Raw genomic sequence first — 288,358 nt, forward strand, 5'->3', positions numbered from 1 at the left:
TTCTAGTGGGTACTAGTGATAAATTATTATAGTTTTAGTTTGCATCTCCCTGATGACTGATCATGTTGTATATCTTTTCATGTGCAGATTGACTGTAGATCTTATTTTGTGAAGATCTCTTCAAATGCTTTGCCCACTTTTAAATTGGATAGTTCTATTTAATGAGTTGTAAGATATACTTTTTATATTACATACTTATTATATTACTTTGATATTATACAATAATTTTATTACTATTATATATCACATATATATTCTGGATGCAAGTCCTTTACCTGAAAAATGTGTTGTAAGTACTTGCTTTTTTAAAGTATCAATTATTACTGCAAATTATGTTTTTCAAGAACTTTTTTTCCATTTCATCTAGGTTGTCAAATTTATTAGCCTAAAATTATTTAAAATATTTATTTTATTGTCCCTTTGATATCTATTGGTTCTGTGGTGATGACACCTTTCATTCTTGATATTGATGATTTGTGTTCTTTATTCTGGACCAGTCTAGCTAAAGATTTGTCCTTTTTGTTGATCCTTTCAGAGAAGCATTTTTTTTTTAAACTTCGTTGACTTTTCCATTGCCTCTTTTTTCTTTTGTGTATTTCTGCTCTTTATTATTTCTTTCCTTTTATGGATTATGGGCTTACTTTGCTTTTCTTGTTCCAGTTTTTTAAGGTGGAAGCTTAGGTCATTGAATCTAGTTTTCCTCCTTTTAATAAGATTTCAGTTTCCCGAAAATTATAGTTTAAAATATACTGGCATTAGAATGTAAAGAAAATGCCCTTAAACATATATTAATTATTTGTTATATTTAGAAATTAAAAGTACCTTAATAAGTGAAAAAAAAAAGATTTCAGTTTCCCCTTAAGCACTGAATTAGCTGCATCCCAGAAATTTTAATATACTGTATTTTCATTGTCATTCAGTTCAAAGTATTTACTCATTTCCCTTATAATTTCATCTTTAATCCACAGATTATTTACTTTTATTAATTTTCTCCTATTTGGGGTTATGAAGAAGATATGAAAGAAACAAATTCTGACATCTGATTTGACATCTGATTTGGTGCTAGACATCTATAGGTCTAATAGCTTGCTTGTGTTTGTTGCTTTGTGCAGCATCCCAATACAGCCAGCTTGCTCCCAGGCCCCATAAGCACATGGGCCCTTTTGTTGGCTCTTTGAAATTTTGTGCTGGGTGGAATCTCTTTCAAATTTTACACTGATAGAACTTTCCCTTTATAAAATGTTGCACACTCACGGGGTGCCTGGGTGGCTCAGTGGGTTAAAGCCTCTGCCTTCAGCTTGGGTCATGATCCCAGAGTCCCGGGATCGAGCCCCACATCTGGCTTTCTGCTCAGCAGGAAGCCTGCTTCCTCCTCTCTCTCTCTCTCTCTGCCTGTCTCTCTGCCTCCTTGTGATCTCTGTCTGTCAAATAAATAAACAAAATCTAAAAAAAAACAAAAAACGTTGCACACTCACTATTCACTCTCTCTATTCTGGACTTTGTTCCAGAGAAAGCAGTCTTCCTCACCAGTTACCTTGGGATTTCCATTCTCTGTGATTAAATAATATTTCTTTTATCATACCAAAGGATTAATGTCTTGTTGACATCTAAACATAAAGTTGGAGTGTCTCCATGCTGTGATGGAGTTGCTATAATGGGGGTTTTGTGAGTTCTAATTGAATGACTTTGTGGTTAAAGACTACATTTTATATGATTTCTGTCTTTTTACATTTGTTGAAACTTAAACTAGGTTATATATGTTTGTTTGTTTTTGTTTTATAGTAGTGACTATACCGCATGAAGTTGAAAACAGTGGTCATTCTAAAATCACTGGGAATAATGCTCTACAAATGTCAATTAGGTCAATTTAGTTAATAGTGTTGTTCAAGTCTTCTAAATCTTATCTAATTTTGTAATTTGTCCTGTCAATTACTGAGAAAGGAAGGCTGAAATCTCCAACTACAACTGTGAATTTGTATAATTTTTCTTTAGTTCCCTTAGTTTTTATCTCCTATATTTTGAAACTCTGTTATTAGATACAAACACATTTAGTTTTCCTGTGTTTAGATGAACTAATCATTGTACTGTTATGAAGTGACCTTGAGGGAGGAAAAATTTTCAGATGACCCCCAATATTTCCTTTGTCTCTGTTATACATGACCTGAATAATCTTCAAGATTGTTAATGTGATGAATTTTAGTCCTAGCATTAGTTTATATTATATTGCCCTATGGACCTTTACAATAGGGAAATTATCTGCATAAGGTTTGACCTAATCACAGGAAAGCAGAATTTTTTTCATTAGTCACAGAAGAGGAGTCAGAAATTTGAAACTTGAGGGGGATTCAGTTCCCTGTTTGCTGGCTTTAAGATGGAGAGTACCACAAGTCAAAGAATGAGGTAAGTTCCAGGAACCAAGAATGACCCCTGGCTTATAGCTAGCAAACAAATGGGGAGCTCACTTACACAACCATAAGGAATTGAATTCTTCTAGCAAAGTGATCTTTAAAGTGGATTTTTTCAGACAGATCTTCCAGATGAAAACTTAACCTGGCTGATATCTAATTTCAACCTTGTGATACCCTGACCTGAGAACCCAGTCATGCCATACCAGACCTCTAATATACAGAATGTGAACAAATACGTGGGTGTTATTTTAAGCTGCTGGGCTTGTGGTAATTAGCTATGCAGCAATAGAAAACTGATACAGACCTTTATCTCTGGCAAGATTCCTTACTCAGCATTTACTTAAGAAAAATACATCCAAGCCTTGCATATGTTCATAATAGCTTTATTTATAATACCCCAGAATGGAAACAACCCGAATGTTCATCTACAGATGACTGGATAAATGAATAGATACTTGTTGGCTATATAGTTTATTCCACATAATGGAATACTATTCAGCCATAAAAGGAATAAACTATTGATACACACACCAAAATGTATGGATCTCAGATTCATTATGTTGAATGAAAAAAGTCATCCAAAAGAGTATGTACTACACAATTTTCTATAAAGTTCTAGAAAAGTGTATACAAAAATTATAAGAAATTTCTAGAAAATTTCTGTCAATCTAGTGCCAGAAATTGTGTCAGTGATTGAGTGCCTGGATGGGGACTGGTAGGTAGGAGGTGGTGGAAGGGAAAGAAATGTATTATAAAGGGGCAGGAAGAAATTTTCTGGATAATGGTGATGATTTCAGGGGTATATACATATGTTAAAATTCATGATATTATATGAAGAGTATATGCTTTAAATATTTGTGGTTTGTTGTATATCAATTGCATTTCAAGAAAAATGTTAAAAACTCACCACCATTACCACCTCCCCCGACCCATCCCAAAAAAAAAGGAAATAAGAGGGAGGGCTGAGGAAAGCTTTGGAATAGACTCAGTCTCTGGCAGTCTTCCATCCCTGGCTCACCCACTTGCCTTGTTCTCATTCTTGGATTTCCTAGTGCCTTGATCTACCTTCATTTATCTTAACTTTTATTTCCTGTTGCTGTATCAGCAGTTTATGGGGTTGGAACTTGGAGAGGATACGTCTTTTCCTTAAGCCTCTGTTAGGTCCCTACTTTGCCCTCTGTCATTTCTAAAGCTAAGACCATAACCTGGGCAAGTTTTTCTCTTTGCATCCTGCACATCGTCATACCCCCCACTGCCCTTCCACTGCCTCGTCATTAAACCGAAAGTTTAGTGGTAGCAAGAATGGGCAGTCTTTTTACTTTTTTAGTGTCCTTGAGTTTTTAGCCTTGAAATCCCATATTTGAATTTCAGAAGCATGAAGGCAGTCTCACCTCTGAAGATGGTCCAGGCCCCTATGTCCAGGGCTTTGGGCCCCATTTCTTTTGGGGAGGGTGGCAGAAGACCTCTTAGAGTACATGTCCAGTTTTCTTTTATTTTTCCAGGAATCACTTTTACCAATTCCATAGCCTCCAGCTGCTTCATCTTGAGAACAGAGAGTGCTACACTAATAGCAGGCAGCCCTCCCAGTGCAATTTATGGCTTCATGGCTCCAAAAATTACAGTCATTTACAGTCTTCTCCATTAGTGCCCTGACCCCATCCAGTGATGTCTGCATGTTTTTGGTTCCTGATGCCTAAAGCTTCTTGTTGCTTTACTACCTGATCTCTCCAAGCTGAAAAATTTCCTTTTCCATTTCCAGGGGACCTTCTGATCTATAGACCTATTCAATATGAAGACCAGGGGGTCACCTTTGTTTGTTTTCCATTATTGGGTTCATGAATTTTTCTATTATGAACCCATAGTTTTCTAGAGTTTATTATCTGATACAGATTAGCAGTGAATTCAGATTCTTCCCAAAGTTCTACTCTTTAACTAATTCTGTCTACCTTTCTTCTACAAGTTGGGTCATGTGGCTTCAGATTTCTCCCACCATCAGTCTGACACCAACGTCAAACCCCAATATGGCTTTGTGTGGGTCCCCTTCAGTGAGTCTTACTATTTTTCCTCCTGTTGAGGCTGGTCCAGAGGTTTAAAGGAGTCTCCTAACAAGCTGATCTCAGGAGCCATTAAAAGGCGAGTAAGGGATGCTTTAGTAAGGATATTCTGAAACTTCAGTGTGTGTTGCTATCTCTTTGAGGGGCTGTTGAAACAGACAATGCTGGGCCCCATCCCCAGAGTTGCTTTAGGGAGACCAAACATTTGCATTTTACCAAATCCCAGCTGATGCCGATACTGCTGGTCAGAGGACAACGCTCAGAAAACCACTGCTTTAGTCCCCTCTTGGAATTGTCCAGAACCCTCATTTTTACCTATCTCTATATATTTAGATTTTACCTAGTTAATATACAGTGCAATATTGGTTTCTGTAGTAGAATTCAGTGATTGATCACTTACATGCAACACCAAGTGCTCATCACAAGTGTCCCCTTTAATACTTGTCACCCATCTAGCCCATCCTCCATCCGCCTCCCTCCTTCAACCTTCAGTTTGTTCTCTATTAAGAGTCTTTTATGGCTTGTTCCCCTCCCTCCTTTTTTAATTTCCCCTTTTCCCATATGTTCATCTGCTTTCTGTCTTAAATTCCCCTAAGTGAGATCGTGTGGTATTTATCTTTCTCTGACTTACTTTACTTAGCACAATACATTCTGGATCCATCCATGTAGTTGCAAATGGCAAGATTTCATTTTTTTGGATGGCTGAGTAATATTCCATTGTGTGTATATGACCTTTTTGCATTTGTCAGTTGATGTACTTTTGGCAACCTACCTGATATGATATCCAAGTGTCCCTAATCATTTTCCCCTTGTTATTGGCTACTTACTGTTTTAGCTCCACACCTGTCTTTTGTGCTCCTTCATGGACCTTATTCTCCCAGTTGTCTTTTTTTTTTTTTTAAGATTTTATTTATTTATTTGCCATAGAGAGAGATCACAAGTAGGCAGAGAGACAGGCAGAGAGAGAAGGAGAAGCAGGCTCCCCGCTGAGCAGAGAGCCCCATCTGGGGCTTGATCCCAGGACCCTGGGACCATGACCCGAGCCAAAGACAGAGGCCTAACCCACTAAGCCACCCAGGTGCCCCCTCCCAGTTGTCTTTTACTCTAAATCCTTTGACCTGTCTTGGTGGCTCTTCCTGTTCCAGGTCATCCAGATAGGATCCCTTCTCTAGTCTAGCCTCTCTGGTTTCCAAATTCAATACCAAAACCCTTAGCCACCCTGCAGACGGTGTCTAGACCAACTTTTAGCAAGTCCTAACCCCAAAACCTCTTGGCTATATTTGCTCAAACTACTTCCTCTCAATCATTGCCTTGCCTTGAAACTAGTCAATTAGTATCTGTGGCATTCATGCTAGTAACTCTGGAATTCCCCCTCTTAAATCTACCATTGCAAGTCATTATCATGGGCAACAATAAGGATGCTCCCTGAATTTATTTTTACTATTATTTTTCTATTATAAAGGCTCTCCAAGTATACATTTTGTTAGTACCTTCCAGGACAAAGGCTAGGAGATAGACAAATGTATCCCAGTTTCTGTTCCTAATAAATTTCTCTCATATCCTCTATTAAATCTATTGTGTGTCTGGTCACCTCTCCTAACCTAGAAACAACTAAAATGCCTTCCTTCTTCCTGTTTTCATTTTTTAAAGCAGTTAAATCTATATTTGTCCTTTTAAGTACATTTCTTTCATGTAGTCTAGTCTGGTTTCTAAGATTTCAACCATCCTGAGTAATGCCTTTTTTTCCCCCTTTCTCTGTTAAGCCCCTGTTATTTTTCTATTTGCCATTTCTAAGCTAAGACTGTCTCCAGGGCAACGGTCCTCTGCCCACTAGCAGGTCCTCAGCTCCTGCCCCCCTTTGTGAAGGCCCCTTCACTCTTTATGTGCAAATTGGATTTCCAGAACCTAATGCTCCAGGTGCAGGCTGATTGTGTTTCTTCCTTTTTCGTTTTCTTTTCTTTTTTCCTTTTGCCTTTGGATTTGTAATTACTTAATTTCTTCATCCACCCCACACCAAGAATCTATATTTTCGATTTAATCCTGTCATTTGACGCCACCCCTTCTCGCTCCCTGTCCTTTATAATCCACCATGCTCGTCAAGACTTATTAAGATTTCCAAAGGGCCCCCACCCAGGAGGAAGCAGAGCTGTGTTGTCCTTGGTTATCCAGTGGTTTAGCTGAAGATGCTAAGCTGATTGCTATGAGCTGATATTTCCCGGCCTTTTTTTTTTTTTTTTGAGATATAATTGACATATAAGATTGTATAAGTTTAAGGTGTATGACATGTAAGTCTGATATATATTGTAATGTGATTATTCCAGTAGTATTAGCTAATCCAACTGCCTTTTAATAAAGTTCCCCTGGGGGTAATTTTCATTTCATCCCACAATGCATGAAAGGAAGGACCCTTCTTGTTGCTTCACTGGTTCCCAGTTTCTCAGAATGATGTGATCTGTGATAAAGTTTTTCCTGCCTTGTGATGATGGGGAAGAAGAAAAAAAAAAAAAAAAAGACCAGGTGCCCGTTAATGGTCCTTTTCTAGGGAAGGACTGTCATTTCCATTTTGTCCTTCATACTTTTCTGGTGTTAAAATGTCTTTATTTTTATGACCCTTTGTTGCTCTCCCATATTTTATTAAGCCTGTGAACTCAAAACCTCTGGGCTCCATCTCTTTCCTCCACCAGTTCTGAAGCCGAAAGCTGGCTCACTAGAGCTCACTGTTTGGAGATGAACTTCCCCTGACCCCAGACGTGAATCTGCTTCTCCAAGAACACTAGATTCCTACTCCTACCAAGAGACGCTAATCCAGACCCTGAGCCAGGGCAGGATCCCATAGTTTCCACATGAGATGTTACCTAGGAATGCAGCTGCTTTTAGGGTTTGCATGAACAGTCCTGAACCTCAGTCCCTAATGCTTATACTCATATCTGTTCTGCCAACCCCTCCAGATGTTAGCCCTGTCCTCAAAATCCCAAATTTTTGAATTCTGAATCCTTGCCTGATTTCTTCTTCTGGAAAGTGTCTGGACACTGTAAGAAAAAAAAAAAAAATCCAAGAACATCCCTTATCCCCAGCCCTTATTCCTTAAAGAAGTACTTCCTAAAATTTTCCACCGAAGCATTCCTAATGACAGAAAAGATTGAATTCACGAGGAGAGAAGGAGAGGCAGCCGAAGGGATGATTGCAAGCAAGGAATTTTTATTTTAAGAATTCATGCAACTCTTGCATTCTACTTCATAATGCATTTGGATTTGTATTAATATGAAAGTATTTACAATTATTTACCATCAAGCAAAACTGGCCTGATTCTTCAGAAGTGCAGCATGTTTATCCTGGGGCTGGAATCCTGGTGCGTAGAAGCCACCCACAAGGGTTTCAGCCATCCCTGTGCCCCAACTATCCCCGTGCCCCACCCTCAGGCTGACTCAGAAATCCTTTCCTCATTCCTAGTCAACTTCCAATATCCTTTCCTTCAAGAACCCCTTTCTACAAATTACTCTCTGTTTTGGCAAGGAAAGTATTCCTCCTGGATAGAATCTTCCTTAGTTCCTCTCCAGTCCATCTCAGAGAATGCTGCCATGTCGGCATCTTAGTTTAGGCTGCTGTAACAAATACCAGGGGCTTAAACAGCAGACATTTAGTTTTCATGGTTCTGGAGGCTGGGAAGTCCAAGATCAAGGTGCTGGGAGACTCTGTCTGATGAGGACCCACTTCTTGGCTTATAAGATGGCCACCTTCTCACTGTACCTTACATGGTAGAGAGCTCTAGTCGTTGTCATTGTTGTCTTCTTTTTCTTCTTCTTCCTCTTCCTCTTCTTCTTTTTTAAAGATTTATTTCTTTATTTTAGGGAGAGAGCAGGAGGGGCAAAGGCAGAGAGAGAAAGGCTCTCAAGCTGACTCTGCGCTGAGCCTGGAGCATGATGTGGGGTTTGATCTCACCACCCTTGTGATCAACACCTTGAGCAGAAACCAAGATTCGGGTGCTCCAAGTCTCTTCCTCTTCCTATAAGGAATCAAATCCCATCATGGAGGATAGCTCCACTTCATGACATCATCTAACTTAATTACCTCCCAAAGGCCTCACCTTCTAATATCATCACATTGGGGGTTAAGGTTTCAACATATGAATTTTAAGTAGATTCATTTACTTCATACGAGTGGGCCCTAGGAATACCTTCTTCTCCTGTACACTGTGCTCTCTTAGGAGAACACCAAAGAATATTGGCTTGGGCTCAGTTATTCTAAAGATTAAAAACAAAAAATGAAACAAAACAAACTTTTACCTCTTAATTTTAAAAGCAGTACCTTATAGGGACGCCTGGGTGGCTCAGTTGGTTAAGCAGCTGCTTTCGGCTCAGGTCATGATCCCAGTGTCCTGGGATCGAGTCCCACATCGGGCTCCTTGCTTGGCAGGGAGCCTGCTTCTCCCTCTCCCTTTGCCTGCCATTCTGTCTGCCTGTGCTTGCTCTCTCTCCCTCTCTCTAATAAATAAATAAAATCTTTAAAAAAAAAAAAGCAGTACCTTATAGTAGTCATCTTTTGCTTTTTGCCTGTCAAGGCTTTATTCTGATATCAGATCCTCTTCCTTTTTTTTTTTTTTTTCCCTTTTTTCTCCTTTTGAAAACTGATCTTCAGTGTGCGGGTGAGCTGAGATCACCCTGCCCTTGCTCAATTCCATGCACATCCTTTGACCCAGGCTTGATTGTCACAGTCTCAGTGCTCAAGGAAGGACATGTGTCCCATGCTGGGTCATTAAGAACTGGCCAAGGTGTTTTCCTCCGGAGTTGCTAAGCTAGTAGACTGCTTTGTCATCATCACAGGGGGAGAGGCAAAAATGAAGGCAAAACAGAGGGAAAAAGGGTCAACAGTTGGGGAAAGCCTCATTCTCAATAAATTCATTGGAGTACCTGGATTCAGCTCTCTCTGAATCTACCCCAGACTATACAGGCACACAAACCAATAAATTGCTTCTTTTCTTAAATTAACTTGAGTTGGGTTTCTATCACTGGTAATCACAAAAATCCTGACTAATAGAGAAGTTTCTTCATTACAAAAATAAAACATAGAAGTATGTAACAAAGTGGAATAGGGAAAATCTTTTGCAGTCTCATCCCTATTCTTAAGAATTTAATGTACATTCTTCCAGACTTTTGATAAATATTATTTTTCTATCACTTTAAAAGTCAGCTTTATTGAGGTATACTTTACATACGATAATGTTTAGTAAGTTTAAGTGTACATTGTATCCAGCCATTCCACAATCACAACAAAGACATAATCACTTCTAATCTCCCAAAAAGATTTCCAGGCCACTTCTGCAATTATTTCTCTCCCCTGACCCCCTGGTCTCTGTCCGCCACTGATTTGCTTTCTATCTGTAGATACTATTGTTTTACCATTTTTGGAACTTTATATAAATGGAATCATATGGGTTGTTGGCTTTTCTGTCTGGCTTCTTTCACTTAGCATAGTATGGTGAGTAACATAACATTAAAAAATAGTTAAAAAAAAGAAACATCTACACTGTTTCATATATAGTATTTCACTCCTTTTTTATTGCTGAGTATTATTCAATGTAATGGATATTCCAGAATTTATCTCTTTACAAGTTGAAGGGCATTTCTTTTTTTTTTTAAATTTAATTTAATTTATTTATTTGACAGAGAGAGATCACAAGTAGGCAGAGAGGCAGGCAGAGAGAGAGGGGGAAGCAGGCTCCCTGCTGGGCAGAGAGCCTGATGCGGTGTTCAATCCCAAGACCCTGAGATCATGACCTGAGCTGAAGGCAGAGGCTTTAACCCGCTGAGTCACCCAGGTGCCCCTTGAAGGGCATTTCTAGATTTGGCTGTTAAAAATAAAACTCCTCTGAACATTCGACAAGACTTTATGTGAATGTACATTTCCATTTCCATTTGTCAGATACCCAGTGTCTGAGTAATTGAGTCCTATATTAAACATGTGCTTAACATTACATGAAACAACCTGTTTTCCAAAGAGGTTACACAATTTTGCATTCTCACCAGCAATGTATGAGAGTTTCAGTGTTCCATATCCTTGTCAACACTTGGTATTGTCTGTCTTTTTAATTTTAGTCACTTTGCTGGGCCTGAAATAGTATTTAATGTGATTTCAGTTTGCATTTCCCTAGTGAGGAATGATGTTAGGCATCTTTTCTGTGCTTATTTGCTATTCATATACCTTGTTTGGTGAAGTGTCTGTTGAAATCTTTTTTTTTTTTTTTAAAGATTTATTTTTTTTTTAAAGATTTTATTTATTTATTTGACAGAGAGAAATCACAAGTAGACGGAGAGGCAGGCAGAGAGAGAGAGAGGGAAGCAGGCTCCCTGCTGAGCAGAGAGCCCGAAGCAGGACTCGATCCCAGGACCCTGAGATCATGACCTGAGCCGAAGGCAGTGGCTTAACCCACTGAGCCACCCAGGTGCCCCTATTTAATTTATTTTTTTTTAAAGATTTTGTTTGTTTATTTCACAGAGATCACAAGTAGGCAGAGAGGCAGGCAGAGAGAGATGGGGAAGAAGGCTCCTTGCTGAGCAGAGAGCCCCATGCAGGGCTGGATCCCAGGACCCTGGGATCATGACGTGAGCTGAAGGCAGATGCTTTAACCCACTGAGCCACCCAGGTGCCCCTCTTTTGCTCTTTTAAAACTGTGCGGTTTTCTTATTCAATTGCAAGATTCTTTAGTTATGTTGGATACAAACCCTAAGCTATAGGCATTGTAAATATCTTTAGTCTGTAGCTTTTCATTTTCATCACACTGCCTTTTGAGAAATTTTAATTTTTTAAAAAGATTTATTTATTTGAGAGAGAGAGAGAGAAAAGGAGAGAGAGAGAGAGCATGAATGGGTGGGACAGAGGGAGAAGGAGAGAGAATCTCAAACAGACTCACCACTGAGTGGGGAACCTGACACAAGGCTCCATCTCACAACCCTGAGATCACTACCTGAGCTGAAGCCAGGAGTCGGATGCTTAACCAACTGTGCGCCTAGCTGCCCCAAGAAGTTTTCAATTTTGGTAAAGTCTAATTTATCATTTTTGTCATAATTTATATTTTTATGTCTTAGTTAAGAATATTTTGCTTAACGAAAGCCTGCTATGAGTTTTTCTTATGTTTTCTTCTAGAATTATTATAGTTCTTACAATATTTAGATCTGTGATGCATTTTGAATATGTTTTGATTATGTTCTGTGACTCATTTTGAATTAAATTTATAAGTGAGGTGAAGTAAGACCAGATTTTTTTCTCGCATGTGTGTATGTGTTTGTGTTTTGCACGTGGATACCCAATAGACCTCTGCTTTGTTCTAGTACTATTTTCTGAAATAGTATTCTGAAATAGATAATGAAATGTTATCCTTTCACTACCGAATTACCTGGGGACATGGTTGAAAATCAAATGATCATATATATGTGGGTCTATTTCTAGACTCTGTGTTCTGTGACATTACTGTACGTGTCTATTTTGACACCTGCATCACCTTGTCTTGATGAATATAGCTTTAGAGTAAGTCCTGAAATAAGGTAGTGTGAGTGCTCTTTCTTCTTTATTTTAAAAGTTGTTTCCACTATTCTAGGTCCTTTGCATTTCCACATAAACTTTAGTATGTGTGTTACCAAATAGGGTGCTCCACATAAACTTTAGAATCAGCTTGTTATTTATTTATTTTTTTGTTTGTTTAAAGATTTTACTTATTTATTTGGCAGACAGAGATCACAAGTCGGCAGAGAAACAGGCAGAGAAAGAGGAGGAAGCAGGCTCCTTGCTGAGCAGAGAGCCCGATGTGATGCGGGGCTCGATCCCAGAACCCTGGGATCATGACCTGAGCCGAAGGCAGAGGCTTTAAACCACAGAGCCACCCAGGCGCCCCTCATCTTTTTATTTTATTTTTATTTTTATTTTTTTTTACAAAAAACAAATCTGCTCAGATCTATAGATCAATTGGGGGAGAATTGATACTTTAACAATATTGAGTCTTCTAATCTATGAACATCATATAACTCTTTACTTATTAGATCTTCCTTAGTTTTTCTCAGTAAGAATTTCAGTATACAGATCTTATAATATTTTAGTTAATTTATCCCCAAGTACTTCATAAGTTTAGGATGTACTGTAAATGGTATTGTATAAAAATCCCGTCTCTGATTGTTCATTGCTAGGAAGTATACTTACAGCCTTGTATTCTATAATCTTAATAAACTCACTTCTTGGTTCTGGTAGCTTTTTAATAGTTTTAGTATTTTCATATATACAATCATGTTGTATATAAATAGAGGCAGTTTTACTTACTCCTTTTCAACATGTGTGATTTCATTTATTTTTTTCTTGCATTATTTCACTGGCTAGGGCCTCCAGTACAATGCTGAATAGAAATGTGAAGAGTAGACATCCGTGTTCCCTGTATTAGTAGGGAAGACATTAAAAATTATGTTATTGATAGGTCTTTCTCTTTTTGGGCTGAGGGAGTTCCCTCCAATTCCTAGTTTGGTAAGAATTTTTATCAAGACTGTGGTTTGAGTTTTGTCAAATGCATTTTGCATCTATGGAGATGGATTTTCTTTTTAAGTCTGTTATTGTGGTGAATTCCGCTGATTGTTTTTTGAATATTAAAACAAGTGTACATTCCTGGGATAAACCCCATGTAGTCGTGATGTGTTATTCATTTTATATACTGTTAGATTCAATTTGCCAAAAATTTGTTAGGGATTTCTGCATCTATGTTCGTAAAGATATTGGTATTTAGTTTTCTTGTAATGCCTTCATCTGGTTTTGGCAAAAGAATAAAGCTAGCCTCATAAAATGAATTGGGAATGTTCCTGGCTCTTTTATTTCTAGAATAGTTTGTATAAAATTCGGATTATTTCTTCCTGAACTATTTGGTAGCATTCACCATGAAGTCACTTGGGCTTGGAGTTTTCTCTGGGGGAAGGTTTTTTTTTTTTTTTTTTTTTTAAAGATTTTATTTATTTATTTGACAGACAGAGATCACAGGTAGGCAGAGAGGCAGGCAGAGAGAGAGAGGAGGAAGCAGGCTCCCTGCTGAGCAGAGAGCCTGATGCGGGGCTCGATCCCAGCACCCCGGGATCACGACCTGAGCTGAAGGCAGAGGCTTTAAACCACTGAGCCACCCAGGCGCCCCTGGGGGAAGGTTTTAACCATGAGTACAATTCATTTAGTAGATATAAGGATATTCAGTTGATCTCTTTCTTCCTGAATGATCTCTGGTATTTTTCACAGAATTTATCTGTTTCATTGAAGTTGTTGAATTTATTAGCGTTAAGTTGTCTATAATGTTTCCTTTTCATCCTTCTAATGTCTGAGGATCTGTATTCTTTTCTTTTTTATTCCTGATGTTGGTAAGTTTTGTCTTCTTTTTCTTTTCGTTGATTAGTCTAGCTAGAGTTTTATTAATTCTATTGATCTTTTCAAAGAATCAGCTTTTATTTTCATTGATTTTCTCTATTATTTCTATTTCATCAATTGCTCTTTATTATTTCCTTTTTTCTATTTACTTTGGTTTACTTTGCTCTTCTTTTTATAGTTTCTTAAGATGGAAGATTAAATTTATGATTTGAGACATTTCTCCTTGATGAATATAATCTTTTGTTGCTATAAATTTTCTTCTTAGCACAGCTTTAGCTGTATCCCACAAATTTTGATATGTTCTGTTTTTATTTCCACTCAGTTCAAATATTTAATAATTTCTCTTGTGATTTATTATTTGACCTATAGATTATTTAGAAGTCTAGTGTTTAATTTCCAAATATCTAAGGATTTCCATATATTTTTCTGTTATTGATTTATAATTTAATTCCATTGTGGTTAGAGAACTATATGTCATATGAATTCAATCCTTTTAAATTTATTGAGACCTGTTTTATGATCCAGAATATGATCTATTCTGGTGAATATTTCTTGTTCAGTTGAAAAAACTATGTGTTCTACTTTTGTTGGATGGAGTTTCTTTAAATGACACTTAGTTCAAATTGATTGATGGTGTTGTTCAAGTGTTCTATAGTCTCGTTTTCTGTCCATTTCTTCTATAAATTAATGAGAGAGGAGTATGAAAATTCCCAGTTATAATGTGGATTTACCTATTTTTCTATTTCCATCAGTTTTTGCTTCAGTTATTTTGAAGCTCTATCATCACATACACACACACTTAGAGTTTTTTTTCATGAATTGATCCCTTTTTCTTTGTTGTGAAATTCTTCTTATGAAATTCTTCTTAATTCTATTAGGTATTTTGTGTGTGTGTGTATATATATATATATATTTATATAAAATTAGCTACTTCATATTTTTAAAAAAGATTTTATTTATTTATTTGACAGAGAGAGAGATCACAAGCAGGCAGAGAGGCAGGCAGAGAGAGGGGGGGGAAGCAGGCTCCCCGCTGAGCAGAGAGCCTGATGCAGGGCTCGATCCCAAGACCCTGAGATCATGACCTGAGCCAAAGGCAGGGGCTTAACCCACTGAGCGACCCAGGAACCCCTTTTTATTTTTTTTTAAAAACAACTCTTTTGCCTATGTAAAATATACAATTCAGTGGTTTTTTTGCTTATTCACAGAGTTGTGTAACTATCACCGCTATCAATTTTAGAATATATTCACCACCTCCCCAAAAAACTCTATACCCGTTGGCAATCATTCTTATTCCCCCACTTCTCCCTAGCCCTAGGCAATCACGAATCTACTTTCTGTCTCTATAGATTTGCCTATTCTGGACATTGTGTAGAAATGGACTCATATAACATGTGGTCTTTTGTGTTAGGCATTGTTCACATAATACAATTTTTAAAAATATTTTTTAAATTTATTTGACACAGAGAGAGATCACGAGAGAGGGAACACAAGCAAGGGGAGTGGGAGAGGGAGAAGCAGGCTTCCCGCTGAGCAGGGAGCCCGAGGTGGGGCTGGATCCTAGGACCCCGGGATCATGACCTGAGCCACAGGCAGATGCTCAACGACTGAGCCACCCAGGTGCCCCACTTAACAGTTTTTTCAACATTCATCCAAGTTGTATCGAGTGTCTATACTTCAATCCTTTTTATTGCCAAATAATATTCCATCGTATCATATACCATGTTTATTTATCCATCAATCAACGAACGGACATTTGAGTTACTTGTATGAACTCAGTGGATTTGCATTGAAGGACTTGAATATCCTTGACACGCATAATGTTTTGGGACAAACATAGTGGGAATGGGGGTACGGTGGGTTACCAGTGGGCAGTAACCCCTTCTACAGTTGTAAAACTTCTGTGTTACATCCCACCTCCCCATCCTCCTTTCTCTCCCTTTCTCTGTTTTTGAGAAATGATCCCGCAAAGAGGTGAGTAATCATGGAACTGACTTTATTCGTGCCCCAAGTTCTCCAACGTAGAACCGTGCCACATTCCCCACTGTTGAGACAGCAGAAGAGAAAGTCTCTGAAATACCAGCCTAAATTCAATGAAACCTTTTCAAATAAATAATTTCATTCAACTGAAGAATTTCCAGTAGATGAAAGAGCATAGGATGGCATCCAGGACTCTCACACCAGGCTGTCTTTTAGCTACAGCCAAAAACAAGGGAATGTTTCGTTTGGAAGTTTTCCTTGTTCTTATTTTAAGGTAAAGCTTTACTCTTACTTGCAGGCTGTGGGGTTTCTAATATTATCTCAAAGTGAACTGTGGAAACCAGTGATCCTACAAGGTAGACAACAAGGGCCAGGACAGTCCTATCTGGTTGACTCTGTCCAGGGACATCAGAGTTTAGTTTCTGCTACACCTTTAGTGGTGAAGACTCCTGCTTTCTATACAGCTGGTATCATCAACACAGTGAAGAGAAAAGAAATTAACTTGCAGGTATGGGAAAATGAGACTCTCCAGGCACGCTTTGAGCAGAGCTGGATTCCCACAGAGAACAACAGTGCCCTGCAAAAGTGGCCCAGGTGATAAACCATAGGTTGCAATTTTTCATGATGGGGAAAACAGGAAGAATAAAGAAAAGCCTGTGCATTCTTTTAACTGCAGTGGCTGATAAGGGATTTAAAAAGAAGTTTCAAATCTGGGTTTCACAATTCAGCCTTGCATTTACAGGCTTTTTCAGATCCTCCTTGTCCTTATCTGGACCATAGCAATAGCTTGCAAATCCGTGCCTCTTCTTTCAGCATGGGTGTTTTCCTCCAGTCCCTGTCCTGAGAATGAAAGACGTCAATCCCTTCCCCACCCTCCCTTAAGTCCTGTCTGCTGATTAGATGGAAGTGGAAAGTAAAAACTTAAAGTACCCGCCAGCTACCCACCCTCCTCCAAGCTCAGTTGTCTCCTTACTTGCATTTAGGGCCGAGGCAAAGAAGACTCAGGGAATTGAAGGTAAGATAATGGAGTTAAGAGAGCTAGCTGTATGGAACCCTTCCTAAAGGCATTCCAGATTTGAATTTAAAACAAACAAAAAACCCCCAGGAAAACCAATGTCCCTGTTGCCCGAATTTGTCCCTAAGCTGCCAATTTGCCACATCTGTATCTTTCCAAGCATTTCTAATACATATAAAAATATATCAATATTATAAATATATAGATATTTAGATACACGATACACAGATGTTTTCATATAAGTAGGATTGTAACAGACATTGTTTTGAACCTTGCTTTTTCATGTTTATCCAGAAGCTTTAGGTGTTAGCCTCACAGGTAGCACCCTATAGATGGACAGTTAGCTCATTTTCAGTTAAAAAAACTTTTTTTCCCCCCTAATAATGCAGCATTGTTCATCCTTGAACACATGTTAAGGGGTATACATATAGGATACATTTGGCAAAGTCGAATCACTAGGTCAATTTTGATGGCCGTTGCCAAAATGCCCTCCAAAAAAGTTCTATCTATTTAATTCCACCAACAGTGTTCCTCTGTTTAATGTTTAACTTTTTCTTCTGTATGTGTCTCATTAGTTATTCCCATCAGAATAGCTGCCCTCATTTCACTGGGCCAGAGTGAACTACCCACAGAAAGTTTCTTTACTCTGTTTATTGAAGAACGGGAGGAACATAAATATGTTTTGCCTACGTATAAAGTTAATGGCCTGTGGTAAAGAATGTAGACCTTTAAGCAGCCTTCCATGTCGTTTGGCTTAGGAAACACTGGGTTAGTGTGCTAGACACCTGGCATGGTTTTGGAGGAAAGAGGTGCGCCTTGTTGGGCAGTGCCTGCCAAGCTGGACGACGGCCTCTGCTGCTTAGCCCTTCCTTCTTGCTCAGCGCACACATCACCAAGTCTATGCCCAACTGTCTCTCCTCTGCTAAGGAGGGCTTGGAGGCTGGGGGATGGGAATGTGCTTTTCCTTCATGGAGTCTCGATTATTCTAGCTGGACTTCCAGGTGGGGTTGGAACCTCCTTTGAGGACAGGGCCACACCGTCATAAGCTGCACTCAGCTTTCTCCCTCCTGCACAGTTTCATGCCAACTTGGTGAAAGCCTCGTTTTGTCCAGTGGTTAAGGCCCCATCCCTGTGCCAGCAGCAAAGAATGCTTGGAATAGCAAGGAAACTTCAAATATTAGAGATTTGGAGAAACGGAACTTTCGGTAGTATAAGATTTGCTGACAAATGTTTCTGCGGAAGTTAGGTGGTGTTGCTCTGGTTCTAGCAACCTTCCCCAGTCGTGTTATCTGTGGGTGCCATCTTGTTTTCCTGCCCCTCTCCCTATTCCCTGGCAGATACATGCCCCTTCCACTCTGGGAATGCCCTTAGACTTTTGTTCACAGCTGTATTATTCATTCATCACTTTGCTTGTTATCAGCTTATGCGCTTATCTGTACCATTGAATTGGGAGCTATTGAAGATCTTAACAGCAACAACAACAGTAATAGCAGTAGTAGTAATAGAGTAGTTCCTGTGTGCCAGGCATTCTTTGAAGGGCTTTTCAAATATTAACTCATTTAGACTGCAGGCATCCTACATAATATTTTGGTATCCTCATCTCCAGCAATTTTTTTTAAAGAGGAGGTAGAGGGGGAGAAGGACAGAGAATCTTTTTTATTCTTTTTTAAAAATAACTTTATGTATTTATTTTTGAGAGAGAGAGGTGGGGCAGAGAGAGAGAGAATTTTAAGCAAGCTTCATGCCCAGCGTGGAGACTGATGGGGGGGGCTTGATCTCACAACTGTGAGATGACGTGAGCTGAAATCAAGAGTCAAGCACTTAACTGACTGAGCCATCCAGGCACCCCTCCAGCAACTTCTTGAGCATTCTGATGGTGACTCTCTTAATTTATATCTCTCCTCCCCCACTCACCCAGAAGTGGTTTCGAAAAAATGTACTTACTATTGGTTTACAATAGGAAAGTATTCATAACATGCATATAGTAAGAATAGATTATACAGAATAACAGCAGGATTGTTTTCTTATTTCACCTGATATCAAGGGTATTTCTTTGACCTTCTGTACCATTAGTTTGAATTAGAACAGTCTGTTTCCATCCACTAGCATAGAATAGTTATGTTTCCCTTTAAAAAATAAATTAACTCTGTAAGCATTAATAATGTTTAAAAAGTAGGGGCTTGAACTCATGGGGTGTGAACTCACGATATTGAGATCAAGATCTGAGCTGAGGTCATGAGTTGGATACTTAACCGAATGAGCCACCCAGGCACCCCAATTCCACAAACTTTTGGATGAATAAACATAAGTAGACATATCTGGATTCAAATCCTGGCTCCACAACTTACCAGCTCAGCCACCTTGGGTAAGCTCCTTCATCTTTCAAAGCCTCAGTTTCTCATTGGTTAAATGAAGACAATAATAGCTCTTTTTATATGCTAGAATTAAATAATATGACATATATAAGGAGTTTAGCAGAGTCTGGCACATAGTGATGAACAAATGTGCGCTTTATTCATTCTTATTATAAAATGCTGGCTTGGCACAAGGGAGTCAGACATGAACAAGAAGCTGTCCCTGTTCAAGTTTAACTGTTCAACTGTTCAAGTGTGTGCAAGGGACGCAGATATCACAATGGAGAGAGTGATTGTTCTGTGGGAAGGTTTTAGGAAAGGCTTTCAAGAGGATGTGACAACTAAGTTGGGTTTTTTTTTTAAGATTTTATTTATTTATTTGACAGAGATCACAAGTAGGCAGAGAGGCAGGCAGAGAGAGAGGAGGAAGCAGGCTCCCTGCTGAGCAGAGAGCCCAATGCGGGGCTCGATCCCAGGACTCTGGGATCATGACCTCAGCCGAAGGCAGAGGCTTTAACCCACTGAGCCACCCAGGTGCCCCCTAAGTTGAGTTTTGGTGAATGAACTTTTTAGGTAGCAAAGTGGGGAAGAATATATTTCATAAGGGAAAAGAATATGTGTGCATGGAGAACAGGGAGAAAGAACACGGTGTTTGGGAGGAAGTACAGTTTGGGGAAGTTTTGGGGTGTGGGACAGGTGGAAATGGTAAGAGAGAAGATTCTAGAGGAAGGATTTGTGTTTTGCATGCCAAGTCAGAGAGTTTGAATTTAACATTGGCAATAGGGAGGCAGGAAAGCGTTTTAAGAAAAATCACTGGCAGGTGCGTGAATGATGGATTAGAAAGATGTGATGGTGGAGACCTGGAAACCAATTAGAGGGCTGTAGTCCAGGTGAGCGATAATGAGACCTGAATAAGGACAAACAGTAGTGGGAACAGAGGGGAGCCAGATGAATTCAAGAGACACTTGGGAGGTAAGATGGATAGGAGGGGGAAGGAAGGAACTTGCATCTACACCCAAAGTTTCCAGGCTCTTTAGCCTCATTCCATTACATCACGGGGATTCTGTGTTGGGACACTGGAATAGATGGTAATGTCATTAACCAAGATAGAGAGTAGAGAAGGAAGCACAGGTTCTTAGGAAGTCATGATAGTGTAGGAAGGAGGACATGGAGAAAGGACAGTGAATTTAACTTCGCCCTTGTTGAACATTAGATGTGTGTGCACCATTCATGGCAAGATGAACACAAGGCAGGCAAATATATGCATCTAGAATTTGGGGGTAGAGAACAGGACTGGAGATGTAGACTGGGGAGCCTTTAGGGTACTACGAGTTGTTAGGGACTATGACTAGCTGAGATCTAGAAGACACACCAAAGATCTCTAGAAAGTTAACAACTACCCAAATATCTGTTCTTTGGCCTTCAGTTTATCACATAAAAGATGAGGCCGTATAAAATTTTATTCTCATTTATCCAATTCATTAGATTCTTCTCCAAGGCACAGACTGCCATTTCATGCCCTTTGCAATAGGTGGCGCTGACGCCCGGCAGGGAGAAGGCGGCTGCACAGGTTGGGTTGGGGGCGACGGGCCGGTGCACGGAGGGGCGACGCTCTAGCCCAGAGCCGGGTATTCAGTGGCTTGGCTGGGCTTCCCTGGGGACTGGGGTAAGGCCCAGTACGGCTGGCCGCAGGAAGCGCATGCGCAACCGTTTTCCCCAAACATGGAGTGTTGTAACCCAGGTCTTACCTGAGTCAGGTAAGAGACGGGCGGGGGAGAAGTGACCATAACCCTCACAGACCCCCCGAAGAGCGGGTGTGGCCACACTTGGGGAATGTGGATAGTGTGCGTGGAGCACCCACACATCCTGGGGACCAGGCTTGGAGTGATGATAATGGCCCAGGAGGGCGTGACGATATGCTGGGGGCGTGCAGGACCGCGCTGGGGTTCGTGGGTGGCTGCACGAGGTGTGCGCGCCACACGAGGGCCACGTGGGCGAGGTCCTCAGTGTCATCTCCCAGAACCTTGGGGTCGGACGAGAACACAAAAGTCCCCTAACCCTCGCCCTCGGCGTGACTCCCCTTAGTCGGCTTCACCGCCCTCCAGGGAACCGGGACTCGCGTTCCTGGGAAGCCTCCCAGGCTTCCCACGCTGGGATAGCCGTAGTGGTCGTGGCCAGGGATGTGGCAGCCACAGGGGCCTCGGCGGGTGTCGGGGTGCGGCGACGCGGCCACACGGCGCAGGGAGGGTAGTTTGCCCTGGGAGTTGGAGCCACTCGCGGGGGGTGCCAGGGGAGTGTGGTAGTAACGGGGACTCGGGAGGCAGCGCCGCAGGAGTAGCGTGGGTGGGGGCACTGGAGGGCACGGTGGGGGAGGACAGCTGGAGAAGGTGTGAGGTGAGGATAGCAATGAGCAAAAGCGAAACACCTGCTTCTGGGTTGACTCATCCAGGCTGGAGGAATAATCTAATGTGGAAAGGAGGTTGTTTACTTATTTATTTTTAAGTGAGTTGTGTACCGTCGTCCTCTCTTCCCCAGGCATCTAGGAAATTGCTTGTCTGTCTGAAAGAAAGTAGCTGTTTTCCTTAGAGGACTGTGGTGAGCATCAGATGAGATAATATATGTGAAAGGCAAAGAGCTATCAAAATGCAAGAGACAAATTTTATTTCGAATCCTCCAACCTATTTATCTTCCTGTGTGAGTGTGTAAGATGTGCTATAGGTACGGATCAGTGGGATAGGACTGGGTGTGGGATTATGGGACCTGGGGGGACACGGGGGGGGGCAAGTGACACTATAATCAATAGAAACAGCTCTTGGTCACTTAGGTTCATTTTATCTGGTTAATGGATTATTCACCTTTTGCTTCTCTACCACACATCTTTTGAACTTTCTTCAGTCAAAGACTTTCACCCAAAAATGAACCTGAAGAGGAAAACACCAGTCACTTTTGGGATATATTGTTTAAATTTGGCTGAGAGGGAGATTTGTGTGATTGTATTGATGATTTCAATTTTTCTTTCCCTCAGCATGAAACGTCATGTTGTACAAAGAGTTGTGGGCTGAGGAACCCAGGGAAGACCTAGTTCTGGATTTGACCCTTAGGTAGAGGGGTCACCCTCGCCAAGATCCAGTACCTCTCTGATCCTTAGTTTCTGTCAGATGGGAAAAGACCTTTAAGGTCATTCGTGCATTCTTCAGAGCTTGCATACCTGCCACAGGGTTACCCAGCCCCTCGTGACGGGGAACTTGTCACGTCCCAAAATGGCTGAGCCCACTCAGTCTCTCCAGACAGACCTGACTGTTGGAAAATTCTTTATGTTGAATCGACATCTGTTTCTCTACAATTTGCACTCATTGGAGCCATACAGAATAAAATGTCTAATGCTGCTTCCACAAATATTTGAGGACTGCTAACACATTTCCTTCTTCCACGTACTCCACAAGGCTTCTTTTCTTCCAGCTAAACATGCCCAGTTATTTTAAACAGGGAGGCAGTGTGGGGTAGTGGAAAGAACGCCAGCATTGGAGCCAGACACATCTGTGTTCAGTTCCCAGTCCTTTACATACTAACACTCAGTGCTCTGAGCTGCTGTATCTTTCTCTGCAAAATGTGGATGAAAATAGTCCTCTTGCTGAGTTATTGTAAGGATTAGGGATAAATTGGTGAAGATCCATGCTTAAAATATGAGAGCGGTTATACCTTCAGTGACATAATTTGCAATGCATTTTTAGGTGATCCCTGAACAAATTCCTGTTTATGTGTCTCTTAAATTGCTTTGTAAAACAGAATAAAATACTTTTGGTGAAGTCTGACTAGCAAAATAGAGTAGGGTTAATTTATTCCCGGTGCTTCTCTAATGACATTCTGCAGTCTACAATGGCATTTTTGGAGCCATATCACATTGGCTCCCTGTCCCCTAAAGCCCTAAGTCTCTAACATGTGCTGCTGTTCAGCCAAATTTCTCCCATGTTGAACTTCTTCCATTTATTTGAATCAATAATTATAGATGGCTCTTCAGAGTGGCGGTCCCAGTTCTGTCTCGTGGTCTTCAGAAATATCCTTGTGCTTGTCATAGTATGGGTCTCACACTGGGGTTAGAAAAAATATGATCAAACGTATGGTACCAGCCCCCTGATCTCATACCGCTGTTGCACAATGAATGCTGAGCTTCCGACACTAATTTTTGCACAAATCCGAGGTCTTATTATGGGGGACCATCTTAGAATTGGAATGTGACAGGAGTGTCCGATAAGCTGCTGGTCGAGGGAATGCGCTGCCCGGCATGTCGGATGTCTGTGGATTATGGTTTCTGTATCCAAGAACTGAAAGAGTGTACTGAGAGCAAGCCGGAGGCAGACTTTGGATTTATGTATGGCTGCATGTTTTCTCAGGCGCTTGGACTATTTTATACCTTAGGCTAGATTCTCCCGGGGTGGAGGAAGCTTCTTTCTGGAAGTAAGGCAGGCACATTTAGGAATTTAGAATTCCACATTTAGAAATTCATTAACCCTCTGGTTCCTGGGCATTATTGCTAGCATAGTCCTCTCGACTTTGGAAAAGCAAATTCCCGGCTTTAGCGAAGCCGACCTCTCATAGTATCTTCTGCATTGCTAAGACTCTGTTGCCTCTGCACTGGAGGGTCTTCTGAACAGAAATGTTTTTGTCGCCTAAGCAAGTTCTGGGTTTGAAGTCCTCAACCCTTAATTCCTCCTTCTCCAAGGAAGTTTTTTCTAGCCACTCTGTTTCTCTTGAGCGCCTGACTTAGAATTCCTGTTGTTTTCAAAAGCTTCCTTGGTTCCCTCTCCATCCCTCCCCCTAGCAGTTTCTCCTATGTGTCCACTCGTTCTAAGGCTCTCAGAATAAGATCCTTTGTAAGTGCCCAGTCGATTAAATATCAAACTGCCTTTATCTTGGGTGCTGGTATTCCTGGTGTGGTGAGAATGCAAGTATGGAATCCGTGGGACTCATTGACAACAAGTACGGGGGAAAAAACAATAATGCAAAGGTTGTTAGTGTTGTCTTAATTAAAATGGGAAAACCTTTACTCTGTTGAGAGGACTGATTTGAATTTTGCTTAGTAATTAATTCAGTCCTTAAAAGGTGGTAGTTAGTTAAAATAGGTAATCTTCTACTGTTAAAGGGAGTAATTTATATTTTGGTAAGTAACCATTTGAGTCCATAAAGGGTTTATATCCATCTGTGGCTTCTCATTTTCTTTAGGACAAATTCCAAACTCCTTAGGATGAAATATTCGTTGTAGCCTAATTTTTTGCCTGCTGGCGCTGGACCCAGAGGACTTGCAGTTTTCCCCAAAGGTTGCGCAGTCCTGCGCCTCCGGTTGCAAATGCCGTCCCCTCTGGTTGGAATGCTCTTTGTCTCTCCGGTAAATGTCTATTCATCATTCAAGACAACCCTCCCCCCTCCCCTTAATTACTTCCTCCCCTGTGCGCCCCTCAAATTCTTGTACTTATTCATGCAGTATTTATTAGGGGCCTGCTTTGTGGCTGGCACTGTGGCGGGCTCTGGGGATACAAAAGGTGAATAATACTTGGGCTCGGCCTTTGAGGGCCTTAGATGTTAGGGGGAGGGGGCCAACCTGTCACAGAATGTTGCCAGGAAATTAAAGAGAAAATTTAAGCGGCGTCAGTTCTTGTCCGTCTTCCCCACCGGATGGTCAGCATCTTGTTCTGGGGGCAGGGGCCATTTCTCATTCGTCTTTGTATCCCCGGCTCTTAGCTCATTGTAGGTGCTAAAAAAGCGCGTTCCTTTCACGACCTTGTTCCTCGGACCCCAGAAGTGTACCCTGGATTGCGCCACACGTTTTGATGACAGCTCATAAGTGGTGGGTTCTCCTCTGTCTGGTTGGTGGCCCTTACCTCCCAGTGCAATGTTAGGTGCTGGGCGGCCTTGAGTGGGCTCCGCTGGACTGGCCGTTTGCGATTCATGCTTGCCTGCGCTCTGGGCTGCGGAATGGCCTAGGCTGGCGGGTGTGAGTGGAAGGAGAGGCCTGCAGCGCCCTCGCTGGAGGGAGCCGGCACTGCTTGGGCTGCCTGGCTCGCTTGCATCCCGCGCGCGCGTTCATCAGTTTAAGTTTATAACCAGAAAACGAACGTAGACACTGTGATTCTCTCTACTTTTCTTTTCAAAGGCGTAATATATGCCTTTTAAAGGATTATAGATGAAGAAGGAAATTCCTTCCCTCTTTCCTGTACCGCTGGGCCCTTGCATTGTGATTCAATCGTACATCTAAAAAAGATGAGATTCACAATCTCATAATTGTGAATATCATTATTTCTGGCCCGATACGCGCGAGAGGGCTGCGGCGGGGCTCTGGCATGCGGGCCACGTAGTGCTGCTGCAAAGGAGACGTGCCTGGCGCCGTGGTCATGGCTGTGGTTGAGGGAGAATCCAGACTTTTCCCCCAAGTTTTGCCCTTCTTGCTTCCTAGCCGCTGTACCCTGAATCAGCCGATGAGATTGGTAGTAGCCCCAGCAGAGCTTATCGTTCCCTAGCCATTTGGCTGGACATAGGTCCCATAGTTAGGGACTTAAGAGGTGTTGGGCACTTGAGGACCGCTGCTTTGTACTGGGTACTCGCCTAGTTCAGAACCCATGCCTCGGGCGTGGTGCAGACTGAGAGCAGGTAACCACATTTGGCCGCTCTGAGCCCCTGCACCTAAGGTCGAGTGGCCACCTCTGGGGTTGGGGGGGGACTGTGGGTGGTTGTCTGTGGTTGGGGTGTGTGTTGGGATTTCGGGATCTGTGGTCTTTTCCTGCAGTGTTAACTCAGCAGAGGAGAATTTCTGCTGCAGAACCTGGAGCTCAGGGTTGGGGGGGCCTGTGAGGGAGCAGTGGGGTGCTGGCGGGGGTCGACAACTCTAAAGGTGCCCCCTAGAGGTGCTGCTGTGAGAAGGATGCTCCATCCCTGCTGTGGCGGCTGGGCTGCGGGGAGGGGCCGCGGGGAGGGGCGGTGGCTGTGGCGGGAGGGGCACTGCGGCGCGGTGGGCGGGCCAGGGGCGGAGCGCGGGTGGGCTCTAAAAGTCGGTGCCCACTCGCTCGGCACTGCCGCGGCAACCAGCACATCTTGGTGCTTCCTCTGCGGCAGTCGCACCTCGCGCAGTGCCGCAGCGCACGCCCGGGTGGCTGCTTGCTGCTTGCCGCGGCCGCTGCCGCCCTCGCAGGCTGTAGGCTGTGCCCGGCTGCCGGCCGGCCTGCCCTGCTGCGGGAGCTGCGGCGCGCGGTGCTCCAAACCGTGTGCCGGGCGGCATGGGATAAGACGCGGCCATGGTACGCCGAGATCGCCTCCGCAGGTGGGTGCGTGCGGCAGGCGCGAGGGGGTGTGGCTGGCTCCAAGCCGCCGTCTGGGAGAGGGTGGGTGCAGGCTAGCTGGTGGGGACTCTGTGTGTCCGTGCCAGGGCTGCTGGACCGTGACTCCCGCAGTGGAGGGAAAACCCCCACCCGGGGTGTGGGGTGGGGGGAAGCACCTGCCTGCCCTCTGAGCCCTATCCGCTTACTTGGGAGGGGATGTCACTCTTGCACGCAGTAGAATATGGAGCTGGAGATCTCCCAGATTTGATATTTCTGTACCCTGGTATCGCTCTGATGCGACTTAGGATTTTTAGACCCCTGTGTCGCCATGGCGGAATTTAGGATTTTTAGACCCTAGTATCGTCCTAGCGCACTTCAAGATTTCTAGATCGCGGCTTCATCCTGGCGCCACTTAAGATTTCTAGATCGCGGCTTCGCCCTGGCGCGACTTAGGATTTCTAGACCGCGGCGTTGCCCTAGTGTGATTTAAGATTTTTAGATCCCATCTTCGCCTTGGCACAGTTTGGGATTTTTAGACCCCGGCATCGCCCTGGCACGATTTAGGATTTCTAGATTTTGATACCGCTTGGATGCGACTTAAGATTTTAGACCCGGCATCGCTCAGGCGCGATTTAGAATTTCTAGACCCTGGTGACGCTTTGGTGTGATTTAAGATTTTTAGACCCCGGCATTTCCCTGGCGTGATTTTGGGTTTCTAGACCCCCCCCCAACATCATCTTGGCACGGTTTAGAATTTCGAGACCCTGGTATTGCTGTGGCGCAATTTAAGATTTGTAGACGCCGGTATCGCTGTGGCGCGATTTAGGATTTGAAGACCCTGGTATCGCTGTGGCGTGAGTTACTGCATAGGTGTGACTAGAACTTGCAGTACCATATCAGCGAGGCGTAAGTATTTTTCAGATTTCGGTAATGAGACGCTAAGTGAGAATGATGATGTGATCAAACTGTCATAATGTTACACGTGAATTGTTTGCAGTGATTTACAAAGTAGTTCACAGCCTCCCCCGACGCTGGAAGGTGGCAGGTTTGGTGGTATTAAATGTATTTTTTCCTCTTGACAAGACGAAGAAATCAAGGCTTGGAAGGGTTGATTAATTTCCAGAACGTTTGTTACTTGGGTTTGCTGAATTTATAGTCTTGACTTGTGGCTCGTCAAGTAATGGAGATTTTGGTCAAAAAATGATTAATCCCTTTCGGCTACTGACTACCAGATTGCTTCCCTACTAAAAATCCCAAAATGTCGTTAGGAACATTTTTACCGAGTAATTAAACTAGAAAACGGCTTCCTGAAAGGTTGCCTCTTTTCTTTAGTGGAGTGAAAGAGAAGGAAGGTATAGAGAGTGAGGGTGTCCAGGAGTGGAAAATGCACAGTCGTTGCCCACCCCACCCTCCGCTCCTCCCCCACTTCCCTACCCACCCCCACCCTCCAACCCTTCTCCATCCCCCCCATCGCTCACCTTCCACTCCAATCCCCCTCCATCCCCCCAACTCCCCCCCCCCCCCCTTGCAGGGAGCCTCCTTCGGCCCTTCTGCACGCTCCTCTCGTAGCCCCTCCCTGGCTCTCTGCTGAGTCATTGCAGATATTCCTCCGCTGGAACCCCTGAATGAATGAGAGGAAAAGCGGGGGGGGGGGGGGGGGGGGGGTTGGGGGGGTTGGGGAAGGAGTGATGAAATGTGAACGTGCAAATGTAGGAGCTGAAGTACAGGACAGATGATAGCTAATGATATCCAAACCTAATACTTTCTGTCATCTCATTTTTCAAGTAGATACTGGGATGTAGCCTGCTACTGTTGTGGGGTAAAAATGGTGATATGATGATGTTTGGGGGGCATTTTAGGGAATCATTTGTAATATTAACTTGAAAGATACAACCAAATCATTGGGTGTGTTTTCTGGACAGCTGCTTTGGAGGAAGGGGGAAAAAAAAAAAAGACTTCCCTGGTGATGCAAAAAAAATAAGCAGTGCTGCTCAGAGTCTTTAAGGTGCTGGTGATTTGGCCCCTGTGGGACCACAGCCTTACTTGTTTTAGAGTTTTTAAAAAAATTTTTTTTGATTAGTTTATGATGTATAGAGATTGTGGCCAGATCACAGGCAAGATGGTGGAAGGGTGTGTACACACAGCCACTGCTGCCATGGCTGTAACAATTCATTTCCCTGATTTATGGCTAGATTTTCATTTTAGAAGGTGTTTCCATTCTGGTTATTTTAGAGAACTTCCATTGTATTGATAATTCTTTCCCTGGGGACTATGGGACTATTAGCAGTCAAACTAGAAACAGAGGGAACTGTCTCTAATTCCTGTTTAGCACTCCTCATTGTGGATGGACTGACTTAGAAGTTCTGGGCATGAGAAGGTTGGATGTGCAAACCAGTGCTTTCCTTCCAAAGGCAAAAGCAATTTTCAGGTGTTGGATATGAGCTCTGACTCATTTTTTTGAGGGGTTTGCAGTATGTGTGTGGGGGGTACCAGTTCTAACAAATTAAATAAATGGGAGCTACCTCGGAGTCTAAGAAAAGCAGAAATATAACCTGCCGCCCTGACCTCTCAAGAGATTAGATATTGTGGGTCATGACAAAGCTGCTTATGGCGAAATACTCAGCATACCCAGCTTCCTACAGACTGTTTACCTGGAACAATTTCTCAGCACAGACACAGGGAGTAGTACCAAGTGGGGCTTCGCTGGGGTCAGAGAGTTGATAAATACTAGAAAATCAAAAACGGCTCTGTTTAAGAACATGTGATGCTATTTTAAACATTAGTGGAAAACTACATATGTATATCTATATATATTTAACATTTTACTTGAGGGGGGTGCTGGTGGGTGGGTGATAGAGCTTTTAGAATAAATAGGAAGGAAATCTTTCCTGGGGAAGCTTTGATAAAAGCCAACAAAAAGGTGCAGAGTACTTAACTTCCTTTTGCTTTACGTAAAAACCTCTTCAGGTTTTAGGAGAAGCACAGTGGCGGGGAGGGGGGGCGGTTTGCCAAGGGATTAAAGTGGGAAGGAGAGGGGGAAGATGATGGATTAAAATAATATATTTTTTCCTTAAAATTAGAATGGTGAGCAGGTATGGTGACTGCATTGCGGGGAGAGGTATACTTAAATTCTTGGTAAACTTTCTGCCATGGCATGGGACAGAAATTTCCCACCCCATTTTACCAATTTGGGGCTTGTCAAAGCATGTACAGCGTCATCTGACTGTTTACCCCAGGTCTCTGATTGTCTTCCAGGATGCGGGAGTGGTGGGTTCAGGTGGGGCTGTTGGCCGTGCCCCTGCTGGCGGCCTATCTGCATATCCCCCCTCCCCAGCTTTCTCCCGCTCTTCACTCTTGGAAGTCCTCGGGCAAATTTTTCACCTACAAGGGACTGCGCATCTTCTACCAAGGTAAGAAGAGGGCTGTTGGAGCACCCTGCGTGAATCATAGGTTCCCTGAGTCCCACTGAGGTACTCACTTTGTTTCTATTGGTCTGGTTGCCACTCAAGGGAGGGAGGGGGGAAGAATCCTCTTTTTCTGTGTAGTGTGCTTGAAGGAATCAGTTAATTCCCCTTAAAAACTCCATAGCAGGGAAAGTCAAAGGAAACTGATAGGGGTAGCTGGGTGGGAGCAATGGAATTGAGATTCCGTTATCTGTAGAGCTGACTTTTCAGTATAATTTTCTCTTCATAGCCTCATTTGTATCGATAGATAGCAGTTTTCTCTTTTGAGCGCCCCTAGTGTTCAACGGCTAGCCCTACTGCTCGTTCTGTTTCCCTCCATCCCTGATTTCATTTTATTGTTTTCTATAAAGTGTATTTGTTATATGCATAACTAAATGTGATTTTAAGCCTTATACCTTTGTATAGATTAACTTGCTAATGATAATTATTATAACTGTTACTTATCAAGTAATTACCATATGTTAGTCATTGAATTATGTATTCAACCTTTGTTATTATCTTTAAGATTAAATATCTTTACTTCAACAGTACTTGAAGATGGGTGCCATTAACCCCATCTTATAGGTAAAGAAACTGAAACGAGACTGGAAAAGATATCTTTTGGGCGGGGGTCAAGAGCAATAACGAAAAATGTTTGTCATAAACCGTTTTTCATTATTGCTCCTGACCTCCTCTCATTTGCTATATTCAACTAAGTAAGTATTTACTTTTCTTTATATTGGTCATTGATTTGTTTGTAGTTTTTTTAATGTTTTAAATAGTTAATGTTGAAGGGATATCTTCGTGTATATGTTTATTTGTTCCATATATTTTCAAACTACACTATTTGTCAATGGAATGATTTTATTTGCATGGATTCTCAACAATAATGATATTTTAAAATTGGTTCCAATTAAATTATTTTTGCAAACCTTACCAAATCTCATGCCCCTGGCAGGATGTATGAATGTGCCACTTTTAATCTAATGCTACAAGCAAGGCATTTTACTGTTTAAATGTTTAGCTAATTTAAAATGTTTCTGCATTAAAAAATGTCCAAGTCTATATTGCTTAATCCTTTGCTTGTTAGAATTGTTAATAGTTTGAGCATTATGCTTTTGATACTGGATTGGCTTTCCCCTGGAAGAAATAAAGGTGCTGGACAAACAGGGTAAACTAAGGTGTCCACTAGGTTGAGGAAGTGTTGCTATATTTTAGAAAATTTTTGCAAGGCCCTTAATGATAAGGTACAAAGAATCTGTAGTGTTTATGTTGTCATTGTATACTTTTAACTTCACAAGGTTACTTTTTACTGTGAAAAACAACTTACATATTGATAATACAGAAAAAAGGAAAAAATGGAGAAATACTTAAAAATATAAGTGAAATGAAGCGACTGCCTTCCAGCATTTTCATATAAAATGTGTTGTTTAAAGTTTTTAAGATACAAAAGAAAATAATCCAATGCCTGTTTTTACCTAAAGCAGTAAGCTTCTGTTTTAAAAAGGAATTTATTTTTATTTCATTAATTTAGTCAGGGTTTCTTGTCCTTTATACTAGCTTACTTAGAGTTTAAGATTTTCAAGGTTATTTTTATAGGCAGTCAGCCTAACTCATTTCTTTCCTTCTTCCCAGACTCTGTGGGTGTGGTTGGAAGTCCTGAGATAGTTGTGCTTTTACATGGCTTTCCAACATCCAGCTATGATTGGTACAAGGTAATGAAATCAGATTTCTAGATCCTACTTTCTTTAAAAATCCAAAATCAAGGATTTCTTTTTTCAGCACTGGAAGGTTTTTCTGTATTTGAATTGCCTAATGAAATAGGATCAAGTATAGATCTGTTTCTCGTTTACTGTAACGCACTAAACACTCTGGTGATCTGGGAAGGATCATTGCCAAGTTAAAAATGCTGGAGATTTCCCCTCGGTGGAGATTAGGGATAAACGAAAAGGATCATCTGAGGGCCTGTGGTACTTGATTTTCCCTTTATCGAAGTCTGTTTGCTACGCCAAGATAGGAATGAAATTCCTGTGCTGTAGGCCGGAGGAGAGGAGGCGCAGGATCACAGAAGCCAGATCATCTCTTTCTTTCTTGTAGATTTGGGAAGGTCTGACCCTGAGGTTTCATCGAGTGATCGCGCTTGATTTCTTGGGCTTTGGCTTCAGTGACAAACCAGTAAGCAGCATCTGGATGGGACCAGTGTTGGGTGGGGGAAGGAGTGGATGAGGACAGTGGGTCTGGCTGGCAGAGGGTTCTGCACTCATGACTTCCTCCTGTATGTCTGGGCCGCCTTCTCCTTAGAGACCGCATCACTACTCCATATTTGAGCAGGCCAGCATCGTGGAGGCACTTCTGCGGCACTTGGGGCTCCAGAACCGCAGGATCAACCTTCTGTCTCATGATTACGGAGACATCGTTGCTCAGGAGCTGCTCTATAGGTCAGTGAGGTCATAGACTTCTGCACCATTCACGGCTCGCACTGGCTTGAGATGTTAGGAGAAGTTTTGTTCTAGCCCTTTTCCCTCTTGGGAGTTTGTCTTCAGCTGCTGGATTGGTGTTATGTCCACTCAGCTGTGTTTCCCTCACCTGTTCTAGGTTCAAGCAGAATCGATCCGGTCGGCTTACCATAAAGAGTCTCTGTCTGTCTAATGGAGGTAACTGCCATGATGGTGGGTGGAAAGTGAGGTGTAGCGGCGAAGGGCCACAGGAAGATACCACCTCGACGTCTAAATGGGAATCTGATGAGACTGCAGGCAGACACAATTAAACCAGAGGCCCTTGACCTTTTTGTGCCATGAACTACTTAGGTGGCCTTATGAGATTTATTGCCCCCTTCTCAAAATAACGTTTTTAAATACAGAAAATAAAATGAATAGGATTATAAAAGAAATGGATCATATCAACATACAGTTCATAAAAAGCCGTGTTATAGAGCTAAGGGGTTCTTTGTAAAAGCATCGCTTAGCAAGGTCGACGGGGCGGTCCAGCGAGCACCGCGCTCGGGAGTGAGGAGGGCCGGTGACATTTGGCATGATCTGCAGCAGCCACACTGGATCAGCAAACAGTCGTGAGGAGGCCGCAGGGGCTTCTGGTACTCCTGTGGTTTGCTGCAGAAACTTAATTGGTGGCAGTGCCAGGTTTTAGGTAGAAATTATTGAGCCTCTGATTAGACCTTTAGGAGGGATTTCTTTTTCTTTGTGTGCCATGGAGCATAGCGTATAAATCCATGAATAATGCACATGTCTCCTGAATACCATAAGGGCAGATTGGGGCAGGAGTCTATCCCTTTATCAGCAGTGCTCAGGGCCTTCTCCCATTGACTCCAGAGAAAAATGGAAAAGGAAAAACTCTCGTTTCTCCCCCCACCCTGCCCAGGGACCTGCAGTCCCTGAAAAAAAGATCGGTGGTTTCTTTTGCAGCCCAAACCATTAACAATACTGGGTGCTCTGAGGAATGGTTAGAAAGGCCAGGGGGAGTTAAGGTTTAGTCATCAGCATTATGGACGGGCATGGACATTATCTTTCCCGTTTCTCTACTCTGATCGTGGGGAAGTTAGTTCCAGTGGGACAGAATTTGACCTATTAAATAGAATTCCTTGGAGAAGTAATTAGATGACAGAACTAAGTTTTACTGGTAATCCTGTTTCTGGCAGTGATGACCCCAAAGGTGACAGTAAATAGGGAGGATAGTCTCCAGTAATGGATCCATGTTTGGCCTAAGGTTGTTGGTAAATGACTAACATAAGTCTCTTTTTCTCCTATAGGTATATTTCCTGAGACTCACCGTCCTCTCCTTCTCCAAAAGGTTGGCTACTCCGGTCACAAAATCTTTAGTGTTTAAGATTTATACCAACATGAATAATGCTAGGACCTACATAAGGGCCATACCTGCTGTAATGGGCCATAGTGAAAATGCTCTCCTCAGGAACTTACATTAATAAAGGTAGTTTTTTCCTTCTTAGGCTGATAAAACCCAAGCAGCCTCTAGGTAAAGCCTCATTTCTGAGAGTAAGAAATCAACAGACACTTAGAGAAATACAGCTATCTAGAGATCTGTGCCATTAGCACGGTGGCTGAATAGATCAGACCCTAAAGTTGAATACATCAGTTAGAAAGCTTAGGGATTTAGTGTAGAAATGTAATCTTAAAGGGAATTACAAATACGTTTTGTCTTTGTGAGAGAATGGGTAGGCAAAACAAACAAAACCAATCAATAAAAACCAGAAAGGCCAATAAAACATTTCAGTAGCGGGACATTTGACTAAAGTCCTTTTTTAGTTCCTAATATAAAACTTTTGTTCTGGTTAGTGGTTTTTTTTCTCTAACATCTTTACTTCTTCACCTACAGCTTCTCAAAGATGGAGGCATGTTGTCACCCATTCTCACTCGATTGATGAACTTCTTTGTGTTCTCCCGAGGGTAAGTCATTGTCAGAGATTGATTCGCTATAGCCTGGGAACAGTGTAATGAAAAGTTGCCATTAAAATTCTGGGCCAAATCCTAGGGTTTGATACTTGAAAACAAAGATGTTGGCCACTTGCCAGGGAAGTAGTAGAAGGAATTCATAAATCAGTTAAGGGTCAGACTGTATGACCTGTGAGGTTCCAGTCATATTTGACATTCTGGATTCTTCTCACATGTGTCTTCCTGCTCTCTCGGGCTCTTTCAGTCTCACCCCAGTCTTTGGGCCGTACACCCGCCCCTCTGAGAGTGAGCTGTGGGACATGTGGGCAGGGATTCGCAACAACGATGGGAACTTAGTAATCGACAGGTAAGAATAACACTTTGCTTTGGTTTCCAGGGAAGCTCTTTTTTGGGAGGAAGTGGGGAAAGGTGGAGTATTGCTTGCTTTGTTCTTGCTGGCTTATTCCCTCTCTCTGACCTGTGAGGCAAACCAAGAAGTCACGCACTGTTCTAAGAAGAAAGAAATTGAAAATAGCGAGTGAGCCATCAGTGTAAGCCATGTGGCACACAACGTTTAGATAAACAGCTTTAAATTCTAATGCTCATTCAGTTTCTAACTGGCCGATGGACTTTGGCACATCCTACTTTGGGCTTTTTGTGAATATTAAACGCCTCAAGATGTCTAATCGTGGTCGTGAAAGGAGCCTAGTCACCTCTTAAAAATGCATGTCTCTTTCTTTTTCATGTCTTTTCCGTAGCAGCAGGGACTGAGGAGGACAGCTCTCAGTTTTACACAAAGAATGCTCTCGACTTGGTCCCAATGAGAATGTAGCAGCTTTCGTTTTAGGATGCCTTTGCATTCCTGTAAGATTTCTTGTTCTCCTCTTGCTGACTTGGCTGTCCTATAGTCTCTTACAGTATATCAACCAGAGGAAGAAGTTTAGAAGACGCTGGGTGGGAGCTCTTGCTTCTGTAACTATTCCCAGTGAGTATCTCTACCTTACATCTTGATAGGACTGAGGGACCATAGGGCGAAAGTAATTGCCAGATTTAGCAAATAAAAATATGAGACACACAGCTAAATTGGAATTTCAGATAAACAACAAATACTTTTTTAGAATAAGTATGTGCTTTGTAATATTTTGACATATTTATACTTAAAAAAATCATTACTTATATGAAATTCAAATTTAACTGGGCATCTTTTATTTAATCTGGCAGCCCTACTCTGCAAATCTGGACATGCGTTGTAGAGGGAGGATCTGAAACAGCTGCTGCCGCCGGGGTAGCTGGGGTCCGTGTCAGGAGTGGAGGCGGGAGCGGCTGTGGCGTGGTGCGGTGGCCGTGGCTGCCATGTTACAGGCTGAACTGCTGGGTGGGACAGAAAGCGGTTTCTGTGACTAATCGAGAGGCTGTAGGTGGTTTCTGCTCGTTTGTCTCTTTAATCTTACAGATTTAAAAAGAAAAAAAAAAAAATCAGTGCAGTGTCCCAGACATAGTAGTGCTCCAGAAATTAGTGGCTGATTTAAAATGTCAGTGGCCAGCTGTAACTGGAGAGAGACCTAAATGATGACAGTATCCTGGATTTATAGGAAGAGAATATGGTTGAGTGAGACTTAGTCCTTTGGGTTCAGGCACAGAGGAGCTGGAGGGGAGGGAATGAGTGTCTGTATATAGGAGAACTGTCCCAAATGGACTGTTGGCTTATTCCCAGAAGCTCCTTATAACCTTCTTATTGAAAGAAGCTGGGTTTTCTAGCATAAATCAGTGGGACTACATCAAACTAAGAAAGCTCTGTACAGCCAAAGAAACCATCAACAAATGGGAAAATTATTTGCAAACCATACATCTGATTAGGAGTTAATGTCCAAAATATAGGAAGAATTCATATACTCAATAGCAAAAAAAACCCAAGCCAATTAAAAACTGGGCAAAGGCCATGAATAGATATTTACTGCAAAGAAGATATAGGAAAGGCCAATCAGGTACATGAAAAAAGTTCAGCATCACTGACCCTTAGGGAAATGCAAATTAAAACCACAACGAGATATCACCTTACATTTTTTAGAATGGCTGTCCTCAAAAGATAAGAGATAAGTTTTGGTGTAGGTGTGGAGAAAAGAGAACCCTTGGTACCCTGGTGGTGGGATTATAAATGGGTATGGCCACAATGGAAAACAGTATGGAAGATTCTCAAAAAATTAAAAATAGAACAACCATATGATCCAGTGACTCCATTTCTGGGACTATATCCAAAGGAAGTGAAAACAATAACCTGAAAAGATGTCCTCACCCCCTTGTTCATAGCATTGTTTATGATAGCCAAGATATGGAAACAGCCTAGGTGTCCCATCAGTCAATGAATGGATAAAAAAGCTGTGTGTGTGAGAGAGAGAGAGAGAGACAGACAGACACACACACACACACACACACATACACACACGATGCAGTGGAATATTATTCAACCACAAAAAGGCAGTCTTACCACTTGTGACAATATGGATGGGCCCACCAGGCATTATGCTAAGTGAGATAAGTCAGAGAAAGAAAAAAATACCATATGATCTCACTTCTGTGTGGGATCTAAAAAAACCCACCCAACTCAGAGGAAAAGAGATTAGATTTGTGATTACCAGGGGTCGGGGGAGAGGGAAACTGGAGGAAGGTAGTCAAAATATACAGCCCCGTACTTACAGGTACTGGGGATGTGATGGACAACATGACCACTACAGCTAACAAGTTGAGAGAGTAGATCCTAAGAGTTCTCAGCACAAGAATTTTTTTTCTTTCTTTTGGGTGGTAATCATTTCACAATATACATAAACCAAACTGTCATACTGTATGCTTTAAATTTACATATAGTGATATATGGCAATTATTTCTCAATAAGACTGGAAAAAATATTTTTTGAGGGTAGGAGAATAGATGTGAGTGCTTTAGTAATTCATTCCTCTTCTCTTTCCTAGTTCATTTTATATATGGGCCATTGGATCCTGTAAATCCCTATCCAGAGTTTTTGGAGCTGTACAGGTGAGTCTCCCTCAGGGGTCTTTGCTTTGTTCCTCATGGTGACAGTGGTGAACAGGATAGCCACTGTTTCTGCCCTTGCTGGCTGTTCATCCAGGAAACATGTTAGAAAAGGATGAATTGGGGAATCTTACTCTCTTACATTCAGAAATGTAAATATATATGTTGGCTTGATTTACACAGCATGTTTTCACTGTCATGGTTACTACATATTCATAGGTGTACAGGTAAGAAAAAGCTATCATGTGAACCAAGGAGTGGAAGTAGATCTATTTTAAGAAATGTTTGCTTTAGTCTGATCGTAAAGCTAACTCCTCCACCTCAGCTCAGCAGACCGCAAGGAGAGATTGAGAAGAGTACACTGTGGAAAAGTACCTTCTCATCAGTTGATAGTTTCTCTAGGTACTTACTCAGAAGGTGTTGGAATACGAAATCTTGACTGTGTCACATAAGACCATCCCATACCTTCACGTGGCCTAGCAGAAACAACCCAGTAGTAAATAGTGTGCATTTAATTTTAAGCAAAATGTCCTCCCCTCATCTCCTCCTAGGGTTAAGGAAGGTCTGTTGTTATCTTTATTTGGACAGTGAGTTGCTGAGTGGCCCACTTGTTTAATGCCTCATGCTTCTCTAAGGAGCTGGAAGGTCCTCCTGCTTGGGCAGGTGTTGCAAAGTATTAATACTCAGTTTGTTGTGTGTTGGATTATGAACATTAAAGAACGAGTCTGTTTATGTCATAAATAGAATTGGCAAGTTTATCTGCCTAAGATACAGTTTCAAAGTAGAAGGTGAATAAGCTCTTTGTTGGTTCCTTCCAGTGTGGTATGTCCGCAAGGGCCTTTTACCGGGGCTGCCCACTGGCTTGCATCCGTCCCCTCCCTCCAGCCTCAAGTTCACCTCCATGCTGTTCTCTTCCACTAGGAAAACGCTGCCGCGGTCCACAGTGTCGATTCTGGATGACCACATTAGCCACTATCCACAGCTAGAGGATCCCATGGGCTTCTTGAATGCATATATGGGCTTCATCAACTCCTTCTGAGCTGGAAAGAGTAGCTTCCCTGTATTCCCCCCATCCCCAACCCACTCCCTTATCTGTTGTGTATTCCACTTAGGAAGAAATGCCCAAAAGAGGTCTTGGCCACCAAACACTATTCTCTCACAAAAGTCCACCTGACGCACATTGGTGATCAGCATATAGTCAAAAGCCCACAGAAGCTCCGGCTAAGGATGGCCCTAACAGTCCACCTCCTGTTCTTTTCACATCTGAGCGAGTGTATGGACTTGCCTTTGCGCTATTAGGAATTTCTTCAAAGTCTTTTTTAACACTTCTGTGGACTTTTCTGAAATTTCTAGAAATGCTCATTTTGGGCCCATCCTTGACCGGAGTCCTATGGTAAAGACAGAGGAGAGGGTGTCTCCTGACTTGTCCTTGAACGGCTTTAAGGGCACATGCGTTCTTAAGTTCTCTCAGCAACACAGCTTCAAGTGAGAGTGAGTCTCCCTTGTCATAACTTGGGATTTCGTTTCATTGGCTGCTTTTATTAATAGACATTTTGTTTAAAATAGGGTTTGGTTTGAATAACGCAGTATTCTAAGTATACTTTAAGACTACGATTTACCTACATGTATTATATGTATTTTCTAAGGATACTAAACCAGCAGATACTCTGGCAGAGGAGTGAACCTTATTAAATAGGTTTAATTTCTGAATACATTGAAGTAAATCCAGACTATTTACAGAAGTTCCTAAAATCACAGGATACTAAGGACCAGTAGCATCTGTGCCAGAGATACACTGTTATTAGCTAATTCTGATAGCGAATAACAGTCTGACTCTTCATACCTCAGTGCTTTGAGGCATGTCCCTCCTGAGCTGGAGGGGAGGGGATCGTTGTATAGTCCAGGTTACCGAACCGAACATACAGAGATTCCTTTTCTGATGACTGCTTAACTTAACTCTCATTGGTCGTCTCAGAGAGACTTCCTCTTGTAGCTCAGTAATTCCTGTACTTTCCACGCAGGAAAGTTCTAGAAACTTTAAGAACAAATTCTGAAAGACCTATGAGCAAATGGTGCTGAAATTTTTTTTAAGCCACAGCTTCACTGTCTTAGTCGAAACAGGAGAATTAAGTGATTAGATTTTTTTTTATTAGCAACTTCAAGTATAACTGAAACTGGAATAAGTGTTTATTTTCTATTAATAAAAATGAATTTTGACAAAAGTGGACTCTCGCTTCCCCTCCCCCGCCACCCCTCTGGGATAAAAGCTTTCCAACATTGTCAGGAGCTTTCAGACGCACATTAAATTAAAGACTATAATGAGGTTTAAGCAGCTGGGGTACAGGATAGTATTTGATTTGCAAGATCACCCAAAGCTGTACTGTCATACCAAAGTTGACCAAGGATAATTTTTAAAAAAAGGAAAAAAAATTTACATGCACGAGGACAGATATTTGCTTGATCTGCTGGCTCAGGGCCAAGTATTTAATTTGCTTCTCCAAAGCCATTAATCTTTAAAAGTATGATTCTGGGAAATTCATGCCACTAGCCTAAAAGCCCACTGACAATGAAGTATGCATCGACGTCATCTTGTCCAGTAAAAATTTATCCAACAGAAGCTAAGATAACATCTACAGGTGTTCCCTCTTTGCTTCTGACAGTCACCTGCATGGTCACTCCATCCGCTAAGGCCAGCCTGGACCTCACCAATAAGTCATAGCCACCTCTGTACACACCTGAGAGAGAAAAGCAAGGAAAACTAGGTTAGAACTCAAAACAAGCTCTGAATAATGAACTACGTCATGCTCTGCCTGCATTTCCTTTCTATTATTTTAGTTTAGCTTTTCTAGAGATCTGTGTTTATGGTGAGAACTGAATCCTGTGTACAAAATGTTAATCTTTTGTATTCTCATGATACCAGGCACATAGAAGGTATTCAGTAGTACTGGTCTGGAGTACTCAGAGGCGGGAAATGGTGGCGTTGGTATGTGGGAGTGATTCAAGGGTCTCAGGTCAAACTGACCTCTTCAAAGAACAGTCTAACGATAGCCTGCGAATAACTGAGCAGCTAAAACAAACTATTCACACTGACAGGGCTGTAAATTACAACCCCTGTGATGCCTGTGCACACCCGTTCCTATTTTGCAACCATACAAAGGGGGAATCTGATGGAAGTTTCTTACCTGCCAGATAGAGGGAATGGGAATTCTTGTTCTCAGGTACTTTGTCCGACCTCTCACAGGGCTGCATGCCCAGAAATGTGATGATGTTGTTGACAGCTTCTGTGTTGAGGGGACAGATGCAACAGTATCAGGAAAGTTCAGCCTAGGGGTCTGCCTCTGTCCCAGCAGGTGCTGAGGAGGGAAGCCACCAGACTAGAACCCGGCTGACTCAGATGATGAAGACAGCAAAATGGTTTATGGAATATTTAAAGAAAAGAGACAACTCTGGAATAATAAATACGTCCATTAGGTTTCATCCTGCAATACACAGATGGCAAAACTGTTCTCACCTTCGAGAGTTTTGGTAGAACTGAGGGCAAAGGTCTCTTCTTTCTCAAAGGTGTCTCCCACCTCTTCCCAGGCAGCAGCAAAATTAGGCTTTAGTACTTTCTGAATGTGGTCAGACACAGTCACTTCAAGATCTTCCAGCTAGTGGGTAAACAAGCAGGGCTCAGTAAAGGAAAGTCCTTCAGGACACCAGGAGGACAGAAGGGACTGATCGGAATGTTTTTATCATTTGGTATTCTCTCCTTTGCAGGAGCCTAGGAAAAACCTGACCACCCAAGTAGTTTAAGTTCTGTGGTCTAGATAAATCTAACGATGTAGGCCTTAGCAAAGGAAAGCAGAAAACAGGACATCTGGCAAGAGCTATATTCAGATCAACATGCGTAACCCTGGGGTATAAAGTGGTCTTGCTGCCACACCTAACCTAACTGTTAAAGGCCACGCTGGTCTTCTGAACATCACCTTCACTAATAGCCTGATCCCTATTAAACTTTTCCCTATATTCTGTGAAGGCTTCTCAGTCCGTGATGTAGCTACGTTAGAAGGAAACTAAATGCTGCTAAACAAAAACAGAAAAAACACAATACTTGAAATAAAACTCATTGATCTCCATGAAAATCATGTAATTGTTTCATCTCTTAATTATCCCCATTATAAAGACATCAGAGCGTGAGTTCTGTTTCACTCAGTCATTAAGTGGTACATCCCAGTTCTCTTTGGCATGACACACTCCTCTTAGAGAGGAGGCTCTGTCCAGGTCCTCCTCAGCTGTGGTTGGTGGGAGACTAAAGCCCCCTCCGTGCATGTCCCATGTCGCCAGCATGTTCCCTGCAGGCAGCAGTCAATCGGTGGAGCAAGGGTGTCAGAGGCAGTGTTGGGGTTGGGGAGGGCAGACTCACCACATACTCATCATCATAGCCCTCCTCAGCCGGAACACCGGTGTCAGGGTCGCAGTCCCGGACCGTGAACTTCATGGTGCAGCTAAAGGTGGCTGTAACTGCGTGAGAAACAGCAGTCGAGCCTGGGTCAGGGCCAGTGCAGGCACAAAGCCTCCCTCGAGAGCGCAGAGTCCTGGCTGCCCATGGCGGGCGCAGCTGCGCAAAATGACTTTAAAACCCATCCCCCACCATGGGTTAGAATAGCACAGAAAAGACAACATGGGCAACACTGCTTCCATATTTGCATAAAGCAAGCAGCCCAGGAGAGACCTTTGGGGGCTTTTTGCCATGCTTGTCAAGAGTCTACATGTTGAAAAATGTAAGAACCCATTACTTTTAGGAGCTGACAAAGGGAAAAAAAAAACCACCCAGGTCATTAAATTAACACTAAGTACGTCAAGAATCTTAGTATCGATATTTTACCTTTAGATTGTGGACTGACAGTGGGTCCACAGGCCAGGCCACCAGAGTGAATGTGCTTTATATCAGCTTTCATCCTGCAGTAAGCAGGTCAGTAGTGAGGTTCTGGCATTGGTAGAGTCAGTGTCTTAGAATGGAAAAACAAGTGAGCCTTATTGTTTGGGGATGAATGGTAGAATAAGAAAGAAATGGAAATCGGGGGATACATTTTTGGAAAGGGAAGTCTTCGTGAAGAGATTTTCTGAACGGATGGAAGGACGGCATTTATTAAGTCTGGATGTTTTAGAAAAGGCATTTAGGGTCAGGTACAAAACATACTAGACACTGGGGAGTAAGAGAGTTATCTGGGGGATAGGAAGGACAGGAAAAGAACAGATTCTGATGTAAAGACCATATATGACATGCTGGGTAGTGGGACTTCCATCTGCTCAGTCTCAAGTTTAAGCTCCCTCCTCCCACCCTCCCTCCTTCCAGTCAAGTATGTGGTAAATGTCAGTACATGTTGACATCAGACATGTACACATTAGATCTAATGTGTCAGATCCTTGGGTAAAAAGATGACTGAGACATGACTTCTGTCTCAGCAGACTGTCTAGGAGTTAAATAGGTGTGTGTGTGTGTGGGGGGGGGAGATATCTGCCTGTACTTGTGACATTACAACTCCATGCCATAGATTCTGTAAGTTGTAACAGAGGGCAGTGAGGGAGTATAGGATTAACAGCTGGGGGAAATCAAAATATTTGAAAGAATGTAACAGCTTAACAGGATCTCAAAGGATGCAAAAGAGATTGGGCAAGCAAGCAGTGGAAGGTACACACAAAAAAGGAAAGCCACCAGAAGGGCCATGGGGTAAGTGGAAATGAGAAGAGACGCTAAGGCATAGGTGCTGAAGTGAATTTGTTTAGGAACAAATTTGAATACCTTGTATTTCAAATGAAAGAGACCAGGTATTTTCTAACAGGCCCTGGTTTGCGGAGGCAGTCAAGAGACTGGAATATTAGAAATCACTAAAGCCACCCGTGGGAATCCTATACAAAACAGGTATGAGTTTGGAGAGCAAACGAATTTAACAGAATACCTTGAGAACGGATGACAGTAGTGGGTTGTGCCATGTAGGATAGAGTGTACCTGTTAAGACTAGAGAATCTTATTTCAGTGCAACAGGGGGTTGGTCAAAGAATGATCGTGGTTAAATTAGTGTAGGGTTTTCTGCAGGAAAGAAAGGGAAGAAGGAAGAAAGAAGTGGAAGTTAACAGACCTAAAATGGGTCAGTTGAAGTATTTAGACAAAGAGAGGAGATACGGGATTTTTGGCAGGGACAAAGGTCATGATCAAGTAAGCATGAGGAGCAGGACTGACATTGGGTAATGCAAGAGTATGTGAATCCCAGTTTGGTTTTGAGTAAGCAAGGAGGCTACAGGCAAATGGGCAAGAGGAATAGGAGACAACTGGGAACAGGGGTAGACCATAACCTGGGGCAAACTGGTTGAATTTTAGGTATAAGTAAGGGCCTAAGACAATGTGTAGGTAAGTGACACAGAAACAGATTAAGATAGCAAACAGAAATAGTATTAGAATGTTTCTGAAATGTTTATGACAAATTTTTAAGTAAATGGTTTGGCTGATAGAAGGAGAGGTTACAGGGCATCTAAGGTGAACTCCAGCAAAAACACTGGTACCAATCTATTGATGTTGCCAGAAAGGATGGCTAACACTGGGTGATGAGCGAGGGGGTGAGGAGGCCCTTTCATAGCAAGAGAACAATATTGAATCCATTGCCATAACAAAGATGAGAACTTCATGAATGAAGCCAGGCAAATAACCAGAGGGAGTAAGGGCAGAATGCCCTGGAGAGCTACATTAAAATTCCTCTCAGAAGAGGCTTGTCTTAAGAGAACTGACTGAAATGAAAGGTAGCTACTGAGCAGACCTGTGTGAAAGAACACAAATTAGAGAAAAGACAGACGCTGGAAACGAAGTCAGGAGAGAGACGTGGGGGTCAGGCCGGGCACAGGACACGCAGCAGGGAGTTGCCAGGTCTCAGCCACCGGAGGGGAGACTGATTAAATAAGACATGTGGCTATGAGAACATTCCAGAAAACTTTGTTGAAATAATTTAAAGGCTATGGCCAGTGGGGCCGAAATTAGAAAGGGGTAGAAGGGCTAGAGGTAAAATGCCAACTACAGCAGTCCGTGCAGGTCCAGACTGCACCGCACAGGAACGGCTGCCGTACACAGCATGTGGGAAGACTGACACCACTCGAGGAGTGAGTGCCAAACCCGAGGAGCAAATACCCACCAGGAAAGAGTGCTGAATCCCCAGGAATGCTCTGCACGTGGCTGGAGGGCTGCTGAAAGAGAAGGTTTTCTCTAGGACAAATGTAGGGGAAGAGGAGGAAAGGTACAGAAAAAGCAGCATTAAGTTGCTCTCAGATGGGAAGGAGTCCCTAAGGAATAACGTAACGGCTGCCAGGATGGGACGTCATTCCTGGGCCGTAAGTCGTGACGCAGTATGGAGAAACTGGAAGCAGAGAAAAGGAAACACAGTAGTGGAAGACCCACAAGGCAGAGCAGGTGAGGGATGAAGAAGGTCTAGATGGGGCATCCTGTGAGAGCTTTAAACAGGTCACTGGTTACGTTTTGGGTGTTTTGTGTAGAAGTATTAAAAAGTGTGAGGAGCAAGGACTTCAGTCAGAGGCAGGACACTGGGTAATGCAAGAGTATGTGAAATGGCAAATGGGCAAGAGGAATAGGAGACAACTGGGAACAGGGGTAGACCATAACCTGGGGCAAACTGGTTGAATTTTAGGTATAAGTAAGGGCCTAAGACAATGTGTAGGTAAGTGACACAGAAACAGATTAAGATAGCAAACAGAAATAGTATTAGAATGTTTCTGAAATGTTTATGACAAATTTTTAAGTAAATGGTTTGGCTGATAGAAGGAGAGCTCTTGGGGCCCCCATTTGGAGGGAAATTGGGAGTTGAAGGACTTGGGTGATAGGGAAGTTAATGAAAAGCTATCGCTGGTGTCTTTAGAGATCCTGGTCTTGACTTAGTAGTGTGCACGGAGGTGGTCTGTCCGGAGAAGAGCTTACTGTGCCGTGGGGAACGGCTGAAGAGGATGAGGGAGCACATCTGAAGAGAAGTGTCTGGCACCCATGCCTTCTGTCAAGAGGGGGCAAGTAAAGGAGGGTTGGGTGAGGTGTCTCATCTTACTTTGTGAAGTGCCGTTAAAGTTGGTCGCTCTTTGAAGCTACCTGCCATGTGAGGCTTGACTAAAAGTGACAGTTCCTGGGCTGACCGGTATGAAAATAGCATGGAGGAGAAGAGCTAGAAGCTGGAGGCCAGAAGCCAAGAAGGGAGGGCACTTAAGGTGTGGAGTGAACTAGAACCGTGCGAGGAGGGAAGGACACAAAAGATCAGGACGAGGGCGCTGGGAGGCGGCAGAGCTGACAGTAAGCAGAGAGCTGTGAGCAAAGCTAGATTACAACCAAAGGAGAGGGTGTGTGGAGAGGAAGTGGCTGATAAGAAGTGGTGTCACAAAGGAGTGCCATGTGGGACTCTCCCTTGAAGCCACAGTGTGACCAACAGAGTGAAAGGTTAAAGAGCCTAGGGTGGATGGATGTCAGCCACGGAGAGGGGCAGGAGTCCTGTGAAAGTTGGGGTTGAACGGAGGGGCCAAGTGCACGTGGCAGAGCAGGGACAGAACAAGGAAGAGGAAAAAGGCAACAGCCAAACCCATGAGAGATGATACCAAGAAGGGAGCTGACCAGACAAGCAGCTCTGTAGGTAATGGAGATGCTCATTTGGGGTCAACCTGGGCAAAGAGTGGGAGAGCTTGCGGAAGAGGTGGGGGCACCTGAAGATCAGCAGGTTTGGGGAGGAAGGCTATGGTGCCATGCCTGGGGCAAAGATGACGATCACATGAGAAAGGAGAGAGGTGGAGACTGCATTAAGGGAGGGCTGTGGGAAGAGCAGTGGGGAGCAGGGGGAGTGGCAGGGACAGAGAAGGTGAAGAATAAAGTTCCCCAGAATGGGAAATCCCGTAAGATCTTGTAAGAGGTCTGTCTGGTTGGTTAAATGTTGGGTCTTAAAGCCAAACTGAAAGCAGTATGTAGGACGACAGAAGAACAGGGCCTGAAGGGGAGCAGGCTGTTCTAGTGAGGAGGACTGGAAGGACAAGGATGAAGATGCCCCTGGTACAAAGCAAGGACAGCACGTGGACCCTGGAGTGCTGTGAGTAGTGTGTCTGCAGCAGGGAGGACAAGTATTGGGCGACGAGTGTCCGGAGGTCATGGTGGGAACCCAACTTGAGTAGAACTTTGTTACTTCTCTGTACAGGTGGTAGATGAAATTACACTGTGTGGAATAAAGACATGTCAGGGCAAGCAACCGAAGGGATACAGATAACTGTCACGTGAGCGCCACACTGAAGTCACCCTAGAATTTACTGTCAAGCGGAGATGTTTTGCTAGTGGGGAGAGAACCTGGTGGAGAGCTGTTGAGGAGGAGGCCATGCCTGAGGGTCGGGGGGTGGTACTCAAGAGAAGGCGGCTTATTTCTTCAGGGCAGGAAAGGTAATAGGAGACAGGCATGGGAGAGCGACATTACAGTTGCCCCCAGATTAAAAGGTTACCTGAAGAATGTCGGGTATTGACTGGAAAGAGAAGGCCCCACACGTGGGCCAGAGGTGCGGGGTGGGGGCGGGGAAGAGGGGTTAAGGTCAAGACGAGCAGTGTGGAGAGAGCAACTCTGAGGAGCCGGCGTGGTACTAAGAAAAACCGTGTGCACCACGCAGTCCCCCAGAATGGGGGACCCCGCTGGCAACAAGGAAGGGCCTCACTGGCCTAATACGTTGGGCATAAGGCAACACCACAGGGACTCGTGCGTGTACTGGGAGAGAAAGAAAGGCCTGCAAAATAATGAAAGTCAGAAGTGGACTCGGTCTTGATGCCTTGGTGGGAAATTTTTAATGAAGGGACTCGGCTGAGGGGAGTGTTTAGAGCAGTGCTTCCTAACACGTGTGCTTCAGCCCCGCCTGAGCCGCTGAGTCTGTCTTAACGAACTACAGTTTGAGGACCACTGCTCTAGAGGAAGGCAGATGAGCCATTCTGATGAGTCTTGCTAAGCAGCCTGTCATGTGAGCACCCGCTGACAGAGAGGCAACTGGGGAGACTGTACGAAAGGACAGGGGATACGGAGGGAAGGGAGGTTAGAATAGGGCAAGGGGCCCCGTGACTCCTGCTAGGGCAGGGAGCTTGCAGGAGAGTAACCGGGCCAAGGGGAAGGTCACCGAAGAGGGCTGGAGTGAGGGACACTGGGATGTGCAGGGTAGGGACTCTGTAGAGTGGTTTTACGTTAACCCAGTCATGACCACTGAAGAAAGAAAGAAGAAGGGGTATGGCTACAAACAAGTGAGGAAGGGGAGCTGTTCGGGAGGCCCTGCGGAAGAGGAGGGGGAGAGCGGCCACAGCGGATGGACCTGTAATCCAGGCCACAGTCTGAACAGTGAGGGCTGAATCGGAGGTGTTGGTTTATCCAGAAGGAAGTCTGAATCTGTGGGAATGGTAAGTGCGTTCGTAGTCTCTGGATGGAGGAAGGATGCTGAATAGAAGGTGGTTTTTATGAGGCAAAAATCAAGAAAAAGGAGTAAAACACAGTTAAAACTGCCATCAGATGAGAAGATAAACCACTGAATACTGACATGGAAATGGTCCCTGACGCTAACTGTATGTATATGGCACCACACGTGGGCCAAAGGTCATGATGGAAAAGGAAGGAGACTGGTTAGTTGCTCTCTCAGGGAAGGGCTTGTCTAAAAAACAGACACTTGGTTTTGAGTGAGGGAGTGGGGACCCGAGGGGAAGGAACCTCCAAAGGTCATCACTCACCACTCTGAAAGGTTAAGATACACAAGGGATACTGGAAAGAATGTACTTTAACAGGATGTTAAAGACATGCTCGGGAATTAAGGAGATGCTAGGATTTGCAGAAAGTGAGAGAAGCAACCAAGGAGACTTGCATGAACGAAGAGCAAGAGACGGAGGCTGGGAACAATAAGGCGAGGGGATGTGTGGGTTATGCAAGGCTGCAAAATGTACAGGTAGAAAAATAAATACGGAAGGGCATTAGAGAGGGCCAAATGGGAACTTGAGGAAATGGGAGTTGGACATTTGTCAGATTTGTGTATTAACAAGGAGAGAGAGTGAGGTAAGAAGGTGGTGGAGTCGGACTTGGGAGTTCGGGGTTTGCTCTCCAGGATGCTTTGCTGGAAAGATCCTGGAGGTAGCATGTCTGCTCAATATAGGGAAAGGTCAAATAGGCTGAGAGGCATGGATGTAAAAGGCAAACCAGTAGCAGGAATACTGTGGATGTTTATGCTGAACTGAGAGGAAGAGAGGATGCGGTGATGAATGTAGGACACCAGGGAGATGGCAGTGGGTTGAGCAGTGAGCACCCAACATCTGTGTCCTGAAGAGCCAGTGGAAATCTGGAAGAAGGAGATGGAAGTAGGCGGTAGCTGGAAGGAGGGACACAGAAGCTTGGGCAGCATGTTTCTCTGGGGTAAAATACAGTACAAGGAGGAGAGGAATGGAAGAGCAAAGCGAAGATTGCTGCAGATGTGAAGGAAGGGTTTGAGAAGCAGCCAATTCTTGAAGGCTGATGGGCTAGGCACATGCTTAGACCAGGGTTGGGATGGAATAAGAAGCGGGAGAGGGTTTGTGAGCGGAGAAAAGGACCATTGTATGAGTTAGAGAAGACTTAGTAAATGGAGTGGCAAAAATGCAGACCAGGTTTAAGGGACTTTGATTAAGATGAATTCTAAAAAGATGTTGCTAGCAATCTTAGAATACATCAGGATTGACCAGTCAGGGAGTGTGGGTGAATGGTTTGTAGACAAGATTATGTGTATTTCTTGAGTGGTTAGAAATCATAAGGGACATAAAGCTTAGGTGCGTACCCATTGTTAGGGTACACTGCAGGGCGGTGGTACACGTGATGTGAGGTGTCGTGTGGTCAGTATCGGTGATGTGACAGCTGGAGGGGTAGTTAAGATATGTAGAGCATAACAAAATACAAAAGAAGAAAGGAGTTAAGTAATGGGCACATTCATGAATTTGAGCAGTTTCTCAGTAGTCAGAGTGACAAGAAGGCAAATAAGATGTGGACTAAAGAAACCCAGAATGGAGAAATCTGTCAGGTCTAAGAAGAGGTCTAATTGGTTAAAATATTTGGTGTTAAAGGCTGCAATGAATGGTGTATATAATAAATTAAAGGCCTGCATATGGACAGAAGTCAGAAAGCAGATTAACTCTTGAAGTCTTGATGGGAAAAATTTTTTAAAGAATATGTGTGTGGTGTGTATGTGTGTGTGTGTGTGTGTGTGTGTGTATGTATGTGTGTGTGTCTATTCACACATACATGTATTTAAAATCCTCAAGGATAGCATTACATGTTATTGAAGGAGACAAATATTTTTTAAAATGATAAATATAGAAGCATCAAATTACATAGTGAGGGAGAGGAAAGTGATTCTGAAGTGGTACAGAGGAAATCTTAATTATATGTAATGTTTTATTTCTCTTAAAAAACCACAAATACAACTTAGGATATAAAGGAGTGCGGTGGTAGGTGTGTGGATGTGGGAGGGATGGAATAATTTTCACGGAAAGACCGGATATGAATAGTTAGGAGGCAAGCTCAGGATGATTCTTGATGCAAAGCCATCGATGGCGACCTGTTTGTCCAATGGGAGAGCGCAGCGGGAGGGGTCCGGTGAGAGCATGGTCTGTATTCGGTAAGCAGCAGGTGGGTATCTTTTTTTTTTTTTTAAGGTTTTATTTATTTATTTGACAGAGATCACAAGCAGGCAGAGAGGCAGGCAGAGAGAGAGAGAGCAGGTGGTTATCTTTAAGGGAGAATACCTAAAGAGAAAAATAACGGCTCCCTCACTGTGATCAGAGATGGAAGCTGAAAATGTGACAGATGTTAATAAGCTATGACGGAGCAAATAACCATGGGAAATTAAGAAGTTGTTGAAGTATGGGTGTTAAAATTTGCTCAGAAATTAAGGTATCACGTCAGAACTGGCTGGAAGTGCGAGAAACTACCGAGACATGTATTTAAAAATGAGAGAGAAGGAAGAAGTAGAGAAGAACTGAGGCGGAAATCTGAGAAGAGGGAGCATGAGATCTAGGCTCGGTGCAGAGCAGGAAGTCTTGCGGAATGGCAAACAAGGAAGAGCAGGAAAGGCCAGCACGGGGAGCGCGCAGAGAGAGTCAGAATTGGAAGTTCAGTGTAGAGTCGCATGTTAATTCAGATTATCAGATTATCAGGAAAGAGGTTGGGATATGGCTTACATAAGAACTGGAATATAACGTGTTGCTACCAGAAGGCTTTGCTGGAAAAAGATGGGAAGCCATCGGTGTTGTCAATAGAATGAGAAGCTAGAGAGAGATTAAACGGGATGGACACAAAATGGGCCACAGTGGGGAGCTTTGTCAGTGCAGGCTGCATGGAAGGTGCAAACAGACTCCATACAGAGTGTAGGAAATAAGGAAGATCCAAGAATTCAGCCTGTTCTGAATATCAAAACTGTCGAGGAGGCGGTTAGGTTCCCTGGAATGATCCAGCTGAAAGGAGGAGGAATGAGGGAGGAAACGTAGGGTGTTTGCCGCAGCAGGAGAAAGGGAAAATGGAGAAAAGAACAGAAGAGCAATGTTCAGGCTGCCTGCAGACGGAACACTGTTATTTGCAAAGTCCTACTGATGGGAGAAATGGCTGTTGCTGCCTATGTGCGCCAAAGGTCATGACCGAATGAATACAAAGGAAAAGAGGATGGCACGTGAGCGCAGAGGCGCAGTAGGAATTAAGAGAGCACCTGAAGAAAGGGCACGGCAGCAAGACACAACAGGTGTGAATGAAAGAAACAGAGCAGCCGTCCCATCTTAGAACTGGGTCTGGAATGGGAGCGGCTCCAGCGCCTGAAGAACAGCAGGAGCTGGGTGGGCTGGCTCCTGAAGTCTCCACTTATTTATGACTCAGTGATTGCTTCCTAGGAAAGGTTAGGAGGAGATGGACTAAGAAAAACGCTGATAAGCCATTGGTGGAAACCTTAAAAACATCCCCACTGGCTTTTTAGGAGGTGTGGATTGAATACTTGTTCTGTCGACAAATGAATGCTTATGGGTTGAGGAGTGGTGGGCGCTCACAGTGAATGCTTAAGATCTGGTAGGGCAGATACTCAAAAGAAATTATGGAAGACTCACCTGGGAGTGATGTTAGATCTGCTGAGAAGTTAAGGAATTGTGTAAGGACTGGCTGAAAGCGGGAGAAGCAACTGAAAAGATGTGTATAAAACGAGAGGAAAGAGGAAGGGAGAGAAGATGCTGGTTAGAGGGGAGGTATGACTTAGGCTGGGTTTGGGATGTGCAGGGTTCAAAATGGCAAATACCACGTAGACCAGAATGAGGGACGCAGGTGTCATCTACCAGGTAACTACACACATTATCAAAGTACTTGTTACCATGAAGTTTTTACCTCTATATCCCCATGTGCTTGCAAAACCACAGTAAGTCAGCATTATTTTTTGCACACAAGGGTGTTCAGACTAGTATGCGTTTGCTGGGGTTGAAGCTCTTCTGCTAATAGGCTTGCTTCAAAGTTTTTCAATGTGTTGTGCGTTGTTTCCATCACTTTCCCTACAAAATGCGTGGAACTACTCAAGCAATTCGCCAGTCGGTAAGTAAATGTTCCAAAAAGTTTCTTTTTTATATATTTCACTTAAAAAATGTACGTGACTTTGTTATTTATCTTGAAAGCCTTTCATTATTCCTCACAGTGTAAAAGGAGAATGCATTTACGGACGGTCTTGTATCTTAGCATGGGAGCACTGTATATTGCACACAAACACGTACCCTAAGGAATGAATTATATGTTAAGTAATTATGTAGTTGTCCTTTAAAATGGTTTATACTATAAGAAATACTTGAAAGTTCTTGTAATATTTTTGTGATGGTTGAGAAAATAGGTTGGATTTTTTTAAAAAGGGAGATGTAAAGGGCTTTTTCAAATTTAAAATAGAGCAACGTAAGCATTTACTAACAAAAATTGTTACTCAGCATACTTTAAGCCAAGGATAATGAAAATTGTTTATACTTATAAAGCAGGTAAGTCAGGAAGAGAACTGTGTGGTAAGGCAGTTCTCAAAAGAAGAGAGAGAGGAGTAAAATGAGCTGTATGTTTGCGTAACAAAGTGTGGCTGACAAAGAGAAGGGTTAGGGACGGGTCCCATCAAGTGGGCTTAAAAGGAGGAAAGTGGCAGGGATCCTACCAAGGAATAAATAGAAGCGAAAGCCAGTTAGCAAAATCTGCAGGAAAGAAGAAATACGGAACCAGATAGAGCAGTGGATGCAGAATACAAAGAGGAGCCAAACAGGGAGTTACTAGTGAGTGGAGGAGAATGATACATGCTCAGTATATGAGTGGTTAATAAAAGATAAAATTGGGGAGGGACACCAAGAAAGTGGGTGGAAAAGCAAAACGTACCTTCAAGTGGGGAAGGTCATGTGCAGAAGGACATACTGAGGCAAGGTTTGGCACTGTACCGGTAGCTAATAGAACGAGGAAGAACACAGATGATGGAAACTAAGTAAACAAGCACTGGATGAAGTAGCCCTTGTTTCCAAGTAACTAGAGTGAATATAAGGGGAAGATCTTCTAGTAAGGAGACGCAGAAGCATGAGGGGAGTGGAGGTAGTGCACGCATCAAGGAAGCGAATACAGGATTACAGGTGGGCGGAAGGTCCAGAAGAGCATGAAGGCAGGATGGAAAGAAGTCAGAAGGCATGCAGGCATTAGAGTAGCATGTGTGCAAAAGGCAAAGGGGAAAAGAGAGATCAAGTTGCGTGTTTAATCCGGTTCCAAACAAAGGAGGGGGAAAGAGGTTAAGAAATGGGTCAAAAGGGACTCAGAGGTCATAGGGGAAAAGGGTGTCATGGAAGGGCACTGAAAAGTACACATTCATATCTAGAAAGGGCATTGAACGTGATGAGAAGAGCGGTACTGGGCAGATTATGGGCCAGGGGTGGGAGGGCAGGGAGAGGCAGGCATGGGGGCACTATGCAGAAATGGGCGGATAGGACTAGAAGAGTCTCCTATTCGCTTTTTCTCAGGGACAAAAGTATCCTCAGTAATAATGGAAATAAAGGAGGAACAAAAGTTGCATGACTTAATACTATATGCAGAGACCATGAAAAAGTGAGAGTACAGTAAAACTAATGCATGATAGAGAAAACAGTAAAGAGTGACTAAAGGTGGTTGGACAGTGAATCTTGCAAAACTTATCACAGTATGGAAATTAAGGAGCTATGAAGGGTAAATGAAGGAAGAGAAAATGTCCAGTGGGAACAAGATGGAAATCTGGTGAGGGAGTTTAGAGTGTGTTTATCTTTTTGGAGCTGAGTTCAAGCTAGGCTCCAGTTATCAACAAGATCTAGAAGAGAAAGAAACAAAAGGTCCGGGAAAGAGACTGGAGTAGAGGGATGAGGGATGGAAGGAAGAGAGTCGAGAACCGCCGGCAAAACAGTGGCCGTGGAAAAGAATGAGAGCTGCAGTAGATTTCCAAAGGTCTGTCGGAGAAAGGAAACAGTAAGCACTTTGAAAACCAGTAAAATTAAACACTGGAATGAATGAGGCATGGAATAGGATATTAAGTAAAAAGAAAAGTCAGACTCAAGAATGACTCTTGATGACGAGGGAAGACAAATCCAAGAAACAAAAAAGTATAACTTTAAAGTAGCCTAGGCTTTGGGGCCCATCTGTGTCATAGTGTAAATACGGGGGGGACGCAGGGGATCCAAGGGCAGAGAGCCGGCCCGTGTCAGCCGCTGGGGCGGTGCTGGGCCTGGAGGACAAGCGTTCCCGGCCGCTGATGGAAGCAGGAGGCCAGAGGTGCGCGAGGGCGGGGCGCTGCCCGGGGAGTCTGGGCAACCTTCCATTGCAGTGATTCTCCCCGAGGATGGGGGGGTGGTTTTCACCCGAGGGGGGCTGTGGGCACGGCCCCCAGGGCAGGCCTATCAGAACATCTGAGGGGGAGCAGTGCTCTGCTCAGTGCAAAAGCAAACCCAAAAACACACAAAAGCAAACCCAAAAACACGCCCAGATGATGACGCTGATAGGCGGTCTTGGGGGTCGTGGGTCCTCGGGTGAGAATCACTGGGTGGAAGGGGCCGAGTGGAAGGTGGGCAGAGAGGTGACACTTGAGCAGGTGAGCCCCCGGGCCAGGGTAGGTGACGGGGGAGGCCGTAGAGTCAGGGCCGTGAGACATGGGGAAGGAGGAGCCCGGCCCAGGCAGACAGCGAGCAAATGGATGTAGCCGAGAAGGCCTCTGGTTCAATGTGGGGATGGGGGCGGTGGGGTGGTGAGGGTTGAAGGCTGGGGTTTACTGTCAGTGGGTCGGGGGTGCAGACCAGCAGAGGACACTGGAAGAGGAAGGCGGAGGGAGACGGCAGTGGCTGGAGCGGAGTCAGCACCGTGTGTCCGAGGCAGAGACGACTGACCTGGGCTGAGCGGCGGGTGTGGGATGGAGAAGGGCGCGCTCAGCAGAGGAGACCCCGAGTCCAGCGGGATGACTCCCACAGGGTGGCTGAAGGAACGTCAGGTGGCTCAGGTCACAGGACGGTCCCTGTGCCGCGTGTGCAGGGGAGACGCCAAGCTGGGGCCCTGGAGGTGGGGCAGGGGAGCAGTCTGCAGGGGTGGGAGAGTGTGGGAGAGCAGAGGTGGTCCACAGGGCGACAAGAGTGACAAAGGACAGGTGATGGGGCCTGGCAGGGAGGGCGGGAGAGGCTGGTGAGAGGATCGGGGAGTGAGCCCAGAAGGAGTGGATGTGGAGAGACCAGGAGCCGGGTCCCCCAGGTGGGGACGAGGGTGTGAGGAAGCTGGTGCAAGAGGAAGACCATGGCCGCTGAGGACCGTGGGGGAGAACAGGGAGGCCAGCGGAGGAGGAGATGGGAGAGGTCGTGGCCCATTTAGAATGCTGTAGACAACCAAGTTGGTTCAGGGGATGGTGACAAGACGGAAGGTCAGAGAAATGCCCAGAGAATGACCTCCTCCCAAATGGTGGCCTGAGAAGGCAGAGGGTTTAGCATGATTTCCGCGTCAGAGGGCCTCAGTATAGCTCACTGGGGACGGAGAAGCTGGTCACCTGGGGGTGGGGGTGGGGTGCGGCAGGGCAGGCCAAGTAGGGAGCAGATGTCAAAGAAAAGAGCTGGGACTCCCTCATGTGACAGGTGGTAGGGAGTTGGTCAGGGGAGTGGAAGGGAAGCAACAGGGACAGGCAGCAGGGGAGAAAGGAGAGGGCCTCACACATGCAGGGGCTCAGGATGGGTAGAGGAAGCACCCTGAAAAGGGGCACGGGGGCAAGAAGGGTGGCATATGCAGCATTGAGATGGGACGGCGGGAATGGCCAGGGAAGACCTCATACCCTGGGCATCTGAAGACTCGGGACTCTCATGAACAAATGCGGAAGGGGCACGATGAGGTGGAAGGAGGGCAACAGCATCGCCGCACTGTCAGGCCCCACCTGGAGCCTGTGGCAGGTGGCCTCAGGGACACAGGACAGACTGCTGTGCCTGCTGTCCCGGGTGTGGATGGCAGATACACTTAGAAATGCTGGGGGAGCATGCAAGAAGCAAGCGTCAGCTATGCCAAGGGGCAGAGAGGGTGGGGGTCTAGTAGGTAGCAGCAAGACTCCACAGAGGAGGAGGGAGGACCGTCGAAACCAATGGGGTATCGGACCTCTCACTGAAAAGCTTGACCAGGTGGACAACAGAGGACCAGAGAGAGGGGGAAAGAGGGGGGCAGGCACATCCTAGAACCTGCATGTGGCATTGCCAAGGGAGAAAGACCAAGAGGGAAGGAGGGATCTGGACAGTCTCAGTGGGGAGGGGCAGGGCAGCGGCGATGGGCAGCTTGCGTCAGATGACCCCCGCGCAGAAGGAATGGAAGCCGGGGAGGGGAGGGAAGGGGGATGAGCTGAAAGTGCAGGCCTGGGGCGTAAGGTCCTGTGGGCAAGGGGCGGACTGAAAGGGAGGAGCCTGGAGGAAGGGGGAATGGGATGAGGTTAGGAAAAGAGAACCTAAAGGGAAGAGGGAGGCCAGAGCTAGTGAAAGGACCAGATGAGGGCAGCAGACATGGCCTGCTGAGGGGATGGAAAGAGTGTGAGCTGAGAGCAGATCTCAGGAGGGAGCACACCCGCTGGTGAAGGGATGACCCAGTGGGACTCCCTGACAGGCACTAGGAGCTTTGACATAACACAGACGCTGGAGGAAAGGCTGGGTGCTTACCTGCACTGAGGAGGGAAAAGGAAGAAATGGGTTGTGGGAGGAAAGCTCCTGGGAAGGAATGTCAAAATGGGGCACTGTGGCAGCTGAACAGGTCACCTCCCAGAGACAGACTGGGAGACGATGGGAGGCACTTGGGAGGATGCAGGACGGAATGTGCTGAGAGACAGACACCAAGAGGAGTAGTGAGAAGAGAGAAGAGTCAAGTAAGAATCCGGCACAACTCAGGGGCCTACCAGAAGGAATTCCAGAGCGTGAGGCTAGACGGCTCCAGCAGAAGCATGGGAAGGAGGCACAGAAAAGGGCAGTAGCTGTGGGCTCATGTGGCCTCGAATGGTGGCAAGAATAGAACTTTTTGGCCAGGCTCTTTAATATGGATCCGGCTAGGAAGGGGTGGGAGGAGGGGATGGGGTGGGGAATGGGGTTTGGGTCCCAGTGGGGTGGCTTTGACTGGGTTGGACAGGACAGCAGGGTTGGGACTGACAGGAATAGGATGTAGGTTAGGGAGGGGGACATGAACCATGTTCCAGGCACTGAGAAAACCATCTTCTTAAATGAGCTTATAGACTGATAACAAGTCAAGTCTGGGCATGATGATCACAGGCTGAAGAGAGGGCAGAAAAGACCAGTAAATCTATCCACAGAGGACAAAGGAGACAGCTGTGGGAAAGGCAGAAGAGAAGTGGGCTTGGCAGGAGTCACAGAGGGATGTGAGGCCCACAGGAGCCAGGCTCTGCAGGGACATGGTGTCACGGGTCTGAAACCAGGAGGGTAACATAGGGAAGGAGACAGTGGCAAGCACTAAGACCAGTATTGGACCAAAGATACTGTCCCAGTGCCTTGTGTCCTAAAGGGTGGGGGCGGGAGGGGTGTGAGGGTGAGGGGGGATGAGAACAGTGCCCTTGTGCACACTGGGGCTCGGGGCACATCAGTGTCAAAGAGTAACTACGGAGGGGATGTATGTGGTGGTTCCAAGAGGACAGAGCCGGGGCAATGTCCGAGTGTGGGGAAACGCTAGGAATTTGAGGAACAGTGTCAGTGACAAATGGTGGGGGCCAGAGGTGCGCGAGGGCAGGATGCAGCCCGGGGAGTCAGGCGGCCTTCCACTGTGGTGATTCTCCCCGAGGATGGGGGGGTGGTTTTCACCCGAGGGGGGCTGTGGGCACGGCCCCCAGGGCAGGCCTATCAGAACATCTGAGGGGGAGCAGTGCTCTGCTCAGTGCAAAAGCAAACCCAAAAACACACAAAAGCAAACCCAACAACATGCCCAGACGATGACGCTGATAGGCGGTCCTGAGGGTCGTGGGTCCTCGGGCGAGAATCACTGGGTGGAAGGGGCCGAGTGGAAGGTGGGCAGAGAGGTGACACTTGAGCAGGTGAGCCCCTGGGCCGGGGCAGGTGACCGGGGAGGCCGCAGAGTCAGGGCTGTGAGACGTGGGGGAGAAGGAGCCCGGCCCAGGCAGACAGCGAGCAAATGGATGTAGCCGAGAAGGCCTCTGGTTCAATGTGGGGATGGGGGTGGTGGGGTGGTGAGGGTTGAAGGCTGGGGTTTACTGTCAGTGGGTCGGGGGTGCAGACCAGCAGAGGACACTGGAAGAGGAAGGCGGAGGGAGACGGCAGTGGCTGCAGCGGAGTCAGCACCGTGTGTCTGAGGCAGAGACGACTGACCTGGGCTGAGCAGCGGGTGCGGGATGGAGAAGGGCGCGCTCAGCAGAGGAGACCCCGAGTCCAGCGGGACGACTCCCACAGGGTGGCTGAAGGAACGTCAGGTGGCTCAGGTCACAGGACGGTCCCTGTGCCGCGTGTGCAGGGGAGACGCCAAGCTGGGGCCCTGGAGGTGGGGCAGGGGAGCAGTCTGCAGGGGTGGGAGAGTGTGGGAGAGCAGAGGTGGTCCACAGGGCGACAAGAGTGACAAAGGACAGGTGATGGGGCCTGGCAGGGAGGGCGGGAGAGGCTGGTGAGAGGATCAGGGAGTGCGCTGTGCCACGAGGGTGGTACAGAGCCCAGAGGGAGTGGATGTGGAGAGACCAGGAACCGGGTCCCCCACGTGGGGACAAGGGCGTGAGGAAGCTGGTGTCAGAAGAAGAGCATGGCGTAGGTAAGACCAGAAAGCACAGAGGGATGTGAAGAATGTGTGATGAATGTGGGAGACATGGAAGGAGGCCAGAGGTTGAGGAAGGAGAGGTAGTTGGCTGGGTAATTTTTAGAGAGAATCCTGTCAGGATGGGGTGTGTCTAGGTCATAGAGAAGTCTAGAGGAGGACCAACGTTCTCGAAAATGGCAGAGTTGAAAAGGTGGGGTGCCTAGTGGTGAATCTGGACAGTAGGTTGATTCTGTACAGCACCCGGTGTTGAGGAAGGTGGCCATGGAGGGAGGAGGGCTGTCTTGAAGGGAGCGGTGAAGAGACAATGGGATGTCACATGACTAGCACGTGATGGGGAGGTAGGACATAACATAGATGGGGAAGCAGAGGATCTCTCAGAGATAGGAGTGGTGAACAGGCCGAGGATGGGCCCAGAAGGTTCAGTCTACATCCAGCAGAGGGAGAGTGAGACAGTGAAGACTGAGGCAGCCACAAAGAGTGGGTCCATGGGATGTGAGTCATGTCAGGCAAATCGGTGGGAGAACGAGGGACAGGCAGTAGGGAAGAAGGGACGGAATCTCTTGAATACACCAGAGGGTCGGGGCACCGTGGAAAAGGGGAAGGGGTACGAAGAACTTCTAATCTGGGGACATCAGCAGATCTCGGGGGTGGCACAAAGATTATCGTGTGTGGTACTGAGGCCGGACAGTAGCAGGGGAGCAGAGGGAAGATGCTACCACCTGGGTATATGGATCCGGGGCTCTCAGGAGCAAGGGGGAACAGGGGACACAGGGACAGAGGTGACTGAGGAGTGTGGCAGCCCTGTGCATCAGAACAGGTACTGAATGGAATATCTGATGGGAGACCTCAGGGAGTTCACGGTGGCCTCAGGGAGTGGAGTCCAGTATGTAGGTCACACATATGCTTTGAAATGGGGGAGGAGCTAACAGGAAGCAATGCGGAAGTGACCTTTCTCAACAGTTACCAAATCCCTGCTTCTGCTATTCCAGGGTTGAAGGGTGGAATTCAAACACGTGGCTAGAGACTCCAACAGGGGCTTTCAGCTGGGCAGGGGGAGACCTTCAAAAACCTAAGAATGCCACAGGTTTGGTCCAGGAACATGATGGCGGCAGCGGAGGGGCCCAGGAGGAGAGCAAGGGGCGGGGTGGGGGGTAAGGTCTGGGGAACACTTATTTTAGTGGACAACTGAGGTGGGAAGCCTTCCCGGGATGGAGAGAGACAGGATGGGCTCAAAATCACGTGGCCGAGCAGAAAGGAGGGTGGATGGGCATCTGGACAGCGTCAGTGGGGTGTGCAGGGTGGGGGTGCCTCAGGGGACCCAGGGGAGAAGGAATGGAAGCAAGGGAGGTGAGGGAAGGAGGACGAGCTGGAAGTCCAGGTCTGGCATAAAGTCCTGTGTGCAAGGGCTTGACTGAGAGGGAAGAGAGAGGAAGGAGGAAGGTGAGGTGGGGTGAGGCTGGGGGAAGGGGAGCCTCACACAGGGAAGGGGGTCAGAGCCAGTGGAAGGACCAGAAGAGTGACAGCAGATGGTTTCAGAGAGGACAATGGCCCGTTGAGGGGATGGAAAGAGTGTGAGCTGAGCCCAGGTCCTGGGAAAGGAGCGCCTCCAATGGTGAGGGGATGACCCAATGGGACTCCATGACAGGCTCTGGGGAGCTTTGAGGTGCACGGGTCCTAGGGAAGAGGCAAGGCGCTTTCCCCGGGCTGAAGAGGAAAAGGGAAGAAATGCAGCCTGCGAGAAAAGATCTTGAGAAAGACCCTCCAAAGGGGTCTTGATGGAGTGTGACAGGAGGGTCACGTCTCAGAGACAGGCAAGGTGAAGGGAGGCACCCAGGGGACGAAGGAGAAGGGAGACAGGCTGGACACCAACAGGGTGAGCAGAGAAGAGGGAGGTGGTGAAGAATGCATCCGGACCCGTCTCCGAGGAGCCCCCCAAGGGGAAGCTCAGACCAAGGGCGGCCTGAGCGGTGGCAGGGGAAGGAGGAAGAAGAGGTGGTGCAGGAGCTGCTCCCACAGCCTGGAATATGGTGGTGAGGGTAGAACTTTTCGGCCAGGCTCTTTACTACGGATCCGGTGGGGACGGGGTGGGAGGTGGGGCTGGGGTTGGGGCTGGGGTTGGGGTGGGGGATGGGGTTGGGGCTGGGGTTGGGGTGGGGGATGGGCTTAGGGCTGGGGTTGGGCTGGGGTTGGCTGGGAGGGCAGGGTTGGGATGGGGGTGGGGGGGATGGGGGGGCGGGGGGGTTATGTGTTGTGCTCCAGGCACTGAGAAAAACATTCTTTAACTGAGCTTGTGGACTGATACAAGTACAATGCTGGGGGTGATGACCGCAGTCTGGGGACAGCCAGTGAATCCACCCAGAGAGGACACAGGCAAGATACACAGGAAAGGCAGAAGGGAAGTGGGCTTGGCAGGAATCACAAAGGTCCATGAGGACCACAGGGCAAGGCTCTGCAGGGGGATGGCACCACAGGTCTGAAATAAGGAGTGGTAACATAGGGAAAGGATTAATGGCAATTGCTGGAAAGGACCAGGTTGGGACTGATTGTGTCACAATGCCTGCTAGTCAAGTGCTGGAGGCAGAGGCGGAGTAGGGGAAGGTGTGTGAAGAGAACAGTGCCCTTGTGCACACTGGGGCTTGGGGCACATCAGTGTCAAAGAGTAACTACGGAAGGGATGTATGTGGTGGTTCCAAGAGGACAGAGTGGCAACGTCCGAGTGTGGGGAAACGCTGGGAATTTGAGGAACAGTGTCAGTGACAACTGTTGGGGGCCAGAGGTGTGTGAGGGCGGGGTGCAGCCCGGGGAGTCGGGCGGCCTTCCACTGTGGTGATTCTCCCCGAGGATGGGGGGGTGGTTTTCACCCGAGGGGGGCTGTGGGCACGGCCCCCAGGGCAGGCCTATCAGAACATCTGAGGGGGAGCAGTGCTCTGCTCAGTGCAAAAGCAAACCCAAAAACACACAAAAGCAAACCCAAAAACACGTCCAGATGATGATGCTGATAGGCGGTCCTTGGGGGTTGTGGGTCCTCGGGTGAGAATCACTGGGTGGTAGGGGCCGAGTGGAAGGCGGGCAGAGAGGTGACGCTTGAGCAGGTGAGCCCCTGGGCCGGGGCAGGTGACCAGGGAGGCCGCAGAGTCAGGGCCGTGAGATGTTGGGGAGAAGGAGCCCGGCCCAGGCAGACAGCGAGCAAATGGATGTATCCAAGAAGGCCTCTGGAACACTGGGGCTGGGTAAAGAGTTAGTATGCCAGAGTGGTGTTCTCAAAGCCTAGGATGCTTTAGCTGCAGGATCTAGAGAGACGGGAGTGGCTGCCAGAAGGAAGCTGTGTGTGGCCCGGGAGCAGAGAGCACCTGAGGGAATGGCCCCATAGGAGGGCGGGGTGGCAGGGATAGGAGACAACACTGAAAGACAGCATCTGGGGGAGAGATGCCTGCTGGGGAGGGAGGGAAGAGAGGAGGGGTGGTTGGCAGGGCCCGGGGCTGTGTAGGTTGAGGCTAAGTGCTCTGATGTTTGCATGGCAGTGCAGGGGCCTGGGCAGGAAGGACAGAGGACAGAGGATGCAAGGAAAAAGGAGAATTGGGAATAGGCTCCCTGAGAGCACTGTCAGAGGAGCATAAAGGGGTCTGCATGGAAACATTAAAGGTTCAGGGAGGGACATCTGTGGGGCCCAGGAAGACAGGACAGTGTGGGTGCACAGAGGCGGGAGCACGGGCTGGAGCGGGGTCAGCACCGTGTGTCTGAGGCAGAGACGACTGACCTGGGCTGAGCAGTGGGTGCGGGATGGAAAAGGGCGTGCTCGGCAGAGAAGACCCCGAGTCCAGCGGGACGACTCCCACAGGGTGGCTGAATGGCTCATGAATTTAGACATTTTCTTTCCTTTGTACACAGTACAGGCACAAAGCAGGTGAGACCTTCAGTCTGGGCCCAGGAGACAGGTTAGGTGTGAGGGCTTCAGGAGGTGGTCTAACTGGCAAGAAGACTGAGAAAGGACAGGTTTGGGGCCTGGTAATTAGGGCAGGAGAGGCTTGTGGAGAGCACAAGGGACCACACTGCCCCAAGAGAGGGTTGAGAAAGAGCCAAAAGGAGGCTCTGGCAACTTTTGCCCCTGGTGGGACTGGTGTGTGTAGATGCCCATAAGGGTAAATGAGTGTAATATGCATCAGGCAAGCCAGGAACTTGGGCCAGGGGGGGTCGGAGGTCCAGGGTGCCTGAGGGGCCTTGTGATAACATTGGAGAGAACACTGTCACTGCAGGGCATGGTGGGAAGTGATGTGTCACCACACAGCCCAGAGAAACATGGACCTTTCCCCAGTGACAGATCTGAAAAGGTGGCACGAGTTGGGGATGGCGGCCAGTGGCAGAAGTAGGACGGGACATTGTAGATGTGGCAGAGGGTGTCTCGAGGACAAGAGTGGGAGAAGAGGCAGAGGATGGGCTGAGCAAGGTTCATTCTACAGCCCATGTGGAGAGGAGACAGTGGCATCTTGAGTAGCTGTGAGAAGGCAGTCTTTGAGAGTGTGCTGGGTCCGGTGAGTAGACAGGAGAAGGAAGAGACAGGCGGCATAGAGGAGGGAAGAGAACGTCAATTATGCAGGGGACCCAGAGTTGGTAAAGGGGGCACCTTGCAAAAGGGGAAGGCATCCTGAGAAGCTCCCCATCTCACAGGGCAGTGGGACAGCGTGTACAGTAGGGAGAGCAGATGGGAGAAGCAGAGCAAAACCCCCACAGCTACAGGGGCTGAAAAGCTGGGAGCGTCAGGAGCAAGGAGGGAAAGGATTCAGTGAGGGGAATGGAACAGAGGAAACCACGCAGTCTTGCATACTGAGAGGCTCTGCACGGAAACCACTAGCAGGTAGCCTCAGGGATGCGGGATGGACTCCTGTGGATGGAGGCCAGCGTGGGGGTAGCGGATAGGTAATAGAAATGGTGAGGGAGTGGAGGAGGAATCAAGCCAAAGGTGACATTTTACAAGACCCAGTTCATGCTTCTGCTATTCCAGGGGGGCCGGCAAGGACGGAGGTCTGGTCTGCACAGAGCCTCCGCACAGAGAAGGAGAGCAGAAGACATTCAAAACCAGGGAATGTCATACGTCTAGTCTAAGAAGACAATGTGTGCACAGAAGGAGAGAGAAAAGCATGCCAAGAGCTTGGGGGTGGTGGGCTTTTGTTCACAATGTTTGATCAGATGCCTGATCTGGCCCCTGACACAGGGGGCCAGGCAGAATGGGATGGAGAATGAGAGGTGGGTCTTACACCCTGCACTTGGGTGCTCAGAGAAGAATGTGGTTAAAAGGTAAAGAAGGCAGAGCAGGGATCTGGAACTTGACAATGGGGAGTGGGAGAGCATGAGTGATAGGAAGGGTGGAAGTGCAGGCCCAGTGTAAAGTCCCACGGGCAAGGGGTTGATTGTAAGGGAAGAGAGAGAAGGAAAGTGAGATGGGGTGAGGCTAGGGAAGAGGGAGCTTCATGGGAGGGTGGTGGTCAGAGCCAGTGAAAGGACCAGATGAGTGACAGCAGATAGTATCAGAGAGAACATGGTCTATTAAGGTGATGGATAAAGTGTGAACTGTGAGAGGGTTATAAAAGGAGATATCCCTATGATGAAGGGATGACTTAGTGCAGTTAAATGACAAAAATGAAGGAGCCTTAGAAGTGAGATGCATGAGCTCTAAGAAGAGGCAGGGGATGCATGAGCTCTAAGTCAAGGAGGGAAAAGGACGCAATGTAGCCCATGAGGAAAGGCTGCAGGAAGGAATGTCCAAATGGGACCTTGACAGGAGGGCCATCTCCTCGTGAGACCAGGTAAGGGGAGGCACCCAAGGGTTGAAGGAAAAGAGAATGCAGTAGAAGGGGGACAAGGCGGATGCTAACACAGGGAGCAGGGAGAAGGGGGAGGTACAGTGTGCCCCCCGGCAGATCTCCCAGATGCCTGCCAAAGGAAGTTCAGATCTTGGTGTGAGCCAGTGCGATCAGAGGCATTGGGAAGGAAGGAAGAGGGGTGGCTAGCAGCAGCTGCTTGTACATCCTTGAGTATTGTGGAAAGGGTAGAACTTTTCGGCCAGGCTCTTTACTACGGATCCGGTGGGGCTGGGGCTGGGGTGGGAGGTGGGGGATGGGGGTGGGAGGTGGGGATGGGGTGGGAGGTGGGGATGGGGTGGGAGGTGGGGAAAGGGGTGGGAGGTAGGGAAAGGGGTGGGTGGGGGGAGACGGGGGAAGGGGTTGGGTTGGGTGGGGTGTGGGTCAAATTTTACTGGGTGGGTTGGGTTGTACTGGGTCTAGAGGGTAGGATTGGGATTAATGGGCTAGGGGTGGGGAGGGGTTGGGGTTGGGGTGTGTATGTCGGGGGGGACATGAGCCAAGCTCTAGGCACTGAGAAATCCATCTTTAACTAAGCTTGTGGACTGATTATACATCTAGTGTTGAGGCTGCTGACCACAGGCTGAGAAGGTAGGAAAGACCACTGACTTCCCCTGGAGAAGACAAAGGAGAGCAGCACAGTAAAGGTAGAAGGGAAAGGTCTGGTTAGCAGGTACATCCGTAGGCCGTGAGGACCACAGGGGCAAGACTCTACAGGGCAACAGTGTCACGGGTCTGAAATGAGCAGGAGTAACAGAGGTAAAGGGACAGTGGCAAATGCTAAGAAAGACCAGACTGGACCAAAGATATTTCAGAATGCTTGAGAGTCACAAATGGTGAGAGAGTAAGAGGAGTGTGGCAGGGGGTGTGAAAAGAACAGTGCTTATGACGCACACTGGGATTTGGGGCATGTCACATGTCAACAAGTAAACACAAAAGGGAGTGTAATATGGTGGATCCAAGAGGAAGAGTGCCAGAAGAGTGCCTGTGACAGAGTGGGGCCAGTGCTGGGATCTGAGGACGAAGATTCCGTGGCAGACAACGGACACCTATAGGTGCATGAGAAGAGATGGCAGCTCAGGAAGTCAGGGCTTTCAAAGTAGTGATTCTTCTCTAGGTTGCGGCGGGGGGGGGGGGGGAAGGGTTGGTTTTCACCCGAGGGGGGCTGCAGACATGGCCCCTAGGGCAGGGGGAGCAAAGCACTTGAGTAGGAGCGGTATTCTGTTCAAAGCAAAAACAAACCCCAAAACACACAAAAGCAAACCCCAGAACATGCCCAGATGATAACGCTGATAGGTGGTCTTGGGGGTCGTGGGCCCTCGGGTGACAATCACTGGGTGGAAGGGGCCGAGTGGAAGGCGGGCAGAGAGGTGACGCTTGAGAGATGAGTTCCTGAGCTGGGGTAGGTGGAGGCTGCAGAGTGAGGGCCATCAGGCAGGGGGAAGGACCCCAGTTCAGGCAGACAGTGAGCAAATGGATGTAGCCGAGAAGGCCCCGGAATGATGAGGGGAGTGCTGGGATTCGCTCTCAGTGTGGAAGGAGTGGAATGCCAGTGAGTGTCCCCGGAGCTGAGGACACTCACACTAAAGCTGAGGAAGAGGGAATGGTAACCGCGAGAGAGCTGGGTTATACTGTGTGAGCAGAGAGCGTCAGAGGGGACGTCCACACAGAAGGAAGGGGCAGACAGGATAGGCGACCGCACTGAAGGGGAGCATCTGTGGGAGATAAGCCTACGAGGAGAGGAGGAGGACAGGAAGAGGGCTGGGTGGCAGGACCCAGGGCTCTCTGCAGTGGACATGGAGTGCAGGGGTGTCAGGCCGGGGCTGGCAGGGACCAGGGCAGGAGGGAGGGCAGAGGGCGGAATGCTGCCCTGAAAGGGAGAAGGGAGGAGAACTGGGAACAGGCTCCCTGAGAGCACTGTTAGAGGAGCATAAAGAGGTCTGAATGGAAGCATTAAATGTTCAGGGAGGGACATCTGTGGGGCCCAGGAGGACAGGATGGCATGGGTGCACAGAGGCGGGAGCACGGGCTGGAGCGGGGTCAGCACCGTGTGTCTGAGGCAGAGACGACTGACCTGGGCTGAGCAGTGGGTGCGGGATGGAGAAGGGCGTGCTCGGCAGAGAAGACCCCGAGTCCAGTGGGACGACTCCCACAGGGTGGCTGAAGGAACGTCAGGTGGCTCAGGTCACAGGACAGTCCCTGTGCCGCGTGTGCAGGGGAGACGCCAAGCAGGAGGGGTGCCGAGCCGGGGCCCTGGAGGTGAGGCAGGCAAGCAGTCTGCAGGGGTGGGAGAGTGTGGGAGAGCAGAGGTGGTCCACAGGGCAAAAGAGTGACAAAGGACCGGTGAGGGCTTCTTCCAGCTGGGGCATGGGAGGCTTGTTCAAAGGATATTGCGTTGTACTTCACCAAGAAAGTATGTTAGCTTGAAGGAGAGAGCTGTGAGGGAATTTGCCTCTGTTAGTGGACCAAGGGCGTGAGGAAGCCCATGCAGAAGAAAGAACACACTGCGGGTCAGGCAGCAAGGAACTTGAGAGAGGCTGGAGGAGGCCAGGGGAAGATGGGGTGGGAGAGGTGGCCTGTTAAACTTTGGCTATGGCCGGGTCAGTGAGGGGCATTGGGGGGGATGATGAAAGGTTGGAGAAGCACTAATAAGGAACCACTGTCTTCAACATGGTATACCTGAAAAGGCTAGGTGCTTGGGCATGAAGAGGGACATAAGATGGATTCAGTACAGCAAGTCAGAGTTGAACAAGCTGGCAACAGAATGAATAGGAGGCAGGTCAAGAAGGGAGTAGATGTCAAGGAAAAGACCACTGAGTCTTTTCTGTGAGTGGCATGTGGTATGGAAAGTAGGACAGGCTGTTGAAGGTGACCAAGAGAGTCTCTCGAAGAGAAGAGTGGCAGAAAAAGCAGAGTGGACCACGCAAGGTTCAGCCAGTCAAGCGATGATATAGACAGTAGTCTTGGGCATCCATGAGAAAGCTATTTGGGGGCTGTGAGTTGGGTCAGAGAAGCCGAAGGGAAAAGAAAGGGACAGGCAGCACAGAAGAGGAGAGAGGAAGAACCTCATGAAGGTACAGGGCAGTCAGGATTGGTAGAGGGGACACCAAGAGGAAGGCAGCCTAGAGAGCTCTCAGTCTAGGGACAGTGGGTATCTTGGGAGGTTAGAGGGCTGGCATGTGCTGTACTGAGGCCAGATGGTAGGGACAGAGCTGAGCTGAGCCAAGCTGAGATGCCACAGACGGGTGTTTGAAGCCCTCAGCAGAAGTGGGGGAAAAGGGTCAAAATAGGGTGAAACAAGAGACATGGCATTTTTGCACATTATGATGGATCCTGCACAGAAACCATGGCAGAGACCCTCAGGGATTTGGAATGGACTCACATGGAATTTTGTGAGCAGCAAATATGCTTAGAAATGGCAGGGTAGTGGGTGGGAACCAAAGCAGAGGTGACATTTTGCACCAAGTACTGAATCCTTCTTCTGCCCATCCTGTGGGGCTGGCAAAGGCATGAGGCCCAGAGACTCCACACAGGGAACTGGGAAGGACGGGGACTCTGAAGATCAGCGGGGTGTCCAAGAAGAGAATGAGGGCAGCAGAGGTACACAGAGGGAGACAGTAAGGGCAGGATAGTGGGGACCTAGGGAGCTTTGATTTAGGAGCTGTGATTCAGTGGACAACAGAGGGGGTGAGGCAAAATGGAATACAGAGTGAGAGGAGGGCTTTAAAAGATTTTTTAAAAATTTTATTTATTTGACAGAGAGAGATCACAAGTAGGCAGAGAGGCAGGCAGAGAGAGGAAGGGAAGCAGGCTCCCCACTGAGCAGAGAGCCGGACGTGAGGCTCGATCCCAGGACCCTGAGATCATGACCTGAGCCAAAGGCAGAGGCTTTTAACCCACTGAGCCACCCAGGTGCCCCAAGAGGAGGGCTTTAAATCCTGCATGTGGTTATTGTGAGGAACATGGCCAAGGGGGAAATAGGGGATCCAGCCCATGGCAAAGGAGAGAGGGAGGGCGATGGGCGAGGGTGTCTCAGGGGACCTGATGGAGAATGGGAGCTGTGAATGCGCAGGGAGGAAGAGGAGGAGGAAGTGGCAGGTCTGGTGTGAAGTCCCTTTGGCAAGGGCTTGACTGAAAGTGGAGAAAGGAGAAAGGAAGGTGAGATGGGGTGAGGCTAGGAAAAGAGAGCCCAAAGGGAAGAGGGTGGCCCGAGCCAGTGGAGGGATGGGAACGAGAGACAGCAGATGGCTTCAGGGGAGGATGTGGCCTGGCAAGACGATGGAAACAGTGTGAGCTGTGAGAGCAGGTCATGGGAGGGAGCACTTCCCAATGAAGAAGGGATGACCCAGTACACCCACATGACAGGCATCAGGGATCTTGGAGATGAGATGCGTGGGTTCCAGAGAAGAGGTGGCCTGAGGAGGAGAGGAAGAAAAGTGTCCCATAAGGAAAGGTGGCAGGAAGGATAGCAGAATGGGGCCTTGTTGCAACTAAATGAGAATGTCAACTCCCAGAGACAGATAAGGTGATGGGAGGCACCAAGAGGAGGAAGAAGTGTGACAGACAGGAGGAAGGCTGGACACTAATGGGAGTGGGGAGGGGAGGGGAAGGAGAGGGAAGTGACGGGTTGAAATCCAGTCAGATTTCAGAGGTCCCAACCAGAAGGAAGTTTGGACCTCGGGCTCTGCCAGTGGAAGCAGAGGCACTGGGTGAAGGGAGAGGAGAAAGGGTAGTCAGCAGTGGGAGTGGAGCCATAGCTGTTCTGTGGCCTTGAATACTGTGGTGGCAAGGGCAGAACTTCCTGGTGGGCTCTTTACCACTGATTCTGACAACATGTGAGGGAGGGCTCAGGTCTGCATGTGGGTTAGATGGGAGGGCAAGGTGGGCATTACTGGGTGCAGAGATGAGGGGGGCACAAGGTAAGCTCTGACACTGACAAATCCATCTCATGTGACTGAGAAGGGGGCTCATTTTGCGTCCTGTGTGGTAGGTGAAGGCTACAGGATGGGGAATTGTGGGGGGGTGGGAGTGAATCCACCCAGGAAGGACACAGAGAGGAGCTGTGGGCCAGGTGGAGGGAAAGGTCTGGTTAGCAGGTAACACAAATGGCCAGGAGCACCGGAAGAACAAGGATGTACAGTGGGACTGCTTCACAGATCTGATGAGAATGGGTACCGCAGGAAAAGGGCCAGTGGCAAGCATGGAGAAGGACCAGACCATGGAGAAAGACCAACACATGGTGTCGCAGTGAGTCATTAAGAGTTGGAGGAAGCAGGGAGTGTGCTGAGGGGATAAGGAGAGAACGAGGCCAGAACGCAGCCAGGGTTTGGGGCGCGGCTGGCATCCGACTGTGGGCAGTGCTGGGACTTGAGGAACCCAAATTGCTGGCAAATGGCTGGAGGCTCGAGGTAGGTAAGGGGAGTGGCCACCCAAGGAGGCAGGTTGGGCTCTCACCGCAGTGATCCTTCCCTGGGATGGGGCGGTGGGCATGGGACACAATGGAAGCCCAAGAAAAGACTGAAGGGGTGAGTAGGGCTCTGTTCGAGACAAACCATAAGCAAATAAATACAGGACAAAAACCTGAGCTGCTGCTGCTGGTGACAGGAGTCTGTGCGTGCTAGCAGTCTTGGGGAAGAACTGCTGGGGGAAGGGGCAGAGTGGGGAGATGGGCGGAGAGATGAGGCCCGAGCAGATGAGGTCCCCATCAGTAAGGGTGGAGGCATCAGTCAAGACTGTCAGACCTGGGGTACGAGAACTCAAGACGAGGCAGATGGCGAGGAAATGGATATAGCCCACAAGGCACCGGGAATGATGGAGGCTGTGCTAGGATCCGCCGACAAGGTTGGGACTGGAGAGCAAAGGCGGTAGCCCAGAAGCTGCGGACACTGAGGAATAAGACTGAGAGATGGAAGGAGCAACCAAAGGTAGTTGGGTTTTATGGACAGAAGCAGAGAGCCCTGTCCCTATAGGAAGGGGCAGACAGGATAGGAGACCGCACTGAAGGGGAGCACCTGGGAGAGAGATGCTTGGGGGAGGGGGGAGGGAGGAGGACAGGAGGGCTGGGTGGCAGGACCCAGGGCTCTCTGCAGTGGACATGGAGTGCAGGGGTGTCAGGCTGGGGTTGGCGGGGGCCAAAGTGGGAGGGCAGGCAGAGGGCGGAATGCTGTCCTGAAAGGGAGAAGGGAGGAGAACCGGGAACAGGCTCCCTGAGAGCACTGTCAGAGGAGCATAAAGGGGTCTGAATGGAAGCATGAAAGGTTCAGGGAGGGACATCTGTGGGGCCCAGGAGGACAGGACAGTGTGGGCGCACAGGGGCGGGAGCATGGGCTGGAGAGGGGTCAGCACCGTGTGTCTGAGGCAGAGACGACTGACCTGGGCTGAGCAGTGGGTGCGGGATGGAGAAGGGCGCTCGACAGAGAAGACCCCGAGTCCAGTGGGACGACTCCCACAGGGTGGCTGAAGGAACGTCAGGTGGCTCAGGTCAGAGGACGGTCCCTGTGCCACATGTGCAGGGGAGATGTCAAGCAGGAGGGCCACCAAGCCAGGGCCCTGGAGGTGGGGCAGGTGAGCAGGCTGCAGCAGGTGGGAGTGTGTGGGAGAGCAGAGGTGGTCCACAGGGAGACAAGAGTGACAAAGGACAGGTGATGGGGCCTGGCAGAGAGGGCGGGAGAGGCTGGTGAGAGGATCAGGGAGTGCGCTGTGCCGAGAGTGTGGCAGAGAGCCCAGAGGAGGGAGTGGACATGGAGAGACCAGGAGCTGTGCGCCCCAGAATGAGCCAGAGGCATGAGGATGCCCGTGTAGGACAATGTGCACAGCACAGGTAAGATAAGCATGGAACCTGGGAGACACAGAAGGCCAGAAGGATGAGGTCATACAGGTGGTGGCTCATTGAAATGTTGGAAGACAGCCCTGTCAGCAGATCATGGTAAGATGATGAAAGTTCAGAGAGGAGCTTAAGGAAGCAACACCCTCCAAAATGGCGGACCTGAAAGGTCTTGGGCAAGTTGGGACAAGAGATGGATTTAGTATGGCATGTTGGGGACAAAGGTGACAGCAAGGAGGAACAAGAGGGCTGGTCTAAATGGAGATGTCAAGAAAAGCTTGGAAATGTGCTGCATGATAGGTGTGTAATGGGGAAGTGGGATGGGATGCTGAAGAGGAAGAGGTCTCTAGGAGAGCAGAAGCAAATGTGGGGGATGGGCCGAGCCAGGTCAGTGTGCAGCCGGCATGGAAAGAGAAAGACAGCCATGGAAGGTGGTCCTTCAGAGGAGAAGTCATGGAACTCAGGAAATAAAGCAACAAGCAGCATGGAAAAGGGGAGAAAATCATGATGTACCAGGAACTCTGGGTCTGTAAATGGGGGCACCACATAATAGAGGGAGGCTGAGGAGCCCCAATCTGGGGACAGCAGGCAGGAGGTGGGGAGAGGGTAGGGGGGCCACAGCAGGAACAGAGCTGAGTTCAACAGAGTTGAACACACCACAGTTCAGACTCCTGACTACCAGGGGCCCTCAGGGGCAGGTGGGGAAAAGAGACCTGATAACTGAAGTGAAAAAAAAAAAGGGGCAACCCTGCCCATTAAGACAGACCCTGTACAGAAACCATGGCGGGTCACCTCAAGGTTGCTGAAGTGGGATCTCAGGTGGGTACAGTCCAGTGTGTGGACAGCAAATCTGCTTAGAAGTGATGGGGGAGTGGGTAGGAACCAAGGTGGAAGGGACTGTAAGGAAGGAAGCCCTGTAACCCAGGGCTGAAGATGAGGGTTAGCATGGGGCGGGGATACCACACAGGGAGCCAGAAAAGGGTTAAGACCTTCAAAACCAGTGGACTGTCACAGGTTTAGAGTAAGATGGTGATGAGCAAGGGGCAGATGGCGGGGACTGGGGCTTTGAGGACCCCTTTCCTCTGGTGGACAGCAGATGGGGGCGAGGCACAATGGGATGGAGAGTGAGAGGAGGGTCTTAAGTCTACAGGTGGGTGTTGTGAGGGGAACATGGCCAAGAGGGAAGGGGGGCAAAGGAGGTCTGTACCATGTCAACGAGGAGTGGGAGATCAAACACAATGGACTGGGTGGTTCCTCAGACCTGATGGAGAGAAGGAAGCACCAAAGTCAAGGGAAGAAAGAAGAGGAGGAAGTGGAAGAACTGGGGTAAAGTCCCATGGGCAAAGGCTTGACTCAAAGAGGAGACAGAGGAAGGAAGGTGAGGTGGGGTGAGGCTAGGGAAAAGGGAGCCTCACGCAGGGAGTGGGGTCAGAGCCAGTAGAAGGACCAGATGAGGGACAGCAGATGGTTTTAGAAAGGACAGTGGCCTGCTGAGGGGATGGAAAGAGTGTGAGCTGAGAGCAGGTCCCAGGAAGGGAGCACACCCAGTGGTCAAGTGATGACCCAATGAGACCCCATGACAAGACAAGCTCTGGGGAGCTTTGAGGTGCATAGGTCCTAGGGAAGAGGCAGGGTGCTCTCCCTGAGCTGAACAGGGAAAGGGAAGAAATGCAGTCCGTGAGGCAAGATCATGGGAAAGACTGTCCAAATGGGCCTTGATGCAGTGTGACTGGAGGGTCACATCTCAGAGGTGAAGGGAGGCACTGGGAAGGATGGAGAATGAAGTGTGGAGGAAGGGTGATGGGAGACACCAACAGGGGGAGCAAGGAGAAGAGAGAACAGGCAGGAATCCATGCAGGTCCCAGTGATGCCAATCTGAAGATTTCCAGTGGTGGGGCCCTCCAGTGGGAGCAGAGGCAGGGGAAAGAGGGGGGAAAAGGGCTGGCGAACAGTGGCTGCTCCTATAGTCTTGAATGTTGTGGCAAGGGAATAATTTTTGGCCAGGCTCTACTACGGATCCGGCGGGGTTGGGGCGGGAGGGGGGGGATCGGGGTGGGAGGGGGGGATCGGGGTGGGAGGGGGGATCGGGGCGGGAGGTGGGATGGGGCGGGAGGGGGGGTTGGGGTGGGAAGGGGGGATGGGGTGGAAAGGGGGGGATGGGGTGGGGGCAGTACTTGGGTTGGGGTGTGGCATGGGTTTATGGGAGGGTAGGGTTGGGATCAGTGGGCATGGGGGTGGGGGTTGGGAAACATGAGCCATGCTCTGGGTACTGAAAAAAACATCTTTTTTAACTGAGCTTCTAGGCTGATTACACGTCCAGGTTTGAGGATGAAGACTATAGGCAGAAGAGAGGGCAGAAAAGACCAGTGAATCCACCTGGAGGGGACAAGAGAGAGCAGCTGCAGGAAAGGCAGAAGGAGAGTGGGCTTGGCAGAGTCACAGAAGGACGTGAGACCTACAGGGGCAGGGCTCTACAGGGACACGGTGTCATGGGTCTGAAATCAGGAGGGGTAACATAGTGAAAGGGACAATGGCAAACACCAAAAGAACAAGATTAGGGCCAGAGATACTGTCCCAGTGCCTTGTGTCCTAAAGGGTGGGGGCGGGAGGGGTGTGAGGGTGAGGGGGGACGAGAACAGTGCCCTTGTGCACACTGGGGCTTGGGGCACATCAGTGTCAAAGAATAACTACGGAAGGGATGTATGTGGTGGTTCCAAGAGGACAGAGCCGGGGCAATGTCCGAGTGTGGGGAAACGCTGGGAATTTGAGAACAGTGTCAGTGACAACTGGTGGGGGCCAGAGATGCGCGAGGGCGGGGCGCTGCCCCGGGAGTCGGGCGGCCTTCCACTGTGGTGATTCTCCCCGAGGATGGGGGGGTGGTTTTCACCCGAGGGGGGCTGTGGGCACGGCCCCCAGGGCAGGCCTATCAGAACATCTGAGGGGGAGCAGTGCTCTGCTCAGTGCAAAAGCAAACCCAACAACACGCCCAGACGATGACGCTGATAGGCGGTCCTGGGGGTCTTGGGTCCTCGGGCGAGAATCACTGGGTGGAAGGGGCCGAGTGGAAGGTGGGCAGAGAGGTGACGCTTGAGCAGGTGAGCCCCTGGGCCGGGGCAGGTGACCGGGGAGGCTGCAGAGTCAGGGCTGTGAGACATGGGGGAGAAGGAGCCCGGCCCAGGCGGACAGCGAGCAAATGGATGTAGCCGAGAAGGCCTCTGGTTCGATGTGGGGATGGGGGCGGTGGGGTGGTGAGGGTTGAAGGCTGGGGTTTACTGTCAGTGGGTCGGGGTGCAGACCAGCAGAAGACACTGGAAGAGGAAGGCGGAGGGAGATGGCAGTAGCTGGAGCGGAGTCAGCACCGTGTGTCTGAGGCAGAGACGACTGACCTGGGCTGAGCGGCGGGTGTGGGATGGAGAAGGGCGCGCTCAGCAGAGGAGACCCCGAGTCCAGCGGGACGACTCCCACAGGGTGGCTGAAGGAACGTCATGTGGCTCAGGTCACAGGACGGTCCCTGTGCTGTGTGTGCAGGGGAGATGCCAAGCTGGGGCCCTGGAGGTGGGGCAGGGGAGCAGTCTGCAGGGGTGGGAGAGTGTGGGAGAGCAGAGGTGGTCCACAGGGCGACAAGAGTGACAAAGGACAGGTGATGGGGCCTGGCAGGGAGGGCGGGAGAGGCTGGTGAGAGGATCAGGGAGCGAGAGGGCGGCACAGAGCCCAAAAGGAGTGGATGTGGAGAGATCAGGAGCCGGGTCCCCCAAGTGGGGACAAGGGTGTGAGGAAGCCCTCAGAAGACCTGGGAGGATGAGGTGGTCGAGGCAGAGGCTTATTTGAAGGGCGAGTCAACCCTGTCTGTGAAGGGCATATGGAGACAAGGAGAAGTCAGACGTCCAGAGAAGCACCCACTGTCTCCAGGATGATAGCCACAGAGTGTAGAGTATTTGGGGTGGACTGGGGAGCAGATGCGTTCGGGACATCAGGCTGGGGCCCAAAGCCTGGCCACAGAAGAGCACGAGGGCCGGTCAGAAGAGAGCAGACGTGAAGAAGAAACCGCTGAGTCCATGGGAGGACCGGAAGGTGCTCGGGGAAGTGGGACGGGACGCTGAGGACAAAGCAGAGGGTTTCTAGAAGACAAGAGTAGACGAGGAAGCAGAGGGCGGACTGTATGAGTTGCTTCTGCATCCAGTAGGGAGAGAGCAGCCCTGCAGGGTAGGAGGGTGCAGGCTGGGTCAGGGTGTCCATGAGCAGAGAAAGGGCAGGGAACCTCATGAGTGTGCAAGGGGCTCAGTGGTGAAAAGAGGGAGGCGGCCTGGAAGCTTCTGTCGGGGACATCACCATGTCTTAGGTAGGGAGAGGACTGGTGTGTGTGGTGTTCAGGCCCAATGACAGGGGCAGAATGGAGATTCCGCAGGCTGGACGTTTGGAGACGGGGCCCCCAGAACAGGAGGAGAAGGGGACCATGATACGGGTAAACAGAGAAGTGGGGCAGCACAGCACATGACTCCAGATCCGGCCCAGAGACCTCTAGCAGGTCCCTTCAGGGACTTGGGATGGACTCACGTGGTTGGAGTCCACTGTGTGGGTCGAAAAGATGCACAGAGTGGAGGAGCAGGTGGCAACCGAGGCAGAAGGGAGAGTGTGCAGCAGCCACAGAATCTGTGGGTGCTGCCTCAGGGAGCTGCAGGGCTGCAGGGCTGGCCTGGGGCAGGGACTGTACAGGGAGGGTACGAAGGAACTTCAAAGCAGTGTGGTGCCACAGGTTTGGTCCAGGAACATGATGGCAGCAGCAGAGGGGCCCAGGGGGAGAGCAAGGGACGGGGGGGTAAGGTGTGGGGACACTTGTTTTAAAGGCTTCATTGGGTGGACAACTGAGGTGGGAAGCCTTCCCGGGATGGAGAGAGACAGGATGGGCTCAAAATCACATGGCCGAGCAGGAAGGAGGGCGGATGGGCATCTGGACAGCGTCAGTGGGGTGTGCAGGGTGGGGGTGCCTCAGGGGACCCAGGGGAGAAGGAATGGAAGCAAGGGAGGTGAGGGAAGGAGGACGAGCTGGAAGTCCAGGTCTGGCATAAAGTCCTGTGTGCAAGGGCTTGACTGAGGGAAGAGAGAGGAAGGAGGAAGGTGAGGTGGGGTGAGGCTAGGGGAAGGGGAGCCTCACACAGGGAGGGGAGTCAGAGCCAGTGGAAGGACCAGAAGAGCGACAGCAGATGGTTTCAGAGAGGACAATGGCCCGTTGAGGGGATGGAAAGAGTGTGAGCTGAGCCCAGGTCCCGGGAAAGGAGCGCCTCGGATGGTGAGGGGATGACCCAATGGGACTCCATGACAGGCTCTGGGGAGCTTTGAGGTGCACGGGTCCTAGGGAAGAGGCAGGGCGCTTCCCCCAGGCTGAGGAGGAAAAGGGAAGAAATGTAGCCTGCGAGAAAAGATCTTGAGAAAGACCCTCCAAAGGGGTCTTGATGGAGTGTGACAGGAGGGTCACGTCTCAGAGACAGGCAAGGTGAAGGGAGGCACCCAGGGGACGAAGGAGAAGGGAGACAGGCTGGACACCAACAGGGTGAGCAGAGAAGAGGGAGGTGGTGAAGAACGCATCCAGACCCGTCTCCGAGGAACCCCCCAGAGGAAGTTCAGAGAGGTGGGCCAGACGAGGGTGGCCTGAGCGGCGGCAGGGAAAGGAGGAAAGAAGAGGTGGTGCAGGAGCTGCTCCCACGGCCTGGAATATGGTGGCGAGGGTAGAACTTTTCGGCCAGTCTCTTTACTACGGATCCGGAGGGGACGGGGTGGGAGGTGGGGAGGGGGTTAGTGACAGGACTTGGCTTTGATGGGGCTGGACGTGAGGGCAGGATAGGAGCAATGGAGAGGGGTCTGGGGAGACATAGGCCAGACTCCAGGCACAGAGATAAGCCCGTTCTCAAACTGAGCTTGTGGACTGATTCACACCCAGTGTTGAGGGCGACGAGCGCAGACTGAAGAGACGATGGGTTAGACCGGGGAGTCCACATGGAGAGGACAGGAGAGCAGCTGCCAGAAAGGCAGAGGGAGAGGTGCGCTTGGCCAGAGACAGAGGGACGTGAGGGGCAAGGCTCTGCAGGGAACGGTGTCCTGACATATACCAAGAGAAAAACACTAGAGGAAAGAGAGAGCCACCAAGAGTGTCAGGGCAGGGGTCAGGAAGAGAACAGTGCTCTAGCGCACATTGTGGTTTGGGTTAGGTCACATGTCAGAGAGTAAATACGGGGGGGGGGGGACGCAGGGGATCCAAGGGCAGAGAGCCGGCCCGTGTCAGCCGCTGGGGCGGTGCTGGGCCTGGAGGACAAGCGTTCCCGGCCGCTGATGGAAGCAGGAGGCCAGAGGTGCGCGAGGGCGGGGCGCTGCCCGGGGAGTCTGGGCAACCTTCCATTGCAGTGATTCTCCCCGAGGATGGGGGGGTGGTTTTCACCCGGGGGGGGCTGTGGGCACGGCCCCCAGGGCAGGCCTATCAGAACATCTGAGGGGGAGCAGTGCTCTGCTCAGTGCAAAAGCAAACCCAAAAACACACAAAAGCAAACCCAAAAACACGCCCAGACGATGACGCTGATAGGCGGTCTTGGGGGTCGTGGGTCCTCGGGTGAGAATCACTGGGTGGAAGGGGCCGAGTGGAAGGTGGGCAGAGAGGTGACACTTGAGCAGGTGAGCCCCCGGGCCAGGGTAGGTGACGGGGGAGGCCGTAGAGTCAGGGCCGTGAGACATGGGGAAGGAGGAGCCCGGCCCAGGCAGACAGCGAGCAAATGGATGTAGCCGAGAAGGCCTCTGGTTCAATGTGGGGATGGGGGCGGTGGGGTGGTGAGGGTTGAAGGCTGGGGTTTACTGTCAGTGGGTCGGGGGTGCAGACCAGCAGAGGACACTGGAAGAGGAAGGCGGAGGGAGACGGCAGTGGCTGGAGCGGAGTCAGCACCGTGTGTCTGAGGCAGAGACGACTGACCTGGGCTGAGCAGCGGGTGCGGGATGGAGAAGGGCGCGCTCAGCAGAGGAGACCCCGAGTCCAGCGGGACGACTCCCACAGGGTGGCTGAAGGAACGTCATGTGGCTCAGGTCACAGGACGGTCCCTGTGCCGCGTGTGCAGGGGAGACGCCAAGCTGGGGCCCTGGAGGTGGGGCAGGGGAGCAGTCTGCAGGGGTGGGAGAGTGTGGGAGAGCAGAGGTGGTCCACAGGGCGACAAGAGTGACAAAGGACAGGTGATGGGGCCTGGCAGGGAGGGCGGGAGAGGCTGGTGAGAGGATCGGGGAGTGAGCCCAGAAGGAGTGGATGTGGAGAGACCAGGAGCCGGGTCCCCCAGGTGGGGACGAGGGTGTGAGGAAGCTGGTGCAAGAGGAAGACCATGGCCGCTGAGGACTGTGGGGGAGAACAGGGAGGCCAGCAGAGGAGGAGATGGGAGAGAATGCTGTAGACAACCGAGTCGGTGCAGGGGATGGTGACAAGACGGAAGGTCAGAGAAATGCCCAGAGAATGACCTCCTCCCAAATGGTGGCCTGAGAAGGCAGAGGGTTTAGCATGATTTCCGCGTCAGAGGGCCAGTATAGCTCACTGGGGACGGAGAAGCTGGTCACCCGGCGTGCAGGAGGGCAGGCCAAGTAGGGAGCAGATGTCAAAGAAAAGAGGTGGGACTCCCTCACGTGCCGGGCAGGCGGCAGTGAAGTGGAGCAGAGCCCGTGTCTGAGCACAGTGATCCCGCGCAGTGTGGAAAAGAGAGTGACAGTGGAGTCGGGCCGCCACGGCAGGGTGTGTCGCGGGAGTGTATGGGACAAGAAAGGGGTAGGCGGGTGGAGGAGTAGAGAAGCTCTGGTGGCTTCAAGGGCTCAGGTTTGATAAAAGGGCATCAGGGAGAATGGAACAGTGCCGTGAAGGACTCCCCATCTGGGACACGGGCAGCTCTGGGGGCGAGAGGAAAGGCTTATGTGGTATTGAGGCCAGAAGGCAGGAGCACGCTAGGAAACAGAAGCAAGTGGGTGCTGTCGGATGTTCAGCACGTGCTCTGATGGGGCAGTAGACAGTGCAGAGTATCTGCAGAGGGAGCAGCTGCCGGACAGCCAAGCAGAAAGCACGGTGGTCCCGGGCAGCCCAATGGACTCTGAAAGCACTGCTCCGAGCACTGGAAAATATGCAAGTTGTTGATGGTGACACACTACTTACATATTTACTGTCTTTCTAATGGAAATGAGCAGATGAAAAACGGGAAGAGAAGTGGTTAAAATGAAATTAAGTTGACAGTGTACTTACTAATTAATTCTTGGAATTACTGAGCAACATTCTAATGGTTATGACGCACAGCGCTGCCTGTGAACTTGATCACCGTTAAGGGGATAAAGGAAAACGGGAGAAATATATAAAAATAAATTGTTGTAGGAAGACAGGTGTCTGCCTGCAAAGTCTCTCAGATCATCACATGGAAGTGGGTAGGTGCAGGAAAATAATGTCGTATCATCTGGAGATAAATTCATGAAGTGAAGCCTGAAGGTGCTTCACGCACTCCTGATGTCCAAAGATCAAGGCGCAAGCCAGTCACAAGAGGAACTGTGAGTGACGAGTACTCACTCGCAAGTGGAACCAGGACTGACTGCTGCAGACGAGCGGAGGGTTTTCTCTATGGCCAAAAGAAGGGAAAAGAGGAAATGAGTGGACATGCCACCTTTTGTTGCCTTCTGGAGAGACAGTATCATGCAGGAAAGGCAGCGACAAAGATTTGTACGCCGGTGATGCTGTGACAAGGGAACATGTAATAGGACGGGAAGCAGGAAGGAAGTAAACAGAGAAGGGAATGATAGAAATTTCAGTGTATGTGAGGGGAGCCAGATGGGGGGGCAAGATGAGTGAGCAGGTGGATAAGGGGACTGGGAATCTTGGCCAATCTCATCATGGGTCAGACTGGAGGAATACTGGCCAGACTGCTGCCCACTATGGTGATGGAGGCAGAGGAAGTGGTGGTTGAATAATAATGTTCTACCTGTCCTACTTTTTTAGTATTTGAATAAGAAATTGGGATATGTGCTTAGCTTGAAGGATGCAGAGTTTCATGAAGGGTCATGAAGAAGGATTCCAGTGAGTAGTTGTAGGTAGGTAAAAGTGAGACACTCTGAGATGTATTTCAGTTAAGTGAAGCTGCTCATCCAGTGTGTCGGGAGCTAATATGATTAATATCAAACAGCAGACCATGGAATGGAGACTACAGACCGGCAGGGGGCTGGGGCATGGCCGGGTTGGGGGAGAGGGTGGTTCGGAGCCTGTCAGAATCCTGCAGTAGCTCAAGTGAGGATGGGTGTCAAGGACATGTTGGCAGGAAGTCAAGCCCAGCAGCAGAGAGGAGTTAGGAATTGTCACAGTGTCCCTCGTGACAGAGGGCGAGGCGCCTACACATGTGCTGTTCAGCCGGATCTTGGGATGGATACTTTCCACTGCAGACTTTCTAAGTGAGTCATTTAAATGCGGTGAAGACGTCTGAGATGGGAAGTGTGATACACTAAGGCCGGATGGTCCCATAATGCAAACAACAGAGGGGTCACAGTGATTCGGAACAGGGAGTGGGACAAAAAGCTCAACAGGCAGGGGTCAGCGAGAGGAAAAGGCTTGTAGGATGTCGCACACGTCATCTGAGTGCAGTAAAGCCTCAGGGGAAAGGAAGTTGCTGGATGGGAAAGGACGCTAAGAAAGAAGACTGCCTTGAAGGCTTTTCTAAACATTCTGGCATAAAGGAGGAACAGCTGGAGGAGAGAAGATGACCAGTAGGACTCACAGAATTGAGATCTGTGATACCGATAACTTTCCACACACTGTCCACAATCTGAGGGAAGGACTTATGGGACCATCTTGGTGTTGGGTTTAGGTAAATCTTATCAGATGGGGTTTAGATGTTTTGTACACATATATAGTAAGGGGGGAGAGAGAAAAGCTCAAGATACAGCAAAGATCAGGATAATTGCTAGGATAGCTCTCTGGAGGTTGGAGGGCGTGTGTCCTTGTGAACTGTGATAGACTTGAAAGAAGAAAGAGAGGAAGTGGGTAGTTCCAGATGAAGCAATAACAACTTCCATTTATTGAGTATTTACTGTGTGTCTGGTACCATGCTAATCATCTTATGAATTTCATTTCATCTTTGTAACAGTCCTAAAAGGTTTACAGAGAATTAATAATCTGTCTAAGTTACCCAGTCCATATGTAGCAGTCAAAATCCAGATCCCAATCTATCTCCCAAAAATCTATCTATCTCTGTCTTTCTATTATGCTATACAGTTTTCGAGTTGATAGAAATCGCGATCTGTGTAATTTCTTTTTTTCTTTTTCTCTTCTGTGGTTGTGTGAAAAATAAACTTTTTGCAATTAGTAGAAGTGATGTATAGATCTTCAGGTGATTGGAAAAATTCATAGTATTTGCAGTGGGGAAAATGCAAAATGGTGGGGGGGGGTAAGAAGACTCTTATTACCATCTATGCCCTGGTATTTCACTTCTGTTCTTTGCACAGCAAAGACTCTGAATTGGCCATTGATTAAAAATGTGCGAATTTCTGACCAAACTAAAGAATAGAAAGGAGTTTTCTTTTAAGCAGGCATGTGATAGGTCAAATATAAATTGGTACTAACAATTAAGTTTTAAACGTCCAAGTGTTGAGACAAAATTCCATTTCTTTTCTCCAAGATGCAAGGACAAGAGTTTATAACTCTAAACAAGAGTTTAACACCAATCAGCAAACCCCTTGAAAAGTTTAATAGGAAATAAAGAAAATTCTCCAAGTGCCAAATTTTTATAAATAAAATACTAACAAACCATCAAGCAAAAGAGTCCACAGCCAGCAGACCAAAAGTTGAAACCTCTGGGCTAATTTGTAAGATCTACGCTTTAAAAATAAATTAACTCTTTAGAAAGGAGGGGTGAGAAAACCTTCCCTATGCTTCTTTTCTTGGTAGAAATGTTTTCTCTTATTGTTGTGGTTGTTTTCTCCTGTACAATGTAATTTCTGTAATTTCGATATTGTTGTTTTCTGTATTTTGATATTGTAAACTTGTATTTCTTGTATTCTGTGAAGACCACTCCCTGGGGTGTGAGGCACCTGAGTTGTCGTCTATCCAAGTGAGCCTGGGGAAATGGAAGGAGCTAGTATTCTCAGTTGGGAAGAGTTGGATTCTTCAGTGAGTTCGGCATTTCATGTCCCTTTAAAATTAAATTGCAAAGTAATGGCATCCCTTAAAAAAAGAGAAACCTTAGAAGTCCAATAAGGGGAGGAATTCTGAAAAAAGGAGAGGGGGCTATTGGGAAAAAAGAAAAAAAAAAAAAAAGATAAAATGCCGTTTCCCAGTTTCCCAGGATGATGGTGGAAGCCACAGGGCCATGTTAAGACTGGGCCCCGATACTGGTTTAGAACAAGGGCGAATAAAACTGACTTGACTTCAGAATACGGCCAGCTTCATTAGTGGCTGGTGGACATCCTTTAGATGAATGTCAGAGGGAAACGACCAGGAGAGAAAGTGAAGCCAAAAGGGGCTGGAGCTAGAGAAACTGCATAAAGGGATAAAGGAGGTGATTAAAAGTCAAAGTCAGATGGCCTGATGCTTGAAGGAGAAATACTGGAGGCCAGATAGGAAAGTGCCTTCCTACCCAGGGGGTTATGGATCCAGAGTGGCTGCAAAAGAGAACAGCAGGTCCGCCGAGGGCCAGAAGGAACCACCTGGGATTCAGACCCAGCAATGGTGCCAACTTGAATCTACCTCGTGCTAGAGAGAGTAGCCTGGTCTATCGTCCAACACAGAGGAGGTTGGGCAGGGGCTCCCAGAACCAACAACTAAAAAGGGAGTTGGGAGAGGAGCTAAGAGAAGGCAGGTTAAGCCCCAGACAGAACTGAATGATGACCAGGGATAACTATTTACTAGTACTTTTACAATTTCTTGTAACTCTGTAACTTCTTTCCCCAGTATTTGTGAATTTTGTTAACTTCTGTTTTCTCCTGTACCAGTAGTAAAAATTGTTTCTTCATGTACTAGTAGTAAAAATTGTTTTTTTGTGTACTAGTAGTAAAAATTGTTTTTTTGTGTACTAGTAGTAAAAATTGTTTTTTTTCCTGTACTAGTAATAAAAATGGTTTAAAACATAGATGTGATATGTGTGCTTTTTCTGTAAAAACTGGGTAACAGTGTCGAGAAGTGGAGTGATATGTGGGAAGAGAAGAATTCAGGCGGGAAAATGGGAAAAGAAATCAAGTACAATAAATACTTGACAGGGACGCCTGGGTGGCTCAGTTGGTTGGACGACTGCCTTCGGCTCAGGGCGTGATCCTGGAGTCCCGGGATCGAGTCCCACATCAGGCTCCCAGCTCCACGGGGAGTCTGCTTCGCTCTCTGACCTTCTCCTCGCTCATGCTCTCTCTCACTGTCTCTCTCTCTCAAATAAATAAATAAATAAATAAATAAAATCTTAAAAAAAAAAATAAACACTTGACATTCACAGGAGGTTGGTCACAAGACCTCAAACCCCAAGTTTGTAGACACTGCTGGCCCTCGCAGTTGGCCTTCCTTCATAGGCCTCCCCACCCCTCTCAAGACTGCACATGGGTCAAGGAGAGAATTACATCGCCCTTCTCAAATGGGGGTACACAGAAGTTGGCTAAGCCACTCATTAGGATGGGATATACTCTCAGCCACCAGCCTTGGGCTACAGGACCCCAGAAGCAATTGTTTTAAAATGCCATGGACCTACTAGATACAAAGTCCTTAGGCTGCCCCAGAAACAAACATCAAGGAGGAGGAGACCATGATCCTTCAGAGGAGACATCAGGAATGTGAACCCTCTTCAATGGTTACACTGTTCCACCAGGAAGCAGGAATTCCTTGTTGAGCTACCACTGTATACATTGTTTTTAACATTAAACGTCAAGCGAATACTACTCAGAGACTTAGTTACAAAACCAGTTATTTCTGCAGCACTAATGAGTTTTATAAATATAAATACACCGTCATTATCATTATATTTCATTCTGGAAAAGAACCCTGTTCCCGAACCCCATGCATTTGCCCAGACATTTAAGAGCTCAAGTTGTAATGCATTCCTACTCCTCTCTCTTCCCTCCTGGGGGTTAGTACCTGCGGTCGAGTCATCATCAGGCAGGCGAACCAGAGTGTAACATATTCCCGGCTGATTGTAAGCGAGGCTAGGGGCTGGGATGCAACACAGCACCTCATAGGAATCCGACGGCTCTACCTGGACGGTCACCTTCTCCAGCAGCTGGTCGTTTAGGGTATTGGTGCAGTCAAACTGAAAAGTCAGCAGACAGAGAAGTGACGAAGGTGCACAACTCCTTCCTAGAATGTTGGTCCTTCCCACCCATGACCCATGACTCCGTTCTGGAACCCACTAGCATTTACCTCCCTCAACTATCCTGCACATCTCCTCCTAAGATTTTTCTTGAGGCAATAGGGGCTGCCTTGAGTTCCTTTTGTTTCTTTTATTTATCAGTTCCTTCTCTTTCCTGAGATTGAGTTCTACCAAACAAGATGGTAGAAGTCTGGTAGCTAAGAATCAAACCAAACCCCAAGTTCTTGGAAGAACCCACTTAAGTTGCCCTGATGTTAAATGATGATTGTTTTTGAATAGGTTGTACATGATGTTTTCTGACTTATTCACACATTTCACTTTTATGTCCTTTAACATTTTAACCATCATATGAAGGCATTTCTATAGCTATGGAGTTAGGGAACACCCCAGAAATGAGGCCAAGTTCCTCTTCTCAGTAGAAAGCAGCTAGAATCATAAACTGAAAGGGAATCAACACTGGTCTCTGAGCTCCTGGAGATGCTATGGGAGCCGGTGGTGGCACCTTCCTCACCTGGAACACGATGTGGTTGGTAAACATGTGCTTGATACAACGAACAAAATATTCCGTCTCTGCTTCCGTAAGTTGAATGGGCTCAGAAGACTTGAACAAGGGTCCCAGATCCATAAACTCGGGAATGGCAGCCAATTGTTCTTTTGAGAAAAAAGATGAGAAGGAAGAAAGCAACACGAGAGAGGAAAAGACATTACTCTGGGTGCCTAAAATGTTTTAAGTTTCCACTGTTTTAGTCACAGTGGAAGGCTCCACTATGTCCCCAAGCTTTGTGAAATAATCTTCTAAGAGAGTTTATATACTGAATTAGTACAAGGGGAAAAAAAAGAAATTAAATTCCTAATTTTGTAGATTTTGAGTTCCCTGTTAACCAAGATACAGAGTAAGGACAATATTCCCAGTTAGTAAGTTAGCAGGTGGGAATTACCGTGGGCTCCAGGTAGCCCCAGCAACTGTCACTTGGAACAATAGATACTCAGTCATATAAAGATTTCCTGCATTAACAATTAATCACTTTGAATAAAAGTAGTGGAGACTTCATTATATTTACAGTGCCTGGGATGCAAGACTATTACTTCTACACATCAAATCAACATACCTTGGAAAATGTCTTGCCTGGAAGGAGCCAACTTCTCTGGCTTAGTGGCCACCAGTGTAATTTCTACAAAGACAGATATGAGCAATCAAGTGAGTGTCCCTCCCACTATCACGCTAAAACTGAAGACAGAAAGAAAAGCAGGCAGAAACTTCTAGCAGATACATAAAGAGCTATTCCTATATCATACTGGTAGACTCTTTGTCACCTTTTTTAGGAAGAAGTTCAACTTAAAGTGTATTTAGTGAATGTATTTTGTGAAATAAAGTGGGCCCCAAAATACAGAATTTGCTTTAAATGAACCAGGATGGGGGGAAAAATTATTCTTAAAAGGAGGAACGATTTATAAAACAAATCTCATGATTCAAACAGGAAAAATTACTGGTATAATATCAACAAATACTGAAAGTTTTGAAGGTTAGCATAATATCTTTCATCCTCAGTTTGAGCCACTAAACACTTTCCTTCCTTCCTTTTTTTTTTTTTTTTTTTTCTTGTTGTTGTTGTTGTTGGTGGTGGTGGTGGTGGTGTTAGAGTTTTAAAGTTAGATATTCTTTGGGAATACTTTTCAGGATCCTGTCCTATATATTCTTTCACAACAAATCTCCAATAGCAAAATTAACTAAGACTTTACCAATTTCAGAAAAAAATAAAACTAGGAGGTAACAGCACAATCACTGTTCTGAGACTCACAGTGACCCACTAACTTCAAATGCTGTTAACAGTCAGCATTAAAAGAAGAAAACACTCAGTCTGGGTCAGGCTTCCTAGTCTATGTGAAAACCAAGGGAAACTTTTAATTTTTTTTCTTAAGATTTATTTATTTGAGAGAGTGTGAGTGCACACATACATGCAAGTGCAGGGAGGGGCAGAGGGAATCTTTCAAGCAGACTCCCCTCCCCCCACCCCAAGTGCAGAGCCAATGTGGGGCTTGATCTCATGATCGTGAGATCGTGACCTGAGCCAAAACCAAGAGTCATATGCTCAACTGACTGAGGCACACAGGTGCCCCAGGAAAGACTATATAAATCCCTAATTAAGAAAATACGCCCATCTTAGTGCCATAAGATTTAGAAGTGACAATTAAACAAAAGAAGTATTTGAGAAAATATGTTAACAGTGTATTCAACGGGTATGAAACTACTTACACACAGAAAAACTAACAGTTAAGTGTTCCCATTACCTGCTTTCTGCTCAAAGACAGGGGCCACGGCAAGAGGAATAGACTTCATGTCAAAGGGTTTCTCTGAAGGCTCCAGTGTGTACCGGTGAAGGGCCTTCTCTAGCCCTGGCACTGAGACCGTGAGGCCTACGAAACAGAAATCTCGGCATTATCACAATCCCAGGATCCGGACAGGCCCAGATTTGTAATATTAACCTAAGCTTTCTGACGAGAGAGAAGAGTAAGACCACAGACTTTACAGCTGAAGTCATTCAAAATGAAGCTATTTTATAAAACTGCCTTATAATTTTGCCCAAGGGAGCATGGGAGCAGAGCATAAAAATTTCCAATAGATTAGAAGTACCTTCCGGAAAAGAAAGCAACTTAGCCATGTGGGAATAATCCTAACATAAGAAAAAAAGGCAAACCCAACCAAGAGGGAGCTTAAAGAGAATAGGGAACAAGCCATGTTCTTTGGGCCCTTATATACTTGAGGTTCCCCTAAAAATGGAAGTGCATTCAGAGACAAAAAAAATCAAGCATTTTGCCTAACGAAGTCAGCTCGTATGCAAATAACGCTTCCAAGACCCCATCTGGGGCATAAAAGTGTGTTTGTCTCCATTCCTGGCTCTCACTGACCGTTGAAAATGTACGTAGCATTCAGCGCCATCTGCCTCTGCTGCAGCACATTCAGGTAGAAAGTAGCCCTGTCCCGAACCTCATCGTCCGTGTCCATCATACACCTGTCCGGGGGACACAGAAGGGGCATGTCACAGTACCCTAGCAACTTGTAATCGCTTTCTTTACCACCAGCCTGGAATGGCACCCTTGAGGCCCTCTGCTACGCCCCTTATAAAAAAGGTCCACGATGGCCAACGGTGGATCTTAGAATCCCCATGAATTTCGGAGACTGTTCGAGATTGGTAAAGAAATAGGGTCATTACGAACCAGAAGCACTACGCAAGTAAGCGTTAGAATAATCAGGAAGGCTACGACAACGTGAACTAGCAGTTTGGCCTCTATTCTCGAATATGCAACCACACGACCCTGGCAGACTTCGACTTCTTTATAATTACGAGACAGGAATATTCTGCTTTCCAAGGATCCTAACAAGCATTCAGAATCCAGGCAGTGTTACTACTCAAATGGCAATTTGTTTTAGTGAAACCAGCCAGCCTCTGGCTTGTAATTTTTCTGCTTCGATTATAAGATGTAATCACAGTATATTTGTGAAAGCAGGTCTTTTCCTCATCAAATAGGGAGTCATGGAAACCATGAAAAGCTGATTTTTCAACTCTCCACAGTGCATCACTTTGAAGTTGGCCCCTATTATGCAAATTGAGGCACATGCATTCAGATTACTTCCTCAAACTCACACAACAGAAATTCAAAGTCAAAATTACGGCGTACACAGCACACACAAGATTACTAGAAAAGGTAACGGAAATGCCGTTTGCCCTTGACTTATTCCATCAATTCTACTCTCAGGCCTCACAAAGCACTTGATATGAGGAAGTCACTATTCAGCCATATGGTGTTTTTCAAAAAAAAAAAGACATTGTCTTACTTACCTTTGTAAGAGTACTAGGATACTTGGGAGAAGATTCTCATTTTGAGCCCCAAATTTAGCCAAAGCACTCACAGCAGCTATAATGAAGCATAAAATAAAACAACATAAGTGCTGTATTGGTTTTTCAAAAGTTAAGCAATAGTCATTCCAAAAAAATGAGTGTGTGTTTCTTGATTTTATTTCTTTGCTCCATGTAATAAGCATAACTAGAAATCTGCAGGCCCAAGAGAGCTATGAGTAGGAAAATTCTCCAAGCACTGAGGAAAAAGAATCATATATATTTCTTACAGGAGCTCTCCTCCACTCTGACCACAACCCCTCGTATTCCACAGGGAGGTAATTCAGCTCTAACTCAAACAGCCAGCCCCAAGCATAATAAGAAACTCTATTGTCAAATTCACTTCGTTTAGTCAAGATTTATGGCCCACCTAACTTGTGTCAGGAACTGAGCTAGGTGCTGGAGGTGGAAAGAGAAAAGCCGTGGCTCCTGAGCTCTGGGAGTTGTACTCCAGGGGGGAAGACAAGTGAGGGAAGAGATAAGGACAGGGGAGCAGAGGAAGCCCCGGGAAAGCGACCCCCAGGATGCCGTGTGAGAACAGAGAAAGGGACTCGGAACTGCTTGGAGAAGGAAGACAAGGGGCTGAGCCGTGCTGGCTGCGCTAACACTGGGAGGCCAAGCAGTGCTCGCCAGGGGGCCAAGGCAGGAGAGGGGCAGGAGAGGAGCATGAGGGGCAGAGAGAGGGGTCCAACGTCCAACCCTGGAACGGACACAGCCGAGCGAGGCTGAGGCAGAGGCTCTGCGCTGGCGAAGCAGACCGGGCAAGCGTGCGCCTCAGAATTCTCCGAAGCGGAGGGGAGCCCACAGCGGGACGGAGAGAATCCTGTCAGCGGGCAGAGGGGGCTCTGAAACAGCAGCAGGGGCTTCCGTCTTCACTGCGGAGTGGATGGTAAAGGTGAGGATTTGCCTTTGGGTTGAACCCGAAGTGCCGGAGACCATGGACATGCGGGTTCAGGAAAGAGACGCGGGACGGCGGTGTCCCCACGCCCCGGTGGGGGGCTGAAGACGCAACCCAGGAAGACAGCATGTGTTGTATGACAGGCCCCCGGGGAAAACGAAGTATTTATGGAATGAAAGAGGGGCCCTATAAATCAGACAGGGAGAGATGGAAGGGGCGGGCTACTGTGGACACCACAGGGGAAGAGCGTTCAAGGTGTGTTTAGTCAAGAGTCCGTCAGGCTGAGTGAGAAATGAACAAAGGTAAGAACGTCAGTGACTGACTTGCTTTCCCAACTAGCTTCTAAGTAAGTTTTCTAAAATAGTAGCTTCAGAGGGCTTTTAAGGGAGAGAGCTAGATTATAGTGAGTTGAAGAAAAAATGGAGAATAAATTCATGGAGGCAGCTAATAACTGCTGCTTCGAGTTTGCCTGACAGGGGAGGTCTAGTCAGTGAGCTAGTAAGAAACAACGCATCAGAGGTGTTTGTATTTTTAACAAGAGAGATTTTTGCCTGTTCGTAGGCTAAGGGGAGGAAGGAGGAGCAAAATAATTTTCTACCACCTGTGTAAAAAGTCACTTAAATACACACACACACACAATTCATAAATGTTCATATCGACGGTGTGAGTAACTCTAACTCTGAAAACAAAACAAAACAAAACATGCTGCCATCACTGTGTTCCCATCGTACTAAAAGTCAAGGGTCGTCTGTCTCTAAGGTAAGGCAGAAATCGAGGTGGAAACCGGAGTGCGGACGAAGAGCAGTGTGCCTGGCCTAAGCGTGCTCCAAGATCCTACCATCGAACAGACGTCGCAACTTCATTTTCCAATGTCCTCACCACCCCCCTGAGTTAACAAGCATTTCCACAGATGAGCAGGTACATCGGTATCAGGGTTCCAGTGACTCACCAGCTCTGACAGCCTCATTCTCCAGTACGACCCTATTAAAAATAAAGCGGATATACTTGGAGGGGACAGGCGTTCTGGGGCCCTCTTTGCCCAGCAAGTGTAGAATCTTAGTAGCCAGAACAGTGTGTTCACAGTCCTCAATGAATTCACAAAGGTGGGCTAGACCTGCTTCTTTACCCTCGGGGTTCTCCTCCACAATGCTGATTATGCAGTCCACAATGGCCCGCTTATATTCAAAGCCTCCCTGGCAAAAAGAGAAAACCGCCATTCATTCTGAGGATGCTTTTTGGAGAAATGCTTCTACTCCCAGGCTCAAGCTTCTAATAGTCAAATTTCATTTCCTTTCCCTTCTGAAAGAAACAAAAGTGTTTTTTTTTTCCTCTCTCCAAGTGAGAAAACTAAAACAACAGCATGTTTAGTAATGATAAAACAGCAAGCAGAATTACGCATGCCATTCTGGAGGCATGCCAAGGTGACAGAGCTGTTTTAAATACTGTCTGATATTTCATGGGAATCATAAAAATTTAAGAGAGCAACTTCCTGTGATGAAAACATGTCTACCTACATCATCTCGGAGCATGTTGGAGAGGAAAGTCATCATGACACTGTGCTTTCGAGGGTATTTCTGACAGAGAGCACTAATTGCCTGCACAACCACCACCTGTGGAGAAACAAACACAGAAAGGACGTTCATCTTCACACCTTGAGCTATGAGGCATACTTTCCCTCTTATTTATTGCAAGCTAAGGTGGCGCAACACTTTTCTGGAGTGGTTCTTCATGAAAGACAGGCAAGGAGACCTCCCAGGAAAATAAAAAACAATGTAAAAATGAAGTTCATTCAAGAGACCCCATTCCTTTGCTCTAAGCCAATAATCACATGAAATTTTTAAAGTGAAGAGTAAAGATAAAAAGCAAAAGAGGGGCATCTGGGTGGATCAGTTGGTTAAGCATCTGACTCTTGGTTTGGGCTCAGGCCATAACCTCAGTCATGAGATCAAGTCCAGCATCGGGCTTGGTGTCAGCTCGGGAGTCTACTTGAGATTCTCTCTCGCTCCCTCTCCCTCTGTCCCTTCCCTCTGCACACTTGCGCTCCTGCTCTCTTCTCTAAAATAAACAGATTTTTTAAAAAAGCATAAATAGGCCAATTTCCATAGAACAAATAGAAAATTACCTGGGAACCACTTCACAAAATGCTTTCTAGAAAAATTTTACCACAATTTTGAAGACCACTGTCAAGAAGTGAGAAGGGTATGAGATTTCCCCCTACTTCCAAGCTAACAAGTTAGTCTGTCACAAATTTCATGGATTGTGGTAGAGAAAACAAGACTCCTGGATCAGGAGGACAATTAAATACAGCAACAGCATAGCTAGAGCATCAGCATTTGGGGGCCAGTTTCCTCAGAGGACAATGTCAAAAGGGCCACAGTAGCTCTCATTACAGAAAAATCCTGAGGCGTGGAACTCAAATATTTTCAAGAGGGTAGTAAGCCTGCGGGACCTTTGTGCTGAAGAGAAACGTCTTTATTATCCTGGACAGTGAGCATGCTTGCTTTTTGCTCTAGGGAGAGCACTAGCTGTATCTTCTAGGGCTGTGTGGAAACCTGCCCTTTACTTTTAGAGGGAGACACTGTATCTTCTAAGGCTGGAAGAGAACTTGCACTATACAAAGGGAACATATACACGCGTAACTAGTTAGAAGATAAAATGGATACAATGGTTTCTAACAGCAACAAACAAGAGAAAATAAGAAAAGCATTTTGACAGCATTCAAAACTAACAAAAATATTATAAAATATTCTTGAAAGGCAAAACCGTAGATTTGAACAAATTAAAAGATATCCCTTATTCTTGGACAGGATCTCTCCAACATCATCAAGCTATCTTGATGCGATCCCAGTAAGAATGCCAATGATGAGATCTTTCATGAAGCTAGACAAGTTGATACGAAAATTTATGAAGGAAAAGCAAACATGGAAGAATAGTCCTGGAAATAATAAAAACAGTCATGCGAGGCGGCTGAGAGATATTAATATGTCCTACAAAATGTGTATATTTAAAATAGTGTGTGATACTGATATATGAGTAAATGAACAACAGAACAGAATAGGAAGCCCAGAACAGACCCACATATATATGGAACTTGAGCAGATAATAAAGGTGGTATCTCAAATCACTGGTGCAAAGACAGTCTTAAATAAATTGGGGGGGGGGCTGGATAATCACTGAAAATGATAAGAAAATGGTAAGATAAGCTCCATTTCTCATATATGATAATAAAATCCAATGTATTAGAGATCTAAATGAAAACATGGAACTAGGCACCCACTGGAAGAAATCATAGGTGAATCCCTATTCACTCAATCATATTCTAAAATCTGAAGGGAAAGCTTTCTTTCTGGTTTTTTTTTTTTTTTTTTTTTTTTTTGGAGTCAGGGGAAGGGCAGAGGGAGAGAGAAAACCCCCAGCATGGAGCTCTGTATGGGGCTTGATCTAAGATCTAAGATCTAAGATCATGACCTGAGCACAAATCAAGAGCTGGACGTTTAGCCAACTGAGCCACTCAGGCGCCCTTGAATGGAAAGCTTTCTATTACCCAAACGTCAAATGCAACAAGATTGACAAATCTTACTACATAAAAAGAACAAACTTTTGCACAACAGAAGACATCATAAGAAAAGTCAAAAGACAAAGGACAAACTGGGAGAAAATATCATAACATATTTCATATATAAAGAACAAATATCCCTAACATACAAGAAACTTGAAATAACTGAGGAAACAAAAGACCAAAATTCCTATAGGAAATGGAGAAAAGAGATGAAAAAATGATATTTGAAAAGAAATATTAGATGATCTTTAAAAATGTAAAAAGATGTTTAACTTCCCTCATAGGAGGAAAAATTCATTAAAACTACACTAAGATCACTTTCTCACCCGTCAGGCTGGCAAAACTTGAACACACAATACACTCTACTGGTGAGACCACGGGGAAACTGGCACTCTTATATGTGCTGGTGGAATTTAGCATTCTCTACAAACAGACTACATATTGATTTACCCTTCAACCTAGCATATGAACTTCTAGAAACTGACCCTGAGTTATACCTTCAACATTTTAAGAAAACATATGCACCAGATTATCTGTTGCAGCATTATTTGTAATTGCAAAATACTGAAAACTCTATAAATACCTAAGCATAGAAGATTCATTCAGTAAGCTATACCACACAATGACCTTCATAAACTCCTAAGGATCCCCAAGATTCAAAATGTCTACTTGAATATATAGGCTAAGTTTGTTTTTTAAAAGTCTAGATATAAGAGTACCTGGGTGACTCAGTCAGTTAAAACATCGGACTCTTTACTTTGGCTCGGGTCATGATCTCAGGGTCCTGAGATCGAGCCCTGCATCAGGCTCTGCACTGAGTGTATAGCCTGCTTAAAATTCTTTCCCCCAACCCCACTGCTCCTGTATACTCTTGAAAAAAAAAAAGGAAATAATCTAGATATATAGTAGAAAAGAATAAATAGAGCCAGTTATACTTGATTGAGAAAAAAAAGAGAAATAACAAAATTTTTCTACTTTACTTTTTTAACTGAAATTTATTTTATTATTCTTTTGATCATCTCTGACACATTCTCACCAGTTCTATTCAACACTATAGTAGAAGTCCTAGTTATTTTAATAAGAAAAAAAAAAGAAGAAGAAAAGAAAAGAAAGGGAACATTTAGATTGGAAAGGAAGAAGCAAAACTGTCTCTATTCATAGATAACATGATTATTTATATAGACAATCTTAACAAATGTGTAACAACTACTGGAACCAATAGGGGTATTTAGCAAGGATACCAAGTTATGAGAAAGCAAAAAAAAAAAAAAAAGTATTTTCATATACCATTAGCAAACAATAAAATAGAAATTTCAATAGGCTATAAAGGCACAAAATATTTAGATATAAATTTAAGAAAAGATGTGCAAGATCAATAGAGTAAATGCTATAAAGCATTGCTCAAGAGAAATTAAAGAAGACCTAAATAAAGGGAGAGGTATACCATATTCATGAACTGGAAGAATATTGCAATGATGTCCGTTCCCCCCAGATTTATTTATAGATTGGACATAACTCCAATCATAATTCTAGCCGACTTTATTTTATGGAAATTATAAGCTGATCCTAAATTTTATATGGAAATATAAGGACCTAAAATAGTAAAAAAAGGACAAAGTTGGAAGACCACACTGCTTTACATTTAAAAGGTTCCATAAAGCTACATTAATCAATACAGTATGCTACTGGCATAGGATTGACAAACAGATCAACAGAATATGGTAAGGAAACAAGAATACACCTACTATTATACAGTTATCTGCTTTTCAGACAAAGATGCCAAAGCACTCCAATGAGGGGAAAAGAAGATGTTTTCAATACATTATGCTGGAATGACTAGATATTAGTGTGGGGAAAAAAACCTTGAACTTATCACACACAATACATAAATATCTAATTCAAATTGGATCACAGACCAAAATGTAAAAGCTGAACCCATAAAACATTTAGAAAACATAAGAAAATATCTTTAAGGCCTGGAGGCAGACAAAGGCAATATAACAGTGAAAGAAATTAATAAATTAGACCTCATAACAATTTAACACTTTTGCTCATCCAAAGATACTGTTAAGAAAAAGGCAAGCCAGAGACTGGGAGAAACATGATCATATTTAAACTTTTACCTTGAACTCATCTGAGATTTCAGACACAAAAGAAGATATCTGCTTCATGAGCCTGTCCACACTGCTCTCACTCCCTGTTTTGAGGAGGGTAGTGATGGCCAGAGTAGCAATACTTCTGTTTGAGTCTGTGATCAAGTTTTCTAAGTCCAGATTGCAGGCAGTAACAGCAGAGGGGTGCTTCATTGCCACCTTGTGGAAGGGCAAGAAAAATAAAGTAATAAGCAAACTGCTACTGAAGAAGACAAGAACATTCAAAAACAAAGGAAGAGGAAAACAGAAATTTTAATTAACGTAAGCAGCTTTTAAAAATCTAAATGGGACAAAATAGGTCAAAAGTAATTGTTTTAAGAAGAGTATTTCCAACTAATAAGGTATGATACATCATCTGATAAAGGATTAACTGCCAGAGTCACAGTTTAACAGCACTTTCTCCTAGGTTTCTATAATCTTTATAACAATATCACAGTCTGTGCTGTGCTACAGTTGGCCCATTTCTCTTTATAGTACATGTGTCCATGGTTATCTATTCCCCTAGATGTAAGGATCTCGGAGAACAGGACTTACCGTGGTAAACGCGGCTCAAAGACTATTAATATCTTATCACTTTGAAAACATTTCTGTATTTGAGCAAACTCCAGCCAAACTGGACTGCTCACACTCACTGAAACATGTATGTCATTCTCCTGCTTCCTTGTTTTTGTCAAAATGTTCACCTCTCCATCTCAATATTGGTATAAAATCCTTTACCCACAATTTTAAAAACCTGAAAACTCAGCGAAGTATTAGCATCAAAATTCATTTAACAGGAAAATGTGACCCAAACTAATGTAAAATGAGTTAAATATGAATTTATTCTACATAGTGAGGAGAGTCCTATGTACAGTACAGAAATACTACCAAATCTTTAAAAAAGAGGGGCACCTGGGTGGCTCAGTGGGTTTGCCTCTGCCTTCGGCTCAGTCATGATCCCAGGGTCCTGGGATGGAGCCCCGCATCGGGCTCTCTGCTCAGTGGGGAGCCTGCTTCCCCTGCCAATGCCTGCCACTCTGCCTACTTATGATTTCTCTCTGTCAAATAAATAAAATCTTTAAAAAAAAAATAAGAAAATATTAATGTTTTTAATGGTAGGGTACTGCTATAGGCTCAATGGGGTTAGTATATAATATAAGAGCACCATTTTGCCTTCCTAAAATTCATAGAATACTGAATTCTGAGACACATCTGGCCCCAAGATTATAGATAAAGGAACGTGGCCTTATATCACTTCTTAAAAATACAATTCATGTTATTATTCTATAAAGGGTTCTTCCTTGGCTGTCCTGTAAAGGTTTATCCATGGCTTCTCTTACCTCCAATTGTTCATACAATTAATTTATAATAGATCACACACTGCCTTATGACAAGTCTTCTACTACATTAAACTTTTATTTCAAGAGTGCCCTGATGGTGGCTCAGTTGGTTAAGTGTCTGCCTTCAACTCAGGTCATGATCCAGGGATCCTGGGATCAAATCCCATGTCAGGCTCCCTGCTTCGTGGGGAGTCTGCTTCTCCCCCCCTCCCCCACTGTTTGTGATCTCTCACCTGTGCTCTCTAATAAATAAAATCTTTTAAAAAAACCCCAAACTTTCATTTCAAATGTTTATGGTTATTTAATTTATTCTATGTTCCTGAGTTGTATCCTCTAAACCTATGGTGTCCAATACGGTAGCGAATAACCAAATGTGACTATTAAGCACTTGAAATGTGGCTAGTCCAAATTAAGATATGCTCTAAACATAAAATAAGCACTGGGTGTCAAAGACTTAGTGTGAAAAAATACAAGGTAAAATAGATCTTTAATAATTTTATACCAATTTCATGTTGATAAGACATTTTGTAGATATAAGGGTAAATAATTCAAATTAATTTCGCCTGAAAAATTTTTAACATAGTTACTATAAAATTTAAAATTACACATGTGACTCACATTGTATTGCACCAGCATTGTCCAAAAGAACTTTCTACAGCGATAGAAATGTTCTATATTTTTGCTCTGTCCAATATTAAGAGTCACTAACCACATGACAGCTGAGCAGATGAAGTGGTGTAAGAGTGACTGAGGAGGAGCTGAATTTTTAGTTTTATTTAATTTTACTTAATTTAAATGGAAATGGCCACTCATGGCTAATGGCCATCATACTGGACAATGTGGTTCTCAGCTATAAAGTGCTCAAAGTCAGAAATGAATTATAATCTTTAGTTGAATAGAAAAAATGGCCACATCTCCGGCCACAAACACAAGGAAGGTGCTACAGAAGTGAAACCCAAAAATCCTATCTACTAACCTTGGGGAGGAAGCCAAATGCTTCACATGTAATGATTCTCAAGCAAACACTGATATAAGTCAATAGTTGGCAAAGGGACACCTACCTTGTTCAGGGTCCTCACAGCTGCATATCTCAAAGCTGGCTTAGGAGAGCTACAGAAAAGTTGAAGAACTAGGAAGAAAAAAGATCATTGTTAATATAGCCCATTTCATCATACTGCATGTATCTGAAAATACAGTACATGAAGTATTATATTCAAAATATGTATAAAGAGATTAGATCACAGCATTAAAACTTCACATGAATCGTCAAAAATAACAAAAGCACTTTTTGTAAAACTGTAATACAAAATTTAAATATAGGAAACAAGGTTTATTTTTCTGTAAGAATTAATATACCCATTAATATCTGAATTTGTGGTAGCAATATTTATAGTTGTAAGAGCAAATGAGGGGGGGCGCCTGGGTGGCTCAGTCATTGAGCATCTGCCTTCAGCTCGGGTCATGGTCCCAGGGTCCTGGGATTGAGCCCTGCATCGGGCTCTCTGCTTGGCAGGAGGCCTGCTTCTCCCTCTCCCACTTCCCCTGCTTGTGCTCCCTCTCTCACTGTGTCTCTCTCTGTTAAATAAATAAAATCTTTAAAAAAAAAAAAAAAGAGCAAATGGGCTTTTCAAACATTAAAGAGAACTGAATGCATCAAAGTTACTTGTCTTCCAAGCGCAAAATTTTTAATGTTTTATATAGGGAAATGGTAAGTTCTGAAAAAAAGGTAATTAAGTAAAGAACAACAAAAATAAATCATCTACATATCAGAACACAAAGGTATATATAATAGAGCTGGGGTTCAAAATCATTCTTACTACCGACCCTGCAGAACTATGGAACTTCAAACAAAAACATATGAATAAAAACAAAATCCAGCTATCAAACACACAACTAACCTGAAACGGCAGGTGCCAACTCCCTTGCAGTACAGTTAGGAAGATGGATGATTGCTGACGCAGCTTCATAAATAACCATTTCATGTTTATTTCGCAAGCAGCTCTCAATGAAATCAAAGAGTGGACTTTCATGGCTGACAATAAATATGAATAGGGCATCATTAGGTATCAAAAAGAATAGGTATAATATGTATAGCAGTTAAAAACACAGGCAGACTGAGAAGCACTTTTGGAATTATGGATGAAGGACCCCTGAAAATCCATTCCTCCATAAAAGCAATGAGAACACAGGCATAAATTTTCAAAATTAACTTTCTCATCACTCTAGAAATTAGCCAAAGGCTTGCAACAATCCCAGAAACATTTACTCAAGAAAAAGAGCTGAATCTTCATAACAACAGCAAACAAGCTTTCTGGTGTTTTCACTTGCTCTATTTTCTATTCTCTCTTCCCAGTTTCATGGTAGCCTTGGAAATCAGCAGCCTCAGAATTGCAGTAGCTCTGAAAGCCAGCAGCCTAGCAGCCATTGGAGGAGGCAGGTGGGTTTGGAGCTCTCTCAAAAGCTCTGTTCCCAGGGAACTTTCACTATTTGACCTGACTGGGCTCCCTAGAAAAGCCCCATTCATGGAGCTACTCTTTATTTCATCTGACTCAGAGCCCAATTGGTGAGGAAAGCCCTAGCCTCAGCAAGTTTGTCCCAAAAAATCAGTGGCAACTGTTTAACACTGCAGTTACCAAGCCAGTGATTCCATCTGGGGTAAACAAGAGGTTGGCCAAAAAACTTAAAAGGAAAATCTGAGAAATAAGATTGCTATAAGAGACTTTGGCAATTTCTGGCATATTCCTGGGGATCCAGAAGGCCATGCACACGTAGAAAGGCATGTAAATACCCAGAAAAGACAAGACAAGCACTAAGAAGGCTCTCAGCCATGCCTGACTTTGAGGTTCTGTGAATGTAGGAAGTGAAGGCTAAGGCAGGGTTGTAAACTGCCAGACCACAGAAGGCATGTCCCAACAAACAAAGTGCCCATTAGAAAAAGAGTTGGAGACCTACTGGCTTAAATCACTTAAGAAAATCTGTCAAATCATCAAGCTGATGACTTAGCTAATTAAGCAGAGACTTCAGTGACTGCCTGACAAAGAGTAAGACTGCAGAATACATCTGGGAAAGTCACTAAACAGACGACAATCAACAAGCAGCAACAATAACAACCTCTGAGGACGGGGAAGAGGGAAATGTGATTACTGGAGTTACCACACCACTTAAAATACCCAGTTTTTGACAAAAAATTATGACACATGTAAAGAAATAATAAAGTGTGCAGTCCATAGCAATTATTCTTGGGGAAGCCCAGGTATTAGATTTGGTATTGGATTTACCAGGCAAAGACTTTGTAATGAATATAAACATGTTCAAAGAAATAAAGGAAACCATATCTAAAGAATAAAAGAGAACTTAAGACATGACAATGATATCTCACCAAAAAGAGAATACCAATAAAGAAAAAAGGAGTTTGGGTTTACTTATTGTGTTGTTGTTTTTAAAGAAACCAAATAGAAATTCTGGATTTGTAAAGTGCAAAAATGAATTAAAAAGAAAATTTAAATCGACAATTCAGCAGCTGATCTTCACTGGCAGTAGAAAGAAACCCATAAACCTGAAGGAAGGTAAAGTGAGATAATCCAGCTGAGAAAACAAAGAAAAAAGAAAAAAAAAAAAACAGAGCCTTGGAGTTCTAGGGAATATGACCAAGGGTATGAACAACTGCATAATAAGAGTCCCAGAAGGAAAAGAGAGAAACAAAGAGACAAAAGGAATATATGAAGAAATAATGAAAAGAAAATTGTCCAAATTTGATGAAAGCATTAATCCACGCACTTGAGTAGCTCAAAAAATCCCATGCAGGATAAAGACAAAAAGATTCACACAGAGAGACACCATAGTCAATTTGCTAAAAGCATAAGACAAAGAGAAGATTTTGACAGCAGCAAGATAAAAACTACTCATCTTGTTTTACAGGGGAGCATCAATACAATCAGGTGGCTACCTTTCCACCCGAATAATGGAAGACGCAGGGCAGCACAATGCCATAGTCAAAAAGCTGAAATAGAAAGACAAGAATTCAGGGCGCCTGGGTGGCTCAGTGGTTTAGATCCTCTGCTTTCAGCTCGGGTCATGGTCTCAGGGTCCTGGGATGGAGCCCCACATCGGGCTCTCTGCTCAGCGGGGAGCCTGCTTCTCCCTCTCTCTCTCTCTGCCTGCCTCTCTGCCTACTTGTGATCTCTGTCTGTCAGATAAATAAATAAATCTTTAAAAAAAAAAAAAGATAAGAATTCTATATCTAGCAAAACTATCCTCCAAAAATGAAGGCTAAAAAAGACATTACCAGATATGAACATTGGGGAGAGTATGTGATATGGTGAGTGCTGTGAAGTGTGTAAACCTGGCGATTCACAGACCTGTACCCCTGGAGCTAATAATACATTTTATGTTTATAAAAAAATAATAATAATAAAATAAAATAAAGAAAAGAACGTAGTCTTAAAAAAAAAAAAAGAAGACATTACCAGATAAGCAGTGACCAGAGAATGCACTACTGCCAGATTTACAAAAAATTCTAAGGGAGTCTTTAGACTTAAGGATTTACAGTAAACAGTGATGTGAATCATCAGGAAGAAATAAAGAGCACTAGAAATGATAAATATATGAGCTGACATAAAAGGGTAATTTATCAAAAATGATAAATTTTTTTTCATTTTTTCATTTCTCTCAATTACTTTAAAGGACACAAAATGTTACAAAGCAATAATTATAACTTTACAGTTGACCCTTGAACAAGAGGTTTGGACCACATGGGTCAATTTATATGCAGACTTTTTATAACAGAGAACTGCAAAGATATTTTCTCTTCCTTATAATTTACTTAATAACAGTTTCTTTTCTCTAGCCTACTCTATTGTAAGAACACAGCATATAATACATATAACATAAAATACATGTTGTTTACAGTATCAGTAAGGCTTCTGGTCAACAGTAGACTATTAGTGGTTACATTATGGAGGAGTCAAAAATTACATGCAGACTACCTGGGAGGTTGTTGTCACCCCTAACCCCCATGTTGTTTGAGGACTGACTGTATGTTGTTGAATTTATAATACTTATACATCACATACATGACAATTATAGTAAATAGAAGCTCAGAGAGAATGAAAATATATTGAAGAACAGATTTCTATATTTTACGAAAATTAAATTAAGTAATAATCTGAGGTTAGACTATGGTAAAGTAAAATGTATATGCTAATCCCTAGAGTTACAACTAAGAAAAAACAAAAAAAGTGAAAATATTGACAGAAAAATTAATGTGATACATTGAAAATATTTATTTAAGAAAAAACAAGGCAGTCAAAGAGGACAAGAAAAACAAACAACAAAAAAAGCAGGAGACATACAGAACAAATAGCACAATGGCAAAAGTAAATCCAACTATATCAATAATTATATTAAATATAAAAGGTCTAATTACCCTAACCAAAAAATAGAGATTGCCAGACAGAATAAAAAAGCAAGCTCCAACTATATGCTATCTGCAAGAGCAGACATTAGATTCAAAGACACAGAGTAGAAGTAAAAAGATGGGAAAAGATAGGCCACGCAAACAGTAACCATTAGAGACCAGTACTGGCTATATTAATACCAGACAAATAGAATTTAAGACAAAAATATTATAAAGAGACAAAAAGAGACATTTCATAATGAGAAAGAAATTAATACATCAGGTTGATATAACAATGATAAACACATACACATTTAATAACAAAGCCTCAAAAAACACAAAGCAAAACCTGACAAAATGAAAGGAGAAATAGATCACGTAACCATTATAGTTGGAAATGTCCATACCTACCCAATAATCCTTAGAACTAGACAAAAAATCATCAAGGACACAGAAGACTTGAACAATGTAATCACCCAATTTAACCCAGAACATTCAACCCAACAACTAAGATACATTCTTTTCAAGTGCATCTGGACAGTTCTTAAGGATATATTAAGTACCGGTCATGAAACAAATGTCAATACATTTAAAAGAACAGAAATCAAAGCATGTTTCCTAACCACAACTGAATTAAATTATAAAACAACAGAAAATAAAATTTAAAATCCCCAAATACTTGGAAATTAAACATTTTCTAAGAAACCCATGTATCAAGAAGAAATCAAAAGGAAAATGGGAAAATATTCTAGGCTGAATGAAAACAAAGATACGAGATATATCTAAAGAAAGGTAGGAAGGAAACACATAATTTTAAACACAGATACCAAAAAAGAAAAGTCCCAAATCGATAATCTAGGCTTCTACAATTAAGAAATTAGAGAAATTAGAAAGAGAAGAGTAAAGGAGAAGGCAGGGGAAAAAAAAAAAAATCAATGAAACCCAAAGCTAGTTCTTTGAAAGATCAACAAAAATTGACAAATCTTTGGCTAAACTAATGAAGAAAAGGTGGGGGGATGGAAATTATCAAAATCAGGAATGAAGAAAAGAACACCACTACTGACCCCAAAGAAATTTAAATAATTATAAGGGAATATTATGAACAACTTTAAGTCATTTCTAGGGATTTGTCCCTAGAAATACCAAACTACCAAAACTGGCTTATGAAGAAATACACACTCTAAACAGGCTTATGGGTTATTTAAAATCTTCCCTCAAAGAAACACACAGGTCCCAATGACTTAATTGGTTAATTTGATCAAATATTTAAAGAAATAATAGCAATCCCTTAGAAACTCTTCCAGGAAATAAATGAGGAGGGTACACTACTTCCCAACTAATGCTGTGATGCCAATAAAGCCCATAACAAAGCCTGACAAATTTTTGCAAGAAAACTACAGTCCAATATCTCTGAAATAGACACCAAACTCCTTAACAAAAATTAGCAAGCTGCATCCAGCAATATATAAAAAAGTTATCAATATTCACAATTCACAATCACCAGGTAGCATTTATCCCAGGAATACAAAACCAGTTTAACACGAGAAAACTGATGCATGTCATATGCCAAATTAATAGAATAAAGGACAGAAATAACAATATCTTAATAGATGCAGAAAAGCAACTGAGAAAAATCTAACACCCATTCATGATAAACATTCTCAAAAAACTAGAGACTAAAGGAAATGTCTTCAACCTAATAAAAGGGACTTTCAAAAAACACAAATCATGCTTAATGCTTTCCCCTTATGATCAGGGACAAGGCAAGGAGGTCTTGCTTTCACCACTTCTACTCAACATTTTAGTGATAGTTAAGAAAGTAAAGTTAGGCAAAAAAAGAAATTAAAAACATTGGTTTGAAAAGGAAGAAGTAAAACTGTCTTTGTTCACAGATGACATGATCCTGAAAATAGAAAAGCCCAGGGAATAATAATACACACACACACACACAGAACTAATAAATGACCATAGCAAGGCTACAGGATACAAGGTCAACCTGCAAAAATCAACTGTATTTCTATACACTGGCAACAATAATCCAAATGAAATTAATAAAATAATTCCATTCAGAATAACATCAGAAAGAATACTCATTAATACATTTAATAAGAGAATGCAAGACTTTTACACTGAAAACTATAAAACATTGCTGAGAAATTGAAATACAGAAACTGTCTCTGTTCATGGACTGGAAGAATCAATAGCAAGATGGCAATTCTCCCAAACTGATTTATTCAAAGTAGATCTATTATTCTATTCAGTGTAATCCCTATCGAAATGCTGGCAGGCTTCCGTTGTAGAAATTCAAAGCTGATCCTAAAATTTATATAGAAATGCAAAGGACTTAGAATAGTCAAAACAATTTTCAAAGACCTATATATATAAAGCAAACCCTGACATATCTGAAGGGAAAACAGACAGTGATACGATAATAGTAAAACACTTCAAGACCCTGTTTTCAGTAATGGATACAATATCCAGATAGAAAATCAGTGGACTGGAATAACATTATATACCAAATGGACTTAACAGACATACACAGAACATTCCACCCCATAGCAGCAGGATACACATTCTTCCCAAGTACACAGAGAATATTCTCCATAGATTACATGTTAGGTCACAAAACAAGTCTTAACAAATCGAGGAAGATTTAAATCACATCAAGTATCTCTTCTAACCACAATGGAATGAAACCAGAAATCAATAACAAAAGGAAAAACTGGAACATTCACAAATATGTAGAAAGTAAACACACTTTTGAACAACCAATGGGTCAAAGAAGTACTTAAAGCGGTTAAAAAAGGAAAATTAGAAAATACCATGGGACAAACAAAAACATGCAATAAAGGCAGTACCAAGAGGGAAGTTTATAGTGAAAAATTACAAGTTTTTCAAAATGCCATCTATGTTAATATACATAGAAAATAAGAAAGAATTGCCAGAGAAATTCTGAGAATTAACAAGTGAGGAGTAAGGGTCATTTCATCCAAAACTGACCTGCTGGCCCCCCAAAAAAGGAGCTGAGTTCCTATGAAGCTCCATGACAACTGAAATCAGCCCAACGTTATGGCAATCAATTCTGGTTCAACCACAAAATCTGGACTGGCACTCCCTCCCATCACGCCTAGGGAGGGGCTGGTATTTCCCCAACCACGAAAGAGGAAGATTCCTGCTACTAACATGCCACATCATACAGCTGCAAGATTTGGATCCCGGACGCTGAATATGCCACAGAAGGGCTGCTTCCCCTAAAAAACTATGCTGTCAAAACAGGTTCTACTTGTAGCATATAATTGTTCATGGTAGTCTCTTACAATTTCTTTCCACTGTAGCATGTAGATGTAATGTGTAATCATATTATGCTACTTCTGCATCCCACTCTGATCACAACAGTGCATCGCTGTTGCTCCTATACTTAAAGCAGTTTAAAAGCCACAAAGCCCCTTGGTCATAATCCCTCTCAGTGCCCTGATAGACCTCTGTGCACTGAACCAGAATGAATGAACCTGGGCACCCAGTGCACCTGGTATGATTCTGGTCTCTATGGGTTTCTCCCAATGAATGCTGTTCCAATAGGCTATGTGTGAGTTTTCCTTGGACATCTGTGCCTATTTGTGTAAGAACTGTTAGAGTGAGAGGTGGGGATCAAGTCAGGTTTCTATTGCAGCCTTCTGGAAGTAAATCAAAGGGTCAGGGGTCAAAGACACATTTTGTCCTTATGACCAGACACTGGGATGGCTAGTCTCACTACCTGTGAGAAATAGCCCTAAAATCCCAATGAATGAAAAACCTGGGGGATATCACTGCCCACTTTAGAACTCCTTGGTTGTTATTAATGGTCTTGGTGGGAGTATCCCAGGAAGAGGCAAATTTGACTGAGCACAAGGCTAAACAATGCCTAATAAGATTACATAGATATGCACAGAGCGCTGGCTAGGGCAGCACATATACACAGATATGCACAGAGAAATAAAGATGCAAAACAAGAACTGGCAAACATGCTGGCAGGATAGGGGAGGATTTGTTCCGCCATATATCTACACTATTATGAAGCTACAATAATAAAGAACGTGCTGTTGATGCAGAAACAAATAGAGCTCCTAGAGCCGAGGAGCCCAGAAAGAGAGCAGTGAGTACAGGATACCTGATTTATGACAAAGCTGACACTGCAGAGCAGTGGGAATGAACACGTATTTCAACAAATGGCAGGGGGACTCCTCGGTATCCACAGGGAGGACAAAAAGACATTAAATTGCTACCTCACACTATATCCAAAAAACAATCCCAAGTAGATTATAGGCCTAAAACACAAAAGTTAAAACTATAATGCTTAGTGTATGTGCTGCCGAAGCGAGTGCAAAACTATAGTGCTTATAAAAAAAATAGCACAGAAGATATATTTGAGAACTTGGACTAGAAGATGTCTTGAGCAAGACACCAAAAGAAAATTATTCCAAAAGTCAAAGATTGATAAATTTGACTACATTAAAGAAGTTCTGCTCATCAAGAACCCAAGAAAGAGAACAGACAAACTTGAGTGGGAAAACCTATTTGCAACATATACAATCCAAAAAGAACTCCTAGAAATCAGTAAGAACAAGGCACATACCCAATTGAAAACTGGGTATTTCAATAGAAAAGATACTCAAATGGTTAAAAAAACATAGAAAAAGGTTCCCAAACTCATTAGTAATTAGGGAATTATAAATTAAAACCACAACGACTTGACAAAGATGTCAAGGAAATACAACAGAAAAATAATCTTTCACCAAATAGTGCTGAGACTACTGCAAACTCCTATTTCAACCAGATCTCCATATGCAAAAGAATGAAAGTGGATCCCTACCTCACACTATATACAAATATCTCAAAATGTATCAAAGACCTAAAGGTAAAAGATAAAATTATAAAACTCTTAGAAGAAAGCATGTAAATCTTCATGACCTTGGATCAGATCATGTTTCCTCCGTATTAATACCAAATGCACAAGCAACCAAAAACAAACAAACAAAAAGCCCAAAACAAAACCTAGATAACCTGGACTTCATCAAAATTTAAAACTTCTATACTTCAAAGGACACAACCAGGGAACTAAAAACGCAATCTATAAAATGGGAGGAAATATTTGCAAATTATGTATCTAATAAATGTCTAGTATCCAAAGTATACTTAACAATTACAACTCAAAAAAAGACAAATAACTCAGTTTTTTAAATGAGCAAAGGCTCTGAACAGACTTTTCTCCAAAGAAAATCTACAAATGGGGGTGACTGGATGGCTCAGTTGGTTAAGCATCTGTCTTCAGCTCAGGTCATGATTTCAGGGTCCTGGGATGGAGCCCCGTGTCAGGCTCCCTGCTCACTGGGGAGTCTGCTACTCCCGCTTCCTCTGCCCCTCCCCCGGTTTGTGCTCTCTAATAAATAAAATCTTTAAAAAAAAAATCTATAAATGCCCAATAAGCACATGAAAAGATACTCAACAGTATTAGTCATTAGGGAAATGCAGCCTTTGTTGTTATCAAACTGAGAACTTATTTGTACAATTTTTGGTCAATATATCTTTTACAATGGGAAGGAAGCCTGGGTGGCTCAGGCAGTTAAGCATCTGCCTTTGGCTTAGGTCATGATGCCAGCATCCTGGAATTGAGCCCCACAAAACGCTCTCAGCTCAGCTCCCCCTGCTTGTAATTTCTCTCACTGTCAAATAAATAAAATCTTAAAAAAAATTTTTTTTTTTTTAATGGGGGAAGAAACCCACACAATGAGATACCTCATCGCACATACTGTGAGCTATATAATAAAAAAGACAGGGAGCGCCTGGTGGCTCAGTCGGTTAAGCGTCTGCCTTTGGCTCAGGTCATGACCCTGGGGTCCTGGGATCAAGCCCTGCATCTGGCTCTCTGCTCACCAGGAGCCTGCTTCTCCCTCTCCTTGCTGCTCCCCCTGCTTGTACTCTTTCTCTGTGTCAAATAAATAAATAAAATATTTAAAAAAAAAAAAAAAAAAGACAGGCGTGCCTCAGTGGCACAGTCACCAACTCTTGGTTTCAGCTCAGGATCACGAGATTGGGAGTCTGCTTGAGACTCTCTCCTTTTCCCTTTGTCCCTCCCCACCCCGTAGGCTTTTTTTTTCCCCTTTAAAAAATAAGTAAATCTTTAAAAGAAAAAAAAGACAATAATGAGTGTTGGGGAGGATGCAGAGAAATTGGAACCTTCATGCACTGTGGGCAAGAATGTAAAGTGATCCATCCATTTTGGAAAACAGTTTGGCAGTTTCTCAAAAAGTTAAACACAGAGTTACTTTATGACCCAGCAATTCTCCTCCTAGGTATAGACCCAAGAGAATGGAAAACATACTCACATAAAAAACTATTCATGACTATTCATAGTGGCATTATTCATAACAGCTGTAAAGTGGAAACTCCCAAATGTCCATCAACAGAAAAATGGATAAATAAAATATGGGATAGCTACCCAATGGAATATTATTTAGCAATAAAAAGAATAAAATACTGATACTTCTATAATATAGATGAACACTAAAAACATTACTATAAGTGAAACAAATGAGAAACAAAAGACCACACATATTGTATGATCCCATCCATATGAAATGTCCAGAACAGGCAAATCGAGAGAAACGAGAAGCAGATTAATGTTTTCCAGGGGCTGAGAGGAGGGGGGAATAGGGAGTGACTGTTAATGGGCTAGGGGGTTTCTTTTTGGGATGATAAAAATATTCTGGAATTAGTGGTGGTGGTTACACAGCTTTGTGAATATACTAAAGACCACTGAATACACACATTCCAAAAAGGTGCATTTTGTGGTAAGGGAGTTATAACTCAATAAAGAAAATCTAATACACCCCCTCTGATTAGTAAAAATCTTAAAATTTGACATCAAGTCTTGGCCTCAGGGGATCTCAGCCCACTGGCTAGAAGGTAAACTGGTATAATCACTTTGAAAAACAGTCTTAACAATGATCTACCAATTCCATTCCTGGAGACCAAGCTATAGAAATAAATGCTTGCGTACAGAGAGAGACAGCTATGGTAATGAGGTAGCATCGTATAAGCACAGGAATGCTGTTTGTGGCTGTTTTATTAGTAAATGCTCAAAACAGAAAACAACCCAGTGCCCATTAATAGAAGAATGAATATAAATGAACCTGGAAGGATTCAATCAAGGAAATAGAAAATTAAAATGAACTAGAGCTTCAGCAAAAACAAGGATGAATCTTACACCAAAATACTGAGTGGAAAAAAAAAAAAAGATACAAAATCTAGCATGATTCTATTGACATAATGTTCAAAACAAGACAAAAAAACCAAGCCTTACTATTTATGGAGGCATGCACAGGGGGTAAAAATCTAAAGAAAAGCAAAGAACTTTTTACATAGAAATCAGAATAGTGACTTCTACTGGTGGTAGGTATGACCAGGAATATGACATAAAGCATTTCTAGGACACCAGAACTGCACAACTACGTAGCATATGGTCATTAGATGGGCGTTCCACAGCAATTATATATAATGTACATACAACTTTAAGTCTTGTGCATTTCCCTATATATATACTATGTAAAAATTTTCAAGAATATTGCATATTCTCTCTTGGATCTAGATTCTAAATGAGGTCAGTCTTGTTACCAGTGATATAGAGACTGACTACAGTCTTCTACTTTTGTAAGTGATTTGTCAGTTTCTGAGAGATAAGGGGTTAGGCGTCTTCCAAACCCTTTATTTTCTTATATTTAAAATTTTGCTAGACATATCGTGAAGCAACGTTATTAAGTACAGTTAGTACTTAACCGTCCCTGAGCAGTACAGGGATGAGGGGCACCAAACCTCTAAGCAGTCAAAAATTCATGTATAGCTTTGAACTCAAACTTGACCACAAATACCTGTTATTAAACTGGAAGCCCTACTGACATGATAAATAGTTGATTCACACATACTTCATATGTCTATGTGCATTCTATACTATATTCTTATAATAAAGCAAGCCAGAGAGAAGAAAATGTTAAGAAAAATATATTTACAGTATTGTACTATATTTATCCACATGTAAGTGGACTGCACGATTCAAACCTGTTATTTGAGGGTCGACTGTTTATATAAAGTCAATTCTGTGATACCGTTTTTTAGACCACTCCTTTTGTCAAAATACAAAATCCCACTTTGTCATTTTTAATGCTCTAAATCCTGATTCCTTGTGTTCTGGCTTGTATTACTATTGCTAGGCAAGCAATCATTGTCAGTGTTAGTGCCTATCAAGCATGTATTTTTGATACATTTTTAAACTTTTCCTTGTCACTGTTCAAAGTGTCTTTTTAAAAAATTATTATTTTTTAAGATTTTATTTATTTGAGAGAAAGAGAATGAGAGAGAGAGGGAGAGTGAACATGAGAAGGGGGAGGGTCAGAGGCAGAAGCAGACTCCCTGCCGAGCAGAGAGCCCAAGCGGGACTCAATCCTGGATCATGGGGACTCAAACCCCAGGATCGTGACCTGAGCTGAAGGCAGTTACTTAACCAATTGAGCCACCTAGGAGCCCTAGAAGTGTCTTTTATAAAAGGCTATATAATAGGTCTCTTATTTTGTTTACCTGACCTGATACTTTCTCCTTTAAAGATTTTATTTATTTATGTATTTTATTGAGGGAGAGAGCACATGGGGGGGGGCGGACAGCTGAGCAGGGAGCCCGACATGGGGCTCAATCCGAGGACTGAGATCATGACCTGAGCTGAAGTCAGACACTTAACCGAATGAGCCACCCAGGCGCCCCTTGACCTGGCACTTTTAATAAGTAATCCTGACATAATGTCAGTAAACCCACCCACATTTATTCGAAATATTTTTACTTGCTAGGCAACCTCTATGATGGTCCCGCAGACTCTATACTTTCGAAAACCCACTTCGCCATGTGGTCCCCTCCCACATACTAGGCTTGGTCTCTGTGACCGAGGGAATACATCGGCGGTGACAGCAGGTCACTGTCAAGATTAACTAGCTTAGGGTGCCTGGGTGGCTCAGTGGGTTAGGCCGCTGCCTTCAGCTCAGGTCATGATCTCAGGGTCCTGGGATCGAGTCCCACATCGGGCTCTCTGCTCAACAGGGAGCCTGCTTCCTCCTCTCTCTCTCTCTCTGCCTGCCTCTCTGCCTACTTCTGATCTCTGTCAAATAAATTAAAAATTTAAAAATTAAAAAAAAGAAAAGATTAGCTAGCTTATACGGCACTGCAGTTTTCTGCCTGAGCCTCTCTCCTACTGCTCACTTGCTTTCGGAAAAGCTACTGTCATGGTGTGAGGACATTTAAGCAGACAGCGGAGAGGCTGCCAAAGCAAGAAACTGATGCACCTGGCCAACGGCCAGGGAGAAACTGAGGCTTGTCCACATTTATATGAGGGAAACTGGAAGTAGATCCTCCAGATCTAGATGACAGCAGCTCTGGCTGACAGCTTGACTACAACTTCATGAAGGACGCTGGACCAAAACTGGAAGCTAAGCCATGTCCAGATTCCTGACAACAGAAACTAGGAGAGGATGTCTGTGATAAGCTAAATTTGGTGCTAATTAATCATACGGCAAGAGATAACTAATACATTTACACTGAACTCCACCTGATTTGTTTTCTATTTATATATTCCACTGTTCTTCACTAAACTTTGATCAGGTTTTCTTTCATCCATTTTTATTTAAGCCTTACATTCCATTTATATTCTTAGTTACTAGGCCATATGTTTTTCTGACAAAGTTTAACATTGATAATTAATATCTTGGGGTGCCTGGCTGCTGGATCTCGGGATCATGAGTGCAAGCTCAATGTTGGGGGTAGAGACTGCTTAAATAAATAAATATAAGAAGATAAAAATTAACATCTTCCTCCCCAGAAACACCAAAACAAAACAAATCCAAAACAAAATCTTAGCATGCTTTCATTTCCACCTAATACCACGAGCTACACCATTATTTATCATGTTGCTGTCTTCTGGAATCTGAGCTTTTTATTAAATTTTAAAAAGTTAAAATATTTATAACTACTAATGCTTATACTAATCCATTGTTCATTCTTACTTCGTAAATCCCATTGCTGCCTTCTGAGCATGTATTTGTTCATGCTGGAGTAAATCTATGAATAATTCCTAGAAAGTGATTGATAGACTATTTATGGTAAACCCTTATGCTTAAAACTACCTTGCTTTGAGGCCCACTGTTGAACTACAGTTTGGGAGAGTGCTCCAGGCTGACCATGATTTTCCCACAGCACCAGGAAGACACTGCTCCATTGCTGCTTTGCATACAATGCCACAGAGAAACCTAAAGTAAAACTACAGGTTAAGTATCTTTGTTTTCATAAAATCTCTAGAATTTTCTCTTTACCCTCGTTAAGAAAAAATTCAGTGTTAAAGCGTGCTCACTTATGTCTGCACTGCATTCTATTTAGCCTCTGGTGCTCCGTGTGTGTGCTCATTCTAAGGATCCAACCTTTCCATAGGCCTGAGAACTGACCAGCCACCTCAAAGCGTTAACTTCATATTAAATTTTATAAAAATACAGAAGGTACACGAAATGTCTGTGTCCCCCTCGCTCCCCCAAATTCATAGTCAAGCCTCCCTGCACACCCACAGTGTGACTCTATTTAGAGATGGGGCCTCTAGGAAGTAATTAAAGTTAAATGATGTTATAAGGGTTGAGTCCTGATCTGATAGACCACTTGCTCTTGCCTGCTACGTGTGTGCGTGTGCGCACGTACACAAATGTGCCAAAGGAAGATCACATGAGCGCACAGTGCTAAGGCAGCAGTCTGCAACCCAAAGGAAAGTTCTCACCCGACACCAACCCTACTGGCACACTAATCTTGGATTTCCTGGCTTCCAGAACTGTGAGCAAATACATTTCTGTTGTTTAAGCCGCCTAGTCTGGGGTATTTTGTTAAGGCAGCTGTAGCATACTAGTACAGTAGCTGAACTTGGAGACGCCCCCAGGGATTCTTGGTTTCTGGTATTCGTTCCCTTTTCTAGTCCCCAGCCACACTGAAGAGAGTTGATCTTTTTATCCAAAACAATATTGCAGAAATGTTGAAATGTGGTTTCAAAGACTAAGTCACAAAAAAATGACCGACTTCTGCAATGTCATGACGACGCTGAACAGCCTTATGGAGAGGTCTACATGGCAAGGAACTCAGATGTCCTGCCAACAGCCTGCACCAAGGCACCAGTTATGTGAGTGAGTGGCCCTGGAAGCAGATTCTCCAGCCTCCTCCAAGCCTTCCAAGGACTGCAACCCCGACCAACATCTTGATTACAACCTCATGAAGGATCTCAAGCAGGAACCAGCTAAGAACACTCCCAAACCCCTAATCTACAGAAACTATGTGGGGGAAAATAAGTATTTGTCCTTTTAATCTGGTTAAGTTTTTCAGTAATTTGTTCTACAACAGGAGTAAGTGAATTATTACAAAGCTACCATGATGAAGGTAAGTATCTCGAGCCCCCAGACGCCACCTCCCAGGCACAACCGTCTTTCTGCCCTAAAGATAAATAGGAACTTTTAAGGCTACAGATGGGTTGTGCCTACCGAGTCTCAAATTAATTCCAACAGAACCATACAGAATGTATCTGTGTGACTTAGTGACATTTATCCACGTGGCTTCATTTATAGGACTCTGTACATTTCTGTTGAACACGACTGATTGTATGAATACACAACAACTGATTTTCTCATTCTAACACTGTCAGACATTCAGACTCCTTCCATTTGGATGGAATAGCAGCACTAGAGGTATCCTTGGTTTGTCTTTTGACGCACAAATGTATGCATTCCTGTTTGGTATTTAGAAGATGCCAACTGAGATTCTGCTCGGGGGTCCACTGAATCCAAAGATCAAAGTAAGAAGATGTGAGATCTTTATAGTACTGAATATTCCAATTGAAGAAAAGGATTTAACCCTTCATTTATTCAGGTTATACTTCAAGAACATTTTATAATTTTGTGTAGAAATGTATACGATTTGGGGTAGATTTATTCCTAAGGATTTGATTTCAATACAAATAGTGCCATCTTTTCACAATTTTATTTGTTTTTTATCGTGAACTTTCTTTTTTAAAAAGATTTATTTGAGAAAGAGAGAGAGACAGACAGAGAGAGAGAAGCAGTCTCCCTGCTGAGCAGAAAGCCCAACACAGGGCTGGACCCCAGCACCCTGGGAGCATGATCTGAACAAAAGATAGATACTCAACCACCTGAGCCACTCAGGCATCCCTCAAACTTTTATTTTATTCTCAGGCACCTGGGTGGCTCAATGGGTTGAGCGTCTGACTCTTGGTTTCAGCTCAGGTCATGACCTCAGGATCCTGGAATTGAGCCCCAGATCAGGCCCCTCACTCAGCCTAGAATCTACTCCCCACCCCCACTCTGCCCTTCCCTCAGCTCATGGGCACCCACACTCTCTCAAATAAATATGTCTTTTTAAAAAATGTATTTTATTTTATTTTATGTAGAAAAGGCAAAAAAGAAGGAGAGGGTAGGGCAGGGGAGGGGCAGAAGGAAAAAGAATCTTAAGCAGGCTCCACACCCAGTGCAGAGCCTGATGTGGGGTGTGATCTCACAAACCTGAGATCATGACCTGAGCCTAAATCAAGAGTCAGACACTTAACTGATTGAGCCAAACAGGTGCCCCTCAAAATCTTATTTTACTGACTGGTTGCTGGAATATAGGAATAAAATCAATTTTGGAATCTGACCTATCCAGTAACCTTGATAAATTCACATATCAGTTATATCAATTCCGATAGCTAATGCATAGATTTTACATTCTCTACATACACAATCATATTGTCAGCAGACAGTTTTATGCCCTCTTTCCAATCCTTAGATTTTTTTTTTTATTTATTCCATCAAGTAAGACTTCCAGTAAAATGCTGTTTTAAAAAAATTTATATATATTCATATATATAAATGTTAGTAGGCATCCTTGTTTCATTTATAATCTCAGGGGGAACTCCTTAATAGGCCACCAATAAGTATAAAGTCTACTGGAAGTTTTTTTGGCACCCTTATCAGAATAATGATGTTCCCTTCTATTCTTTGCTGTGAAAAGAGATTTCTAATCATAAACTGTCACTCAATTTTATCAAGTGCTTTTTCTGCATCCATAACGATATTGAGATTATTCTCCTTTATTCTTTAAATGAGGAATGTTTGGGTGGCTCAGTTGGTTGAGCAGCTGCCTTCGGCTCAGGTCGTGATCCCAGCGTCCTGGGATCGAGTCCCACATCGGGCTCCTTGCTTGGCAAGGAGCCTGCTTCTCCCTCTGCCTCTGCCTGCCTCTCTGCCTGCCTCTGCTCGCTCTCTCTCCCTCTCTCTCTGACAAATAAATAAATAAAATCTTAAAAAAAAAAAAAAAAAGATTAAATGAGGAATGTTATGTTGGGTTTTGACTGTTAAATGAACCTTGTACTGGTGGAATGAATGCATATTGGGAAATCTGTTCATTATTTCTTCCTATAGCTTTTCTGTTCCAGTCTCTCACATCTCCCTCGGGAATTCCAATTACACACCAAGTGGTATACCAGTTGACAGTAACCCACAGTTCTCTGAAGCGTTTATTCTTCTTTCATCTGTTTTCTGTGTTCTTCAAATTAGTTACTTCCTATTACTCTTCCTTCAAATACACTAACTCCTTCACTCTTTTGCTAGCCATCTCTAGTCTGCTGCTAAGTCTATCCAGTAAATTACCCATTTTGGTTACTGTCTGTGTGGCAGGCAGAATGGCTGCCCAGATATCCAGGCTTCTTCCATGGAACCTGTGAATATGTTATCTTACATGACGCACACCAACCCCTGGCTGACAGCGATTAAGGAAATAGAGACCTACTGATCTTTAACCACAAAGAAATGAATTTCGCCAACAACATAAATAAGATTAAAAGTGAATTCTTCCCCCAAAGCCTCCAGTAAGCATCAGCATCCTTCTAACATTCTGATTTTAGCCCATGAGACTTCTGTCTAACCTACAGAACCACAGGATCATAAATGGATGTTTTAATAGCCATTATGTTTGTGATCATTTGTTACAGTAACAATAAAGAATGAATACAGATTTTGGTATCTGACAGTGAGGTGTTACTGTAAAAAAAACGTGAAACTGTGGAATTGTCTCTGGAAGCCAGTAGAAGCTGATAGAATTCAGGGAAGCTTGATGAAAAAAGCCTAAATTGCCTTAAACAGACTGCTATTAGCAATCTGGTCTTTAAGAACACTGCTGTGAGGGTTCACAGACCACTTGTAGAAATCTGGTCTTGGACTCTATCCTAAGACAGCAGAATGCACATTCTTTTCAAGTGTACATGGAACATTCTCCAGAATAGATAACATATGAGGCCACAAAACAAGTCTCAACAAATTCAAAAAGGTCGAAGTCATTCCATGCATCTTTTCTGACCACAACACTATGTAACTAGAAATCAACCACAAGAAAAAATCTGGAATGAGCACAAATACATGGAAGTTAAATAACATGGTACTAAACAATGAATGGGTCAACCAAAAACATCAAAGAGGAAATAAAATACGTGGAGACAAATGAAAATGAAAACCTAACAGTTCAAAATCTCTGGGATGCAGCAAAAGAAGTTCTAAGAGGGAAGTTTATAGCAATACAGGCCTACCTCAAGAAGCAAAAAAAATCTCAAATAAACAACCTAACCTTACACCTAAAGGAGCTAGAAAAAGAAAAACAAAATCGAAAACCAGTAGAAGAAAATAAAGATTAGAGCAGAAATAAACTATATATAAACTAAAAAACAGAACAGAGATCAAAGAACCAGAGCTGGTTCTCTGAAAAGATCAGCTTTGAAAAGATCAACAAAATTGATAAACCCTTAGACTCATCAAAAAAGAGAGGACTCAGAAAAATCAGAAATGAGGGGCGCCTGGGTGGCTCAGTGGGTTAAAGCCTCTGCCTTCAGCTCAGGTCATGATCCCAGGGTCCTGGGATCGAGTCCTGCATCGGGCTCTCTGCTTGGCAGGGAGCCTGCTTTCCCCTCTCTCTCTGCCTGCCTCTCTGCTACTTGTAATCTCTGTCTGTCAAATAAATAAAAAAAATCTTTAAAAAAAAAAAAAAGAAAAATCAGAAATGAAAGAGGAGAAATAATAACCAACACCACAGAAATACAAAGGATTGCAATAGAATATTATGAAAAACTATATGCCACCAAACTGGACAACCTAGAAGAAATGAATACATTTCTAGAAACATAACCTCCCAAAACTGAATCTAGTAGAAATAGAAAACTTAAATAGATGACCAGCAATGAAACTGAATCCATAATCAAAAAACTCCCAACAAACAAAAATCCAGGACTAGATTGTTTCTACCCGACATTTAAAGAATTAATACCTACTCCTTACAAACTATTCCAAAAAACAGAAGAGGAATAAAAACTATGAGGCCTGTATTGCCCCCATACCAAAACCAGATAAAGGCACTACCAAAAAAAAATTAAAAGTACTACTATCTGTGATGAACACAGATACAAAAATCCTCACCAAAATATTAGCAAATCAGGGCACCTGGTGACTGCAGTCAGTTTAAGTATCCCGCTCTTGGTTTCAACTCAAAAGGTGATTTCAGGGTACTGAGATTGAGTCCTGTGTAGTGCTCCATACTCAGCACGGAATCTGCTCGAGTTTCTCTCTCCTTCTCCCTCTGCACCTCCCACTTATGCTCTCTCTCTCTAAAATAAATGAATAAATATTTTAAAATATATATACATTAAAAAATTGAATCCAACAATCCTTAAAAAAAAAAAAATCATTCACCACAATTAAGTGAGATTTATTCCAGGGATGCAAGGTAGTTAAATATTTGCAAATCAATCAATGTGATATATCTCTTCAATAGGAAAAAGGATAAAAACCATATGATCACTTCAGAAAAAGCATCTGACAAACTACAACATTCATTCATGATAAAAACCTTCAACAAAGTAGGTTTAGAGGGAATATACATGAACATAATGAAGGCCTTAAATGAAAAAACCACAGCTAACATACTCAATAATGAAAAGTAGAAAGCTTTTCCCCTAAGATCAGGAATAAGACAAGGATGTCCACTCTCACCACTTTTATCCAACATAGTAATGGAAGTCCTAGCCATAGCAATCAGACAAGAAAAAGGAATAAAAGGAATCCAAATTAGTATGGAAGAAATAAAACTTTCACTATTTGCATATACTATATATAGTATAGTATATATACTAAAGACTCCACCAAAAAACTACTAGAATTGATAAATTCAGTAAGGTAACGGGATGAAAAACGTCAATGTAACAGAAACCCACTGCATTTCTACACACTAATAATAAACAGAAGGGAACTAAAGCAATCCCTTTCACAACTGCACCAATAATAATAAAATACCTAGGAATGACTTAACCAAGGAGGTGAAAAACCTGTACTCTGAAAATTATAAAACACTAATGAAAGAAATTAAAGAACACAAATGGCAAGATATTCCATGCTCATGGATTGGAAGAACAAACATTGTTAAAATGTCCATAATACTCAGAGCAATCTACAGATTTAATGTAATCCCTAATAAAGTTATCAACAGTATTTTTTACAGAACTAGAAGAAACAATCCTAAAATTTGCATGGAACCACAAAAACCCCAAATAAGCAAAGCAACCTTGAAAAAGAACAAAACCATACAGGAGGTATCACAATTCCAGATTTCAAGTTATACTACAAAGTTGTAGCAATCTAAACAGTATGGTAATGGCACAAAAACAGATTAACAGATTCAAGGAAAAGGATAGAAAGGCCAGAAATAAACCCAAAAATGTAATGTCATCTAATCTACAAAAAGAGCAAGAATATGCAATGGGAAAAAGACAGTCTCTTCAACAAATGGTGTGGGAAAACTGAAGAGCTACCTGCAAAAGAATGAAACTGGACCAGTTTCTTTCACCATACATAAAAATAAGCTCAAAATGGATTAAAGACCTAAATATGGACCTAAATATGAGACCTAAATAAAAAAACCTAGAAGAGAGCAGAGGTAGTAATTTCTCTGATACTGTCTGTACCAGTATCTTTTTAGATACAACTCCTAAAGCAAGGGAAACAAAAGCAAAAATGAACTATAGGGATTTCATCAGAATAAAAGGCATCTGCTCAGCAAAGGAAACAATCAACAAAACTAAAAGATAACCTACTAATTGGGAAAGGCCATTTGCAAGGAGAGGACATATCTGATGGAGAGTTAGTATCCAAAATATATAAAGAACTTCTAAGACTCAACACTCAGAAAACAATCCAATTAAAAATGGGCAGAAGACGTGAACAGACATTTCTCCAAAGAAGAATACGGATGGTCAAAAGACACATGAAAAGATACCCTCTATCACTCATCACCAGGGAAATGCAACCCCAAACCACAGAGATACGACCTCACACCTGTCAGAATGACTAAAATCAAAAACAAGAGAAACAACAAGTGTTGGTGAGGATGTGGAGAAAAAGGTACACTCATACTCTTGGTGGGAATGCAAGCTGGTGCAGCCACTATGAAAGACGATATGGAGTTTATGGTTTCTCAAAGTTAAAAATAAAAATACCCCATGATATTCACCCTAAGAATTTAAAAAAAAAAAGAAGAAGAAAAAACACTAATTCAAAAAGATACATGCACCCCTATGTTTACTGCAGCATTATTTATAGTAACCAAGTTATGGAAGCAGCCCAAGTGTTTATCGATAGATCAATGGATAAAGAAGACTGGGTATGTGTGTGTGTGCGTACACACACACACACACACAACCATATTCGGCCATAAGACAGAACAAAATCTTGCCATTTGCAACAACATGGATGGAGCTCAAGAGTATAATGCTAAGTGAAATAAGTCAGAAAAATATATGATTTCACTTATACGTGGAATTTAAGAAACAAAACAAATAAACAAAGCAAAGAGAGAGATAAACCAAGAAACAGACTCTTAACTATAGTGAACAAGCTGATGGTTACCAGAGAGGAGGTGCATGGGGTGAGGTAATAGGTGATGGGGACTAAGGAGTGCACTTGTTCTGATGAGGACTGGGTGATGTATGGAATTCTTGAATCACTATACTGTACACCTGAAACTAACAGAACACTGTATGCTAACTATACTAGAATTAAAAGGGAAGGAAGGGGGAAAATCCAGTCTTGGGGGATCCTGCAAGAGCACAGAAGGAAGAAGTTATTGTAAACTGGAGTAAAGTGGATCCTTGTTATAGGTTAGTGGAGAGATTAGCGAAATCTTGTCCTGCAGTTATAGGGAAAATATAACCTGTAGATAATGAACCTGACTCTTTACTGGAGGGAATTTTCCAGGGAAAGTGTTGAAGGTGTGACCTGGTTTCATCTTGCTGCTTATAGTAAAATGTGAGATGACAAATTCCACCCGTGGACAGCAGCTTCGCCCTGTGCCCGAGTTCCAACCTGCCTGTGGTATCTTCCCTTCCCAACAGCCTGCCCTAAAGATCTTGGACTTGCTTATTAGCAAGCTCCTACTGCAAATGCCAATTCCTTGTAATAAATCTCTTTATATATTTATCTGCTACAGGTTCTGCTTCTCTGGTTGAATTCTGACTGGCAAGGAATTTAAAGCTCTGGAATATCTTTTTAGTTCCTTTTTATAGTTTTCATTTCCCCCACTCATCCATTATAACTATTTCCCACTTAAACTCTTGAAAGCATCTTTTATAAATCTGCTCAAGTTTTTTGTCTGCTGATTCCAATGTCCAGGGCATATCAGAGTCAGTATCTGTTGACTGCTTTATCTCTTAACTACTAGTCACATTTTCCAAATTCTTTGCATTTCTATCAATTTTTTACTGTATATAAACCACAGAGTTTTGCAGAGTTTGAAATGGCCTTGGTAGGGCTTACCCTAATTGAGGCGCCCTCCTTTCCAGGATTTCCAGCACAGGTTTTCATCACTCCTCCAATCTCAAACTATATTCTGACCCCTCTTGTCCAGTAAATACTCTGGCTTTCTGTGATCCCACATCTGGGAACTGCAGGATCTCAGGAGACTAGCCAGAAATATAGATATCTCACTTATTACAGCTTCTGCCTCTCAGACATCAACTTCCTTTCAGTTTTTCCTACTTTTCACCACTCACCAGTACTTCAAACGGTGGTGGGTTTTCCTACTTTTGATGGAAGGCAAAGTTCTGTATTAATGACAGAAGTATTTGCAGAGGACTAGTATGAACAAGTTACTCCACCATTACCAGAAGCAAGAAGCACAACCGAATATATATTTTTTTAATATTCCATTTTATCTTCTCTGTTGACATTTATGCTAGATCTATTTTCTTTTTTGTGGTTAGTTAAGAGATTACAATATTCATCCTTCTACTATCATAGCCTACCATCAAATAATATAACATTACTTCATGAATGACCTGAGCCTTACAAATGTGGAATTCTCTTTTCCTCCTTCATGCCCTTTATATAAATAAATCATTAAATACAGCACTTCAATATTCTTTTATAAAAATAAAAGGAACAAACAAGATTCTTCATGTCACTTCTAGCTTTCACATTATTGCACACCCTAAAATCCAAAAGTATTTCTTGTTCAATATCAGTTTCTTACCATATTATTTGCGATCATAATCTATTAAACACATATACCAGAGCATACATTAAGGTAAATTTTTTAAAAAGATTGCATTACTTAGAATCCCATGAATTTTCTTTATTTGGAAAACACCAAATCCGTCTGTAAAATCAGCACTACCCCCCAAAAAAATACATGAAGGAAATAAACTCGGAAGTAGGTTAACCCAGCAAACAGAAAATAACTGGGGTTTAGGTGAAGACACTTACCCCTCTTCGTTTTCTTTAAGTAAGCGACTGGCAATTCGGATCAGCATGCAGTAAGCAAACTGTGATTTGAGACCAGATTTAGTAAATTTATTCAACATCTTAGAAACAGCAAGGCGATCATTCTTTTTGAGGTGATACAGGACTCCCAATGCATGGTACTGAAGAACAAGAAAAACGATGTCACACACAGAAAGCTGAGGAGAGAGAGGACAAACTTCCAGGAAAATCAAATCATATGGCCCTAGATTTTTAGTAAAGAGATACCCAAGTGAAATGTACACCAACAGAATATCTTTTTCATACTGAATCAAACACAGGCAAGACTGAGAGGATAAGAGCTTCACGCCCAGAAATCAAAGACTCAGATTGGACCAGCGGTATTAAAGAGGTGACCTACAATCCGAAGATGGCTCTAGAAGGTTCAGCGTGGCCCCACACATCCTTAGGACAAAGGCTCTTGGGTCCCAGGCTTTACCAGTGTCACAGGTCTCTGTTAGTGGCTTTAAGTCATCTGCGGCCATGTTAGTAGTTAAAGGAGTAAACTCCTAAAGCAGACTTAAAGAGTGTAAGTATTGTGGCACTTTGTGTAAAAACACAATTAAGAGTTGAAAGAGTGAGAATGTTCCTTGAGGGAAAAATTACTACTCTGTTTCCTCATAACTGAATACGCTAACATGAGAAATTGTAAACACTGAAAGGGGATGAATACATTTCCTCTCAAGTACACAAAATTGCCAGTTAAAATTTTAATCGTATTCCTTTTAATTAGGAACTAATGAGTACCAAAAGATCTTCCCAAGAAGGTTTTTAAGTTTCACAAACTAAAAATTACTCTTCACTGTTTGTGTAATTAATGTCTACCATAACAAAGTTCTGAAAAGCCTAGAACTGGGACATCCATCATCACAAATTATTTTTCAAATAAAGGTAGGAAATGCAATATGAAGGACCTTTGGAATGAGCATCTCCAACCACCACTGAACATAAGAATCTTTCTTGAACTTTCCTACAGCTTTTAAGAAACACTAGCAGGGCCTCAGACAGTAATTCTAATCAGTGGGATATGTACTTGAGAATACGTACTAATAAGCCACTCCGTATTAGCCTTTAGCTAATACACATCTGGGGAGCCAACACATTGCCCCTAAGATGGAGGGTTAAAGAAATCTGGTCCCAAGACCCAGTGTGACTCGATGGTAGTACCTGGACCATAATGTTGTCGCTGGAAGCGGCTTCTTGGGCTTCGTTGACCCAGCGCTTGACCACATCATGGCTTATCTTCATCATGTGCTAGACACAGAGCAAAGTAAGAGGAGATCATGCACAGTGACTAGAGGTTTGCAAGCATGAACTGGTTTTCTTAGAAAATCACTAACAGACATTTCCAAATGAGAGAGACAACTCTGTAGCTTTTAGGAATCTATTTCAAATCTCTACTCACAAGGCAATTAATAAACCAGAAACTTTCTCCAAGATGTTGGGGTGGGGGTGAGGGGTCGCTGAGAGACATGCACGAAAGAACGCGGTGAGAGGGAAGGACAGCAAAGGAAGGGCTAGTGACTAGAAGGGTGCTTAAATAACGTTCGCTTTCTGGGTTCTACTTCCAGGAAGTAGAACTCACCTCGAAGGGAAAAAGAGAGAGAGAGAGAAATAGTACTGATATATCCCCTGCTTGACCAATTATATTCCAGACCCATAACCTCTTCTGGGTCTAACCTAATCCATTCACGCAGGAACAACTGATTCTCATCAAATGCAATGTGATAAGGCTGTGATAAATGCATTTTGTTTGGATAAACAGGAGAAAGAAAAGGTATTGCTGAAACAAAGACCACTTTCCGGTAAGAAATTTAAAAGTGGGACAAGAGGCTCTGGACTGAAGGACACCACACATGCTATGGAAAGTAGAGGATAAAGCAGCAAGAGGCAGAAGTACAGATCACAATGATTTAAAAAATAAACAAAAATTTTTAAAAAATCAGCCAGTGTCTTGCCTGTCCACCACTTTCCCTTAACCCCATCTTCATTATATATACAACAGAACTCTAATTACAAAACCTTTCAACATGAAGATTTCCTGGTTTTGTTTTTTTTTTAAACCAAGATTTAATGTACATTTATTCTTAAAATGTGGAACATATAAAGATTTCATACGAATAAATGATATTCATTAAGCCAAAAAAGGGAAAAAAAGAGGAGTTTTGGGTACACTGTTTGAGATACAAATATCCAGATTTTATCACTGAAAAGAAAAATCTCAATTGTGTTTCTTCATCAGGAACTTCAACTGAATCTGGAACTCTTTCACACCTTGATTAGAAAGAAAACAAAACAAAAACCCAGAAAAATATAAACTATAAGTTGACTGGCTGCTAAGACAGTAAGGACTTTTTAGAGACCTGTACAGCATCTTACCAAGAAGGAAAATTTCATGTTTTTAACTGCCCATTTTAACGCTCCTCTGATAAAACCCTCTGGGATAAATGATGTAGGTACATTTTGTGAATGTTTCATTTGTGAGAGAATCGCAGTAATACTTGGTTTTTGTGGTAGAAACTAACGGCCGCTAGAAGCAGGCGGCTGCTCGCTCACTTACTAAGGAAGACACCAGTGCGGAGCTGGATACGCTGGAGACTTTATCCACGATGGCCTGCTTCATGTACCTCTCGATGGCCTGCAGCATTGTTCCCTGGCAACGCGCATAAAGAAAATGCTGTTGAAGCAAAACATTTTCACCCAAAACTCCTGCTTCAAAGTCATTTACAGAAGCAGTCATCTATTTGTTTCTGTGCCAGTATTTAGAAAGCATTAAAAGGATTATCATATAACAGATTAATCCTACCCCAGAGGGCAGGACCCAGACAAAAATCTTCAAAGAGGAATATTTAAGTGTATATGGAAGGAAAAAAACTTAACTGTTCGACAATGACATCAATAGTCTCAAAGTGGAGAATCCCAGTTTGAACAAAGGTGTAAAGAGAGGCTCAACTTACTCGGGCAGTTATAAAAGAAATTCCTAGATGGGGATGGAGCTGTTTTGAAATTCTGAAGATACCTCTGTATGAAGGGGATGTATTTTATTTGGGTTCCATAGAGTCCTCTCAATCAAATGGAATCCCTGATTATTTTAGATACCAAAGAATTACATGTTAATATACTACTATAGTAAGCCCTCAATAGGAAATCCTCTGAAAATAAAGTTCTTTTTAAATTTAACTGGAGGAAAGCTGAGCACTGGGAGGCTGGAAGCAGATGAAGATGTGTAAACAGACGGAGATCAATACTCAGACAGCCTTATTGCCAGCACTGCCTCTGTCACGTCTTCTGTGATCAATTTAAATACGAAAAACAAAAACCACTACAGCCAAACAGCTGAGCAGCAAAGAACATTGTACCATTTCTACTACTCCTCTTAGCATCCAGATTTACCATTTGCTGTTACACAACCTTTAAAACTTGAGAAGACTGTAACCCTCTACATAAAACATACCCAACCATGGATAGAGCTGAAATATTATTTGATATGCTTGGCAATGCCCAGCCTGCCCTTCCTTTTAACCTTTCCTACTCAGAGTTCCTAGAAAGGGACAGCCTAATATACTCTATAACCTCATCCCTCCAGATGTCAGGGATGGAGTCAAGGTTAAACACCTGACTCACATCTACATAGCTACACGGCCACAGGCCGGCCGATGGCTAACCAGGTTCTCTCCACTATTTCAGTGAGGAGGCCTGAGTCTGGTAAGTTGATGAATCGCAATCGTAAATATCCTAGAAATCTTGCTGCTGAGTTCCTCAGAGATGTCCTATTTCTTGCTCTGGCATCTGTTGTAAGCTTCACCTCAAATTCTGAAAGATCTACTCTCTACAATAAAGTTAAAAACAAAAACAAAAACAAAAAAACTAAATTCAAATGGGTTTTGGTCTCCTGCAAGCAATGTTCCCTGACTAGGACAAAATTCCATGAGGGCAAATAGAGAGAGAAAGAGACCAATCTAAATACACAAAAGGAAAAGATGACCTGAAAGGAAAAAAGCCTGGAGGCACAAAAGCCTTTCTGGTGGTTTCTGTAATACCGAAGACGCACAAAGTCAGACTAAGGAATCCTATTACATGTACACGCCCACCTGTAGATAAACACACTGTCCCTTTTGATGCTTCAGTAAACAAAGAGAACTTACATCAGTGATTCTGCAGAGAGCCCTGATGGCTGGGCCTCGGTACACATCTTCCTTTCCAGTCATGTCTTTAGTCAGACTGAGAAAAATCAAATGAGGTACCATGAAATCAATTAACACTCTCCTGTGGAGCTCACCCCCAGCTAATTCCCATTGTCCCCATAATTATCTTAATGCAGCGATTCATTCAGCAAATATTCACCACCGAGTGTCTTCTGTAGAAGAACATTAAACCTATTGGGTAAATTTTTTTTTTTTTTTTTAGCACTTGATAGCAAAAAAAAAAAAAAAAAAAAAAAAAAGGCTCTTAAAAAGCCTAAGTTTAGAGCAGCAAGCAAAACAAAGTCTTCACCTTCATGGAGCTAACATATTAATGAGAGGGGAGATAATATACTTTATCACATAAAATATATAACTTTAGGTGCTCGAAACTGGCATAAAAAGTAAAGACGATGGTGAAATCCCCCAACTCCTAAAAACCCATCAGACTCCTTAAAAAACATGGACTAAAATGATTAACTCTCGAGGTCATGGTCTCTCAGGAATGGCTTCCTAAAGTGACTTCAGACCTTTCTACTGCGTTTCAGGAATAAGGAGAAGAGCTGGACGGAGCTACTGAATTCCATGTCCATACTTTAAAGAGGTGTTTAGCCGTTACATGCTGTTATTCACCCTTTTATCTTCCTGTCTCCCAAATCCACTATCCATCCCCTCCCCTTCACAGGATCCAAAACAGCCTACAACTCCAACTTGCTCCATCAGGTTGCCAGAGGAGAAAGTTGTGAAGAACTGATAGTCCTTCAGTTTCTTCATTTTTTTAGTTACAGAAGTATTTTCATATAAGAGTATGCACTGAAAACATTCAGAAAGGCATAATATAAAGTCGAAGCCTCGCCTCACCCACCCTCGGCTATAGTGCCGCTCAACTAAAGACAATCATTGTGAACAGTCACTAACGTTTTCTTAAGGAACTTTTAAAAAATATATAAAACCACAGAGACATAAAAACACATGCAGGTGAATCTCCACTCTTCTGGCACCTCCCTTTTTCACTTATTACATCTTAATAAGCTTTCCCTATTGGTAGGTTTTTTCTTTTAATTTTAGGTACTTATATATTTTAAAATATCCAAATATACACCTAAAATATTATTTTAATAGTGGCACAGATTTCCACTATTGGGATATAAATAATTTATCAACCAGGCTTTTTCACAAATATTTGCATTTTTCCAATTAGATAGAAATTGTGGCTTGGCAGGTTCAGTTTCTTCTGAGGTCTCTCTCCTTGGCTTCTGCATCGCATGAAAGCAGCCATGCAGAAGACATTAAAAAAAAAAAAAAAAAAGCATGGCTGTGTTCCAATAAAACTTTATTTACAAAATGAGGTGGCAGTTTTAGCCACAGGCTAAAGTTTGCTGACTGCTGCTCCGTGCTTCTCTCCGTTTGAGCTGCCGTGCAAAGGCTTACAGACAGGTACTTTATTTGGGAATGTGTTCTGAGGGAAAGGAAGTGAAGACAGGGAGGTGAGCAAAAAAGGAGGGAAATTAATACAAAGAAATTTTTTCTAGTGGGTCACTGCCGCCACAGGCATGAAAAGGAAAGAATTTACCCACTAGGTCTCAGCCACTGGCAGAGAGTTAAATCCAGAGTGTTAACTCCCCGTTGGGTAAAATTCACATGTTAACTCCCACAGGTGAGTTCCAGGTGAGTGCCCAAACTAGAGTGCCAGAGAACGGCAGGGCAAGAGAAGGAACATGAGGCGGGCATGGCGTATGCCTGGAGTGAGGGACTACCGAGGCCAGGGAGCCAGCCCCTGCCCAGAGCAGTGGACCACAAGTGCAGCAGGGATCAGAGGGAAGGCCTGAGAAAATGGGAGGTGGCTCAAAAGCAGTACCCAGAACCATCCACCCTTTGCACCCCTCAAATTTGAACGTGTCCTCCAGGAAAATGAACCAATCACCGAGCCTCCGAGATGGTAACCATCCATTCTTTCTACAAGATGCAGGAAAATGACGGGCATATGGTACAATCCTTGCTGCTATGACCCATTGCAAAGCCGTAACTGAGGTTCAACATCTCCTTCCCATAATCACTCCTCCTATATCTCCCTCGCTCTCTGCCAGCACCTTAGCGCTCTTGGTCTGGTGCCTGGTAAGTGGATCAAACATTTACCCCAAGGAATGTGAGCTCTTTGAGAGAATGTGAGATTTTAGCAGGGGTGGAACACTGGTTGTTCCCTATTCTCTATTCACCACTGTCTCAGACATGAATACACCAAAATATACTCCTTACCTTGAATTCTAGATACAGTCCTCTCTTCCATGTTTGTATAGCAACAAGCCTAGCTCCAGACCATGATCAAGGTCAATTACCTCTATGGTAACTGAGGACAGCAGCTCTTTCTTTTTTTTTTTTAAACCTGCTGGTAAATAATCCACTACATAAATAATCCAAAGTAGCCTAATAGTAGTCATCATTTCCAATGTGCAATCCAGCTCCCTGTCTGCCCTACGACTTCTCTGACACTGGAACCTGGGGTGGGTGCCTGTGGTTGCCAACCGGTCACTGAGACACAGATCCAGAAGCGTGGAGTATTTCTGGGCTGAAGGCAAGCTTCAAACAGTGGGAACCAGGAGTCAATGGGAAGTCCGACTTCCACCTCTTGATTCCTAGACCCACATAGTATATTTCTTGGTACCATACACTACACTGACCATCCATTTAATGCATAGGCTGCATCCTAGAGGAGAATTTTCCAACTAAATAGGGTCCCATCTCTAACCTACTACCCCAGCTGAGCACTCCATAGGTCATCCCACCCCTGCATCAGGCTGTCGGCTCCTAGGTGAAACAGAATATGGTAACACTACTGGATCTCTTAAGTCATGAGCCTACGGTCACATCACTTTTGTCACAAAAGGAGTGGCAATGTTATGTAGGATACCATGGACATAAGAAACTATGCCACTAAGACCTACCCAAAACCCCTGGCTCATCTTTTATGTAGTGCTTTTGCCACATAAATAAAAGAAACTTATGTAGTCAAATTTTTTTCAGTCTTTTCTTTCACTGCCTCTGGAATTACAGTCCTAACAAAACTTTCCCCTACAACAAAAATAAAAAGGAATACACTCATGTTTTCTTTTGGTACCTGTAGGCTTCCATTTTTTAAATTTATATTCCTTGTCCATTTAGTTTATTTGTATATAGGATGTGAAATACAGATCTACTTTTATTTTTCCAAGTACTACTCAGTTGTCCCAGCATCATGTATCAGGAAATACCTCTTTATCCCAGTGACTGGGAATACCACTTTGGCGTACACTAAATTTCCATATGTATTTGGGTCTAATTCTATGCTTTCCATTTGTACCAGAAAATTCTGAAAATGTCAATCAGCATGGCCAAGGTGACTCATTAGAGTCATCACACAATTTTATTCCGGGGTCTATCCATCCACCAATATCACACTGTTAAGTGTTCAGGCTTTAATACTGCATGGACCTGTAGGGCTCACAGTTTTTCTACAGTTGTTTCCTGGCTACTCTTAAATGTTTGTTTTTCCACACAAACTTTAGTACCAACTTTTCTAACTCCATAGTATAAAGCCTGTTGATTTTTTTCTGAGATTGCCCTGAATTTACTGAAATTAATTTAGAGAATACTGAAATCTTTAATTGATCTATGCAGAAACATTTGTTCAAGCAAACTTTGAGTCTTTCAGGGCCTTAAGTTATTTTTTTCCTCATAAGTTTTCTGTGTAGGTTTTTCTAAGGCAATTGTATCAATCTATATTCCCACCTACAATATACTTGGTGATTCTGGTGCTGTCAGGTTTTGTTATCTTAACAGATTCTAGTGGGTATGGAAGAATATCTCACTGAGGTTTTAATCTGCATTTCCCTCAGGACTAATACTATTGAGAACGTTTCCATGTATTTATTGGCCATTTGTATACCATTTTATGAAGTATCTGCCTTCAGATTTTCTTAATCTCCATGGTTTCTCAGGTCACATAACAGTCTACATATGCAGAGTGGTCATCTACTCTATTACAGTTCTTTTCTTGCTGTAACAGAGGACCATGATTAGTGGCTTCAAATAAAAATTTACTAAAAAAAAAAAATAAATAAATAAAATAAAAACAAAAAAAATTTACTGTCTTACAGTTCCGAGGATTAGCAGTCCAACATAGGGCTCACGGGGCTAAGGTCACTGTGTCAGCAAGGCTGTAGCCATCTCACAGGTACAATACATTCACCCCACGCCAAGATCCCCCCCAGATCTCAAGGCATTACAGCACCAACTCTAAGCCCAAAAGCTCATTGAAATCCCACTGACTCAAAAATCCTGACCTTATCAAAAATCGGCTCAGTTAGGTACAGGTAAGACTGGGTATACTCTCTCCTAAAGAGAAATTTCTCTCCACCTGTGGGCCTGTGAAACTAGAAAACAAGTTCTTTGCTCCCAGAATACAATGGTGGGGCTATCACAGGATAGCACTTAGATTGTCCTGTTCACAAGGAGAAAATGGAATGAGGAGAGGAAAAAAAAAAAAAAAGTCACTGGTCCCAAGCAATTCTGAAATCCAGCCAGGCAAACTGGCAAAGGTTTCAGCTGCTGGGTAGAATTCTCCACAGTTCCCAGCTCCACGCTATGGGCCTGTACCCCTGCCCTCAGAGCCATCCTTCCTTTCTGTGAGGGCGGCATGGGTTTAAAGCTGAGCAGTCTTCTCGGCCGGTATCCTGTTGGGAGAATTTGGGACCCTGACAACCTTCTTTCACTTTGTCTCCCTCCATCCCTTTCATCCAGATTGGCCGTGGTGCTGCTGCTGCAGGCGTCTCACGAGCCTTCCAAGGACCCCACAGACAGGCAGGGCCTCACTCCCTCAGACGAGGGCCTCCACCACAGAACTTGCCTAAGCAGGCCCATCTGTATTTCTGGCTTCTGCTTAGATGCCGAGGGAATCTATGAGTCACACTCCTGATCTCTTAGTAGTGTTGTGTGTGAGTGAAGACTCTCTGACCTTTTCATCCTTCTGAGGTGTTAGCAAAAGGCTGCAGAGCAACTCCTTTGACTTTTCCTGCAGAGCACACTTTCTTACTGAATGGCTTGATTTTTAGCATCCTTTGCCATTTTGGTAGGCTGAAATTTTCCCACATCAGGAATTCTTGATTTGGGGGCAGGGGGTACGACTGACATAACCTATCTGTTTCAGGTGTACAACACAATGATGTATTTAGAAAGAACCCCTGGCTCTTTAACAGGTGTCTCAATTCATTTCTCTACTCTCCACTTTTACTCTAAGTGGTAAAAAGAAACCAGGCTGCACCTTGACATTCTGGAAATCTCAGTTAAACAGCCAAGCTCACAAGCCCTGATTTCTATATAATCGTGGGACACAATCCTACTAAGCTCTCTGCAGCTGTAGGACAAGGGTCCCATTCCCTCCAGTTGCTAACACCATCCTCATTTCCTTCTGAGCCCTCCCAGTAGCAACTTTAGTGTCCATATTTCTACCAACAGTACCTTCAAAACATTGTGAGCATTCTCTATAGGGATAAGTGCTTTCTCTACCCTGCTCACTTCTTTCTGATCTGCCAAGGTCACTGACATCCAGCTTTCCACTAACACTCTGTTCAGGGCAACGAAGGACTTTTCTGTCATGTTCCCCAAATTCTTCCAGCATCTACTCATTGCCCAAAGGCAAAGCCACTACCACATTTTCGGGTATTTGATATAGCAGTGCCCCACTTCTGGGTACCAAGTTTTCCCCCCTCAGCTTTGAAATATAATTAGCATGTAACATTGTACGATTTTAAAGCACACAATGTGTTGATGTGATATTTACATGTCACAAAATCTATTCATTTTCTATAGCTACTGTAACAAATTACCACAAACTTAAAGATGAAAGAACACAATCATTTATCTTAACAGTTCCATAAATTAGAAATACAACACGGATCTCACAGGATAACATCAAGGTATCAAGGGTTACATTCTTTTCTGGAGGCTGTAGGGGTGAATCCATTTCCTTGCCTTTTCCAACTGCCAGAGGCCACCCACATTCCTTGGCTCATGGCCCCCTTCCTCCAGCAACCTTGCTTCTGTGACCTGCTTCCATCATCCCATCTCTTCACTGACCCTTTCACTTCCTTCTTCCACTTTTAAGGACCTTTATCCTTATCGGGACCCACCTAGATAATCCACCTTGTTCCCCCTACCTGCTGATTAGCCACTTTACTTCCCCTCTGCAGTGTAATGTAACATATTCACAGGTCCTGGGACGTAGGCCAGGGATATCTTCGGGGGGCCATTATTCTGCCTACTACATCTACTAATCCCTTAAAATGGGCTAGAAGAAAACCATAATTTAGGGCAGCCTAATGGGATTCTGAGGGAAGTACTAACAGCTAAACAAACAAAAAAACCCTAATCTATTTTTAACTTTTCCAATATTCAGTGAGTATAAGCAACCTAAGTGAAGATTTTTTCATTCGTTACTTGTGGCAAATATTGTTAGCTAACTAATATAATACCCATTTTCAATCCCTTCTCCTTTGCCTGCCCCTAATACTTGGCCTTTAAAAGCGAAATATTCACTTTCCTGGTCCTAACGAGAGTCGTGTAACACAGCTGTGTCAAATGAAATCTACAAATTGCCTTGGGAAAAGCTACTGCATACCTGATAAAAGAGGCAGATGGTGCTGGCACTCACTGGCCCCCTTCCTGGTACCCCTCCCACCTTGAACGGTGCCCTGCCAGTAATGAAGGCATCTATTTTGCAATAATGTGAAATTCAAGAGATACCAGCGCTCACACACTGTTGCATGACTGAACCAACACCAGCTACTCTATGCCTAGTGACTATATCTGCCTTTCTGTTATTTTCAGCTGAAAGCTTCATTAATTGAAACTTATTCAAGACAACTGCTGGTTAAAAACAAGCACACTCCTCCAAAATTGATGTTGTTGTACAAAGACCAAATTCACTTAAATGAATTACAATTAATAATTGGGTTATACATCCTCACTCTAGGACATTGGGAAATTCTCAAAATTTTTAAGAAAATAAATACCCACAATCCCAGACACCAGAGATAACCTACTGGTTATCATCGGTATATTTCATCAGTATATATCATTAGAATATTTCCATCCATACATTTTTATCTATATACATAAAGCATTTTTTAAAGGGAGACTATATAACCTATAAGGCTTGACTCCAACTCTCATTCAGCACTTTATGAGGACTTTTCCATATCATTAAAGATGTCTCAAAAAATTAAAATAAACCCACATAATCTGACTATAACATGATTAATTACATATAATTATATATACATAATTAAATTCACCAACAGCAGACATTTACATTGTTTTACCCTTTCTGCTAGTGAAAACAGTACTGCAATGAATATTATTACATATAACTCTTCCTGTGCTATTTCTGATTATGTTTTGAGCATAGTTCCATCGATGTGGTATTACTGGGTCAGAGGGATAAAGCTTTTCAAATGTTCAACATTTGAATGCTGTCAAACTGCTTTCTAGAAAACCCGAATCAATTTATTATTCTGCCTCCTATTATATACAAAATACCTGTGTCCCTTATAAGTACCTACCACCTTTTTTCTTTTCTGCCAGTTTGATGGGTAAAAATCTTATAACTCATTTGCATTTTTAATTTACATTTTTTGATTACTAGTGAGAATGATTAAAAACAATCAGATCCTTTATATTAATTGTTCTATGAATTATCACTTGGAATTTTTTTGAAGTACAAGAGTTCTTTACATACTGTATTTACAAGCCTTTTGATATGCTTATTGTAAATATTTTATGTCAATGCATCATTTACATTTTGGGTGCGTTCACATATTATGATGAACATTTAAAAATGTATTAGCAAATCTAGTAGCATTACCCTTTGTGACTTCTTTACTTTATCAGGTAGGCCTGGTTTTCACATGACGACAACCACATTCTAGGAAAGAATACTTTAAGATTTTTTTTTAACTCTTATTAGCTTTCTTACAGTCAAAAAAGTAAAATTAATAGAAAAAGAAGAACAAATATTCCATGAAATACATGTTAGGTTCTCATGTTCTAACCTCATGTTAGGTTCTGACCATTCACATACCTGCTTGTGACGATTATCACGTCCTCAGCAATTGTAGCCATTTCTTTGATGGTAAGGTAGCACATTCTTCTCAGCGTTTGCTGAAAAATTATTTATAAAAGGCAACAGGTTATTCATTAGGAAATGCTTCTTTAAACTCTTGAAGTGAGGGCCCCAAGTAGATATATTTAGAAGGTTTTGTGGTTTTTTTTAAAGATTTTATTTATTTATTTGACAGAGATCACAAGTAGGCAGACAGTCAGTCAGAGAGAGAGGGGAAAGCAGGCTCCCCGCCAAGCAGAGAGCCCAATGTGGGGCTCGATCCCAGGACCCTGAGATCATGACCTGAGCTGAAGGCAGAGGCTTAACCCACTGAACTACTCAGATGCCCCTAGAAGGTTATTCTTTTTTTTTTTTTTTTTTTTTTTAGGATTTTGTTTATTTATTTGACAGAGAGAGATCACAAGTAGGCAGAGAGGCAGGCAGAGAGAGCGAAGGGAAGCAGGCTCCCTGCTGAGCAGAGAGCCCGATGCGGGACTCGATCCCAGGACCCTGAGATCATGACCTGAGCCGAAGGCAGCGGCTTAACCCACTGAGCCACCCAGGCGCCCTAGAATGTTATTCTTAATAAGATTCTCATCTACTCAAAAAATCCTTTTGAAAATATCTGGATGAGAAAATATTCAGAACACTGCTGTTTCCTAAACAAGGAAATGATGCACTGATATAGTGAACAACATCGAGGTGAAAATTTTAAGATTTAAACTAAAAATTTAAAAATCCTATTGATGCAGAGATCCAAACTTTGACAGTGTGAATCCAAAGACATAGGTTTCCCCAAGTGTGAAAGACTTATCCTGGAAAATGTATTTTTACAAATACTTTAAATATATGGATGGAGAGAGATTAGACTCTATATCTCCCTCAGTCCAGCATATGCAGATGTTTTTCCTTGAAGTATTTGTGCTTGTAGAACCAACTTTCATTTTCAATTACCAAGCTATTTTAATTACCAAGAATAAAAGTAACTGTTCACCTAACGATAGTAAAGTTTCATCTATGCTCCTCCTCACCTGGTCTCTGGTTTATTCATACACTATGGGCCATGGTTCCTCCAGCCTATCTAGCCTCATTCCCTACCAATGATGTCACACTTCTTATAAGTAGTGAAACTCAAATGCCTCAGACCCAGCTCCAGACTCCAAGCTGGACAAAGAACCTGGTGGAGACTACTGAGCCCATTAAGCAAAGAGAAGAAGGAAGTGAGGATTCTCATGGTAATTAAACACAGAAAAAAATCACCCCAAGAAAGAGAAAGCCAGTGGGGGTCAGATGAATGGGGCAGATAACACCCATATGAAACAACCATGAGAAGAAAACAAAAAATAAAAACCAAAACTTCAGAGCTGAAGAATATTTGTCACCCCTCCCCCACCAAAATAAAAATCTACTGCAAAGCAGAATAAAACGAGAGATACAAAAAATTGAACTAATCTAACAGTACATTAAAAGGATTATTCACCACGACCAAGTGGGATTTATTCCAGGGCTGCAAGGTTGGTTCAACATCTGCAAATCAATCAATGTGTTACAATACATTAATAAAAGAAAGAACAAGAACCATATGATACTCTCAATAAATGCTGAAAAAGCATTTGACAAAGTACAGCATCCCTTCCTGATCAAAACTCTTCAAAGTGTAGGGATCGAGGGTACATATCTCAATATCATCAAAGCCATCTATGAAAAACCCACAGCAAGTATCATTCTCAATGGAGAAAAACTGACAGCTTTTCTGCTAAGGTCAGGAACACAGCAGGGATGTCCATTATCACCACTGCTATTCAACATAGTACTAGAAGTCCTAGCCTCAGCACTCAGACAACAAAAAGAAATTAAAGGCATCCATATCGGCAAAGAAGAAGTAAAACTGTCTTTGCAGATGATATGATACTTTATGTAGAAAACCCAAAAGACTCCACTCCAAATCTGCTAGAACTTGTACAGGAATTCAGTAAAGTGTCAGGATATAAAATCAATGCACAGAAATCAGTTGCATTTCTATATACCAACAACAAGACAGAAGAAAGAGAAATTAAGGAGTCAGTCCCATTTACAATTGCACCCAAAACCGTAAGATACCTAGGAATACACCTAACCAAAGAGGCAAAGAATCTGTACTCAGACAACTATAAAGTAGTCATGAAAGAAATTGAGGAAGACATAAAGAAATGGAAAAATGTTCCATGCTCATGGATTAGAAGAACAAACATTGTGAAAATGTCTATGCTACCTAAAGCAATCTACACATTTAATGCAATCCCTATCAAAATCTCATCAATTTTTTTCAAAGAAATGGAACAAATAATCCTAAAATTTATATGGAACCAGAAAAGACCTCGAATAGCCAGAGGAATGTTGAAAAAGAAAGCCAAAGTTGGTGGCATCACAATTCCAGACTTCAAGCTCTATTACAAAGCTGTCATCATCAAGACAGTATGGTACTGGCACAAAAACAGCACATAGATGAATGGAACAGAATAGAGAGCCCAGAAATAGACCCTCAACTCTATGGTCACCTAATCTTTGACAAAGCAAGAAAGAATGTCCAATGGAAAAAAGATGGTCTCTTCAAAAAATGGTGTTTGGAAAATTGGACACCCACATGCAGAAAAATGAAACTGGACCATTTCCTCACACCACACATGAAAACAGACTCAAAATGGATGAAGGACCTCAATATGAGAAAGGAATCCATCAAAATCCTTGAGGAGAACACAGGAAGCAACCTCTTCGACCTCAGCCGCAGCAACTTCTTCTTAGGAACATCGTCAAAGGCAAGGGATGCAAGGGCAAAAATGAACTCTTGGGACTTCATCAAGATCAAAAGCTTTTGCACAGCAAAGGAAATAGTCAACAAAACCAAAAGACAAGTGACAGAATGGGAGAAGATATTTGCAAGCGACATATCAGATAAAGGGCTCATATCCAAAATCTATAAAGAACTTATCAAACTCAACACCCAAAGAGCAAATAATCCAATCAAGAAATGCGCAGAAGACATGAACAGACATTTTTGCAAAGAAGACATTCAGATGGCCAACAGACACATGAAAAAGTGCTCCACATCACTCGGCATCAGGGAAATACAAATCAAAACCACAATGAGATACCACCTCACACCAGTCAGAATGGCTAAAATTAACAAGTCAGGAAATGACAGACGCTGGTGAGGATATGGAGAAAGGGGAACCCTCCTACACTGTTAGTGGGAATGCAAGCTGGTGCAGCCACTCTGGAAAACAGCATCGAGGTTCCTCAAAAATTTGAGAATAGAGCTACCCTAAGACCCAGCAATTGCACTACTGGGTATTTACCCTAAAGATACAAATGTAGTGATCCGAAGGGACATGTTCACTCAAATGTTTATAGCAGCAATGTCCACAATAGCCAAATTATGAAAAGAACCTAGATGTCCATGAACAGATGAATGGATAAAGAATATGTGGTATATATACACAATGGAATACTATGCAGCCATCAAAAGAAATGAAATCTTGCCATTTGCGACAATGTGGATGGAACTAGAGGGTATTATGCTGAGCAAAATCAGTCAATCAGAGAAAGACAATTATCATATGATCTCCCTGATATGAGGAAGTTGAGAGGCAACGTGGGGATTTGGGGGTTAGGAAAGGAATAAATGAAACAAGATGGCATTGGGAGGGAGACAAACCATAAGAGACTCTTAATCTCACAAAACAAACTGAGGGCTGCTGTGGGGAGGTGGGTAGGGAGAGGGTGGTTGGGTTATGGACATTGGGGAAGGTATGTGCTATGGTGAGTGCTATGAAATGTGTAAACCTGGCAATTCACAGACCTGTACCCCTGGGGCTAATAATATATGTTAATTTAAAAAAGAAAGAAAGAAAGAAAGAAAGCTGTGAGTTAACTTCATCCTGAAATGTTTTCTGACAGTTAAAGATAGCTATGCCAGCTACTCTACATGTCAGACTTTGAATAAAACATGAAAGCATTAAAAAAAAAAAAAATTGAACTAAAGCCAAAAAATGGGGGGGCCCTCAACATTAGTCATAAGGGAAATACAAAAAAGCTTATTTCAGATACCACCTCACACCCACCAAAATGGGTAAAATTTAAGAGTGACAATACAAAGTGTTGGCAAAGATGTGCCGGTGACTATTGAAACACAATGCCTAAACAAATACACTGAAATGTTGAATAAAATAGGAACAAAAAATTTTACTATGCAGCCAAAGATAAAATGAAGTGAAATTCACAGATGCCAACTCAGAAAAGCAAACACCTCGCAGCCACAGAAGTACAGGCCCAGAGCCTTCCAGGCAGAGGATGAAATATCTAACGTCTAGGAAGGACAAGATTTTAAAAAGTATATTCTTTAGGCTCAGGAAAAATTATTCTAGGTAATAACTCAGAAATATAGCAAGAAATGGAGAGCGAGGAAAAGTGGTACACAGTAACGAGGTAGTCTAGTTGAGCTACAGAACAAACAAATGAACGCGTATACATACACTCAATTGATCTTGGACAAAAGAACAGAGGCAGTACAGCAAAGCAAAGATGGTCTCCTCACCAGATCATGCTGGGACAACTGGACACCCACATGCAAAAGAATGAATCTAGACACAGACCCTACACTCTTTATTTATTTATTTATTTATTTATTTGACAGACAGAGATCAAGTAGGGGGAGAGGCAGGCAGACAGGGAAAGGAGGAAGGAGGCTCCCCGCTGAGCAGAGAGCCCGATGCAGGCCTTGATCCCAGGACCCTGAGATCATGATCTGAGCCAAAGGCAGAGGTTTAACCCACTGAGCCACCCAGGCACTCCCAGACCTTACACTCTTAACAAAAATTAACCCAAAATGGATCACGGACCTAAAAATAAAATGCAAAACTGTGAAACTGCTAGGAGAAAACTTAAATGACCTTGGGATGACTTTTTAGATACAACGACAAAAGTATGATCATAAAAGAAATAATGAATAAGCCAGTCTTTTGGGGGGGGTTGGGGGTGGGGAGGAATAGCAGATGGAGAGAAAGAATCTTAAGCAGCATCCACAGCAAGCATAAGCCCAATGCAGAGCTCGATCTCATGACCCTGAGATCATGACCTAAGCGTTGGATGCTCAACCAACTAAGCCATCCAGGCACCACCACCAACCCCCCACCCCCCACCTTTTTCTAGAGACAGAGAGAAAGAAACCAGCCTTTATTTAAAGTAAAAACTTCAGCTCTGCAAAAGACAATGTCAAGAGGATGAGAAGACAAGCCACAGACTGGGAGAAAATGTTTGTAGAACACCTATCTGATATAGGATTGTCACCCAAAAATATACAAAAACCCCTTAAAAGTCAAAAATAAGAAAAACAACTTAAGTAAAAATGAGCCAAAGAACTTAAGATGCTTCACTTAAACAGATAAACAAATGACAAATAAAGATATGTAAGTATAACAATTGAAGTACAAGAATTCTTCATAGATTATAGATGCTCCACATCATATATCATTTGGGAAAGGCAGATTAAAACAAGATAGCACTACACTCTTAACAGAATGACCAAAATTCGGGGCCTGGGTGGCTCAGTGGGTTAAGCCTCTGCCTTCAGCTCAGGTCATGATCCCGGGGTCCTGGGATTGAGCCCCACGTCAGGCTCTCTACTCAGCAGGGAGCCTGCTTCCCACCCACCCCCCGCCCCACCTGCCTTTCTGCCTACTTGTGATCTCTGTCTGTCAAATAAATAAAATATTTAAAAAAAAAAAAAAAAGAATGACCAAAATTCAGAACACTGATAACACCAAGTGCTGATGAGGATGTGGAGCAGCAGGAACTCTCTCATTCATTGTTGGTAGAAATAAAAATGGTACAGCCAATTTGAAAGAAGGTTTGGTGATTTACAAAACTAAACATACTCTTACTGTACAATCTAGCAATCATGTTCTTTGGTATTTAACTAAAGAAAGTGAAAACTTATGTCCACATAAGAACCTGCATTTCCATTTGTACCAGAAAATTCTGAAAATGTCGATCAGCATGGCCAAGGTGCATACAGAAACTTACAGCATTATTAAAAATTTTATTTTATTTTTAATTTTTAAAAATTTTTAAAGTAATCTCTACACCCAACATAGGGCTTGACGTACAACCCCAAGATCAAGGGTCACACATTCTACTGACTGAGCCAGCCTGGCTCTCTATAGCAGCTTTATTCATAATTGCCAAAACTTGGAAGCAACCAAGATGTCCTTTAGTAGGTGAAAGGATAAACTGTGGTACATCCAGAAAACAGAATATTACTTAGCACTAAAAAGAAAATGAGTTATCAAGCTGTGAAAAGACATGGAGGAAATTAAATGCATATTACTAACTGAAAGAACCAATCTGAAAAAGATATGTGCTATATAATTCCAGCTACATGACATTCTAGAAAACGCAAAGCTACGGAGACAGCACAAGCATCTGTGGTTACCAGGGTTTGGGGGATAGGATGGGGAATGATTAGTTGGATCCCAGAGGATCTGTAGGTCAGTGAACATACTCTGTATAATATTTAATGATGGACGCATGTCATTACACATTTGTCCAAATCCTTATACTGTATAACACCAAGAGTAAATATTAACATAAACTATGGATTCTGTGTGATTACGATGTGCCAATCTAGCCTTATGTATTGTATCTAATTTACCACTCTGGTTAAGGATGTTGGTAATGGGGTCTCTGTACCTTCCTTTTAATTTTGCTGTGAACCTAAGACTTCTCTTAAAAAATAAAGACTTTCTCAGGGTGCCTGGATGGCTCAGTCAGTTAAGCATCTGCCTCCAGCCCAGGTCACGATCCCAGGGTCCTGGGATCGAGCCCCGCTTCAGGCTCCCTGCTCAACGGGAAGCCTACTTCTCCCTCTCCCACTCCCCCGGCTTGTGCTCCGTCTCTCACTGTATCTCTCTGGGAAATAAATAAATAAAATCTTTAAAATAAATAAATAAAGACTTTCTCAAGAAAGTGGTGAGGACATGGATAAATCGCAACGAACAACCCAAAAACCCACAAGAAATGATGTGTTATGACACACAGGAGTAAACGTGCATGTGTGTATAAATATGTTCACATATATGTTTAAATATTCATATACAAAATAAGAGTGTCCTAAGGTTCTCAAATCTTCCACGAACAGGTACAAGATAAAGATAAATATTAGATTCTGAAGTCAAATAACCATGTTGTAGTTTGTAGGGTAACCACCAAAAGAACTTCCAAACTATTACCCCACTAATGCTTTGTTCGTTTTTATTCAGTCTTTTTTCTCTCTTAGTTTCATTTTGGATAATTTCTATCTGTCCTCAAGGTTACTGATTTTTTTCTTCCCCTACAATCTCTAATCTGTTATTAACCCCATGAGGTGTATTTTTCATTTTACATGCAAGCTCATATAAATTTCTTTTCCTTAACTTCTAGAAGGTGCACTTGGGTCTCTCTGGATGCCTTCCATTTTGCTCCTCATTCTTATGTCTTTCTATATATTCTTAGGCACAAAGGCTCTATATATAATGGGTGCTTTATTTCATCATCTGCTCTTCCCATCATTATATCACTCTGGCTTTGGATCTATTGATCCATTTTGCTCCTGGTTATGGAAAATATTCTCCTGCTTCTTGGTTTACCTCATAATTTTTCATTGGATGCAGTACACTGTCAAGTTTAGATGCTAGATTTTGTTGTATTCTTTTACGTAGTATGATACTTTACTCTTCATGAGATTAAAAACCTGGAATCAGTATTTTTACTTTTGAGGTTTGCTTTTAAGCCTTTTTAAGCTTTAGCACAAGTCTCATATGTCCCCATTGCTGAAGTGATGCCTTTCTGAGAACTATACCAAATGACAAGGTTTTTCTGTTCTCCCTAGATGGAAATGGGGACTATTCCCAGTCCTGTGTTCTGGTGATTCTTTCTTTAGCCTTGGAAGTTTACTTTTACATAAGCACGTATCAATTCTTACCCAGGGATTCAAGGGGAACCCCTCAGCAAACTGCTGGAACTACCTCCTTCCTTTCTTGCTTCTCTCCCTCTCCCCTGACTTCTTTCCTCCCTATTACTCTGCTCTACAAATTTGCGCTTTCTCGGTTGGCTTTCCCATACTCCAGAGAGATAACTAGGCTCTTTTTCCATGTGCCCTCCTTGACCTGATACCTGTGATCTGCCTCTGGGCAGTGAGCTAACGCAATCCTAGAGCTCACTTAGTTTTTCTTTCTCTTCAGATCACAATCCTGGGATGCCTGTTAATCTAATGTCTAAAAACTACTGTGTAATATATTTTGTTTGACTTTCTAGGTATTTGCAGAATAAGTAGCAGAATAAGCCTCACCCCTTGACTGCAACATGGCTAGAAAGAGAACAGAAATATGTTTTGAATATCAAAACATACAGTGAATTACCTAGGGACTCTTTTATTATTCATTTTCAACACCAATCCATTGTAATTAGAGAACACAGTTTGTACAATTTCATTCCTTTAAAAATTTGTTGCATCTTGCATTATGGCTCAGTATATAGTCGATTTTTATAAATGTTCTTTGTGTGCTTCATTTACATTTAATGTAGATAGTAATATATTCAGGTCTATATTTATCATCTTATATGATTTACATTTGTCCTTCTTGATTAATCTATCTTTCTTTCCCCCTTCTCATGACTTGATTTTTCAGCATTCTAATTTTTTTTGCACAATTAGTGTGGAAGAGAGAAACAACAGAGAAAAATCAATGAAACAAAAAGCTGGTTCTGTGAAGAGATCAATAAAGTTTATAAAGTTCTATATAGGCTTCTAGGAATAAAAGAGAGAAGATACAATTTACCAGTGTCAGAATGAAAGAAGAGACATTACCATAGATCCTACAAACACTACAAAAAATAAGGGAATATCATGAACAGTTTTAGGGAAACAAAGTCCAATAACTTCCATGAAATGGATAAATTCCTTGAACTACCAGACCTCACTGAAGAAAATAAATAATCTGAATAGTATCATATCTATTTCTGTTTAATGGAGTTAATTTTTTAAAAGGTTCCTTTAAAAAAGACAGTTTTGGAGAGCCTGGGTGGCTCAGTTGGTTAAGCATCTGACTTTTGATTTTGGCTCAGGTCATGATGTCAAGGCTATGAGATCAAGCCCCTAGTTGGCTGTATGGGTGCTGGGAAAGGAGACTGCTTAGAATTCTCTTTCCCCCCTCCCTCCACCTAACCTCTCCCCCTTAAAAACAAAAAACAAAAAAACATGGCTTCAATAGTGAACTCCATCAAACACTTCAGGAAAAATTAATGATTCTACAAAAACTCTTCCAGAAAGTGAAGAGGAAGAAAGGAAGAACACTTCCCAATTCATTTTACAATGCCAGCCTTATCCAAATACAAAATCCAGACAAAAATATCATTAAAAAAACCTAGAAATCAATATATTTCATGACCACAGATTAAAAAATCCTTAACAAATTTTAACAAACAGAAACAAAAGACTTTATATTTTCCAGAATAATAAATAAATGCATCTTACCATATTAATAACATACTGAAAAAGAAAAGCCATGATAATCCAATGGATATAGAAAAATCATTTGACAAAATTCAATACCCATTCTCTTACACTCACACATACACAATCTCTCAGCAAACTAGGAATAGAATGGAACTTCCTCAAACTGATAAAGGCCATTTGTGAAAAACTTAAGAGCTAACACCACGCTTAGTGGTGAAAGACGACATACCTTCCCCCTAAGATCAAGAACAAAACAAGGAGGTCCCCTACCATCACTTCTATTTATACTGTATAATAGTGTAAGATGACAGAAAGACACATAATCAAAGGCAAACAGATTGAAAAGTAAAATTTCTAAGGTATCTTCCAAAATATCCCTAGAACTAACAAATGAATTTAACAAAATCACAGAAATATGCAAAAACCAATTTAATTCTAGAAACTACTTATAAACAATACAAGTACAATAGTATTTTTTAAATCTTAACTACTTTAGGGATAAATTCAAAAATATGTCTAAGCCTTGTATGCTGAAAGCTCCAATACTGCCAGCAGGAATTAAAGAGACCTGAATAAGGGGAGATAAATACCATGTTTGTGGAGTAAAAACCACAGTATTATAACGTCAATTCCCCTCAAATGGATCTTCAGATCCAATGTAATCCCCCTCAAAGTTCCAGCAGACTTTAAAAAATAGAAATGGAAGCTGATTTTAAAATTCATATAGAAAGCAAAGGCCCTAGAAGACCCAACCTTTTGAAAAAGAGGAAAAAAAAGGAACACATGCACTACCTGATTTAAAACTTACTATAGGGGCGCCGGGATGTCTCAGTGGGTTAAAGCCTCTACTTTCAGCTCAGGTCATGATCCCAGGGTCCTGGGATCGAGCCCCACATGGGATTCTCTGCTCAGCGGGGAGCCTGCTCCCCACTCTCTCTCTGCCTGCCTCTCTGCCTATTTGTGATCTCTTAAAAAAAAAAAAAAACTTACTATAAAGATACAGTCATCAAGATGGTGTGGTACTGGAATAAGAATAAAGATCTGTATCTTTGAATAAGATAAGAATAAGGATCCTTACCTTTATTCTTATTCAATAAGGATCTTTATTTCAATAAGATTCAATAAGGATCTTTATTCTTATTCAATGAAACAAAACAGAATGTTCCAGTGTGCCAATGTAACTCAGTCATCACCTCTTCCCCCTCCTTCCATACTAAGATGCAACGATTCCAGTACCATTTGTTGAGAAAATAAAATAGGAGGAAAAGGAGGAGATGGTGAAAGGAGGAAGAGGAATCCAACCCTTACCTTATACCATACACAAAAATTAATTCAAAATGGATCAAAATGCCTAGAAAAAGGCATAGGAGAAAATCATTGTGACACTGGGTTAGGCAAAGAGTTCTATAATTCATATCAGAAGTATAATCCACAACAGAAAAAAAATTGATAAACTGGATTTCATCAAAATTTAAAGCTTCTAGGGGTGCCTGGGTGGCTCAGTGGGTTAAGCCTCTGCCTTCAGCTCAGGTCATGATCTCAGGGTCCTGCAATCGAGCCTCGCATCGGGCTCTCTGCTCAGTGGGGAGCCTGCTTCCCTCCTCTCTCTGCCTGCCTCTGCCCACTTGTGATCTCTGTCAAATAAATAAATAAAATCTTAAAAAAAAATTTAAAGCTTCTATTCTTTGAAAGGCTAGAAAATGAAAAAACAAGCTACAGACTGGAAGAAAATAGTAAGAAACACAACTGATAAAGGACTTGTATCCAGAATACATGAAGACTTCTCAAAACTCAAAAATAAGAAAATATACAACCAAATTATGTAAAAATGGGCAAAAGTTATGGACAAATCCTTCAGCATGGAAGCTACCTAAAGAGCAAAAAAAAGCACACAAAATGATACTTGAGATTATTAGTCATTAGGGAAATGCATATTAAAACTACAAAGAGATACCACTATACACCTATTAGAGGCTAAAATTAAAGAGAAATAAATTTTAAAAAGCAAAAAAAGACAATACCAAGTGCTGGCCAGAAAGGCAGTCACTAGAACCGTGATGGCAGAAATGGAAGAGAGGTTGGCAGCTTCTTACCAAGTTAAACATATGATCCAGCAATCCCACTCCCAGGGACTGACCCAAGAGAAACAAAAACTTATGTTTAAAAATCTATACCTGAATGTTTATAGCAACTTTATTTGTAACCATCAAAACATGGTAACAAACCAAGTATCCTTCAAAAGGCAAACAGATAAACTGAGGTATGTCCACATAATAAAACACTACAATGAAATAAAAAAAAGCCAACTCCTGAAGCAAACAGTAACACGGACAAACATCAAACACCTTATGCTAGTGACTCAAAAGGCTTCCTGTGGTCTGATAGGACTTTTGTGACCTCCCAGACAGGCTAGACGAGGCAGAAAGAAGACACCAGTGGTTGCCTGGGGCTGAGGATGGTTAGAATAGATCATAAGCAGAGGCAGGAGCGAACTTTCTGCAGTGATGGAAACATTCTAAATCTTGATTGCAACAGTGATAATAACTACTGTATACATTGGTCAAAAGCCATAAAACTATACCGTAAAAAGGGTGGATTTTACTCTATGAAAATTATACCTTTTTTTTTTAACGGAGGAGACAAGAGTATAAGTGAATAAAAATACAAGCAACATATTGGGAGGATATCAAAACACCTATCTGATAAAGGTCTTACATCCAGAAAATATAAAGACAACTTGCAACTGAATAAGAACACAAAAGACGTGATTTTTTTTTAAAAAAGTAGAAGATCTGAACCGACACTTCACCAAAGAAGATATACAGATGGCAAACAAGTATGTATTTGCTTAGTACATTCCTCATGAAGAAAATGCAAATCCAACAATGCCACTTCTAGATATTAAGCAAAGAAAACGAAAGTAGGTCCACACAAAGACCTCTACTTGAATATTTTTAGCACCTTTGTTTATAATATCCATAAGCTAGAAATCACTCAAATAACCAGTACTTGTGAATGCATATGTAATACAGAACACCTCCATACAGTGGAATATTACTGAGCAATAAAGATGAAAAACGACTGATACAAAGACTTGGATCAGTCTCAAAGGCCGGATGCTCAGAGAAAGAAACAAGACATTAAAGTCATAAAAGGCTATATACTAGATGATTAAATTAAAGTGAAATTCTAGAAAATGCAAAACTCTGTTGTCAGAAAGTAGATCACTCATTGACTTTCAGGAGCTAGGGGTGGAGGGAGGAGTCAGACAACTAAGCGACATAGGGGTGCAGTCTGGGGTGATGAGAGGTTTCTGTGTCGTGAATGTGGGAATGGTTCTCGGACTCCAGACATGGGTCAAAACTCACTGAACTGTACATTTAAAATTGGTGAATTTTATTACTTTGTAAGTTATACTCGACAAAGCTGATTTTTTAAACACTAAAATGAAAAAGTTTTCCTGTAAGTCAGCAAGAGGAATATAAATAAGCAAAGAATATGAACAGACGATTCACAAAGGAAGAAAGTAAAACGGCCACTTAACATAGGAAGTTTCAAGTGCAGTGATGATCATGAAAATGCAAATTAAAACCACAAAGAGATGCCATTTCACATTCTTATGAATGGCAAACACTTTGGTCTGATAATAAGAAGTTATTATCAGAACAAGTAAGGACTTGAAGCAATGTCTGTGTAAATTAGGACAAGATCAGTTCAAAGATCAATTTGATAAGATTGAATCACTGCCATTACCTAGAAATTCCAGTTGTAGGTCTCTATCCCAGAAAAATTCTATGTGCACAAGACATGTACATAAACATTGTGTATGGTATCACTTGTAACAGCAAAGGAGTGGAAGCCACACGTATCTACCCTGGGAGAATATATAAATGAGGAGAGATACTGTGTATTAACACACTGGATCACAAGCAGCGGTGAAACTGAATAAAGTGGAAGTACATGCAGCGAGAAGGCTGAACTTGAAAACATTAATTTTGAAAACTGCAGTAACAATATGGTCACTTATATATTTTTCTGAGATTTATTTATTTATTTATTTGCAAGACAGAGAGTGGCAGGAGGGGCAGGGCGAGAAGGAGAGAGAAGCCTCAAGCAGACTCAACATTCAGCATGGAGCCTGGCATAGGGCCCGATCCCAGGACCCTGAGATTATGACCTGAGCTGAAATCTAGAGTTGAGTGCTCAACCGACTGAGCCACATAGGCACCTCTGAATACATACTTACATATGTAAGTAAGTATATAAAATACATACTTATGTATTTTTTTAAAGATTTTATTTATTTATTTGAAAGAGAGAGAGCGCGCACAAGTGGGGGGAGGGGAGGGAAGGGAGAGGGAGACGCAGACTTCCTGCTGAGCCAGAAGCCCACCGCAGGGCTCAATTCCAGGACCCTGGGATCACAAACCAAGCCCAAGACAGACGCTTAACTGACTGAGCCACCCAGGCACCCCCACTTATATTTTTAAACACATAAAAATGCTAAGTATAGATTATGGATACAAACATATGAAATACATAGAGATATAAACACTGATAGGAGGTTACCAATCTCAAGATAGCAATTACCCTCTGGTAAACGATGGCTGGAAAAGGAAGAAGCCTCCCATGCTGCCAGCAAAATCCCCACTTTCCTCTCCTCCCCACAAAAACCATACCCCCCTTTCCATATTCTGCCTAAGGGACCCACAAAATGAATCACAGCATGCTGCACCTGGCTCCTTACCACAAACACTACAAAACCCTGAAATGTCCTGGTCATTACTCATCACGTGGTCATTTACCGCCATGCAGCTGGGAACAGCATCTAATCAGACTCTAACTTCCATCCTTCTCAAATCCCAAAGCTTCCACCAAGTTCTCTGAAAAATCTCAGCAAAATTCCTTATATCCTTAATTCTTCACCGAAAGCAACCATCTTGTCTCTAACCTGGTTCCTCCCTGTGAATTCCCTCCACACACCCCTCCCCACACCGTCCCCTCCACCACCACCACCCCCCACCCCGCCCCCACCTGCAGCCCTCCCAAACAATGGCTGTTGTCTCTCCTTTAACCCTCATCAACCAGAACTACAGGTAGAGAAGCTCACTGCCTGTTCAAAATCTCAGCACTGCCTTCTTTCACTGTGCCTCGTTCTCCCCGAAAAATCTCTGGCTTTAAAGCTTATGCCTTTAGACAGCATCACCCGCCAACACTCTTGACTGTATATACAGACTTCCGGTTACTTCCCTTATTTTAAAAAAATATATATTAGGGGCGCCTGGGTGGCTCAGTGGGTTAAAGTCTCTGCCTTCAGCTCAGGTCAAGATCCCAGGGTCTTGGGATAGAGACCCGCGGCAGGCTCTCTGCTCAGTGGGGAGCCTGCTTCCTCCTCTCTTTCTGCCTGCCTCTCTGCCTACTTGTGATCTCTGTCTGTCAAATAAATAAATAAAATCTTTAAAAAATAGAAAAATATATATTAGTACCTTGTTTACCATCACTATCTTCAATATTAGTCCAGTAATAATTATTGGTGACTTTATTTTTTTTAGAGACTTTGTTTATTTATTTTGACAGTGAGAGAATGAGGGAGAACACAAATAGGGAGGAAGGGGCAGACAGAGAAGGAGAAGCAGACTCCCCACGGAGCAGGGAACCCCACATGGGGCTCGATCCCAGGACCCTGAGATCATGACTTGAGCTGAAAACAGATGCTTAATCAACTGAGCCACCCAGGTGCCCTATTGGTGACTTTAATATCCATACAGACAGTATTTCTAAAACTCTAACCGCTTGACAGAATTGACTTCTCCCAGGACCCGTCCTCCTTCCTTCTGCAATCACCCACTTCCACTGTCACCCCCTTCAATAACCACATCCCTTTCCTAATTTCGTTTCCAAGCATTTCACTCTCCAGCCACCACTCCTGACTCCAACAGCCCTTTCACTATGTCAACTCATGGATCCGATCAACCCTTTACTGCCCCGATCAGCCCCTGTTCATTCCTGCCTCCTAACCGGATTCCACAGTTAATATTTCAAGCTCTCAACTTCCTTGCTCTTCCCTCCATTTACTAACCTGGAAAAATCCTAACCCTGACTAAAGCCAATCTCCAACTGTTCCACGCTTTAACCAGAAGTCTGCAGCTGGAGGAAAACATTCACCATACTACCAGCTAATACTTTCAATTCATGGCCACTAACCCCAAGGGGCCATTCATACCGTCCAACAACCTACATTTCCCCAATCCATTTCCTAGAAAACGATTTCATGCCTTCTTTCCTTAATACAACCTCTGGGCCAGAGGCTTCGAGTTTGTCCTTGCTCCATCCCCTCCCTACTCCACAGCCAACTCTTCTTCCCAGCTGCCACCCCTCTGGGCAACAGCAACCTGGGGCTGCAAATTCACAGAGCCACAAAGAGGCAACAGCCTTCCATAACTTTTATAATAATCCCTCTCCATGACCTTGCTCCAGCAGCCTGAAATGCCTGGCTTTCTAGTCTAACACCTCTAATACATAAATCTATAAAAATCACAGTTGGTTCTGCTTCCCTGATTGAACCCTGAATTCCTGGTAGAGGAAGCAATTAAAGGGAAACGGGACCTTAACAACAGAAACCTGAAGGTGCTTCTCTGATTTGATAAAAGGCACTAATGGCCCTGTTTCCAGTGGTAAAGGGGAGACTAGTCACCCATGGCACGCAGAGCCAAAATACTTAAATCATCACCTGCAGAGAAGCATCATTAAGGACCTATAGAAGAGAAGGCCTAGGTAACCCAGTAGTTGCTGCCATAGAATTTTTGTAGAAATGTATTATACAATAGGTTAGTTGCTTCTAAGTACACTGGAGAACTTGGTAAAAGAAATGAGTCCAGAGTTTTAAATTCACGGCTCAAGGTCTGGGAAAGAGACTAGAAGTCTTCCATAACACTTTCATAGAAAGCCTGTGTCATGTGGACGCAACGCTGAGAATTCTGAAAAGCAAACCCTCCATGAGGCTAAAGACAATGAAAATTCAATACACACCCTGTGAGGCTTCTTAGATTAAAGGGAAGACTTTGAACTGGGAAGGAGCAGGACCCTGAAAATTGGGATAGGGACATATAGGAAGATTCTGATGAAGCCGAGTACCTTGAACTCTTAAATTCCCCAAGACTCCTCTACAAGTAGAAGCAGCTCTTCATTCTCAGTCTGAGCAAAGAGTCTCCCTTTGCCTGAAGAATCAGTAATGACCTCACCTGAGACAGCTCCCCTACCCACACTGCTAAGTTCCTGGAGACCTATTCCCGAAGCCTATCGTTATCCAGACATATAACCACACTCAAATCCTAGAAGTTCCTGGAGGTTGGGCACAAAACGTGGCCTGTAAAGGTATGCAGTTACATACCAAAAATAACCGCAAGATTTGGACAAGTTACGTCAACAGAAAGCTGGGAAGTCTATCTCGCAGAACTCCCTCCCCTGTAGGTTCTGAGCTAGAGCTGGGCGAAAGAGAAATGTGCAGCACATTTAGAAAACAGAAGGAAAGCTGTAGAGTCACGGTGCTCTGGAAGTCGGGTGCTCTAAGGCAGTGAGATACAGACAAAGAGATGCTGGCAGCTTTAGTTCGTCCTTACGCTTCTTTTTCCCTACCCTGTGTCCTCTTCCCCACACTGCTCCTGCTCTTCTTCTCAAGTGGCCAGGCCCGCCACTTACCAGCAGCAATCCCAAGCCCCCCAGAAACTTGACTGGGACTTAGAAATGTGGTAGCTACGTCGGTGACTTCTATCAGCCCATCTTCCCGGGGGCATGCTGCACGCTGGAAAATGAACAGCTTTTGTGACTGCATGAGAGATCTGTGAGGGAAGACCTTTACACTGTATACTGTCAATCTTTCACAATCAAATGGCTTTTAATGAACATTTAAAAATCTGATGAAGAGGCACCTGGTGGGGCTCAGTGGGTTAGGGCCTCTGTCTTGGCTCGGGTCGTGATGCTGGCATCCTGGGATTGGGCCCTCCGTTGGGCTCTCTGCTCAGCAGGGAGCCTGCTTCCCCCTGTCTCTCTGTTTGTCTCTCTGCCTACTTGTGATTTCTCTCTCTCTGCCAAATAAATAAATAAAATCTTTGAAAAAAATAAAAATATAAACAAAAAATAAAAATCTGATGAAGATAAATAATGTTTAAGTAATTTTAAATATTTCAAGCAATGTTTTCTAATTTGGAACACTCTAAGCTCCCCAAGAAGAAAGAATAAAAGGAGCTTTTCCAGCCTAAAAGAAGAAAATAAAAAGACTTACATCATTAGATTGAAACAATCGAGTCATTGCAAAGAAGGCTTCTGTGGCTTCCGTAGTTCCAAAGTGTTCCCCCTAAGGAAAATTGAAAACAACTTCTTAAACTTAAAAAAAAATTAAAAAAGTATATTAAGGATTTTCCTTTTTTTCCTGCAAAAATCTTTTAGAACTCAGGGGAAAAATTTCTTTGTAAACATTTTGCCTCTGAGCTATTTTTCTGGCTTTCAATTTATAAACTTGTATGGGCATTGTGTCCGCTCCTTACTTGAAATAATTCAGTATTATACACCATGCTAGAAAAGTTCTGGAATAGTCGTCTCTAACCTTTTAGCAGGAACTATTTTGATTTCCCTAGAGAACCACAATTTATAAGGAGGTAGAAAGTAGTAGCAAATTGAGTTCCTAATCAGAACGGCATGTTAATACTACACTGCCTACAAGCAGAGATCACACCTTTTATATTTCTATAATCCAATGCCCAGCACAAAGCCTGACATATTATAGGAGCACAATAAATATTAAATTATAAAGAACTATATATTAGGAATCCCAGAAAATATGGTAAAAAGGGACCAACCAAAAAGGCAGGAACTAGATTAGTTATATAAGTTAGGCTTTGGATGATGCTTTGGATCAGAACTTTAATATGCTTAATAAATCATCCGAGGATCTTTCCAAAATGCAGAATCGGCTTTAATAGCCCTGGGTGAAGGCTGAAATTTTGCATTTCTAACGGGCTGCTGGTGATGCAAATGCTGCTGAATCTGAGAATGGCATGTTTTTAAGTAGCAAGATGTGAGATAACTTATTTCACTCACAGTCAAAAAATTCCAGATTAGAGACCACCTGAGACATTAACATTTGAATAACCAATTTCATTAAAAGCAATCCTCATAATGCATTAGCCTCAATCACTTTTCAGGGCTTCAGATCTCGCTCGGAATATAACTAGTTCTCGATCTATTTGTTATGGGTATAAGAATAAACAAATTTTGGTGAAAAACTTTTTAAAAGTTGAGTTTGAAACACAGAGTATAAGAATTCACAGTTCTTAAATCAGAGGACCCAACATGCTCATCAGTCAGAGACTTCCCTCCCTTTCCTCCGTAAATACTTAGTGAACATATGGAAGTCCAGGCACTTTTCAGTAAGCTCAGTAAACCCTAAGTCCCTACTTTTGGGCTTCAAATTCAGAATATATGAGTAGATAGATCAGCTGTGGTAGGAATTTGAAAGTATGTTTCCATAAAGCAATACCAAGAACTAGGCCAAAGATAAAACTAAGGTTCCCAAACCTGTTTCTGTAGTTGACTGTGTTTATTTATCAGATTACACTGGTAATTTTCTTATCAAGATAATGAAGTGTTTCAACATAAGTTTTCCATCAAAGAGGTACTGGTCAATATAAAAGTGTGTGTTACTCTGCACTGCCTTCAACTACTCAAAACTCTGCTTATACAATGGATTTAGCCAACTTGGGCTCAATGTGTGTTATGAAAAATTAAATCAAACTGACTTTGTCCTAAATGCTTCTAATATGCTACCACAGAAGAATATGATGTTGGTACACGATGATATTTTCTGTCAATAAGTATTTGTTGCTCAGTCTCCACTTGCAAAGGACAAACCTTCATCATGTCTTCAGTAATGAAATACAGTAAAAATCTGATATTCTCATGAATTCATATTGAAAACCATGGTCTTCTGAACACCATATGTAAGCCACCTGAAGTATATATAAATGTATATTTGTGTGTGCATGTGTGAGTGTGTGAATCTAAGAAACAAAATCACATTTTCTAAGGTCCTAGACATTTCATGAGAATTTTTGGTCTGAAGCAAAACAAAGAAACAAACAAAAACACGAGAAAAAATAAAATTAATAGCAATAACAGCAAACGGAATCCATGTTCTATCAGGGCAAATACTATTGTTGGTTTTGTCTGCTATGTCCCCAGTGCCTCAAACAGTGCAGAGGAATCAACAGGTGTATTATAAATATTTGCTGAATGACTGAATGAAAACTATTCCTGAATGTGCATGTCCACAGGATTGTTCTCAGTGCTTTCCATTCATTATCTCATTGAATCATTACAACTTTAGAAAACAGGCATTATCATAATCCCCATTTATAGAAAAGGACACTAAGGCACAGAATGGTTAAGCGCAGAATCATATTGCTTGCCGTGGTACAGTAGGGATAATACATATAAATTCTAAATATGAAAATCAAAGCTTGGGGAAAAAAAAAAATCACCACTATACTCTTCCCCCTCCAAAAAAAGTAAACTATCTATCTGGAATTTAAGATTTTGTACTGTATTTTTGGAGGGACATGAGACCTCTGAACAAATCTAAACAACATGTTTTAACATCAACTAAAACTTGTTAAATTCAAATCAAGATTGAGGACCTACTATGCATTTAGCTGATCTAGTACCTCATGAATAAAACAGAAGTATGTGTCATAATCCTTGTCCTATATAACCTTTACATATCTTTACCTGAATCAAACACTGTATATTTTTAAATTAAGTGAATTTAAAAAAAAAAAAAAACAACTATATTTTCCGGAAAGCATTTCACTGCATGTTATGTATTTCTATTCCAGGAAGCAAATCTAAGGCAAATCAAAACAGTTTACCTGGTTCAGTAAGTAAAGAATCTTTGTAAGAATATGCAAACATCTTCTTGGATTGATGGGTGTTTCATTGAATATACGAGCCTGTGGGACAAAAATATTGTTATACATAGTATATTTTCTATCATTTCTATCACAGATTACAAAAAATCAATTTTAATCAAATAAACTATATATTTTGATCACAATATCCAAATAATGTTAATTGCTTACAGTTATCAATTTATCACAGTATATGATACATTATTACACATGGTCTTGACTTTCTATTCCATACTACCTCTTTCCCTTAGACCTAGAACTTCAACTGTATGTGCTTTATGTGTTAAGTAAGAATCACAGTATTTACTCACAGCATTTGAATACAATTAGTTTAATGTCTGCAACTTCCTTCAGTAACCTTGTACTTTACACCTCTTTGGCATTTTATTTAAAATTATCAACATGTAGGAGAGTCTACATGTTTTTGCATTTCCATAGGCTCTAGACCCTCTGAGGATTAAGCAACCATCTTTTTTCTCCCTCATGTCTGTATTCTCCGAAAACATTATTGCATTCCTCAATTCTTATTTTGGGTCATCCTATTCCAGGGGCTCTCTGACCACCATTCTAAAATGGAATAGAAAAGAAAGAACACAGAATACTTCCAAGTCATACCTCTTGTAAGACAGCACTCTTCTCCAGATGCCGAAAAGGATTGGAGCCACTACCTATGTTATAAACAAAAAAATGTCTTTAAGAGCTGTCCTAGACAAATTTATGTCTACAGGTTATTGAATGCTTGGGACAGCTCACCTAAGTGGAGTGACCACTTGGATATCAAAGTGAGAATCCTTACAAATACACATACAAATTGAATAAAATCATTCCGATTCTGGTACTAGCTGTCTTTGCTAGCCATTGGAGATCTTGTACTTCTCTTTTGCAGGATCCCTGCCCAAAATGAGTGCCCTCTTCCCCTGTCCTCTTTTCACATGAATGTGACAAGTGTATGTCACGGGCACACAGCTAAGATGGATGAGATGGTGGCTGGGCCCTTTGGATCTCCCCAAAGGCAAGCACTATCTTACATGTTTCCAACAATTACTGCGAGGCAAAAAAGAGTTTAGCAAAGAACCCTATCATATCAAGCTGGAAGAGGCCATGGAGATTTCCTAAAACCAAATCTCGACCACACCATGGGAGAGCAGCACCAAACACTGGGGGGTTTTGGTTTGGGAGTTTGGAGGGGGTTGTTTTCAGGTGGCTTGGCATCTTCCTTGGCATCTGAACCCCCTGGGGGGCGGAAGACTAGAAGGTACAAGGCACTTCCAAGTTCGTACACACACGTACACACACTGTCCCGTCGAGCCCAGACCCGCTACGGGCCTACCACGACCAGCGCCCCCCGCTCTCACACGCGCGCACCCACTCCCTCGGCCACGCGCCGCGGGCCCGCCTCCTCTGCGGACAGCCCACCCCCCGCGAGCGCGGCGGAGGCGGCTCCGAGGGGCTGCGCCCTGGGGAGGGGGCGGGAGCGGGGGCGGGGCCGCCGAGCCGCCGGACGCGGCGCGCGGGCGCGGGGCGGGAGCGCGCGACCCGAGGGGAGGCTCCGGCGCCCGGGGGAGGGGCTAGGGGCAGGCCCCAGGCTGCGGCAGAGCGGAGCCGGGCGGAGGGAGGGGCGGGCTCCAACTCCTGCCCCCTGGCACACCGGCGCCCACGCCTTCGGGTCCGCGGCCCCCGAGAGCAGGTGTCGGCGGGCGGGGAAGGGGCCCCAGCGGCTGAGGGTGGGCGTCAGAAGCCCAGCGCGTACCAGACTCCTCGTCCTTCTTGTCGAATTTTTTAATCATCTTGGACGACTTCCCAGCGCCCAGACCCACCGCAACCGTCCCAGGCGCCGCAGCCGGCGAGCGGAAGAGACTGCAGGAAGGCCGGCCCCGTGCTCTGGCGCCGGTTGGGTCGCCGTCCCGTCACTCGGGGAGAAGGCCCGCCCTCCCCCGGCTGTCGCGGCCGCTCTGGTCCCCTGGGGACGCGGCCACGCCCTCTCCTCCTCCCCCAGCCGGGCGGAGGCGGGGCTAGGGGCTGGGGCCCCTGGGCTGCGTCCGGGCCCCTGCAGCGACAGGTTGGAGCTGGGGGCTGGCCCTGGCCCGGAGCGGGCAGAATGCGACTTTATTAGGTTGGCACGCACTGGGAGGTGACTTCTGCAGTCCCCTTAGTCTCTGGAGACCGAGGCGGGAGGCCCGGAGGGTTTGTTTTCACTTGACGACAGTGGCGTTTTTGATTACCCACTGCTGGGCCCTTCCATTGCGGAACATGCTCCCCCCTGGCACAGTTCTGATGGGTTTCTCTTCCAGGAGCGAAGAAAGGGTTAGTGGTTCCCAAATCATCTTGGAAGTCGGCGGGTCATTCCCTGACTTGGCAACTGCAACAAAGCACAGGGCGCCTTGGTGAATGTGGATTTCCAGAAGATTTAGGACACTCAATGTGAGGCAGGAAGGAGACCCGCTTGGAGAGATCAGGAAACTTTACTCTTAGCAAGAGGGTAAAGTTTGGACCATGGACTACCATGCCCAACCTTCTTTATAGTTGTGGATTCCTTCCCTTCATCAAAACCCTGTTTAAAATACTGCCAGTTTGGAGACTTCCCTGTTTCATCCCACCCCTTTCAAATGATCCCACCTGCAACCATATGAACACTTAGACAACTCAGTAAGGTGTACTCACTGGTACATTCATTCATATTCCTCTTAGCCTTTTCCTAAAATGTAGGTGGTATTCCGTTCTCCTGTCTGAGCGTGTACCTAAGAAACTGTTTCTGCCTTTGGCTTCAGGGTCCTCACTTTATCCAGATTCTCTTTCAACCTCTGCCTGTTCTTGGAAGTTTCCAATCTGGGCTCTTCTTGCTTCCATCCCTCCACACTTCTTTGATGTGTTATGTCTTGTAAATACCCCGTGAATCTGTTTCCTTATTCCTACTGCTATCACCTTAATTCGGTTCCTATCATCTGTCTCTTGGATGGCCTCCTAATCACTTCCCAACCAATTATGGCCCCCATCCAAACCATTCTCTACCTAATCTTTATTTAGATGCCCAGCAAACTGGGAAGGAGACTGGCTATTGGCAGAAGGAGGGTTGGCTAGCAGTCTCTTTTGCTTGAAGTGGAGACATTGTTTCAACTTCATAGCCCCCATTGTCTTTGTTTAGGGAAAGCATAACAAAGGGCCCTTTGGATACATAAGGGAGTAGGGTACTCACTTTTCTTAGGGGAAACTGTAAAGTCACCAGAGATCTACTAATTGCTATAGACAGAGATATTATGTGTTCTATTTAGAAATGTAAATTGGGTAGATCCTTAAAGATTCATGCCCTTGAGAAAGAGAAATTCTAATCTAGATTAGATTCTAGATTCCAGAGAAATTATTTCCCCCAGTATTGACTTAAACCAAACTGCTGATATAAGATGTAACTCCACCTTTACTTAATGTGCTATTAACTGTTATGATCATCATACCTTGCTTATAAAGCTCAAACCTTACCTTGGTGGAGGGGTGGAATTTCCCTTGAAGGAAATAAACATCCCTACTTATTATTATAGAACTGGGGGGAAAAACAGTCTTGGAGCTTGGTAAGTGTTCAACACTTACAGTTGCCCCATTAATGTTAAATGAATGATAATGTGTAAGGAGCATTTTCATTGCATTCTCTTCTGTAAAACCTTATCACAAACCCCTTCTACGCCATGTACGCCTCGACCCCAAAGAAACTCATGAACCTCAGACTTATCCTTTGGTCCTTCTAGAATAGTTTTCCACAAAGTCTGATATGCAAAATACAAGGTGGTTTTAGGTGATACATAGATAAATATTTTAAATTTTAATTATTATAAATTCGACTAAATTTATATCGGAAAAAAAACATGTAACTATTATATCGTATGATACAGTATTAAGAAAGGAACAACAACAACAACAACAAACTTTTAAAGAAAAACACCAAGTAACAGGGCAAATAATACACCAGTATGGCTAAAACTATCAAAGTGGTAGGCGATGTAGTTTGGGAAACACTAGGCTAGAGCTTTCTTGAAATTTGAGAGTTTTAAAAAAAAAAAAAAAAGAAATTTGAGGTTTTAACAGGGTCCAAAGCCTAGTATCACTCAGGCCTCTTAACAATTCTTAGCATCTATGCTACAAGGAAAAATAGTTTCCAGAACTTCCATGAGAGAGGTTGATTTGCCCTTATCTCTTGTCCCCAAAAGGTTGTGCCTCCTGCCCACATCTCAGATCTATAAACCTTTGCTTTAAAAGAAAGAAGCTTACCATCTTTCCTCATATCTCTTTTACAGACTGAAGAAAAGTTGAGCTGGGGATACATTTGTTTCTGTTTCCTCAAAGCATAGACCTTTAAATACTTCCCTTCGCTCTTGAAATCATTGTTGGTGGAAAACCTTAAGAAAGAAAGCTCATTTAATAGATCCTAGGGCAGGGCATTAATGGAAGCACTCACTACATTCCAATTCTAGGAGAGAAGAAAGGACAGTCACTAGAGAATGCTCATTGGTATGGAGTGGGAGTATTGCTCAACAGAAGGGATACTTCTAGAACCCAGCATTGTAAATCTGTGACGGAACTTTAAAATCTCTTCTTGGTTGCCTGGGTGGCTCAGTCAGTTAAGCATCTGCCTTAGGCTCAGGTCATGATCCCAGGGTCCTGGGATCCAGCCCCATGTTGGGCTCTCTGCTCAGCAGGGAGCCTGCTTCTCCCTCTCCTTCTGCCATTCCCCACCCGACCCCACTTGTGCTCTCTGGCTCTCTCTGTCAAATAAATCAATAAAATCTTTTAAAAATAAAAATTTTAAATATTTAAAAAGTAAAAATAAAATAAAGTCTCTTCTCTCCTCCCCAAATTAAATGTGGGTTGCTCCTGCACCTGGTTTCAAATGAAATCTCCTAGCATATTGTTCCTAAGCCACAGCTCTTTACATGCACTGGGGGAAAATACTGTTCTGTTTCCTCTCACAGATCTTTGAGTACTTCTTTTCACTCTTGAAAATCATTTTCAGTGAAAAACCTTAGTTTTGCATTACTGTCTCTTTTCATTAGGAAATAAATGAGGTTGGGGGTCATGTAGGAAAGCTGTCTTATTATGCAGTTCTATATATTTCCTACAATCAAAAAGCTTTCATTAAATTGTGATGAAAAAAGATAGTAACATGAATAAGGAAATGATAGGGAAGAAAATGAGTACAAGAGCCGGGACTACACCTAAACCACTGTTCTCGCTTGGATGTAGGATCCTCCGACAGGGTCATAGGAAATGTTGGTTTCAGTCCAGATCGTAACTTTTTTTCCTGAGACATCAAGGGTAGGCAGAAGTTCTCAGCGGGCTTGGGCCGATGACCTTCCTGCAGCAGAGGAAAGAAGAGTAAGTGACAGAGTAAGCTGAGCCCTTGAGACTGGACTGATTTCCTGGACTCAGCTTTAATTCCTCTAAAATGATGCAAAAAACCTGCCAGAGAGGGAAGTGGGGACTGAAACCAAAAGAAAAGGAGGCAGTTCCCTGAGTGGGCTACTACAGTAGCCCCCTCTTGTCCACAGAAGATACATTCTAACACCCCCAGGGGATGCCTGAAATCATAAATAGTACCGAGCTCTCCAGACACACTATATTTTTTCTATATGTACATACCTTATGATAAAGTTTAACTTCTAAATTAGGCACAGTAAGAGATTACTAACAATAACCAATAAAATAGAATAATGATATTGTATTAAAAGTTAGGTGAATGTGATCTCTTTCTCACTCAAAATAATATACTACACTGACCCCTTTCCTTCTTGTGATGATGTGAGATGATAACATGAGCCTACATGATGAGATCCAGGGAGGTGAGTGACATAGGCATGGTGACTTAGCGTTAGGCTACTGCTGAAGGAGGAACAGCTGCTTCTGGCCCCAGGTTGACTGTGGATAACTGAAACCACAGAGACTGTAGATAAGAGGTGGGGGTGGAAACTACTGTACCCATTTGTTTTGTTGCCAGATGACACATCCAAAGCTTGATCAGGGTTTTGAGTCATTGGCTGGACTTGCCCAGTGGCCCTTGGAAGTGAATGGCAGAGGACTTTACCCAGTTTTGAGAAGGATTCAATTAGTGAATCACTTAGGAAACCAAGCATTTGGTAATACATTGGGAAAGAAATCCATAGGACTCTACCTTCCTTTCTCAAAGATGACTGCCTCATTCACATTCCATTCTCTGTCTGCAGTGAAAAGGTCATGAAATGGGATGTTTTGTGAGGTAATCATTTCACCATTACTAAAGGTCATAGAATCAAAGACTTTAAGAAAAGATCTTAAAGGTCATCCAGTCTAACCATTCATCTGACCCTCTTATCCCCTCTACAGTACCACTATCAAGTGGTCAATCTTCCTGTACCAAAGACTCAACCCATTTCCTCTTTGCTCCGCTGTTGCTGCCCCCCCCCCACCTTCTACTGTGTAGCCCAAACAGAACAACTCTAGGGTCTCTTCTGCAGGGTCCTTAAAGAATTTGAAGAGATCCATCCCATTCCTCCTAAGTTCCTTCTCCTCTCTTAGGCTCAACATTGCCCCTATTTTGAACTTTTTTTCTTGTGATCTGGCTTTCGGCTCCCTATTCTCCTGATTTTTCCTGTAACTCACTTGAGAAAGCTACTGTTTAGATTCTTCCTAATGTGTGGCAATCTGAAATGAAAACAACATGCTAGTAACAGCAGGACACAGCCCATCACCCCGCTAAAGTCTCTATTCCAATGTCATCACCTCTTCTGAGATTCTCGTCTAACTACACTGTCTAGAATTGCCCCTGACACCCATCGTGCTCCATTCCCTTATCCTGCTTTGTCATGGCACCTAGCACATTCCACAGTATCTGTGTGATTGTTGGCTTGCTTCTGGTCTGTCTGCCTCCCTGGAATTAAACTTCACTCAGCCAGACTTTGGTGTATTCACCCCTACTGCACATAACAGTGCCCGGCACAGAGTAGGTGCTCAATAAACACTTGCCAAGTCAATGAAAGAATAAATGAATAACCAGACCGATTAAATGATACACACTGAGCTGCTTCCCCCAGAATTTTAAAGCCTCTTTTAAAAAAAACAACTTCCTGTTGAACCATGTCTTTTAAATTCCGTACTCCTCCTCTTTAAGCTCTTCCAGTTTTGAAGAACTTCTGTCTAAGTTACCTTAACAAATAGAGGTTTTACTCTAAGAGCTGATGAGCCTAGGATCTAAGACTTAGCTAACAATCTGGCCACAAAAGAACAGAATCATTACCAGAGCCGGACCTCATGCCAGAAAAACAGGAGAGGAAAAGTATTTGGAATCCAGGCCGGCACTCGCTAAGGACAATCATGGCATGAGTTGATGTATCTCATCTCTGCCCCGTCATTAGCTTGTCTCCTACTTTCTTCCTGTCTGCTTCCTTCTCTCTCTACCATGTTTGCTCCCTGCCTTTATTCTGTATCCTTCTTCTCCCCATAGCTTCCACGTATTCATTTCTATTTCCCTAGAACTTGATCCTGTCCCTCCTCTACTTTCATGGTCCCACACACTCCTCTTCGTCCTGGTTTGAATTTTTTTTTTTTTCCTTTAGTGGCCTCTCTCTACCTATCCTTTCAGCTTTTCATTCCCACTACCTTCATCTTCCCCTTTCCCAACTCAGATGCCTGGAAGCAGGAATCTGATCGGTCTGAGGGATTTTTGGTTGTTGATGGGTTGGTGGGCTTTGGTGTTGGTTTGATTGTTGGTCTTGGGGTGGTTGTTTGTTTTCACTTGGGGATACCACTCTGCACCACCAATCAGCTTATGAACTGTGCTTCCCTGGGTCTTGTGTCCTCCTCAGGTCCCGGCTAGCTGTACAAGGGCATCCTTTTCTTCATGAATGGTGGTAGGGCCATTTCACTTAGAAGGGGCTGTGAGGAAAGCCATCCTTGTGACAGACATGCCTGCTCCATTCTTCGATTTGCCTGCTGGAACTCACCCTTTTCTTATACACGTGCTTAGGCATAGCAAAAGAATGCTTATATGATCTTAGGCTCGCTAAAGGCTGACACATTTGTCTAACAAGGGAAAGGGATGTTGCAGCATGAATATGAAAGAAGAATTCTAGATATTGGCCTTCTTCTTGGACTTGTTCCAGAGAGCCTGAGGAATTACCATGGATTCAGTCCTTGACAATCAGTGCCTTAACTCTGTAGCATAATTTGCCCATGGATATGATCAGGTCCTGCATGTGATCTGGAAGGCTCAGAAAGTGCCAACTGTTGGCAGAAAGCTCTTCTTACTTGGAGCTACACGATAGTCTTGTAGTTCCTTTTCTACCTGGAGTAGGACAATCCTGGGCCGGCATGCGTTCCTCTCTCGGTGTACATTACGCACAACCACTGAGAATGCACCACTGAGTTGATGCTCAAAGGACACAAATTCTGAACCCCAAGACACCATAGGCAATGAATTCATTAACAAACTCACGTTCGGCATGTATCATTGCATATTGGCAATTTACCCTCCGTTTGGAGAGGAAGCTTTTACTGCCATTCATCCAGAAACTAAGGAAACACAAACCTCAAATTCACCACATTGTATCACAAGGGTCTGTCTTGGGTAATTTCTGTGATAATTAGCTTCTTTTGTTTGCACTTTCACTTACTTCATTCAATTTCTTCTTGTATTAGGCCTGCTCTCAAGGCTGTCAAGATCTTTTTTTAGATCCTGATTCCTACATATCTTTTAAATTCATTTTCTTCACTTCCTCTGCTATTGATTTAGTTCAATTTTTCAGCATCTCTCACCTTGACTGTTGTAGTAACATCACAGCTGATCTGATTTGTATCCCTTCCACAGTGAACACATCTTTCTCTCAACCTCCAAACACAGTCTTTCTAAAGTGCCAATTTGATTATACCTTTTATGTCCCCCCATTTACTCTTTCCCATCTCCGTAAATACACCTCACTTTCTCGGGTCTTCATGCCTCTGCCTTTCCTTCTGACAGGGATATTCTCCCCTTCTTTTGTCAGGGGGCACCTCCTCTGTAAAACCCCCCTGATTACTCCCTTCCCCCCAACAAAGACACAGAGCTCTACTCTACATTAGTGCTGTATCTCGCATATTCTATTATCCATGTATCCTGGTATGTTAATAATAACTTTTATATTTCTCATGTATTGATCAGTGTCTCTTACTAGGCTCCAAGTTACTTCCAGATAGAATATATTCTGAAAGCATCTTTATATTTTAGTTCTTTGTTTTGTTTATGTTTAGCAATTGTTTACTGGATTGAACATGAACTTCTGTAGTGTAGAACGGAGTCCCAAATGTCTGGCTTCCATGATAGTGAATTCTCTGCCCTGTTCCTCTCCATTTCTTCTGACACCTGAAAGCAATGGGTGTAAAGCATAACCCTCTACTCATTTCCCATTTAGTGATTTCTGTTCCTTATACATCATTTCCTGATTTATCCTTTACCGCTTTATACTCAACTGGAAAGCCAGTGACTGTTTTACCTTTGGTTAATTACAAACTAAATGTCTTTGGCCAAGGAGGAACAATTTCTAATTAGGACCATGCAATGACGTTGCACAATGACACAAGCTTGCGTAGTTCTGAGTCTTTCCCAAGCTCTCCAGGCTCGTGTGTGTGTGTGTGTGTGTGTGTGTAGTACATAGCAAGGAATAAGAAGGAAGAAGCTGGCTCCTGAGTACCATCTTCCATGTTAATTTAACTCCCTTTTCAAGCTAGCTCCCAGTTCCTGGGGGTCCTTCCTCAGGGTGCCAGGATGCTTCGCCAGGTGCCATTACCTTGAGCAGCAACTCTTTGGAGAAGTATTTTGGGGCCATGTCCTTTCCTTCCTGGTCAATTGGGCAGGGAAGTGGGTTGTTGGTCATAATCAGTAAGGTCTTATCCTGGTCATACTCTGCTACTTTCAACATGAAGCTTCTGATTTTCCCATTTCGAGCCAGGAATTTCTGCACGGCGGTGGGCTTCAAAGGCTCATAGTACTTCGCCTGAGTGACACAGAGGTTTCCAGAGAGACAAAGGGATTAGATCAAGAGAAGATTCACCAATCAATTGGCTAGTCTTCTGCCTCTGTGGGGGAGGGACAGAGGCTGCACATGGGTGGGACAAATTTGCTCTAAAATGTGTTTTAGAGAAAATATCTGAAGCTTCCCGTCCCTCTCTGCCCTCAGAGCAGCCCCCCACAGTCTAAGGGATGAGGAAATGAATTGGAAAAGTTTCCACATAAAAGGAGTGAGACGATTTAGTTCTCCTGAAAAAGTGTCACATCTGGCTGAACCCAATGGGGCAAACGATAAGTTTCCATGTTAAACCTAAATGGTCTTTTCTACAACTCTCTCCGAGGCAAATGGAGAAATTGCCATACACCAAAGCTCCTTCCTTGTTCAGGGAGACCAACACGGCCCCCTCCTGCATCTTCCCATCCACCAACCTTTCTCCACAAGCACAACCTTATAAAGGAAAAGCAGTCACAAAAGACAGCATGTCATGTAAGATGTGGTGGGAGAAGGGGCTGTCCCACAAAATTTGCTTTTCTGTCTGTAGGGAGGAGGCAGAAGACTGGAGAGGGAAAAAATCAAATACCTCCTGATTAGAAATAGGTTTTCTCAACTTAAAGATAAATCAGCTGCTGGGCACCTGGGTGGCTCAGTCGGCTGGGTCTCTGACACTTGAGTTTGACTTGGGTCATGATCTCCATGATCTCAGGTCATGAGATTGAGCCCTGTATCGGGCTCCATGCTAGGTAGGGAGATTGCTTGGGATTCTCTCTCTCCCTTTCCCTGGGCCACTCCACTCCCACCCTACATTTGCACGTGCATGCTTGTGCAATCTGGAAAAAAAAAAAAAATCGGCTGCAGGGACCACCCTCTTCCCAGGTCCTCCCTGCTCCCTCACCATCACCATATACTCAGCATAGTGTCCTAAGACAGGTCTGCTTCCCTGTGCCAGGACACTGTGCAGTCATAGAAGCTGGTGACACCATTCCTGGACTTTACTGTTAGGGTTGTTGTGGGGGGGGGCGGTGAATCCTTTTTCACTTACCAAATTTGGATGGACCGTGTAAAGCTGAAGATTCTTCAGAACAAATTTTGATGGCCCAACGGGATCACAAATCTAGAGACAATAATTGAAACAGCAGTTTCAAGTTGCACAGAGCCTAAACAATACTCACCTGCGTCTAACTAAAAACTGGTCTCTCGGTTGAATTAAGTGAGGAGAACACGTGCTTCAGGATTTGTACCCCGGAATTCTGGAATGCAGGCCACGGCAAGGAGAGCTACATTCCGAAGCATCCCACAGGAAAGCTTGTCCGTGGACATGTGGACCCACTTTATGGACGTCAGGTAAAGCTGTGAGGGGGGAGGTAGGTAAGGGCAGCATCAAAGTTCAGATGGGGACAAACCACTCCAAGGCATCACACCTCTTCCTTCTGCTCTTTCCATTTCTATAGGAAATCAGGTAAAAATCAACACAGAGGACACCCTCTAGGGAGAAAAGCAAGTTATAAAAGGGCAATCACCTCAGGGTTGTAGTGGAAGGGAGCCCCAGGTACCACTGCCTGCCAAGATGGAAGCAGACACACGGAGGAAGGGAGAAACAATGGTGCATTTTGCTTTTTTTTTTTTTCTATAGTATGTGATTTTTCTGGAAATGTTGCCAAAAAATAACTGAAGGCCAGTAATATTCCTGTCTACCACTTGGCATTTTTCCGCTGGTGGACGTGCTGGTGATTGGCAGACTGGTAGAGTGTCATGTCTTGGTTGTACAGTTGCTGGGCCTCCCGCCTCTCCTTCACTGACCCTGCCTGGGCTCTAGCTCAGCCATAGGCCACCTAGAGATGAGTCAAAGGCATGAGGGCACGAGGAGAGAAAAGCTCTGAGTTACTTTGGGCTTAGAATAATCAGAAATCAAAAAAAAGACGAGCGGGCACAACCCTGTATTTGGATTAGCATTTCCAAAGATTGCCATGCCCCCAAGGGGTGATATGGTAAGATGGGGTGCAGAGGAAGGGGAACATGTGCTGAAAGGTGAGGAAAGCATAAACGTGAATGGAAAAGAGGGAAGAAATAAGGATGGTACAGAACATTGCCATGAGGGGAGGTGTTATGCTCCTGGAGGAAAATGCCAGGGACTGGCAATGACCAGGGGCTGCTGGGGGGAGAGACCAGGAAGACTATCAGAGCCATGCCATGCATTCCATGAGGAACAATGGGAAGAAATAAATCCAAAGATGCAAAGATTTCATTTTATTACCTTTTTGGAAAACTGAAGTTCCTTTGTTCAAAGCAAAGACACGTTATAAACAATCTGCTTCACAGGTATGATATATATATTTAGAATCATAGAAGTCTCAGAACAATTTTGAGAGAACTATGTGAAAATTTTTCTTTTGTAGGGTTTGTGTGTGTGTGTGTTGTTTTTTTGTTTTTGTTTTTTTTTGTTGTTGTTTTGAGAGGGGAAGGGTGGGGAGGAGCACAGGGAGAGGGAGAGAGAGAATCTTAAGCAGGCTCCACACACATCATGGAGGCCCACACAGGGCTCAATCTCATGACCATGAGACAAAAATCGAGAGTCAGACACTTAACTTACTGAGCTACCCAGGTGCCCCAATAGGGTTGTTTGTTTTTTGTTTGTTTTTTTTTTTTTTTTTTTTTTTTTGCTTTTTTGTTTGTTTGTTTTAATTTTAGGGGAGAGAAAGTCTCTGAGGAAAATGCTTTTACTCTTAAATGTTTCCAAATTAGTGTACAGTGGTTGACCAAACCCACAACAGTGTCCTAAGTGGAATATGTTTTTGGTTTTATGTTGAATTACACTATCCTGGCTGGTAAAATAAAATTGACCTGGAAAATTCACTTGCATATTGAAGAAATCTTGGGAAGCAACTGAGCTACCCAATGGGGTTTTGCAGAAGAGGTGGCCATTAAGTCTAGCCAAGTTGGGTTTCTTTCTTTCTTTCTTTTTTAAAGATTTTATTTATTTATTTGACAGACAGAGATCACAAGTAGGCAGAGAGGGGGAAGCAGGCTCCCCACTGAGCAGAGAGCCCAATGTGGGGCTCAATCCTAGGACTCTGGGATCATGACCTGAGTGGAAGCCAGAGGCTTTAACCCACTGAGCCACCCAGGTGCCCCGCCAAGTTGGGTTTCTAAGATAGGATTATGGTCCCTGGCTTCTAGCCCTGATTTGTTGCTGATATGTCCCTGTCTCTTTTCTAAATCTCTCTCTCCCTTTCATAAAATCAGGATAAATTAACCTTGCTCTCTATATAAATATTAACCCCTTTTTGCTTTTCAACAGAAGTTTGTGAACCCAACTTATAAAGTACTCTCTTTCCTCTAATGCTCCTTCTTACCTCATCATTATCAACCACTGTTGCTTTCTCAAGTTTAACTGAGATGGTTCTTGGAAGGCTTGATTTGCGTTGTTGAAACCTGAAAAAGAAGAATATCCGATTATATTTTCTTACTCTGAGGCCTGGTCTTTGGCCCATTCTCAATCTCCGTCAACAGAGTGGGAGCCTGACTTAGAAGAGCCCAATTTGGAGATTCACATTAAAACCACATTGAGATACCACCTTACACCAGTTAGAATGGCCAGAATTAGCAAGACAGGAAACAACATGTGTTGGAGAGGATGTGGAGAAAGGGGAACCCTCTTACACTGTTGGTGAGAAAGCAAGTTGGTGCAGCCGCTTTGGAGAACAGTGTGGAGATTCCTCAAGAAATTAAAAACAGAGCTTCCCTATGACCCTGCAATTGCACTACTGGGTATTTACTCCAAAGATTCAGATGTAGTGAAAAGAAGAGCCATCTGTACCCCAATATTTATAGCAGCAATGGCCACGGTTGCCAAACTGAGGAAAGAACCAGGATGCCCTTCAATGGATGAATGGATAAGGAAGATGTGGTCTATATACACTATGGAGTATTATGCCTCCATCAGAAAAGATGAATACCCAACTTTTCTAGCAACATGGATGGGACTGGAAGAGATTATGCTGAGTGAAATAAGTCAAGCAGAGAGAGTCAATTATCATATGGTTTCATTTATTTGTGGAGCATAACAAATAACATGGAAGACATAAGGAGATGGAGAAGAGAAGGGAGTTGAGGGAAATTGGAAGGGGAGGAGAACCATGAGAGACTATGGACTCTGAAAAACAATCTGAGGGTTTTGAAGGGGCGGGGTGGGAGGTTGGGGGAACTAGGTGGTGGGTATTAGGGAGGGCACATATTACATGGAGCACTGGGTGTGGTGCAAAAACAATGAATAATGTTACGCTGAAAAGAAATAAAAAAGAAAAAAGAAGAGCCCAATTTGGGTGATCACTAATTGAATATGTATGTATAGTAAAGAATAGGATTTTTTATGCAGCCTGCATGCTGGGAGAAAACAAAACTTCGGTTTGAAGAATTAAGCAAGTGGGACCTCTTGGAGACATGATGATACCTGGTAAGTTGAATTCTTCTAAAGTAGTGATTTTAGATAACTTAAGGAAGTGCTCTGGGTGGACTTCTTAAGGACATTCTTTTGGGCAACTAGACTTTCCTAATACCCTTAAAGACCACCTACTGTTTTGAATGCCTAACCGCCTACTCTTCTCTGGAGGGAAATGACTGTACCTTTGCCAGTAACTGATTCCATGAGAAGGGATATTATTAGTGGGAGTTCACAACCAAATTTCCAATTCCTTTTTTTTTTTTTTTTAATATGGAACACTTCACAAATTTTCATGTCATCCTTATGCAGGGGCCATGTTAATCTTCTCTGTATTTCCATTTTTAGTATATGTGCTGATGACATGAGCACAAATTTTCAATTCTTATTGACCATGCTTGGATTACTGGCTCCCATCTTGTATCTAACCATAGCTAGGTTTCTCTATCAAGGACTAAGGTGGTAAAAATCATCAATGGCAAATATCCTCACACTCTGTTCTTTCTCTTACTTTCTGATCCCCTACCCAGATACCAATTCCTTTTGGAGAAAAGAGGGACACAGACATTGCAATATTTAGTAAGAAACTATTTTAGATCCCTCACTAATTCTACTGAACCCATTTAGTGCCTAAACATAGTGAAAGATGCTCATCAGTAAGATTGGGTTAATGATTAAAATAAATGGCCTGTTTCCTCCTTGGAGATAGTTCCTATTTGGGTATTAAACTAGCTTATATTAAGTAGGAGCCTGGGTCTACCTGAAGTACACCTTGCTCCTCTAAAAAATGAGGGTGGCAGTGCAAGGACCAAACTAAGAAAAGTAGAAATAGCCAGGCTATGTATGTAGGTGGCAGGTCAACTGCTGTAGGATGGTACAAATCATCCCAAATCCAGTATCAAGTCCCACCCAAGCATGGATCACTTCTGTCTGTTGCTGCCTACGAACTTCATCACTAACTCAGGCCAGAGGTCTTAAAAATAGTCTCAAGTGGAGAAGGTGACACATTGTGAATAGACCAAAATAAATTCATCCCCACTTAACTTCTTAAAGTTGGTACACTTTTGATGTGTCCTACTACCTTAAGCAATCTTATAATAATGCACTATAATCTTTATTATAGCACTTCTCAAAATGCTTCTTTATTATTTCAAAGGCAACACACGATCCCAGATGCTCTTTTTAAAGGCCAATTTAAGGCTCTAATAGAGCCATGGGAAGAACTGTTCCTTTAATCCAGCAGCGTCATTAAGGACAGTCTGGCACTTTCTTTTTGCTAATGCTACTCTAGTTGCTGCATGAAACACAGAACAAGACCTGGATTTTGACCTGAGATCAGCTGGTCAATTAGAACATTTTTAATGAGAGTCTATTCTGGAACTAGACCTATTCAAAGAGATCTGGATTACAAGTCACATTTGTATAAAACAGTATTTATAATTTAGTGAGGTAAACAAAACTACACACTTGGCATATCTCTTTTGGTCCATTGCTTTTCACCACTCAGTGGGCCAGTCCAAGGCAAGTATATACCCAGAGACCAAATTCAGTGCCTCCAAAGAGTCCACGTTCTGCAGGGGCTCAATTCAATCCATTCCTTCCTTCGGACACATCATGTGCCCAGCCCCGTTCTTGATCCTGCGTGGGAAACGAGAGAAGACAGGTAGGTGCTGTTGTGAATGCAGAAAATGCACAAGACATGATGACCTTTGTCCTCAAGAACTTGGGTGGAAAATGGTGGGGTGGGAGGGCTGGGGGTGGGGAGAGGAAGTGACCTCTAAATGTGAAGTAAGAATGACAAATGCATGCTAATATATGTCTCCCGGGCCCTTGATTTCCTCATCTGTAAAAATGGAGAGAGCTAACCAAATGATTTAAAGATAACATTCTAACTCCTTTAGACAGCAGTAAAATTTCCCTATATTAAGACCTGAAATAAAATTGACTCACGGGTCAATTGTGGGAGCAAATTGGAGAACAATGATGCTTTCATTTATCTCCCCTTTCGATACAACCGTGCTCCCATATGTCAGGTCTGGGAAGCTAGGAAAAGTGTGTGTATATGTTGGTATGGGGAGAGGGTGGCAGGGAATGGCTACATTTTTTTTTATAGACAATTTAAAATGGAAGCTAAAAGTTGATGATGTGCAAGCCACCTTTTAGAGAAAAAAGGTCAGTGAGGCTTAGAGGGACATTTCCTAAAGGATGTGTGGAGCTTGAGCTATGGGCCAATGAGAAGGCGTGTGATGTCACTTACCTGATAGGTGTTTGTCATTGCTGTTCAAAGTAGCAAGACGTAAAAGTGGATATAGGTGGGATGGGATCGAATTATGGAGGTCTTGGCAATTAAGTAGAACTTTGATAGGCCTATCAGCCAAGCCACTATAAAGCCCATGGATTTGGAGGAAAGATTGTGTTCGTGTTGGCAGTGTCAATAAGTAATTGTTTAAGGTTTATATCTAGTTCGATTGTCTAGACAGAAGCCCTAAAGACAGTTGTCTAGAGTTTATGATTAGACTGAGATTAAATCTGAACGTTCCCTCAAGGGGAATAGACTAATGAGCTTTTCACCCTTTTCTCACCTTTAGCTTACTGGAAGTGAGTCCAATTCATGCGTATATTGAAACTACAATAAACAGAAGCCATCAAACTGGGAGGTACAAATCTTGGGCTACTCTTCTGTAACCCAGGGTGGAAAAAACAAAATCACACAAACGCAAAAACCACATCTGAAACAGAGAGGGAAAGATCTGGTGTACAATACCTTGAAGGACATCAGGAAACCCTATTTCCTTGAGGAAAGGGAGATTCCTCGGCACTGAAACTTTCCATTTTGAAAGTGTCTTATTCTTTTCTTGATTCTGGAGGAGACACAGAATCTGTGATGAGTCGGCAATCTAGAATGCTGAGGTGTTCTGTGTTGGAGGCAGCACAAAGACATGCTTAAACAAGATCTGCTCCCATCTGTTCCAATTTGTTTTTCCAACCTATGACTTCCCTATATACACCCTGACCTTGTCACCATATTTTAATCAACCTCTACTTTAGCTAGTGTTTTTACCCTATTCCTCAAATACAGAAATCTTTCTCTCTTATTCCCCATACTTTTAAGGCTCTCTCCACCTCTTCATTTGAATCCTCTTCTTTACGTTACTACTGAAGTCTGTCCTCTTCAGAGAAGACTTCCCAGATCAATCCAATCCCCAATTCTAGCCCGCAGGCATTATTTGTGTGTGTTTGTGTGTGTGTGTGTGTGTGTGTGTGTGTACAATTCTATAGTTCTACCTGTATTTTTCTTCTGTGCAGATACTGTTTGCCTCCTAGGCAGTAAACATCTTGAAAGTGATATGTGAATTTTACATGCATTTTTCCCCCACCACAGTGTTTTGTGTATTAGGATTCAAAAATCAGTATTTGTTTATTTCAGTATATTTCCTGACTGCTTATGATGTGTTAAGCACCATCTGAGGCAATGGGAACCAAACACAGATCAGGCATAATCCTTGACCTCAAGGACTTCACAGTTTAGCCAGGAAGAGAGACAAAAAAAGAGTTCAATGCAACAGATTGCAATGCCCAGATCAGAGATCAGTTTGGGATGCTGTCAGATCAAAGAGGAAGAACACTAAACCCTGGGACATTTGGGACTTACAGCTAAACTGAGCCTAGAAAGGTAAGTACGAGTGAAACACGTGAAGAGAAGACAAAAAAGGGCATTTGAGAAACAGGCAGCAAATAAGCAAAAACATAACAAGTTGGTGCAGCCTCTTTGGAGAACAGGGTGGAGATTCCTCAGAAATTAAAAATAGAACTTCCCTATGACCCTGCCATTGCACTACTGGGTATTTACCCCAAAGATTCAGATGTAGTGAAAAGAAGGGCCATCTGTACCCCAATGTTTATAGCAGCAAGGCCATGGTCGCCAAACTATGGAAAGAACCAAGATGCCCTTCAACGGACGAATGGATAAGGAAGATGTGGTCCATATACACTATGGAGTATTATGCCTCCATCAGAAAGGACGAATACCCAACTTTTGTAGCAACGTGGATGGGACTGGAAGAGATTATGCTGAGTGAAATAAGTCAAGCAGAGAGAGTCAATTATCATATGGTTTCATTTATTTGTGGAGCATAACAAATAGAAAGGAGGACAGGGGGAGTTAGAGAGAAGGGAGTTGGGGGAAATTGGAATGGGAGGTGAACCATGAGAGACTATGGACTCTGAAAAACAATCTGAGGGTTTTGAAGGGGCGGGGGGTGGGAGTTAGGGGTACCAGGTGGTGGGTATTGTGGAGGGCACGGATTGCATGGAGCACTGGTTGTGGTGCAAAAATAATGAATACTGTTATGCTGAAAATAAAAAATAAATTAAACAAACAAACAAACAAAAAACATAACAGAACAAAGCATGGTTTATGTAGGGGAACTGCAAATAGCTTACGCCTAGAACATAAGATTTAACAAAAAGGGAGAAAAGAGATGAAACTGGGGAGGAAGCCAGGGTCCAAATCCTGGAGTGTAGTCCCTGACAGAAACACACATGTTCTTCTATGAGTAATAAAGAACTATTGAGGGATTTTAAGTCAGGAGATATATTAAACAATATATATTTTAGAAATATCAAAATGGTGACAAGGATGCCTAGGTGGCTCAGTGGGTTAAGCCTCGGCCTTGAGCTCAGGTCATGATCTCAGTGTCCTTGGATTGAGCCCCGCATCAGGCTCTCTGCTCAGCAGGGAGTCTGCTTCCACCTCTCTTTCTGCCTGCCTCTCTGTCTACTTGTGATCTGTCAAATAAATTTTAAAAATCTTAAAGAAAAGAAAAGAAAAGAAAATGGTGAGAGTATGAATTATAGATTAGAAAGACAGAGAGGCCTTTGAGAAGCCTATGGTACTAAGGAGGGAATGAGAAAATGTAAGAGTCAGTTTGTGCTACCCACCTCTGTCTCCTCACCCTGGATGACCTATTCAAAGATGGCCAACCAAATTCTCTCCACTAGGAATCTGAGAGTTTAATAAAGACACAGAGAGATGGGAGTGCCTGGGTGGCTCAGTTGGTTAAGTGGCTGACTTCTACTCAGGTTATGATCTCAGGTCACTGGGTTCCCTGTTCAGCAGGGAGACTGCTTCTCCCCCTGCTTGTGCTGTCTCTCTCTTTCTAAATAAATAAAATAAGTAAATAAAAAATAAATAAAATTCATTTAAAAACTTAAAAATAAATTTAATAAATTTATTTAATAGACTAAATTGTGGAGGCCGAGAAAAATTAAGGCCATCCCACCTCAGGTTTAGCCTTAGCATAAGTACAGCCATCTTAGCCCCGGCAGCCATCTCAGACCCCTGTGCCCAGGGGCTGAACGTTCCCCTACTTTACTTTAGTTCTAAGGACCCCCACCCTGCTTTGATAACAAGAATCCCCACCCTGCTTTGGTTCCAGAGACCCCCCACCCTCCTTTAGTAACAGGAATCCCCACCCTGCTTTAGTAACAGAAACCCATAAATACCCCTGCCTTAACTAAGCTCCGGGTCCAAGTCCCACTCTGCTGTGTCCGGTATACTTGGGCCCAAGCTTAAGGTTGTCAAATAAACCCTTGTGTGACTGCATCGGTGTTGGCTCCCTGGTGGTCTCTCAGACGCAAAAACTTGGGTACAACATAAATAAATAAAATCTTTTAAAAAAAGACACAGAGAGTTGAAGGATGATTGTAGCTAAGTTGTCTTAGGCAGCCTCCCTTGCAGAAGGGCTAAGCTCCACCAACCGAGATCCCCCAAGCTGCTGCAGATCCAGTCCTCCCTGAAGCATAGGTATTCAGTTTTCCCTTCAGTTCTGTGAGCTGTCCCAATAGCTTTTCAAATATCCTCACCCCACCCTTTTTCTTCTGAAATTAGTCAGAGTCCATTTCTGTTGTTTACAACAAAAACAACCACCTAAGCTGATGTGGGCTCTAAAGCCAGCTAGCAGCCTGGGACATCTGAAAGATTTAGGAAGATAGAATAATGGGATAATCACCCAATTGTTAACCAGTTGGATCCACAGGCTGATGGATATAGTCACAATTTTAGCTTGAATTCTGGAGTGAATGGCGGTGCAATGTACTAAATTAGAAAATGAGGGAGGTAGAGTGGGCTTGGGGGGATTTTGGTTTGGGTTAGTTGGATATGAGGTACAGGTAGGGATTTTGTCTAATCAATGGCTTAAAATATGGGTCTAGAGCTCAAGAGAGAGGTTTGGGATAGAGTGCCCCATTTGGGAGACAGCCTCAAGTTCATGTGCTAGTGGAAACCATGGGAGTAGGTGGGATCAAGCAGGAGAAATGATGAGCTGAAGACACCAAGACACAGGACAGTGTCCCGGGTGACACATTCACCAACAGAAGAGCGTCCTGAGTAGAGGTACAGAGAACACTGAAAAAGAGTGGCCAGAGGTTGGAGGAGAACCAGGAAAAGATAGCCATGGAAATCTTGGAAGGAGACAATACCATGAAAAAGGGAGAACCTCTACCTTACCCCAGATCTGAACTGCAGCTTTTGAAGGTACAAGAAAGGATTTTTAAAACTCACTGAAATGGCCAAAGCTTAGTAAATAGTACAGCACCACTGACTGTAAGGAGATAAGTCTAGATTGAAAGAGACTACTAAGCTGGAGTTCATGGCAGAGCCAGGATTGGCTGGAACAGAGACTGGCTGAGAGAAGACAATGTGAACTTACCACACATTCTCCACCGATTGTCTTCTTTTTCAGGCATAGGCATTAGCTCAACCAAAACTCGGGTTGATGGTCCCTTTTTACAGAACCTAAGAGTGGGTCCCTCATACCTCCACCTCTACAACTTTTCATAGCCAGATGGAGACCTCACAGACAGGGTAACAGCTGGGTGGTGAGGACGGGGTGCTGGGGTGACACAGTGCATTCTGGAAGATATGACCTTAGGAGCAAGAGCAGTGAATGAGGACACCAGGCAGGAAGAACTCTTTGCAGAACCACTATCCTCCTGTCCTCCTATTTTGAACTGGTAATAAAATAGAAATATTGGGGTGCCTGGGTGGTTAAAGCCTCTGCCTTCAGCTCAGGTCATGATCCCAGGGTCCTGGGATCAAGCCCCGCATTAGGCTCTCTGCTCAGCGGGGAACCTGCTTCCCCTTCTCTTTCTGCCTGCCTCTCTGCCTACTTGTGATCTCTGTCTGTCAAATAAATAAATAAAATCTTAAAAAAAAAAAAGAAAAGAAATATCTACCCCTTTGAAAGTATTGCTATGGTAGCATCCACCCTTCTTTCCTCATACAGTGGACAAGTAGTGGTGGGACACCTGGGTGGCTCAGTTGGTTAAGCATCTGCTTTTGGCTCAGGTCATGATCCCAGGGTCCTGGGATCAAGTCTTGCACTGAGCTCCCTGCTCATCAGACAGCCTGCTTCTCCCTCTGCCCTTCCCCTTTCCCTGCTCATGCTCCCTCTCCCTCCCTCTCTCTCTCTCCAATAAATTAATAAAATCCTTTTTTTTTTTTTAAAAGAAAGAAGTAGTAGCAGATAGCACTGAGCAAGGATAGCTTATCCCTTTCCTGCCTCTATGTTTTATAAACAGCCTACCAGCAACATGTGGTAAAACTCTGGGGAGGCTCTTCCTTTGTCAGGAGACACCTACTGTTTATCAGTGACTGGGTATGTCTTTCTAATACAGGGCATGTATTAGGAAGCCAAATTTATATTCAGACCCCAGCCATAGTCTCCAAACTAGCTTCTAGCAAACAAACCAACCAAACAATGAACAAAAAAATGCTGGTATTTTTTTTAAAGAATTTTATTTGTTTACTTGACAGAGAGAGAGATCACAAGGCAGAGAAGCAGGCGGTGGGGAAGGGAAAGGAAGCAGACTCCCTACTGAGCAGAGAGCCCCATGAGGGGTTCGATCCCAGGACCCTGAGATCATGACCTGAGCTGAAGGCAGAGGTTTAGCCCACTGAGCGACCCAGGTGCCCTATGCTGGTATTTTTAACTCATCTGATTCTTGCATGTTTTTATTCATTGCTTGTAGGAATTATTTATTAATTGAATAAATACTTTATTAATTGCTGGTAGGAGTGATTGGTACCTCATTGGTACCTCAAGTACTTCCACAGCCTGGCTGCAGTGAAAGCTATAGCTGCAGTGTTAACAGTCTACACTGGCACAGACACCAGAGAACGAGGAGACGGGGTTCGGGGGGAGGGGTGCTCAGAAAGTTATCTTCTCAGAAAAGCAAAAAGGAAAGCCTGCTAGAAACCGGAGACTGGGCAGGGTGTTTTGCCAGGCAACCTGTCTTCCATCCGTGGGCAGAGGGGGACTGAGATTTATAAATTCATTCATCTCAGCTTTGACCAACACCAAATCTGAACAGAACTAGCATTATTCAGAGATGAATGAATGGAAAATGATTTTCAGAGCTAATGAATTTTATGAGGAGGAGAATGTAGCAGCAGTAATAGTCACCCTGGCTTAAATGGGGAGCTAAGAAAGACTGTCAGAAATGGAGAAATATAAAGAGCTGGAAATTGGGAATCTGGGAATTCAAGGCCATGAAATTTGTTTGTAGATCTATCGATCTATCTATTTATTTATTTGACAGAGACAGAGAGAGCACAAGCAGGGAGAGCAGCAGAGGTAGAAGCAGACCCCCCTCTGAGCAGCAAGCCCAACACGGGGCTCAATCCCAGGACCCTGGAATCATAACCTGAGCTGAAGGCAGATGCTTAACTGATTGAGCCACCCAGGTGCCCCTGTGTGTAGAGCTACTAAAAAATATACTACCCAGAGTAACCTACAGATTTAATGCAATCCCTATCAAAATACCAGTAGTATTTTTCATAGAACTGGAAAAAATAATCCTTAAATTTTGTATGGAACCACAAAAGACCCCAAAGAGCTGAAGCAATCTTGAAAAAGAAAAACAGGACTGGAGTTATCACAATTCCAGATTCCAGGTTATACTACAAAGCTGTAGTAATCTACACAGTGTGGTCCTGGCACAAAAATAGATCAGTGGAACAGGATAGAAAGCCCAGAAACAAACCCATGATTCTATGGTCAATTAACCTTAGACCAAAGAGGCAAGAATTGTCTCTTCAACAAATGGTATTGGGAAAACTGGACAGTTACATGCAAAAGAATGAAACGCGACCACTTTCTTACACCATACCCAAAAATAAACTCAAAATGGCTTAAAGACCTAAATGTGAAACCTGAAAGCATCAACATCCTAGAAGAGAGCCCAGGCAGTAATTTCTCTGACATCGGCCATAGTAACTTCTTTCTACATTTGTCTCCCGAGGCAAAAGCAAGAGAAGCAAAAATAAACTATTGAGACTACATCAAAATACAAAGTCTCTGCCCAGTGAAGGAAATAATCAACAAAACTAAAAGACTACTTACCGAATGGGAGAAGATATTTGCAAATAACATATGGGATAAAGGATTAGTATCCAAAATATATAAATAACAGATACAACACAACACCCCAAAACCAAATAATCCAATTTAAAATGGGAAGAAGTCATTTCTCCAAAGAAGACATCCAGATGGCCCACAAGTCCATGAAAAGATGTTCAATATCACTCATCACCAGGGAAATGCAAATCAAAACTACAATGAGCTATATCCTCACACCTGCTGGAATGGCTAATATCAAAAATACAAGAAAGAGTAAGTTGTGGTGAGGATGTGGGGAAAAGGAATGTTCGTGCACTGTTGGTGAGAACGCGAAACGGTGCAGCCGCTGTGGAAAAAACAGCATGGAGATTCCTAAAAAATTAAAAATAAAACTACCCTATGACTCAGTAATTGCACTCCTGGATATTTACGCAAAGAATACAAAAACACTAATTCAAACGGATATATTTATGCCTATATTTATTGCAGCATTATTTATAATAACCAAATTATGGAAGAAGCCCAAATGTCCATCAGCTGGTGAATGGATAAAGAAGTTGTATGCATATACAGAAGAATATTATCCTGCCATTAAAAAAAATGAAATCTCACCAATTGCAACAACATGGATGGAGCTAGAGAATGTGATGCTAAGCAAAATAAGTCAATCGGAGAAAGACAAATACCGTGACTGTACTTATATGAGGAATTTAAGGAACAAAACAAGTGAACAAAGGGGAAAAAAAGAGACAAACTGAGAATTAGACTTTTAACTATAGAGAACAAACAGATGGTTACCAGAGGGGAGGTGGATGGGGAGATGGGTGAAACGGGTGATGGGGATTAAAGAGTACACTTACCATGATGGGCACTGAGTAATGTACAGAATTGTTGAATCACTATATTGTATACCTGAAACTAATAGAACATTGTATGTTAACTATACTGGAATTTAAAAACTTTTAAAAAACATGGTGATATCTACCCACAAGAGAGGGTGGAAGCTGTTTTGAGATTTTTTTTGTGTTTTTTTTTAAGATTTATTCATTTATTTATTTGAGAGACAGAATGAGCAAGAGAGAAGAAGCAGAGGGAGAGAAGCTGACTCCCCATCAAAAAGGGAGCCCAATGTGGGCTCCATCCCAGGACTCCAGAATCATGACCTGAGCCCAAGGCAGAGGAAGATGCTGAACCGACTAAACCACCCAGACGTCCTCTATGCAGGACTTTCCTTCTTTCCTTCCTTCCTTCCTTCCTTCCTTCCTTCCTTCCTTCCTTCCTTCCTTTCTGCTTGCTTGCTTGCTTGCTTTCAGATTTTATTTATTCATTTGACACACACACACAGAGAGTACAAGTAGGGTGAGTGGCAGAGGGAGAGGGACAAGCAGACTCCCCACTGAGCAGGGAGCCCAATGTGATGGGGGCTCAGTCCCAGGACCCCAAGATCATGACCCAATCTAAAGGCAGACACTTAGTGGACTGAATTACCCAGGTGTCCCTACAGACAGATATTTTAAATGTAAAAAACAAAACAAAAAAACCAAAACCGAAAACCACAGAAATTTCCTGCTTAATAGCTTCCTATTACACTTAAAATAAAATCTGAACTTCCTGCCATATTATACAATGCTCTGTGATTCTCCCTGCCCCTCCCAAACTTCATCTCCTACTAGTCTCTTCATCATGTCAGCTACTTTTGCCATCTTGAACTTACTGCTATTCTTTGAACATGTTAAGTCATTCACTTTCAGGGCTTTTGTTAATTCCATTCTCTGAAACACTGTTCACCATGAATTTCTTATGGCTTTCTTCCTCACTTGAAAATAGGCAAGTGTTACCTTAGAGGAGAGACCTTGGTTAACCATACCAAATAGGTACTCACTCCCAATCATATTGTGCCTCTACTATTCTTCAAAGCCCTTATGTTTACCTGAATGTTCCTACTTGTTCATTTACTATCCATCTCCTTCATGAGAATATATGCTCCAATGTGGCAAGAATTTTGCATGCTTGGTTCACTACTATATCCCTAGTGCCTGGAAGAGCAGTACCTGGTGCACAGGAGACACACAGCAACTATTTGTTGACTGAAAAAGTGACTGACTCAACTGAAATTTCCATGTAGACTATGCGATATTTGGGAGTTTTATACATTGTTGGTGGTACTTGACAGCCATTCCAAACTTCCTTCCTTCTAATCTTGTTTTAAAGATAAAATACTAATACAAATAAATAAATATAAAAATGTAAAAATAAAAAGATAAAATACTAGGGATGTCCAGGTGGCTCAGTCAGTTAAACATCTGCCTTCAACTTGGGTCATGATCCCAGGGTCCTGGGATAGAGTCCCATATCAGGCTCCTTGTTCCGTGGAGAGCCTGCCTCTCCCTCTCCTTCTGCCACTCCCCGACCCTCCCCTACTCCTGTATGCTCTCACTCTCTCTCTCAAATAAGTAAATGAAATTTTAAAAAAATAAAGAAGAAATACTAGGTTCGAGGAAATATCAGGGTGGAACCTGAATTAAGAGATTTGTAAGACTTCTCCACAGCCTCTCTGAGGGATTTCCTTACCTTTCCTTTCTGCTCTATGTGCTCATTTTGACCCTGACGTATCCATTAGTTATGACCCAATTGCATTATGAAGACCATAGCAGTATCGTGATGACTAGATAAGAGGAAGAGGTCTTTACTTACAAGAGGAATGATATAATACCATTTCAAGGGCTGAACATTTACTCCAGGGAGCCTGCCTCTGCTATGTCTCCATTTAGGAGTCAAGCTGGACAGAAACAATGGGAGGGTCCTGAGGAGCAGGTAAGGCCAACCTACTGGGTGTTTCAGATGAAGAGAGAATTATATCTTGAGAATGTTAGCTTTAGAAATAACAGAAGGCCACCTAGGGACATATCAGCAAATGAATGAAGAAAGGAGGAGGAAGACAGATTTGAAATGTCCTGCTGGTCTTCTAGAAAAGAAAAGAATGTTCTTCTGGTTTTATAGCTGGACCTCACGGCTTTTACATTTAGGAACTGGGCTAGGAAAGGGTTGGGAGATATTTTTATGATGGTAGATCTGGGAAAATGACTGAGTCCCAGAGAGATTTAACAGGAGATGAAAAGAATGATATTTGGGAACAATTTGGAATTACACCCCAAGGGGGAGCCTGGATACAGGAAATTATTGAAAGTCGCCCTCTGATGGTAGCAGCTAGAAAGTCCTTAATGAAAAGAATGGGAGGAGGGGCAGTGGAGAGTGGAGAGTACTTCTCTTTGATGATTCCTGGGAATAAAAACTTTGGGAAAGAATAGCTCAGGAATCCATTAGCAGATACAGAGGGATTTTGAGTTTTTAGGACGAGTTTAAATATGAGCCAAGGTATTGACTTAGAGTTGAGGGAACCAATACAGCTAAATATGTACTGGAGAGCTGATCAAACTAATAGTTATTACATTATTACATGTAGTTTGGGAGTTTAAATTCCTAAATTGGGATGTGAAAAAAAACAGCCTCTAAACTGTGAATAAAGCAATGTCTGAGCTTTGTATAATCTGATCTGCAAGGAGTCCAGTCTATTTCCCCAGTGCCTGCTCTCTTTATCTTATATATATGGCCAGACATCTTTGAGTGGTTCCTAATACTCTAGAGTAGTCCTCCTTCTTCTCTCTTACTGCATAGGCTCAGGCAGCTACTCAACACATGCAGACTTTAACCTTTTCCTGAAACTTTGTCCTGGAGATGGTCCATTGGACTGGTTGCTAGAGTTAGCCCACACATACCCTCAGGAAATCTAGATTCTACATTGGTCCGTAAGCACTTTTAGAAATTCTCCTGGAAAATTTCATAATGAGATTTATAAAAAGGAAAAAAAAACCCACTACACACAGGTACCATATCAGATTAAAGCCTTAACCCAATCACAACCCCAATTACTATAGGGGGAAGTATCTACACATAGAAGAGAAATACATTATCCTGTGAAAAGCTGTTTGGTCAGTGATACTTCAAGTCGCACAGTTAAAACATCTAGGGGTCCCTGACTGACTTAGTCTGTGGAGCATGTGACTCTTGATCTGAGGTTTAAGTTCGAGTCCCATGTTAGGTTAGAGATTACTAATAAACTTAAAAAAAGAAAAACATCTAATGACACTACTTTTTTAATATTTAGAAAACCTTATATGTCTTTTTATGACCTTAGTGAGTCTAACATGTTCCATAGGAAAATATTGGCTGAGAAAAATGAATAAAGCCTCAGTGGACCTATAGGACAATAACAGATAGTCTAATCAATGTGTATTTGGAGGCCTTGGTAAGAAGAGGAAGTATATGTGAAGACATAGTGGCCAAAAGTTTCCAAATTTGGAGAAAAACAATAATCAGTGGATTCGGGAGGCTATAAATGCAAAGCAGGATAAACAAAAACAAAATAACATGGAGGCATATTTTGCTCAAAGTTCTGAAGACCAAGGATGCCTGGCTGGCTCAGTTGGTAGAGCAAGCAATTTTTGATCTTAGGGTTGTGAGTTGGAGCCCCACCACCGAGTGTAGAGATTACTTAAAATCTTTTTAAAAAGGGATGCCCAGGGTTGCCTGGGTGGCTCAGTTGGTTAAGTGTCTACCTTTGGCTCAGGTCATGATCTCAGGGTGAGGATCGAGCCCCACATCGAGGTCCTTGCTCAGCGGGGAGCCCGCTTCTCCCTCTCCCTCTGCCTGCTACTCCCCCTGTTTGTACTCTCTCTCAAATAAAAAAAATTAAAAAAAAAAAAACTTTAAAAAATAAAATTAAAAAAGGGACACCTGAGTGGCTCAGTCGGTTAAGTGTCTGCCTTCTGCTCAGGTCATGATCCCAGGGTCCTGGGATTGAGCCCCGCATCAGGCTCCCTACTTAGGGGAGCCTGCTTCTTCCTCTTCCTGCTTTCCCTGCTTGGCCTGCCACTCTCCCTGCTTGTGCTCTCTCTCTGGCAAATAAATATATAACATCTTTTTTTTTTAATCTTTAAAAAAAAAGGCTAAAAATTTTCTGAAAACCAGTGATAATGGGGCAAAATGTATACAGTTTAATCTAGGTTAAGGGCAGACACTATTCTTGCAAATTTTTCTCTTAAGTTTTAAATTCTTTCAAAATGAATAGTTACCAAGAAAACAAGATGGAACCAAAATACTGGTCAAGAGTAGGGAGAATAGAAGGGAAAGTTCAGATGTAAACAGTTTTCTAAACACTTTCTGTTTGGGAGGATAACATATTTCTTCACTTTGTCAAGACTGCATGTTGAAATTTGAAGAATAATTACTAAGAGCATATACAGATATATCGCACCGTATATCTTGCCTGTTAATATTGTAAATATTCCCTTGCTTTGAAATGCCGATTTTAGTATATGTGCTGCCAAAGCGAGCACATGAAATGCCGATTTTATAAAAGCATCTCTCTCAATACAAATATCTTTCATTGTTTATTTAAGAAAAATCATATTCATGTCCATAAAACTCAATATGACTTTGAAAATGCATATTTTAAAAACACGCAAGTAGTAATTTGATTTACATTCGAAGTACAGTTAGCAGAATGTTGAAATCATATGTAGTCATTTTATAAAGCACAAGTATTGACAAGGGAACATGCATTTCATGCTGGTGTTGAGAGACCAAATTACTGCATCAAATCAACTGTTTAGTAATTATATAGTTTCTGATCAGAAAGCAATTGGAAAGCATTTCTCTTCCTAACACGATGATTTTTTTTCTTCCTGTATGTTTTAAGAACTTGATCAGGATATTTTTGTTGACATAAAACCCATTATAATATTTTCATTTAAAATGATAAAAAAGTACACTCCTGCTTAGCATTTTTAATATAGAACATCTGATGTGCAGGAAAGGCTTATTGACTTAAGTAGGAGATACCAGAGAAGAAACTTAAAATTTTTAAGTAAACAGAAGGAAATAAAGAAAAACTGATGCACTATAAGTCAAGAAAGGGAAAAGAAGAGAAGCAGAAGTAAAACATGATAAATTAAAAATATAAAGTTAAATATTAGAAGTAAGCCCAAATAAACTAATATTCATAATAAATATAAATGGATTAAGCTCACCTATGGGAGAGACATTCTCAGGTTAGATTTTAAAAATTTAGCATGTACATTGTTTACTAAGACACATCTGAAATATAAAAATACAGAATGCTGAAAACAAAAGAATATAGTGCATGGAGATTGTGTTCGGCTCACACTCTTTCCAATTGTTAAATCTCCTCTACCTCTACCTAACTTGCTTCCTGTACCATCTATGTTATCAACAATGTCCAAGAGTCTCCCCTGCAAAATAGATCCACTAACAGAAGCTTAGTGAGACCCAGGTGAATTTAGGTAGGTGCTGGGTTATCTTGGCTAGGATTTAAAAAAAAAAAAAAATCTAGAAGCTTTCATCTGGCAGGCTGGCAAAATACCTTTACCCTATAGTGCCGGGACTGAATTCCACCAGCTTCATTTTCCAGATCCCCTTGCTAGCTAGCTTCTGGTTGGGTTCTGCCAATTGGTGGCACTTTTAGGAATTGGAAAGTAGAGGAGGAAAGAAATTTCCAGTTTGAGCCTGCATACCCGTCAGCTCCAGCCTCCAGCTTTTTCAAGAATTCCCAGCAATAGCCTCATCATGCTCTGTCATGACAGAAGTAACTGCCAAGCCCACCTTACTCTTTTATCCATTTTGCCATATTCCCATTAAGTGGGCTGGGCGGTCTATGTACCAGCACTGAAGTGTCCTCCTCTCTAGATTCTGGTAACATCACAGCTTCCATTTTATTCTTCTAGCTCTGGGGAGGGTAACTTCATCCTAGAGATATTAACCTCTGAATTACCTCAACCTCTCTTTTTTTGCTTGTTCAGTGTTCCAATTAATTATTAGTGTAACCAGTTACCTTTTATTCAATATGCTTCATTTTAAATATCAAGCATGGGAGGGGTGGGGCAAGATGGCGGAGAAGTAGGAGACCCTGTTTCAACTGGCCTTCTAAAGTGAGCTAATTACCTACCAGAACACTCTGGACACCATGAAATCAGCCTAAGATGTAGGATTATACACGTCTGGATCTCTTCGGGGGCAGAAGACACCAGTCGAGAGATAAAGTGGAGTGGGAACGTTCGGACTGATATTGGAGGATAAATTGAAGGGGGAGGTAGCTACCAGGAGCAACCCACTGGAAACTAATACCCCAGTACGAGAGTGCCCTGTGCTTGGGGACCAGCATTAACTTGGAGTCTGGTTGAAATATCAAGCATGTTTTCCACTTTTCTGACTGGACCCAGACCCACACAGGAATTTTGATCCTTTCACTATCCAAAAGATTATTATGCAGGTCCAGGAAGTATCCTAAAAGCCTCGTTAAAATTCATGTATGCCAGGGGGCACCTGGCTCAGTTGGTTAAGTGGCTGCTTTTGCCTTAGGTCATGATCCCAGGGTCCTGGGATCCAGCCCTGCATCAGGCTCTCTGCTTAGAGAACCTGCTTCTCCCTCTGCCTTCCTTATCCTCAGCTCATGCTCGCTCTCTCTCTTGCTCTCTTGCTGTTACTCTATCTCAAAAAAAAAAAAAAATCTTAAAATTCATGTATGCCAGGAAGTGGGAAATAGAAGGACTTTGACATCAGTACATCTTGTAAGGGGTCCAGTTTGGGGGTATGTGAAAATGTCTCCTTCCAGGTAAAGGAGCGATCTTTCTTAACACTAAGAAAAAGACTTGACATTACTTCGAGGCAACAAATGACATGTTTGGACGTGTTGTGTTGACATATTCAACAAGTGACTCTTGGAAAACTGTCAAATTTGAGTGGAGCCCAAAGCAAGAAGTTTCCTCAGCTAGTTCAGACTGCAAACAAGCAGTCTGTCACTTGGCTCTTATAATTCAGTGATCCAATGATGCTAAAAGTTCAGGATGATGAAAAGAGCCTGCATGAAGCCTTCATAATAGGATCACATTAGTGATTCCCATGGGGAAAAAAGCCATGTCCTGTGGACATGTCCAAGTAATTATTCTTCTTACGAACCCACGTTATAACTTCTTTGGGATCTAAATCCAAAAATAAAAATGCTGGATTGTATGATAGGCATGTTTGTCTAATACAATTTGTCAAACAAATGCTGGATGGCACACCACAATTGCATATTCAACCTGTTTTCCCACCAGTAGTCCTGGAGGTTCCTACAGTCCCGTGTCTTATTGCAGACACTATTCTTGCCTTGCCCAGAAATTTAGGAATCCCTTTTTCTGTCTCTGTGGGCTCATCTCCCAGTTTCTGTGTGATTTGCTTCTAGCTGGTCCTAAAAAACTTTACAGGAATGCCCTTGGGCTGTTGGAGCCAACAGCCTTAGATCAGAGAATAGGAAGTACATAGGGGTTTAAGTTACCCCAGGGCATCAAGTAGGCAATGGGTGTCTGCAGTAGTAAATATTTAAGCCCAGGGGCACCTATGTGGCTCTGTCAGTTAAGCAGCTGACTCTTGATTTTTGGCTCAGGTCATGATCTCAGGGTCCTGGGATGGAGCCCTGCGCTGGCCCCCCACTCAGCTGGGAGTCTGCTTGAGGATTCTCTCTCTCTCTCTCTCTCTTCTCCTTCTGCCCATTCTCCCCTAAAATAGATAAATACAATCTTTAAAAAAAAAAATTAAAGCCCACTCCTTTGCCTTAAAATGGCTCAGATCTATATGTAATGTCCTTTCCAGAACTGTCCCCTCTGACATCAGATTGAAACTGGACCACTGTCTCAAAGACAGACGGTGTCCGACTTATGCTGGCTTGACCGATGATTTCTTTATTTTACAATGGTGTCCACACAACATATATACAGTAGAGACCTTACTTTGAATTCTGAATTTTGATCTTTTCCCAGGCTAGCAGTAGATGGTAAGATCCTCTCTCACAATACTGGATAGCAGCAGCCAGCCCTTCCGGTCAGCTACAGGATCCCAAATGTGAGCAAACCATTCGCTTACAATAATTCTGTTTATCACTTTTGCGGTGGTACTCAATCAATTACATGAAATATTCAACACTATTATAAAATAGGCTTTGGGTTAGATTATTTTACCCAACTGTAGGCTAACATAAGTGTTTTGAACATGTTTAAAGTAGGCTAGGCTAGGGGTGACCAGGTGGCTGCCCTTGATTCATGTCACAATTCCAGGGTCCTGGGATTGAGCCCCCCATCAGGCTTCCTGCTCAGCAGGGAATCGGCTTCTCCCTCTGCCTCTCCCCATGACTTGTGCTCTCCCTCTATCTTTCAAATAAATAAGTTCTTTTTTAAAAAAATAATAAAGTAGACTAGTCTAGACTATGATGCTTGTGAGTTTTTGTGTATTAAGTGCATTTTTGACTTATCAGTATTTTCCACTTATAATGGTTTTAACCCCATCATAAGTCAAGGAAGATCTGTCCATCCCTGCTTGGTTTCTTCCATTTTTCTGTCCTCTGTTTCCCTTTACCAAGTTATCGTGGGATGACTTCCTTAATAAGTCACTTAACAAATGAGTCCACAGCTCAAGATCTATTTCTGCAGAATATGATCTAAGACACATTCTCACACACATACTAAGTATCACTAAACTTTCTAATTTTCTTCTAATAGACGTAAATTGATATTTCAGTGTTGTTTTAATCTGCATTTTCCTGATTATTAACGAGTGTGAGCATTTCTTCAACTTTATCAACTTTTGGTTTCTTCTGCAAATTCTGGTTTCTAGCTTTGCCCATTGTTTTATTGGGGTTCCTATCTATTTCTTGTAAATTTACAAGATTTTTTCTGTATATTCTAGGTATCAGTCCATTGTTAACTTTAAAGAATACAAGCAATCTTTAATTCTATTATCTATTAATTTTTTTCCCAGGGATAGAAGATTTTTTTTAAGTGCCTCCACCAAGACTTTAAATTAACCATTTTATTTTCCTTCTTTCTTTTCTTTTTTTTTTTTTCAGATTTTATTTATTTATTTGACAGAGAGATTGACAGCGAGAGAGGGAATATAAGCAGGGGTGAAGCCGGCTTCCCGAGCAGTGAGCCCGACTCACATCTCCATCCCAGGACCCTGGGATCATGACCTGAGCTCAAGGCAGACGCTTAACGACTAAGCCACCCAGGTGCTCCCAAATTAACCATTTTAAAGTGAACAATTCAGTGACATGTTGATCATTCACAACGCTATGCAATCACCATTTCTACATAGTTCCAAAACATTTCCATCACTCTAAAGTAAAACCCCTTATGCATTAAGCAATTTCTCTCTGTCCTTCCAACCCTCAAGCCCCTGGCAATCACCAATCTGTTCTGTCTATGGATTTTTCTATCCTGGATATTTCCTACAGATGGAATGATATACAATATGTGACTTTTTGTGTCTAGCTTCTTTCACTTAGCATAATGAAGTTACTTCAAATGTGAAGTTCATTTGTGTTATTGCATATATCACTACTTCATCCTTTTTATGGCTCAGTAATATTCCATTTTATGGGTACACTACAATTTATTTACACATTCTTCCACTAATAGACATTTGTGCTATTTCCACTTTTTGGCTATTATGAATAGAGTTACTATGAACATGCATGAACATACACTTTTTGGAGGACTTGGTTTTACTTCTTTAAGGTATATACCTCAGAGGGGAATTGCTGGGTCTTACGATAATACTATGAAGAACCATCAGACTGTTTTCCATAGTGGTTGAACCATTTTATATTATCACCAGTAATGTATGAGCATTTCAATTTCTCCACACCCTTGCCAATATTTATTATTTTTTCATTTTAGTATATGTGCTGCCGAAGCGAGCACTTATTTTTTCATTTTAAAAAATTGTAGCCATTCTAGTGGGTGTGAAGTGTTACTTCACTGTAGTTTTGGAAAGTTTTAAATTTGATATAATAAATTCATCAGTATTTTGTCTTATGGTTTGTGTTTTCTAAGCTTTGCTTAAAAATACATCCCTGCTCTTAGGATATAAAGATATTCTCTGAATTTTTTTCTATGGCTTTTCTCCCCACATTTAAATCTTTAACTCATGTTTTGTATTTTATGGTAGGTAATGATGCAATTTTTATTTCTCAATATAGTGATGATGTTAGCTGATGATTTGGCTTATATTGCTTCACTGACTGAGCCACTTTCCTCAGCATCTTCTGTGAATACATATACCAATACATAGAAGCACACATAAATACATACATACATCATCTCTCCATGAATTTTTGGTGCCTTGCTTGGTGTAAGTTAAATTCTGATGCATAAAGGGTTGTCTCTAAATTCTCTGTTCTATTCTATTGGTCTATTTGTTCTTGAGCCAAAACTAGTTCATATCAGGTATTGAGAGCCAATATTCGGTTAATATCAGGTAGGATAAATTCCATTTCCACACTCATTCTTTTTTTAAGATTTAAAATTTTTTTAAAGATTTAATGTTTTTAATGTTTTTTTAAAACTTTTATTCATATTTAAAAATCAGGTTATCACCTTCCTCAGAATGTCCAACTGGAATTTTGGGTTGCACTGGTTAAAATTATAGATTGATTTAGGAAAACATTATTGTAACATAAAGTTGCATTATACCAAAATATGAAATTTTATCTATAGGTCTTCTTTATATCCTTTATTAATTTTTTTCAAAACTAAGTCATTCTACTACCAAGTTGTACCATTTGAGAAGATCAAATTCTGTTTTTTTAGATTTTCTTTATATCCTTTAATTTAAAAGTTTTTTTCACAAAAATCTTATGTACATTGGATTAAATGTAGTTACTTCATAGTTTTGTTGCTACTGTGAATAGTATATTATTTTTGCTACATTTTCTAGTTGGCTATTATTGGTTTAGAGAAATTGGTTCTAATGTTTGTTGATTCTGTTGTTTCTCCTAGGTCAATGATCATATCACCTGCAGATAGTGGCAGTTTTATCTCTTTCCTTTTAGCCATTTATATCTTTTTATTTTCTTATAAAGTTGGCCAGGGCCTTGAGTAAATAATAGTAGAGATGGGGCATCTTAATCTTGCTCCTGATCTAAAGTTTCTCTATTAATTATGTTTACTATTGATTTTTGACATATAAACTTTATCAAGGTGAAGACTTTCCTCCTATTCTTAGTTTTCTGAAAGTTTTATTTCCATCATAAATATATGTTTATCAAAAATCAAGTGTTTTTGCTGCCTACTAGCATAAGATATTTTTCTGCATTTTTCCTTTTAATATATTGATGTGAATTTTATTGAAAGATTTTCTTATTCAGACTCATACCTCAGTTTCTAAGGTAAATTTTAATTGATCAAGATCGGAGGATTGGTGACAATGAGGTTTAGAGAAAAGGTCCATCTTTCCTCTTCTTTCCTTTATAACAAAATTCTTGAAAGTTGTGTATATACTTATTATTTCCAATATTTCTCCTCCCATTTTTCTTGATGCTGCTTCAAAGTGCTATACATCCCAACACTTTCCCAAAACTGCTCTTACAAGTGTCACCTGCATTGCTTCTTCCAACAGTAAATTTAGGTCAATTCTTTAAATTCTCAGCAGCACTTGTCATAGCTGGTCAAACCCTCCTTGGTTTCCAGGCACCACATTGTCAAAAGCATATTAAAATCCAGACTCATGTATCTACCTACCACCTTCATGTTTCCAGTAACCCAAAACCTTTAGCATCAACCTTCTCCCTTTCTCTCCCATCTACATCCAGTCCTTCAGCAAATCCTGTCACCTTTACCATTCACTAACCCTGTTACCATCATGGTCTAAACTGCCATTGGCCCGTGAATAGATCACTGTAATATCCTCCTAGTTGGTATCCTTCTCTTAATCTCCATCCTCCTTTCCATGTGGGGTCTAGCTCAACACAGCAGACAGAATGATGACATAAACACATGTCAGATCATGCTCCTTCTCGGTTTAAAACCCTCCACTGGTTTCCTGTCTCATTTGGAGTAAAAGCCAACTTTCTATCAATGTCCTACAAATCGTTACATGGTATGGCCTCCACCTGTCTCTTCCCCTCCTTTACTTCTCTGATATTATCTCTTAATAGTGTTCTCCCTGCTCAATCTACCTCACCCACCAGCCTTCTCTCTGTTCCTCAAATACTCCGACACTCACATCGTAGAGCCTTTTTGTGTGCTATTCGCTATGTATGGTTTGCTTTTTCCTGGTTATCTACAGGCCACCTTCCTGACCTCCTTCAAGTTTTCCCTGAAATCCTCTCTGTCATCCTATTTAAGATGGTGATAATATTCCTCGGCCAGTATTTTGCATATCCCTTCTCTGCTTAATTTTCTTATTGTAACATGTGAATATATAATATACTATGTATTTTATGTGTGCACTTTTTTTTATGAGCTGCTTGAGGTTAAAAGATTTTGTCTCCTTTTTTTGGACTACTCAGTCCCCAATATCTAGAATAGTGTTTGGCACATAGTATGCTTGATAAATAATTTTTAAAGAAATGTGTGCTGGAGATCTCCCGTGTGCTTCTTTAGACTCACTCTTCACTGGTTTCCAACTCTCTGCCCACTACCTGCTCTCTGCCGTGAGATGCTGATCTGTTTGTTGTGCATCCTTTGTCCTCTGGCTTCTGGTTGAGTTTGGTAGATAAGAACCCCAGCAGGAGATGAGAAGGAAGAAGGAGACTGAAGTCAGATGATATACTCTCTTGGCTCTCTCCCTACTGGGTTATGGCAAATGAATGTCACAGTTTTCCTCTAGGTGGCCCTCTCTTCATGATGTTATCCTGGGTCTTTTTTTTCCACCCTCTGCCTTTTGGGTCTAGCTATGGTAACAGCACTAGGGTACTACGCTCTCCTTTGTGCTACATGCTGCCTATACCTTTGTAAATAACCCTTTTAACCTCCTTGAAACATCTTAATTTTCACATGCCATTTGTTTCTGCTGGGAACCTGAATGTTAGAGAATGAATGAAGGAACTGCTCAGAATGAACCCAGAGTGTAAGCATATCTGTGTTCCCTGTGGCTGGTCACTGAGAGGCTCCTACTGCAGAAAAGGCTGAATTGTCAGGTAAATAGCACGACCTGGACTACAAATGTCAATCCGACTCTCCAAACGCTGAGAGCTCGTTTCACCAGCTCATGAATGAAGTGAAATAGTGGCAGATTTGAAGTTTATACATAGGATCAATAACATAGATTTATTTTCTGTCTCAAGTTATGAACCTGTGAGTAGCAGCAACATCTGAGCCCTCACAGCCAGGTGAATGGTAGCAGATCCGAATCCCTTCAATCATGAATGGAACTGCTTTTTCCCACCCTGGGAATGAACAGTTACTCTGGATATGAATTGGTCTTTCTTGCCTGCTCTTTCTCTCCCAGAAGCATCATTTTTGGACTTCGTGTTCATTCACTAACCTGATATTTCATGTCACTTTGTTTTGGACCAAAACATTCGCTCTTTCCTGAAAGAGTAGAGCAAAAGGTTGACTACGCCCATGAGATCCACAGGTTTTTGCCATGTGGTGCATCATCCAGAAGCTGCTGGGTAGGAAGGCTTTTGAAGACTTGGTTTTGGTGTCAGTTGGGAGACAACACTTGCAGGATGAGGATGCTTGATGGGGCATGTGTTCTGAATCAGGACTCTATATGGGGTTGATTCTTTCAAAGTCAGAATACACAGGTCAAGGTAAGTAGCTGGCATGGGATTCTTATATCATTTGCAAAGGTTTTTTCCCCCCTTTTTTCGGTGCTTTGGGCTTTGCTTGTTTAAAGCTCCTAATACCAAAAGAAGAAATGCTTCCATCAGGACATCCACAACAGCCCCATTGAATTAGAAGCTGAGACTGCCTCCTGCCCATTTGGGGCCCCTCATGCCACTTGAAGATTAGATTTAAAAGGAGTTGATGATGTGTGTTGGTGTGCATCTGATCCTTGAGAAAGCTGCTGCTGTACTAAGGAGGCAAAGACGGAAAGAGGAGTATGGGTAGAATCCAGGGGTCTTAGTGACTGCTAGTAATTGTTCTTCTGAAACTTCCTTTCCTGCCGATTCCCACCAATTCGTCTATTAGAACAGTCATTTTCAGTTCTTATGACTCCTTGCTGTTAATCCCACAACTTAAATCCTATCGCGATTTTAAGGTCTTCCCTAAACCCTTTATTCACCCTAGTTTCCAGTGGCTTAGAGAGGAGGGAAGCACCCTGGCTCTCACCCCTCTCTCTCTTCTGGCACATGTTCTTCTGATGACAGGAATAGCAGAGGTAGAAACCTTACTTTGGGCTGCTCAGGAAGAGATTGTCTATGTCTCTCTTTGGCTATTGCCTCTGGACACTGTGTTGACAAGATGGTGGCTTCCATAGTCTCCCCTGAGACCAAACTCACTGTCAAGCTCTCCCCCTGGCTACCTTCCAACTGGGGTGCTCACAGCACATTCTTTTCATGGGGTGCATCTTTGCCTTGCTGTGGCAGCCCCACAAGACTGCCCCCAATCTCTTCTACCCCCTACAGCTAACTTCCAGGCTCAAAGGCAGTTGGAGGAGCCAAATGTGCAGTTCCTTCCCAGAACTGAGAACTTGAGGAAGGAGCAGTCTTGACTTACTCTCTTCCTTGTTAGCCCTCCCCTGCCATTTCTCTTCCACTTTTTCCCTTCTGATCTCAGAGCACAGGGCAGGTCCCTTGGCAGTCTTTTGGCTGAGCAGACATTCAGCTAGAGAACCAACTGCCGGCTCCCTTACAAGACATGGCTGGATGCTCCCAAGAAATCCACGCTGTGAGGAATTACTATGTTAAAATGGGTCTTTCTCTTTGTGGCCAAGAGACAGTCCCCTGAATGAACTGAAACCTGTGTCAGTTTATAGTGGAAAATCATGCAATTTCTCCTTTAAAACAGGGCCAAGTGTGGGATCAGATAGACACATGATGCTCCTTGGTAAGCCCAAGCTGGACTCTCCAGGCTTCTACTGACATCCGGTTCAATGCCATCCTGCAGAGATTTGACCCTGTTGCTAAGCCTCTTGCCGTTTGGCTTTTAGAACCACAGACAATCTGATATCCTCAACTGTACCCCTCAAGGGAATAGGCTCAACCCTGAAAAACAATTTAGGAAGACATTTTAGCATCTGGCTCTATTTTATGCCAATTCTCAAGGTGACGTGCTCAGCCGGAAAGAAAGATTTAACCCAGCCCCAATGCATTATTCTACTTAAATCAGCACCTGACAGGTAACAGAAGGCCTTAATTTCTCTTCTTTCCCTAGTGATTCTACTGTGAAGGAGGTTGCTTATGTCTTCACAGGAATGACTAATTTCTCTAACTCCTATACCAAGCATTTACAATTGGACACCTGGAATTGACTTCCCCACAATGATGTACTATGCATTAAATAAGATGGGACGCCAAGCTACAGTATCTTAGGAACGCAGCCTCACTGGCCTGGCCGCCCACGATCTGGCTCAGTGCCTCCACACATCCCCCCACAGGCGACCTTCTGAGGTCTCCCTCTGAGCCTCTCATGACCACCTGATACCACCCAGGCTAGCCCAATTTGAAGAGTTTCTTCTGATTCAATAGGAGCATGGCTGGACATTTGTCACCCAGGACCCCTCACAGTCGGTCTCAGAACTGCAAAGAGAGCGTAAGGCATTTGCAAAGCTCAAGGGTATTTAATTTCTAGATAAGTCTGCTGTGATCTGATGAAAATCTTTGATAAGGGCTCTGTCATCATTATAATTCTATTATTCTTAATTTTAAGGATTCCCATTACACTTGGGGATATCGATGGTTTCGAGGTTATTGGCATAAGTTGCCTCTGCTAAAATTTTAAAGTTATCATGTGATTCAAGGAAAAAAAGATAGGTATATGTGTGTATAAATTATAATCGTGTGTGTATGTATGTACGTACAGAGAGACAGAGATGAAAAAGTGAAAGATGAATAAAGCAAATGTGGCAAAAGGTTAACGTTTGGATGATCTTTGTGAAAACGAGATGGCAATTGTGTGAAGTATTATTGCAACTTCCCGTCTAAAATCATGTGAAAATACAAAGTTAAAAATATATACAAATATCTATGTAAGGTATGCTCAAGAAACTTACAATATATATTCCACAATATTAGCAGTGATTAGCATAAGAATATGGGATTACAAGACCGTTTTTCTTTTCCTTTTTCAATTTGTTTCTAAATGGAAATGTATTGTTCTTGCTCTGTAATAAGGATAAAAGAGCATTCAAATTGTAAATTGGTAAAAGGAATGTTTTTCAAAGTTGGTCTTACTGGCCACGCCAACCCCATGAGAGTACTGCTTGTCTTAGGGAATGTCAGTGAGACCTCGAGTTCCATAATGTGCTTTGAGGATCTCCTGTTTTCAGAGAATAAGAATTTTGTTCTATCACCTAAGGAAGTTAAAAAACAAAACAAAACAAAACAAAAAACAAAAAACACTGGTACCCCAATAGCTCTCCCAAGTTACTGACATTTCTTGGATAGCTTTCAATATCCCTCCTTTTGATATCCCTCGATATCCACACACGACCTTTCCCTGCTTTTCATCCTCAGAAGTCTGACCCAGTCAAAACACTCTCTTGTCCTCTGGCTTCTAGTTAGGTTTGACCAATGGGGAATAAGTAAGGAAAGATCTGTGGAAGGGAGGAGAATGAGATCAGAGTAGTTTTTTCTGGATTCCCACCTAGCAGCTTTTTACAAGTTGGCTTCCCCCCTAAACTAAAGAGCATCACACCTGTCTGGGGACCCCTCTGCATAGCTCTCTCCCTTTTCAGGTTCTGGTCAGTCCTTCTCCTTGCTCTTTTAAGTCTAGAAATGGTAATGGCACCCCAAATTACTAGCCTCAGGACACCGAACCTCAGGATACCTAACCTCTATGCACAACTTTGACAATAGTACCTTTATTAATCTCTCCTCTATTGACCCAATTTGAGTGTGCCATGTTTCTTGCTGGGATCTTAAATGACATGGTAATGTCTGGTGCCTTGTGACTTTAAAAGGAAAATACATCAACTATGCCTGATAGGCTCCAATAGAAGTCATTTTCCTACCTGTTATCTCTTAAATCTTCCATACAGCCTCTTAAAAAGATTAGCCATAGGTGACTCATAGAGATTGTTGCCTGCATCTCTAACTTGGCTCAGATATAACACCCACTACAATTATTTGCTGCCATTAATATGGTCCATGTTTTCCTTTAGATCTTGGTGTACTCCAATGAGCAGCATTCCCCTTACTTGTGATGCTCGGCAGCTTACTCTCAGCATAATTAACCATAGTTGCTTGAATTCTTCTGACTTCTACCATTTTGTGGAATGGCAAGACCTTTCTCCTGGTGTTCCCTTCTCCCTCAGAACTTTCTTGCAGGGTTGTTGCATCAATGATGCCCTTATCCAGAGCCCATTCAGAAGTATTTGTGGATCTCTAAGCTCCATAAGCCCAGTGATTTTTCTCACTTCTGAGCATGAAATGTCTGTTGTCATGTGGATTTGCCCCTAAAGGTGGCTTTTTCAAAGAAGACTCGGTGCCTTATAAACTTGTCGAGTTACCAGTATCTTATTATAGCTTATCTACCTAGTCACCCATCAGCCTTCTACCTGGGGGGCTCCTTGACTGGCCTCCTTGTTTGGTGTTGTGCCTCCTATCGCTCTGGCAGCACATGGAGTCTTAAAAAATAAACAAGCGGTCTCCGAACGTCTGGATGTGCATATTGCCACAGGCAGTGTCCAATTACAGCCCTGGAGAAAATCTTTCAGCTTTGGTTGAACCAAACTTGGTATTCTGGGCAATAACGGAATGGTTGACCTACAACGCCGTAGTCAATAAAGTGCCTTATGTCTCTGCCAAAGTGTAAAGAATGAATGCTGAAACCCTTTAATGCTAGACCTAAAACACACACAGTGAGGGGCAAGGGCAAATCTCACAAATAATCCAGGGGAATATCACTGTGACATTGTCTATGACCCCAAACCCATTAAGCTGATGGCTGCCTGAGAAGAGTGGTTTTGTGTTCGCTACACAAATACTTGGGAAGATGGGAAGGAGGTCTATTCTCTAGGACTCCAAAAAAAAAAAAAAAAAAAACTATCTGTGTACCATAAGAACTACATCAGGATGAACCAGACCCTCAACACAATCACAGTGGTCCCCCAAAGAGGATTGCATATATGTTCAGGACCTCCTGGGCAACAAGGCATGATTGCCTGTTACAAGGGCATTACTGTAACTAATGACTAACATTTTGCCAAAATGGACTAAAAGACTCTGTCTGTCTCAGTCACTCCAGTGACTCCAGATCAAAATGCCCGCACTCATCCTTAAAAATGGTGCTTGGGGTGGGGGGGCACCTGGGTGGCTCAGTGGGTTAAGCTGCTGCCTTCGGCTCAGGTCATGATCTCCGGGTCCTGGGATTGAGTCCCATATCGGGCTCTCTGCTCAGCAGGGAGCCTGCTTCCTCCTCTCTCTCTGCCTGCCTCTCTGCCTACTTGTGATCTCTGTCAAATAAATAAATTAAATCTTTTTTTAAAAAATGGTGCTGGGAAGAGAAATTATGAAATTTTAATAATCTAAGGATAAAGATATGTAGGATTTGAAACTCAGAATTAATACTTCCAAACTCTTGATGAACCCTTCCCTTTTACTGTCCAACCTGGAAATTCATCAGGGAAGCAAATGCCCCGTTATAGACTCTGTAGTTGTAATTGAGTAACTAAGGGTCATTAAAATGTCAAACAGGCTTCAATGGGGAAGAGATAGATCTGAATCTCCAACTGCTTTGAAGATGAAATCCATGCTCCTAGCTAAAATTAATCCCTCCACTTCTGCTCTAGATTCCAATGCCCTTTGCCTCCTCAAGAATATCACTCCTTCAGGGCGTCTGGGTGGCTCAAGTCATGATCCCAGGGTCCTAGGATGGAGTCCCACATCGCATCAGGCTTCCCGCTCATTGGGGAGTCTGCTTCTCCCTCCGCCTCTTTCTGGACTTGTGTATGCTACCTGTCTCTTGTTCTCTCTCTCAAATAAATAAAATCTTTAAAAAAAAATCACTCCTTTAATTCTCCCCATCTCTGTCCTGCATTAACAACTTTTAACTCCCTCTTGGATCATTTTCATTAGCATATAAGCAGACTATTTTTCCTCATTCTTAAAAAAAGATTTTGTTGGGGCGCCTGGGTGGCTCAGTGGGTTAAGCCTCTGCCTTTGGCTCAGGTCATGATCTCAGGGTCCTGGGATCGAGTCCCACATCGGGCTCTCTGCTCGGCGGGGAGCCTGCTTCCTCCTCTCTCTCTCTGCCTGCCTCTCTGCCTACTAGTGATCTCTCTCTGTCAGGTAAATGAATAAAATCTTTAAAAAAAAAAAAAGATTTTGTTCAGGGGTGCCTGGGTGGCTCAGTGGGTTAAGCCTCTGCCTTCAGCTCAGGTCATAATCTCAGGGTCTTGGGATCCAGCAGGCATCGGGCTCCCTGCTCAGCAGGGAGCCTGCATCCCCCCTCCCTCTCTGTTTGCCTCTCTGACTACTTGTGATCTCTGTGTGTGTGTGTCAAATAAATGAATAAAATCTTACTTTTAAGATTTTATTCATTTATTTGAGAGAGTGAGAGAGAGAAAAAGAGCACAAGGGATGGGGCTGGGGAAGGTGGAAGGACAGAGGGAGAAAGAGAGAAGCAGACTCCCTGCTAAGCAGGGAGTCCAATGCAGGACTTGACGCCAAAACTCTGGGATCCTGCCCTAAGTCAAAGGCAGACCCTCAACAGACTGAGTCACCCAGGCTCTCCTTTCCTCATTTTTTTTTTTAAAGCAATCACTTTCCTTTACCCCGTTTTTTTCCTAATAATTTCCATTTCATCTCTTTGCTCCCATTTGCAGAAAAATGTCTCAGAATAGTGCCCTATAATCATGGTCTTTTCCCAAATCGTGGCCATCTGGCATTTACTCCTACCACTCCACCACCAGAGTGCTCTCACCACGGTCACTAATGACCTTCTAGTGGCTAAAGTGAACGGCCAGCTCCCCAAGTCTCATCCTACTTGAAAATAGCATGAGCACCTGACCAAGCAGACCATTCCCTTTTTGGACACTTTCACTAGGCTTCTGGGACACCATGCGCTTGGCTTTCTTCTACCCCTCTGGTCACAGCTCCGTCTCCTTTGTTGCTTCCTCCTCAGCTCTCTCAGTTGTTCATGTTGGAGTGCCCCAGGGGTCAGTCTTAGCCCTTCTCTTCTCCCTCTACACACTCCCTCTTGAGCAGCCGATGTGAACTTACAGCTTTAAATACGCTATTAATTCCACATGTTTATTTCTTGCCCAGACCTTTCTCTCCAACTCCAGACTGACTTCATTGTCTCTTCAGATTTTCTACGGGGACATTGAACATACTCAGACTCAACATGTCCCAAGCGGAACACCTATTCTTCCTCCACAAGCCTACCTGCACTTCTCGCCTTCCTCATCTCGGTTGATGGCAACTCCGTCCTCCCAGCACTCTGGTCAAAGAACTTTGAGTTGCTCTGATTCTTCTCATTCTCTCCCTCCCCACACCAAATCCCCTAGAGAAGTCTATTGGCTTGTCCTTTTGAAAATGTCAGATTTGGGGTGCCTGGGTGGCTCAGTAGATGAAGCCTCTGCCTTTGGCTCAGGTCATGATCCCAGGGTCCTGGGATGGAGTCCCGCATCGGGCTCTCTGCTCAGCAGGGAGCCTGCTCCCCCCCTTTCTCTCTGCCTACCTCTCTGCCTACTTGTGATCTCTGTCAAATAAATAAAATCTTTAAAATATATAAATAAATAAAAATGTCAGATTCTGACTGCTTCTCACTGCCTTCTCTAAGCCACCATCATCCTTTATTTAAATTAATTACATTGTCACCCAACACATTTCTTAGTTTAAATCCTTCAAACAGCAGTCAGAATGATCCACTTAAACCCAAAATAGATCATATCTTGCTTCTGCTCGAAATCTTTGGTGACTCCATTTCACCCAGAGAAAAAGCCTTTGTTATCACAGTGGCCTATAAGGTCCATATGATCTGGGATCCCCTCTTCCTTCTGGTCATAACTGCTCCTACAATGTTGCTCTCCTTCCTGGCTTTGGTTTTTTTGTTTGTTTGTTTTTATTTTTGTTTTTGTTTTAAGTATTATCTCATTCCTTATGGTGGTTTCTTTCACTGTTCCCGTTGCCTGAATGCTTTCCCCTCTGGCTAACTTTCTCACCTTCTTCATGCCCTTGTTCTTGCCTTGTTTGCATGACAAAGCCTATCCAGATCACCCTGTTCATGACCTCAATCTAATCCCTACTCCCACCCAGCAGTCCTGATTCCACTTGGCCTACTTTTTTTTTTTTTTTTAAATTCCATACCTTTATGGAATTTTTACCTAACATACTATATAATTCACTTATTGTTTCTTTCTATATCCCTTCTGCAGGAATATGAAATCATACAGGCAGGGATCTTTTTTTCCCCCCCTACATATATATCCTAAGTGCCTATAACAGTGCCTGACACATTGTAAATGCTCAATAAATATTTGTTGAAATGTAGTCCTGGCCCATGAAAGCCTGATTCTTTTAGGTAAAAGCCATGAGTACACATAATCCCAGAAGGAAAGCTTCTAGCACCGTCTTTGGGGCTGCTAGAGACACTCCTGTCCAATCCATTGCTGACCCCTGCTGGAACCCACTGACCAAATTGCCTTCCCTCTCTTGACTGGATGAGTGGGCCTAGAACTCCTTGGGGACCAGCAGGGTGACAGGATACTGCTGATACCCTCTGATGCCATTTACTTGTGCCATGAATACCCTGCTCAGGGAGGTAATAATTGTCATCCTTCCTTTCCCTTGAGCTTTTCTGGATTCTAGGGGTCTGCAGAAGACTGACTAAACTTCCTCTGGTTTTATTTCTGTTTTGTAGGTACGTTCTCTTATTAAGACCCAATTAGTTAGAGGGAAGTAAAACCTTTTTCTTAGCTCCACCTTCAGAACTAATAACTTGATCTTTAACCAGACTAAAAATGGGTGTGGGGGAGGTGTTTTGAAAAATATTAATGTGATTTTTCTTTTCCCCTTATTTCCTCCCATGTGACCATTCCCTTTTTACCCAGAGGCATCTATTTGCCTCAGAGAACATCGTGATTGTTAGAGCAGGAATGCAAAGGTAAATAATGATTCTAGTTCAGCTATTGAGGCCTATAGCTAAATAATAGTCTTAAAAGCTTTGTTGGGAAAGTAAATGAAGTTCTGAATTATAAACACGCTTAAATATTAAGAGGAAAGCCTGTAGCCTGGACAGAAAGTTTTACTATAATCAATAGGCAAAGTGAAGTTGGCATATGATGGTGGGAAGTTGCCACCTACTGAAGGAGGAAATGAAGTGTTCTTCTAGTTGGAAGAGCCAAGGAAGGGGGAAGGTTCGAGAAGTTGAGACTAGGCTTACTCGGTGTTTTGATGACTTAGAAGGCCTCCATCAGCCCCTTCATTCCTTGGGCTTTGGCCCAGAATGGGGAAGAGAGATACAACATCAGGATACCCAGATAAGTTGAGGTAGAATCTGGAATGTCTGGAATGGTCCTTCACTTCCACTCCATGTTCAGTGTCATGCTTGGCAATATGGTACCATTCCAGGAGTAATTCTGAAATGGCTGTGAGGTGGTTAGGCAGATGCACCTGTGTCTGTTACAGTTCTCTGTGGCCTTGGAATGTGTGGAGAGGAGCCAGTGTTTTTCATGTCTTGGTAAGAGGGTCCAAAATTGTTGGGAGAACCCAAGGTCCTGACAAGGTCTGCATTGGATAAGACCAAGTCTCTCTACAGAAACCACATAATGAGAGGCTGCGACAGAAACATAGGTTCCAGCAGTATGAGAAAGGCAGCCAAAAGAACCCAATAGGACTTGTTCCAACTCATAGGGCACAAGCACTATATGCCTAGGGATACCCGGAACAGCCACACAGCATGGAAAATGAGTGAAGATCATAGGACAACACAGAATACAGTCCTGACACTGCTTCCCTTTCTGCCCTCAAAGGAACACATAAGCTCCCAGTATTAAGAAACCGGGGTAGTAAGGAGAAAAGAGACCCTGGAAAGGAGGCAGCCCTGAGAGAGAGTCTGACAACTTTAGATTTTTCCTCTATCATTAAAGAAGTGGGAGCATGTTTAATAAGGTAAGGTTAGCAGTTGGCAGATGGCGGTTAGCTACCATCCTGTAAATGTTTGTACATTTTTTTAAAGATTTTATTTATTTATTTGACAGACAGAAATCACAAGTAGGCAGAGAAGCAGGCAGAGAGAGAGGAGGAAGCAGGCTCCCTGCTGAGCAGAGAACCTAATGTGGGGCTAGATCCCAGGACCCTGGGATCATGACCTGAGCCGAAGGCAGAGGCTTTAACCCACTGAGCCACGCAGGCGCCCGAAATGTTTGTACATTTTAAGATTGTTTTTATTTTCTTCCCCTTTGCTAAACTAGAATATTTTGAAAGGGGAACTAGCATTCTAGGTCAAGTTTTTGTGGAAAAATGAGACAGACAAAGAATATTCTGAAGGAGAAGAAAGGAAAGAAGTGCCTTGGGATTGGGGGGGGTAGTTTCCTGAGGGCATTTTATTTGGGTTTAGTCCCCTTGGGATTTAACCTTTGTTAGCATTCTTCCCCTCTCCCTTCAGTGAATTTAGACAATGGGAATGGGTCTTTGACTTTCTAGTGACGGATGGGGGAGGAAACCCTTGTCCAAGTCCTAGGATAGGTTCTAGAACTCCTGAGCTGACATCCCTAATATATGGGCAAAAAGGGTCTTGAATGCTTTAGATCCTTAAGTCTGAAACTTTCTGTCCATAGGAAATCTTTGCCCCATGAATGTTTTGGACTTTGAATTTGGTTTTGACTGATATTTTGTCACACCTCCTTTTATTAACATTTGCCTAGTATGTCATTTCCTACTTTACCATCTGCTTTTCTTTTTTAACCAAGTGTTTTCCCCCTAGAAAATATTATTAAAACTGTTAACTTAATGTAAGCAATACATGAAGACATTCTCCTTTTAAAAGAACAAAAGCATTAAACACATAAGGCTAAAGACTGCAGGAGTATCTCAGTCCTGGCTCTTTCTTTAAATTGCTTGTTGTTATCTTTTGACCACTTTTTTTGGGTCCTTATCTCTTACATCTTTGGGACTTTATATATTCTGGATATTAATCCAGTACCTGTTAATTTTTTTTTTCTTAGAGTGTAGCTTGATCTTTAACTTGGTGTAGGTTTTCAGATAGAAAGTGTCTTGGAAAAGAACCTAGATGTCCATCAACAGATGAATGGATAAAGAAGATGTGGTAGGTATATATGTATATATATACGTATATACATACAATGGAATACTATGCAGCTATCAAAAGAAATGAAACCTTGTCATTTGCAACAACGTGGTTGGAACTACAGGGTATTATGCTGAGCGAAATAAGTCAATCAGAAAGACAATTATTATATGATCTCCCTGATATGAGGAAGTTGAGAGGCAATGTGGGGGGTTTGGGGGGCAGGAAAGGAATAAATGAAACAAGATGGGATCAGGAGGGAGACAAACCATAAGAGACTCTTAATTTCACAAAACAAACTGAGGGTTGCTGGGGGAAGGTGGGTAGGGAGAGGGTGGTTGGGTTATGGACACTGGGGAAGGTATGTGCTATGGTGAGTGCTGTGAAGTGTAAACCTGGCGATTCACAGACCTGTACCCCTGGGGCTAATAATACATTATATGGTAATAAAAAAATTAAAAATTTAGAAAATGTCTTGGAATTTTGATGTAATTAAATCTGTCTTTTCCCTCTTTGAATTTTTTTTTCTTTTGACAGAGATCACAAGTAGGCAGAGAGGCAGGCAGAGAGAGAGAGAGGAGGAAGCAGGTGCCCTACTGAGCAGAGAGCACGATGCAGGGCTCAATGCCAGGACCATGGGATCATGACCTGAGCTGAAGTCAGAGGCTTTAACCCACTGAGCCATCTAAGTGCCCCTCCATCTTTGAATTTTTATTTAAAAAATTTTTGTGTCCTGGGTGTCTCAGTCAGTTAAGCCTCTGCCTTCGGTTCAGGTCATGATCTCAGGATCCTGGAATCAAGCCCTGCATCGGGCTCCCTGCTCAGAGGGAGTGCTTCTCCCTCTTCCTCTCCCCCTGCTCCTGTGCTCACTCGCTCGCTCTCTCTCAAATAAAATCTTAAAAAAAATTTTTTGTGTGTCCTTGGTAAGAAAATCTTTCTTATCTGCTATGATAATTCCCAGGTTTTTTTTCTTACTAATATATTTATGGCTTAAATGTTTAGATATTTATCATCTGAAATTTATTTTTCTGAAAGATTTGAGATAGAAAGTAATTTTGTGTTTTGTTACTTTGTTTCATCATGAAAAGCCAATTATCTCAAAAGCATTAACAACTAGTCCATCTTTTCTCCACTGATCTGAAGTGCCACTCTCATATGCCAAACTCTTTGATATTCACAGATACGTTTCTGAGTTCTTCATGTAATTCCACTTAGCTGCACTTTATCACACGGTTTTAATGACCAGACCACAGCTTTGTAATATTTTGGTATCTGTAAAGCAATTCTTCCTCATTTTCCCTCCACAATCTACTATAATATTTCCTTGAAAAAGTTTCATGAAACATTTTTTTGAGGTTTTGACTGGAATTGCATTGAGTATATAAATTTGAGAAAAAGACTGACATCTTTATACTATTGAGTTTTACCACCCACAGATACAATATTTTTCTCTTAGTCATATTTTCTTTTACGTCATTCAGTAAAAGTTTTATAGTCTTACCTATAAAGGTTCTTTATGTTACTAATTGCTACCGTATACGGTATCAGTCTATTACCTTTTCTGATTGATGACTGCTGGCATATAAAAGAGACATTGGGGGCACCTGGGTGGCTCAGTGGGTTAAAGCCTCTGCCTTCGGCTCAGGTCATGGTCTCAGAGTCCTGGGATCGAGCCCCACATCGGGCTCTCTGTTCATCAGGGAGCCTGCATCCTCCTCTCTCTCTCTCTCTGCCTGCCTCTCTGACTACTTGTGATCTGTCAAATAAATAAATAAAAATCTTAAAAAAAAAAAAGAGACATTGATTTTTCTCCTTTCTTCAATTAATGAAGTGAATTTTATTGATAGATCTGTTATTGAATTAATATTGCATTTTTAGATAAATTTCATACGAGCATAATCCATTATTTTTTCATTCACTGCTGGATTAGAATTTCTAATATTTTATTCAGGATTTTTGCACTCATATTCATAAATAAAAGTGGTTAGGGTTTTTTGTTTGTTTTGTCTCTCACTTTTTTGGGAACTACAGTTAGTTTAACTACATCATATAATGTAATTTGGATAACTTAAATTGAATAATTTATTAAAGATGGAAATTACCTGTTTCTTGAAAATTTAGAGAATTTGCCTATACAACTACCTAGACCTAATGCCATTTTGGAGACTACATCTTTTTTTTTTTTTTTTTTTTTGGAGACTACATCTTTGATTGCCATTTCGATTTCTGATTTTTCTACATTTTCTTAGACTATCTTAAAGTTTCTATTTTCCTATAAAATTACCCATATTTTTCAACTCTATTGATATAAAGTTTGTTTGCATTTTTCTGTTATGATTTCTAAAACCTGCTCATGTGCTACATGATTTTACATCTTTTTAATTCCTGATAAGTTTTTTTGTGTCTTTTCTCTTTTTTCTTAATCATACTTCCCTAGTTTAAAAACTAGGCTTTTAAAAAAGGTTTGCTCATCAGTTCTCATTTTTTCTTTCTCTTTCACCAAGTTTGGCTTTTATCTACAGCATGTCTTTCAACCTTTCTTCATTATCACCCTCTAAGAGACTTTCAAGACATTTTTTTCTTGATCATCAACTCCAACTCCTCCCCACCTAAACCACCTAAAAAGCGTATATGTGTTTATGTGGTACAGTCTTTTGAAGGGCCACAATCATTGTAATATCAAATGTGTTTTGACCCCTCAAGAACCAATTTTTGCTACCTTGGGGGGCAATATCTTCCATAATGAGAATGCATAGTTTGTGGTAATGTCTTTTTCTACTTTCTTTGGGTTTGCTTTCTTTTTCCTTTGGAGATGAAAGCTTAGTTCATTCACTTTCAATTTTTTTTTTTTTTTTTTTTTTTACGATTTTATTTACTGGGGTCCCTGGGTGGCTCAGTTGGCTAAGCATCTGCCTTCGGCTCAGGTCATGATCCTAGAGTCCTAAGATCGAGCTCCTTGTCAGGCTCTCTATGCTCCGCAGGACCCTGCTTCTCCCTCTGCACCCCCCCCACTTGTGTGTGTGTGTGTGTGTGTGTATGTTCTTGTTCACTCACTCACTCTCTATCTCTCTCAAATAAATAAAATTGGAGAGAGAGTCAGAGTGAGAGAGAGCAAGAGAGCAGGGGGAGCAGGAGAGGGAGAAGCAGACACCTCACTGAGCAAGGAGCCCTAGGCAGACGCTTCAGAGCCAGAACCACCCAGGCGCCTCTTCTCTCTTTTTTTGATAAACAACTTAAGGCTTTAAAGAACATTTCTTCTTGTTTGTTTTCATGCATCCCAGAAGTTTTGCTATGTAGTGCTTTTGGTTTTCATTCAGATCTAAATTTTGTAATTGTCTCTGCTGCTGAGTCATGTAGAGGTTTGCTTTTACATTTCCTAATACATGAGTTTTGGTTATATTTTTGTTGTATTTTTATGTGATTACCTGCCTGGACTATTTAAAGACTATACTTTTAGAGACTATTTATCTCACTATATGGTCAATAGAAATGCCTGTGATCTTTCAACACTAAGTTTGCTATAGGCTTGTGACAGATACTCTTTATTAATGTAGGAAATCATCTTTTTTTGTTACTAGTTTGCCAAAGTGTTTTCTTTCTCCTTTTTCTTTTTTTAAAAATATTTTATTTTTATTTATTTGACAGAAAGAAACACACAGAGAGAGGGAACGCAAGTAGGGGGAGTGGAAGAGGGAGAAGCCAGCTTCCCACTAAGCAAGGAGGCTGACATGGGACTCCATCCCAGTACCCTGGGATCATGACCTGAGCCCAAGGCAAACATGTAACAACTGAGCCATTTAGATGCCCCTACAAAGGTGTTTTCAAATTATATCACAAATTGGTGTTGAGTTTTCAAAATATTTATTTTGGAATCAAATGAGATGACCATGCTTATTTCTTTCTGATTCCTGTTAAAAACTTTGATCTATTATGTTTCTTCCACCCTATGCTTTCCCTTGGAGACCTAACTCTGTATGTTCTCTGAGCCATATTTGTAGTCCTCTTCCATTTCTTTCTTTCTTTTTTTTATTTCAGAGAAAGAGAGAAAGGAGCAGAGGGAAAGGGACAAGCAGACTCCATTCTGAGTGCAGAGCCTGACTCAAGGCTGGATCCCAGGACTCTGATATCACAACCTGAGTCGAAATCAAGGGTTTTATGCTGAGCCACCCAGGCACCCCAAATATTCCTATTCCACTTCAATGGTGATATTCCTGAGACTAACCAAAAATGTTGAAAGTATTGTCTACGTATTCTGTATCCAACATATCCCAGTGTTAAAAGGATGATTTTCTAATGGTTTATCTATAGATTTAGGTAGGTGCCTCTCAATATTCCCATGGACCTGAGATTCCTGGCAGAAGTATGCACTCCTGTTTTCTCTCTGAGAGCTCATCTTCTTCTATTAGATCTCACTGCATTCCAGTCACCTCCTCCAACCTATTAATGACTAAACTACCACCCTCTTATATATCTTACCTTTAATATGGGTTAGCTTCTGACCTTTTTTAAATTTCCCATTTGTATTGTCAATTAAGAACATCACCTTTCTTCTAAAGAAATCCTTCCCTTCCTCCAGTTCAATCAACCTGTCTTTATTCATTTTTTACCCTCCCACTCTTCCATTTTGACTTCCAGATCTAAACATATATTTGAGACAAATATGATTCCTATTTTATTTCCTCAAGACTTGATTCCTAAGAAAAGAAGAATCCAGGCACACCCTTTAAAAAATAGTCTTCCTATTCTTTGGGGTTATAATGGTATGGCTTCTCTCTATCCCAAGCCCATATACAACCAATATTTGCATCCTCTTTTTTAATATTTATGATTAAAATCCACTATACCTCTGTGACAAAACAGATTGAGTCCCTGAAATTTCACTGTCAGGGTTTATATAGTCCACATACTTGGCACCAACTCGGGACAAAAACAGAAGTTGACGCTGGGTACCCCTTGTGAAATAAAGAACTTGGTCCCTCCCATGGATCTCTCCCTGGCCCTATAAAGGATGTAATTCAAGTCAAGATGAAAGGCAACAGGGCACCGGGGTGGTTCAGTCGGTTGAGTTTCTGCCTTCAGCTCAGGCCATGATCCCAGAGTTCTGGGATGGAGCCCCACATGGGGCTCCCCACTCAGCAGGGAGTCTGTTTCTCCCTCTCCCCTCTCCAGCTCATGTTCCCTCTTTCTCAAATAAATAAAAAAACTTTTTTTAAGAGAGTCTTAAATTTTTAAAAAAATTTTTTTAAAAGGAGAGGGAGAAGCAGGCTTCCCACTAAGTAGGGAGCCTGATGCGATGCAGGGCTCAATTTCAGGACCCTGGGATCATGATCTGAGCTGAAGGCAGACGCTTAACTCCTGGGCCACTGAGGCGCCTCAAATAAAAATCTTAAAAAAAAATAAAATTAAAAGATAAGAGAGAACCAAATCGGGTGAAACTGATCTAATGCCACCTGCTAATCCCCAGCACAACTTTAGGGATAGAATCTGCTAAGCTTTTGTTTTGAAATTCACACAGAACTTATGCCATTGCACCTTAGAGTCCTCATCTACAATTCTGGCTGACAATAAAGGCAGCACAAATTGTTCCATTTGATAGTGCTTCCCCTGGGACACCTGGGTGGCTCAGTCAGTTAAACATCTGACTCTTGATTTCAGTGCAGGTCATGATCTCAGTGTCCTGGGATCAAGCCCCTCAGACTCACTGCTCAGTTTGGAGTCTGCCTCAGGATTCTCTTTCTCCCTCTGCCCCACCCTGTGCTCTCTTTCAAAAAAACAATTTTTTTTTTATGGTGTTTCTCCCTTCTGCAACAAGTCTGCCTCAATTATATCTATGTGAACCAAGATCAGCCACAGTGGCCTAGGCAGCCTACTTTCACAGAGTCCTAGGTCCAGTACCTCTAAAAAGGTAGTTTGGGTATGACAGCTAGTTACTATAAGCTGCTAGGACATGAAATGTATGGCCCAAGAACTGTATAGGCCCAAGAACTGTATGGTCCAAGACCATTAACGTGCCAAAGACCTGTGCCATGGCACACCAGACGTCCCATCTCCACATGTCTTATTTTGGTTCCTTAATTTCTATCAGAGTGCTTATTTCCCGATATAGCCAAAGCATATTTGCATGTGTTGGGGCTTAAGGGAGAAAATTAATCACATTCCCATCCTCTCTCAGTTCTCAACCACCTGGGTAATAGGTATAGGAATCAGACTAATGAAGATCAAAATCTCAATATTTTGGGGCATCTGGGTGGCTCAAACCTGTGTGGGTTAAAGCCTCTGCCTTCAGCTCAGGTCATGGTCTCAGGGTCCTGGGATTGAGCCCCACATCAGGCTCTCTGCTTAGCAGGGAGCCTGCTTTCTCCTCTCTCTCTGCCTGCCTCTCTGCCTACTTGTGATCTCTGTCAAATAAATAAAATATTTTTAAAAATCAATATTTTGTTGATGAAGCTGTATCTATGGCCAGAATTGGGCTTTCTAATACCATCTGCTGCTCCAATACCTGATATTGGGATGACCTACCCAAAGGAGAATATATAAAGGAAACACCTGGAGTGCTGCAAGGGGGCATGGCTGCTCCAAATGTGGAAACAGAGAGAGGTGCTCTTCAGACCTGCCTCTGGAAGGCAGGTCTGGGCCTCGACAGGTGTGCTTGCTAGGTGAAAGCTAGATCTGAATGGACTGCATACACATTGCAGGTAAAAAGGTACAAGAGAAAGAAGAGAGTGTAGGGTGCACGTGTGTGCATACACACATCTGTGTGTCTGTGCATGCATGTTCATATGTCCGTGTGTGTGTGTGTGTGTGTGTGTGTGTGTACAATGACCCTCTTCCCTGTGTCTCCATCAGAGAACACAACCTTCCTTTGGGAAAAAGTAGTGGTATCCCAGTATAGTTCCCTACTTTGAGAACAGGGAAATAGAGACAAATGACAGATTCTTGTCCCTGTGGATGGGGCAAGGTCTTTATTCTTCACACCCTCTCACTGGGGATCCAATTCCCTTGCACCCAAGATCTAACCTGGAATTCATTCCCAGCTCCCAAACCAGAATTCAGGAAGAGTCCTATCGGTAGATTCTGTTAATGGCTTTGGTCATTCCTACATCAGAACTCAGGATGGCTGGGGTGGGGAAGGGCCCAGAAGTTCAGGTGACCCTAACCAATCCCCAGACTCAGTAGCTAATTGAGCTCCACCTGTTTAACAAAAAGAAGCAAAAGAAACATCAATAAAACTAGGAAGCCCTTTCCAAGACAATTCACTAATAATTGCTTTTCAAGAGCTGTCTGGCTGCCCGAGTGAAAGAGTAACAATACCCAAGACTAAGAAAGACTAGCTTATGGGACACATGGAGGCTCAGTTGTTTAAGCATCTGCCTTTGGCTCAGGTCATGATCCCAGGGTCCTGGATTGAGTCCTGCATCAGGGTGTTCCTTGCTCAATGGAAACCTGCTTCTCCCTCTGCCCCTCCCCCTGCTTGTGCTCCCCCCTCCTTCCTTGCTCATTGAGGATCCTCCTTCTCCCTCTGCCCCTCCCCCTGCTTGTGCTCCCCTCTCCTTCCTTGCTCAGTAGGGAGCCTCCTTCTTCCTCTGCCCCTCCCCCTGCTTGTGCTCTTCCCCCCTTCCTTGCTTAGTGGGAGCCTGCTTCTCCCTCTGCCCCTCCCCCTGCTTGTGCTCTACCCCCCACCCCCAATAAATAAATAAAATCTTAAAAAAAAAAAAAGACTAGCCTATAAATCTTGCCTCCATCATCTGGCTACTCGGAGTGTTTTGAGTGGCCCCCTCCCCACCATCCCAAGTCCTAAGAGTCATCATTGGAAGACACACCACGCTTAGGTTGTCAGAGACCATCCCCAGACAAAAGTCCCCCAGGTCAAAGAACCCAAATAAGGACACTGTTTAGAAGCTTGAGATTCAAAAGTTATTTATCAAAGGGTGGTTGAAAAAGCCAAGCATTCTTGAGCCCAATTCCAGAATAGTCAGTGGGAGTCTCTCTCCTGTTAGCTTCGTTGTTCATCTACCCAATGGCAGATCTTCTACTGAAGAAGACAAAGGGGAAATGACAATGCTCAAGGGGGTCCAGAGTGCCCTTCCCATCCAGTCCCAGCTGAGGAGACAAACAGAGCGAAGAGAAGACTCTTCCCATCACCAAAAAACCCACCTACACAATTGGGGGCCTCCTCCTCCCATATGCAACTCAAAAAGAGCCCCACTCACCCTGCTTAGTCTGCATCAGGAAACACTGACCTCTTCAAAGTCATAGGGCATACCCTTTGGGTCCTTCTTAAGAATCCTTCCCTCACTTAGTGCAGGAGCACCTAGTAGAGTCCCAATGTCAAATTTGTATCACTCACTCTCTCAAGGTAAATGTAATGCCCAGGACCAGAGGAAGAATAGAATTGGCACTGAAAATTAATCTACCAGGTCAAAAGACAAAGTCTCTCCCCAAATGCCAAACAGTCATTCCCACTGTAGGTCCACATGGTGTGGAAGGAGGAAATGGACTCAACCTGCCAGGAAAAGGGCTTTCAGGTTAAACATAGCAGGCAAAGTGTTCAGCAGGGACTGGACATTAGAAGGAACTTAGAAGTGACAGGGATTAGGGAGGGAGGGGATACTGGTGGCAGGAAGGGAGAGTGGTGTCCTTTGACTAAGGGCCCAGAGATAGAGAGAGAGAGAGAAAGAGGGGAGGTGAGGTAACCAAGCCTGAGGGAAAGAGTCACTTAGAAAGCCAGATACCTAAGTTCTAGTCCTGGCTTTTGTCAGCAACTCAGCATGAGACTTTAAACTTATCTAGGCTTCGATGTCTTCATCTGCAAAACAGGGAAAAGCAGTTTGCTTACCTAGATGCTGTTATGGTCCTTTGAGACTATGACACCCTCCACAAATGAGATTGAGGGACTATTACAAGACATTCAGGAGGGGGCCTGCAAGGACCTTACCAGAGCAGGAAATTCCTTTCAGCCCCATCTCTAGTAAAAGGGTCACATGTATACACATTCACACATACAAAAGCAGAGTGCCTGACCACTTCATTCATAGCAGCAGGGATACGTATAGAAAAATAAATACTGCTGATGCTTAAGTCCTGCATTGGGGCAGAAGGGTCCTGAGGGTGTAACTCAGAGGGACTCCAAAGTAAAGGGAGAAGGGTCCTCTTATTTGATATTAATTTTCACCTTGCTATTCCTTCCTAAAATCCAGGGCAACCAGATCTTTGGAGAAAGCCACTTTCATCTTCCCCTCCCCAAACCATCAACTCATTTGCTGCAAAAACAAAAATGCACACTTCCCAAGGGAAATAAACCCCTCATTAGCCACTAAGAAATGAACAGAGTCTACCACACCTGAGATTACTTGGACTGGGCAACTGGAACCACATGCCCCTATTTCCCTGAATATTCACAATGGTCCTGAAAGGTCTTGTTTTGGACCGATCTCACCCAAAGTCACCTGAGGGTGAAAGGGGAACTAGCCTGGACCACTCTTTCATTTCTGGTGCCTTTACGGTTGTTTCCAAAATTTTAAACCAAACTTACTGCAAGAGTGAGCCAGGAAGTTTCCCTCCACGAGTAGGAATCCCAATGGGAAGAAAGGCTACTACGCAAGTGCAGGCTTCCAAACCATGCAACAGGATCTGCAAACAAACTCGCACCGCTCCCAGACACCAAGAAGCATCTCCCAATCATACATTCACATGGACTCTTACATGGCCTCTCCTAGCAGAGGTAGCTGGGGCAATTGGGGAGTGGAGGACAGCAACCTCCCATCAACCTGGGTTCCCTGTTTAAAAGATACTAAAAATAAATTAGTAAACATCGCTATTTACAGAAATAGAAATCATTTCTGTTTCCAAAGGCCTCTCACCACCCCAGTCCTGGACATTTCCAAGACTGCCACCCCTGACACCCTCTCCAAGGTCCGCCCTGGTGGGTGGGTAAGACACCAGAGTCCTTTGAGACTGGGAGCTCCTCAGGCACCTGAGAATTCCAGTTTCACATCTCTGGTTCCAGGGAAGGGAGAATCTTCAGGACTCTGGAGAGTACCGGGGTTCACCCCTTCTCACCAGTTCCAAGGGGCCGTCTGGAGGCAACCCTTCTTTTTAGGTTGATATACGTGTTGTAAGAATTCCTGCTGTTTTCAGGCCCCCAGACCCTCCCCAGGGTCCAACGTGCCTGCCTGGACCGACCCTCGAAGCAGAGGAACCAGTCTTGTGCCTTGGTCTAATGACTCTGGGAAAAGAGGGACGGGCAAAGAAAAGGCAGGGACAACGGCCTGGGGGGATCGTCCTGGCGGGGACGACTAACAGCAATGACTGTCAGACAGGCAGGTGGTGAGGCTGGGCGCCTGGCCAGGGTCGGAGCCGGAGCTGTCCACCGTGCCGGTGGGTTGCGAGTCGACGCGGGGAGTACGACGGCGCCCGCGATACTCGATCATGTCGGGATGATAGGCCGGGTGGCGGCGAGCGTGCTTGGTCAGATGGTCGCTCCGGGAGAACTGCTTGGGGCAGAGGGGGCAGGAGAAGCGCTTCTCGCCCGTGTGCGTCCTGTAGTGGCGGGCCAGCTCGTCGGAGCGCGTGAACTTCTTGTCGCAGTCGAGCCAGTCGCAGGAGAAAGGGCGCTCACCCGTGTGGGTGCGCTGGTGGGACTTCAGATGCGAAGACTTGTAATAAGCTTTGTTGCAGCCCGGAAAGGGGCAGCGATGGCGCTTGGCGGCGGGTGTCACCGGCCTCCGGCGGGGCACTGGACCTGTGGCGGGGGCGGGGCCGGCCCCAGGGGCCTCCCCGGGGACCTCCCCGGGGACCGCAGGCGCTCCCGGGACGTCTGGCGCTCCGGGGACCCCGAGCTCGCCGGAGGAGTGCGCGGGTCCAGAGATCTCCGCCGCGCTGCTGGCCGGGGCCAGCTCTGAGCCCAGGGTCGGGCCGGAGCCCCAGGTCGGGCCGGAGGAGCCGGACGAGGCGCGCAGAGCTTCCCCCGAGTTCTCCCCGAAGCCCTCCCCAGAGCCGCCGCGCAAGTCAGCCAAGACGCTTGCAGCCAGCAGGTGGGGCGCGGCGCCGCCCGCGCCGGGGCTGGGGGCGGGGACCTGGGGGAGCGGGGGGACCGACGCGGGTCCCGGTAGCCCCGGACCCGGCAGAGCGGACTCCGGCGGCGCCGCACCCACCTCCGAGCCTGCGGCTCCGCCCGCGCCCTCGGGGTCCTGCGGGCGGCGGTGAACCACGGCGCCCGCGGACATGGACACCAAGCACTCAGCGGCGAAGTAGTCCAGGCACGCCACGGCGGCGGACATGCTGGCACCGCCGGGCCGCCGGCGAGCGCCGTCCGAGCGCGGCCGGCCGCGGGCGAGAGAGTTCTCGGGAGCGTCCGTCCCGCAGCCTCGGAGCGAGAAGCAGGAGGCCCGGTGCGCGCCGCCCGCCGCCCGGCGCCGCCGCTGCCGCCCGCGCGGAGCCCGCCCCGCCTGACGCGCCCCTGACGCACCGGAGCCCGCGGGGGCGGCGGGACCCGCCCCGGCCCGCAGGACACCCCCTCGGAACGCGGGGCCCACCGGGCTAAGTCATTTTTAACAGCCTAAGAAATTATCTTGTCTTCGCTTTCTTGCCTCTGCTGGTGAGCCAGGTAATTTTAATAAAGAGAAAACTCCCCGATCGTAACTTCTGGGCAGCCTGCCGGCTTCGCCGCGCCCCCCCCCGTCCCCCCCGCCGCGCCCGCTGGTCCTCCGCCAGCTGGGTGTCCGGCGGAGTCCGAGAAACTTTTTTTTTAAGGAAAAAAAAATGCTAATACCTGATATGTCTTTCGATTCATAATTACGATCGTGAGTTGAGCGGGCTGGAATTACATTTCATTTCTCTCCACCGCTGTCAGACCAAATTTAAAATAGCCCCAAGTCTGCATCAAAAAAAAGTTTTCTCATTTAACAGTTCCACTGTTAATCCGGAGTCGGTACCAATTCCCTAAATAGATCCACTACGTAGCTATTAATTAATAGCATTTTGAACCAGAAACATTTCTAACCTTGAAAAAGCAAAGAATCCTCTCATGGTTGAAATTGAAACTTAAAATCCTTTGAGTAACGATTTAACTATTCAACCAACGAAAGAAAAATGCATGTTTAAACTGCATTAACCTGTCACAGGCATACAAACAAATTTCCACGCTGAAATATAAATTATAGACTAGCAGCGAGATAAACACATTAAAATGGACTCCCACAATTTTAATAATAGAAAGTCACGTTTCCAATTAGGCAACATCTTTTATTTTTCTTTAAAAAATAAGGAAAAATGCAGCAAATGATATAGAATTGTTCCTTGTGATTTTGCAGGGTTTTCTTTTTATGTGATCAGGTATATGTTTGATTTTTTTTTTTTTTTGGCATTTCATTGCTTTTTATCCTCTCCTGATTTTTGAAAAATTAAAAACACATAGAAAAGCAAACAGGATAATTTCTAAAAATAGTCATAGCACGGCTTTTGATGTATACAAGCTTTACTTACATAGTGTTGAATTATGTGCATTTCATTTGTGATTCTTCAGTACTTTTTCTTTTGGAAATTAAAAATACATATACATCAAGAATAACATACATTCATGTATTTACTTCCTAGAATTATCAAATGTAAAATATTTGTCATGCTTGCTTCAGGGTTTTTTTTAATTTGTATTAAAAGATTGCAGATAGAACTAAATGTCACTTTATTTCCCTCCCTAATTCAACTTTCTGCCTCCTTACTTCCCTAGGTAATCAGTATTATAAAGAGTGTATTCTTCCAGCATTTATTATTATACCTTTATTACCTAATTACTTATTTATTTATATGTAAATATATATACCCATGCTTGTGTATTTTAAATTTTCTTTATAAATGCTATACTAGTGTACATGTCATTTTGCAACTTACTTTTTCTCCTCAATATGATTTTGACAACTATCCATGTTGATACTTATAGAGTCTGCTTTATTCATTTCAGTAGTTTTATTAATAGTATCAGCTCTATTATTTTTATGGAGACTCCATCCTAAGACAGATAATTATAAAGTTCCTTGCCTAAGAATTTTAGACAATTGTCTCAATTTATCTACACAGGTGAAATTTCTATCAGAGAATTCTTTACTAGCTGCTTTTCTTTTAATTTCATTATTTGGGAAAAAATGTAAAGGTATTTTAAAACGCAGAGACAATATCACAAGCATCCATGTACCTATCATATAATTGGTGAATGTTAGCATTTTGCCAGATCTGCTGCAGATTTTTTTTAATTGAACTATTCAAGATTTCTGATAAAACTGAAGTCCCTTTGTACTCCTCCCCAAAACCGTTCTTCACCTTTTTCTCCAAAGGCAAACACTATCGTGAATTTAGTATGTAACTTTCCCATCTAGGTTTTATATTTTGACTACACCTGAACCCATAAAAATACAGAATATTGTTTTATTTGATTTTTAAAATGTGTTTGTGTGATGTTAGACTGTACATATTCTGACTTGTTTTTTTTTTCCCCTCCATGGTATGTTTTTATTTTCTCTCCATGTTGATAAATATAAATCAGTTCATTCATTTTAATTGCTATATTGTAGATCCATGCATATAAATGTGCCTTGTTTATTCATTGCCCTATTGATGAATATTTAAGCGGCTGCCGATATTTGGGGCAATGCTAATATGAACATGTGTGTACATGTGTCCCTTGCACATATGTGAGAATTTCTCTGAATCTACCTAGATGGGGAATTGCTAGGCTACACGCACATGTCCAGTTTTATCAGAAGCTGCCAAATAGTTCTTCAATTTACATGCCTACCAGCGGTGGGTGAGAGTTCTTGGTCCCTCACGTGACCTTTTCTAGCTTCAGAATTTTCTCATTTCTGACAATCTGACTTTTTCAAAACCCAGTATCTTGTTATTTTATTTGCATTTCCCTCACTACTATGGAGATTGAGCATTTCTTCATATATTGATTAGCTATTAAGATTGAGTCTGTGATTTGGTTTTTTACAGACCTCCTCCATTTTTCCAATGGGCTGTATATGTTTTCATTTTTTTCCCTCTTGTTTTATAGGAGTTCATACATATAAACCTCATATTGTCTCAGTCTGTGGCTCCATTTCTGACTGCTTTTGATGTCTTTTGTACTATAGAAAATTTAAAATGTGGTCATATTCCTTGATCTCTTTATAGTTTGTGTCATTTGGGTCTTATGGAAGAACTCGCTTTATACCTGATACCATGAAGATAACCTCTTTTTTTTCCCCCTTAACGTTTTGAAGTTTTTGCTCTCAACACTTATAAAATTGATTCCCTGGGATTTATTTTTTTAATGGTGTAAGTTAGAAATTTAATTTTACTTTACCCCTTTCCCAATATGGAAAACCTGTTATCCTGACCTGCTTTACTGGACAGTCTTCCATGCCCCCATTAACATGTAATGCCACCATGATGAAAATTAAATTTTCATATATTCATGGATATGTTCCTACTTTGTCCTTTTTCACTGATCAAACCAATTCTGAGCCAATACCACACTGTTTTAATTATTATGGCTTTATAGTAAGTCTTCATGTCTAGAAGGGCTCCCCCCCCATTTTGTTCATTTTTTAAACTGTACTGGCTATTTTGGGACTTCTACTCTTCCATACTAACTTTAGCATCAGTTTGTCAACTTCCACTGAAAAACCTTTTTTGGTATTTTGCTAAGTTAAATTTATACATTAAGTTTGGGGAGATAAGATATCATTATAAAATTGAGTCATCTAATACATTAATATCACTGATTTCTTCATATCCTTCAGTAACATTTCATAGTTTATTTATAAAAATTGTTACACCTCTTTGTTAGATTTATTCCTAGGTATCTTACAGCTTTTGTTGCTGTTATAAAAATTTATATAAAACTATAAATTTTTTAATTGGTTATTGATGCTATTTGAAAATACTGATTTTGGAATAATCTCAGCAAACACGCTGAACTTCCTTATCTTTATTAGTGAAATGGATTATTTGCATATTCTCTTGTATTTTTATATAGCTAATCATATTATTTGTAAATCATGCTCTTGATTATCAGTCCCCTGTTTCTATCTCATTGAGAATTTTTTTTTAAGATTTTATTTATTTATTTGTCAGAGGTAGCGATTGAGAGAGCACAAGCAGGGGAGCAGCAGGCAGAGGGAGAAACAGACTCCCCGCTGAGCAAGGAGCTTGATGTGGGACTTGATCCCAAGACCATGAGATTGTGACCTGAGCTGAAGGCTTGTGCTTAACCAACTGAGCCACCCAGGTGTCCCTCATTGAGAATATTTTTAATGTGCAATTATAACAACTTTCATTGTTGTAAGTTTTTAATAGAAACCCTTTATCTGCTGAAGGAGTTCCCTTCTATCCCAGCTGAGTTTAAAGCAGGAATATTTTAGATGGGATTGGGTGGGAGACAAACCATAAGTGACTCTTAATCTCACAAAACAAACTGAGGGTTGCTGGGGGGAGGGGGTTTGGGAGAAGGGGGATATGGTTATGGACATTGGGGAGGGTATGTGCTATGGTAATTGCTGTGAAGTGTGTAAACCTGGCGATTTACAGACCTGTACCCCTGGGGATAAAAATATATGTTTATAAAAAATAAAAATAATAAATAAAGCAGGAATATTTTAAATCCATGCAATGAATACTGAATTTTATTAAATCCTTTTTCTACAACCATTGAGATGATTATAGGTTTTGTCTTTGTTATGTTAATATAAAGGGTCACTGATAGCTTTTTCAAATATGGACCTATCCTTGCATTCTCTGAGACATACCTGAATTTCCCATAATGTACTATTATTTCTTTAATACATGCTTCACACAATTTATGAGTGTTTTTTATTTTAGCATCCATGCTTGAAAGTGGTTTGTACTTATAATTTTCTTTTCTTGCACTGCCTTTGTCCACATTTGGTATCAGGGTTGTACTACCCTCCTAAAATGCATTTGGAAATAATCTTCTTTTCTATTTTCTATAACAGTTTATATGAGGGAGGTATTATTTGTGCCTTGATTGTTTGGTAAAGCTTATCTGTGAAACCATAGTATTTTAAAAATTCAGTTCACTTTGTCTAATGGTTGTTAATTTGGGTTTGCAATTTCTTCTTGAGTCAATTTTGGTAATTCACACATTTCTTTAAAAATTAGATACTAAGAGGACATACTGGTGGCTCAGTCAGTTAAGTGTCCAACTCTCAATTTCGGCTAAGGTCATGGTCTCAGGGTTGTGAGATCCAGCCGGGTGTGTGTTGGGCGGGGGTGGGGGGGCATGCTCAGCAGGGAGTCTGCTTGGGTTTCTCTCCCCCCCTCTGTCCCTCCCCCTCCATGCCCGAGCTTTCTCTAAAACAAACAAATCCTTTAAAAATTAATAAAAATTAGATACTATATTTAAGCCTTCAAAATGTTGAAATATGGTTCATAGCCTTATTTTTCAAAAATGCTCTACAGTATCTATAGTTATATCCTACTTTTCATTTCTGATATTTTTGAGAATTCTGTATCTTTTTTGTCCAAACAGAGATTTGTCTGTAATATTAGATGAACCTGTAGGGGTTTATCTATAGTCTCTTCAAATAGCTCAGCTTTTGTTGATCGTGTCTGTTTCTTTTTAAATATATTTGTTTAATTTCTGTATTTTTTGGTATTAACCTCTCACACTTTTGTTGAGCTTGATGTGTTACTCCTTTTTTAAAAAGTTTTCAATTTAAATGCTGACTATTGAATACTAACTTAAGTTACTATTTAACTTAAACACTATGTTTAATGTAAATACATATATTTAATACTAAAGTTACTATTTAACTTATACACTATGTTAATCTCTCTACTTAACTTAAACACTATGTTAATCTTTCTTATTTTCTAAAATATAAGTTGGGAGCTATAGAACCCCTTGAAGAGAATTTCCCTTGCTTTATCTGTATCCCATAAGTTTGCAAAATAGTGGTTTCATTGTCATTCAGTTCTAAATACTTTACAATTCCACCGTGACTCCTTAAACACTAAATTTTCAGAAGGATGCTTTTCCTGGATGACAGGATGCTTCTAACCAACAGTGTGGGAAAAAGTAATAATTTATTTTTGTGTAGGTAATCACATAAGGGAAGCTTTTTCTGGGGGAAAAAAAGAGAGAGAGAGAGAAAGAAAGAAAAAGAAAGCCGTGCCTCTGTGTTTAAGGTAAATGGTACCAGAAAAACAAGTGATTTTTAATGAATGTTGTTAGGCTCTAGAAATATTATTTTGCTGGTGACTGTTCTGCCGTACTGTTGGCATATGTTCTAGATATTTCAATTAGCAATAATCGCGTCTCGGCTAAACCTCATTGGCTACAATAGTGCCACTGCGCAAAGCTTGTTCTAGATATTTCATTCATTTGGCCAGTGTGCATGGATGGCCTCTGTATACCAAACCTTCTTCCAGGAACTGGGAGTTACATTAATGAACAGCAACAAAGCAAAACTTTTTGCCCTCGTGGAACTTAGATTGTAGTGTAGGTATTTGCTTATATTTTCCTTAATCTGTGGATGTGGTGGGGGTGTTGTGAATTGTCCAGATGATCCTCTTGAATTTTGGAAGAGGCAATGCAAATGAGGGGCTTGGGTTGGAAACAGAAATACTGGTTTGGAGGTTGCTGCGGGAACGCATCCAGTCCCAGGGCGAGACATCCAGCCTCTCAGTGCTGAGGACCTTCTGGGGAATTTCTCTGGCTGAGAAGAGGCAGAATTGGAGGAAGCTGTAGAGAGAAGATGCCTTGTACATAGGTAGTTGCTCTGTAAAGGGAGGGGAGCTTTCTTCTTATTGATTGTTATTTTTTGGGATCAAGGGATTCACTGTATAATGAACAGGGCATCGGTGGTTCAAGCTGGTGAGAGACTTTGGGGTCTCTGTGCAGATGGTATTCTATCCTGTGAGCTAGTCTGTAACCAGTGCACATTGATAACTCTCTGGAATTGGCTCTGGAAGTATAATGGGGGGATTTTTTGAAATGGAAAGTAGGAAAAGGATAATTTCTCAACATCGTGTTTACTGTGGTCTTGAAATAACTGTTACAGAAGTTCTACCCTCCCAAGCCCATTCAAAAGCTTCCAGGAGCAACACCCAAGGGATTTTCCTGAATGCCTTGAGAGGCTGACCTGCTCCTTCCTTTGGTCAAAAGTGGCTCACGGGAGGCACACAGTAGGCATTCTATAATGCCTTTATGGGCAGTACATGAATTTATAGGAAATAAATGAATAGGAATACATAAACTGACAGGTTAGTAGCACTATTCATTCATGATTACCAAGCTCAAATAGATATTCAGCATTCCCAGAAATATACATCTGTGCTGTTTCCTTCCTACCTTTTGGCAAAGCCCAGTCCTTCTCATTAGTTCTAGCTGCATTACTTCTTGCTTTCTCAGGATCCATAATCCATAACATATGCCCTCTCTCTCTAGCATTTTCTGTCTCTCCTTCTCTGCAGAATAATTTGAATCGACATTCAATAATGGACTAATATCTCCAATTAAAAAAATTGTCTCTCTCAGTTCTCCATTCTCCTCTAGCTCTTGCCTCACAGCCACATTCCCTTTCAAAGCCAGGTCTCTCAAAAGCCAAATATGTTCTGTATTTTCACCAATCCCTTACCCCAAGTATTATTAAAATTGCTCCAGTATTTATCCCTTACTTTGCTACAGAAATTCTTGCTAAGAGCAACATTGGTGTACAACCATGTGAATGTACTTTCATGTCACTGAACTGTATACCTAAAAATGGTTAAAATGGTACATTTTGTGTACATTTTACATTTAAAAAACCCCCCTCTTCTCAAAAAGAAAAAAAAAAATCAACATTGATCCAGGTTGCTAAATCCAATCCTCAAATTACTAGAAATCTCAAGAGCAGTTGAGTAATCCTTGAAACATTTTCTTTTGGCTTCTGTGACACTGCATTCTTTGGGGCTTGCTTCCATCTTTCTAACTGTTCCTTCCAGTCTTAATTGTTCATCTCTCCTCCTTTACCTAATGTTTAAAATGTAAAGTTGGACAGAATTCTACACAATGTCCTCTTCTGTCAATTCTACCCACTCTCTCTCTAGGTCATTGTGAAGGTTTCTCCTGACTAGGTACACCTGTGTACCAACAGTTTATGAGATTTCAGTCTTTACACCAGGTCTGTTTTCCAGAGATATCGGGTCATCTTAAATCCCTCTGACCACTTGACAACTCCCCGCTCTTCCTGGGATGTCTCATAGTTATTATAAACTGAATATATTCAAAAGCTGCGTTCTGGGTTGTTACATCAGATCTACTCTGCTTGCTGTCTTTCCTGTCTCAGGAACTAGCCTTTCCCTCAAGCCAGAAAACTGGTTGGCGGGGGGGGGGGATGTCATTCTTGACACCTCCCTGTCAACCCCTACATCTACTTCATTTTCATGTTTGGTTAACTCTACCTTCAAAATGTACTTTGACCATTTGCTTTTCTATTTTCCCTGCCAATAACCCTAATCCAAACCACCATCATATTTGGCCAGACTACTAGAAGAATGTATCATATTTGTGGGTTCTGGGTATTAGGATGTGGACTTCTTTGGGGAGTCATTATTTTTGCCCAATACAAGGTTGAAGCAGAGTAAGTGAAGGGAAAGAGATGGTAAGAGATGAATGAGTTCAGGGATCTGGGCGGATGGAAGGCAAGTCATATAGGACCTTATCAACCCATGAAAGAGAGATGGCAAGTCTTAGAATTTTGAGCTGTGACACGATCTGAATTACTTTTTTAGAGGTTTACCCTGCTGGCTGTGCAGCAAATAGGCTAGAGTATGAGCAAAAGTGGAAGCAGGAGAGTGGTCAGTTAGCTGCTGCAGAAGTCCAAGCAAAAGGGGATGGTGCTTTAGACCAGAGTGGTAGCAGGGAAGGTGGTGAGATGTGGTCTGAGTCTGGATGTCTTTTGCAGTGAGTATGTGGGATCCCTGCTTGCCCTGGTATTCAATGCAGGATAGAAAAGAAGGTAAGGACTCATGAAAGACTCCAAGAATTGCAGTCCAGCAACCAGAAAAAAAATATATATATTTTTTGTTTTGAGATGAAGAACACTTTCGAAGAAGTAGGATATAGGAGGTGGAAAGTGGGAGTTTGGTTTTGGAGACTTTGAGATGTTATGTGGACCTTTAAATGGAGATGCTGAACCAGCTGTCAGATTTGTGAGGCTGAAGATTTTGCAGTTGGAAGTTCCATCTCTGGCTGAGCAATAAAATAAATGATGTTTTTAAAAAGCTACATATCTTGGGGGCACCTGGCTGGCTCAGTTGGCTAAGCTTCTGACTCTTGATCTCAGCTCATGTCTTTTTTTTTTTTTTATGATTTTATTCATTTATCTGACAGAGGGAGAGAGATCACAAGTAGGCAGAGAGGCAGGGGGAAGCAGGCTCCCCGCTGAGCAGAGAGCCCGATGCGGAGCTTGGTCCCAGGACCCCGAGATCATGATGCGAGCCAAAGGCAGTGGCCTAACCCACTGAGCCACCCAGGCACCCCATCACCTCATGTCTTGATCTCAGGGTGGTGAGCTCAAGCCCCATATTAAAAAAAAAATTACTTATCTTTATATGTAATTTCTGGAGGATAGGAATTCTAACTCTTGGTAGAGTTTCTCAAAATGCCACATATAATTATCTGTATAATTTTTTTTTAGTAGAATGAGACATTAAGTATTTTTAAAATTTAGCATTAAACTATAAAAATTTAGTCTTTTCTGTTTTACACAATCTAATAATTTAAATCTATTGTTTTAGATTTGATTTCAGCTCTTAGTAAAAACGCCTGTGTTCTTAGCTGTCAGGTTTCTTTTAGACACAGTTGGACTCCTTGCCTGTTACATTCAGGCTGGTGTTAACTTACAAGTCTAAGTGAAGTACACACGACCTTATGAAAAACAGGTGAGCCTTTATTGGACTAATTTCAAATCCTTTTCAGTGCCTGCAGCGTGTGGGCTTTAAAAAATAACCATCGACAGGAAGAATTAGCACATAGTAAATAATTGGTAAATATTTTTACGTAATGAGACCGAGAGCAAAAGCCCAACTGAGGGTTCTGTATTAAAACAGAAAAGAAAAAGTGGGTGATAGAAGGTCCTACAGTATAATAGCCCAATAGTTCAGCAATATGTGTGGAGTCTAACAAGCCAGAATCAAATCCTGGCACGAGGCATAGGACCCTCTCCTTTCACACGGAGAAATAGAAGTTGGTGCCCCAACCTGACAACTTGTAGAGATGACAGTGAGCATACCCTGTGACTTAGTGTGATTTAGAAATTGCGTGCCTCGAAATACACCTTAGAGAAATGCTTGCCCTTGGCCGTAGGAAACAGCTGCAAATATGTTCGGTGTAGCACTTGCTGCAGATTTTTGAAGCAATCTACAGATTTGTGGAAATGCAAGGCAGTGCTATCTGGTAGTATATAAAAATAAATGGTGAACCCAAATGAGCTAGATCATGGGCAATGTTTTCTGCTCAGTAAATATGGCAGGGGAAAGAAACCCAAGATTTTAGAAGAATGTGTCAAATATGATTAGCATTTACACAAAGGTTAAGTACACGGAAATTATTACCAAATTAGCATGTTATAGTTGTTAATAGCACAAACCCTACAGCCAGGATGCCAAGTTCTGGGGCAGTGGCTTAGCCCGTCAGCTGTCATGTGACCTTGATGAAGTAACTTCTCTTCATTTATAGAAGGAGATAGTAATAGCATGGTACTTCACTGAGTTGCAGTGACAATGTAACTAGTTAATATATATAATGTAATTAGATCCTCTGTAGGCAGGTAGTCAGCACTGGTATTAGTTATTATATATTGTTTAGTCATGAATATCCATAGTATATCCATATATTAAAAGTATAATCCATTAGTGGGTATGATAAACACCACATCTTGGGCAGTTATCTCTGGTGCAGAAGGAAAAGGAATGGGATTTCAATGAGTTCTTTAGTCCTTGATTTATTTTTTTGAAAGCCGGAAGTAAAGAAGGCAAAATGATAAGATTTGTCCCTAAGGATGGCAGGTCCACTCCTGTTTGCTATATTAGTCTCCACACTTCCCTGCTTGCATGAAACATTTGATTTCAAAACAAATCCCAGTACAGAGCCCGGAACATTACATTGCACAAAAATACTTGCTAAATGCATCAGTGATGAAGAAGTGGCGTGGACTGTTGACGCAGCCCTGGGGGCGTCCTGTTGGAAGTCCCTTTTATTCTGGCCCCCCTGGTTCCTGGAGAGGAGGGCGTGACATCCCCCGCCATTAGGAAGGAAAACTTCTCTTCAGCAAGAGTGGATTCAGGGAGACAATGGAGCAAAGCTTTCAAGGTTCTGAAGGAAAATTATTTTGAACTTAGAATTCTATACCCAGGTGAACTCATCATTCAAGTGCGAAAGCAAAATAAAAACACTTGCAGAAATGTAAGGGTTCAGAAAATATACCACTTAAGCACCCTCTCTGAAAGAATAACTAAGCAGTGTATTTCAGGAAAATGAAAAAGGAATCAAAGAGGGAGACATGAGGGACACAAAACACAGCAAAACTTGTGGTGAAATTTAAAATCATTGTTGACTGAGGAGGGGAGGAGGGAGGGGGAGACAATCTGGAATTAAAAACTCTTCTGATCTTTACTGGGGAGGTAGCAGGGGCAGAGGAGAAAAGGAAAAGTGTGAAAAGGTTCTCAGCTTATTCTGAGAGAAGGTTAGTTGGAGTCATTAATTGAAGATATGGATTTTATAAAACAAGTTTAAGAATGAGAGTAACCACTAGAAACACTGAAGTAGCATGTATAGCTTCCCAACTGTAAAAGAAAATTAAATAGGAAAATGTCATCAATTCAGTGAAAAGGGAGAGGGAGAAGAGGAGAAATAAAACAAAGGAGGGTAAACAGAACACGAAAGTAAGATGCAAAAATTAGCCCAAAGTGTCAGTTGTCACAATGTGAGTGGATTTACTAAGACTGTGAGAACATAGAGCCCCTCAGATTGGAAAGGGAAAGAAAGAGAAGCCCCAAACCTTAAAGAGCTCTATGTGGTCTACCTAAAACTCCTACAACAAAATGACTGATTAATACAAACAGATGTAACAAAGAAAACAAAATAAATATTTTCGGGAGAAATAAAAAAAGGCTACGGAGGATTCCATGAACATTGTTAAGAAACTTTGTACTCAAGAAATAATGGAGATATGTGGTGAAAAAATAATGAATACTGTTTTTCTGAAAATAAATAAATTGGAAAAAAAATGTAAATTGAGAAAACAATTTAAAAATAAAAGATACTAAACTGAAAAAAAAAAAAAGAAAGAAATAATGGAGATATATACATATATATTTTGTGTGTGTGTATGTATATATATACATACATATATGTATGTACACGGGATATTTACAAAGAAAATTTCAATACATTCTATGAAGTAGAAATTGTACAACCTCCATTCACTGACACAAGCATAAATTTAACAAAAAAATAGTAAATGACAAAACCCCCCCCCAAAAAAAAAACCCTCTATCCTCTTGAAAATGAGAAAACACACTTCTAATTAACTTGGATTAAAGAGGAATTAAAATTGAAATTACAAACTACTTAGGAATGAACAAACGAGCACACTACATTTTAAGATCTGTGAGTGCTGCCAAAGTGGTACAAATGGAAAGATTTACAGCTTTAAGTGCTTGTAGAAAACAGAAATTGTGAAAATAAACAAACTAAGCATTTGAATCAAGAGCCAGAAAAAGAATAGGAAAAATAAACCCAAAGAAATAAAAGGAAAGAGAATAAGAATAATAATAGAAATTAGTGAAATTTTTAAAAATGGGGCTTCTTTACTAAAACCAATTATACTTCTTTGTCAAAACCACTAAAATAAATGAATTCTTAGTGAATCAGATTAAGGGGGAAAAGATATAAATAATGGAAGGAACAAGAAATGTAGAAAAAGCTGAATGATTGCTATGTATAATTTTAAATAAATATAATTTAAAATTAAGATGAAATGTTTGATCCATCAAAGTACAAATCACCAAAGTTGGTTCAAGAAGCAGGAGAAAACCTATAGACCAACTACCTAAAAATAAATGGAAAAATCATTTAAAAACTACTAAAAAAATGCACCAGATCCAAGTAGTTTTGCAATCTAGAGCTACCAAAACAAAGAAACAGATATTTTTCAAATTATATAAATGATTCTAGCCTATAAGACAGATTGAAAGTTTTCCAATTCATCTAAGAGGTAGATATTACCCTAGTTCTAAAATCAGATGACTATAAGATTTTTTAAAAAGTTAATTTCACTGGGGGCGCCTGGGTGACTCAGTGGGTTATAGCCTCTGCCTTCGGCTCGGGTCATGATCCCAGGTTCTGGGATCGAGCCCTGCATTGGGCTCTCTGCTCAGCAGGGAGCCTGCTTCCTCCCTCCCTCTCTGCCTGCCTCTCTGCTTATTTGTGATCTCTGTCTGTCAAATAAATAAAATCTTAAAAAAAAAAGTTAATTTCACTGATGAGCATAAATATAAAATTTCTAAATCAATTGTTAGCATATCAAATCTAGCAGATATTAAAAGAATACTGCATCATGCCCAAATTGAGCTCATCCCAGGAGAGGTAGAGTTGTCTGAAAATAGAAAATACATTAATAGAATTCATTGTATCTCTGAAGAGATAAAGATTATCTCAATAGGTACCCACCAAAAACAGAATTAATAAAATGCAGTACACATGCCTAGTTTCAAAAGGAGGTCTCAGTAAATGGGTCATAGAATAAAGCATTCTACATTTGAAAAGGTGTTTCTACCAAAAATCTACAACAAACAATGCTTAATCATGAAATACTTGAAACATTCCCATTAAAATGGGGAACAATAGCTCCTAGCACTCCCATTTAGCATTGAACTAGATGTCCATTAAATGCAATAATGGGGAAAAAAACAGGCAAAAAAATAAGATATGAATATCGGAAGAAAGATAGAAATCTGTCATGTTGCACAAGTGATATCTCCTCTACCTGGAAAAATCTAAGAAAAGCATCTGAGAAACTTTTGAACTGGTTAGATATTGGTAAGATGGGGTGCCTGGGTGGCTCAGTCATTTGGGCATCTGCCTTCACCTTGGGTCATGATGCTAAAGTCCTGGGATCGAGTCCTGCCATCAGGTTCCCTGCTTGGCAGGGAGCTTCCTTTTCCCTCTCTCTCTGCCTGCTGCTCCCCCTCCTTTGCGCGCTCTCTCTCTCTCTTTCTTTCTCTCTCTTTGTAAGATAAATGAATAAAATCTTTAAAAAGAAGTTATTGGTGGGACAGCTGGGTGGCTCAGTGGGTTAAGCCTCTGCCTTCAGCTCAGGTCATGATCTCAGGGTCCTGGGATTGAGCCCCGCATCAGGATCTCTGCTTGGCAGGGAGCCTGCTTCTCCTTCTCTCTCTTTCTCTGCCTGCCTCTCTGCCTATTTGTGATCTCTGTCTCTCAAATAAATAAGTGAAAATCTTAAAAAAAAAAAAAGAAGTTATTGGTAAGATGACTAGAGGTATTCGTGAAAGAAAGCATACAATAGAATTGAAGTTCATACAAGAGAGCTGAGTAAACAGAGAAATACATACTGCTTCTTAACAGAATGGCTCAGGGCTATAAAATAATAATCTCCCCAAATTTATCATTTTAAGGATGTCCTGAACAGTGTATCAACAGGTTTCTGTATGGCATTTGGCAAGCTGATTCAAATTCATCTGAAAGAGAAAAATGGTAAGAGTGGTGTTTTCCAGCAGATACTGAAACTATCACCAAGCTTTGGTAATTAACTCACTGTAGACTGGCAGAGAAATAGACCAGTAAGTTGACGGAACAAAAGAGATGGTCCAGAAACATGTATTTATGAGAGATCAGTGGATGATAAAAGGGACATTTCAAATGAGTGAAGTGACAGATGATGTATTTAACAGTTTCAACAATTAGTTAATTGTTGGGGTGAAAATAACGTTCAATCACTTCCACACACAATGTAAAAATACATTCTAAGTGGATTAGGGATCTAAGCATAAAAATTTTAAAGTGCTGAGGTAATTAATAATCTCCGTAGATGTAGAATAAATAGTTGACAAAATTCAAAATCCCTTCATGATTAAAAAGTTAGAAAACTCATGTCAACTATACTTCAATTAAAAAAAAATTTTTTTTTAAATTGGGGTGCCTGGGTGGCTCAGTGGGTTAAAGCCTCTGCCTTTGGCTCAGGTCATGATCCCAGGATCCTGGGATAGAGCCCCGCATTGGGCTCTCTGCTCAGCAGGGAGCCTGCTTCCTCCTCTCTCTCTGCCTGCCTCTCTGCCTACTTGTGATCTCTGTCTGTCAAATAAATAAATAAAATCTTTTAAAAAAAATTAACTTAGGAAATGAGCATTAGAAAAGAGTTTCCCTAATTGGATAAAAGGCATCTATCAAAAAAACTACATTGAACTTAATGATGAAAGACCAATGATTTTCCTGAGATTGGAAACAAGCCAAGGATAGTCACTCTTCACTCAGCTTTACACAGGCAGTTTTAGCGAGGACAATAATGCAAGGAAACATATACGGCTTGGAAAGGAAGAAACAAAACTATTTTCAGACCTGATCATCTGCTTAGAAAATCCCAAAGAATCTACCAGAAAGTTACTAGAACTAATGAGTAATTTAAGTAAGATTGCAGGATACAAGGTCGATAGACAAAAATCAATAGTATTTCTGTATACTCACAGGGGAAAAAAAATAAAAACTGAAATTAAACAGTATTATTTATCACCCGAAATAGCATCATTTTAGTACCTCTTCAAAATGAAATATTTAGTACACATTTAACAAAATCTGTATTTTCTGTGTAATTAAGACTATAACACACTGACGGAAGGCAGCAAATACCTAAAAAAATACCGTCTCCAGGGACTGGAGGACTCAATATTGTGAAGATGCCAACTTTTCCAAAACTAATGTGGGGATTCAATCAATGCAAGACTAATTGAAATCCCAGTAGGATTATTATTTTTGTTAGATACCGTATCTAAAATTAATGTGGGGAGGCAAAGGTGCTAAAATAACCAAACATTTTGGAGGAGAAGAACAAGATCGTAGGACTCATTCTATATGATTTCAAGAGCTTTTATAAAACTACAGAGATCAGGACAGGGTAGGTCTGTGATGTGGTAAGAAGACAGAGGATTCATGGAACAGAAGAGAGAGTCCAGAAATAGATCGAATTGGCCAGCTGCTTTTTGAGAAAGGTGCAAACACAATTCAATGGAGAAAGGAGAGTCTTTTCAATTGCTTTTCAATGGACGTCTTTTCAATGCACGTCCAAACAATCGGACGTCCATACGCAAAAACTCAACCTCAGTTCAGATCTTTCACCTTATTCCAAAATAATGAAAAATAGCTCACAGACCTAAATATGAAATCCAAAACTATAAAACTTCCAGAAAAAAAAAAAAAAAAACCTTTGTGAACTTGGGTTAGGCAGAGATTTCTTAGAGCTAATACAAAAAGCATGATCCATAGCGACAATAACAAAAAATTACAAATTAGACTTTACCAAGATTAAAAATTTCTCTGCAAATGACTTTGTTAAGAGAATAAGAAAACAAGCCACAGACTGGAAGCAGTATCTGCGTAGTATATATCTGACCGAGGACTTGTATTGAAAAAAAATATATGAAGGACTTTTAAAATTCAATACTAAAAAACAAATAACCCACTTTTTATTTTTTTAAAGATTTTATTTATTTATCAGAGAGAGAGAGGGAGAGAGAGCGAGCACAGGCAGACAGAATGGCAGGCAGAGGCAGAGGGAGAAGCAGGCTCCCCACTGAGCAAGGAGCCCGATGTGGGACTCGATCCCAGGATGCTGGGACCATGACCTGAGCCGAAGGCAGCTGCTTAACCAACTGAGCCACCCAGGCGTCCCAATAACCCACTTCTTAAAACAGACAAAAGATTTGAACAAATAACACATATGCCTGGCAAATAAATACAACAGAAGATACTCACCATCATTAGTTAAGGGCAATGCAAACTAAAACCACGATGAGTTGTCACTATACACTTATTAGATTATTTTTTAAAAACCTGACAATAACAAAACAAATGCAAAAACAAATGCACCACAGTGCATTTGGAACTATTGTACTCTGCAGGTAGGAATGCAAAATAGTAGTCCTTTAGAAGACAGCTCGATGGTTCATCCTGTTAAGCACACACTTACTACAGGATCCAGTAGTCCCTGTCTGAGGTCTTTAGCCAAGAGAGCTGAAGACTTCCGTTTGCCCAAAACCTTTATGTGATGTTCAGAATGTCTTTATTCATAATATCCCCAAACCAGAAGAGACCCAAATGCCCTTTGGCTAGTGAATGGATCAACAAACTGTGATACGTCCATATAATGGAATACTATTCAGCAAAAATCACAAACTGCTAATGCATGCAACAACATGTATGAATCCCATCTGCCTTATGCTTTATGATTCCATTTACATGAGAATGAGAAATCCTTGCAAACAGGTCAGTGGTTGGCACTGGCTGGGAGTGGGAAGGAAGGCATGGATGAATTTGGGGACCCATAGAACTGTTCTGTATCTTGTTTGCGGTGATGGTTACTTGGCTTATGAATTTTAAAAATTCATATTTTAAAAATACTACAAAGAGAGAATGTTACTGTATGTAAATTTTAAAATGTGAATTAAAAAGTAACTTAAAAATTACAGACTTTCTCATTGAGCAGTAGAGAAGGCAGGCAGAAACCTAGAAGTTTTGGGAAAAAAAAAAGATGCTCAAATATATGATTACCACAAAATATTAAACTTTTGTAGGACAAACATCACTCTAAACAAATAAAAATCAGGCCACAGGCTCAGTGACTGTATAATGTCAGCATATGTAACAGCCTAAGAATAAAGACCCGTAAAACAAGGAGTGCCTACAAATTAACATGCAAAAAGATGAATAAGACCCACAGAAAGTATGAGATAATAAATCTATGTTGTTTTTAGCTGCTTAATAAAAGATAAATAATAGAACAGACAAATGGGCAAAGTACATGCAGCACAGTGTAAAATAAAAGCACACAAAGTTCACAGAAAGAACCAAATGGTCAATAAACACAGAAAGATTCATTGCCTCACAGTGAGCTATGAATTAAAGCAATACGATAATATCATTTTCAGCCATCACATAGCAAAACCTTTAGCTAGTTAAAAGCCAGCTAGTAAGGATGTTAGGCTACAGGTAACTCCCATCGAGTTTTTGAAAGTGTATAATGGTAAAACATTTTGGAGGATAATTTAATAGTAGCTATCAAAAACTTCAGTGTTCATATTTTTTTTGACTCAGTAATTTCACTTCCAGGTATGAACTATAGCCATATTTGCGGGGGTGCACAAAGATAGATATAAAAATATTTTTCTATTAAAGCATTGTAGAAGTGAAAAGTCAGAATCCACTTAAATACCTATGAGCAGAGGAGTGGTTAAATAAATTAGGTAAATCTATTTCACGGACAGCTATGACAGAGGACAGTATGTTAGGACCAATCCAGTCCTGTATCCATTTATTTACAGAGAAACACATCATTAAATGAAAAGGCAAGTTTTAATTAATGTATATTGATCCTTTCTGTGTTTTTCAAGAATCTACAAATCTGTAGACACACACACACACACACACACACACACAGAAAAGTCTAGATAAATACTCAGAGTTAGGGCAGTGGTTCTCTGGGGGGAGCAATGAGATTGAGGAAACTCACTTTTCACTTTACATATTTAGTCTTATTTGATGTGTAAAAATGCAAATGTACTTATGTTTTATTTGCATAGCTTTTTTTTTAATTAATGAAGAAATGGTATCCACATAGATCTTTACATTGTAAATTAAGTAAACTCAAGTGAAAAACACAAAGGTATGTAATTTCCAAATCATAAATGGGGGATGGGATGTCTGAGTAGTTGTCAGTTAAACCTCTGCCTTTGGCTCAGGTAATGATCCCAGGGTCCTGAGATGGAGTCCTGCATTGGGCTCCTTGCTCAGCGAGGAGCCTGCTTCTCCTTCTCCCTCTGCCTCTCCCTCTCTCTCTGTCTCTCTTTAATGAATAAATAAAATATTTTAAAAAATCATAAATGGGGGGAAGTAAACTTGATTACTATAGTAAGAAAAAATAGAAGAGAAATAACCAGGAAGCAGTGAAAATAGAAACCATAAGCTAAGTCGACAGAACAAAGACCGGTATATATAACTTACATCATAATAGATGAGAATTGCTTTAAAATCTTTATCAAAAAAATTTCAGATTAAGGGGAAAAAAATTAAGCCATGAGCTGTTAACAAAATGAATCTCTCTCTCTCTGTATATATCTCAGTAACAAATATACACACATACACACACACTCATAGTGGAAGTGATGGTGCAGGTTAATGTAACCAACGGGAGCCCATCCATATGTGCTAATATTAAAATCGTATAAAATAGGATTTGGGGGAAGAACATTAAATGGAACAAATTTAATTATTTTTATATTGATAAATGATAGGGTACGCTACAAAGGTGACACAGCCAAGAACGTAAATGCCTCCAAACAGAGAACTGGTTGACCACATTAGGCTCCCTATTTATTTACAGTGAAACTCTACAGGGACACTAAACTGCTAATGAGTAACAAGAAACAATGGCAGGAAAATATGTTATAAACTATGAAGGAAATCCATATGTGCTGTAAGTGCTCTATGATCTCAATTTTGTCTTAAAATTTGGTAAAAAAGAGAGCGAAGACTGGAAGGACCACTGCATCTGGGTTGTCCCTTGTGGGTGTGCGGTGCAGAAAGGACAGACATTGCTGTCCTTTGGGACAACCTTTAGGTTGCTTCAGCAACCCTAAAACAAGACTCTTACCCACATGGGAGGACGTAATACTGGGCATGTGGGTAGGGGGTCGGAGAGCTCTACCTTGAACCCAACCCAGCCGTAGCTGCTATTTCTCTTCCTTTTATGTCTCAGACTTCCAGCAGCCTAGGTTTCGTGATTCCCTTAACGGGGCAGCCTGGTGACAGTCTGTAATCACTTTTCCTGAGACTAGTACTTACCCTAATGAGCCATCACTCTTTCCCTATGATTTATGTGGTTTGGGGATTTGGCTCCATTATTGATGTTTCAGGATATCCCATGAGGGGTGCCAAGATCACAGAAAGACCCAGATTGACCTGGAAGCATGTAGGTGATCACAGGTAAGTGTCCTATGGCCCCTGGTGCCCAAACTCCACAAGAAAAACTAGATGGCCATGGACTCCTTTGAGGACACATTGGTCTTAGAGGTCCTACTGGAAGTCTTACTCTTTTTGTCTCTCTTCTAGTAACTTCTTCTGGAGATTGACCTGTTATGGTGCTGGGAAAGGACTAACGAGGAGAAAATTGGGAAAACATTACATAGAAGAAGTGGCTCGATTTGCATAACCTGACATCAACATGTGCTCCTTCTGATAAAGCTTCAGGTGATATCCTGCCTCTCCTGGGATGCCGGGCAGCATCACGAGGCAAGAAAGTGTCCCTAGGTCCCTCTCTGAAGCACAGGAGTTTAAGAGGCCTCCTAGAATTGGTACCAGCAGGGACAGAGGAATTGAAGTTACTGGCAAGAGAGTGGATGAGGAAGAAACGGCCCTTGATGGACGGATTCTCTCCTTTATGACTTCAGAGGAAATAATCAGAGGAAGACGAGCACCAAAATGACAGTCAGGGTTGACTTTGTGGGAACAAAGGGAAACAAATCTTTCCAACAGTGATATCATTCCAGGGGCCAATTGTAAGAATCCACCGCTCTGGGACACAGACGCAGGGTTAATGGGAGTGTAGCATTACTACTTGGTGCATGAACGACAAAAGAACCAAATTTCAGGAGAGAGGTTTGAAAGAGACATCAAAGATATATGGACTGGGAATCTTCTTTTTCATTAACCATCTGTGACTGTGGGTAAATCCCACAGAAGAGTTGTTCTTAAAGTTGAGCCTGCACCAGAAGCACTTGGAAGACTTGTTAAAATGCAGATTCCCCCACCCCTGAATTTCTGACATGGTTGTCTTAGAATTAGCATTTGTATCAAATTTCCCGGTTGATGCTGCTATCCTCTGGGGACCACAGTCAGAGAACCTCTGGTTTAGCATCCCAGTGGGCAGGCAAATAAAATGAGTGAATGAGGATCTCAAAAAGGCCTTTCTTGGGGCACCTGGGTGGCTCAGTCAGGTAAGCGTCTGCCTTTGGCTCAGGTCATGATCCTAGAGTCCTGGGATTGAGTTCTGCATTGGGCTCTCTGTTCAGCAGGAGCCTGCCTCTCTCCCTCTTCCTCTGCTGCTCCCCCTGCTTCTGCTTTTTCTCTCTGTGCCCAATAAATAAATAGAATCTTTTTTTTTTAAGCCCTTTATTAATTCCCAAGTCCTAGACCCAGGTCCTAAAGGTCTTTCTGATACAGGGTTGTTAGACAGTGACCCTTTTTATATTTAGATGGGAGGCACTTGCTGGCTGCTTAGGGAGTGACCTCAGAGGTGCGGTCCCTGTCCCATATATCAAGTCTGATCATTTTTTTAAAAAAGATTTTACTTATTGGGGCACCTGGGTGGCTCAGTGGGTTAATGCCTCTGCCTTTGGGTCGGGTCATGATCCCAGGGTCCTGGGATCGAGCCCCGCATTGGGCTCTCTGCTCAGCAGGGAGCCTGCTTCCTCCTCTCTCTCTGCCTGCCTCTCTGCCTGCTTGTGATCTCTGCCTGTCAAATAAATAAATAAATAAAATCTTAAAAAAAAAAAAAAGATTTTATTTATTTGACACAGAGAAAGAGAGCGAGCCCAAGTGGGGGGAACCCCAGGCAGAGGGAGAGGGAAAAGCAGGCTCCCCGCTGATCAGGAAGCCCAATGCAGGGCTGGAGCCCAGGACCCCGGGATCATGACCCGAGTCAAAGGCAGACGCTTAACCAACTGACCCACCCAGGGGCCCTCAGCTCTGATCACTAATCTCACGGTCTCAGTAGAGTCACAGATTAAGGAATGGGGTAAGGGAAACAACATATAACCTAGATTTTTTATAAAACTTGATACAAGACCCTTCTAACATGCTGGGAAGCTCCAGTGGCCTCCCTAGGCTTCAAGTGCATTTCTAGGGACTCGTTTCTCAGAGTCTCTTTGGTTCCGAACTCCTGGGTCCACAGAGTGCTCACCATCTGTTGCTGTTCTCTTCTTTCTACTGCTCTTGACCAGAATGTGGGTCTCTGTCCCCGGCCCACTCACAGGAGATGCCGGAGGATGAGGGAACAGACTTCTCTGATTTGTCTAACAGTCCCCTTTTGGAATGTTCGGGTGTCCTCCCCAGCTGGCCTAGCAGAAACCGGCTTCCCGGGTTTCAGCTGTGGGGAGCAGCAGGCCAGCTGGGTCCCCAGGGCAGCCTCGGTCTGCAGCCATTCCTTGAGCTCTTTGATCTGCTTTCTAGGTTACGAGCCAACGTGCTGTTTTAAAGTCAGCCATGTTCTTGTGCAGGAAAAAAAAAGAAAAAGCCACAAAGCAGAGGTTTGGGATGTGCAAGGGGTTTATAATGCAACAACGCAAATAACTAAAAGCAGAATATTAGATAGCCTTGTGACTTTATTTTTTTAAAAGATTTTATTTTATTTATTTGACAGAGAGAAATCACAAGTAGACAGGCAGGAAGAGAGAGAGAGAGAGAGGGAAGCAGGCTCCCTGCTGAGCAGAGAGCCTGATGTGGGACTCGATCCCAGGACCCTGAGATCATGACCTGAGCCGAAGGCAGCAGCTTAACCCACTGAGCCACCCAGGCGCCCCACCTTGTGACTTTAAAAACAAGAAGAGTCTTTTGGCCACTCTGCCCCAGGACTGTCTCTGTGCATGTTTCCTTACAGGCTTTAGTGGCCTCCCGTGTGGTCCAACCTCCCTTCCTCTCCACTCCTCTCATGGACTCTTCCCCCAAAGTTAACCTGCTCGTTAGTGTCTCCTGCGGAAGGGTATGGCTGTCCCTCTGCATCCCCACTTCCCTCCCAGCCATGCCCGTGGAGGGTCACCTCCACGTCCAAGGGGATCAATCTATCAAGGTCTTCCCAAAGGAGATATTTGGTGCCTGCTGTTCAAATAATATATTACCCTGCAACAAAATGAATGCCTTTTATGTATCGGATCTTACAATGGATGCATAATCTGATGCAGCAGACACTTGCGTCCTACCATTGCTAAATGAACCAACAAAAATATGTCAACAAAAGACTGATTTATAAACCATGAGGACAATTTATTCATTTTAATATAGGTAACCCCTAAGTGGATTGGAATGAAGGTTGCCAAACTATGAACTGTGGCTTCCTTTGTACAGACCATGAGCAAGGAACTTTGAAAAAAAGATTTGTAGGGGGTTGTGAAGCAAAAAGAAGAATATACAACAGAAACCTATATGACTCACAAACTTAGAATATTTCCTGCCTGGTTCTTTACAGAAAGAATCGCCTGACCCCTGTAGGAAGGCTCCTGTGTCTGGGATGGAACAGCCCAGACCTTAGGAATTCAACCTGTGTTGGATGATTGTATTTAGGGATGGTCTGTTTGGACCAGGAAGACCTCTCTGGCTGTCATGTTAGAAGGAGTCTGATTCTGTGGTTATAAACAAGAGAGGGAGGGATGTTTGGTGATCCTTGGGCCCAACTCAGAAGTATAGGGGGGTGGGCAGGGAAGTATGAGGGGGGAGAGGAGTTGGTCCTACAGGGCCTCCATGGTCTTCATCAGAGCCACCAGAAGCAGGGGGTACAGGGCTCATGGACCTCCAGGATTAAGAGAATGCATCTGCACGTGGAGGGGGGGCGGTAGGGGTAGGCCACCTCCGATGGCTGTGGGTTCCAGCAGGAGAGATGGCCTGGGGTGAGCAGCTGTGGACCGGGGAACATTTGAATTCCTACTTACCTAAAAGTCCCAGTGGGTGAGTCATAGAGCAATAGTTGCTCTTATACTCACGAATGCCAATGCCACCTTCATCTCCTTCCTCCTTCTGGTCCTGACGTCCCACTCCCACCTCCCCATAGATTCCCCCCCACTTGCTTGCTTTTTCTCTTTGGGACTTATCACTATTCAGCTGTGTTGCTGGTTAACTCACTCCTTAATTATCATCCGGGTCTCCCACTAGAATAAAAGTCCTATGAAAGTGGGGTTTGGGGGTGGGGCAGGGGAGCTGTGTTTTTCACTGCTCTCACTACAACATTTTCAATGTGCTGGCACATAGCAGATGCTTAATAAATTCCTGTTGATTGAATTGAATGAACCCTGTTTCCTTAAGAATATGGATAGGAAGAAAGTCTTAATTCCTGTTGAGCTGGTCCAGAAGAGGTTGAACATCCCTCCACACTGAACATTGAAGAAAACGTGGCCTCATTTTGTATCCTAAGTTAAGAACACGGGACAGAGGAATCACAGGAGAGCCAGCTGGCCAGGACGTTTTCTCCCCAACAGAATGTTTATACTGAATGCTAGCTCACTATCAGAAAGTTACTTAGTGCAATGAATCCAAAGAGAGGGACCAGCATTAACAGAGCTGGCTTTATCAAGCTCAAGGGTAGTCTCATGACTTGCACACATGTGATGGGAACACATCCTCCACGGGGATCAAAAAATGTACCGACTGTGGGGGCCCTTCTCTTGTATAATAACAGCCCCCGCTTCTATGGTGACTACTCTGTGCCAGGCACAATTTGTTGAAAATTTTCTGGGTAATTTGTTGAATGAGCTTCAATAAATAGTACTAGTAAATGAGTAACAGTAAAGAGCATAAGTAATAGTGAATATTTTGCACATCGACTGTGTACCAGGTCTTGCATCTGCCTCTCGTGGATGCTGCTGGAGACTTGAGAAGCTCCTGCCTGCTCTGGCCTTTCCTTATAATCCCTCACAGCCCTTGTAATACAGCAGCTCCGAGATTGGGTTAGTCCCCTCCCCCGCTTTAAAAATTTTTTAATTTTTTTAACATCAAACGCATTCCAGTCACACCTTCCTTGGGAGACATCTCTGCCCACCTTGAATGGACTTGTCTGTCCTTCAGGTCTCAGCAGCAGCAGCCTGTCATGATTTAAATCATAATTGTCCCTTGTGAAAGTGGCCGTCACTTTAATTCTGAAAATAAGATCGCATTCTATTGTAACTTTGTGTTGAAACCTTCTGTGAATCTGAGGATCTTCTTATAATCATCACATATTTTTTGTGTTTTATACATTTGGAATTTTGTGTATTCGATTTTCTTACAGTGGTACAAGGGAGAATGTTAACCTTTTAGCTCAATTAAAAAGTTTTTGCACACCGTTCCTGATTAGAACTGGGCTGGCTTATGAGACAGAAGTGAGCTTAAACAGGACTGAACTCTCTTGTTGTGGAAGCTAGACAGACACAGCATAAAATTTGGTAACCAGTAAGCTTGCTTTTGATCAGTGTCAGACTAAATGGAATAGATTTTAAGTACTGTGAGTTTGGACAAAGTAGGAGATCTTGGGACTATCTAATCATTGAATAGACATCTCACTGTAAAGAAAGGTTTAAATTTGGTCCCCTCAGGTTGGTTCAATAATGCCTTCTGGAAGGTTTCTCAGATTTAAATAGCTTCATTAACCGAAAAAAGAAAAAAAAAAAGAACCACCCGCCCCCATGAGCGCCAAGAACTATCTTGGTAGGGATGTGGTTCCCTCTAGTGGTGGTATAAGGAGTCCTACATTAAGGAGTTGTATATTTTCTTGTATATATATTTTTTCTTATTCAGTCAACAAAGACTTATAGAGGAACTACTATAAATAAGGTTCTGTATTAGAGATGCAGAGATAAAAAAATACAAGTTACACTTGTAGGAAGGTCATAAACCTAAAAAAGAGAAAGCTAAAGACTTATGATACATTGTATCGGCAATATTAGAAATAACAAAGCTTAGCCACACTGTCCTATCAGGAAGGTTGGGGTTAAGTAAGGGAAGACTTTCTGAAGAAGTAAAGATGTGATCTGAGTTCTTATAAGGTAAACATTATTTTTCTCCTTTACAACATCAATATATGTTTATTATAGAAAATTTAGGAAATGAAAATAAAGGAATTACCCATTATTCCATCACGCAGAGACCACTTACAGTATTTTGCTACTCTTTACCTCAAATCCCTTTTTATGCATAATTTACTTTTTAAAGAAGATTTTATTTATTTTGGGGGAGCAGGGGAGCCTACTTTCTGTTAAATGCTGAGCAGGGAGCCAGTTGTGGGGTTGAGGGGCAGTGGGGGAGGGTTTGTTCTCAAAACCCTGAGATCATGAACTGAGCCAAAATCAAGAGCCTGTCACTTCATCTACTGAACCACCCAGGCGCCCCCATAATTTACTTTTTTTTTTAAGATTTTATTTATTTATTTGATAGACAGAGATCACAAGTAGGCAGAGAGGCAGGCAGATAGGGAGAGGAGGAAGCAGGCTCCCCGCTGAGCAGAGAGCCCGATGTGGGGCTCTATCCCAAGACCCTGAGATCATGACCTGAGCCGAAGGCAGAGGCCCTAACCCACTGAGCCACCCAAGCGCCCCATAACTTACTTTTTAAGAGAGATTATATTCGTAACATTTGGTAATCTTCCACATTGCAAATGTAATTGCCATTTCCAATCTTCCATTAAACAAGTTAATATATTTTGAAATTTTTCTTACTAAACATAGTAATGCAACATTATTATGCTTTTCCAAAATACCATTGGCTATTTTACCGCTTTCTTTTTTTTTTTTTCAGATAAATTTAGAGTACTAGTTTTGTTCAGGTTTTAAAAATCCCATTGGTACTTAGATTGTGGGAAATGGATTTATATGGGGAGAGTTTATATCTTTATAATATAAAATTAAGTCTTCCCATCTAGAAATATTGTGGGTGGTACAAGTTTTCCCATGTAGAAATATTATGGGTTTCTCTGTTTGGATTTTCTTTTATAGTCCCTCAATCAAATGTTAGAATTTTCTTTAGGGTCCAAGCCTTCCACTTAAATGTTTATTTCTAGGTATCTTACAGTTTTATTGCACTGGCAAGTGGATTTTTCTCAACTTACTATTTTTTGAACTAGTTATTTGGGTATAGGCATAGGAACACAACTGATTTTTAAATTATTTCACAACCTTGCTGATGTCTGAATTTTAACCTTTTAGAGTTTTATTTATTTAAGTAATCTCCACACCCCACATGATCAAGAGTTGCATGGTCTTCTGACTGAGCTAGCCATGCTCCTAATCTTTATTTTTTTTAATTGACTCCTTCAGGCTTCCACATAAACAATCACAATTGTGACCCTTTACCACCACCTGCCCAATAACTAATCCTCTTATTCTCCTTATTGCATTGGGAGGAAGTTTGTAACTCTATTCAATAATGTAGGGACCTGGGTGCCTGGGTGGCTCAGTGGGTTAAGCCACTGCCTTCAGCTCAGGTCATGATCTCAGGGTCCTGGGATCGAGTCCCGCATCGGGCTCTCTGCTCAGCAGGGAGCCTGCTTCTCTCTCTGCCTGCCTCTCTGCCTACTTGTGATCTCTGTCAAATAAATAATTAAAATCTTTTAAAAAAATAATGTAGGGACCCTTGTCTTGCTTTATACTTTATTCTCGTTTCATCCTTAAGTGTAGGATTATCTTTGTTTTTTTCCAAAGCATCTGATGGTGCACTTTATTTCTTGGAACCATGTCCATCACTTAGACCTCTCGAACCTGTGGGACTTTTGCCAGTTGAATGATTTGTTTTTCTGGGGTTTTTGTTATTGTTGTTGTTGTTTTGTTTTCAGGTTTTTTTTTTAAGATTTTATTTATTTATTTGACAGAGAGAGATATCACAAGTAGGCAGAGAGGCAGGCAGAGAGAGAGAGAGAGAAGGAAGCAGGCTCTCTGCCGAGCAGAGAGCCTGATGCGGGACTGGATCCCAGGACTCTGGGATCATGACCTGAGCTGAAGGCAGAGGCTGTAACCCACTGAGCCACCCAGGCACCCCTGTTTTCAGTTCTTTATCTGTGGTAAAATGCACACAGCATAAATTAACCATCTTAGTCATTTTAAAGTGTACTGTTTAGTTGGGTTAAATACATTCATAATGAGCAACCACCAAGACCATCCATCTCCAAAGCTATTCATCTTGTAAAGCTGAAAATCTATACCCATTAAACTATAACTCCCCATTTCCTCCTCCTTCCTGTCCCTGACAACCACCCTCCTCCTCCTTTCTGTCTTCATGATTTTAACTAATGTAAGTCCGAGACTATAAGTACCTCTGAAAAGTGGAATCATCCTTTTTGTGATTACCTTATTTCACTTGGCACAATGTCCTCAAGGTTCATCCATGTGTTTGCACATGGCAGAATTTCCTTCCTTTTTAAGGCTAAATAATATTCTATTGTATTCAGATACCCCATTTTATTTATCCATTCATCCATCAACGAACATCTGGGTTGTTTCCACATTTTAACTAATGCGAGTCATTCTGCTGTGCACATGGGTGTACAAATATCTCTTTAAGATGTTGCTTCAATTCTTTCTGGTTTTCTCCCACAGGTGGAATTACTGAACCAAATGGTAATCCTAATTTTAGCTTTTTTGAGGAAGCACCATACTGTTTTCCACAGGGCTGTACCATTTTCCATTCCCACCAACAGTGCACCAGGATTCCAGTTTCTCCCTATGCTCACCAGCACTGGTTGCCTTCTGGGTTTTTGGTAGCAGCCCTCCTGATGGGCAGGAGGTGACATCTCATTGTAGTTTGGATTTGCCTTTCCCTGGTGATCAGTGATGTTCAGCCTCTTTTCTTGTGTTTATTGGCCACTTATATATCTCCTTTGGAGAAATGTCTGTTAAAGTCCTTTGCCCATTTTTTAACTGGGCTGTTTGGTGTTGTTTAGTTTTAGAAGTCCTCAAAATATCCTGGATATAACTCCCTTATCAGATATACAATTTGCAAATATTTTCTCCCATCCTGTGCGCTGCATTTTTACTCTGTTGATAGTATCTATTGATGCACAAATTTTAAATGTTTACATGGAGTCCATTTTGTCTATTTTTTTCTTTTGTTATTACCATGTTATTTTTTTCCCTAAGAGATTTATAGCTTTACATTTTATAGTGAAATCTGTGATCCATTTTGAGTTCATTTTTTTTATAAGTTGTGAGGTGTAGGTTGAGGTTTGTTGTTGATTTTTGAGGTTTATTTGTTTGCCTTTGAATGTCTGATTGCTCTTACATTTCCTTTATTTGTTGAAAAGACTGTCCTTCTACTGAATTTCTTTTGCAACTTAGTCAAAAATCTGTCTGTACGGGAGCACCTGGGTGGTTAAGTGTCTGCCTTTGGCTTGGGGCCATGACTGGGATGGAGCCCCACATCTGGCTCCCTGCTCAGTGGGAAGCCTGCTTCTCTCCCTCTGCAGCTCCCACTGCTTGTGCTGTCTCCCCCACATGCTGTCTCTCTCAAATAAATAAAATCTTGGAAAAAAATTCTGTACATCATTCTCTATTCTGTTCCATTTGTCTAGCCTTATCTGTCAATAACACGCAGTCTGGAATGCTGTGGGTATGGGGACAAGCAGATTACCATTCAGCAGTTACCAATCCCAGGGGAGGACTCCCAAGTACATGGAGGCTATAGAGATCATCACAATGCCAGCCACCAGCGATGAAAGTCCAAACACCTGTGCCCACTGCACCTCCGTATCAGAGTCACTAGTAAGAACACAGTGTCGCCGAGCACCAGGTAGAATAATGTTTCACTTACATAGAGGAGAAACTGAGCAAGGTGTACTTCGGTAGTGGGCATTGGTCCCCTGTGGCCAGCAGGTCTCTCTCCTGATGGCTGACACACACAGCAATTTGCCTTTCTGGTGTCACAGTGGAGGGACTCTGTCTCGTCCCATTGACAGCAGACCTACAGTGAAGTTGGCCAAGGTGCCATGTGAGGCACAAACTTCAAGTCAAGACAGAAGAGCATTCACTGAGTCTGAAATAGGGAAAGATACTTCCCTACGAGGTGATACGCCCGGCACAGGCTGTGCTGGCTCTTCATCTCTGGGTAAGGGAGTGTTCCAAGCTCATGGCCCATTCTTATGTGGCCAAGTGGGGACCATGAACAAGTCTGCAAGTACAAGACTGCCTGTCCCAGCATCAAATCTGAGAAAGGAGTTCATTTCTCTCACTTCATTCTTCTTTTGCAAAATTGTTTCAGCTACTCTGGTCTCTTTGATTTCCCATATAAATTTTTGAATAATTTTGCCTCTCTTACAAAAAATATTCCTGGGGATATTAATAGGAATTTCATTAACCTGTATATTAACTTGAGGGATATTGAAATCTTCATTAGCAAATAGACTTTCTCTCCATAAATGTGGTGTTTCTCCCTTTAGTTAGGTCTGCTTTGATCTCTTTCATTAGTGTCTGGTAGCTTTCAGCAGGCAAGTTAATGTTGTGTTATATACAAATGTTATATTTTGTTGGGTTTATGTGTATTTTTTGGAGGGATTGTGAATGGTGTATCTCAAATTTTGGTTCTCTGTGGTCATTGCTAGAATGTAGACGTGCAGTTGATTTTTATGTGTTGGTTTTATATCCTGCAACCTTTTTGAACTCACTTATTAGTTGTAGGAAGTTTTCAATTTTTGTGGTTTTTTCTTTTCTTTTCTTGTAGATTCCTTGACATTTTCTGTGGGGGTAGTTATGTCACCTGCAATAGTAACCACTTTCTTTCTTTCCAATCCACCTCCCGTCTATTTCCTTGGCTGGCTTTACCTCACCAGCTGGGGTTAGCAGTAATATATCGAGGGTCGGTGGTAAGAGTGGCCTTCCTTGCCTTGTTCCTATCCTTAATGAGAACGCATTTAGTCTTTCACCATAAGGAATAATGTTCTCTATAGGTTTTTGCATATGAATCTTATCAAATCAAGGAAATTTCTATCTCCAGCTTTCTGAGTTTTTACCATGGGTGGGTGTTGAATTTTGTCCAATATTTTTCTGTATCTGCAGGACTGTAATTTTCTGCAATTTCTGTAATTTCTGCAAACTGTAATTTTCTTCTTTAGTCTGTTAATGTGGCTGATGTAATGAGCATGGGTATTATGTAAGACTGATGAATCACTGACCTCTACTTCTGAAACAAATAATACATTATATGTTCATTAATTGAATTTAAATTTTAAAATGTTTTTAAATTTGTTTTCAATTATGGTGATTACATTGGTTGGTTTTCTTTCTTTCTCTTTTTTAAAAGATTTTATTTATTAGAGAGAAAGAGCACAAGCAGTGCCCTACTGAGCAAAGAGCCCTGTGCAAGGCTCCATTCCAGGACCCCAGGATCACGACCTGAGCCAAAGAAAGATGCTTAACTGACTGAACCACCTAGGCGCCCCTACACTGGTTGATTTTCAATTACTGAACCAGTCCTGCATCCCTGGAATGAGACCCACTGGGTCACAGTATATAATTCTTTTTATACATTACTGAATTCTACTTGCTAATATTTTGTTTAAAATGCACATCTATATTTAAGAGGTGTATATTCATTTATAGTTTTCTTTGTGTTTGTGTATTTTTGTCAGGTTTTGGTATCAGGGTAATACTGGTTTCATCATCGTCTATTTTTTGGAAGAGATTATGTAGAATTAGTATTAATTCTTTAAACATTTGGTAGAATTCTATTTCAAGTTCACAGATTCTTTCCTCTGTCCTCTCCATTCTCCTATTAAGCCCATCCACAGAGTTTTAAAATTTAGGTTATTATATGCTTCCATCACAAAGCTGTCATTCAATTCTTCTTTATATGCTTCTTTCCTGAATCTGTTTTTTCACTTGCTTTAAGTGTGTTCATAATTGCTCACTGAAGCAGTTTTATGATGGCTCAGTAGATTTTTGTGTTATGTGTGAGGTAGGGATCTAATTTTATTTTTTATTTATTAATTTTTAATATAAATTTTTATAACTAATAAATTAATTTATTATTTCTTTATTAATCTTATTTTTATTTAGGGATCTAATATTTATTTTTATATACAAATACCCAGATTATCCAACACCTTTTACTGAAAAGTCCATTCTTCCCCTCTATTTCACAGTGCCAGCTTAGTTATGAATCAAGTGTTTTTACATTCATGGTTCCTCAGCCTCACTCCCACGTGCTCTGTTCTGTCCCATTCATTCTTGGGCCAACACCGTACTTCCTTGTTATGTATTCTTATTTTATAATAAATCTTCCTTATTTTATAATAATTCTTCATGTCTGGTAGAAGAAGTTCTCTTCCTTCATTCTTTTTCAAGAATTGTGTGTATGTGTGTGTGTGTGTGATTCTTGGTTCTTTGCATTTCTGTATAAATTTTGGAACCTATTTTGTCAAGTTACTTTAAGAAAGTTTGAGATTACGTTGGCTCTAGCCAGTTTAGGGAGATCTGGATATCCTCCAACTAAGTCTTCAAATACATCAACATGTATTTTTTTATTTCTTCATTTTTAACGTTCTATTTTGAAATAATTATAGGGCCACACAAAACTGTACAAATAACACAGGGGACCGTACACCTTTCACCCAGCCTCAGCCAGTAGTAATATCCTGCATTGCTATAGCAGTATACCGTCAAAAGCAGGATGCTGAAATTGGAACAATGCACAGAATTTACTCAGATTCCACCTGTTTTGCACACACTTGTGTGTGTTGTGTATAGTTCTCTGTAACAGTATCATATGTGTAGATTTTCTAATCACCACAGTCAACATACAGAACTGTTCTATCACCACAAAGATTCCTGCTGCTCCTATTTCTAGCCACACCCATTCTTCTCTGACTTTTTGATAAAATTTTTAATTTCCTTCACTCAACAGCACATCTTAGAAATCCACCCCCATGAGTAGGTGTTCTTAATTCTCTTTAAATGCTGAACAAATACGCCTTGATATATTTAACCAGCCTCCTACTGATGGACTTTTTACCTCCATTTATTTTTTTTATCATTTTAGACTCTAGTGCAATACACATCCTAATATATGCCTCTTCATACACATATGTGGGTGTTTTTCTAGGACAGAAACAGAGGAGTATAATTACTGAGTTGGGGGACGAGCCCATCTTGTATTTCAATGTATGATGTCAGATTGCCCTCCAAGTGGCTATGCCCGTTTGCAATCCTGCCAGCAGATAGAGAAGGATCAGCACATGGATTAAAATAAATTAAAGACATCCAGAGGGATGCCTGGTTGACTCAGCTGTTACATGTCTGCCTACAGCTTAGGTCATGATCCCAGGGTCCTGGGATTGAATTCCACATCAGGCTCTTTGCTCAGTGGGGACCTGCTTCTCCCTCTGTCTGTCCCTCCACCTTCTTGTGCTCTCTCTCTGACAAATAAATAAAGTCTTAAAAAAAAAAAAAAAAGATGTCCAGATGCAATCTTAAATGGGATTGTCAGGATGGATCTTACTGAGAAGATGGAATTTGAGCATAAACCTACAGGGAAGAGGGTAAGCGTAGCTGTCTAGGAGAGACCATTCCAGGCAGAAGGAACCACCAGTGCAAAGGCCCTGAGGTGGCAGTGTGAGCATGCCAGCTTGTTTGGGGGAACACTGAGACAACCACAGCAGTGATAGTGGAGTCAGTGGTGCGGACTGTGGGAGATGAGATGGAAGGCTATAGGGGACATGCAGATTGGGAAGGGTCCCAGAGTCCAGAGTAAGGCTTTACCCAGAATGATCTCCTATCGCAAGTAGACCATGATAGGTTTTGACCAGAGGACTGATGTGATTTGACTTCCTGTATATTTTTAAAAAATAAAATCAACTTTTTTCAGACAGAATTTACATACAATAGAAGGCACCCATTGTAACTATATGGTTTGATGAGTTTTGACCAAGATCTCTGGCTAAGTGATTTGCCCAAAGTCAAACCCTAAGGACATTTGAGCCAGGAGTCCCTTACACCAAAACCTGTGCATGTTCTTCTGTGCCTTCAGAGGCCATAGTATTCAGGCCCCAGAGCGTGGTTTCCTTTCCCAAAGTAGCAAGACGAAGTGGCGCTAGGACAACAGGAAGCCCACTGAGGGGACAACATGGAGAGGCAGTGAGGGTACAGGACAACCAGTGCCCACGGGCAAGGCCGCCTTCACAGCCGATCATTCTAGGCACCCATCTGGCTTGTCTCTTACTCCCCAAGGCGATTCTAGGACAAAAAAAGAAATATCTTCTACTTCTAATTTGGTTCTTTTTTTTAACTCCTTTTTTTTTTCTGATCATAAAAGAAATGCCTTTCCATTATACAAAATTCAGATATCATTACAACCATGGCATAATAATAAACATCCCCAATAAGTCCACCCCGAAGATAGCATCACTAGGTTTATGCATAGACCTCTTCCTTTTCTTTATATATTCATGTGTTCACATGGCTTAAAATTATTCATTTATTGGGGCACCTGGGTGGCTCAGTGGGTTAAGCCTCTGCCTTTGGCTCAGGTCATGATCTCAGGGTCCTGGGATCGAGCCCCGAGCTCCCGGCATCTCTGCTCAGCAGGGAGCCTGCTTCCTCACTCTCTCTGCCTGCTGCTCTGCCTACTTGTGATCTGTCAAACAAATAAATAAAATCTTTAAAAAAAGAATTATTCATTTATTTTTGCAAAAATCAGGTCATCCATAGCACTGCAATTTTCCCTTCATTTGTACTATCCTTTGGAACACTTCCTGTGTCAGTAACTGTGCACCTGACTTTGTTCTTGTAAATGGATATGTACTATAACATTGGATGTTCCACAGACGATTTATCTGGTAGGAAATCTTATTCCTCTCCCACATGTTTCCTGAGGGAATTTCCACTCCAGGGTGTAACAGTATGAGTGATTCCATCCCTTCAGTGGGAGCGATTCATCAGACTGATGAGGCCAGGAGGAGAAACAGGGCATGAGGACACACGTAGCCCGTCCTTTCTGGGCTTTGGTCAGAGTGGGGGCCCTAGGGATGCTCTTTTGGCTTGTTTCCAGCAGTAAGCCTACCCATGGCCTCACATTTTAGTCCGATTCTCCAGGGAAGCTCTATGTGGACTTTGAATTAGGACTTTTCCTTAGAAAGGCAGGGGAGGGAGAAGGAGGCAGGGACAAGGGGAGGAAGTGGGGGGGGGGGGGAGAGGGGGAGGGAGACAGGGAAAGGGAGAGACAGTTGGGGGGCTCTGTCGGTTAAGTGTCTGACTCTTGATGTTGGCTCAGGTCATGATCTAAGGATGGAGGGACCGAGCCCCATGCTGGGCTCCCTGCTCAGCACTGAATCTGAGTCTGCTTGAGGTTCTCTCTCCTTCTGCCCCTCCTCCCTACCCCACCCCCACCCCAGGTTCGCTCCTGCTCTCAAATAAATATATATATAATTCTTTTTAAAAATGCTGGGGTAGGGAGAGGGAGGGAGGGAAGAAAGGAAGAAAAATTCTCTCTCAAGAGGGAAAGAGAGCAGTATCACTTTTTGCCTCCTCAAATTCCAACATTTCCCCATTCTCCGCTGATGGACATTTACATTTGTCATAGCTAATACTGCCTTTGCCCACATTAACTTTTTACGCTTCTGTTCACAGGGCTGACAACAGGGATGGGAGAGAAGCTCTCCTTAGAAGTATTTGAATCTGAGCCCAGAATCTGCATCAGGGAGAAGCATGACTGTCAACACCAACAACCACAGCTAGGACTGGAGAGTCTCGAGAGGCACAAAGAAAACCGCACAGCTGAAACATCTCTTGGTTGGTTGGTTCTTTCATTCATTCATTCATTCATTCATTCATTCATTCACTCAACAGTAGCAGTGTACCTACCATATACCAGGCACAGTCTTAGACAATGGGGTAGAGAAATGGACAAGACACACAACATCCCAGCTTTTGTGGAACCTGCTACACACACACACACACACACACACACAAGCAAGCAATGAACACAGGTCAGAGTACTAATGACTTTACAGCGTTAAACATGAGTGATCAGTTTCAGTTCAGGCAACTTCTGAGACTATCTCAAAGCAGTTATGAAAGTATGCTTTCTTGGGGCGCCTGGCTAGCTCCTTTGGAAGAGCACAAGACTCTTGATCTCAGGGTTGTGAGTTCAAGCCCCCCATGAGGTGCAAAAATTACTTAAAATCTTAAAAAATAAATAAAAGTATGCTTTCTGGGATAAACATTTGAAAGTAGCCATTCGCTTTATTTCAGAAATTTCTAGTTCATGGGCTTCTGTTCCAGGAGCTGGTACAGTGGCAAGTGAATGGTTTTCCAAGGGGCTTTTCATTTCATGTCTAATTCAGGAAAGGTGTGTCTGAATTTCAGCCACACACACCCTCACCTTCTCTTTCCACTGTCCTCTGTGCATCTTCTGGAGGTACTCTTATAGATAGAGATATAGAGCTGTTTCTTTTCATTATGAATTTGCTGAAAGTGCTGATTTCCAAAAGAAACTGAAATTTCATTCTGTGTCTCAGGGATATCCTGGGATTGGGCAGCATTAGAGGTCTGGTATAGTTTTAAAATATGTTCTTATTGTTAGATTTTCTGTGTGTGGTGGGCTACTCTTTTGTAAACCCAGAGAGACCACAGAGTCTGGGGAGGGGGGACACAGTAGGAGATGCCAGATTGGATTAATGACTTGAGACCAGCAGGGACTGGGGGAGACCAAGTCTCAGCCTGGCTCCTTTTTGTTTAGGCAAATGGACCCATGGTGAGCCCTTCCAATATGAAGCCCGAAAGCCTTCTGTTCAGGGAAATTGTTTCCTGTTTTGTCCCGTTTGGTGGCTTTTAAGGATTTCCTTCCTTCTGTCTTCTCTGCTCTCTCTTTAGAATACTGTTCATCCAATTTGGACGTCCCTAACTAACTTCAATGCCTTTTACTGGTTTTTCTCTCACATGTTCCAACTCATTCCCTTTTTAACTTTCATTGAATTCATAGAATTCAATTCATAGAATTCATAGAATTCCTTGCTTGCATTTTTCAGGTTTTATACTGATTTTTTTTTCCATGTAGACAATCACATTTTTATTTACTGAATGTTCTTTGTGGTTCTGTGATGTCCCTTTCTTATGGGACTGCATTTTAGTTTTATGGATTAAACATTGCCAAAATCTTCCCAAAGATGCTAACTGGTCTTTTCCCATTCTGGAGTGCTCACTCTGTTGTTTGTTTCCTCCGGGAACTATTTTCCCTATTAAGTCTGGTCTTTCTCTTCCATGCTATGTATTTTCCTCAAAGTTGGTGATACTCACCTGGCTTTCCACTTTTGTCTTGAAAATTTCCACGCCAGTAGTCTCTGTCTAAAAGTAAAAGGCCTGGGCGCCTGGGTGGCTTCAGTGGGTTAAGCTTCTGCTGTCAGCTCAAGTCATGATCTCAGGATCCTGGGACAGACCCCCACATCAGGATCTCTGCTCAGCAGGGAGCCTACTTCTCCCTCTCTCTCTCTGCCTACTTGTGATCTCTGTGTCAAATAAGTAAATAAAATCTTTTAAAAAGTTAAAAAATAAAAGTAAAAGGCTGTACTGAACTCCAAAACATTTGTGTGACTTTTTCACCCTTCAAGTTCACTGTTCTTTTGTTACTGATGGACGAGGTAACTCTTTGGAGTCCTCTCGGGCAAGGAGAGCATTTTTTAACTCTTGTGAATAGTCTCACCTGACACATCTGTGTGTCCCAGTGCAGTCTGGATTTGGGGACAGCTGGTGGCGTGGCTTGGAAATGGTTCTTCACACATTCTCTATCAGCAGCTAATGGCTCTGCTCTCCTGCAGGCAGGGAGGAGCTGCCCCTCGCCAGCACCCATCCCAACTTTGGGACCCCATCATTTTTACTCCCTGGTGGTTCTTGAAAAACACACCTGGTTCATTTGCCTTCTGGACGGTAATGGTTGCGCCAGCTTCAAATAAGCCAACTCGTTAGGAGTCCGGACTGAAGACAGGAAGTGTAAGTCCAAAGCCCCACAGAGAGCCAATCCTTCCCAGGAACAGCAACTGTGACATGGGGAAGCCGCAGCCCTATCTCCATGGTGGTGGTGTTAGCCAGCCCTCTGGCTCAACTAGAGACCCCAGCAGTTAAGAGCAGAAATAGACAAGCCTGCTTAGGGAGCGCTCTAAACTGGAACCCACAGCGCTTCTTTCTTATCGCACTTTCTTGAGGTATCGGTGAAAGGGTTTCGCAAGGACCAGAACATCCCAACCGCCAGAGCAGAAAAACTCTGATAGTAGCGGAATGCCTACAAGACCACACCCTACACGTTGTCGGCTTCCTCGTCCGGGATCCTGGGCTGAGCACAGACGGCAACCCCCACCCCCACCCCCCAGGATCATGTGCTCCCTGCCTGCGCTCTGGCACACCCCACCCCCACCCCTCCTGACCCTCTCTCTCCCTCTCCCTCTCTCTCTCTCTCTCTCTAAAACTCAGAGTGTCCAGCTTGCGGGCGGGCAGAGAGGCCGGTTGTTAAGCCTGGAGCCCGTCACCGGCCCCGGCTCCTGTACCCAAAATAAATGTCTCCCTTTCTCTTTTTCAAACCCTCCTCTCTTGAATTATTGGCTTCCCTGGCGAGGAGTCCATCCGAGTTTGTTCAGCAACAATGCTGGCAAAGCCAGGCAGAAGGTATGCTTTCGATCTGTCCGGCGCCCTGGGGATTGCCAGAGACAGAGCGGGTGGTCACGGCGCCCGAGGACTCTCGGAGTCCTTTCCCGAGGTAGCAGCTGGGATAGATGATCCAGGAACAACGTAACGTGGTTTTTCCAAAACACATCCCACCCCCCTTATATTCCAATCTCACTGGAGATGAAGGATTACGTTCTTAGTAGAGCCGGACTTTGAGGGAAAGACTAAGACTAAGGGGCCATGAGTAAGAGCCTTAAGTAGGAGACACCAGCACAATTTACACATGGCTCATCGGGATTTCTTCATCCAGGATCATTCCAAATTATAATTCCCCTGACCCGGATGATGATTAGATTCAGGCAACTCTGTGTCTATCTGAAAGGCTTAAAAAGTGCAAACCTTCAATTACTCTGTAACTGAATTACAATAGAAATATGGGGGAACTAGTAATCCTCATTTCAGTTTTAAAATAGGAAAAGGTCCAAAATGATTACGCGCCCTAATCTGGCAAGTGAAATTGGATGAACGCCAAGGGTTTAGATCTGAGAAGATGAGCAGTTAGGTGAGAAACACTCTAAGCTTTTATGATAGGAATCTCCCTGTTGGGGTAAAAAAGATAAAGAAAATTCTAAATCGTGCGATTAACCCTTTTATAAGCCATGAAAGCACACAGGTGTGCATCTGTTCTGCATGATTGGGTTGTTCTGTACCTATTCTTAAAAGGCCTGAAAGCATTTCCAAGAATCTGATGCATTAAGCACAGAAAATTTAAGTTGTAATCAACATTTAAATGTCTGGGGAACTCTCATTTTTAAATATTCATTTGTTTTTTAATTTATTAAATGGAACAAGTACTTGGAGAATTTTTTTAAGATTTACTTATTTATGTTAGAAAGTGAGCGTAGGCATGAGTTGGGAGAGTTGCAAAGGGAGAGAGAGGGAGAGAAATAGAGTCCCTGCTGAGCACAGAGCCCCATGCAGGGCTCGATCCCATGACCCTGAGATCATGACCTGGGTCAAAATTGAGAGTCAGATGCTCAATGAACTGAGCCACTCAGGGGCCTCTGGAATTCTGCGCACGCGTGCGCGCGCGCGCACACACACACCCCCCAAGTAGGCTCCACACCCAACATGAGGCTTGAACTCAAGCTCGTGAGATTAAGAGTCCACTACCCTACCGATGAAATCAGCCAGGGGCCCCAATACTTAGAGGACTTTTAAATGTTTACAACAGAATACACTAGATTCTGCAGGGTAATACCATGGATATTAGACAAATCACTACCAATAAAGTACATTCCTCAGTTAAAGAAACATCCATCTCCCCTCCCCCAGTTTCTGCACGTTCTGCTGGGAAAGCTCCTCCGGTCACACCAAGCTGCTCACATTATTTTGCTGGAAGGAGAGAACTCCACACATGGAGGGCAAGACCGGAGTAGGAGTGATGACCTCTGTCTCCTTACAAAGCCCTTTGTCTGGCTCTGCTGCTCTCGGTCCCACCTTAAGCTCTTCTTAGATGGCAGTTTCTTCAGCATTTGGGGATTTTTTCTAGAAACACAGAATGGATGCTGTCCAAAAACAACTTTTAATACCCACTTTTAACATCCACCCTTCACTAAACAGTAATAAGAAAAGAAACTTACTTTAAAAAATATATTTATTTGACAGAGATCACAAGTAGGCAGAGAGGCAGGCAGAGAGAAAAGCGGAGGCAGGCTCCCTGCTGAGCAGAGAGGCCCCACGCAGGGCTCCATCCCAGGACTCTGAGATCATGACCTGAGCTGAAGGCAGAGGCTTTAACCCACTGAGCCACCCAGGTGCCCCCAGGAAAGTTACTTTTAAAATAAATTGTATTATCTCTCTATGTTACCTCTCTTCCCAGAAGTAAAACAAACAACAACAAAAACTCCAAACAATTCTAAGGAAGAAAAATTTTAAACCCGATTAATAATTGAGGCTACTTTGGACTCAGAGAGATCATGTGGACTCTAAGCCAATTTAGAGGAAAGGGAACCAATGGGCTTCCACACTGACAATAATAATGAAGGTGATGATTAATATGTTTGAATGCTCATTCTGTGCAAGCTTTTTTTGGCGCCTTGTCTGAGCCTCGCCACGTGGGTTCTGCTGTGATTCCCAAATCAAACAGGGAAACTCACCTGCAGAGAAGGTAGTATTTGCTCATATTTACACAGTCTTAGACCTTCTGGTGGTCAAGTGTCAAGTAATTGCTTCTTTAAACTTCTGTTTGCCTATTATCAGAGTCTGGTGAAACAGTATAATACTTTGTGTTAAATGATAATAAGAAAGTGATGAGTAGGAAGTTCATCATTATCAGGGAGCTCTGTAGCTCCCAAGGATAGTAAATTTTAACGGCATAAAGCAAATGTCACTAATGAATTAAAGAGCTGATTTTTCTATTCCAGGCACAATTTTATTTAGGTAATGATGGCCTTGATAGCCTAGGATAGAAAGCATCTGGCATTATGCCCAGAACTTGCCAAGGTTTCAAGTATTAGAAGAAAAATTATGGTTTAGGTTAATTTGAGATCTTGGCCGCTTGCCTTGGCTTATGTAGCTTCTGAACTGGAAAAGTGGGGGAGGAGTGAGCTGGGTTTGGCCCCACCTCCTTCCTCTAGTAAAAGGAATGTGTAAGGAGAAGGTAAAGGAATGATAATAATCCAAAAAAAAAAAAAGTACATGTTATTAAAATGAGTCAAAATCAGGACCTCGGGTACTGGGCCTAGGCAAGCTGCCAGGGCCCCTGGAAGAGGCAGTGGGGAGGCTGGCAGAGCAGAAGTCAGTGGGGTGGGAGGTACAGTAGTGGCTGGGAGCTGACTCAGCCCGATCCTGGGCACAGAGGTGAGCCAAAGTGTCTTCAAAGAGGCCTCCTGGGGGCACCTGGGTGGCTCAGTGGGGTAAAGCCTCTGCCTTTGGCTCAGGTCATGATCCCAGGGTCCTGGGATCGAGCCCCACATCGGCTCTCTACTCAGCAGGAAGCCTGCTTTCTGTCCTCTCTCTCTCTCTCTGCCTACATGTGATCTCTGTCAAATAAAAAAATAAAATCTTTAAAACAAACAAACAAAAAAACAAAGAGGCCTCCTGTCCCTGAGACTTAACAGTTTAAAGGCCAGAGAAGAGCGCCACTGATGGGGGGTGTCTCTTCACCCAACGCAGGTACCAATGGGATTGACAAGATGAAAACTTGCAGTGTTATCAGCCCCAAACACAGAGTTAATTTGAAATAGTTAAACCCTGGGAATCATATGGGCAGGGATCATCTCCAGCAAATCCTAGGCAGTCAAAAATAAATCACAAGTACAACCAGATCCAAGTGAAAAGCTGAATACCTAGTGGTTCTCTGTGTTTTTTCAAATAAATAGAGAAAAATAAAGAGAGAGAGAGAGAGAAAAGAAAGAGAAAAGATAATGCTTATTTGTCCTTTTTGCCCATTTCCTTTTTTCCATATTTATTTATTTTAGAGAGCACACAAGTAGGGGGAGGGGCAGAGGGGGAGGTAGAGCACATCCTCAAGCCGACTCCCCATGCGGAACCCTATATAGAACCCCATGCAGGGCTCGATCCCACGACCCTGAGATCATGACCTGAGCTGAGATCAAGAGTCGTTTCTCAACTGACTAAGCCACCTAGGTGCCCCACCTTTTGTCCCTTTCTATGTGTGAACATGCTTATCGTGGCAGTTCAAATCAATGTGATGTCCCTGCACAGAGAAGGAATGCCCAGAAATGGTTCCCAGAGGCCAGTGTGTAGCATGACCCTGGGTCTGTCCTGCACTTGGGAATCTGAGGTCCTTATCCATAAGGCAGAGACAACTATAATGAGGTGACTTCGTGTCCCTCCTCCACTGATGATGTGTTCATCACAGAATCCCAAACAGGAGCTGGATGTGCTTTAGAAATTTGGATGTTTACGCAAAACTTTCTATAAATGTTGCTGAATTATTTGGTTGTTTTATATCAAGTAAAACCCTCTGGGCAGAGTTTCAAATGTGTCTGAAAATTACTTGTAAAGCTATTAGGAGGATAACAAAATGTAATTTAAATATAATTTTGCTACTAAAATGTGTTAATTAAAATATGCTAATGCCTTTTGAGTTGTTCTTGTGGAATATAAACAATGTTTTAAAGCCATTTACCTACATAAATTGTTCTAAATGACATTTCAGGATCCAAAGTTTTTAAAAATCTCTGATAATTCTGGTTATTAACTCAGTCATAGCTGCTGATACCTTTGGAGCGAATACAACCTTGAGACAGTAAATATTTATGTGAAGACACTATAAAAAGTGGAACTCAACATTACAGCTACCTATCGTAAAAGAAAAGTAATGGACCAATTCCCATAAAAATAGTTGAAGGAGAGTGAAGACCTCAAAGCAGCAATTTCTGGTTTTCTCGTTACCTCTGTTCCCTCCCTCCCCCCATTTATCCTCACCCTTCTCTGCTCTGCCCCAGGACCTCAGAGTTAGATCCCTGAGGAGTTTATCCCTGAGCTCCTTGCCATCTGCTTCTGCTTGAGTTTGGCAAATGGGAGGCTAGAAATTAGAGCGTGGGAGAGAGAAGTCTGGAGATTCTCCCCCCTTCCTTCCTTGCTTTGAAGTCCCATCTTGAGCAATAAGGGCATCCTTCAGGAAAAACAGTTCCCTGGTAGCCTGGCCGGCTCAATCACAAGAGTATGCAGCTCTTGATCTCGGGATTGTGAGTTCAAACCCCAGGTTTGGTGGAGAGATTACTGCAATTAAAAAAAAAAAAAAACAACCAAAAAAAAAAACAGTTCCCACTGGGAAGAACTTATTTCCCAGGGACACGATTTTCTCCATCTGCCTCTTGCACTCAAGGGATGTCAGTATCTTCGCACTCTGCTAGTCTCGGGGTCCCTGGCCCTTGCTTCCTTGCTTCCCCAAACTCTGCCCACTCCTCTGAACTCCTGCCCTCACTTAGTAAGTTCCCCCTCATCTGAATCATCTCGAGTGAATTCTTGCTGCTGGGATCCTGCCCTGATACCTTCATGATATAGGTTTTCTTGGTGTTTTCTATTAAATGTGAGTAAAATTCCAAGAGCAGTTGGTCCACGAACTTGCCCTCCCTACCCTGCCCCTGTGGGGAGATTTACTTAGAGCCTTGCAGACAGGGGCACCCACCAGTCATCACAGATGCTGGCTTGTGTTTTAGTGCATTCTGGGTGAATATTAGCCCTTTTGCATACAAGGAACCCTCATTCCAATTTATTGGAATTGAGAGGACAGAAGTCCTAGAGCTCTGGAGCCCAAACTTTACTGTGCATCAGGGTCATCTAGAGAACTTGTCGGGGACAGGGACTGCTGGGCCCATCCCCAGCGTTCCGTAGTCAGCACGTGCTAAAATTAGGTATTTGGCCTTTGCTCTGGTTGCGGCCACAGAGCTCCTAAAACTCTCAGAATTGCCTGAGTGAAAGGAGTATCTTTTGTTGTTTATAAGGAGCCCCTCCAGAAAAACCCAGAGTTTACGTTAATGGGACAGGGTGGGGCCCCCCCTTGGCCTCCCAACCGGGCTGGGTCGTCAGGATGACAGACTTTAGAAAGTTGGAACTTTTGGCCCCACCCACCAACCTCTGGGAAGTTGGGAGAGCTGGAGATTATTCCTTAGAAAAACTCTGGAACAAGATTTGATGAGCTTCCAAATTGGTGACCTCCTCCCCAAGCTGGGAGGCTCCAAGCTCTGTGCTTAGGAGCTCCCACACCTCACCCGGCATACCTCTTTATCTGGCTCCTCATCATCTTGGGCCCTTTATAATGTCCTGTATCATAAACAGGTAAAGTAAGTAAAGGTTTCCAGGAGTTTCTGAACTCAAACTCAAGGCAGGGGCCTTTGGAAGCCTGATTTGGAGCTCATCGGTCAGAAGCACGGGAGGATAGTCTGGACTGGTGATCCGTGTCCAAAGTGGGAGCAGTCTTGGGGGATGGAGCCCTTGCCCTGTGGAATCGGAGGCTATCTTTAGGTGGATGTGTGTGGAGAAACTTTGCAAAAGAAATATAGAAAAAAATTAAACTTTCTTACAACTTACAAGTACTTGGGATAGACAGAGTGATCTACCTCCAGGAGCTCAACTGCCTCAATGTTAACACTTTGTTAGAGGCAAAACCAGCCTCACCTCCGGGATCCTGTGAGTCTTAACATATAAAAATCCATTTGGAAACCCTTTATCTCTACCACCCCCAGGATATATGTTAGCAATAGTCCTCCAAACATATGGCCCACTGATACACATCTGAAGGGTTTCATGACTAAGGGTTTACTAGAAAGGACAGCGGTAAATGACCTTATCCTAACAGCAGCCCCTCAAGGTCCTGGATGCCTTGCTTCCAAATTCCTTAGAGACTTAGGCTATCCCTAACCTGCTCCCAACTTGAAAGTATATAACTGGTAACTCCTCACAACCCCCACAGCATCTTTTTCTGCCCACAGGTCCTGTCCCCATGCTTTAAGAAAGCCATCTTTTTTGCACCTAAGACATCTCAAGAATTCTTTCTTGACTGTTCACTCCCAGACTCCAACATTTCACATCAGATGGTGTCAGAATTGAGTTAAGCTTCTAGGACACATAGCCTGTAACTGCCAAGAACTGACTTGTCTGGTGGTGATAGAAAACACACCGGAGTTTGGGGCTGGGGTGGCGCCCAAGAATTTACATTTTTTAAGAGTGATCTCCATACCCAATGTGGGGCTCAAACTCATGACCCCAAGATTAAGAGCCATATGCTCTACCAACTAAGTCAGTCAGGCATGCCCCTGCCCCCCTCAGAATTTGCATTTCCCAAATGTTTCCAAGAGATGATACTTCTACTGTTCCTGGGCACAGACTTAGAGAACCAGTAGAGTAAATAATCTGGATCCTGGTTGTCTGGTGGGTCTTCAGATTATTCTTCTCCACTGTACAGTTTACACTGGTGCTGTTTGCTGCTTATGAGAAAAGGAGAGATTACAAATCAACTAGGAAACATAGGTTTGCCCTCAATACTAAGCACCTTTCTCAATACTTGTAACTCTCATGCCTTCTTTTATGCTCAGGTATGAGGAATCCTGGAAAGACAGTTGTAGGAAGGTCCTGGGTCCTTTTCTCAACTTCCTAAAGCACTTTATTCCCTTTCCCAAAGCAGTAACTGTATTTATTTTCTGGATATATAGTTGCAAATTATGATAAAAAGAGCTAATTCATTTGCAGTTACAAAGACATATTGGAATGATTTAGTTCGTAATTGGAGACGGTCTTGTTTCCATGGTCTGTCAGAGAGAACAGATCAGGCAGTACACCAAAAAAATCCATTTTTGTGTTTAAAAACTCTTGTGCTTCCTGCCCAGCCTTAAAGTGCAGGAGGAACTTAGAAAAGATGCCGTAAAAGTGTCTGTGTTGTTACAACACCAGATGTACCTATGTCAAAGCCAGATATCCAGAAATCCAGAGGCTTCTTTTTGTTGGGGAAAGAATCTACCATTCTAATACAACGGGGCTTAAGCCCAAGTGATAGTTAAGGATGTATATTCTAGGAGACTTAAGAAAGAAAACTGAAGCAAAGAAAAAACTCATACATTTTCACTAAATTATAAACCCTTCAGGAACTTTCCCATTCAGAGTCAGTTCCCAGCCAGAGGAGATCAAGAAGGTAGTGAGTTCACCTGACCCAGGTCCCTGCCATCTTGGAAAATGCATTTTGTTGCTACATCTGATCCCATGACATAGCCCACGGGGATTAGGACATGCTCTTAGTGGTGTTGTAGTCAAGAACTGCCTGTTACTTTAAAAACATTACTTTAAATAGTAATCCCCTCCTAAACAAGTCATGTGATCACCGGCAGGTGGAAAGGAAGTCCTGAAGCTGAAGTAGGGTAGTGGCCCAGGTACGGGAGCAGCCTTGGCACCAATGCACCTTCCATGACTCCAGGGAAGGTAACTAAGACACTTTCATACCAGGAACAATACTTTTCCAAAGTCCTTCCCCCATGGCTGGAGATGATGAGATTTTCTTTTCTAGTAAGTTTGCAATGCAGCCGCTAGGCTCCCTTCAGTCTGGACATCTCTATCCAAATTCCCCTCCTTGATGGGATTATTAGCTAGTTCTCTTTATAGACATATAAAAGCATCTGTTTGCATGCTTGAAATGAGCTCACTCTGACAGTGTGAGCTTCCCCTGTGAACAGCAACTTATAAACATGTGCCTGCCGGTGGGGGGGGGGAACTCTCACTGTCAATGGAACAAAAAGAAGGAAAATGATGTGGAAATTTTACTGCCGCTCCCTGCTAGTCTATTTTTATATTCAAGCAAGGAGAGTTTATGAAATACATAGAGCCGGGTTCAAGGTTGGGTTTGAATTGGCAGGATCTGAATAGAGGCATTTTGCTGGTGTCTATAAGTCAGAGATCTCTATCAACTAGCTCTGCTATCTGGAAATAATGTACATGTTTTTTTCCCCTTAAAGTACACTAGTATTGCATTGCTGGTGTCACTAGTCAGAAAAAAAAATGAGATTATGCGTGGAAACAACCTTTTGACATCTTTTCACTAAGGAAGGCATTCTGCAGCTCTTTTGAGTAAATTCTAATATAGCTGTAGATCTGAAGACAGTCTGGTTTCCACTAATATCTGTACTAGGCCAACTCTTCTAAAATCCTTCAGTTTGGTGGTCAAGAAGTTCTGTCCACCATGCGTTTCAGCTGGCAGTATTAAGACATATAATTTTTGGAAAGGGTCTACACAGATTGGTCTGATTGAATAACTTAGCTGCCATGATATCCATTCAAACTATAAGATCCTTTTAAAAATATATATATATTTATTTGTCAGAGAGAGAGGGAGCAAGAGAGAACATGAACCGGGGCAGAAGCAGGCAGAGGGAGAAATAGATGCCTCACTGAGCAGGGAGCCAGATGTGGGACTCAATCCCAGAACCCTGGGATCATGACCTGAGCCAAAGGTAGACCATTAACGACGGAGCCACTAAGGTGTCCCAGGTTTTTTTTTGTTTTGTTTTGGGGTTTTGTTTTTTTGTTGTTGTTGTTATTGTTTTTTTTAAAGTCATGTACTCATTTGAAGTTTCAAGTAGTGTTGGTGGATTCTGGTGAGCATGCTTGCATCATTTCAGTACTTAAAAAAAAAAAAAAAGAGTAGGGGCACCTGGGCGGCTCTGTTGATTAAGCCTCTGCCTTCAGCTCAGGTCATGATCTCAGGGTCCTGGGATGGGGACCCACATTGGGCTCCCTGCACAGAGGGAACCTGCTTCTTTCTCTCCCCCCTACTCATGCTCTCTGTCTCAAGTAAATAAAATCTTTTAAAAAAAATAAAAGAGTATATAGATGTAATAGCACATTTATGTGCTATATTATACATGCTATAAACTATATACACAAAATATAAATATATTAAATATAAGCATTTAAATAGCACCTAAACAAGCACAAATGCAATAAGAGAGGAAGAAATAGTATAATAAAATTCCTGTGTTTCATCAGAATTACATGAGCATTAATCTGAAGTAGGCTGTCATCAAGTAAGATGCATATGTAATCCCTACAGAAACCATAAAGAAGGCAGTTCAAAATGTACAATTAAAAAATCAACAGAGGTGGGCTGCCTGGGAGGCTCAGTGGGTTAAGCCTCTGTCTTCAGCTCAGGTTAAGATCTCAGGGTCCTGGGATTGAGCCCCACATTGGGCTCTCTGCTCAGCAAGGAGCCTGTTTTCCCCTCTCTCTTTGCCTGCCTCTCTGCCTACTTGTGATCTCTGTCAAATAAATAAATAATCTTCTTAAAATAAATCAACAGAGGAATTTAAATGATGCACTAAAATTTTTGTTTAACATAAAAGAAGGCAATACAGAGAAACAAAGTAACAAAAAAGTTGGGTTTTTTGGTTTTTTTTTTGTTTCTTTCGTTTTAGATTTTATTCTAAAGTAATTTCTACACCCAGTAGAAACTCAGACTCAACCCCAAGATCAAGAGAAACTGCACCAACTGAGCTAGCCAGGCACACCCCCCCCCACTAAAAGTTATAGACATACAGAAGACAAATAGAAAAATTCCAGATGTAAATCCAACCATATCAACAATTACATTAAATGTGAATGAACTAAATACCTCAATCAAAAGGCAGATATTGTCAGAATAAATTAAAATGTAAGCTCCAACCATGATCTGACTACACATTTTGTCGTCTATATTAGCAAGAATATAGAAGACTTGAACAACATTATTAACCATCTCAACTTACCTAACATTTTGTAGAGCACTCCGCCCCACAATATTAGGAAGCACATTATTTCAAGGACACATGGAATACTTTCTAGCACAGATCATGTGCTAGTCTTAGAATGAGTCTCAATATTTAAAAAAAATTTTTAATCATTCAAAGTATATCTGACTACCATGGAACAAATTAGAAATCAGCAGGAAGAAATTTGGAAAAAATCCCCAAATCTTTGGAAATTAAGCAGCACATTTCTAGATGACCCATGTGTCAAAAGAACTCATAATGGGAATTTTTAAATATTTTGAGCCTACTGAAAATAAGCAGAATTTATGGGATGTATGTAAAGCAGTACTTAGAGGAAATTTATAGCTTTAAATGCCTATATGAAAAGGAAGATCTCAGGTGCACCTGGGTGGCTCAGTCGGTTAAGCATCCAACTCTCAATTTAGGCTCAGGTCACGATCTCAGAGTTGTGAGATCCAGCCCAGAATCAGGCTCTGTGCTCAGCATGGAGACTGCTTGAGATTTTCTCTCTCCCTCCCCCTTGGCCCCATCCCCCCAAACATGTGTTCTTCCTCTCTCTCTCTAAAGTAAATAAAATCTTTTAAAAATAGGGGTGCCCAGGTGGCTCACTCAGTTAAGTTCTGCCTTCAGCTCAGGTTGTGATCCCAGGGTCCTGGGCTCAAGCCCCTCGTGGTCTTCCTGCTTCTCCCTGCTCCTCCCTCAGGCCCCTTCAAATTCTCTCTCTCTCACACATAAATAAATAAAATCTTACAAAAATAATAATAATAAATAAATAAAAAGGAAGATCTCAAATCAATAATCTAAGCTTCCATTTTAATACTCTAGAAAAAGAAGAGTAAAGTAAATCTGAAGCATAAGAAAGCTTAAGGAAGATAATAAAAATCTGAATGGAAATCAGTGAAATAGACAACAGAACAACAGAAAAAACTCAATAAAGACAAAAGTTGGTTCTTTGAAAAGCTCAACAAAATTGACAAACTTCAATTAGACTGAACAAGAAAAAAAAGAAAAGACAAAAATCACCAAAATTAGACCAAAAAAAAAAAAGATCATCAATGCCAACTCTACAAAAATAATAAAGATTATAATAGACTGTTATGGACAATTTTGTGCCAATGTGAAATGGATAAATTCCTAGTAAGAGACAAATTATCAAAACTGATTAAAAAATAGAAAAGCTAAATATATCTATAACAAAGATATTAAATTTGTAATTAAAATATTCCTACAAAGAAAAGCTCAGTCCAGATGGCTTTGAATTCTATCAAATATCTGAAGAAAAAATAATCTCAATCTCACATAAAATCTTTCAGCAAACACAGGAGGAGGGAACATTTTCCAGCTCATGTGGAGTCTAGTATAACTCTAATAACAAAGCCATACAAAAACATGATAAGATAAGAAACTACAGATCAAATCCTTAATTAACACAGACACAGAAATCCTTAACAAAATATTAGCAAATCAAATTCAGCAATGGGAAAAAAAGATTATATACTATGACCAGGTATGATTTATGCCAAGAATGCAAGACTGATTTAACTTTCAAAAATCAATTTATGTAATACATCAGGCTAATAGAATAAAGGACAAAACCCACACAATCATCTTAATAGAAACAAAAAAGTGTTGACAACAGTCAAAAACCATTCATGATAAAAACTCTTGACAAAATAGGAATATAAAGGAATTTTCTCAACCTTATAAAACAGGCATCTACCAAAAAGCTACACCATTATTCCTAAAAATGAAAGACTGAATATTTTCTCTCTAACATCAAGAATAAGGCAAGAATGTCTTCTTTCACTGCCCTTATTCAATGGTGTAATAAAGAAATGCAATAAGGCCAGAAAAATAAAGGCCTCCAGGTTGAAAGGAAGAAGCTAGTCTTTATTTCCCAATGACATAGTCCTATATGGAGAAAATCCTAGAATCATCAAAAATTTATGAGAACTAATAAATGAGTTTAACATGTTTGCAGGATATAGGATAAAGTAAAAAATAAGTCATATTTCTATATGCCAGCCACAAACAATCCAAAAATGAATTCAAGAAAATAATTCTTTTTCCTGTAACTCTGGTATGGTTACAGTGTTATCTTTTTCCTGTAATTCTGGTATGGTTACAGTGTTATATTAGATTCGGGTATAAATACAGTGATTCAGCAGTTGTATACATTACTCCAGTACTCATCATGGTACACGTACTCTTAATCCCCATCATATATTTCACCCATCCCCCCACTCCCCTCTACTCTGGTAACTATTTGTTTGTTCTCTACAGAGAAGAGCCTGTTTTTCACGTTGTCTTTTTTCTTTGTTCATTTGTTTGTTTCTTAAATTCCATGAGTGAAATCATATAGTATTTGTCTTACTCTGACTTATTTCAGTTAGCGTTATACCCTCTAGCTCCATCCATATGGTGCAAATAGCAAAATTTCATGCTTTTTTATGGCTGAGTAATATTCCATTGTGTGTACATACCATATCTTTATCCACTCATCTAACAGTGGACATTTGGGTTGCTTCCATAATCTGACTACTGTGAGTAATGCTGCAATAAACAAGGGGATGTATATATCTTTTTGAATTAGTGTTTTTGTATTCTTTGGGTAAATACCCAGTAGTAAAATTACTGGATCATATAGTAATTCTATTTTTTGGGGGGGGAACCTCCATAGTGTTAATAAAATAATTCTTTTCATAATACTATCAAAAGGAATAAAATGCTTAGGAATAAATTTAATAAAAGACAAGTAAGTACACTAAAAATTAGAAAACACTGCTATGATAAAGGAAAGCTAAATAAGTGGAAAACATTCCATTTTCATGGATTGGAAGACTCCATATTAACAGGTGGCAGTTTTTTCCCAGATGATCTAAGTTTCAATGCAATCTCTAGCTAAATCCCAGCAAGCATTCTAAGAGAAACTGAGAAGCCCCTTGCAGTGTGTAGCTTCTGATGTTATTCCTTGGGGTTTCCAAATTGTGTGTGGAATGCAAAGAACCTAAAGTAGCCAAGATGATTTTGAAAAGTAAGAACAGTATAGGATTTCATATACCATTTTTTAAAAAACATACTATAAAGTTTTTACACCTTGGGTGGTTTGAGTGTAAGGATATATATAGGTATCAGTGAAGCAGAACAGAGAGTCAAAATTAAGAAATAAATCTTTATACTTATGACTAATTCATTTTCAACAAAAGGGCCAAGGCAATTCAGTGGGGGAAAGGATATTTTTTTCTTTCTTTTTTTTTTTTAATAGCAGCTAACTTAAAAAAAATTTTTTTTTTTTTATTTGACGGGTTTGGGGGAACACAAGCAGAAGGAGCGGGAGAGGGAGAAGCAGCTTCCCACCGAGGACGGGCTTGATCCCAGGACCCTGAGATCATGACCTGAGGTGAAGGTAGTTGTTTAAACGACTCAGCCACCCAGGTGCCCCAAGAGTATTCTTTTCAACAACAAATGGACCTGAGACAAAAGAAAAAAATACCCTTAACCCACAGGACACAAAAATCAACTTCAAATAGATCACAGACCTAAATATAATAGCTAAAATACATTGAAGAAAATCTTCGTGATCTTGGATTAAGCAAGCATTTCTTAGATATGATACTCAAACCATGTTCCATAACAGAACAAACTGATCAAACAGACTTCATCAAAACTTAAAACACTTCTTTTTTTGTTTTGTTAACACTTAAAACACTTTATTTTTTTGTTTGTTAAAGTAGGCTTCACATTGGGCATGGAGCCCAACATGGGGCTTGGGCTCACAACCCTGAGATCAAGACCTGGGCTGTGATTAAGAGTCAGACACTTAGACAACTGAACTACCCCAGAAGCCCCCAAACTTGAACTCTTCAAAAGATAGCATTAAAAAATTAAAGGTCACACCAAAAACAGAAAAATATTTGCAAAGCACTTATCTGATAAAGGACTTGATCCAGGATATAAAAAGAATTCTTATAACTTAATAATAAGAAAAATAATAAAATTAAGTAATAGGCAGTAGATCTGAATACCCATTTCACCAAAGAAGATATATGAACAGCCCACAAGCACAAGAAGAGATGCCCAACACCATAATAAAATGCAAATTAAAACTTCAGTGGGACACTTCTACACACCTATTAGAATGGTTTAGTTAAAAAGAAATCAACATACCAAATGTTGGTGAGGATATGGATAAATTATAAGAAACATAAGAAAACCTTATGTTTTGCTAATAGGAATGTAAAACGTATAGTCACTTTGGGAAACACTTGGACATTTTCTTTTTTTGTTGTTGTTGATATTTTATTTATTTATTTGTCAGAGAGAGAGAGCACACAAGCAGGCAGAGCATCAGGCTCCCAGCTGAGCAGGGAGCCTGATGCAGGACTCAATCCCAGGACCCTGGGATCATGACCTGAGCTGAAGGCAAGCACTTATCCAACCGAGCCACCCAGGTGTCCCCATTTTGGCATTTTCTTTAAAAGTTAGGTGTAAATGTATCATGCAACAGAGCACTTTGACTCCTAGATATCCATCCATGATAAATGGAAACATATGTCCACACAAATATTTCTAAGTACATTTTCATAGCTGCATAATTCACAATAAACAAAAACTAGAAATAATCTGAATGTCAATTAACTGGTGAATGGATAAACAAAATGTAGTATATTCACCTATTACTCATCAGAAAAAGGAAGGGAGCTACGGATAAATACGACAACAGGCATAATGGAAAGTTAATAGGCACTGTTCAAAGTTAATGTGAGAAATGTTTGCATGTTCTTTAAAGATGTAACAATGACATTTGGATAACCGAACTTGGGTGTGCAGGGAAAAATGTGCAGAGGGATGCAGAATAGAATTATGCTTATTTCCTTATGTTTCAAAGTAGGAATCCAATATAAATCTAATTGGAAAGTAAAAGACGATTGATCCAAAACCTATGGGATTCATTTTGCTGTTATAAGAAAACAACATTCACTTTGGATCAGAAAGCCAAGCTGTTTATAAAGGACACCGCCGAAAGTAAGTGCCTCAGGACGTTCAAAAATAAACGGAGAGGCAGAGTCATATGAGGCAAATTCAATAAAGAGATATTGGAGATTTTAATATCAGGCAATGACAAATAAAAGAAAAATTAGCATTAAATGAGATAATCATGCCATTTCACATTTATGACTTAACAGTCATGCATATTTCATATCAAATAAAACGTAAAAACAGAAAATCTGGAGGAACCAACCATACAAAGAGAAACAGTAGTAGAAGATCTTAGTTTACCTTTTTGCTACTCATAAGAGATAAAGAGATTTTAAAGGTAATAGTAGTGGTACTATGGATATTTCCCCACTGGTTCTTCTGTCCCTTCTGCCCTAATCCTCAAGAAGGAGAAACAACTGGAGAAAGGGTAGGAGTGAGGGAGGGAGGGAGTCCTGCCTGGAATTCAGGAGTAGCCCTCCTTGTTCTATCTTAATCAGAACCAACCTGTCTGCCTACCAGTGACAGTTTTCAGCAAACCAGGCCAACATGATCCCTGCATGCGATGTCCCTTACTGGTGATTACTTAGGATCGGATGGGGGTGGGTGGGTAAATAATCCAATTTAAGCCAAAAGTTTGGAAAACTTGTTGGGGTCTCTGGGCCAAGTTCCCTCATTCTTTAAAAAAAAGAGAGAGAGAGAGAGTCAGCTGTCTTTAGAATGTTGTTGTGTGGGAATGTGACTTCTGGAACTATCTATTCATCTTGCAAAGCAACTGGCCCCATGCTGACGAGCAAGAGTTTAGCCCAAGAGAATCACAGGGAAATTTTCTGGTGCTGTGGCCTCTGGTAGGTAAATTTGAGGCTCACCCCTACCCTTGCACCTATGGTCATGTGAGCCAATGAATCTCATTATTGCTCACGTCACTCTGAGGGGGGTTTCTCTGTTACCTGAAGTCAGATATGGCTAAGATAATTAGTCATATAAATAAAATGGTTAATAAGGGATAGCTAATTAAGTTAGAAAACCCACACCTGCAAGTCAAGCATACATCTTGTTTTCAAGTGCCTGTGAAAGTTTTCCGAAACTTTCGGAAAGAAGTGATACCCCCGCCTCTAACCATAGTTCGAGAAAGTTGGAAATGAGTGTCAGCTCTAGAAAATCCACAGTCCTGAATGCTAATGTAGATGGGCGGTGAAGAATAAAAATAAAGTTCAGAGTGGCTCTATTCACAATAGCAAAAAGACAGAAATAACTTAAATGTCTGTTAACCGACGAGTGGATAAACAAAGTCACACAACAGATAAAAAGTAGATTAGTAGTACCAGGGACTGGGGGAGACCAGCGAATGGAAAGATGCTGCTAATGGGTACGAGGCTTCTTTTGAGGATGTTCTAGAATGAGTGGTGATTGGTGCACAGCTTTGTAAATACACTAAAAATCACCAAGCCACATGCTTCAAATGATTGCCTTTTATACATGTGAATTATAGGTCAACATAAAAGTGACCTACTTCTGCCATATTCTGTTGGTCACAGAGGCCAACCATGATGCAGTGTGGGAAGGGACACAAGGCATGGATACCAGGAGGCAAGGAACATCTGGGGACCGTTTTGGCGGCTAGCCACTACACAGATCTCCAGAAAGTGTCTCCTATTACACACCATATCCTCTTCCATGTCAATCTGTCACATGGCTAATTCACCGGCACTAACTTCTCTTTGCTCGTCCCCTTTGAGCGGCCAGTCCCGGCTGCATCTCACGACTCCTTTTCTATCCTAAACAATGCTCGCTTTGAACAAGGGTGATGTGATTCAGAAATCACTTTCTAACACAATATCATTTCTTACTGAGCTGTCCGCTCTCACGGACAAGAGTTTCCGCTTCTAAGAACCTCAACTATATTCAACGTAGATTCATGATTTCCAACCCTCATAGAATTCTTGCAGAGTGGTCTATTATTGGCAAAGAAACTAAGGCTTGAAAAGGTGACATAATTTGCCCAGGGTTTTATGGCTAGTGAGGGGCAGCGCAAGGACTATCCAAATCATATAACAACACCACCACGATAGTGAACACATATAAATATTTAGGCATTTAATATTAGGAATTTATATTTAGGTATATAAATATTTAGGTAGGTATTATCATCAATATTGTACAAATGGGAAACTGAGGCACGGAGAGGCTAACTCACCCACAGTGACAAAGGTGATGAGTGATGGCACTGACTCTAACCTGGGTTCACTGGACTGTGGGTTTACTCTTCTTGATAACACACTGCCTCTCAGACTAGAGCTGAGTAGAACGAAGTGGGGGAGGGGATTTTTATTTATGTATTATTTATTAATTTATGGACATGACCATTCTACCCTTGCCCCAGACATGATTTGAGGTGGCCAGAGAATCAAAGTTTCCCCTTCACAAGGATATAACTAACTCATCTTTCTCATAGGGAAAATAAAGGACTCTAAGTTTTTCATGCATGTCTTTTCCAGAAAGTCTGAGTGAATTTTTCTAGATTCTGTCCCTATATCCTTCTCTATAAACCTTCTGAAATGTCTAATTATTTTCTCTTTTAAATTCTTATCACCGCAGGAGATCAAGAAGAGTTGGTTTTAGACCCAACTCTACCCAAATGGGTTTTCCTCTCAGCCCACCCTGTCTTAGAAAAGATTTCTAGTTCCCAAAGGGGGCGCTGTGGTTCAAGTGAGTGCCTTCGCTGCAAAGTTCCACTTGAGCTTTCTTACTTTTGTGTCCCGGGAATGATGAAGAGTTCCTCTTTTGGACGCGCTCAACAACTCCATCATCAAACACAACTCAAACCGAAGAGTCTGATTTTCTTGGAGGTAAAGGAAACCACTGAGGTTTCTGCAGTTAGAATGGAAGGAGTATCCCTCAAGAACTGTCCCACTAGCTAAGAACTAGACTAAGACAGACTTAGATGAACAAGGTCAATGATAACTAGGCTTCAAGATCACCTACTCGCATAGCCCTTTCCAAGTCGCAGGAAGAAGACCAGCACCCAGGGTGTAATGGTCATGTTTCTATAAAATTGTCAAAGTGTTAGATTTATTTCCACCAAAGTTTTGTTGTGCCTTCTTTGACTTTCCCTTGGGTCACGTGCCTCCTCAGCTCCACTCCTAGTGGGTCACCTCAGTGTGACCTGGATCTGGCTAAGACAGAGAGGAGCTGGAGATGGATTTAGTTTGGGGTTGGTAGAGTATCTTCATGGGATCTGCAGTCATTTCTGTTGAATTAAGTTATTGCTGGGCATTCTGGTGCTAGAGTGGCTTCCAAGAAGTGGCTGATCACATAGAGCCAACTCTCCCAACATCGTGATATAAAGTTGTGGGTCTGTGGTGCTGTTGCAGTAGAATTGTGTGCTGGGAGGGTTAGGGGGGGTGTCAGTGGTTCAATCCTCTGACTCTTGATTTGAGCTCAGGTTGTGACCTCAGGGTTGTGAGATGGAGCCCCGTGTCCAGCTCTGTGCTGGGTGTGGAACTTGCTTAAGATTCTCTCTCTCCCTCAGCACCTCCCCCCCAAACAAACAAACAACGAAAACCACAAAAACCGAAAACCACACACATAAAAAAACTGTATGCCTGGCACCAAAATGATGTCAGTTGTAGTAGAATTAGGCTTGGAATGCACATACACAGAAGCCAGTCCACAGAACATTCACACATTTGTTGGACACGTGCAATTACAGGCACAGGATTTAGTTCTCATAGATGCCTAGTCAAAACAGAGCTACTCTTTCACCAGGCATATACTCAGTAATGCAGCATATTCAATTATAAATACCATACATTCCTATGGGAATATTTCCAGGGCATGAACTTGCAACCACAAGCAGTAACTTCTGTGGATGAAGTTGAACCTTGGATGCATCTTGATACGCTATCAAAATACACAGAGCCATGCGATAAATAAATAAAAAATATATCTATAATTTAAAAATATATATACAACCATACTATAAGAGTAAAACATTTTTCTCTCCTCTCTATGGAAAAGGATATTACAAAATCACTACCACAGAAACTGGGGATCAAAGAGCATGTGGCCAAAATATGTATGGGAAAATACAGAGGTTTGTCAGGTAACAAATGAATTAAAAAAATATATATATATATCTATATCTATCTATATATATATGTGTGTGTGTGTTGGATTTGATTTGTGATGTTTGTGGCATTTATCAGCTTTTTACAATTTGTTACTTTTTTCCAATTTATAAATTTTAAATGAATATTCTCATTCCTGCCTAACTATAAATTTATATTCTCCAGCTCACAATAGACCTCCAAATTTACCTATGCTTCAGGCCCCACAAGACCTGGAAAGGTCCCTGACTGGGCATGCTATCTCTGATAACTAGAGCAGAAGGAAGGCAGAAATAAAGTGTACTTCAAACTTTGGCTTATTTAATAGTTAGAGATATTTCTGAATTTAAGATTTAGTTCTATGAATTTGCCTTTTTTAAAAACCGATCTTATTTATTCATTTATTTCTTGAGAGAGCATTCACGTGAGTGGGGGAGGGGGAGAGGGAAAGAGAAAGAGAGAGCCCCAGGCAGGTTTTGATCACAGATGCTGAGATCACGATCTGAGCCAAAATCAAGAGTCAGCCACCCAATCAACAGAACCACCCGGGTGCCCTGCTGGGAGATTCCTTTTTGACTGTTTTCTTGAAGTATAGTTTGCATCCAGACATATGCAGAAGTCTTTAATTACAGTAATTTTTGGAAAATGTATGCATAAGACAATACAAAGTACAATATTATTGGTTGCTGCCCCCAGTTCCTGGCACAGAGCTCCTAAAATACTCATAAACTCCTAAGTGATAAGAGCACAAGGAGCATCTTCTGTTTTAATGAGATGACTCCGGTGGGTGCCTGGATGGGGGGTCAGTCAACCGAAAAGACCATAAGCCATGATTAGAAGCTGGGAATTTCATCCCCACCCTTCATCCTCCAGAGAGGGAACAGGGGCTGGAAATGGAGTCAAGAATTGATCAGACCCATCTTAGCAAGCCTCCATAAAATCCCATAGCATATCGTTCCGACATTTCCGGGTTGGCGCACACATCCACACCAGGAGGAGGATGCCCTTCAACTCCATGGGGACAGAAGCTCTTGTGCTTGGGACCCTCCCAGACCTTGTCCCATGTATCTTTTCATCTGGCTGCTCATTTGTATCCTTTTTCATATTTTTTTTAAAATTAACATATAATGTATTATTTGCCCCAGGGGCACAGGGGCAAAGACAGGTCTGTGAATCATCAGGCTAACACATTTCACAGCACTCACCATAGCATGCACCCTCCGCAATGTCCATCACCCAGCCACCCGATCCCTCTCCACCACCCTCCAGCAACCTTCAGTTTATTTCAAGAGATTACAAGTCTCTTATCGTTTTTCTCCCTCCAGATCCCATCTTGTTTCATTTTTTTCCCTCCCTACCCCCAACAACCCCCCACCTTGCCTCTCAAATACCTCATATCAGAGAGATTATATGATAACTATCTTTCTCTGATTGACTTATTTCACTCAGCATAATACCCTCTAGTTCCATCCATATGGTTGCAATTGGCAAGATTTTGTTTCTTTTGATGGCTTTATAGTATTCCATCACATATATATATACCACATCTTCTTTATCCATTCATCTGTTGATGGGCATCTAGGCTCTTTCCTTAGTTTGGCTATTGTGGACACTGCTGCTATAAACATTCAGGTGCATGTGCCCCTTTGGAACGCTACATTTGTATCTTTAGGGTAAATCACAAATCTCCTATTATTTAATAAACTGGTAAATGTAAGTAAATGTCTCCCTGAGTTCTGTGAGCTGCTCTAGAAAATTAATCAAACATGAGGAGCTGTAGTGGGCACATCTGATCTGTAGCCAAGTGGGACAGACATCATGGGTCTGCTTCTCATGACTACCATGGGAGTGGGATGCGAGCAGGCTTGTGGGACTGAGCGCTTAACCTGTGGGATTGAATTGAAGCATGGATTACCCAGTTGGTGTTGCAGAGAATTGTCTGGTGTGACTAGAAGGGTCCAAAGTGACCCATGGGAGAGTAAAGGAGACCCTGGAGAAACTCAGGAGGGAAAGAGTGGGTTTTAACCTACACAGGAGGAGAACCATAGATTTTTCCAACTTGGTACAAATGCGTGAAGCTAACACCCAAATAAAGATATGACATTTTTTCACCCCCTAAATTCCTTTGTGTCACTTCCCAGTAAATCCTCTCACACCAGAGGAAGCTGAGACTCTGATTTTTATCTCCAGAGATTATTTTGCTGTTCTGGAACTTCACAGAAGTGGAATCATGATGTATTACTGAGCAATTTCTTCACTCAAAGTGTTTCTGAGATTCACGCCTGCTGCTGCAAATGTCAGTAATCTCTTCCCTTTTATTGTTGACCACTTTTCCATTGTAGCTGTATCACGATTCATCCATTCTTCTGCCACCTATTTGGGTTATTTTCAGGTTTGGGCATTATGAACAAAGGTGCTATAAATGTGTGTATAGTAGTTTTGTGAAGATAGTTTTTCTTTTCTCTTGGAAATGTACCCAAGCATGGAATTGCTGGGTCCCTGAGAGCTGGATATTTAACAATAAGGAACTGCCAAAACTTTTTCCAAAGAGATTGTACCATGTTATACACCCATCAGCAGTTAAGGAGAGTTCCATGGTTTCATCCGCTCCCCAATATTCTAATGGGTGTCAAGTGGTGTCTTTTTGTGGTTTGAATTTACATTTCTTGATTAATAATGACATTGAATGCCTTTCCCTGTGCTCACTATCCAGTCCTGTATCTTCCTTGGTGAAGGGTTCCTCCAGGCAATCCATTTTTTAAAATTTATCAATTTTGATTCGGATTGTCTTTTGTTAATGAGTGGTAGGAATTTATAAACTCTGGATGTAAGTCCTTTGAGATACATATTTAGAAACATAATATTTTGGGGGAGCCTGGGGGAGCCTCAGTTAAGTGTCTGACTCCTGGTTTTGGCTCAGGTCATGATCTGGGGTTCATGAGGTCAAGCCACACATCAGGCTCCTCACTCAGCATGGAGCCTACTTGAGACTCATCCCCCCTCCCTTTTCCTACCCTCTGCTTCTTGTGCTCTCCAAAATAAATAAATAAATAAATAAAATCTTAAAAAAAAAAAAACCAACAACATTTCCTTTCAGTCTGTGATCTGTCTTCATTGCTTTTTTTTTTTTTTTCATACTTTTTTCTTTTGGAATAATTGTGGAGTTCAGAAGAGTGGCAAACATGGTAAAGAGGGCTCCCATAAACCTTTCACTTGGCTTCCACTAAATTTAGTATTTTACATTTTTCACAAATTTTTGTCTTTATCTTTGACTTTCAGCATCTGTGTTTATTTTACTGAGTTTGTTGAGCTTTCTGGATGTGTAGATCAATGTTGTTCACCAAATTTGGGGCATATTCAGCCATTATTTCTCCTTCCTCTCTCTACTCTCCTTCCTACTATGTGTATGTGGTATGCTAACAGTGTCCCACATAGCTCTGAGACTATGTTCACTTTGTCATTTTTTTCTTTTCAATCTTCAGATTACATAATCTCTATAAATTTACCTTCCAAATTGTTGACTTTTTTTTGCCTGCTTTCATGTAATGTTAAACCTGTCCAGTGAGTGTTTTATTTCTGTTACATTTTTTAATGCCAGAATTTCCATTTGGTTTTTTATAATTTATATTTATTGTATTGATACATTTTTCAAGATTTTATTTATTTGAGAGAGAGAGAGAGGTAGTGAGAGAGAGCATGAGCAGGGAGAAGAGGGACCCTAAGATCGTGACCTGAGCCAAAGGCTGATGCCCAACCAAATGAACCACCCAGGCGACCCTGTATTGATATTTTCTATAAGACATTGTCATCATTCCTTCCTTTACTTCTTTCAGAATTATTTCCATTTGCTTTTTTTTTCCAATTTATTTATTTTCAGAAAAACATTATTGATTATTTTTTCACCACACCCAGTGCTTTTTTTTTTTTAAGATTTTATTTGAGAGCAAGAGCAAGAGCATGAGTTGGGGGTGGAGGGGTGAGGTCTACCACCCCCCTGCCCAACAAGCGAAGCCTCTGATGTTGCTTCTCAGAGGGTGTACCCTTGGGCAGGTGCACCATCATCCTGGTATGGCTGAGGCTTTTGCAGGACTCCCTGGGACTGGCCCATCCTCTGCTCATGCCTGCTGTCAGGCTCACTGAGTGCCAGCTGATTACTCTCCTGTTTCACCGCCCTGGGGTATACATTGCTCCATAGTCTGATCTGATCAAATTGGCCCCGTTGCAAGGGTTGTTTTTGAGATCAGCCTTTGAGGTTTGTTCTGACCTTAGGAGGGTTCTTTGTAGTTGTCTCTCCCTGGATTTTCTGGTTAGGTTAGCTGGCCTCTGGTTGACCTTGTTGCTTTAATGGAGCCACCAGCCTCTTCCCAGTGTTACTGCCAAATAGCCATTATTTTTGAGAGTGTCCTCAGTATTGAATTTCCTCCTGTTCTGTTTCAAATTATTCTTTTTGGGGGAGAGCTTGGATGCTCCCTAATCTTATGGACTGCCTCTCTCCTCTGGGCAAAATCTCTAGAGCTGGCTTCCTTCAGACTGACACCCTACCTTAGGAGTAGGCTGCTGGGAGATGAGCCCTTACACTCCGAGTTTGGGCTGGGGGGAGGAAGGGTGTCCTATCTCTCAGACATGCTCACAAGGAATTTAGCCTCGGCAACTTGGAAATTCTCACTTTTTCCCATCAGCTGCCATCCAGCTTTGGGGCTAGAAGGCGCTAGAGCATTAGTACTACCCTGTATTCTTCCAGGCTAGCTCTTGGGTTGAACAGGTGTATTCATCTGCTCAATAACAGAAAGATCATAAAAGAGATCACTTAGACAACAGAAACGTATTCCCTCAGTTTCTAGAGGCTGGAAGTCTGAGAACAGATTGCCAGCTTAGTAGTGTTGGGGAGGACTTCCTTACTGGCTTGTGAACAACCATCTTCTCAGTGCGTCCTCACAGGGTGAAGAGAGAGGGACGAGCGGGCTGGTTTCTCTTATCAGGGCACTAATCCCAACAAGAGGGCCCCAACTTCATGATCTCATCTAAACCTAATAACCTCCAAAGGCCCCGCCTCTAAATACCATCACACCGTGGGTTAGGGCTTCCACCTATGAATTTGGTAGGGGAGCAGGGGGCAGGGAGTTACAGTGTATATCAGCAGGGCTCGGGATTCTTTGAGAAGGTCCTGGGGCAGAAAAGCAGAAAAACCTGGCATAACCTTGGGGTGTTATTTATGCTAATAGGTTAGCATAAATATATATATACATACATATATATATTATATGTGTGTGTGTGTATCCCATGCACTGGAATATGCTGGTTAGATTTTTTATAATCTCATTTTTTCCCATTTGACTTGTGCCCTGTGTTGGACCAAAAGTGACATCGGCTAGTTTTAGTGTAGTTTTATATATTGTTCTTATATATCCTTAAGTTTCTGATTTATAAAGGTAGTTTTGATGTTCTTTGGGTCATATTCATCCATAACTGATGTATTATCATTGTGAATTGTGGCTCCTGGCATTATCCTGTATCTGAAAGAGGACTTGAGCTATTTCCACCTTGACCTCAAACTTTCTAATGGAGAAGTCCTCCTTTGCAGCTCATCTCCTAAGTCAGGCAAAGACCCTGCAAGGACAGCATCCCCCTAAGGGAAACAAAACTCGCCCCTCACGCAACAAGGACTGCCCTGAGCCAGCGAGACCCCAGATGACTGGCCCCAAGATCATCCTGACCTTTACTGCCCACCTGCAGGTACCCACCAACCTCTGTCCCACATTTTCCTTCTATAAACCTGGAAGTATTGGGGGCACCTTGCCCACAGTGTTTGAGATACCAGTCTGCCATCTTTCCAGGGCGGGGGGTGGGAGGGGGGGTGGCCTCGCTGAAATAAATCCCTTTCTCGTTTCACCACCACAGTCTCTCTGCCTTTGGATTTTGTCAGCGGCAAGTGGCCAAATCTGGTTTGTTTGGGCCCTGCCCCCACTCACCCCCTCCCGCCCCCCAGCCGGGTACCCTTGCACCCCCGCTCCCCAGCCACATATTCTGCTCTCTCATTTAACACTTTTTGTCCAAATGCAACATTTCCTGATATCATGATCAGAACACCTGCTTTCTTATTTTCATATTTGCCTGCTATACCTCTGCAATGCTCTAGCACTAGCCATTCTGAATGAATTCGGTTTAGGTGTATCTCTGAACACAGCATGGAGTGGGGTTTTGTTTGATGAATCTGAAAATCTTTTTCTTTTAATAGATTAGTTTCCACTTACACCTATTGAGCCAGGGGACAGGTAGGGGTTTTTAAACTTTTTTTTTTTTTTTTTTAAGATTTTATTTATTTATTTGTCGGAGAGAGCAAGAGTGCACAAGCAGGGGGGAGCAGCAGGCAGAGGGAGAAGCAGGCTCCCTGATGAGCAAGGAGCCTGATGCAGGGATTCCATCCCAAGACCCTGGGATCATGAGACAATTACTGTTTTAAATCTATTTTAATGTTGTATTTATTGGGTGTTTTGCTTTATTTAATATGTTCTTTTTTCTGTGCGGTATGTTCTCTTAGCTCTTTTAAAATTTTCTTTGATGTTTAGAAAATTTTGAAAATTTGTTCCAGCAGTTATCTTCCCAAATTTCCATATGTCAGTCTCTCTGGGTGCAGGGCTGTGTCCACGTTCCCACTGGTATAAGGACACCAGTTACACTGAATTGGGGCCTACCCTACCCTATCCTGACTTCATCTTAACTAAGTTACATCTGCAGTGACCCTATTTCCAAATACAGTCACATTCTGAGATACTGGAGGTTAAGTCTTCAGCATATACATTGTGAAGAGACACAACTCAACACATAATAACTCCGTCTGTATATCTACTGTGGTTGCCCTCAGACTCTGTCCTTTGATTCTTGAAAGCAGGAAGATTGTGGGTTTCCATCCCACGTAGGGAGAAGGACTGTGGGCAGCCCTCAGGCTAAAAGTCATCAAAACAGTAAACTTACCCAGTACAGTGCTCTCCTTCCAAGGGTCTTCCAGTTCTGCCTCTTTTTGGTTGTTCTCCGGCGCCTTCAAGTGGTTGTTTTTATATTGACAGGAATTTATGATCGTTATTTGCTGATCAAAGACTCTCTTCCATCATTAATGCAATACTGGTTCTACATTGTCCTGTGTTTGCTTGCTTGGTGTTGGCGGTGGTAATGGTGGGGTCTACTCCTGAGTTTTTGCATTTGGGGATCTAGATGTTTTTTATAGCTGCAAATGTTTAAGACCGCTTCATTCTGATCCGTTACTGTGAATCCATTTCGTCCTGCTTCATGTTGCAGAGGGAATTTTTACCAGCTGAAATGTTTTGATTTTTATATATTGGCTTTGTTTAGATGTGATCTACCATCCATTTGCCATTTATTGAAAATGTCCCGGTTTTGTTTTTTGTTTTGTTTTGTTGTTTTTCCCTTGCCCCCGCAATAATAGACAAAGATAAGGAAATTGCATTTTGCAGTTCAAGCGCGCCCTCTTCTGTTGATTTACAAAATTGGAGTTTCTTTAGTAATCCCACTTTTGAGGGGGTAGATTGGATATCTTTTGCTTTTGTTCTACTAGTTATTACTTTTCATTAAAAAACATACGCCTAACTTCCTGGGGGGCTAGTAAGTTTTTATTTCTTGATGTGTGTGATGGCTGGAAGGGTGTGTTCATTTATTGGAAATTTAGTGAGCTGTACACCAATGAATAACGTCAAGAATAAAACGGCATTATGTTTGAGAAAATTATTTTCTACCGTCCATTTCTGTTATGACTGATCTACCATTTTTTCCATCCGTTACTCTAAAAATTATATTTTGTACATATGCCTAAAAATATTTTACAAATACATTTAATAGTATCTTACAGTAACTTGTTTTCAAATCACTTGATGCTTCCTGCCAGTCTGTTCAAACTATGTCTCTATCACTCAGGAATTCTTTATCTTGATTTATCCTGCAGGTGGCTGAAGTATAACATCAAGTAATTTTTAGTGGCAAATAGCCACAATCAAGGAGCACTCCTTCATACCCTGTTAAAGCTGGTACGACATTCCATATCTAAGAGTGTCCATCACTTCAAAGAAGAAGAAAATTTGCCAGATTGCAAATATATCCCCTCAAAACTTGTTAGACAATATTCCCTTATTTTCTGATCACATTCTGTGGTGGACTATGAAGCCAGCCTGGTTTCCAAAAATGCCAGTGTCTAATTCTTTTGTTGCTAGTGTATAAAAGTACAATTGACTTTTAAATACTGATCTTGTATCTAATAACCTTGCTAATGCACTTATTGATTATAACAGTCTGTTGATTCTTTTGAATTTTCTACATACGTAATTGTGTCATCCCTGAACTATGGAAATTCTATAAATTCTACTTGCTTCTGTCTACTAGGACTCTCTTCTCCTGCTTTACTGTGAGGTCTACTTCCCTGGGTTTCCTTTGTCTCACATATCCTGGCATCTTGAACCCTGCCTGAATAACCTATTGTCTAAATATTTAAAACAGTTTTTAGCTATACCAACTTTGACTGTTATTTTCAGTAGAAGAATTCATCTGTTATTAGCTATTCCACTCCAGCTAAGCCCTTGTTTGTAAACTTTACTTTCCACTTATGCATTTATGGATTCATTCTTCATCCTTAAATCTTTTAAAAAATATATTTTATTTATTTGAGAGAGAGTGCACGTGAGAGAGAGCACGAAGGGGGAGTGGGTAGGAGCGGAGAGGGAGAAGCAGACTTTGCTGCCCAAAAAGGGGCTTGACCCCAAAAACGGCTCCATCCCAGAGACCCCTGGATTATGCTGCTGAAGCAGCCACTTAACAGACTGAGCCACTCAGGCACCCCTTATTTCCCTTAAATCTTAACGCTTACAAAGGAACATGTTGGAGTTGATTGCTTTCTGTTTATTGGTTGTTCCGTGGGAATCTTTTTGGGTCTTTACTGGGTTCCATCCACTATTATTCCATTTCCTTTTTTCCTAAGTCGATGAAAATAGACAACCAAGGAGCAATCCCTTCACAGCTGCATCATTAAAACCAACTTCCTACCTGCCTTCGCTGTCTGTGACCAGAGGATCTCTCTTCCAGTGAAAGAACCACCCCTCCCCTGTGCCCTGGATCAGGCCCCCCCCCCTCCGAGTGAGTTAACCTCTTTAGCTCCTGCAGTAGTTTCTCCCGTGGCTGCTCAGCATCAGCAAACAAGCATGCCCCACAAGATCTGCCTTTACCATGTCTCCTCTTCAGAGTGAAACTTATCATGAAAATTCCCCTTAATCTCTTTTTCCGTTTCCTCCCATTCCCCCCCTACCCCCACCCCCCTCAGTGTGACTTTTTCCCCCAGAACGCCATTGAGACTTCCCTGGTCACAGCACTTGTCAAATACAATCATGGCTTCACATCTCACTCAATCTCTGAACAGCATTCAGTCACACTTTCTTCTTTGACTTCTATGACCAAATATTAGCCCAGGTTTTCTACTAGCTTCATTTTTTTTTTTTTAACCTAACTATAGTCTCTCTAGATGATGGTGTCATGAATGCGTCCTTTGGCTTGTTAATCATTTATATGTTAGTGACTCCCAAGTAGATACACGTCCAGCTCTGGACATTCCCCTGAGACATGGGCTGTCCATCCAGTGATTTAACACATGCACAGAGATACCTAAAGCTACTAAGGAAAGGAATGAGTTTCATTTCCTTCCTTCAAGCCTGTTAATCCTCCATTTACCCCCATTTCAGTAAATAACTTTATCATATATTCAGTGGTCCAGCCCAAAGCATAAGAATCATCGGCAATCCCTCTTTCCTTCAACCTCCATTTTCCAGCCTTCCACACACCCTGTCAGATGCACCTGCAGAACACATTTCCCCAAATCCCACTTGTGTTTGCTTTGCCTGTTCCTGCTGACATTCAACTCACCACCATACTTCACCATTACTAGCTCTTTAATTGGGCACTGGGGTTTCATGCAGCAGGAGGCATTATCCCTTTAAGATATGATCAATATCATCCTCCTAAACTCACCACAGACTGCCTCAAAGTCAACTCCAAGTTCTGCACCACAGTCTACAATTTGTACATGCTCTGGCCCCTGCCCAACCACAAAAACCCAGAAAGAATAATCCTATTACATCCCCACAATGTGAAAAGCTCTAATAGCTATCACACTCCATATATTATTTTGTTTACACACTGTTTTTCTAGTTATGAAATAGATCATAAAGAATGAACATTACTGTGGGGAAGTGCTGACGGCACACCGTGACATGTAACGTAGTCCTCCTTTTTCAACCACCCTCCTTTCTAACACAACAGACAGTCATCCATGAACAAAAGCACCTTTTGTGCTTGTGGGAGTTGTTGGATTCTTTACTATCCAAGCACCAAGGGACCCAGAAGAAGTCTCACCTACCTGTGCATCCAGTAAGAGGCAGACAGACCTCCGTATGGGCTGTGGAGCCAGGAGAGCCAGTTAACCTGCCCAGATTCCTCTGGCCATGGGGGAAGGAGGGGGTAGTGGGGGACTGGAGAGTGCTGACCTGGGCAGATACCCATGCACAGGAGGAGAATTTGCAAAAGTCCAGCCTTCCTGAGAGGAAATTCCAGCACGCCGTTCTAGAAAAATAATTTCTTTTGGTCGTAGCAAAGGGGGCAGTGAGAGAAACTTTCCCAGCTCCCGTCCCCCTCTGGCCCCCTAGGAAACACTGCCAGGCTTATCTATCTATCCAGGGCTGGTGGTGACCTCTCTTCGGGGGAAGAAGGATAGCAGTGAGTAAATGCCTGGCCATCCCAGTTGTGCAGGATGTGGCTGGAGAAACCCATTTATTTCCAACAGCACCCAGAGTACTGAAGCAGGACCCCCATGATTGGAGGGGAAGGGAGGAGATGGGGAAAGAGGCAGACATGGGACATCTTTCCTGCTGATTGCACTCGGCCAGAAGTCCACCCACAAGCCCCTAGGAGTACCAGATCATCAGGCACCCCCAGTGTCTCCAGTGCTAACCCCACATGTCCCCTCACTCTGCAACAATTCCCTGTGCACGCTTCCAAGTGTGGCTGTAAGAGCAAGCTCCTGGAAACAAAGAAAGGGCTCAGAAAACAGGCCGCAGTATGTGGGCAAGGGAGAAGCCACAAACTTGAGCTACAGTGCCACCTTCTGGACAAGAAAAGAGAGGTTTCCGTAGCCAGCCAGGTGACTTTAAAAACCAGAGAAGGCAGAAGGTTAAGAATCTTGCCACTTGAGGGAAGAGGAGGAGTGGAGCGGGTAGATAAAACCCCAGATAATAACCATCAAACAGAATGTCCCATCTGAAAGCAACCAGCAAAGATTTCAGGAAGTGCCTGCTACTTCAAATGCAAAAGCAGCAATGCAAAACTACAAGGCCCCTGAAAAATCAAAGAAACCTGCCATCACCAAAAGAAAGCAATAATTTTCCAAAAACTCAAAGGTAAGGAATTTTGTGGTCTAGCTGATGGAGAATTCAAAATGGCTGTTTCGGAGAAATTTAGCACGCTACAAGAAAACTCAGAAAGATAATTCAATGAAATCTTGAAAAAAACACATGATTAAAATGAATTTTGTTCAAAGAGGTAGAAATTAGAAAAAGAACTAGAGATTCCAGAGCTGAAGAACTCAATAAATGACATAAAAATAATGTAATAGAGAGAAGCTGCAGTAGTCAAACAAGTTAAAAATAGGATAAATGAGAGAGGATATGAATTTTGAAATAACCCAGTTAGAGGCAAACAAAGGAAACAGTGGGGGGAAAAAAAAGATTGCATACATGATCTATGGGATTCTATCAAAAGGACAAATAGTAGAATAATTGGGATTCCAGGAGGAAAAGAGAGGGAGAAGGGAACTGAAAATTTACTTAAGGAAATAATAGCTGAGAACTTCCAAAACCTGGGAAGAGAACTGGACATCCAAATATGTGAAGCTAATAGATCAGCTCAATTTTTAAAAGTTTTAAAATTTATTTTTAAGTAAGTTCAACACCCAACGTGGGGCTTGAACTCATGACTCCAAGATCTAGAGTTGCACCTTCTTGTGACGGGACCAGTCAGGCACTCCTAAGTCACCCTATTATCCCCATACAAAAGACCTTCTCCAAGATACATTATAATGAAATTGTCAAAACTCAAGGAGAAAGAACAAAGTTTAAAAGCAGACAGGGGAGAAAAGATTGTAACCTACAAAGGTACTGTTACTAGGCTATCAGTGGATTTCTCAACAGAAACCCTAAAGATCAGGAGAGGTTGGGATGACATATTCAAAGTGTAGAAAGAAAAAAGTCACCTGCCAAAAATAGTCTATTCGGCAAAGTTATCCTTCAGATATGAAGGGGGATAAAAAAAGACTTTCAGAGACAAACAAAAGCAGAGAGAGTTCATGACCACTAGACCTGCCTTGCAAGAAATGTTGAAAAGAATTCTTCAAGCTGAAATAAAAAGAAGTTAATTAGTGACATGAAAATAAAAAACAGCACACTGGTAAAGGTACATAGAGAGAACTAGAAAATTCTAAATCTGTAATAGGATGCTATAATCACTTAACTATAGTATAAAGGTCAAAGCAAAAGAGTATTAAAAATAATTATAGTTATTATAATGTGTTAACAAATACACAGTGTAAGAAGAGGTTAATTGTCATGCCAAAAACATAAAAAGGGGGGAGTAAAAGAGTGAAGCTTTTGTAGGCAATTGAAGTTAAGTCACTATCAGCTTAAAATTGACTGTTTTACCTATGAGATGTCTTTGCAAGACCCATGTTTACCACAAAATGAAAACCTAGAGCAGATGCATTAAAGATAAAGAGAAACAGAACATACCGCCATGGAAAACTGCCAGTTTACAAAGGTAGGCAGAAACAGAGGGAAAAGAAACATAGAGGGCACAGATTGCATGGAGCACTAGGTGTGGTGAAAAAATAATGAATACTGTTTTTCTGAAAATAAATAAATTGAAAAAATTAAAAAAAAAGAAAGAAACAATGGAAATACAAAACAGCCAGAAAACAAATACTTTAAGCCAAAAAGAATAGCAAGAGACAAAGAATGCCATTGTATAATGATACAGTGGTCAATTCATCAAGAATGTAGAACAGTGATAATATATATCCACCCAATACCAGAGTATCTAGATATATTAAGCAAATACCAATAGATCTGAAGAGAGAACTAGACGACAATACAACAACAATGGAGGACTTGCACACCCCATTTTTAGCAACGGATAGATCATCCAGACAAAAAAATCAATAAATAAACAGTTGATCTGAATGATACAATTCGATCTAATGGACCTAACAGACATTTATGGACCTAACATTCCATTGATTAGATACAAAAGATACATTCTTCTCAAGTACACATGAATCATTCTCCAGGATAGACCATATGATAGGACAGAACACACGTCTTACCAAATTTAAGAAGATTGAAGTCTTTCCAAATAATTTTTTTCCTTTTTTTTAAAAAAGAGATTTTATTTATTTGAGGGAGAGAGAGCAGGAGTGGGGAGAGCAGGTGGAGGCGGGGAGCAGACTCCCCGCTGAGTGTGGAGCCTGACTTTGGGCTTGATCCCAGGATCCTAAGACTGTGAGCTGAGCCAAAGTCAGACACTTAACCAACTGAGACACCCAGGTGCCCTGCCAAGTATCTTTTTTTTTTTTCTAAGATTTTATTTGTTTATTTGAGGGGAGGGGAGCACAAATTGTGGGGAGGGGGAAAAGAAGATTCCTTGTTATGCAGGGAGCTCTATGTGGGGCTTGAACCCAGGACCCTGGGTTCATGACCTGAGCCAAAGGCAGATTCTTAACCAACTGAGCCACCCAGGTGCCCTGCCAAGCATCTTTTTTTTACCACAATGGTATGAAACTAGAAATCACAAGAGAAAAATGGGAAACTCTACAAATAGTAAAAATTAAACCACACACACCTGAACAACCAGTGAGTCCGAGAAGAAACCAAAAGCAAAATCAAAAGATATCTCAAAACAAATGAAAATGGAAACCCAACATACCAAAACCTATCAAATGCTGCAGAAGCAGTTTTGAGAGGGAAGTTTACAGAAATAAATGCATATATTAAGAAAATAGAAGGATTTCAAACAAATAAAACCCTAACTTTGCACCTCAAAGAACTAGAAGAGAAAGAACTAACTAAGCCTACAGTTAGCAGAAGGAAGGAAATGACAAAGATCAGATGGAAATAAATGAAATAGAAACCAAAAAGTAACAACAACAACAAAAAAAAACAACCAACAAAACTAAGAGCTGTTTCTTTGAAAAGGTGAACAAAACTGACAAACCTTTAGCATGACCAAGAGAAAAAAAAGACTCAAATAGAATCAGAAATGAAAGAGGAAACATTATGACTGAAACTGCAGAAGTACGCAGGATCATAAGAGACTACTCTAAACAACTATATTCCAAAAATTGGTCGACTTATAAGAAATGGATAAATTCCTAGGAACATACAACCTACCAAGAATCAATCAGGAAGAAACAAAATCACAATACACCAGCAACAAGTGAGGAGATTGACTCGGTAATCAAAAACCTCCCAACACAGAAAATCCCAGGACAAGATGGCTTCACTGAATTCCACCAAACATTCAGAGAATTAATACCAATCCTTCTCAAACTCTTCTGAAAAATCAAAGAGGAGGGAACACTTCCAATTTATTTTATGAGGCCAGGATTACCATGATACCAAAGCCAGATAAGAGCCCTATAAGAAAGGAAAGCTATAGAATCATATCCCTGAGGAATATTGATGCAAAAATTCTCAAAAAAAATTTAGCAAACTGAATTCAACAATACATTAAGCAGATTATACATCATGACCAAGAGGGATCCCTGGGATGCAAGAATGGTTCAACATACACAAATGTAATATACTACATTAATAGAATTAAAGAACCATATAATCTCAACAGGTGCAGAATAAACATTTGACAAAATACATCCTTTCATTATTAAAATCCTCAAAAAACAGAGAATAGAGGAAACATTCCTTAATATAATAAAGGCCATATATGACAAACTCATAGCTAACATTATACTCAACATGAAAAACTGAAATCTTTTTTTATAAGATCAGAAACTGGACAGGGTACCTACTGTCACTAGTCTAGAAATCCTAGTAGATAATATAAGCAAGACAAGAAAATAAAGGCACCCAAATCATAAAGAAAGAAGTAAAATTCATTATTTGCAGATGATACAGATCTTATATATAGAAAACGCTAGAGACTCAGCAACAACAAAAACATTATTGGAACTAGTCAGTGAATTCAGCTAAGCCGCAGCATATAAAATCAACATAGAGAAACCAGTTGTATTTCTATACACTAACAACAAAACATCTAAAAATAATAAAGTATCAAAACATCAAAAAACAATGAAATACTTAGGAATAAATTTAACTAAGGATACGAAAAATCTGTGCAGTGAAAGATGACAAGATCTTGATGAGAGAAACTGAAGAAGGTAAAAAGAAATGGAACGATACCCAATATTTATGGATTGGAAGAAATAAAATATTCAAAATGCCTGTACTACCCAAGGCCATCTCTAGATTCAATACAATTCCTACCAAAATTCCATTGTTGTTTTTTTTTTTACAGAAATAAAAACAAAATCCTAAAA

General features: G+C 42.5%; 4 protein-coding genes, 1 long non-coding RNA gene, 1 other non-coding gene and 1 pseudogene across 7 annotated transcripts; 2 read left to right on the plus strand and 5 right to left on the minus strand.

Moving 5' to 3' along the window:
* The first annotated feature begins 20,874 nt into the window (after positions 1–20,874).
* Positions 20,875–39,591, plus strand: MEST. Of its 2 annotated transcripts, none has more exons than XM_044246577.1 (12): positions 20,875–20,946; positions 29,752–29,906; positions 31,575–31,654; positions 32,037–32,114; positions 32,241–32,377; positions 32,535–32,593; positions 33,703–33,743; positions 34,287–34,357; positions 34,608–34,709; positions 35,251–35,327; positions 37,309–37,372; positions 38,291–39,591. In XM_044246577.1, the coding sequence occupies exons 2-12, from the start codon at positions 29,753–29,755 to the stop codon at positions 38,406–38,408; spliced, it is 981 nt and encodes a 326-aa protein (XP_044102512.1). In that variant the 5' UTR covers positions 20,875–20,946; position 29,752; the 3' UTR covers positions 38,409–39,591. The 2 variants fall into 2 exon arrangements, with proteins under 2 accessions (XP_044102512.1, XP_044102511.1); XM_044246576.1 differs by lacking the exon at positions 20,875–20,946 and adding an exon at positions 26,414–26,498.
* Positions 39,496–156,497, minus strand: COPG2 (COPI coat complex subunit gamma 2). The gene is made up of 24 exons (XM_044246575.1): positions 156,381–156,497; positions 155,246–155,298; positions 154,592–154,672; positions 151,951–152,022; positions 134,120–134,199; positions 125,971–126,046; positions 124,386–124,478; positions 122,993–123,079; positions 121,790–121,947; positions 98,407–98,540; positions 97,570–97,637; positions 95,160–95,348; positions 90,992–91,087; positions 90,427–90,670; positions 88,523–88,598; positions 87,591–87,694; positions 86,973–87,098; positions 85,793–85,855; positions 85,195–85,334; positions 84,452–84,623; positions 41,775–41,872; positions 40,881–41,019; positions 40,552–40,650; positions 39,496–40,104 (listed from the first exon to the last, which is right to left on the minus strand). The coding sequence occupies exons 1-24, from the start codon at positions 156,415–156,417 to the stop codon at positions 39,974–39,976; spliced, it is 2,616 nt and encodes an 871-aa protein (XP_044102510.1). The 5' UTR covers positions 156,418–156,497; the 3' UTR covers positions 39,496–39,973.
* LOC122905076 lies at positions 42,040–83,352 on the plus strand. Its single transcript, XR_006384311.1, has 2 exons — positions 42,040–59,870; positions 76,226–83,352. It is a non-coding gene; the product is annotated as an uncharacterized LOC122905076 (long non-coding RNA).
* Positions 156,498–156,822: 325 nt separating the features above from the next.
* Positions 156,823–170,556, minus strand: TSGA13 (testis specific 13). The gene is made up of 7 exons (XM_044244601.1): positions 170,534–170,556; positions 167,982–168,060; positions 165,671–165,742; positions 164,410–164,616; positions 159,832–159,971; positions 158,888–159,015; positions 156,823–156,989 (listed from the first exon to the last, which is right to left on the minus strand). The coding sequence occupies exons 1-7, from the start codon at positions 170,554–170,556 to the stop codon at positions 156,823–156,825; spliced, it is 816 nt and encodes a 271-aa protein (XP_044100536.1).
* Positions 169,334–169,438, minus strand: LOC122905717. Its single transcript, XR_006384410.1, has one exon. It is a non-coding gene; the product is annotated as a U6 spliceosomal RNA (small nuclear RNA).
* Positions 170,557–214,018: 43,462 nt separating the features above from the next.
* Positions 214,019–215,002, minus strand: KLF14 (Kruppel like factor 14). The gene has a single exon (XM_044247028.1). It carries the CDS (start codon positions 215,000–215,002, stop codon positions 214,019–214,021), a length of 984 nt encoding a protein of 327 aa, XP_044102963.1.
* A 5,996-nt stretch (positions 215,003–220,998) lies between these two features.
* On the minus strand, positions 220,999–221,082 carry LOC122905686 (annotated as a pseudogene).
* Between the last annotated feature and the right edge of the window lie 67,276 nt (positions 221,083–288,358).

Source organism: Neovison vison, chromosome 4 (genome assembly GCF_020171115.1).
Source record: "Neovison vison isolate M4711 chromosome 4, ASM_NN_V1, whole genome shotgun sequence".
In the NCBI taxonomy this organism is placed as follows: domain Eukaryota; kingdom Metazoa; phylum Chordata; class Mammalia; order Carnivora; family Mustelidae; genus Neogale; species Neogale vison.

Coding starts and splice junctions, on each gene's coding strand:
- MEST (XM_044246576.1), top strand. CDS start 26,473: ATGGTACGCCGAGATCGCCTCCGCAG. Junction 29,907..31,574: donor ACTGCGCATCTTCTACCAAG/GTAAGAAGAGGG, acceptor CCTTCTTCCCAG/ACTCTGTGGGTGTGGTTGGA. Junction 32,378..32,534: donor GCTCAGGAGCTGCTCTATAG/GTCAGTGAGGTC, acceptor CACCTGTTCTAG/GTTCAAGCAGAATCGATCCG.
- COPG2 (XM_044246575.1), bottom strand. CDS start 156,417: ATGATTAAAAAATTCGACAAGAAGGACGAGGAGTCTG. Junction 134,200..151,950: donor GATTGTTTCAATCTAATGAT/GTAAGTCTTTTT, acceptor ATAATTTTTCAG/CAAACGCTGAGAAGAATGTG. Junction 95,349..97,569: donor CTGTGAGGACCCTGAACAAG/GTAGGTGTCCCT, acceptor CCCTTCCACAAG/GTGGCAATGAAGCACCCCTC.
- TSGA13 (XM_044244601.1), bottom strand. CDS start 170,556: ATGGACCAAAAGAGATATGCCAA. Junction 165,743..167,981: donor CAGTGGTTGATAATGATGAG/GTAAGAAGGAGC, acceptor TATTGTCTCTAG/ATTTGTGATCCCGTTGGGCC. Junction 159,972..164,409: donor CCAAAGAGTTGCTGCTCAAG/GTAATGGCACCT, acceptor CCTCTGCTGCAG/GAAGGTCATCGGCCCAAGCC.
- KLF14 (XM_044247028.1), bottom strand. CDS start 215,002: ATGTCCGCCGCCGTGGCGTGCCTGGACTACTTCGCCGCTGAGTGCTTG.